Here is a 288,358-nt window from a genome sequence, read left to right on the forward strand (position 1 = left end):
ATGCATTGGGTGGTGGTTCAGAAAATTTGCAAATTATGATGTATATTGTTATATGAAGGAACTTTACGAAAAGTGTTTATGATTATGATTTAATGATAATCTAAATAAATGCTATTACATTGTATACAATCTGGTTAATTGGAGAAGTGGTTTGAACATTTTATATTTTGATTTAAGTAGTGCGCACTGTAGTCCTAGCAGCCCAAGTGGTGTTAGGCCACAATTCTAAGTTCATTCAATAATGCTTAGCAGGCATTAATGCAGAGCAGCACACATACCGTTGAACATTGAATAATTTAATGAGAGTGTGCGACATTCATCCACATTTATATTCCACGATTGATTAAGGCCTTTCTTCTGCAAAACCCACACAAACCCCAACCCGGAGCCTTAGTCTTGCTAGGGGTATTATCAGGTCTCAGGTTGCAAGAACCCATGAGCTGCCCTGCATATTCGAAACACCAGTCAAAAAATTACCGAGCTCCGTATCAATCTACCGGAGACCTCTGGGTTATTGTGACTAAATGACGAGCGATTGGACGGGCACGCCTAAAATGGAGGCATGCCAGTGCAATCGCTGGTCTAGTCTCTCGCATCTGGTCGCGAGCACAAGGACAGGGCCAGGTGTGAAGTGTGACGGCAGCGTTTCAAAGCCACGCACTTCACCGACGCTTTTGATGAGGAAACAACATGTGCGCATCCATAGTCAGTCAGGTTTAGTCCCAGAGTTTTTGCCAGGTTTAGGCCCAGGTTAGATGTCCGTTTTGTTTCCCTCGTCGGTCAGTTAGTGAGGCAGTTCCCCTCTGAATATTAAATATTCACTTTATAGACTGCATACTTACCAGAGTCCCGAGCAGTTCTGAGGTGGCAGTCTTCTCAAGGCGGGTTCGGTTGAATCCCTCGAGACAGCGTTTTCCGGCAGAGACATCAAACGCAAGTATTCTCCTGTTGGAGAAAAGAGTATAGTGTGGATAAGAGTATTCATATGTTTACGCTAAACAAGAGTGAGTTACAGTAATCTAGTGAAATACTGTACCCTTTAGAGTATAGAACGCCTGTAAAAAAAAAGGAAAAGTCAATTAAAACTTTACTTCATATAATTTGTTAACAATTAAACTTATGAAGAGGAGCTAACTCCTTAGGCTTTTAGGGTGAGGAATTAATTGGAACAACAAAACAATCACGCCCTTCTAATGGATAATCAAGGCTCTTTAAGAGTCCTACAATCAAATTGGCAGTAGTAAACTCACTGAGATCAAGAACGACATGGACTAAATCGAAAGACAATTCATTATCAAAGTATCTTCATATTTTATTTCATATTTTTAAATAGAGCATCAATCAACATTTTATACAGAACATGATAATATCTGCAAAAAAATTACAAAATACACACAATCAAAAGTACTTCAAAAAAAGTCCACAGCACCCCAACACACATACTGTCAATTCTACAGCAGACTCACACATTCTCACAAGTTCAGTACCTCAAAAAATTCACACATACTCGCACGTTCAACAGTCATTCCATTTACATCCAATTTTGAATGCCAGATGTTATACATATGTAGGGCGTCCTGAAGGGTCTCCGAACAGGTGTTGGAGACTAGATGGCGAAAAACAGGACGGTTTCAAAGCGCCAACGCGCGTTTTGGTGCTAGGCCAGATCAGAGGCTAAGGATTAGAGGGAAGGAAGCCAGAGTTAGCAAACAGTTCAGAGAGAGCCAAGGAGGGAGATTGTAGGAGGTATTAATGATATCATTTGTTTCCAGTTCATCCACTAAGAGAGAGAGTAGAGGGGAAAGCAAATTGCAGACAAGTGAACGAAAGAAGAAGAAGTGAGAGAGTGGAGAACTAAAGACAAGCCAGGCAGTCTCTACTCTGTCCCCTGTCCCCCGGCATGGTTCACGTGACCTTCCGTGCAACTGGGGGTTTGTGGGAAGACCTGTAGGGAGAATTGGGCAATTCTCGACATTCTGCTCCCGAGAGTACCAGAACTAGAAGTGAGTATGCATTGAGCTCTGACACCAGGACTGTATTGGCACCCCTTGGCAGAGCAGAACTCAAAGCAGACAAAGTCCAGGGGCTGCTTTCAGGTTGAAGAGAACAGTCATTGATGACACTTAAACTTTAGAAAATGGAGGCAAGCCAACAAACCCTCGGAGATACTTAGGTTCTGGGATGTAGAGATGCAGGTCCAGCCTTTCTCACTCCCAGGCATGAGAGCAGCAGGCAGAAGAACAACACAACAAAGCAGTTCAGCAAACTGACAGTCAATCCAACAGCACAGCATTCTTTTTTCTTGGTAAAATGTGTTCAGTTCCAGACGTATTCTAAGTTAATAGTGTCAGAGGTCCAGTACGTAAACCCAGTTGAGCCTTTAAAGTGGAAGAAACTTCAAAGCAATGCCTCTGAAGTGCACAAGTCCATTTCTGTCCTTTCCTAGGTCCAGACTCAATTCAAGGGGGTCAGGAAACAGTCCTTTCACGTGTAAGTGTCTACCCTCTCCCTCCCACCATGCCCAGGATGGCCCATCAGTATGTGGATGGCCCATGAGTCACACCTAAGCTCCTTTTGTGTGTGGCTGTTTAGAGGGAATGCAGAATACCAGGTGTTACCCATCACAGATATGTATTCAGAGATAAGCAGAAGACACCTAATGGTTACAGTAAGAAATTTTAATTTTTCTAAAAGTGGCATTTTTAGATTTGCAATTTAAAATCCAACTTCACCATGAGTTGTATTTTAAACTTTTGATTCCAGAGATGTCAAATGGGAGGGCCCCATCTCTTCCCAATTGGAGATTCCAGTTATAAGAAGGTAATCCCAATGTTAACCTACTGGACAGATATGGCTTTCAGTAGTGAAAAACAAATTTAAGATTATTTCACTTCCAGGACATGTAAAACTTAAAAGTGCATGTTCTACTTTATAATTACAATGCACCCTGCCCTGGGCCTATCTTAGGGACGATCCTTTGTAATAAAAAGGAAGGTTTAGACCTTGCAAGTAGGTTAACTTGCCAGGTCGACATGCAGTTTAAACTGCACACACAGGTTCTTCAGCAGCAGGCCTGAGGCATGTTTAAAGGGCTACTTAAGGGGGTGGCACAATCAGTGCTGCAGGCCCACTATTGGCCATTACATTTTTCAGACCCTGGGCACATGTTGTGCACTTTACTAGGGACTTATAAGAAAATTAAATATGCCAGTTGCGGATATGCCAATATTAACATGTTTTACGTAAAGAGCACATGCACTTTAGCACGAATTAGCAGTGGCAAAGTGCACAGATTACTAGAGCCAGCAAAAACAAAGTCAGCTACAACCGTAAAAGCAGGAGGTCTGAAGGCAAAAAGTCAGGGAAACCATGCCAAGGATGCCAGGTCTAAAATCTATCTTTAAAAACTACTCCTTACAAAAGCTGGAAAGTACATTGCACTCCTTTTAAAGTCCCTTTGGAGTATAATCCAGCATTACATGGTTGTCTGCATAGAAGGGCCAGGGGATGTGTAGTAACCATACTTTAGCAGTAAATTACCTCAAATTATTCAAATTAGCAGGGAGATCTGCCACATATAGAACAAAAAAAGCAGGTGCCATGGTACACTCTTTAGTTGCACAGTTACTTATATTAATCGTTTTAGTCAAACAGCCAAGGGATAAACTAAACCCAAACCCAGTTGACTATATCTAAGGTTAAAGACCCAATGTGGCATTCCATAATGACAAATTGCTCCATAGCTGACTCCTATCTACTGTGTCAAAGGCTGTTCTGAAGTCAACAAAACAGCAACACAGCCTCTGATTTACCTCTAGAGATTTTGTCATGATTACCCACAGGGCAAAGCATTGGTCAGTTGTAGAATTCTCCAAAGGTAGTAACTTATTGTCAGCAATCCACTCCTCTAGGTATATTAATACAATTTTAGATAAAATCTTACAACATAGCCACATTTTTAGAATTTTGAGTAACAAGCCCAACATGAAAACATAAAAATCCTAATTATTATAATTTTAGTTTCGCCCATGTTTAATTTCAACTGACCATAGCTCTAACTAGAAAAGGGTTAGTTGAAGCTTTATTCTAAAATAGATGACATTTAGTACAGTTAATATATGTTTTCGCCCAATAAAAGTATATGGAACCTAATTCTGTGGCAGAAACTTGTTACTTTCAGCAAAAAAGTATCTAATGAGGATCTTCTCCTGGAGAAAGCCTGAGATGTCATTGAAAAGAAGATGCCATTCATAAGTGCAATACTAAGCTCATTACTATCCTAAAATCCTGTTTTTAATTGGCAACACTAATAGCAACATTACACTATGCAGAAATGTGCAAATGCAATACAATAAAAAATGGCTTCTGGGCCTTCTAGAGCCATGAAATTAGATTTCATAATTGATGCCAAAGGACACTTAAGATCCTTATTTGATTATAAAATATGCTGGTACATGCCATGATGTGCAGATTTATATATAAAAAGAAATAATAACAGTGAAGTATATCCGAATATATGATTATGTTTTCCCACGGTAAAGGGCAGACATTATGAGCCTCATTACGAAGTCGGTCGGAAAGCATTCCGACTGACTCCTTGTCGGAATTGGCTCTAACCGGCTCGGGTTCGGAGATTTCGACCGACCGATTAAGATGTTTATGAGCACCATTTTGTTGGACTTTCTTTACTTCAATGGGAGCCTGTGTTCTGACTGACAACACAGGCTCCTATTGAAAAATAGGGAGGTTGTGGAAAACTTTGCACCCTGTCACAGGCACCCCATAGTGCCTGCCACACTGTGCATGGTTGTAAAGAGGGGTTCCATGGGTATGCCCACGGGCCTCAACAGGAGGCATCCAAGTGAACGGGGCATGCTAGGGGCCCCCAAAGTCAGTTTCCAACAGCTGTTTCATTTCGGACGGACCGATTCAGAAAGGCTGTCCGAATCAGACATCGTAATACGTCGGTCGGAAACGTGGTCCATAGACCTGTCCAATTTCCCTCCGAGTGACTTGGAGTCTCTGAATGCCGGTCGGAACCTAGTCGGAAAGCCCGAACAGTTACCTTCTATCGTAATTGGTTGGGCGGAAATGTTCCCGAGTCGGTCAGAAACATGGGTTCCATCATGGGTTAGGAAAATCCGAATGCCGTTCGGAGCCTTTCCGATTGACATCGTAATCAGCCACTATGTTATGGCCAGATAACTCTCAATGCTGTATATGGACTTCTTTAATGTCCAAACTTCTGAGCACATAAAAGGGATTCAATACAGAGTGTGCACAGTACAAACATCTTTAATTCATGGTAGGATAGACTTTAATGTTGCTCAATTTTCTTTCATTTTATATCCCATTATTATAGCGCAATCTAAAAATCAAATTTTCTCATAGCTCAAGCGTAGTCAACCTTATTAGACCATTTCGCCTCATAAATTTATTATTAAACAATTGAAACTATAACAAAAATGGGAGCAGTCACAAAGACATTTCAAAATCTTCTAGGAACTCAGTATTAAGACTGGACCAAAAAGGGTGTAATTATCTTTGTCAAATTATACGAAATGTCAAACAAATATGTGAAATTACGTATGCTATTGCAAAATGCTGATCTGACATTTTGCCCTATGTGGTATGGCGAAATGCATCCTTGCATCCATTTTAGGATAAGAATGTATTCCATACTAAAAAATGATGGTGAAAAGTCATGCATGACACAAACAACAGCTGCACACATTTAGTTTGTTCTTTTTGTTCTTGTGCTCGCATTTTTATCCAAAGACTATATGACAGGATGATATGTAATGCCATAATCCTGAGCATGTGGCATTATAATGGAAAATGCCAGAAATTACACAATATTACACTGGCGTAAATACTATTTCAGCCGGCTTTGTCAGTCCATGAGTGCTGACTGCAAAGGCTGTTACTTTAAGACAAAAGGGACATACAGTAAAGATCTGTATTACTATTACACGCACAGTAACACAGTAACTGTGATTACAGAGTCAGCAGGATGGCTGGCATGCCATCCACCAATACTAGATTTCCCCATGAATCTCCATTGAGACATGTAGTAATATCTGTAGTTCTGCTTTTCCCTTTCTAACCCTTCCAGGGATAACTAAAAGTGTTTATTGTAATGTGATAAATAATGGCTGTACCATTCAACTAGATATTATTTAAAACCCAGTATAAGTTGTTAAAATCTTACAGATTGTCAAAGAAATACTCATTAATGTAGATACACACAAAAGTACACATAATGCAATTTTCCGTTGCAATCTTAAACATAGGATAAACCATATCTTGTAACAGTTTCTGCTGTTCTTCCTTCTACTAATACCATCACACTTTTTTCCTATGTAAGTCCCCTTTGGAGAGCTTGCACATGCTTTCCTTTACCTTTGCTCCTTGACTCAAAATGTTCATCAGTCGTCTCATTAAGCAACCTTAGCCAGAAAACATACTTGTGCTGTAAAATTGAATTATTCTCACTGCCCATGTGCTTACCAAATCAAGTAACACAATGGAATCATGTCAAAAGACCATCCAGCTCCAGTGGCATAATAAAACCATAGGGGTTGGGCTGTGAAGCATGGTGAGAGGGTCCTCATATGACCACTTGCCATGTTGAAGTACCTCTCACCTGAAAACCACTGTCTATGATGGTGCAATATCGTGGGACATAAATATCGCCGCAAAAATATTGTGGGGAAGAAATGTCGACAACAAAAATATAGTTGACAAGAATATCGACTGACAGGTAAATAATATCGATTACAAAATATCGTGGTAATAAATATCGTTTACAAAAATATAGTTGACAAAAATATTGATTTATTGCTAATGTTATGTATTTTAGTATTTTTAATGAGAATTGTTTGCCATTTTATTATAGGTTTTAGAATTTTAGTACTTATTAGTGTATTTTAAGTTTAATTCTGAGTTTTTAGTTCCATATCGCGTAGTGGGTTTATAGGGGAATAGGGAGGGAATTAATTTGATTATATAGATTTAAATATTAATTTATAGTAGTTAATTTAGTTTTTTATATTAGAATTTTGCGTTTTTAGTTCTGTAGCGGGCTGTGGGTTTATAGGGGAATAGGGTTGGAAGTAATTTAATTATATGAAATGTATTGAATAATTAATGTGTTAATTGATTAATTAATAATAGTTTAATAATTAGTTGTAAAAAATTTACAATTAATAATTATGTTAATTGTTCAATTATTTTAGGTGTGTATTGTGGTGTTTATATGTGTAAATGGTGTGAAGGGTGGTAAGTAATACATTTTTTCTTGATTAAATATTTTTATATTAATTACCAGTAATTCATTAGTAATTATTAATTGTAATTGTGTAATTAATTTTAGGTGTGTGTTGTGGTGTTTGTATGTGTATTTGTGTGAAAGGTGGTAAGTAATTAATTTTGATTGATTCATAAATAATAATACATTTATTGTCATTAATTAATTAGTAATTATTAAATTCAATTGTGTAATTATTTTAGGTGTTTGTTGTGGATATTATAGTGGTAAATAATGTGTAATTAATTGTTTTTTATTATCTTTAATAATATATTTAAATGTATATATTATTATGTTAATATTGAAAATTAAATGTAATAACAATGTTGATGTTATTGCTTTTTATTGTTTTGGGATCCAGCGCTTTCCCTACTGTTGCACTCACTGGAGTGGGAATAGTAATTGTTACCCCTCCGCTATCCAACGCTTTCCCTACTGTTGCCAGGGCTGGACTGTCCATAGTGGGCACCGGGCAATCCCCCGGTGCGCCGCATGGGTGGGTGCCAGTTTTGGGCCCCTAGGGGCCGTTTCTGTTACTGGGCCGTTTTTGCAGCATAGCTGCAAAATCGACCCTGTACCAAAATCGGCCGAAAACCGGCCCAGGCAAAGAGCTCAGCGGCACCTCCAACCTCCCCCCCCCCCCCCCCGAGTGGGGAGGGGGGTCCGGCCGAGCACTTTGCCAAGGCCGGTTGTGGTTCCCAGTTCGGCCCTGACTGTTGCACTCACTAGAGTCGGAATAGTAATATTTACCCCTCCACTATCCAGCGCTATCCCTACTGTTGCACTCACTGGAGTGGGACTAGTAATGATTACCCCTCCGATATCCAGCGCTTTCCCTACTGTTGCACTCACTGGAGTGGGAATAGTAAATTTAACAACTCCGCTATCCAGTGCTTTCCCCACTGTTGCACTCATTGGAGTGGTAATAGTAATTTTTACCCCTCTGCAATCCAACGCTTTCCCTACTGTTGCACTCACTGGAGTCAGAATAGTAATATTTAACCCTCCGCTATCCAGCGCTTTCCCTACTGTTGCACTCACTGGAGTTGGAATAGTAAATATTACCCCTCCGCTATCCACCCCTTTCCCTACTGTTGCACTCATTGTAGTGGGTATAGCAATTTTTACCCCGATGCTATCCAGCGCTGTCCCTACTGTTGCACTCACTGGGGTGGGAATATTAATTTTTACCCCCTCGCTATCCATCGTTTTAACTACTAATGGTTTTATTTTATTATTAAATGTATGTATTTTTTTTAAATAGTTTAATGTGTTAATTAAATATAGAATATTTTATTTTAAATGATTTATATATGAGTTTTTTTATTTTTATATAATTAAAAAAGTTTATAAATTAAATACAGATAATAGTTAAAATGTATTTAAGTAAATATATGTATATGTACACATTTTTTGTGTTTATATTTAGTAATTTACATTTATTTTTTATAATTAGTTAAAATATATATTACATTTAATTTATGTTGATAATATTAATATTATTTAATTAATTTAATTTGTTATGTTATTTTTTAAAGTTGATATTTTTTACATCTATATTTTTTACCTCGATATTTATGAGTCAATATTATTCTACTTACCTGTTTAAGTATAGGGAGTCGATATTTTTGTAATCGATATTTTTACATCAATATTTTTTTCGTCGATATTTTTCACATCGATCTTTAAACATGGAACCTTATATGATATAAGCAGATTTTTCAGTGATGCAGCAGAAGTTTCAGTGATACATTTAGCTTTAAAGACAACAAAGAAGAAGGTTTTGTAGGGTTTTGTGAGAAATGGGTAGATATAAGTGAAATCGATTCAATAGCAAGTGAAGGCTAAACGCTCTTCGTCACCACCTTCACTTCTGAATTAAAATGATGGGCTTCTTTATTTTCATTAGCTTTTTCCTCAAGCTTTATTTTAGTCTTTCAAGAATAGTCCACAGGCTTTTGTGCTATCCATGTGCCACTAGTAAAGAAATACTGCCTGATTAATGCGATATGTCAGCTATTAGCTAAAATGCGTAGGAAACCTAGGTCTGAATCCTAGTTCACTAATTCACAAAGTGTATGATCATGAGGAAGTCAGTAAATTTTCCTGTATCTTACTGGTGCCTGGAGTTGATTTAGCTTATAATTGAGGCATAAATACCAATCACCATTTTCCGATGAGTGGCTGAGAAAGCAAAAGAAACATAATTGATGGACGGAATGCAGAACAAATCAAAACATTCACACCCAGTCAAGAGATCTGGGTTAAATCCTTCATTCTTTTGTTAACCATGCAACCCCAGTTTAGACCTGGCCATATGCAAATCAGTCTTGACCCTGTGCTTCATGGGAACAGTCCAGCCGAACTACCAAGCCAGGTCCTCCCTGGACTGATGAGTGGTGGGTGACACAGACTTTCCAGGAAGTGTGAGTCATAGAACCAGTGCAAACACTGCTTTTTACAACACAGGTTTTCAAATTAAATCAGCTAGAATTGTGTAATGTTTATAACAGCAAACATGCAGAAGAACACATAGAACACACCAATACTGGTAGTGCCACAGTACAGAAATTGCCTAAAAATATGTGGCCACCAATTGTTATTCACATGGCAGTAATTATTGTACAGTTGCAACAAATCTTGTATTGTTACATTTTTTTAGACACAAAGGTATATGTAAGGGTATTCCCATCATATGCCAAAGTACATGCAATATATTTGTGTGGGTGTAGCGTGGGGTTAGTGACAGACCGGAGACCTTTCTTGGGTAAACCAGGTTTTATTTTTAACAAAGCTCTTCTACTGCGGGATGTTAGCCTTTCACTGGCGAACTGTGATGGATCCGTGGTGGCAACCCAGGAATACGATGTAGGTGTGGGGATTCCTCTTCTGCTGTCAACGGTACGTCCTTTGATTCCTCCCTCGGATTTTGGACGTCGTCCAGCCCCAAAAGAGAACCAACAAAGGGAATGCCGTCAATGCACAGTCAGAGCAATATACGCCCTTGGGGAAGCCCGGAGTGCAGTGGACATGGCTGAGTAGTGCTTTATAAAGAGGTATAGTGACGGGTTGTGAGGGGTAAGGTGAATGGAACACGGGGACGGAAAACAGGGAAAGGGAGTCGGTCACGGGATATAGGTAGCGATACAGTTAGACCGGGAAGGTATACAGGCGAAGGAAGGTGTGAGAAGTTGGCCTGATATATGATGTTTCCAATTCTGGAACCACCTTGTATCAGTCCAAACAATCCCTTATGGTGTCTGGTTGTAAGTCAACCTTGTAGACAAGCTATCTTAATGGTAGCATAGACTAAGCAGCCTTAAAGGCTCAACTCAAGAGGTCGTGTTACGCGAGCTGTTTTACCAATCACAGTCCTGTAATATCAAATGAAAGGACACCACACAAGTATATATTATAAAAATATATGTATTTATTTCTAAGAATAATCCCCAGTACTCTTTATGAATAAAGGGGCACAAGCGTTAAATCAAAAGCACAGTATAACATACAAAGTTGCACAATTATGGATGAGGGCGGGGGGCCACTCAAACCATATATTAAGAAAGTGGTATAAGAGATACCAATCGAACAGTGGTTAGGCCTAGGGCATCGCTGGGAGCAGTCGGGACAAGCAATGCTGAAGTCGGGAAAAGCCAGCGGGATTCGGGTGCAGCGCTGTAAGCGCACGCATGCACCAATGTTAGTCAATGGTGCGTAAAAGTTACACAAATAGAGTTTTAGGACACTTTCGATGAACCTAGAAAGACAAAACTTAAGACACAGACCCTAGAGGTGTGTACCAGTGTGGGAACACCGGCGTTGCAATGTTACCTCACCCACAGGAAGCGGGTGCACAGGGTCGAAGTAGTGTCGGGTTTCGTCACGCTGGTTCTTGGTGCTTGATGCTGAAGAAGCTGCAGGCGCTGTGAAGGAGAAGTGTCCGGTGGGATCCAAGGGTGGATCGAAGTCAAAAAGTACCTGAAAGCAGAGGGGACAGAGTCTGGGTCACTCAGCAGTGACCATGGTGGAACCAGGACGGAACCAGGAAATCTCGGGCGCAATCAGGTGGTTGTCGAGGAGCTTCTCTCCACTGCCACGTGGGCTCTGGGGCATCTGCGACGTCCAGGAGCGGGTCACGATCTGTCCCACTTAGGCTCTCACCGTCAGCGCTGTCGGCTTCAAGATTGGAGCAAACAGCACTTGGCAAAAGCAATCCACACGGAACCGGGAGATTGCTTCTCACTCGGACCAGGATGGTCAGAGTGGGGGCTCCTTTTCAGGGGAGCTGGTGCAAATCTGGAGCAACCAGAATCGCAGGTCATATTTCAGTTTTCGTCGGCACAGGGACCACAAGCCGGCTGGCAAGTGACCGGGCCAACGCGTTGAGCCAAAAGTAGCAGAAGGGCCCCACGCAGCACTCGTTGAGTGTAGAGGGGTGAACTTCGGTGCAAGAGTGGCTCAGGGTTGGGGCTTCTCAAACCCCGGTGTACAGCTTCAAGGGTCACTTGTGGGCTGCACGGTCAGCGTCTTATGGTCTTTCCAAGATGGCGTGCCCCACGCTTTCGGTCGCCTCCACGGGTCTCAGCTCTGCAGGGACTGTGGATCAGACTGTAGGAAGGCAGGCAAGCTTGATCTCGTCGATCTCTGTCGCTCGAGTTTTGGTGGGAACTGCAACAAAGCAGACATCGATGGCTGGATGGTGCCTGTTTGCACAGGGTGGTCACTCCTTGACCACAAGGGAGATTCTTCAGTCTTCTACGTTGAGTAGGATGTCGAAGGGTCCAGAGTTTAATTTCTTATGTTTCATCAGGATAATCTGAAGTGCATTGGCACTGCTCCCACTCTTATTCGAATCTAGGGGGCTGGATTACCTGCTAGGTCCCCTCCTATGGGTGGGACCCAGGAAGGGGGTGGATACACCCCTTTCCTTTGATCCAGGCCGCGCTGGGACAGGGGCTGGGGTGCCCCAGAACCGGTTTGGCCGGATTATGCAAGGGGCAGCCTTGTGCGCCCCAAGCAGTGGGGCGTAAAATCCGCTCCGATCGCGGATTTTTCGGATTTTCGGCAAATTCGCAATCCGCGAACTCTCGCGAATTTGTCGAAAATCCGTGAATCCGCTCGCGGCGGATTTTTTGCTTGGTTGCGGCGCGCGGCGTGGTGCACGGCGTTCACTTTCCGTCATTTAGCGTTTGCCGAGTTGTTTTTCTTTGCGAGTGCCGCGCCATTTTGGATCTTGCTGCGTGATCCCGCGGGAGTTTGGCGCCCGCGAATACGTAATCGCGGCTTGCCACCTTGCACAGCACACCTCGCGAGAGTTCGCAATTGCGAACACGTAGTTGCGGCGGAAAGGAACAATCTCGCACTCGCGAAATAGAGCTTTTGCAATTCTGCACAAGAAAATCACCAGCAAACAGGATAAACCTTCAGAAAATTATGATTTTTATCAGAATCACTCCTCAGGTTGACATTTGCATGGCCTTTTTTTTTGCAAGGAGTCCATTTTTGGGGGGGGGGGGAGGAAGGAAGTGCCCCACAGTCTCCAACTTCCTGTTCCTGTCCAGCAGGCTCCTCCCAGTGCTTTGTCCATCTCCTGGTCACTTTCATTTGGATCTGGAGCTGGAAGGATTACTTTTTGTGGGTGCTGCTGGATATTTGGATTTGAGGCCTTTTTGACTGTCTTTGGATCACTTTTGGATTAGAAATCAACTTTCACAAGTAAGTTTGTTTGGGGCATTACAGTTGCTGCAAGTACAATTTTGGAACTTTTTCAGAACATTAAATAAATTATATTGTGGGTAGCCACAGTATCCAGTAGGACCAGGGTTGGTTAGGGGTGCATGATACAACTGTTTTGTTGAATTTAAACACCATTGAGGCCATGGATGGGCTGGGATTGTGCTGATTTTTGTCGTTTTTTGGGGCCTGCTGTTGTGGCCCTTTGCCCAGGGGTGGTGAGTGTTGCATGGGCCTAGTCTTTCTGTGGGGTGTCTTCTTGAATTTAAACATAATTGAGGCCATGGATGGGCTGGGATTGTGCTTATTTTATTGTTTTTTGTCGTTTTTTTGGGGCTGCTGGTGGGGCCCTTTGCCCAGGGGTAGTGGTGCATGGACTGAGTGTGCCTGTAGTGTGGTCTCACTCTCTTTAATGTAAATATCATGGATGGCATTGGATTGTGGTGATTTCTGGCTGTTTTTCTGTTTTTTGGGGGTGTACTGTTGATGTGGACTGGCTATGTGGGTGGTGGTGGTGGCCATCTTGAGTGCTGGCTGGTACAGGCAACATGTGCTTGGGGTGTAAGGGGCCATTTTGAGGAGAGGCAGTGTCTGAGGCCTGCACTTATTTTGCCTACTTTTCATCCATTATGCCCAGGGGTAGTGAGTGTTGCATGGGCCTAGTGTTTCTGAGGGGTGTTTTCTTGAATTTAAACACCATTGAGGCCATGGATGGGCTGGGATTGTGCTGATTTTATTGTTTTTTGTCGTTTTTTTGGGCCTGCTGGTGGGGCCCTTTGCCCAGGGGTGGTGAGTGTTGCATGGGCCTAGTCTTTCTGTGGGGTGTCTTCTTGAATTTAAACATAATTGAGGCCATGGATGGGCTGGGATTGTGCTTATTTTATTGTTTTTTGTCGTTTTTTGGGGGCTGCTGGTGTGGCCTTTTGCCCAGGGGTGGTGGTGCATGGACTGAGTGTGCCTGTGGTGTGGTCTCACTCTCTTTAATGTAAACATCATGGATGGCATTGGATTGTGGTGATTTCTGGCTGTTTTTCTGTTTTTGGGGGTGTACTGTTGATGTGGACTGGCCATGTGGGTGGTGGTGGTGGCCATCTTGAGTGCTGGCTGGTACAGGCAACATGTGCTTGGGGTGTAAGGGGCCATTTTGAGGAGAGGCAGTGTCTGAGGCCTGCACTTATTTTGCCTACTTTTCATCCATTATGCCCAGGGGTAGTGAGTGTTGCATGGGCCTAGTGTTTCTGAGGGGTGTCTTCTTGAATTTAAACACCATTGAGGCCATGGATGGGCTGGGATTGTGCTGATTTTATTGTTTTTTGTCGTTTTTTTGGGCCTGCTGGTGGGGCCCTTTGCCCAGGGGTGGTGAGTGTTGCATGGGCCTAGTCTTTCTGTGGGGTGTCTTCTTGAATTTAAACATAATTGAGGCCATGGATGGGCTGGGATTGTGCTTATTTTATTGTTTTTTGTCGTTTTTTGGGGGCTGCTGGTGTGGCCTTTTGCCCAGGGGTGGTGGTGCATGGACTGAGTGTGCCTGTGGTGTGGTCTCACTCTCTTTAATGTAAACATCATGGATTGCATTGGATTGTGGTGATTTCTGGCTGTTTTTCTGTTTTTGGGGGTGTACTGTTGATGTGGACTGGCCATGTGGGTGGTGGTGGTGGCCATCTTGAGTGCTGGCAGGTACAGGCAACATGTGCTTGGGGTGTAAGGGGCCATTTTGAGGAGAGGCAGTGTCTGAGGCCTGCACTTATTTTGCCTACTTTTCATCCATTATGCCCAGGGGTAGTGATTGTTGCATGGGCCTAGTGTTTCTGAGGGGTGTCTTCTTGAATTTAAACACCATTGAGGCCATGGATGGGCTGGGATTGTGCTGATTTTATTGTTTTTTGTCGTTTTTTTGGGCCTGCTGGTGGGGCCCTTTGCCCAGGGGTGGTGAGTGTTGCATGGGCCTAGTCTTTCTGTGGGGAGTCTTCTTGAATTTAAACATAATTGAGGCCATGGATGGGCTGGGATTGTGCTTATTTTATTGTTTTTGTCGTTTTTTGGGGGCTGCTGGTGTGGCCTTTTGCCCAGGGGTGGTGGTGCATGGACTGAGTGTGCCTGTGGTGTGGTCTCACTCTCTTTAATGTAAACATCATGGATGGCATTGGATTGTGGTGATTTCTGGCTGTTTTTCTGTTTTTGGGGGTGTACTGTTGATGTGGACTGGCCATGTGGGTGGTGGTGGTGGCCATATTGAGTGCTGGCTGGTACAGGCAACATGTGCTTGGGGTGTAAGGGGCCATTTTGAGGAGAGGCAGTGTCTGAGGCCTGCACTTATTTTGCCTACTTTTCATCCATTATGCCCAGGGGTAGTGAGTGTTGCATACTTGCATGTCCCTAGTCTTTCTGTGGGGTGTCTTCAATGTAAACATCATGGATGGCATGGGATTGTGCTCATTTTTCTGTGTTTTGTCGATTTTTTGGGGTGTATAACTGAACTGATGTTCCTCTGTCGTCCATTGCTTTTAGGTGCACAAGAAGACTCAAGAGAACCACCAGTGCCAGGAAGAAGTCCTGCAGCGGTGTGTGTGTGCAGCATAACGTCACGCGACGTCACGTCTGGACACAGAACCCTCTGCAACTCGTGCAACTGCTGCCTGCTGACCTGCTCTGAAGAAGATGGCCCCAAAAAAAGTAACCCGTAGCTCCTCTAGCAAGAAAGGTGCCAGTAAGGAGCAGAAGAAGCAAGTTACCAAGGACACTGGTGTGCCGCCCGCCCCTTTTTTTGGGAGTAAAAAAAAAAGTATGCCTGCAGCAGCAGCGGGATCTGCTGGGGACCAAGCTGGCAGCAGCACCCCCGCTCCATTGGGCTCAGTGCCACCACCACCACCACGCCAACTTAAGTCCAAGCCCTTGAGTGCTGCAGAGGCAGCCAGTATAGTTCTTCAATCACCATCGACCAGTGATGTTGGCTCATCGCAAGAAAGCAGCAGCAATGTCCCTCAATCAACACAGGTTGTTGTAGCTCATCTGACGAGTGTTGAACAACCACAGCCGCAACAACAATCACATGTGCAAGTACAAGCCCAAGTACATGTGGAAGGAGAGGCAGCGCAAGGAGATGCGCAAGCAGAGGTGCATGGAGGGTCACAAGTGCCCACAATAGTTGTTCCTCCCGAAGTAGGGGCACATCAGGAAATCGACAATCAAGGCGAGGTATCATTTGAGGAAGCCACTCCTCCTGATGATCCTTCATTGTCTTCCACACCCCTAGCAAGGAAGAGATCAAGGGTGGTGTCTACATCTTCTTCAAGCACACCTCCTTCTGATGATACGGATCAAACTTGGGAACCAGCACCACAGACGTCTGAGAGTGAGGCACACCATGATCCGACAAAGGTAGTTAAGCGTAAAAGGAAGCTCGTCCAAAGTCTCAGAGTTATGGAGTGTGATGAGGCTCAACAAGAAGTGGCGGATACTGCTGCTGATGAAGACTCTGCCAACGACGACCCAGTCATCATAAAGGTCACTGCAGCCCCAGCGGGCATGCAACAAACAGACATTTTGACCCTAGCCCGAAGAGCTGCTGAGCGTGATGATGATGATGATGTTGTCGATGAGGAGGCAGTGGAAACACCACAATCATTGGAGTTAAGTAGTACACCAACTCGTCCCGCTTCCATATTTCTTTCTGGCAAGAAGAGACCTCCATCCACCTCGACCTTAATTAGTGGCGGTGAAAGTGCACAACGTACAAAAGTTGGGCAATCCAGATCCTCCACTTCATCTGGCATTAGCTTCATGACCACCACCACCAGTATCGCCGCCTCCTCCAGGTCCCACAGACACTTCAAGTCCCCAGTTTGGGACTTCTTTACTGTTTGTCAAAAAAATCCAAAGTTTGCCATTTGTACCCTTTGTAAGGTTGCAGTTAGTCGTGGTAAGCCAGGTACCAACTATGGTACCGGAGGCCAGAGAGGTCATCTTAGGAGACAGCACACTGTCAAATGGTTTGCGCACCTAGATGCGATCAAGAAAGGCCGAATTCAAGGAAACGTTGATGTTTCATCTGATGATGACGAGGAGGAAGAAGACGTGTCAAACACTTCCCTTACACCCAGTACCCCTGTCAGCAGCACACCCAATGTGAGGCACACTAAGAGTGTTGGAGCGAGTGAGACACCAACGCACAAAAGTTCACCAGCGAGCAAAATTGGGTCAACGAAGTCATTATCAGCCCGTAAATGCTTGGTCCAGGGCAACATTAGAACAATGCTTACTTCAGACGTGCCATATGAACGCAACCACCCACTGACGCGTCTGTATAACACTAAGCTGGCTAAAATGCTAGCTGGGGACCTTCTCCCTTTTTCTTTTGTAGAAGCGGTAGGTTTTCTAGATTTAGTGGCAACGCTCTGCCCTAAATGGAAGGTTCCTAGCCGGTTCTATTTTGCCAGAGTTGCGGTTCCAGCACTACATGAAGATGTGCTGGAGGCGATTGGGGCAGCTTTGCAGAAGAGTGCTGTTCACACAATACATCTGACAACAGACATGTGGACCAGTGGCGCAGGCGCTGATTACATGTGCATCACTGCACACTAAGTCTCTTTTTCAGGTGTTAAAGCAAAGCTAAACGCAGGTGTTGACCCGGACAAAGTTTTCAAAGCTGCTCGGAAACATGCAACACTAGCCATGTTTGGCTTGGAGAAAAGTCACACAGCAGAAAACATTTTGGGAGAGTTTGACAAAAAGGTCTTGAAAATGCTATCCCCAAAAAAACGCAAGATTGGTTATGTTTCCACGGATAATGGCGCCAATGTAGTTAAGGCCATGTCGGAGGGTGGCTATTTCAGAGTGCCATGTTTGGCGCACTGTATCAACCTGGTAGTTCAAAAATTCTTGAGTGATAGAGACAGTGCAGCGTTCGCGGTAATGGCCACCTGCCGCAAAATGTGCAACCATTTCAGCCATTCTTTTAAGGCCCGGAAGCATCTGAGGAGGCTGCTACTTCAAAGTCGAATACCAGTGAAAGCACTCATCCAGGAGGTGGCAACATGTTGGAACTCAACCTTCTACATGCTTGAGCGTCTGTATGAGCAGTATACGGTACTCGATCACTATTTCTTCACAGAGGGTACATCTCAGAAGGAGGACCTGCGGATGAGTGCGGTGCAATGGGACATAGTTAAAAGCCTGACAGACATGCTTCGTCCTTTTGAGTTCTTCACGCGTGCAGTCAGCCAGGAGGACTGTAATTTGGGAAAAGCTATCCCATTGTTGTGCATGCTGGAGCACCAACTGATGGCGGTGTCTTCTGAGTTTGAAAAAGATGTACAAAAAAAAGACCATTTTATTTTGTCTGAGAAATTATTAGAGCGCCTACGTGGTGATGAACGTCTTCAAAAGATCAAGTCAGAACAGCATTACATTTGTGCTACTATTCTGGATCCACGCTACAAAAAGGTGCTGGCAGGCGAAGCATTCTTTCCTTTTGCTGATGCAGATGTTCAAAAGTACAAACATTGGTTAGCCTGGTCAGCCAAGAGGTTTGAAAAAGAACGGCAGGTTATTGAAGGAGAAGACAGTACATCAGCATCAGCAGGCCATCCCCAGTCACAAGAATCCACTTCTGCACCTGTGGCTGGGGCACAAGTGACCTCTCAGCCGTTAAAGACACCGGCAACTGGATCATCTGGATCATCTGCACCACACACAACACTAACAGTGGCTGCTGAGGAGGATTGGCTAAGTTTGCTTGGGTATGGTTCTCGAAAAAATGTCAAAGGCACAGCAAAAAGTAAGCAAAGTGGAGGAACCGTTGATGACCTTGAGTCGATGGTGCAGGACTATATGAATGACTCAACAGAGGTCTTTCTTAATGATGAGCCATTGCAGTATTGGCATGGCAAAAAACAATTGTGGCCACAGCTCTCCAACCTGGCTATAAACTATTTGTCTTGCCCACTCGCAAGTGTGTCTTCTGAACGTGTTTTCAGTGCTGCTGGTGGCATTGTAACTCCCAAACGGAGCCGCCTCTCGCCCAAAAATGTGGAGCGGCTGACAATGATCAAGATGAATCAGCACCTCATACCACCAGATTACAAAGTACGAGAAAGCACGCCGCATGAAGACGAGGAGGACGGCAACATAGATGAGGGGATTTGTTCTCTGTTCGGTGGCACTGACCTCATCCTGCCTGAATTCGCAGAGTATGATGACGAAATCTTCTTCTTATTCCCTGACACCGAGCCCTGAAAATGAGACAATGAACCAAGAACTTTCTTTTTCGTCCTTATTCACTTTTATTCCTGTTTGTCTCTCTTTCTTTGTTGTGCACAGTTAATTTAATTCAAACTTTAATCACCTAATCCCAAAAACAAGACCATCAGCAGAACTGTCTTCACTTGTTTGCTTATTGATTTGAAGGAAGTCTACATTCCTCAGGTTCACAAGTTCTGAAGAACATGCTCCTCTATCCTCCTCCTCCAGACTGCGATTTCCCTCAAAGCAGAGTGCTGGATTACACCCAATGAAGAAAGACTCAGCACTTGTGGGGGTGTTGTACTTCTTTGCGGGTGAGTTGACGGATTTGGGCCCATTGCTGTGAAGCTCTAATAATGGACAAAAGTGTTTTGGACCAAATATGAGGTGGAAATTTCTTGCCGTTTTTGCTGACTTGCTTGCCTTTGGGGTGCTCTTTGGTGGGGTTCCGGGTGTTTGTGGGTGATTTTTGGTGTCTGGGAGCACTGCTGCGACAGTCTAATCTTGATTGCATTTGCTTTTCAGGAAATCCGTGGTGGAAAACAGGAGTTATGATGATTGATGATGATGACCTAGCTGCACAGCGGCGCGTTTGGACCGAAGGCCGAGAGATATTGTAAGTATGAGATTTAGCGTTTTCGCTGTTTGGGGGTGTTGTCGGGTGTTTTTTTCCGGGTGGGTTGGCGGGTCTTGCCTGGGGCATTCCTGGGAAGGTCTAATACCGGATAGAAGTGTTTTGGACAAAATCCTTAAGGAACAGCCTTTTTTTTGCTATTTCTTCTGTCATCTTGCTCAATGTAGCATTTTGGGGGGCTTCCTGCTGTTCGTGGGTGGGTTGCGGCCGGGGTCTCTGTCGAAGCACTGCTGCGACAATCTAATCTTGATTGCATTTGCTTTCCAGGAAATCCGTGGTGGAAAACAGGAGTTATGATGATTGATGATGATGACCTAGCTGCACAGCGCCGCGTTTGGACCGAAGGCCGAGAGATATTGTAAGTATGAGATTTAGCTTTTTCGCTGTTTGGGTGTGTTGTCGGGTGGTTTTTTCCGGGTGGGTTGGCGGGTCTTGCCTGGGTCATTCCTGGGAAGGTCTAATACCGGATAGAAGTGTTTTGGACAAAATCCTTAAGGAACAGCCTTTTTTTTGCTATTTCTTCTGTCATCTTGCTCAATGTAGCGTTTTGGGGGGCTTCCTGCTGTTCGTGGGTGGGTTGCGGCCGGGGTCTCTGTCGAAGCACTGCTGCGACAATCTAATCTTGATTGCATTTGCTTTCCAGGAAATCCGTGGTGGAAAACAGGAGTTATGATGATTGATGATGATGACCTAGCTGCACAGCGCCGCGTTTGGACCGAAGGCCGAGAGATATTGTAAGTATGAGATTTAGCTTTTTTGCTGTTTGGGTGTGTTGTCGGGTGGTTTTTTCCGGGTAGGTTGGCGGGTCTTGCCTGGGGCATTCCTGGGAAGGTCTAATACCGGATAGAAGTGTTTTGGACAAAATCCTTAAGGAACAGCCTTTTTTTTGCTATTTCTTCTGTCATCTTGCTCAATGTAGCGTTTTGGGGGGCTTCCTGCTGTTCGTGGGTGGGTTGCGGCCGGGGTCTCTGTCGAAGCACTGCTGCGACAATCTAGTCTTGATTGCATTTGCTTTCCAGGAAATCCGTGTTGGAAAACAGGAGTTATGATGATTGATGATGATGACCTAGCTGCACAGCGCCGCGTTTGGACCGAAGGCCGAGAGATATTGTAAGTATGAGATTTAGCTTTTTTGCTGTTTGGGTGTGTTGTCGGGTGGTTTTTTCCGGGTGGGTTGGCGGGTCTTGCCTGGGGCATTCCTGGGAAGGTCTAATACCGGATAGAAGTGTTTTGGACAAAATCCTTAAGGAACAGCCTTTTTTTGCTATTTCTTCTGTCATCTTGCTCAATGTAGCGTTTTGGGGGGCTTCCTGCTGTTCGTGGGTGGGTTGCGGCCGGGGTCTCTGTCGAAGCACTGCTGCGACAATCTAATCTTGATTGCATTTGCTTTCCAGGAAATCCGTGGTGGAAAACAGGAGTTATGATGATTGATGATGATGACCTAGCTGCACAGCGCCGCGTTTGGACCGAAGGCCGAGAGATATTGTAAGTATGAGATTTAGCTTTTTCGCTGTTTGGGTGTGTTGTCGGGTGGTTTTTTCCGGGTGGGTTGGCGGGTCTTGCCTGGGGCATTCCTGGGAAGGTCTAATACCGGATAGAAGTGTTTTGGACAAAATCCTTAAGGAACAGCCTTTTTTTTGCTATTTCTTCTGTCATCTTGCTCAATGTAGCGTTTTGGGGGGCTTCCTGCTGTTCGTGGGTGGGTTGCGGCCGGGGTCTCTGTCGAAGCACTGCTGCGACAATCTAATCTTGATTGCATTTGCTTTCCAGGAAATCCGTGGTGGAAAACAGGAGTTATGATGATTGATGATGATGACCTAGCTGCACAGCGCCGCGTTTGGACCGAAGGCCGAGAGATATTGTAAGTATGAGATTTAGCTTTTTCGCTGTTTGGGGGTGTTGTCGGGTGGTTTTTTTCGGGTGGGTTGGCGGGTCTTGCCTGGGGCATTCCTGGGAAGGTCTAATACCGGCTAGAAGTGTTTTGGACAAAATCCATAAGGAAACACCAGTTTTGGCACTTTTTGTAAGTTAGGGTTCGTTAGGGTTAGCCCTAGCAGCAGGATTGCATGTGTTTCGGGGGGTTCTATTGCAACGCAGTTCTGGTGTTGTAGAGCACTGTTGGAGCGATGCTGGCTATGGATACTTTTGCTTGCTTGCAAGTGGTTTGAATACAATCCACGGTCTGTATTTGGGCCTACTGTTACTTTCAAAGTACGTTTTGTAACCATTTTTCTGCTAGGCATCATTTTTGGAGATCTGATTGGGGTTCTTCTACATTTTTGCGACTGGCTTTAGTAAGGGTCTTGGTGGGAGCATTGCTGGGAAGGTCAAATTTTGTTCTAAAACACAGTTTACAGTACACCTACCTTGAGGGGAAAGATCCGCTATAATATTTTGGCCATACTTATTTATCTTTAAAAAGGTGACTCAGACAGAGCACGCAATTTCAAAAATATTGTACTGTCTATTAGGGAAATCAAAGTGTCACTTTTTGAACCACACAGCGTACATACCTTTTATTTATTTATCAGTGGTATTGTAATAGCACTTCCTGTTTTCCGTTCAATAATTACAGGCCGGGTTTCAGTCAACATCCGCCAGGCAGGCAGTGGACAGGGTGTCTTCTGTCAGTGGTCACCAACATTGATGGACGAAGCGTCAGCTGGAATGGAGGAGTGCCGCCAATAAGAGGAATTGTTTGCTGCATGCAACTTACTTACCAAATTTAACAGGACAACTCCAACAACATACGCAATACAGATACAGTATCCATTGTTTTATTCTATGAGTGTGACTGCATGTGCTTAGCTTTAGTTTGTACCCAAAGATTGTCTTTATCTTCAATTATTGTTTGTCCATGCTCTGCTTTTTTTTTCTTCTCTCAACAAAACCTACCCAAAAAGAAACCCCCATTCCCATCCATTTTACAAACCCTAACCCTCTTCCCCCGGGCTGTGTTGTTTTGCTTGATGTCTGACTAAAATGACATCAATAATTCCACACACTTGCTGGGGAGGATAAGGTCATAGCAACAGGCTGGTGAAGGAATACGAGGATATCTTCTAGACTTACTCAGCTTCAGTACTATATCTTCTAGTAGTAGTAGCCAATGTCAAATAAATTCAACGCAAGTACTAGTTATACTTGCAAGCAAATACTTTACCATTTGTTAGGCTACATTATGGCACTGTTCTAGTGTACTGTCACCTGCTATATTCCCGATCGTACCGTAACCATTGTAATGCTACAGTAAGGACAAACAAGGTTTCGTTTTCTTTTTTTCCATAGGCATGCAACTGCCACTGTGTCACACCACTAGTACCACCGCAATGAGGAAATGTCACCCGCCCAGGATTGACAACGTTAATCCCCATTTCACGTGGAGCCAGCCCTGGGCCTAGCCCTAATTTCTAACACAAATTACAGGTAAGATAAGCGTTTGGTGGGAGGTAGTATAATGGAGTATTATTTCGGAGTAGACAAGAGATTGACGGTTGTACTACTAAAGTCCTACGACTGTTCAGGAAAACAAAGTTACTGTTACACCCCCGTCCCCCACCCACCAGACTGAAAAGCAGTAAAAAACAGGTATGGTCAGATAAAGTTTAAAAATGTATATTTATGTAGCCCTAACAAAATAATCTCCCTCAAGACCCACCCTAACCCCAACGATTGTCTTTGAAACGTCCCAAAACGATCCCAACTCCCAAATCCCACCCCCCAAAAGTCTATAAAAAAAGGGCAAGGGACACTCCACTACTGGAGGGTGCTGGTGCATTTTGCGGCATGGGCATCATACTCCTTGCAGAGGGTGGCAAGCTCGGAGCGGAGGCCCTTCACCAAGTTCTTATAGTTCTGGACCTCCTGCTCCAGGTTGGACATTCGGACTCGTAGGCGGCGTTGGCGTTCCTTGCAGCTCCTGTGGGGGGCAGCTGGTCTTTCTGTTGCTTGGCGGTGGCGGTTGGCTTTGTTAGCCCGGCTCGGTCCCGCTGGAGCACTGCGCATGCTGGCGTCCCGTGGGGTCACGGAGGAGGATGCAGCGGTCCCAGTCGAGGATGTTGTTGTTGCACCGCTCGACTGCGTGTCCTCCTCCTCCTCCAGGGCCACCAGCCGCCGATATTCAGCGACAGTGGCATCCAGCCTCCGTTGCCGGGCCATTCTAGCCTGCTCCCTCCGTGTTGTTGATTTGGAAGGAGCAACTATATGAAGAAAGAAAGACATAGTCTGTAACCAATGCTCCTTAGCATTAATAACACAAAGTGATTGAGCCGAAAGTTGGGTCACAGTACAAGTGGCAAATTGAAAGCACAGTACATAACTATTGAGGACAGTATCTATGTAACCTCCCACTTCTGCATCCTTGCTCTAACATTAGTGGTAGTTTAATGAACAAATTCTACGACCACTATGGACTTCCATTACAGTCGACTATGACAGTACACCAGTCTTATTCTTCTTCTTCTCTCTTGTTTAGGAAAATTGGTACGTTATCTTATGCAAGCCGGCAGAATGACATGGACAGCACAGTGAACTTGCACCCGAGAAAAAAAGTTGCACACCATGATGAGTGAGACAGACTTGCGTTACTGTACCGGTCCAGTACATGCAGGTGGTGAAGCTATTACTTTTCTATTACGGGTGGCACTGAGAATACTCTGTTACAAGGGCTACTGCTTAATTAATTTACCTTTCACCCTACAGTGCAAATGAGTACTAGAAAAGGAAAATGAAGAAGCTAACTAATTGGATTATCTATCACTTCACATGGGACGTATTTGATGACATATGGGATGACTTTAGGTGCTTTGCTTAATATTGAGTGAACAGTGATACACCCACACATGAATGACGTACTACAAGTAAACTAAAGTTATTAAGAGAGGTACGGAGTGTCCACCGTAATAACCAGATATATGCTGTGATTGCAGACGCAATACAAAGTACTGCTACTATTCATGGCAGTATTGGACACATTTACAATTTCTTTTCCTTGCCTTCCCTGCACTGGAACGGACGTGCGGGTGCGGTGGTACATGCTCTTCAAGGTAACACTTAGTTCATCCAGCGACCATCTACTCTCTCTAGATACACATGTGCTATCTAAGAGTCAGAGAATACCATGCTCCAGGCATCCATTCAGTCAAAGTATACGCACACATACAGTTTCTGTTTCACCCACCCAGGCTGCTGTCCTTCCACCCATCCTTGCTTCATCATTGACCCAGCCATGCACCATACCATATTCTTTCCTTCCCAGCCACCTCGGGGGCCAAGCAAACACATATCGTTCTTCTTTGCCAGCCATCATACAATTTCGCGTCCCACTTACTTACACCCTTCTTTCGCTTTTCGTTCATCCCATCCATCACGTTCGTCTAAGAACTTATTGGGATTCTTCTCACCAAAAACTTCACAGCTAAGTCGAAGTACATTTCGAGGAGGCTACTACCTGGTTGATTTGTAATACACCCGTGCAGAAAGCACACTATGCAGTCTTCAATCTCAATAAGTAAGGAATATATAGCTTACCTGTTTCCGCCACCACCGTTTGAACCCCCACAGGACCGTCCGCCGGCTCTTGCACCGCCTCCTCCCCAGAGTCCTCCGAGTCCTCGCCCAACACCGCCACCTCCGCGCTGGTCCCGTCACCAGATGTTACACCTACAAAGTACATTTAAGAATGTTAGAATACACCACTCACTACTATATAATATTTGGTCTAGGAGAAATGTTAAAAAAACAGAATACAATGTAATAATTTGTGACTGTCTACTCCAAAGTAAAAATGTCCCTTTTTCCAGGGAAGGCTGTTGTCTTGCTGCACTTTTATGCACAACTGATGAATGCTTGCTCTTTATTTTTAACACGCACCACTTTTTCTCCTAACAGACAGAAGCTTGACTCGTAAGAACACGACCAGGATCAAGTTCAAACCAGGTGAGAGCTCGGCTCGACCACAAGAAATATGTCCAATTAATCGTCAGCACTAACCACTTTTCCGTTTTCAGTTAAATAGTTTTATGACAAAGTAGATTTTAATAAATGTGTTTACTTTTAATAAAGCTTTTAAACTTAAATAGACTCTGTGGTTTTTGGTCCTCCAGACTAGAGTGGATGAGCTAAAGGTTTTGGAATTTTTGCAAGCATATGAGTGCCTCTGACACTTCTTGACTGTGCTGTGACTCCGTACTCTCTTGTCCTGCGTACGATAATCTAGAGATCATTGGGGATCAATAATCGGTGACTTCGGGAGCTGAATGACTCTGCCACACTATCTAGTCAGTAAGGAGACAGTGCATAGAGCTATTGCTGAATAGAATGGGAGTCCAATGGAATTGCCAAATGTCCAATCTAGTAATACCACAGGGAGTCATATTAGAGCCAGGATAAAAATTTATATCCAGTCTACAAGAAGATCAAAGACGATTTAGAAAAAATCGAATGAGGAACGCTAGGAAAAAATAGGTACTCTTTATTACAATTAAAACTTACTGGGGCCAGCAAAGGAGCCCTCGCCTGCCCGATCCTGGCCTGCATCCTGAACAGCACCCTCCTCCTCCTGTGTCCTCTTGCCCTTGGGGGGAGCTGATGTACAACATGAAAGAAAGAAAGACCAGAAAACATGGATGAGATTTGTCAACCAAATCAACCATTTCAAAAGAACAATAACAACATTTTTTGGAGAAATAGCAAATAGATAGACAACTATTCCACGGGATCTATCTCATGTGGTATACTACGTTATTCGTATTGCCTGATTTGCGGACCGTTGACTTAGAAAGTTCCTATGTAACTCAATAAACAGACTACTAAAGAGGTTTGCCTAGGCCTGGCACTACAGGCAGCAGTCCGCAGCACGCGAAGTGACAGACAAAGTCCATCCTGCTTGCAGATCAGTGAATACTCAAACTATCAATCCACCCACCACCACCACTATTTCTTCTTATAGCCATGTGTCTAAAGGAAGGAGTGGACTTCAGTCTGTTGGGGCTGATTTAGAAGTCCCTTGCGGCTCATTTTCCTCCATTGTTGCGTGACTTTTGTGACGCTGCGGCAGAACAAAAGACTCGCCATGGTGTTGGTGCGGCGTATATATTAAAACAAAAGAAATTATGGGCGATGCATCACGTTGTAAAGCCCTGCGCCATCAGGGGGCGTTCCGGCGCAAGGGAGGGCGTACCTGCGCAGGGACGAATCCTAAAAGTGGCTGAGGGAAATCTACAAGATGTCAATCAGTCACTTTTAAGACAATGATGCATGAGTCAAACCCTGCGCGCTTGAAGCCGACGTACGGCTTGATGCAGCATTGGGGAGATAGGGTACCCCAGAGCATTGCTGGAGCTGCGCCATCATTGGCGCGCAACTCCAGCAATGCGCCGCCTTTACGGCACAGATGCGTAAGGCTTCTGTGACGTTTTGGGCCAATGGGTGGTGGTGGCATGGCACACAATTACTGCCGCATCCCTGCTACTTTGCAGGGATGCGCCGGTAATTGAAAATATGACCCTTAGTGTCTAGCATTACGCAGTTCTTATCTATACACTACACTCATACATAATTTCTCAGGCCAATGAAATGAACACAATGTACAAAACAAATAAGCATAGTAGCAAGCAAGGCTACTGAGAAGGAGAGCAGTGCACCTGAAATGCATAGAAGATTTTGAAATATAATTTACCTACAATGTAATCGGCAGCATTATTGCTCTTGGTAAAGAACAAAGATTTGCAAATAACAGAGCCGGATAAAACAGAGTAGTGATGAATAGCTACTACTACTCACCAAGCCCGGGGACCTCTACGCCGAGCGCGTCCAGCAAGTCACGTTCCCGGTCCATGACATCGGTCCAGCGGTGGGTGGCCTGGTTATATGTGCGCCGGACCCCAGAGAGCTTATACATGGCCCGGCACACCTTCTCCCACCGCTTCCGGCGCTCCCGGATGCCATAGCCAGTCGCGATCTTGCCGCCTCCCAGGATCGTCTTTGGGAGGCGGCGCTGGATAGCTACAAGCGCCTCGCGAACACGCGCAAAAGCACGCAAACATACACGTCGCAAAAAAAAAATAAGTGTATTCGCAAGCATTCGCGGCTCCCGAAATCGATCTCGCACGGATTCGCGCCCCAAAAAACGCGCGAAATTGCAGAAAAAACGTTTTTTGCTAAACTGAAAGCAATGAGCAGGTGCAAAAGTTCAAACTTAACATTTGTAACATTCACTGTAGTGCTTCCTGAGGGGCCCCTCCAGAGTTTGCAACTATTCTATGACCCTGCTATGACCCAAACAGCAGGCTCATAGAATAGCTACAAGTAGACCATAAAGGTCCTGTGAAAAAAAAATTCACTGCAACAGAAAGCAAATTACAGATAAGGAAGGAAGCAGGTGCCAGCCAGACTGGAACTTTCTAAATAACTGACACATTAATCAACCCCCAATTAATTCATGGCAGTTGAAGTAGGGGAGGTGTGCTTGCTTTTTTCACCCCCCATAAACTACAGTGATAAACAAACCTAATGGGTGGCAGTGAGGATGTACCAGAGGGTGGCATGGGTGTCCCAGAGGGTGGCAGTGGTGAAACAGAGGGTGCTGTGAACCTGTGATGATAAACCAGACGTAGAAACAACATAGTCGCGGCCGTTGCGTGCCGAAAAGTAAGTTCGCAATTGCGAAATTGTCCCAAAATCGGCGCGAACGCGCGCCAACACAAAAAACGGGAAAATCCGCAAATCCGCGAGAGTTCGCGTATCTTCGCGGATTGCAAATCCGTAAATCCGCAATTTCGCGTACGCGAGATCCGCTAGATCCGCCCATGCTTATCTGGTTTCTTTCAAACCTCCCTGCTACAATCCACTATCTCCTGTCTGGGGTGGTGTGACACCTCCCTGCGACAGGAAACCCTTTGTCCAGGCCCCCTTGGCTGAGTTTCGGTCAGCTACAGGGGGTCAGACCTGTGTCTGTGGCAGAAGCATCCATTTTGTGGATCTGAGGCTCTTTTTAAAATTAACCGCATTTTAGTAAAGTAACATGTCTTCTCCCTCTAGAGGGGTGGAATGCTATCCCCGTCGCCAGGACTGGCGAGGGGATAGTATTCCAAATCGTATGACACCTTACACGACATGTTTTGATAAAGCCAAACCAAAGTTGCCATATAACCGCGAGGATTATAATGCACTTAATAGTATATGGTATGGCATTATCCTGGAACAGCTTAGGGAATTGGTCCCGACAGCTGCAGACAGGCTCAGCTCATGCTAGAGCACCATCTCACATAAAACCACGCACTCTGCCTCCAGGATTGTTAAGGCCTGCCATAGGAGTGACTGATAGGCATATATGTGTCAAGATATAGGTTTAGATATAGGTATACTATACCTAAGCAAGGGGTGATTACACCACCTTGCCCCAGCTGAGTGATCAGCCAGTTGTGTCAATTTAAGAACCAGCCAGGGGTGGCAAAATATATGCTGCAGCCCCTGGTAGGCCTTGGTGGCACCTATGCCCTGAGCACCTATAGTGCATGGTACAGGGGCTGACAAGGAGTCCATTTCCAATTGTGGTATGTACCTAGGGTACATGGAATCCATTTTACAGAGAGAGCAGATAGCCTGGGGCCCTGATTAGCAGGGAACCAGGCCAACTAAGTCAAAAACCAGCTAAACACAAGGCAAAAAATCTGGGGTAACCATAGTCAGGTAGCCACCTTCCTACAGAAGGTTTGAGGAAGGGCTAGGGATTTATACACGGCTTATTTACACGGGAGGTTCTTCTCCCCTTTTCCCCGCCCAGACCCTCAAACGTCTCCGTACCTGTGAAAGCCACACTCCTCCCTCAGGAGTGTGGCACGGCGCTTCGCAGCGACGTTGGCCTCCTGGCTTCACTTCTTCGCTTTCCTCGCTCCTCCGCTCTCCACACGCTTCGCCTCCTCTCACGACCGCTTCTCGTTGACCACCTCTGTCTCCGCCTTCTTCCTCCGGGGTGACGTTGCACACGGTGTAGAGCACTTCCTGCTTCTTGTCCATTCCAGATCCATGGACGTCATATGGGGGCGTGGTCTCGCTATCCTCAGCAAACGCCCAATTAAAGGCGCCCTCTCCCTTTTCGATGTCGTCTTGGAGTAGTGGCTCGGTATCCCAGTGTTTCTGAAGGGAAGGAGGGAAGTCAGAGTCAGCGGGGGCCGATTCAGCGACCCACCAGTCAGTCTGGGTATGCTCCCTCCCCACCTCGCTACAGTGGGCTGCTCAGATATCTCTGGATGTGGCATGCATAGCTGGAACTGCTCATAATCCTTTATTTGTAATCAGCCTCTCAAAGGTTATGCATTATTAAGAAAGTGATCATCAAGTAACCAATGTTCCAATGGTCTCCTCATTTGAGTGGGCTGCCCTGGGATGCCATGGCTGGTGATCCTTAAGTCTAACTCTTGAGAAAGAGAGTTATAGATAAAGCCATCAATATATGTTACCTCACTGTATCAAATATTCTCTTAATACTAGTTTGCATTTTACACTATTATAGTATTAGGAGGCTTGCAATTATCTTCCATTTTAGTTTCCTATTTTAATGTAGCCTCATTTTTAATGGTGGTTTGCAGATTATTATTATTGCGAGAATGGCTCTTGTGCACATTTGTTCCTGATAGGCATTGTTGTCCTCTATTCCGCACATTAAGGGGCCTATTAGGATGGCGGGCGGACTTGCGTCTGCCTGCCACCCTTGCGGTGATGGAACCGCCCGCCAGTGGTGCGGTGGGCCCGCACCGGCAATTAGGATGCCACTGCCATGGTGGCATCCCCATCCACATCATTGTGGCGGGCGGTGCACAATGCTGTGGCTGCACACTGTTCATTTGCATGCCCAACGTGGCAGGCACTGCGCGATGCCTGCCATATTGTGCATGCAAATGCAGGGGGGTACCTGTGCCACCCCTCAAGAACTGGGGGGCCTGCAACAGGCCCCCAACTGCAAAATCTGCATGCATGGTAATATGGATGGAGGTGTCTAACAGACACCGCCACCATATTCAAACCTTTTCTGCCCGGTCGACTCATTGACTGGGCGGAAAAGTGGCGGACAGTCTTCCCGCCTGCCGCGGTACCCCCACCAACATAATCAGGCAAGGATAAATTGCATGCGGGCGGTGGATAGTGGCGGGCAGATCGCCACCGCCATACAGGAGGTGGCAATCCGCCCGCCATTATAATAGACCCCTTAGTTCCACAATTCCGAACATGAGGTATTGTTTTATTTTCTGTGCTTGTAAGGAGATAACTCTTCCACTTTAGTCTAATTAACATGCTGCCTGGCGCCTTTTGACACATTGTGATTATCTTGTCGTTTTTGGTATTTAAACCACATCCATGCTGAAATCGGTGAGAAGTGTACTTCTGCCGGAAGTCATAACGGAATGCTGATGTAAGATGAAGTCCCTCTGTCCCGGACCTTCATCCTGAGAAGGAAAATTGTTGTATACTTGGAGGCGTAGCTGTGGATGCACTGACCCTGCCTTCATTACATACACTGCCAAGGTATGGGGTTAGGTCATTCCAACAGAGTGGGCAGATGGTTACTCCCAATATGGTCTCTTTTTTATAGAGGCTAGAAAGAGATAGGAGTAACATTAGCAACATGAAGTATCATTAACAACGTTATGAACAAACATTATGATTGAACTGTTTGTATTTTTCACTATTCTAATAATGCTTTTTCCAATAATGTGTCTCATCTTTCTTACAATCGCAGTTCATGTTTTTTTACAAAGATTAGAGCTTTTCAATAAACGTTTTGAAAATGCAATATTGTATCTCTTCTTTGTGAAAAATGTGGGCATGCAAAAGTGACAAACGAAAGGGTTAGATCTGTTTCCATGATTTCTGTGGGAATCTGAAATTCATGTTCTAGGTTACTGGCAACATCTATAACTCTATGGGTTTAGAAGTTTAGATGCAGTAATGTGAGCTAGCCAAGCAGACCAATATTTACTAATTATATAAGAAGTTTCTGTATTATGAAGTTTTTTTTTTTTTTGAAAACTTTTTATTATTATAACACAAGAGGGAAATATACATAGACATATCGGGTGTCAGGAAACAAAATACAGCATAGCTATAGATGGGCAAATGAAGGGACGAAATAATGTACAGCCATAGGCAGCAGAAAAAACAAATGCAGTGCGAACCAGAAGCAAGCAATCGGATAGCGATGACAGCAGACACCCATCAACAGCACCCGCCCACCAGGAATACAGGATATACGGAACAAACACGTGACACCGGAATACGCTCAGTCAAGAATCAGGAGAATACGCCACAGCTCTTGTGAAGAAGGAAAGGGGAAATAGAATGGTCATAGAAAATAACAAAGGAAAAATAAAAAACCCTCCCACAACCCCCCACCCTACACCCCTGCCGATGGCTACGACCTAACCCCACTAGCAGCGTGCCTGTCGCCCCCTAAACTACACCCCAAGGAAGGGAAAAAGTTGGAGGAGGAGAGTATAACAAGTCAGTACGAGCTCCCGGACTCCCATCCCCCGGCCAAAGGCAGACACCCCGTACCGTAACGTTAAGCAAGTTATAGCAAATCAAAAGACATGTCGTAGGGGAGCAGCAAGCAGAAAAAGGATCATCCCGCCCGAATCCCAGCACCACAGAGGCATCAAACCCGTCCCGCACACAGCAGACAAAGAAATCAAACACTCAGAACCACGTCTGGCCCTCGCTCCCATAGCTATGACCCAGCAAAGACAAAGGAAACATTGCAGCAATGTCCAATCAAGTTCAGCCCAAACCCCCACGTTCCATCTCGAAGACCCCCTCCCCAGTATAAGTGAGTTGTTGCGATGAGCACACGGATCAATCTCGAGAATAACAATCAAGTAACATATGGAAATGCAAGTCATATAGTGCCACATGACGCTAGTCGTGATACTCAGTATAAACGTGTCCCACTTTGTCACCAGCCACACAAACACCAGAAAGCACCGAAACGTCCTCAGCCCTGGCCCGTGCGATCAATCGAACATACAGAGTCCAGCTGGCAGTCCGCCATTTTGGGTACTTCGGAAGACCAGGGTGACCAGGATAAATCAGCGGACTGCCCATGACGGCCGGGCGGAAACAACAATGTGCAGTCAAAGTCAGTGTGGGAAAGTTCCTTGCACGACCATAAGTCCCCAATGCATGATATCTGGCACAGTAAGACCAATTCTGGGAGAAAAGGGAGGGGCCTCCCATCGATCCACAGCTGGAATGTCGGAGGCAGCATCCGGAGCCGAGTCCCCACCCACGGAGCAGGGCCAAAACCTTGGGGCCCCTCCTTACCGGTAGCAAGCAGCCCAGTAGCTATTGTGTGGTCCCGGTACTCCAGCATCTCCATGTCCGCCGGAGCAAACAGTACACTCCGCCCGGGTACAAGGCGTGACCCAGTGTCCCGCATCCGAGAGCAATCCCGCATAGTGTGTCTCGCAGCGTTAGTCAGGGCGTCCAGCCTTCTCCCCAGGTCGCGTGCGGTGCAATCAAGGGCGACACGCAGGGCACCAAGCGCCGCCATAACATCCCCAATCCCTGGCGCTGCTCCGTAGTCATGAGCCGCAGCACTCCACCTCGCAGGGAGCTCCCCGGCCGGCTGTGATTCCGCAGACAGGACGTCGCGCTCCAGAGCGTCCAGCCGGGCACCATCCTGTCGCCCACATAAATACGGCCGAGCCGCGACCAGAGGAGCGGCAGACGCCATGGCGCTGTATACAGCAGCGTAGAGGCTGACTCGACAAACGCCAGGACGGCTATCACAAACTAGAGTCCTCAGTGCCCAGGCATAGCCCTCGTGATGCCCAAAATGGCGCCCACAACAACATCGTGAAAAAGAAAGGGAGCGTCTGTGCGGTACACGGGCAGGAAAAATTAGATATGAGCACCTGGGTCCACGGTGTAACGCAAGCACTCGATCTGTGTGGCGAGCTGGTTAGCTGCGGCAAAGGTGATTAATTCAGTCCGTTCGTTCCGGCAGGCCGACTCCGCCCCGAAGCAGATGGCCACAGTGGTCGCGTCAGGGGCCGGCCATCTCTCGCACCCAAAGTCCCGGTTCCAAGGCTGTGCGGGGCCGGAGACCGAGCGAGGACAGTTCTCCGGTTCTACGACTGGTAGAGATCACAGGAGCATACCACCGGAGGCAGCATCATTTCCCCGCAGTAAAATTGTGACTCGGGTTCAGGATAAGTTGCAGGATGGGCGGGCAGGATAAGAAGTTCGGCGGAGCCGAGAGCCTAAGCGGCCATCACGGTCGCTAGCGTGGCTCCTCCCCTGTATTATGAAGTGTTGCTGTTCTAAATGCACAGTCCTAATAGATTAGTAGGAATGGTAAACCATGGCTCCGCCAATGTTTTAGGTTTGGTACCTATTTAATGAGTCTTCAGAGTAGTTTACTTGTGTATGCCCATAACTCCCTTAATACCTCTACATGGCACATGAAGTGGACAGATGTTAGGTTTTTATTCCTGGGATGATTTTCCTGCAGTCGGGGCCAATACACAAAAACTTCACTCGTACAATGAGGAAGCAGTTCCAGCTGCATATAGATCTTATGAATATTTAGAAATTCCTCAACATACCAGGAACCTCATAATTGATTTCAATGTGCCCTCCCACACACAGTGCACAATGTCAGACTGGTCCTCTCAGTAATGTGGGGTCAACCTGGCCAGCCTTAGCAGGCTATACACCTTATCCTAATACACAACAATTACAACAGCGTGACACGCTTGCTCTTTTAAACCATTTAGTTAGATTATATTGATATTGAATGCGGTATGTTCTGCAAACAATCACTACTGCTCCAGCAAGGGCTGCTCAAGCCGGACAGGTTCATTGTCTATGTCTGCTATTAGGCTATAACTATTAATGTCATTATTGGTCAAAATCCTTACCAAACGGGAAGGAAATTCTGTTTTGGATTTCACAAAATACAAATGACCTTGAGGCAGTGTTTCCCCACACAGTACCCAATGATGAATTCAGAATTCTCAAGATGTGTCTTCTACTTGGTATGGATCCTCCTTTGGAGAAGTGTAATACATGGGGTACTGTTTTTGCAGCTATATATACCATCACCAACGGTACTCTGTCCATTGCTGTTTTGCCTGAAGTCCGTAAACAGAGTCAGGCTGAACATGGAGTAGTTCTTGTCCTCGATTTGGGGGTGAACCTCATGGGCAAATTTGCCACGGTGTCCTCAAATATTTCAAGCAATATTATGGGGGAGGCAGCTGCCTTTTTGATACGCCAATGGCTCTCTACAGTTCCACCCCTATTTACTGAAATGATCAATCACCCCATTGATATACAGGGAGAGCAGGGTGAGGGCTAAAACATAACCCTGCCTAACACCTTACACCACTCTGAAGGGGTTTGATAACTGCTTGTCCATTCCCCATCTGACCTGTGCCTTGTTTCCCGCATGAAGTCTCACCCAGGTATTCAAAAGAGAGGGAGGAATACCCATGTTTTCCAATACTTTCCACATTTTCTCTTCTCTACAAAAGCAACATACATCTTCCCCCCATGGAATAGCACCTCACACCAGCATACAAATTAGAACCTAAAAACCTGATCCAAGGTACTGACACTTGTTCTAAAGCCTGCCTGTAGGCCAGATATGATACCCTCCTCAACTATCCAATCCTGCAGGTGAGTCAGCACTTGTGTACAAAACAATTTTTGTAATGAATCGATTAAACGAATGGGGCAATAGTTCACCGGGATTGCCTGGTCCCCCTTCTTATATATTGGTAGAATCTCTGTAAGCTTCCACAAGGATGGAATCTCAGGGCCCAACAAAATGGCATTAGATAAAGTATTTATATATAATCCCCACACCTCCATGTTTGCGTTTTAAAGGTCATTTGGGATCCTATCCGGACCTGGTGTACAGGGCGGAGTACAAGAGTTGAAGGCATTCAGATTCTCATTTAAGATAAAAACAAGGGGGTTGACATCCACTTGGGCAGCAACATGTTAACTTATGTTGTCATCCTTGTCTCTTGCACCCCTATTTGCATACAATAAGCTAAAATGGCTTACCCCTTTAATCAATGGGTTCCATATCTTGCACTTGGAAGCATTCACAAGTTCTACTGTTCACTATTTATACAGTTCCAAGCTATGGGTTCCCTAGTTTGGGTGCAGTTATGTCACTTATGTCAACATTTATTTTCTTCCTTTGTTACACTGTTAGACTTCTATTGCATTTGCATGTGGATGAGCTAAAATGTTGTTTACTGGTGTCTCCCTACCACAAAATTAAACGCAAAAGGACAGAGCAAGGGACCCTACTTATTTTTTCCATCAACATGGATCGGTGCTCAAATATTGCCCTTGTGGAGCCAGGTATGTTCCCCAGAAATATAGGTAGCTCACATTGCAAAATAATCATTGCTTTATAAAGCATGTTTACCAGCCACAGAAAAAGGGTGAGAAGTGTGATGGGGAGTTTTTCCTTAGGCCTTACTCCTTAAAAAGGCCTCATAAAGTGTTACTGGTGATGCTGTCAGAACATGCAGCATGTTTCATAGCGTGAGTCATTGTAATTGAAGTAGCCTGTGCTATGAAACAGGCCATGCTGCCAAGCCACACTCACAGGTGACTGGGTGTGGGAAGTAGGAGTGCATAGGCTTTGAGACTGCACTACTTGTCCAACACTACAGGCTATCCTGACTCTCTACCTGTACCACTAGGGGAGTGGTAATTAGGCAGTGACTGCCAGTTCCCTTAATTCTGAACAGCCCTGTCTTTGTTGCATTCTGTCTGGAAAATAAGCACAATGGAGGCTGAGGAAGGCAAATATTAGCTCGTCCTGGACCTCCTAACCTTCTGCAAATGTTGTTCTGGTGGCCACTTTATGTATAGCTGATGTGTGAACTTACTGTTACATGAAAAAGTGTATCTTGGATTGTTTCACTTTAGCACCTTAGAATAATTCACTTGTTTATAAATTGTTTTATGGATTTAATGTGTAAAGAAACCCAAATTCATTCACCACTATTCATATTTCGATCCCCTAAGCGGGTTCGTTACAAGTGCCTTCATTGGTTTTTCAAAAAACATCAGGCTTTTTATAAAAAAATATTCTATCCCAGCTAACAACTCAACTACTTTATTAGCTGATATCTTGCCACTAGCAGGAATCACAGAATCCTCAGACCTCACCTTAAAATGGGCATCGTTAGGATTCTGTAAGATTATAGATTTCCTAAGGAATGGAAAATGGCTGACCATGCCCGAAATGACACAGTTAATAGCCAATGACTTCATCTTCCTAGGGTCTTACAATATCGTTCTTAAATTCCTCATTGAGTTAGATGCTTCTCAGATTAGCGAACAACATCCGCTAATTAAAGAACTTATAGAAGATCCAGCTACGAGGAAACCTGGGGCTTGGAAAAAGCGCCTAGCCTTAGTTAGGGCCCCAGATCTTGGGCAGAAGGCGATTAAAAAATGGAAGGATTGTGAAAACCTAGAAATTTCAGCTAATTTGTGGTCATTTGTTAATAACCTTAATTTTAGCACACTTAGAGGTGCGAACTGGCGTAGGATGTTATTTTTCAGTAAATGGCAAGTATATCGAACCCCTGTATTTTTGTCAAAAATCTTTCCCAATTATTCACCACATTGCTTTCGTTGTGCTCATTTTTCCTTTGCTAGCTGGTCACACATTATGTTACAATGTCCTATGATCCAGAGCTTTTGGAAAGATATCTTCCGTTATTTGGAAGTTGAATGTGGAACTCAAATAGCAGTGAGTGATTTGCTAATCATAATCGGTTACGATCCTGACCTTTGTCACAATATGGTTACATTTCTATATATCGCAATGGCTGTAGCCAGATCGCTTATATTGCAAAGGTGTCGCACCGCTGTTATTCCTTCCGTTCTGGAGTGGTCCAGCAAAATGAAAGCAGTTAGGAAAAGTGAATGCTCTTATGCATTAGGTGTCGGGGGTCTTAAAAAAATTGTGAAAATATGGGCTTCTTACTTCGACTGAGATTGTGAGGGGGCATTACTGTATTTTATGTTACCTTTTTTTTTCTCACGGTCTTTTTTTTTCATGTGTCCCTGATTTTATATTTATATTGCTTTTTGCATAATTTGTGAGATCTCAGAAAAAATTTTGTTTACCAAAAGGTATCCTTTGTTTGCTTTATTGTATCGGCTGTAATGGATCTATTGTATTGTATAGGTTTTCATGTCCGGACTTCAATCAAAAATAATTTAAAAAAAGAATAATTAACTATACTAAGTGGCCTTTATTAGATTAGTGAACCTCACCCTTCTGGCCGTAAACGTTTGATTAATGACTCAAAAGGCAAGGGTCACACTGTTTGGTCAAGCTTGGAAGCCAGGATTGAAAACAGGTTTTTGGATTAGACATTGGGTGTTATCACGAGCTTGGTGGACCCTTGGACCACAGTATCAGTGGTGGTGGTCCGATCACAGTGAACTTGATGGTCTGACCACTGTATTACGAGTTGGGTGGATTGGCTTTGCGAAGACATCGGACAGAATTCAAATCGCCGGCTTCATGGTCTGGGGAAATCAGCCACCATAGGGCGGTACAGGGGAGCTGCTCCATCGTCCATATTACGAGATGCGTGTTCTACAAAAGGACTGCAGCAGTCCGACCGCCTGCATCAAAATGGCAGTGACAAAGGCTTTGGAGTGTGTACTCACCCCTTTCTTCTTCTTCCAGGGAGAGTCCAACAAGGATCCCTTTCTCCAGGTCCCCCCTTTTCAGCAGGATCTTCGCACCAAGGGTTACGACCGCAGTATGTGGCGATCAACAGGTGAACCCTTTCTAAACCATCTACCAATTGCCAGGACTGCCCGCATATGGGCTGAACCATAATAATGGGTGTATGTTTTTTTTGCCACATACATCCAGCATATGTGTCATCCGACACATCTGCAGTCGAAATGCACACACAGACACCAATATATTTGTAAAAAGTACTCCCCAACGCTGCAAGATCCTCCCCTTCACAACGCCGGCCCCCTGGTCAACTCGTAAGACGGTGATCTTTGGAATGCCATCAATGTGGCCCGCTGACGGGGCGGGCAGACTGCCAGACTCGTAATAAAGCCCATTGTCAAGTTCCTATCCTGTATTAGTATCACATACGTTCCTCTTCTGCTCTAATTGCAATTTTATTAGTAAATGAATGATTGAAATTTTGTTACATGCACGGATACTTAGGTAAGAAATGTCCCGGCGCTGGAAAAAAGGCTAGGATAAACAAAGATGCAAGTCAGTTGTCTAGTGCCACCTTTACAAGGCCTTTATTTGTTGTTATTAATAAGGCAACATTGTGGTCAATTATACCATATACAATAGAGGCTTTTGTACAGAACATATCCTGAACTGAAATATTTCAAGGTGCTCTCAAATGTGTGCATCATGGGCAAGGAGGCAGAGGATAGAAAAGTCATTATTCAGGGTCACACAGTATGGACAAGCCAAGCTGCAAAGCTGTGGTTGAAACCAGAGTTTCTGGGTCAGGACTCCAGAACTGGTGTGTTTGCACTGGGTCCAACAAAAGCTTCAGACTGGCCTAGGCATGTTGTGCAAGTGCATTTAAATATTCTTTCTACTTTAGAATGTTGTATTTTTATAAGATAGAGCAGCAGCATTGGAAACGCACCTCTTCAAAGAAAAGATGTACTTTGGGCAGAAAAAGTGCATACTTCCTAACTCCAGAGGACAGCCACTTTGGCGGTAGCATCAGCACAAACCTTTCCAGTCACAGAATAGGTACAAATTGGCATCAGTAGCACACGCTTTACTTCCTCACTGAACAGGGGGAATATGGCATTAACAAAGCAAGCAACCTTCTCTCACAGAACATATACAGATCAGGCATGAGTGACATGTACATTGCAGAGAGACTTCTGAAGTGGGTGCTTAAGTTACTGAGATGAATGTATAGAAGGAAGAATCAGTAAATATACTTGTTCTGACGCCATTCTTGTTTAGGTGCTATTCCAAGTCTGCATCCTGAAAGTTCTGCTGCTACCAGTTGGACACTTGCTGTTTGTGTTGATTCGGCGGTGCTACATATATTGAGAGGTAGCCATTAAATCACAATTCATTGTTATTTGGAGCAGCCCAGCCTCAGCCTAAGTAACCAGGTCCTTGAGAGATCTTCTTCGAAAAGGTTCTGAATGTTTGCACTCACTAGGCGCTGTGCCAACCCAGGCTCGGTGCTGCACCTGTTGAGAATGCTGAGGGACCCCAGTGGGCAGCTATATTCTTTTTCACCTCAGACCCTGACTCTAATAAGCCTGGCATCTGCCTACTAGGAATGTGTTTCTCGCGAAGTAAAAAAAAAACTGAATTAAGTTTCCCTCACACCCCAGCATGTTACAACTTCATATTATTTTTTTAGCGGTCAGACGCACAAGACACTGTAGTAAGAGCTCTTCTTACTCCATCCCACCGCTTTCATATGTTTATTTTTCTTGTTAGACTGCCTCCTCTCGGAATTATGTGTCAGGTGCAACCTGTCACCGTATTGTCAAAGCAGCACCACACGATGATCAAAGCCGCCCACTGGAGAGATGAAATGTTTACAGCTGCGAGATTATCACCTGCTGGCGACACGAAGCGCGGGTTTTCTGAGGAAATGCGAGTGTTGTTTTCATGACTTCACAGACGTCGTAAACCGCCTTTTATAAACTATTGCTGTCTGTGTCAGAGTTCTGGAGGCATATATATTCTAACCAGGGAAATTATATCGAAATAAAATCACCAACAAGGTCTTGTGGCTTCATTGAGCTGCGATTCCTGGGCACCGCTTGGCCTCTCGACGCACATTAGTCAGGGGTCTCTGTTTCGCAAGTGGTAGTCGGGCAGCTGTGTCGATTTCTCTGCAGGGAACAGTTATCTTGTCTCACAAAAAAACGAGCAAATTAACTACGAATAAAGTTATCTAGACATGACACAGATTCGCACATGCTGTCATGCCAAGAGAAGTTAATGTGCGTGTGATTTTCCACTGCAATATGAAAGAATAAAATCCCAGGGTCGAGCAGAGCGCACACAAAACACACACACACTGGGAAATGTTGCCAGATTTACAAATTAAAAGTCATCTGCTAAAGGACTAAATCTCTAGATATATAGAATGAAAATCTTATACTTAGGGAAGGAGGTGTACATTGCTGTACTGCATATGGAGTGTATCTGTTAATTTGTCCTTAAAATGCCACCTGGACTAAGACTCTGGCAGTCCTGGATTTAAAGGCCAAGATGTCAAGTCAAGTTTATTCGATCAATAGCATGATCATACACAGAAACATACAATCACAATACATACAAAATGTAATTAATGATAAAATACGTGAAGGAATCAAAAACAGTACTATGTACACAGTCCTGTACAGCATCAAAGAGTAGGATTGCAAGTTGTGACTTGACTTAGAGTTTTACATTATTTTTAAGAACTAGGGTAATCATTAAAAAATAAATCTGCAGTTAGCAAGACAATCCTGTTCTGTTATTTGCATACAGTCCCTGTCAGAGGCCTTGATACACACTTTCCCTAAATGTACCTAGACTCCTGCATTAAAGCGTTATTTTGCCAGCTTGGACCTCTGCCACCATGCATAAAGGAGATATCTAGATGACGTATTTTGTAGATTGTTGTCTCTGATCTAAATATTCGTAGAGCATCTGATGGACGTGAGAAAGACAACAACCGACAAACAAGGAGAATCAATGTTTTTCTCAGGTTGGCATAAGCAGGACAAAAAAGGACAACGTGTTCAATAGTTTCTAAGGCGTATCTACAAGAACGACACATAGGGGTTACAGTAGCATTCGCCCAACTACTTTTCATAACATTCAAAGGGAAAGTCCCAAATCTAAATTGTATGTAAAGTGCTCGTGCTTGGGGTGGTTCAACGTCATCCATATAGGTATCAAGCTTAAAACAACTTTTAATTTAAAAAATCTGGTAGTTAAAATGCCAAATGACCTAGTTTCAGTGCCGGAATAATCAATACAATTCCAGTACCTTATTTTGATCTGTGGTACCATTTTGTTGTGAAAGACTGCAGATCATCCCACATATACCCCAGCCCCAGTTTAAAAAGCCCCTCCTTGACTTTTTCAAACCAGGGCAAACGCCCTGATTTTCTTTGGAGAATTAGTAATTCCTCCACAGCGTCCTTTACGGGAATCTGGGTATCAGTAGTCCAGAGTCTTATCTAAGCATGGGCGGATTTTGCGGATCCACGATTCGCGGATTAAGCGGATCCACGGATCGTGGATCCGCAAAATCCGCGGATTTTGCGGATTTGCGGATTTGGGGGCGGGGCTTCATCGAGTGTGTGGGCGGGGCCAAACGGACGGGGCTTCCACGCGAGCGCACATGCCTCTTGTGTGTCTAAAAGGTCAGAGACCGATCAGAGCAGCATCACAGCGGATTATCGATGGTATATTTGGGAAGAAGGCACATCTGCCCAGCCTCCCAACGCTCACGATTTTTTTTGGGCTGATGAATGAGTCACTGCATTTGCGCTTCAACTAGTTCCAGCGACCAAGTGTGTGTTACTATGCAATCGCGCCGAAGTGCGCAGGGGTCCCTTGAGTGAAATGTCCATCATAGTGGGTAAATGGCGGGAAGACGGTGCACACCTCGAGTGTGTGGGCGGGGCCAAACGGACGGGGCGTCCATGCGAGCATGCCTCTTGTGTGTATAAAAGGGCAGAGACCGATCAGAGCAGCAGATTAATTTTTGGGCTGATGAATGAGTCACTGAATTTAAGCTTCAACTAGGGCACATGCTTTATTGATATCTGCAAGTGTTTCCTGTTGAGGTTTATTTTTTTGTGCCAGGACCGTCGTGCCCGAATGAACCCTGCCTTTCATATTTATTCAAGAAGAGTAAAGACACCACCGTTGAAATAATTTACGATGGCGCCGGCAAGCTGCCAGCGCCATCCTGCAATAGTTACTTAATTAGCTTCAACAGGAAGCTCCAACTGTTAAAATAAAGCAGGCGCTCGAGCCCCTGCTGTATCTTATCTATTAGAGCTTCCTGTTGAAGCTAATTAAGTAACTATTGCAGGATGGCGCTGGCAGCTTGCCGGCGCCATCGTTAATTAGGCTCGCCTGAACTTTTGACCGCAAAATCCGCTCCGATCGCGGATTGCGGATTTTCGGTAAATCCGCGAGAGTTCGCGGATCGCGGATTCACAGAAAATCCGCAAAATCCGCGATCGGAGCGGATTTTGCGCTCATGCTTAGTCTTATCCAGAACATAAGCACCTTAAGAACTGCAAAGTGGATAATAGTCTTTATACCAAGATTAAGGCGTAACGGTAATATAATTTGAAATGAAGAGTTATTGTAACAGTAATATAGGCATATTCTCTGGGAGATTAAGGAGTGCTCTTAGAAATATGTTTTAGTGACTTCTAACTGGTTTGTGTGCTCCAGCCCCCACAATTCGACCCCATAAAGAGCCGCACCCAACCCTTTAGCCCCATGTATTTGTAGAGCACGCGAAATTGGGCAAAAAGCTGAGCGCTTGACTCTCTTCTGATTGCACAATCCACATGCTGAAGAGTCAACATGCTCTTCTGAATTTGGGTGGGTCCATGCCAGGCTATCACCAATTCTGACACCCAAGTAATCAAAGGCTTTGACCTGTTTTATTAAGTGCAATTTCTAAAGACAATGGTCCCTAGACTATCAGAATACTATTAATAAATATAGACTGAATCAGTGCTATATTCTTTGTCCAGCCGGACAGATTTTTAATATTCAATAAATGAATAACATAAGGTAAAGAAGAATCCAAGTGGGACACAACCTGCGTCCTACTGACATAAACAGACAAACAACATTTAGGGAAGGGTTCAGGCAAGGGGGACGTGTCTGCATTAAAGTTTGAAAATATAACAGACTTAATGACGTGGAAACACCATTGCACAATTTACATCACAATATATTATATGCATATGGTGTACATTATGTCGACGGCGTTTCGATCCCTTTTAAAAAATAGGGGGATCATCATCAGGACAACCACGAGCATTGACTCCGTTCTCTCACCGCCGGGACAGTGCTACTAGGACTGGAGCCGAGAACCCCTCTGAACTCCCCTCATTGCAGACAGCGACCGCGACCTCATTCGGAGCTTTGCTTTGTAAATTACATGGATCACCGATGCAGAACCTAGCGATCCCGGCATCTATCACGACCCACAATACCTTCCCACGGCATTCGCCTTCCCATGAGGAACCTCGCTTGAATTCACCAGAGGGTCCTTAATTAACTTGTGTCTTAATCGCAATCGCGCACCTCGTTCATTTTCAAGGAAACGATCAGCGCCCTCTACACTCGGTTGTACTTGGCAATATTGGCTATATGTACACAGGCATGACAATTTAAAATGTCCTGATGATGATCCCCGTATTTTTTAAAAGGGATCGAAACGCCGTCGAAATAATGGTCTAGGGACCATTGTCTTTAGAAATTTCATAAGTACCCAAGGTCCCTCACCAATTGCATATTGGGTTCCTTTGTGTTTTTCAAACACTGTTCTATTAAATCAGCACCCAACCTCACTTTCCCCTTAGTGGATTTACAGGGATTAAAAACCCTGAACTTTGTTTTTGATCAATTGAATTCGAGGCCCCGAACTTTGCAGGCTGTCGCAAATTTAGTTAACACGTTCTGAACGGCCATTGGGGTTTTAGAAATGAGCAACATGTTGTCTGCAAATAACAGAGAGGGTATTAACTTGCCTCCCCAGTTTTGTCGGGTCACCTCCACAGTCATAAAGGTCACTTATAAGCCTATTCATGTACAGGGTAAACATGGTTGTGGCCAGCACACAGCCCTGACGCGTTCCCTTCAAAACCGGATTTTATCGGTTAGACTACCATTGGAGTTCCACCTTACTTTAGCATAGTTATCTTAATGTAAACGGACTAAAAGTTGGAGCAAGCCAGAGAGAAGTCCTAAGTCCCTAAGGGCAGCCCGGAGCGTGGTGCGATCTACGGAATCAAATGCTATTTCAAGACCGACAAACACTACATATAGTTGGCCCCTCTTGATCTTAACCTCCTCCCAAATAACCAAAAGAAAACGAAACACCTGATCTAGGGTGCTTATGGAGGCTCTGAACCCCCCCCTGCAAGTGCGATAGTACACTATTATCCTCTATCCAGTTGTGGAGACGTGATAGGATAATTTTTCTAAAATCTTTCTGGGACACATCTATAAGGCTAATGGGCCTGTAATTTGCAGGGTCCCCTTTATCCCTTTTTTGAATGTTGGGATTATTTCTGCACCCATTCCAGGTTGCTTGGATATCCCCCCTCGTGTGATGGCTTTAAAGACTGTATGGAACAAGAGGCCCCATATTTTGTGCTCATATTTATAAAGATATCCCTGTAGTCTATCTTGCCCTGGAGGGTTCAGAGTCTGAAGTGAGCTAATTGCGTTCATAGTTTTCATTAAGGAAAAACTGGCAACCTCTATCACATCAAGCTCTCAATTGCAGTCCCAGGCTAGCTCCACTACTTTACTCTCAGGCTGACTGTCCTTTACAGAATATAATGCCTGGAAGTACTCTTCCTAGAGATGTGGCTGTATATGGAAGTTGTCTTCACTGACCGGATGGATTACCCCTTTAGAAAGAAGATCCCAGAATAACTGACAGTCCTTCAGTCGAGAAGCCTCAACTAGTATACGCCAGTTCTGTAACTCCCAAATCCATTTTGCCTCCTCCTGTGTTCTCTTATATAGCATTCTTTTGTTAATTATATCGGGCCTTGTGCATTCTTTTTCTGCCACAGTTAGCTCGATTCTTGCTTGCCTGCATTCCTCATTCTACCATGGAGCAGCTTTACATTTAATCGAGATTGAGCTTCCCTGCTTACTAAAGTAGGGCATTATGTTGTTCGATAGTTCTTGATAACTAGACATAATCGTGTTATCATTTATGTTAGAATTACTCCGTTTCGCGAGTGTCTGAACCACCTCTTTATGAATATTAGGGAGGAGTTTGCCATCAGTAGCTACCTGTGTCCACTTACTTCTCCTTTTGTTATTAGCTGTGATCACAGGTGCCATCGTCAGATTTAACTGGGGATGTAGAATAGGAAGGCCAGAAAGCTTCATGAACAGTGCATTATGGTCACTATCCTCACGATTAAAAATACTCATATCATTAACTTGTGGCCAAAGATCAAGATCTACCATAATAAAATCAATCCTGCTTTTAACATTCCCCCTTTTAAATGTAAAATTTGCATTGGCATCTGAGGGTGTCCGCCCATTACATGCACGCACCCCATAAGCAAGGGTAAATGACTGAACTTGCTGCCCAACACTAGTACATCTTTTAAGGGCAGGTATCCGAAGCCTTTTAACACCTCTGAATTGTTCTTCCTCCTGGACTATTTCCTGTACATATTCTACTGGCTCATAGGTTGTATTAAAATTGCCGGCTACAATGAGGTAATACTCTTTCTTGGAAGTTTCAAGGAACTTTGTGAGCGTTGTTACAGTATCAGACGGCTTGTGGGGGCTATTAAACTGGGTGTATAAGTTAATCAATCTGACGTGGGTATCCCCTTTAAGCGATAACAAGTCAATACCAAGGATGTCCTGTGAGCCTAGATCTAGATGCTTGATTTTGCAAGTCAATGTAGTGTTAACCCAGATCAGCAACCCACCCGCAGGTCTGCCAGATGTTGACTGTCTGGCTTCTAAACTAAACGTGATAAAGCCCACCCTATGAATCTGTTCTGTTGCCCATGTTTCTTGGAACAGACATATATGGCAGCTGTCCACTAGTTTACCCCACTCCGGGTCATTGAATTTAGACCGTATCCCTGCAATATTTCAGGATATTATATTCAGTTGCGAATCATCCATAGAGTTTCCCTGTAGTGGGTGTCCTATTGGGGGGGCTTCCTCTCATTGAGCCTTGGTTGGGCGCATGGTGGTGAAGCAGGCCATATGGGGTACGGTTCACCATTCCATTTGAAGTGTTGTTCGTAATGTCCCCCACAAGATGACTAACCGTGCCATGCCCTGAGCCGCCATCAAATTAGCATAACTAGACTTTAGTCAGTCTGGCTTATCCAACTCTGTGAGTACTTGATATCAATTGCTAGTTACAAGAGAAAATTGCTCCTTTTTCTTCTGCAGATTCGGCGCTAATTGGGCATTTGGTGGGGTGACTGGGCCACAGGGTTTAAGATGTCTATAAGGGAATCCCAGCGGCATTATACCAATCCCATGTCCAAAACCCCACCTAGTTGATTTTCTCCCGCTCCTAAGTAGTGTCCCTGCAAGGTCTGGGTTTCAGCAATTTACCACTATGCAGTCTCCATGAGTAGTCTTTCATAAGGGAACAACCCAGCTAAATCTTCTAACAAACAGAATGTCATGGTTGCTGGAATTTGTGAAATCTGTATTTTGGGATAACCAATGGCATACCTTGTTTTTTATTTGGCTTGTGGTTTCTTTTAACTTCCCTGGAGCAAGGGAGCATTAGTTAAGATCACAACATATGGACAGCATGCTAGTGGAAGATACAGGTTAACCTCATGCCTAGAGGGTTCAATACCATTTACCTTGTGCAAAAAGCTCTGAGTGTTGGGCCTAGGTCTACTACTAATACGCCCACACCCAATTATGATTTATTTGCTTCAATGCTATGTCTTTAAACTGGTCTTTACCACCCTATTGAAGTGTCTTACAGGATCCTGTGACCCCCCCCCCCCCCCCCAGGGCAGGGCAATCTGAGCATGTGGGACTGTCTTTTCCTACCCCAGCCAAAAGACAGGTAACAGACTTCAATATGTTTTCCACATTAACCTCGAGCTTGTCAAGTCTGGCCAATACTGGAGAAAGATGTTTTGGTAATAAATTGTCAAAACAGTTTATTACAGTCTCTATGTCTTGAAGAGGTGGGGCTTTAGAGACTGCTGGGGCAGAATGGGATTTTTTAACAGTTGCTGGTACGGCATGAATAGTATTAGTCCCATTTGGTAACTCCTGCAGTTTTTTTCTTAGACCTAGTCTTTCTGAAGGCTCCTGATGTTTCAACTTTTTCTTCCTCTTGACAGAAGGGTCGAATGGCGGAGATGCTTGATGTAGGGGAGTCAACCTCACAGGGGATGGTGGTTTGACTAGTGTTTGTATGCTATCAGAATTTTGGGGTTCAATGTCCACAGGCACCCCACTGTGTGCTAAATCCAGGTTCAGAGCAGTAAACGAACCACCCCCTATAGATAACCGTAGTTCAACTACTGAAATTTCCTAATCTATGGCTCTATCAGTCCTTGTCCCCTCCCTATCTCCCAATTGCTTCTGTTTTGCAATGTCTGAGTGGTCACAGCCTTTAAAAGAGTCACGGCCATGCAGATTAAGAAAAGAGACTTACTGGGCAAACAAACTTTGTGAATCTTCTTAAGGCTGGATTGCAACACCAGAGAGTCCTGATCAGTTCTTATACGCCTCCTGCCTCCTGGCGCAGTTCAAGGGTTGTGGCCCCTGGTGGCTCCTGCCAGGATGCCAGTTGGGGAATGGAGTCCCCCAACAAAAGTTCCTGGTGCTGCTACAATGACGGGCTGCGGGAGCCCTGAGCAGTTCTTATGCGCCTCCTGCCTCCCGGCTTGGGTCAAGGGTTGTGGCCGCTGGTTGCTCCTGCCAGGATGCAGGTTGGGGAATGAGTCCCCCAACAAAAGTGCCTGGTGCTGCTGCAATGATGGGCTCCTGCGCTGCAGGAGGCCCGAGCAGTTCTTATGCGCCTCCTGGTGTGAGTCAAGGGTTGTGGCCGCTGGAGACTACTGCCACGATGCAGGTAGGGGAATGGAGTCCCCAACAAAAGTGCCTGGTGCTGCTGCAATGATGGGCTACTGTGCTGTGGGAGCCCAAAGCAGTTCTTATGCATCTCCTGCCTCCTGGGGTGGGTCAAGGGTCGTGGCAGCTGGCGGCTCTTGCCACAATGCAGGTTGGGGAATGGAGTCCCCCAATGAAAGTGCATGGTGCCTGGTGTTGCTGCAATGACGGGCTCCCACAGCGCGGGAGCCCCGAGCAGTTCTAATGCGCCTCCTGGTATGGGTCAAGTGCCATGGCATGGCCTGCATGAAGGGAGACGCTGGGGCTCCCTGCATGCAGATGCTCCAGCTGACAGTGGTCTAAACATCCCTCACGGGGTGTCAGACTCGAGACAAGAAGGGCTCCTACATTCTCACACTTCAGGTAAAGGGGTTCGACTAAATGCAAATAGGCTAACATTTCGCGGTGGGGGTGTGCAGAACCAGTCTGCCACCAATCCCACAGTTTATGTTATCCAAACGCTCAGGTCCTGCATGGGTACTATAGGAACTACATGACACCACAGGTATGACGGGCAACTGCAGCCTAATTATAGCTAGAGGACCAGTAGAATCTGGGTAGTTTACTTATGCTAATTCTCAGAGAACCCTACTCACGTACACCAGAGATGTCTGGAGTGGGTGGGCACAAACTCCGCCACAGCTGAGTAGGTGAAATATCCTATTTATTGGTTACTGGTTAATCAAGCTTGAAGGACATAGTATTCTTAAATTGTGTATAACACCTTATCTTAGCTCCCTTGAACAAACTTCTCCATTCAAAATGACTGAGGGCAATATTTACCCCGTTTTGGATCTGCACCTCTCAGGAGACGAAGAGGTGGATGGATTTCTCATTCCACCTAAATTCAGATGTACTATCACCCTGAACATACTAGACCATGGTTTATCGTCCAAGGGTGGCTTAGTAGCCTTTGTGATTGAGACACACAAATCAAATAAAACAGAAGTATTCTAATTGTGGGTTACATTCACAGAAGCAGATTCTAGAACACACACATTTCACTCTTACACAGAGGGAGATGCACCAGCGGAATATGGTCCCTGCGAGGACTTAGAAGTTCTACTCACTTACAAGGAACATTTTTACTGGCTTAAAGGTGCCCTACCCCACTTAAGACACAGAGTAAGATTAGGCCAGCTCGGAGGAGACGGTGCAACATGGCCAATATAAGCGGCTTACACACCACATCCTGACAGTGATACAATGCCACAACCAGAATTTTTCATACAACAAAAATATTTAATTAGAATCTACCGAAACCTAACGCAATTCGTCATGAGGACTTTCACAGTCCAACCAACAAGACAAGAAGGGCTCCTACATTCTCACACTTCAGGTAAAGGGGTTCGACTAAATGCAAATAGGCTAACATTTCTCGGTGGCGGTGTACAGAACCAGTCTGCCACCAATCCCACAGTTTATGTTATCCAAACGCTCAGGTCCTGCATGGGCACTATAGGAACTACATGACACCACAGGTATGACGGGCTAACTGCAGCCTAATTATAGCTAGAGGACCAGTAGAATCTGGGTAGTTTACTTATGCTAATTCTCAGAGAACCCTACTCACGTACACCAGAGATGTCTGGAGTGGGTGGGCACAAACTCCGCCACAGCTGAGTAGGTGAAATATCCTATTTATTGGTTGCTGGTTAATCAAGCTTGAAGGACATAGTATTCTTAAATTGTGTATAACACCTTATCTTAGCTCCCTTGAACAAACTTCTCCATTCAAAATGACTGAGGGCGATATTTACCCCGTAGTGGATCTGCACCTCCCAGGAGACGAAGAGGTGGATGGAATTCTCATTCCACCTAAATTCAGATGTACTATCACCCTGGACATACTAGACCATGGTTTATCGTCCAAGGGTGGCTTAGTAGCCTTTGTGATTGAGACACACAAATCAAATATAACAGAAGTATTCTATTCGTGGGTTACATTCCCAGAAGCAGATGCTAGAACACACACATTTCACTCTTACACGTAGGGAGATGCACCAGCGGAATATGGTCCCTGCGAGGACTTAGAAGTTCTACTCACTTACAAGGAACATTTTTACTGGCTTAAAGGAGCCCTACCCCACTTAAGACACAGAGTAAGATTAGGCCAGCTCGGAGGAGACGGTGCAACATGGCCAATATTAGCGGCTTACACACCACATCCTGACAGTGATTCAATGACACAACCAGAATTTTTCATAACACAAACATATTTAATTAGAATCTACCGAAACCTAACGCAATTCGTCATGAGGACTTTCACAGTCCAACCAACAACAGTTGCAACAAATGGAACCCAATCACAGGGTACAGCAACTAAAATAACTCCACAAACATTACACGCGGTAATGGGCAAAATGACCTTTCTGGGTAGCCCAGAAAATAAATCAGCTAGAAGCAGTATTCCCAAATAATACCAAATTTTGGAAAACCACAGAATGTTAACAATCTACTTGCCCATGGGGATGACACCTGAGATAGAGGATTGTACCACTTCGGGTACATTCTTTGCTGCCATCTATACCAGAATACATGGTATTCCTTCATTAGCAGTAATACCCAATGTATTAAGAAAAATACAAAATGAGTTCGGAGCAGAGCCGGCCCTGAACTTAGTGATGAAGTTATTAAATAACTACAACCAGGTATCCGCCATAATACTAGCTAATATTAAAGGGGTAGCACCTTTAGTGGCAATCCGCCAATGCCTAAGGTAATTTGGTCCATTGGATCAACAACACGAACTTCCCAAAATAATTGAAACTGCATATGCAGAATTAGGCACAGACAGTTTGGATGGGAAAGCGTTAAAACTAAAACTGAAGGGGCACCCTTGAAAAGGACACTTCTAAGCAAACACTTGCTTCTTCTAAATGATGACAAAAAAACAACAAAACTTTACAGAAAAGAGATCTCAATCCCAAGGTAGATCGCCTCCACAGGAGCCCTCTGAAAATAGGTATAATTTCAGGAATAGGGGTAATATTAGGAAACCTGACAGGTATCAGGATACTGACACACCTTCCTCTCGTTCCTTTCAGGGCTCGATGAAAACCACTGAGAGAGAAGGACGGTCAGAACACAAAGAGGAGCGTACAAAGTCCAGTGAGAAGCAGCACGCTCAAGACTATACGTCCAAAAAAGAAGACAAGCCAAAATCAAAATCTGAATTCAAGAAAAAGAAAGTTGCAGGTCTGAAAATAAGACATGCCCAGAATTCTGAAGACGCAGCTTCTGAAGGGTAATGGGCTCAGACGATGCTAGATAGTTGTGGCAGAAGTAACAATAGCTGACAGCAGACTTGAATGATTACATCACAGTGGAAACACCAGATACAAGGGTAAGCGTCCCACATAAGCATGGGCATAAAATCCGTTCCGTTCACGGAATTTGCGGATTTTCTGCAATTTCGCGGTCCACGAATCTCGCGAAATTGCAAAAAAATCAACGAAATCGCGTTGGGGACGGATTTTCAAAAACTGAAGTACATGAAGCACTTACAGGGTTACAGCAGGTGCCCAAGTTGAAGCTAATTTCTTTGTAACCATTTACAAAATGGTTACAAAGAAATTAACTTCAACTTGGGCACCTGCTGTAACCCTGTAAGTGCTTCCTGAGCGGCGCCTCCAGAGTTGTTGCCTACTTGCAACTATTCTCTGACCCTGCTCTAACCCTCGAAGCAGGGTCAGAGAATAGTTACAAGTATGGCACAATGCTCCAGGCTGTCACAAAAATTAAACCACAACAGGAAGCACTTACAGATAAGGAAGCAGGTGCCGGACTTGAAGCTCAAATTCAGTAACACATTAACCAGCCCCCCGTTGAGGCTGGGCAGGTGTGCTTTCTCCCCATAATCTACAGTGGTGAATCAGAGTGTGCTGTGATGAACCAGAAGGTGTAGTTGTGAACCAGAGGGTGCTGTGAGGAACCAGAGGGTGGCAATGGTGAACCAGAGGGTGGCAGTGGTGAATCAAAGGGTGCTGTGATGAACCAGAGGGTGGCAGTGATGAACCAGAGGGTGGCAGTGATGAACCAGAGGGTGACAGTGATGAACCTGAGGGTGACAGTGATGAACCAGAGGGTGGCAGTGGTGAACCAGAGGGTGTCAGTGGTGAACCAGAGGGTGCTGTGATGAACCAGAGGGTGGCAGTGATAAACCAGAGGGTGGCAGTGATAAACCAGAGGGTGGCAGTGATGAACCAGAGGGTGACAGTGATGAACCAGAGGGTGGCAGTGGTGAACCAGAGGGTGGCAGTGATGAACCAGAAGGTGGCTGTGGTGAACCAGAGGGTGACAGTGATGAACCAGTGGGTGGCAGTGGTGAACCAGTGGGTGGCAGTGCTGAACCAGAGGGTGGCAGTGGTGAACCAGAGGGTGGCAGTGATGAACCAGAGGGTGGCAGTGATGAACCAGATAGTGGCAAGGGTGAACCAGAGGGTGGCAGTGGTGAACCAGAGGGTGGCAGTGGTGAACCAGAGGGTGGCAGCGATGAACCAGAGGGTGGCAGTGATGAACCAGAGGGTGGCAGTGATGAACCAGAGGGTGGCAGGGGTGAGGAAAACATCCTTTACAACAAAACTTTTACAACACAGTGCTTTTACAACACAGGTTTTACAATGAAAAACATTACAATGCATTGCACTGGGGGGGGCACTCTAGGATAGGGAATAGTTTTAATTTACTATCCAACACCTTCCCTACTATCCAAGGGGACTGGAGTTGGAATAGTAAATTAAACTATTCACTATCCAGCACCAAAGCGCTATGAGTTGTAACAGCATGCGTTGTAAAAACTGCGTTGTAACAGCATGCGTGGTAAAAGCATGCATTGTAATGTCATACATCCCAGGGGTGAACCAGAGGGTGGCAGTGATAAACCAGAGGGTGACAGTGGTGAACCAGAGGGTTCTGTGATGAACCAGAAGGTGGCAGGGGTGAACCAGATAGTGTCAGTGGTGAACCAGAGGGTAGCAGTGGTGAACCAGAGGGTGCTGTGATGAACTAGATGGTGGCAGTGGTGAGCCAGAGGGTGGCAGTGGTGAACCAGAGGGTGGCAGTGATGAACCAGAGGGTGGCAGTGATGAACCAGAGTGTGGCAGGGGTGAACCAGAGGGTGCTGTGATGAACCAGAGGGTGGCAGTGATGAACCAGAGGGTGACAGTGATGAACCAGAGGGTGACAGTGATGAACCAGAGGGTGACAGTGATGATCCAGAGGGTGGCAGTGGCAAACCAGAGGGTGGCAGTGGTGAACCAGAGGGTGGCAGTGATGAACCAGAGGGTGGCAGTGGTGAACCAAGAGGGATCTGTGATGAACCAGAGGGTGGCAGTGATGAACAAGAGGGTGGCAGTGGTGAACCAGAGGGTGCTGTGATGAACCAGAGAATGGCAGTGATCAACCAGAGGGTGGCAGTCGTGAACCAGAGGGTGGCAGTGATGAACCAGAGGGCGGCAGTGATGAACCACAGGGTGGCACTGGTGAACCAGAGGGTGCTGTGATGAACCAGAGGGTGGCAGTGATAAACCAGAGGGTGACAGTGATGAACCAGAGGGTGACAGTGAGGAACCAGAGGGTGACAGTGATGATCCAGAGGGTGGCAGTGGCAAACCAGAGGGTGGCAGTGATGAACCAGAGGGTGGCAGTGATGATCCAGAGGGTGGCAGTGATGATCCAGAGGGTGGCAGTGGCGAACCAGAGGGTGGCAGTAATGAACCAGAGGGTGGCAGTGATGAACCAGAGGGTGGCAGTGATAAACCAGAGGGTGGCAGTGGTGAACCAGAGGGTGCTGTGATGAACCAGAGGGTGGCAGTGATGAACCAGAGGGTGGCAGTGATGAACCGGAGGGTGGCAGTGATGAACCAGAGGGTGGCAGGTGTGAACCAGAGGGTGGCAGTGATGAACCAGAGGGTGGCAGTGACGAACCAGAGGGTGGCAGTGGTGAACCAGAGGGTGGCAGTGATGAACCAGAGGGAGGTAGTGGTGAACCAGAGGGTGGCAGTGATGAACCAGACGGTGGCAGTGATGAATCAGAGGGTAGCAGTGATGAATCAGAGGGTGGCAGTGGTGAACCAGAGGGTGGCAGTGGTGAACCAGAGGGTGGCAGTGGTGAACCAGAGGGTGAGGGTGATGAACCAGAGGGTGGCAGTGATGAACCAGAGGGTGGCAGTGGTTAACCAGAGGGTGCTGTGATGAACCAGAGGGTGGCAGTGATGAACCAGAGGGTGGCAGTGATGAACCAGAGGGTGGCAGGTGTGAACCAGAGGGTGGTGTGACGAACCAGAGGGTGGCAGTGATGAACCAGAGGGTGGCAGTGGTGAACCAGAGGGTGGCAGTGGTGAACCAGAGGGTGGCAGTGATGAACCAGAGGGAGGCAGTGGTGAACCAGAGGGTGGCAGTGATGAACCAGACGGTGGCAGTGATGAATCAGAGGGTAGCAGTGATGAATCAGAGGGTGGCAGTGGTGAACCAGAGGGTGGCAGTGGTGAACCAGAGGGTGGCAGTGGTGAACCAGAGGGTGACAGTGATGAACCAGGGGGTGGCAGTGATGAACCACAGGGTGGCACTGGTGAACCAGAGGGTGCTGTGATGAACCAGAGGGTGGCAGTGATAAACCAAAGGGTGACAGTGATGAACCAGAGGGTGACAGTGAGGAACCAGAGGGTGACAGTGATGATCCAGAGGGTGGCAGTGGCAAACCAGAGGGTGGCAGTGATGAACCAGAGGGTGGCAGTGATGACCCAGAGGGTGGCAGTGATGATCCAGAGGGTGGCAGTGGCGAACCAGAGAGTGGCAGTAATGAACCAGAGGGTGGCAGTGATGAACCAGAGGGTGGCAGTGATAAACCAGAGGGTGGCAGTGGTGAACCAGAGGGTGCTGTGATGAACCAGAGGGTGGCAGTGATGAACCAGAGGGTGGCAGGTGTGAACCAGAGGGTGGCAGTGACGAATCAGAGGGTGGCAGTGACGAACCAGAGGGTGGCAGTGGTGAACCAGAGGGTGGCAGTGATGAACCAGAGGGTGGCAGTGATGAACCAGAGGGAGTCAGTGGTGAACCAGAGGGTGGCAGTGATGAACCAGACGGTGGCAGTGATGAATCAGAGGGTAGCAGTTATGAATCAGAGGGTGGCAGTGGTGAACCAGAGGGTGGCAGTGGTGAACCAGAGGGTGGCAGTGGTGAACCAGAGGGTGGAAGTGGTGAACCAGAGGGTGACAGTGATGAACCAGAGGGTGGCAGTGATGAACCAGAGGGTGGCAGTGGTGAACCAGAGGGTGCTAGTGATGAACCAGAGGGTGGCAGTGATGAACCAGAGGGTGACAGTGATGAACCAGAGGGTGACAGTGGTGAACCAAAGGGTGCTGTGATGAACCAGAGGGTGGCAGTGATGAACCAGAGGGTGACAGTGATGAACCAGAGGGTGACAGTGGTGAACCAGAGGGTGGCAGGTGTGAACGAGAGGGTGGCAGTGACGAACCAGAGGGTGGCAGTGATGAACCAGAGGGTGGCAGTGATGAACCAGAGGGTGGCGCTGCTAAATTACCCTGGAGCCCTGTGGGTGTGAGCCCCTGCGCTGCTGAGCTGCCCAGGGCTTGTGAGACCACGCGCTACTGAACTGCCCCCGGGCCCAGTGGGTGTGAGCCCCCGTGCTGCTGAACTGCCCCGGAGCCCTCTCAGGGTGAAAATCATTCATGCTCAATTGCCTGGGAGCCCTATGGGTGTGAGCACCCATTGTGCTAAGTGTCCCCCTGCCCCCAGTACATATATACCTGTACCGCACAGCACCATTATGCTCTTGCACCATGAAGTCTGGTGCCTGGATGCTCCTGATCCGTGTAGGTGGTACAGTCAAAATGTAAAGTCATACTTGCTACACAGCACCAATAAACATGTGTCCCCCCTGGCACCGGTATGCGCATGTACCAGGCGTGGAGCACCCACATGCCACCGCACCCTACTGCCCAGCGCCAGCATATGCCTGTACTGGGCAGTTTTGTAGTGCAGTTCTTATATTCCCAATAGGCTCTGCGCATTGGAATAACATAAACGATAGTTTAGACGTAGGACTGAGGTCGACTAGGTCTCTACTGAATATGTTAGACTTAATTATGAATGCCAGCTAGCTCAGGTCACTAGAAACATTCTCGAATGAACAGGAAGGAGTTAACTTTCCTGATTAGACAAGAAGGGATTAGTTTCTGACAACCGCATAAACATGACAACTTTGCTCCCTCCAGAACAAGGAGTATATCTCCAGAGTCGTGTGAAAACAATAGACAGCTATTTCACTCAGTCAATCGTGCATACTTAGTTTCACCAGGAGTGCAGAGAAATAGAGAGATGGGCGTTTTCAATAAAAGGTGTTATTTATTGAGCAGTCCTCTTTCTCATGCAAGAGAAGTGAATTGCCACAATTGCAATACTTATCATGAAGTAAAGTGCGTACAGTAAAAGGAGTATTATGAAATAATACTGTAAAAGCATTTATATGGTTTCTGAGCCATATGATACTTAAAATGGATAAAATATATACATACATAAAATCATTGACTAAAAGTACTCAACTGGTGCTTCTAAGATACGCCTACCCCGGTGTACCTAACCTAAGCCTAGTACATGGGAAGGAGTAAGTGAGCTGCAGTTGAAGTTAAGTTAGTTTTTGCCAAGAATCTGAATCAAGAATTCTCTAAGGATTTAATCAGCCCGTACCTTCGTTATAGAATGAAGGAGGTCTTGTATCTCTCTCTCAGGACTTGATCTCCCAGCAACCCGCAAGGGTTACTGGAAACACCGGAGCTGGAATTTCTCGGCAGGAGAAAAGACAGCGTCTCTCTCAGTACGTCAAATGGGAGTGTCGGCTTCCTTCGCCACTCGCATCAGCTGGGCGTCGGGCAAGTAGATAGCCGCTCTGCTCCAAACCACCGTGTGTTTGCTTAAGGAAAACATTGGTATATTTATACCTGGAAGGTGCCGAGTTTGACGTAAGAATGGACATAAGACGTCACTAAGAACTTACAGTTCTTTCTGGACTCCAGGAGTTCTTGTACAAATCAAAACAAAAGCAGGGGGAATTCCCGGGCTGCTGGAGGCTTTGTTTGTTTAAAGAACGCGTTGTACTTTCTAGGAGTCTATGCGAGTAGCCTTGCGGTATTTGGACTGCATTGGCTATGACTAAATATGGATATGATTCTTATGCCTTTATAAGGATATGTTTTGTTATAACCACATAAGGGCATGAATCGGGAATATTTATATTTTTGTCCTAGATACATTCACAACACCCACTCCACGTATAATGTCCATCATTACTAAATACTAAGCAATACTAAACATATAACGATGCATGTGTTTTCCAACCCACCCCAAAATACATAAATTGCATTTGAAATAGTATATGGTATATACACGAAAATGAGTGTTTATACTGTACATTTTTCAAGCAGTGGTATCATTCAAGAAATGCATATATGGTACGTTTGACTGAATGATTTGCGAAAATTACATTTATGAAATGGCTCTTAATACAGAAAAGAAGGTCGAGACCATTTCATCACATATTTATACAATACTGTACATGTGCTAGAGGCTAAGTCAAAATATTGTCTCTAGAGTCCCTAAAAATAGAAGTTCTGTTCTCTAAGAATAGTTCTACTTTAAGCAGAGTACCATGTGCCAGAAGAAAAGCAACTATTTAGAAAAATGGAAAAAAATAATTTCGCTTTCAGGGGAAAAAATAGTTCCAATTGTTTTCAGTAGTGTTGTTTATTAAAACTGAAGGCCGAATTCAGAGTTCAGGGATCGCTGTGTGCTCGTTGTTTTAAAAGTTATTCTCGTTGTTGGGAGAGAACATCAGATCAGACAGGCTTGCGAAAAATTGGTCTACAACAGTAGGTGAGAGTTCGACCAAGTTCGAAAAAGTTGAAATAGTGCAAATGTGAGAATCATTGCCATCATCGGTGTCTGGATCAGCAATGCTCAAAGAAGGTTGTACCTGTGTGGTGCTGCTTTCATCTTGTACTTCACCGCCACCTAATCGTAATGGTGAAGTCTCAACGAATGCCGTCATCAGAATAGATAGCCGTTGGGGACAACACGTTGCATGAGCCGTTACCGAACCAAGCAAAGTATCGATATCCATTGGTACTGCTGATGGTAGTGTAAGACATACGTCCAACACGCATTCTTCTCCGCATAGCAGACATCGAAGCACAGGTAAGATGCAATCTTGCCAGATTGGTCTGAATGAAAGAAACCAGGTAGTACTCAGATCTCTTAGCCGGGCAAAGCCGAGGACATTAGTGATCCGTTCTCGGGATCGTATAGCTAGGATCATTTCTTCCATTGTTGCTTGAGTTTTCTCTGTGACTTGCCTTGCCATATCGGAGCAGAAGGAACAAAATTAAAATTCCTGCTACGAGTGCCAAAAGAAGAGGCAGTCCGCTGAATACTGAATGCACAAAATTCGGGAAAATGCCAAGAACTGTCTCAAAGGGTGCTAACAGTCCCGAAAAAATTGTCTTAAATACATGTGCGATGCCACTGGTATCTGACATGTTTAAGATTTGGCTTAACATTTCTACGAAATGTACGGGGCAATTTGTCGATAATAGGGAATGTATCTCTGCCGCTGTCCTTGCAACTTGCAGATCATACGTATCTTTGGACGAGGTTAAAGGCACAGTTGTCTGTAAAAGAATAGACTTCATTCTGCTTAAAGTATCAATTTGAATAAAAGAGATATTCAAAGAAGGCCATATTGCCGCCTCCATCTCTAGATTGCTGTTTGGATACAGTACTTGCATACAACAAGTGACCATGGAAGTAACGCTCACGAGATAGGCTTTTCCTGGCACAATAGCTGCAGTCACTTATTATAACATAGCTGCCGATGAAAAGCTGTCTGAAAAAAGGCTCCATCTGTGTTGCAGGAGTGCCATGCAGGTGACATGAAAGGTTGTTTGATGAACCTTTGCAGGCTCCATGCAAGTTAATACCTTGACACAGAAGTGTACCGCTTAGTGATTTTTTTACAATTGTTACCACTAAGAAATTCCTCTTTTTTTCCCTTCACTATAAAATGTATGTGTATAAGGTAAATTCCATGTTGACTTGATGTATCCTTTACCCAACCTTTCATACAGGCCTGCTGGTATATACTTTTGGCAATACTGAAACTGAAAAGTTGTTATCGGGATTGTAATTGTACCATGTATTATCCGTTCAATGACAGGTCTCTCTGACATTGTCAATGGTAATCTCTCAAGATTTTCAATGCTCAGAATCGTATAGTCTGCTCCTTTTTGTGCCAAACTGATTTGTTTATCAGTAAGGTTAAAGATAGAAAATAATGACGTTGTGTTGATTAGACGCCATGGCACGTAGCCTGAACGCAGATTGTGTAACGTCCAGCCTAACTGTACAATAGAACGCAATTCGGACTGGCCATGTTGTAACATTAGCGAATCCTGCTCTATTACATCAATAGCAGATGATACAATGCTGTCCAGTGAATAAATTCTGAAGGACAGAGTCGTTAACCCATTGTCCACTACAGAAAGTGATTTTTCCAAATGAATATGATCAATTTCTCGTATTTTTTCTGCAGTTTCAATTTGCATTACTTTCCAAGCTTCGTTGTAAGCAGCGTATATACCGGCGTATATGAAACGTTTTTGATGCTGTTTGCGAGGTCCCAGTATGAAATCTCGCAAGTCAGCACCTTCTTTAAGTAAAGTCAAGTGTTGCTTAATTACAGCCAGTGTGGATTTCTGTAGCCATTCGAGGCATAGTTTCCCTACACTGTATGTTGTAACTATCCCTGGATGTTGTCTCTGGGAATATCTCGGGTCTGGCCTGGTCTGTTTGAACCCCTGTATTTTGTTAAGGAATCTATCTTGACAGTTATTTGTGTCTGTGGGCCAGATCAACCATTTTTTCCAATCAGGATTTGTTCTGTTTTGGTATAAAATATGGGATACGTCTATCTCCACATCTGTAGTGCTATTACTATCAGGTATGGGCTTTGGAATAGACGGTTGGTTTAATTCTTTTATCTTGGCTAGGCCGAGACAGGTTGTTTGTTGAATGGTGTCATTCAGGAATATTATCTGTTCTGGGATCATGCAGGCTCTGAATAGTTATTCTAAACCTTGCACCTGCCAGTCTTTTGTACCCCAGATGGTTTTTGTTTCAATGTTGTTTTTCCAAAATTCAAAACCAAATGTAGACATTTTTTCATAACATTTTTCAGAATAAATCAATTTAGTATTTGTCAACATGTTTTTCATTCCTGTCTTATTTAACATTTTGAAATAAAACGTTTCTGGATCAGTTGTGTTAAACCCTGAGAAATATGGGAATTTCTCATAAAATGTTTTCGAGCTGCCTTTTGGCGGTGTTGGACAATGTTCCAATTGATTATAAGTAAAAACATTTCTAGGATTAGCAGATTTATGCAAATAGTGATGACCATAATGATTATAGCAATACATTTCTTCATAATTGGATGAACCCTGTAAATAATCGTGTGTGTTGAATTTTGCTGACATTTCTAAATCTGACATCATATTATTAATATTTTCAAAGTCCCAATCATCAGAGAAAGTACTTGGTTTTACAAAGTCACTTAATGAAACCTTGAACTGGTGTGGATATTTCAAGAGCTCAATCGGGCCATAGATTTCGTAATCCGTTTTGTCCCATGCTACACCACCAGGTATTGGAATGGCTGTGATGTTCACTGATGACAGTTCTCTTTTCTCGATGTGAGAAGATCTGTGTGGCTTTAGGACCAAGTTGATGTTCTGGCTTGCTGTGTCCATTGTACTATATTTTCCATCAATAAATCTACCCAACCATAAAATCATGATGAGCCAAAGTAGGAGGGAAAGTACACCTAACACAATCCATAATTCAATCCATGGTGAAATCAGATATGTTTCTTTGAGTTGATGAAAGAGTTCAGTCATTTTTTGTTTAAAACTTTTTGTTGCTTGCGTTTCTTCATGTTCACTTGGATCATCAGAAAAGTCATCGAAATTGATGGAGTAGCCAGATGCAGTTCTGTCAATTGTTGGAATTGCTTCCGGATTTTCTTTAGTCTTTGAATCTTCTTTTTTCACATTAGTATAGTCTGAAGCTACATCATTGTAGACGGGTGTTTCTTGACGAACTGTTGCAATTTGGGTTTCAAGAGGCACAAGTTCCATGGCTTTGTTGTGTAGTCCTTTTTTATTTACTGCAGGTTTATCAAATGTGATTAGTCTCTCAGTTTGAACCTCTTGTATTGTAGCAAGGTTTGGTCTTCTGCTACTTCTTGGGAGTCCACTGGGCCTACTACTTAATATTGGCCACATGATTGTGGTTTTACCATGTCGATTGATACAACTCTGTTCTCCTTTTTACCAGAGAGGGGCGGTAGCACTACTGATCTTGTTCCGCTGACAGCTAAGACAGGTACTGCTTTTCTGTAAGAAGACCCAAATTCCTTCTTCACCGCGATCTTTTCTCTGACTAGATCCCCAATCTCTGGAATCCAGACAGGTCTTGCTGGGACAGGTGGTTTTTCTTCAGTGGCTCTTGGCTTTAACTTTGTGTTACTTAGACTTCTTCTTGTTTCATTTAAGTCCTGTAAAACAGCCAAACAATCTTTGATATTAAAGGATTTTTCTTTCACCACTGAAGTCTGACAATCTAAGTCCTGGATTATTATTCTAGTACCGAACAATAGTTTGTATCGAGTGATACCTTTTAGAGAATTTCTTGGCAGATTGTTAAGACTACGTTGGACACTTGTTAGATGTTTGACCCACCCATCACCCGAACCTAATACCCTCGCCGTTATAGATTGCTTTATGTCACGTTTTTTTCTCTCCACTACTGCATTTCCTTCGGGATGGAATGGACTAGAGTACCGCAATGCAATGCCCATGCTGGCCATGGCCTCCTTGTAAGCTCGAGAGCTAAACGCAGGACCCTGGTCAGATGTAGCATGCCAATTGCGTATGTGCCGATAAAGACTCGCAAATCTTTTATAACAGTTCTGGCGTCAGCCGAGCGCTGGGGCCACATCCAAATGAATCTCGTGCAGGAATCCACTGCGACCATGATATATTTATAGTTGCCGTCCCTTTGTAAGGGACCACAGTGGTCCAGGTAAACACATGCTAATGGTTTATCTGAGATCCGAAGTGGTGTCTGTGCTGGTCGTTTAACTGTTGATACTTTCATTCTTTGGCATATTTCACATTCTAGAACATAGTTCCTAGTTTGTTTTCTCATCCGCGGCCACCAATATCTCTGTTTTAATATTGATACTGTGGCGGAAACGCCAGCATGTGCAGAAGCGAGCCCTTCGTGTGCCGCTAAAATTAGTCCTAACCTGTGTTCCATGTCTGGAATTGCCCTATCCCCCACTCCAGGGATTTGAGCAAAAGGAACATTATTCGCATCAGTTTTGTATGAGTACTTTACTGGAAAACCTTTCGGGAGTGTCTTACCACTGTCTTTTACTGAAGCACTGACAGCCTGTATTATTTCGCTGTCTATTTTTGTTTTTGACCGGGTGATGGCAGCTACGGAAGCAGTTTGCACAGCTGCCTTCGCGGCCTCATCAGCCAATCAATTCCCTGCAACGTGAATGCCATCACGTTGATGACTCAGTGTATGTATCACGTGAGTCTTTTGTAGTTCTTTCTGTAAAATGACTACTTGTTCCCAAAGCATTTTATGCTTGATTGTTCCACCTTTTGCATCTTTGAAGCCGTTTTGAACCCAGTTCTGCAAGTATTCATTGTAAGACTGAATGCAGTAATATGAATCGCACACTATTAGTGTGGGGAATTCGCGATCTGTATTTTCAAGCGCCATCTTAAAAGCCTGTAGTTCAGCTCGCTAAGCTGTACAATCTCCTAGAGATTGAGTTTTAGTGACTATTGGTCTAAATTTTCCTTCGTGCCAATGACCTTTAACAATCGCGCACGCAGCACTATATGCTTGTTTACCCCCAACTGTGGGTTGTGCTGAACCGTCTGTATATATTATACAGCCGTAATGTTCGAGAGGCAGAATTTCGGTCGGCAGAGAACATTCATATTCGTATTGGAGAAATTCTTGTGTTTTTAAATTAGGATCAAATTCGTATACTACGTCTGATGCAGCAAAATAATTAACCCATTGTATCCATCTCGGATGTAAGGCTTTAGCATTTGGAATGCTTGCTCTTGTTAATGCTTCTAGGGCAGGTACCGGTGTAACGATTATTATTCGTTTACCTTGTGCGAGGGCTCTTTCTTTTGTTACAGCAGTTTGAACCGCAGTTATAATTTTTTCAGTAGAACTGAATTTCATTTCAGCTTGTGTGTACAAGTGTGATTTATAAGCTATTGGTACCGTTTCTCCCTCATTAGAGGTCAGGTACGTGAATCTGCATCTTCCTGGGATGACTCGGATTACAAGGTTGCGTTCGTTTGCGCGTGTTTGCAGTTTTGTTTTAGTTAACATGTCTGTTTGTAATGATCTTAACATTTCTGTGTGTTTCTGAGTCCAATTGATTGGTTTGAAATCAGGTTTTATTAATTCATAGAGAGATTTAACCCTCTCTGCATAATTTAGAATGTATGTTCTTCTGAAATTCAGGAAACCTAGTATTGATTGTAAGTTCTTCAGCGTTTTTGGTGCTTGGAGTAGTGCACACTTCTCTAAGAAGTTGTCTGCTAGGCTTTTGCCTTCACTTGATAATTCATATCCTAAAAACAGGACAGTTAGGTGAGCAATTCGTGACTTTTTAAAGTTGAATTTGTACCCTTCAGCTGCGAATCCAAGTATTATGGCGTTCCCTCTTTTCAAGTGTGTCTCCAGGTCGTCGTCTGTAAGATAGATGTCATCGACATATGATAATGCCTCATCATCATACATTTGTAGTAACTCTGTTACCCTTGCTGAGAATAATCCTGGGCTATTCTTGAATCCCTGTGGGAGACGGCAAAATTGTTTTTGCGCCCCCATACAGGAGGAAGCGGTCAAATATCTGCTTTCTGGTGCTATGTTTTGACAGAAGAAACCATTTGAGATATCTAATGTTGTTTTATTTATTTTTTGCGCATGATGTTATTCATTAGTGCTGCACTGTGTGAGTTTTGTACTGCATATGTTTTGCAGCAAGAGTTTAGGGGTCTGTAGTCCAAAACTAGACGATATGAATCGTCTGGCTTGGAGACAGGAAACAAAGGATTGTTCATTTGTGAGGTGCATGTTTCAATCACCCCCTGATATTCAAGTTGATCTAAGATCTCCCTGACTTGTTTTTTAGCTTCTTGCTTAACAGGATACTGCCTTTGTGCAGTTGGTTGATTTTTTAACTGAATTTTGTGGTGAGGAGAATCCTCATCCCATCCTACATGATTTTTATATAAGGCAGGAGCTTGGGCCACTGCCCATTTTCTAGCAAATGTGTATTTTTTATGAATCGGAATGTGATTTGAGAAGGCAGGCATAATCATTTCTGTGCCATGAGGCCACTCCCTGACAAACTCTGGTGGCCAGTCTTTCTCAGCTAACAGGATATCATAGCCTTTAGATAAGTTTTCCCAAAAGAGACCTCTTATTTTCCTAGTTTTGTCCCCCTCTATACGCAATGTTATTTCATATAATTTATGGGGTTTGCTAACTCTGGTGTCTGCAGTTTCCAACTGAATGTATTCAATCGTGTCCACTGTCTCCAGAAGATTCATCAAGATCTTGCGAGCTATGGTCACTTCTGCTACTGTCTACCATTGTCTGGGCCTACTCTCCGGTTTTCAGTTGTGTCCTCAGAATCCTCGGCATGTTTTATTTTAATACTAGCTACCTTCTTTTTTGTAAATTGTAATTTTTTACTTTGATGAGCAGGTTCCTTGTCTTTGGACTTGACGTGCTCTTCTTTGTGCTCTGACCGTCCTCTTCTTTCCGATTTCTGTGAGGAATTCTGAAAAGATCGAGAGGGACGAGTATCAATATCTTGATATCTGTCAGGTTTTCTCAATTTATCCCTAACTCTTGCTTCCTCGTTCTGGAGATCTATCTCTCCGTTGAGGAGACCTTCCTCTGGACTGAAACTATTTTTCTCTGGGAGTGGTTTGTTTGTTACCCTCCCACCTCTTTTTTGGAGTATTCAGATTATTTTTAATAAAAGATTTTTCAGGATTTTTCTATGATTCTGGCAAGTTCAAAAGGTTGTTCTGCTATATCTGTTTCTTTCAATTTCTGACGGATCGTTGTACCTTCAATTGCCAATTGAACTAATTCTTTATATGCCTTTGTTAATTCTTTTAGTTTAACTAAAAGTTCTTCGCTTGACATTTCTTCAATGTCGGGGTGTGGTGTGTAGCTGGCTAGAACCGGCCATGTGGCACCTGGTCTACCTAGTGGACCGAGCCTAGTAATGTGATTTTGATGTTTTAGGGCGCCATCAAAGCAGAGCAGGTTCTCTTGGTATGTTAGTGGAATTTCAACGTCCTCGAAAGGAGCGTATTCATCCGGAGGTTCCTCTATTTTGTAATAGTGAAAATCTTGTGTCACAGCGTGTGCTGCTGGAAAATCAATCAATCAAGAAATTTGTATAGCGCGCTACTCACCCGGAGGGTCTCAAGCCGCTTGGGGGGGGGGTCCGCTACTGCTCGAACAGCCAGGTCTTGAGTTGCTTCTTGAAGGAGAGGTGGTCTTGGGTAAGACGGAGGTGGATGGGGAGTGAATTCCAGGTCTTGGCTGCCAGGTAGGGGAAGGATCTTCCTCCCATGGTGGCTCTTCGGATGCGTGGAACGGCGGCGAGTGCGTGGCTGGTCAATCGTAGTTGGCGGGTGGGAGTGTAGAAGGTCAGGCGGTCGTTGAGGTACCTGGGGCCTAGGTTGTGGAGGGCTTTGTGTGCGTGGGTGAGGAGGCGGAAAGTGATTCTTTTGCTGACAGGGAGCCAGTGCAGGTCTTTCAGGTGTCCGGAGATGTGGCTGTGGCGTGGGATGTCCAGGATGAGTCGTGCGGAGGCGTTCTGGATGCGTTGGAGTCTTTTCTACAGTTTGGCTGTGGTTCCGGCGTAGAGGGTGTTCCCGTAGTCCAGTCGGCTGGTGACAAGTGCCTGGGTGACCGTCTTCCTGGTTTCGGTGGGGATCCATCGGAAGATCTTTCGGAGCATGCGTAGGATGTTGAAGCATGAAGCCGAGACAGCGTTGACTTGTCTGGTCATCGACAGGGAGGGGCCAGGATGAAGCCTAGGTTGCGTGCGTGATCCGTTGCTATGGGTGCGCTGCCTAGGGCCGGGGGCCACCAGGAGTCGTCCCAGGCCGACGGTGATGGTCCAAGGATGAGGACTTCCGTCTTGTCTGAGTTAAGTTTCAAGCGGCTGTTCTTCATCCAATAGGCTACCTCTTTCATCCCTTCATGTAGGTTGGATCTGGCGGTGGCGGGGTCGTTGGTGAGGGAGAGGATCAGCTGGGTGTCGTCGGCGTAGGAGATGTATCCATGAATAGAATGCCTCTGTCTGCCGATATTCATGGGCCTCTACCACAAATATTACTGTACCACCTCTTGATGATAGTCCATTTTCTATAAGTTTAAGAGTTATAGTTCTTCTTACATTTACCGGAATGATTATAACATTCGGGTCTTCTTCTCGGAGACTTGTGTCATCCGCTAGGAGTTGAGCTGCCAAAGCATCTCTTTCTTCGTCACCTTCCGGCATTCTACTGACAGAAAGTTTTTTGTGCAGAGCAAGTTTCAAGGAAACAAAGATTAGGTGCACAATATTTTGGAACACTGTATCCTTCAACGTTGACTAAACCAAAAACTAATACATAGGATTCTCATCCTACTAAGTTCTGGCGGATATTAACCTTTTACCCACTCCTGACGTCTATTGGAGTGTTTACGGGAAAAAGGGGTCTGTGTGAAAAAGCACAACTGAGTTACTCTAGTATCTAGCGTTAGATTATCGCCTTACCAAACGTTGGACGCCATGTAGTGCAGTTCCTATATTCCCAATAGGCTCTGCGCATTGGAATAACATAAACGATAGTTTAGACGTAGGACTGAGGCCGACTAGGTCTCTACTGAATATGTTACACTTAATTATGAATGCCAGCTAGCTCGGAGGTCACTAGAAACTTTCTCGAATGAACAGAAAGGAGTTAACTTTCCTGATTAGACAAGAAGGGATTAGTTTCTGACAACCGCATAAACATGACAACTTTGCTCCCTCCAGAACAAGGAGTATATCTCCAGAGTCGTGTGAAAACAATAGACAGCTATTTCACTCAGTCAATCGTGCATACTTAGTTTCACCAGGAGTGCAGAGAAATAGAGAGACGGGCGTTTTCAATAAAAGGTGTTATTTATTGAGAAGTCCTCTTTCTCATGCAAGAGAAGCAAATTGCCACAATTGCAATACTTATCATGAAGTAAAGTGCGTACAGTAAAAGGAGTATTATGAAATAATACTGTAAAAGCATTTATATGGTTTCTGAGCCATATGATACTTAAAACGTATAAAATATATACATACATAAAATCATTGACTAAACGTACTCAACTGGTGCTTCTAAGATATGCCTACCCCGGTGTACCTGACCTAAGGCTAGTACGTGGGAAGGAGTAAGTGAGCTGCAGTTTAAGTTAAGTTAGTTTTTGCCAAGAATCTGAATCAAGAATTCTCTAAGGATTTAATCAGCTCCGTACCTTGGTTATAGAATGAAGGAGGTCTTGTATCTCTCTCTCAGGACTCGATCTCCCAGCAACCCGCAAGGGTGACTGGAAACACTGGAGCTGGAATTTCTCGGCAGGAGAAAAGACAGCGTCTCTCTCAGTGTGTCAAATGGGAGGGTCGGCTTCCTTCGGCACTCGCATCAGCTGGGCGTCGGGCAAGAAGATAGCCGCTCTGCTCCAAACCACCGTGTGTTTGCTTAAGGCAAACGGTGGTATATTTATACCTGGAAGGTGCCGAGTTTGACGTAAGGTTGGACATAAGACGTCACTAGGAACTTACAGTTCTTTCTGGACTCCAGGAGTTCTTGTACAAATCAAAACAAAAGCAGGGGGAATTCCCGGGCTGCTGGAGGCTTGGTTTGTTAACCCCTTTGGTGCTAAGGCAATTCCAGCAATTTACTCTAATTTCCATTGAAATGAATGGGCACTGCATGACGAGCTGACCTTGTCATTAGCATGGAAGTGGTTATAAAGAACGTGTTGTACTTTCTAGGAGTCTATGGGAGTAGCCTTGCCGTATTTGGACTGCATTGGCTATGACTAAATATGGATATGATTCTTATGCCTTTATAAGGATATGTTTTGTTATAATCACATAAGGGCATGAATCGGGAATATTTAAATAGGGTCCTAGATACATTCACAACAGTTTAGTATGAGATGGAACACTGTCCAGCAGCAGCTGCATGCGCCTGAAGCCACTGAGCAGGATCAGAATGGCTTTGTACCAACACATGCAGCAGAGCTATCTTGGACATCTGAAGGATTCTGGGGTCCTGTGCCAAACGTATTTTTGCATCCATGAGTTTCCTGAGCGCCATCCCCGTGTAGCTCCTGTGACCAGGAGGCTGCTTTCTCCTCATCTGCTGCTCTACTCGGTATCTGACCCTTTATAAACAAGATGCATGTGAATTCGCATAGAAGCCCCGCCCGTTTGGCCCCATCCACCACACACTAGCGGTATGAAACGCCTTCCCGCCCGTCCCCACTATAATGGCCAGCTCACGCAAAGGACCTCGGTGCCTTTTGTCGCGCTGGCAAAGTTACAGGCACACCTGGTGACATATTTGTGCAAATGGCACAAACATCCGCGAGTTCGCGGGGAAATTCGCGAGCTCGCGGACTTATTTTGCAATTTCGCACGAATTCGCGGACCGCGAATTCCCAAATTTCACCCATACTTAGTCCCACATGAGTTACATGAAATAACACTCCAATTGGAGGAGGCAAGCCCCAGAAAGTTAAGGGTCTCTTTTGGGAAAATGTGTAATCTGGATATGACATCCTATTAGCAGAACAAGATTGGCCGCCAGCCTTCGTTCTGGAGTGCCCTGGGGGGAAAACATAATTTTTCCAGCATTCTCTAACCTCCTTCCCATACATCTTAAACATGCATATGCACGGGATTGGGCACTAGCCCTAGCTCCGGCATTGTTTGAAAATCATACAGGGTGGGATGAGGAGTCAACCCAAGATGTAATCCCGTTAAAAGTTTCACCAAATGCCCAGGGCAATACCCAATAAAGCAAGAAGCTAAAAAAACAAGCCAGGGAGATCTTAGATCAACTTGAATATCAAGAGGCCATTGAAACATGCACCTCACCAAATAACAATCCTTTGTTTCCCATTTCAAAACCAGATAATTCATATAGTCTCCAAAAACTTGATAAAGAAGCATTGTCCTATGTGGATGATATTTATCTAATGGACGATGACTTAAGAGAGGTACTTGACCAGGGTAAGCACCATTATTATGGGATTCGCCGGACTACAAATTTAATTTAAAAAAATCAAAAATTGCCCATCCCAATGTCCTGTTTTTAGGATATGAGGTGTCAAGTGAAGGAAAAAGCCTAGCAGCTAACTTTTTGGACAAATGCTCCAACCTCCTAAAACATAAAAAAATCTGCTATCAATTCTGGGGTTCCTAAATTTCGGCAGATCATACATTTTGGATTACGCAGAAAGAGTAAAACCTTTCTACGACTTAATAAAACCTGACATTTTAGTTGGACACTGGACACAGGAACATTCAAATATCCTACGTTGATTACAAGAAGACATGATTGTTTCCAAACACTTACAGACATGTGTACATGTACGCAACTTGTTGATCCGTGTAATAGCGGGTCAATCTGGGGACACTTACCTAACCTTCAATGAAGGCGAAACCGTACCAATCGCACACAAATCACACCTGTACACAAACGCAGAAATGTGTTTCACTGCAACAGAAAAAAGACTGACAGCTGTTCAGACCGCTGTAGCAAGAGAAAGAGCACTGGCTCAGGGGAAACGCATAATTGTCGTAACCCCGGTACAGGCTTTAGAAGCTGTTACAAAGACTAGCTCTCCAAATGCAAAAGCCTTACATCCGAGATGGATACAATGGGCTAATTCTCTTACTGCAATGGACGTTGAATACAGATTTGATCCAAGTCTAAAAACACAGGCATTCCGGGAATAAGAACAAGAATATCCTCTACTAAATGAACTCTTGCCTCTAGATCAGTATAAATATATCATTTACACTGACGGGTCTCGCTCAACTGGCCATAGGGAGTTCAATTCAATTAATTTATATAGCGCGCTACATACCCAGAGGGTCTCAAGGCGCTTGGAGAAGTGTGGGGAATTACTTGTCGAATATCCACGTTTTAAGTTGCTTTCTGAATGCTAGGTGGTTCTGAGTGAGGCGAAGGTGGATGGGAAGTGAGTTCCAGGTCTTAGCCGCCAGGTAGGAGAAGGATCTTCCTCCCATGGTGGTTTTGTTGATGCGAGGTACAGCAGCAAGGGCTTGGTTGGAGGAGCGTAGCTGGCAGGGGGGGGTGTAGAAGGAAAGTCGTGTGTTGAGGCATTCGGGTCCAAGTTCGTAAAGTGCTTTGTGTGCGTGGGTCAGGAGGCGGAATGTTATCCTCTTATTGACGGGGAGCCAGTGGAGGTTTTTCAGGTGACCAGAGATGTGGTCGTTACGCGGGATGTCTAGTATGAGTCTGGCTGATGCGTTCTGGATGGGTTGGAGTTTTTTCTGAAGTTTTGCGGTGGTACCGGCGTATAGGGTGTTTCCGTAGTCCAGGCGGCTTGTAACCAGTGCGTGGGTGACCGTCTTTCTAGTTTCGGTGGGGATCCAGCGAAAGGTTTTCTTGAGCATGCGAAGAATGTTGAAGCACGATGATGAAACGGCGTTGACTTGTCTGGTCATCGAGAGTGAGGAGTCCAGGATGACGCCCAGGTTCCGTGCTTGGTCTGTCGGGGTGGGTGCTTTTCCAAGGGACTCTGGCCACCAAGAGTCGTCCCAGGCAGAGGGGGAGGTACCTAAGATAAGGACTTCTGTTTTGTCGTAATTCAGTTTCAGACGGCTGTGCTTCATCCAATCGGCTACTTCTTTCATTCCTTCATGTAGGTTGGTTTTGGCGGTGTTAGGGTCTTTGGTGAGTGAGAGGATCAGTTGAGTGTCATCAGCGTAGGAGATGATGTTGAGGTTGTGTTGGCGTGCGATGGTCGCGAGGGGGCTCATGTATACGTTGAAGAGGGTGGGACTGAGTGAGGATCCTTGTGGCACGCCGCAGATGACTTTAGTGGCCTCTGACTTGAATGGTGGGAGGCGGACTCTCTGAGTTCTTCCGGCAAGGAACGAGGTGATCCATTCCAGTGGTTTTCCTTGGATTCCGATGTTTCTGAGGCGTTGTAACAGGGTGCTATGACAGACAGTGTCAAAGGCTGCGGAGAGGTCGAGGAGGATGAGGGCGACTGTGTCTCCATTGTCCAGTAGAGTTCGAATGTCGTCTGTTGCTGCGATGAGTGCGGTCTCAGTGCTGTGTTTGGCTCGGAAGCCGGACTGTGAGGAGTCAAGGGATTTGTTGGTTTTGAGGAAGGCGGCGAGCTGGTTGTTGACAGCTTTCTCGATGACTTTTGCCGGGAATGGGAGGAGCGAGATGGGGCGGTAGTTTTTGAGTTCGGTGGGGTCAGCTGTGGGTTTTTTCAGAAGGGCGCTGAGTTCGGCGTGTTTCCAGCTTTCCGGGAAGGTGGCGGAGTTGAGGGAGCAGTTGATGACGTCTCGGAGGTGTGGTGCTATGATGGAATCTGCTTTGTTGAAGATGTGGTGAGGACATGGGTCTGTGGGGGATCCTGAGTGGATGGAGTTCATCAGGCGGATGGTGTCCTCAGTGGAGATTGGGTTCCAGTCGTTAAGGATGTTCAAGGGGGGTGAGGGTACGGCAGAAGGTTGGGAGGGTTGGTCTCCGGGTTGGTTGTCGAAGCTGTTGTGGATGTCTGCGATTTTGTCGTGGAAGAACGAAGCTAGGGAGTCGCAAAGGGCTTGAGAGGGAGTGATGTAGTTGGAGTTGGCAGCGGGGTTGGTAAACTCTTTGAGGATGTTGAATAATTCCTTGCTGTTGTGGGCGTTGTTGTCAAGTCGGTCCTTGAAAGTGGCTTTCTTGGCAGTCCGGATCAGTTGGTGGTGTATGCGGGTGGCGTTTTTGAAGGCGTCCCTGGTGCTGGTGTTTGGGTCTTTTTTCCATGCCTTCTCAAGGGAGCGACAGAGTTTCTTGGATTTTTTAAGATCATCGTTGAACCAGGGGGCGTTTTTGTTGCCTAGTTTTATTTGACATTTTTTCAGGGGTGCTAGGTTGTCGGCGCTGTTGGTTAGCCATTGAGTGAGGTTAATGGCTGCTTGGTTGGGGTTCGAAGAGTGGGCAGGGGGGTTTTGAAGAAGCGATGAGGAGATCTGGTCGATGGTGATTTTGTTCCAGTTTCTTCGCAGAGTAGGTTGAGGATGGTTGTGGGTAGTGGTCTTTTTGTAGATAAAGTGAACGCAGCTGTGGTCCGTCCAATGGAGAGCTGTGGTGTGACTGAAGGAGATATGTTTGCTGGAGGTGAAGATAGGGTCGAGGGTGGAGTAAGCAACAATACAGCCCGGCATGTGCTATTATTAAAGGTCGCATGCAGGATGGAAAGTTCCATCCAAGTTGCACTAAAACGCATTCTCTAGGAGACTGCATGGCTCAGTTGGCAGAACTAAAAGCACTAATATTGGCACTTGTAAATACGGATCATGAATTCCCCACACTAATTGTGTGTGATTCCTTTTATTGTGTACAGTCGTACAATGAGTACTTACATCATTGGGAATTAAACAGGTTTAAAGATGCAAAAGGTGGTACAATTAAGCATAAAATGCTATGGGAACAGGCAGTAGAGTTGAAAAACAAACTACCACGGGCTCATGTGATACACACAATGAGTCATCAGCGTGATAGCGTTCACGTTGAAGGAAATTAATCGGCTGATGAAGTCGCAATGGGGGATGTATGCATGGCTTTCGTAGCTGCAATCACTCACTCTAAAACAAGAATAGATGGTGATATCATGGTGGCTGTCATTGCTTCTCGCAAAGCCAGCTCAGCAGTACCTAAAACATATCTACTCAAGTACTCCTACAAGTTAGATGCACATACCATTCCATATGCTCAACTTCCTGAAGTGGGGGATAGAGTAATACCAAATATGGATCCTAGGCAAGGTTTAATACTAGCAGCACATAAGGGTTTGGGCTCTGCGCACACAGGCATTGCAGTGACTATTTCTTTAGTGAAACAGTGCTATTGGTGGCGCGGACTAACAAAACAAACTAAAGACTACATCTTGAAATGTGACATCTGCCAGCAGATGAATGGGTCCACCATACCACGCCCGGCACAGACAACACTATTAAAAGCAGACAAACCTCTTTCTTGTTTATATTTGGAACACTGCGGCCCCTTACAATCTGATGGGGCTTACAAGTATATCTTGGTGGCAGTGGATTCATGCTTCAGATTCCTATGGTTTGGCCTCTGCGCTCTGCTGACGCTCCAACTGTTATAAAAGATTTACAAGTCTTTAAAGGGACATATGCAGTTCCCACGTTACATTATGACCCTAGCCCGGCGTTTAGCTTTCGGGCTTACAAAGAGGCCATGGAAAGTATGGGTGTAGCATTGCGGAACTCCTCTCCATATCATCCTGAGGGAAATCCGGGTGTGGAGAGGGAAAAATGGGACTTAAAGCAATCTTTAACAGATTGGGTATTAGGCAAGGGCGGTAGTTGGGTCAATTACTTATATGGGGTACAGAGAGCCCTCAACAACCATCCAAGAAGTTCTCTAGGGGGTGTCACTCCATATGAGGTCCTATTTGGGTCGAGTATGTTGGTACCTGATCTTGACTGTGAAGACACAGTGGCAGATGGGAAACCATTTGATATCCATGATCGTTTGGCTGTTTTACAGGATCTAAATGATTCCATGATTTCAGGACAAAACAAAGTAACATCCAAACAAAACAGACTGCCGCTGGGGAAGTCAAGGCAGTAACGCCAAGACCTGCCTGGATCCCTAAAGTCGGGGATCTGTTCAGAGAAAAAATAGCGGAAAAGAAAGAATTTGGGCCATCCTACAGAAAGCCTGTACCCGTCCTAGCAGTACAAAGAACAAGAACTGTGCTGCTCCCTCCTCTTGCCAGAAAAAAGGAGAAAAGATTTTTCTCAGTTGACTTAATCAAACCACACTATATGGCCGATACTGAACAGTAGGCCTAGTGGACTCCACAGTAGCAGACACCCTCCTCTCGCTGCAATCCAAGAAGTTCAAACAAAAAAACTCATCACGTTTGAAGAGCCTCCTGTACGGAATGAAGGACTATGCAACAATGTTATGGAACTCGTTCCTCTTAAACCCAAACTTCAAAATCAAACTCAAAATAATAACCAGGTTGCAATTAGACCTAATACAGACGTCTACATCAACATACCTCGACGAGAGCAAAATGCGATTTCAACAAATCCTGATAATTCCAAACAACTGATTTGAAAATATTTTTTCTTCTTCTCTTCCCCCCTTTTAAACTGTTTTTAAAAATGTTTTAAAACAAGGTTTTTACGAAGCTCATTTGATAAATGTTTTATGCACTACTATCTAGTAAAGAGAATAGTTCCCCAGCATTTTTATCACTGTTGACTGTTCAGAAGAGGAGTGGGTGTTATGTTTCATATAGGTACCTAATATAGGCCCGGGGTAACATCATACCCCTTCACCTACATAACCTCCCTGACATTACACTGTAACAAGCCTTTTAAGATTGAACCTTTACCTAGTTCTAGTCCTGGGTGCAGAATGAGGGTTTCTCCTAAACATTAGAGTCCTATAACTCCATCAACAGACTTACACAGTATGACTGAATGTTCATAAGGGTTCTTAGAAACAGGCTGGGGCTACACCACCTACCTCCCCATATCTACGTACACGGTTCATCCCATACGTCATCCTCAAAGCCAACAATGGCTAATAGAATCAACAAGGGACAATGGCGCCCTAGATACTTTCTGTATAAATATAGCACCTCTTGCTAGCGTTAGAGTGAACCGAGACTTCCAGGCCGACACACTGACCAGAGACGCTGAGGCTCCTTGCATTCAGACTCTCCAGCTGACAGCGGTCTATATCACTCACTTGTGTGCAAGACTCGTATGATGATATCAAACAGGGGGAAGAGGGGTGGACGATTTGTGGGGGGGGGTGGGTCCAATGTACTCGTCCTGAACAGCAGCAACCAACAGTTTTGTACAGAGTTCCCCAGGGGAGAATCAAGAAAAAACTTTTTTTCTTTTTTTCTCAGCCTCTCTTTTCTCTCACTCAAATAAAAAATGGGGGTTTAGTGCATGAGTGTGGACCCTCTTCAGAATGTAAGGATACCTCACACAGGCTCACGGCAGGACCACAACTGTTGTCCCAGCCGATGACCGTCCAGCGTCATCATTGGTATCCTGCTCCTACGGCAGGCTGGCGGTGCAATGCCCGTCGGGCAGCGAGTGAAGCTGCACTTTAGCGGAGATCTTCAATTCCGAGGCCAACGGGTGTGTGGGTGTGAGGGGCCTATAAGGGGTGAAATAGTGAGCGTAGTGGGGTGTTCTTAAAAAAAGTCAGTGGAGTCCTAAGTGGAGAAGGTTTTAATGGTCAGGCTCACTGCTTTATTAAAAAAGGTTAAGGGGAATTAAGGAGTGGAGAACAATGAGACCAAACCTTTATTCAACCCTTATTGTGACAACGGTCAACATGTTTCACGCCCTAAGGGCGATTCATCAGGACCTAGTGCTCATATGATTGCTAGCGTCCCCCGGTTTGGGAGGACACTGGTATACGACCTGTGTTTTGTCGTTCTCAAATGATTCCTTCAGAGGGACCTCCCGTTAGGAGACCTCTTTCAAGCCTCACGAGCTGTCCAGGTGGGGCCAGCACCGATAAGGGATTACCTTAAGAGTCGGCGGTGGCAGGCTTCTCTACACCTACCCCTCCCACTGGAACTCTGGTACTGGACAGCCGGCAAGACTCGTATGCCAAAGGAGAGCTGCCATGAATTGGGCCAAGTGCATTGCTGAGCCAATTGGATCAGAGCCCTAGAATAGGTTCCAAGCCATGGTAAGCAGTGACCCTGGATGCCTGGAGGGCCCACTGTGGATAGGATGCCATGCCAGGTGGGTCATCACCTTAGTGCAGTGGTTAGCTGCAACCCTGTACACCAGGAGGGGATGCTGCTGAAAACCTCTCTGTGCCACACAGGCTGGTGTCCATGTACAAGCAGGATACTGTGATCCCATATTCCAGAGATGGTCATCAGGAGCATCATGACATGTGACCTGATCAACACCACCGCTGGAAAAGTGAGGTCGCTATGGGATCACCTGCACATCATCATCAAGGCAATGGACCCGCTTCAGGATCATTGCATCACCCCCATTATGGTACAAATCAGACACTTACCCTCCAAAGAGGAGCTGCAAAGATCCTCCGATCTCCTTGGTGATGTAACTGTGTGTGAAGAACTCTGAGCCTGGTGAGTGCAACCCGCTGGGCCACATGTGGCCAACTCACCTGATTCAACTGTTATGGCATATGGGATGCGCTCAGGAACACCAGATGGTCCAAGCCTGCAGATGTGGGGAGACAGATTTTGGGCTAGTCAACCCTGGGGGAACTTGCTTGCCAGTTAGCGATGCAGTGCTGGAACACCATTGACTTTAAAGTAGAGGTTAAGTGGACTCCAGAGACTTTACCCACTAGTGGGGCTTTCCATGGATGTTGCCTATAGTGAATGTGCAATGGGCACTATCACTGGCAGCGAGGGGGAAGTGGGGCCTGGGGCGAACACCTAAAGATACACTGGAGCCCTGACCCTAGGTGGGCTATGGAGTTGTTTGTAAATGTTGTATTTTTCTTTTGTGTTGTTAGCAGTAGAAATAAAATATTTCTCATTTGTCATAAAAGTGAGTGTTTGGCTGGACAATAATTTATTGCTGCTGCACGCATTTTGAGTTTTAAGCCTGTGTTCAATTTCCTATATCCACACCTTGGACTGTGCATCCATGTTACCACTAACAGTCAAGTGCAGGAAGGGTACTTGGCCCAGTTGCTAAGGATCCATAGTAAGTCGGCCTCAGGGACAGCAGGAGTAAAAGACCTGAACCCCACCGGGTGAACCCAGTAACCCCTATGTGCCCTGTGGCCCTCTGAAAGGGGTTCTGACATGCATCATGCAATTAAACTCTCTCTATACGGTAGCTGCCTAGCACCAACGCAGGCACCCTTGTGCCATAGTGCAAGAATGTCTTCATTGACATTGACATCCTTTGAGGCTTTTTCCTCTTGGCATGTGTGCAAAGAGAAAGCAACGAGGAGAAACAAAGATAGTTCTCCTTGTTATGCCAGGCTCAAACGTATGACCTCAAATCTTTGTAGATATAAAAAGTCAATAGAAGGAGGCACCTTAAGAAGACACCAAAAGGTAATTGCTCCTGAGTCTGATTATAACAAATATTTATTAACAAATCATGCTCAACAGCAGACTAACATGGTCGTCTTTGACCATTGAATAAATCACATTTCAGAAATGTTAGTAAATCAATTTGAGCATTGCTATTTAGCAAGAACCTTTGCTTGTAATAACACAGCCTCTTTGACTATTGAATAACTCCGATGTTTTAATATCACTGATCCAATTTTAACATTGCAATTAAGCAAGAACTTTTACATGTGGTAGTATGGCCAACACGTTTCGCTGCTTCCCATCCCCTTTTCAAGGCTGCTATGGTATAAAACAAAAAGAAAAATATATAGTCATATTCCCTATTAATGGCAATGAATTCAATCATCTCTAATAAACCCACCGGTAATGATTATTTCCTGCCCGGTGGTGCCTAAAAAGTTAAGGAAATCACATTAATTGAATATACTTAAACCACTCATTTTAAATCAGCTTTTTTTCTTTTTGGGAGTTTTATATAGTGCTAACTCGCCCCGAAGGTTTCAGAGCGCATTAAATGAGCATCAGTTGCGTTACAGTTCGACACATTCATTTTTTGTTAGGCGCGGGGAGATTAATAGATTTGCCCAGAATCACAGGACGTTGATTGTCCCTGCCGAGTGTCGAACAGTTATAGAATCATAAGGCCGAGGTAGATCTGACTACAAGTGCATACAAAATTGTAGCGTATCAAGTCCCACAGACGAGAAACAGAAACAAAATACTCATTGTGTATCTTGATGTTGTTATTATCTAAACCAAAGTTTTAACGTCTACCTAGTTCAAAGCAATTAATCTCTACGTAATTCTCATATTCAATGTGATCAGTCCGTTAATTTTAATATCTTCTAAGATAAGTGTTGGGGGAACAGGCTTCCTGATATCACACAAAGCAAATTCAGTCATAGAAAAAAAAGACAAACATTGGTCCTCTTGATATTGTATCTTAAATGTTTAAAAACTAATATTTATAAAAAACAATGTTGAAAACAAGAAGAAAATCACATGAAGCTACGATAAAACACTCTGTATACATACATTTTCTATTATTTACCTCTTCAGTCAATCTCAAAATGTTCAGTATATGTTATATGTCTTCTACTGTTTTAGTATTCGGTCCCAAAGGTTTCACTTAAACAGAAAAAAGTTATTTTAGGCTACTAAAGCCAAGTGTATCCACACTCTTCATTATTTCACTAATCTGTCATGCATTATTAGAATTCACTCGCCCAAAGTAGCCTCTCCCAAATTATGAAGAAGCAGAATAATCAAAAAGGCTTTCAAAGGCCTGCATATGCGTATTCATTTGTGTGTGCTTCCAAAAGCTAGCTGATCTTGTGTGCACGAAACGTTTTATCTCCTTAACCCTAAGTTCATGATTAATATTAGTATACAGTCTCTGTATGTACATCGAAACCAACACATGATTAGAACTCTTTTTTTCATTGAGATCCAAAATGGCCATAAAAAAATCAAATCATGCTATTCCTGCCTACCAGCAGTATAAATACATTACAAATCATATTTCATCACAGAATAAATCCATAAACAAAGCTGCATTAACTCTCCAAATTATCATTCGTACAAAGAACAAAGCTAGACAGCGCCATTTCCTAGTCAGGCATTCAACCTCTTCAGCCTAGGCTTCTTCCAGAAACTGACCCCACAGTTTATCAAATTCCCTAGTACCCGAACAGCGCAACTTGTATAATTGCTCCTTAATTCTAACTAACTTCATTTTTACCACTCATTCCCCCATTGTAGGGACCAACTGTGTTCATCACATTTGTAGCAATAAGGATCTGACCACTGCCACTGCAACATGTAGTAATTTTATACATTTGGGAGCTAATCGAATAGCAGGGTCGTATCGCAAACTATCCACCAAATTCTGGGAGCTAATTTTGTCTGCCAGGCACTCTCTAAATACTGAAATATCTCTTCACATAATTCTTGAATAGGTACACATAGACCTATTTCAAATTGCGGAATTCTATAGAGAAGCCAATTACTAAAGAATAACATTCTGTGCCTTTTGGCCCCTCTAAAAACCTTAACATTTAGTGTATTCATATTTCCACACAACATCTTTTTCGTTAATTCTAACGCTTCATACTTTTTTCCATTTTTCAATATTTATTTTTGCAAAGATCAGGACCCTTCAATGAAACAGTCCTTTTCATTCTCCTGGTAGCTTATGGTCATAAACGTCTAATAATGCTGCTGCTACTTTTTGACTGACCCAAATCTGCCCCAATGCTAAATTACTAAATGCACTAAACAATATTCTAAAGGTGCCAAGGAGCAAAAAATCACTTTGAACTAGTTCAAGCTGGTTTCCACCTTTCTCCACTCGTGAAATCCGCCACCCTCTTAAACCCAGCTTTCTCATATTTTTGCACTATATATCGGTCCAACTTAACGAAGGAAACCCTAGCTAATTTTTATAGTGGTGTAGCAGCATTAATATGGGGGATAGCGTATCTCCTATAGAGATCCATGCGTTTCCTAAAAAAACACCTAAACCTTTTGTAGCTAACTTCTTTTGGTGACTTTGTTAAATTTAGTACATAACGTATATTGTACTTCTTAAGGAAAAACTGAATAAAATCGTTATTAGAAAAATAAATCACCTGCTGTGAGTTTTGTATCGATTCTGGACCTATACAGTGCAAAATAAGCAATATAGTAATCCTTTGAGTTGGGAAGCGCCAAACCACCCGTCTCAAATTCTTGAGATATAGTGCGTAATGCTACTCTGGCAGTTTTATTTTGCCAAGTAAGGGGCCAGATGTATGACGGTTTTTGCATGCGCAAACAGGTTTACCAACCCGTTTGCGCATGCAAGAATAGCATGGGGTATGTACAAACTCTATTTTGCGACTTGCAAAATAGGGTTTTGTGACTCGCTATTAGGAAGAGGCGTTCCCTTACTAATAGCGTGCGCAACCCTATGTACAGATGTTTTGTGTCCGCAATTGCGGGCGCAAAACAATCGCAAATGACCACCCTCTTCAAGAGGGTGGTAATGGGGTAGCAAAAGGGAAGGGGCCCTTCCCCTTTGCAAACGCAGGGAAAAATATTTTTTAAGGGCAGGCAGTGGTCCCAGGGACCATTGCCTGGCCTTAAAAAATGAAACAAAAACTTTTCTTTTTTTTTTTTAAATGCATCCCATTTTCCTTTAAGGAAAACGGCTGCATTTGTAAAAAAAAAAAAACACTGCTTTATTTAAAAGCAATCCCAGTCATGGTGGTCTCCTGAGCCCAGCAGGCCACCATACTTGGGAGGGCCTGCCATTCCCAATAGTGTTGCAAATTGCAAGAGGCTCATTAATATTCATGAGCCTTTCTATTGCGACCCCATTGGGAATCAATAACAGTGTGTTACACACTGTTGTACATCCTAAATAGCGCCTCGCAAATTGCGAGTCGCTATTTTGGCCGTCATACATCTGGCCCTAAATGAAGTAAACATAGACTCCACTTTCTTAAAAAAGATGCCGTTAAAAAACACATGGAGTGGCTGAGAAAAGGAAATTAAACAAAGGTAGAATAGACATTTTCATCAAGTTAACCCTCCTAAGATAGTTAAAAGGAGAAAGTTCCATTGGGCAAACATAGCTTGTATTTTCAAAAGCAAAGGGGCAAAATTAACATCATATAAATCCTCTTTGTTTGAAGAGTATCTAATGCCCAGATACCTCTTTGGCTGCACATTCAAACGGGAAACGATATTTCGGAGTAGTCTATTTGAATTGCACCCACATAAGAAAATTTCCATTTTCTTTATATTGATTTTGTAGACCCCCAACATCTGATATTGCGCAAAAGTTTTCTCCTGTGAGTCTATAGAAGTATCCAAAATCAGCATAATGTCGTCAGCATATAATTTTATTTTACCCATCTGTGCAAGGGGAGGACGGATATCATAATTTTCCCTAATGGGTTTGCAAGGAGAAAATTGTCCAGTTTTATGTACCTTTGGCAAAAAATAAATTATGGAAATATTTGGATTCCCCCACACAAATACTCAAATTCATCATCCTCAATTATATCAAGGTCATATTATCCTTTACGTTTTTCAACTAATAATTTGACACATTGTATAGTCCTTATTTTATCCACGGGTGCATACTCTGTGCCCAAACTGAATTATCATAAGACTTCTGTTTCTTAATCAGAAAAAAACATAAGATCCATAGTTTCCCCTTTGTCAGCTGATAACATTCTTGTAATTTCTAAAATTATACTGTGCTTTCAATTCCATTTAAATGAGAGTTTTCTTTGCTTTAGAAAATCTCATTTTATCAGTATTACAGGATATATCGTCATGCAAAACACCAATAATATTGTCAGATTTAAAAAAAGGAGTAAACGTAGATTCATCTTTAAATCTAGGCTCAAAACAAACCTGGTTCAAAATCTCTGAAAACCTGGCTATAAATATGGAGCAGGATCCCCTGCTTGAATTAACCTTACAATAGTATCACTATGGTGGAGTAAATTCAACTGGTAGATTCTACCTCAGAGTTTGCTCCTGTAATTGAAGGATTTCAAGTTTTGTTTACTCCAAACTCTAATGAAGCCTAAAGGGGGTTATTGAGACTTTGCAGTGTGGAACAGCCCTCTAAAATTGGCAAATTTTCAGCATACCCTATTTAGGGCCTGATTACGATGTCGGGCAAACTTGAGTCTGCTTGACACCGTCTTGGTACTGGGACCTACCGACCTTTGGTCGGCGGTCTTGACCGGCCAGTTGCAATGCGACCAAACACTGTTCGTCACATACTACCATTTCTCAATGAGCGCTCATGTTACTACTGTAAACCAGCCATCACACAAGCTCCCACTGAGAAATGGGGGGTGTTATGCATCCCTACACCCTGTGGCAGGTACTCCAAGTAGCCTGCCACAAGGTGCAAGGATCAACAGGGGGGCACCATAGGTGCCCCCATTGGCTCCCAACTAGATGCTGCATGCACCAGCCGGCCCTACTGGGGGCCCCCAAATGCGCTTTCTGACATGGTTTTCCTATCGCCCAGTCCGGCATGGAAACCATGTCGGAAACCGTGCTTCGTAATCCCAAAGGCAGAAAGGCCCACCCTTTGGGATTACAAGCCGGTTCAGACTGGATGATGGGCTCCATGAGCCTTTTCAAAAGCCAGCTGAAAGGACCGACTGGTTTACTTTCCTATTACCAGTATCATAATGCAGCGATAGGAAAGTAAACAAAGCGACCCATTACGATGTGGCCAGGAAGGCTCCGACCGTGTTTTTACAATAAATAAGGCTGATAGGACATCTGTTAATTTTGTTTGGATATCTCCTACTTTCCAAAATCTAAATAATCCTTTAAAACACCCTCTAAATTCATCTACAACTCCAAAGGTCCCTAGAGTGTATGCAAAATGTTTTCAGTATGGCACATAGTCTGATTCCAAAAACCTTAAAGTCCACCAAACTGGTTATTTCTTCAAGTGTGAAAAACTTGTGCTGAAAATGGTTTTCCTGCAACAATTACGGAGACAAGACAAATTGTAAAGGTTGAAATAAACACAGGATACGTCGACGACTTTATAGTAAATAAAATACCATGAACCTGATTCAGAAAGTTCAATTTAGACTTAAGTCTAAGGTAAGTTACTACTAGCAACTTTACTACTAGTAAACTTACTTCTTGTAAAGGTACTACTAGACAACTTACTACTAGGGAAAATAGTATTAGCAAAGTTACGAGTAGTACTAACCTTTGTCAATCCCAAAAGTAGTAAACGTAGACCTAAGTCTAAGGGGCTCATTACGATGGCGTAAGGAGTCCTTAAGCATTTGGGGTTCATGCATGAACAGCTAGACTGAGGATCAACTGCACCTCCGCTGCACAGGCACAGCAACCACCAAAGATGGGATATTAAAATAATTGAAACACGAAGGGCACCACACAGAATTACATCAAATAGAGATCTGGTGCAGCCAATACACAGAGCCCCCTTGGGAGGCTCCGAAAATCACAAGACAGATCAAGAGAATAGGTGTCAGTTTCCATGATGGAACACACTGAATGAGAGCCAAGAACCTTGAGGTCCTGAAGGGAGTTCCTTTCCATAGGGACTCGAAACGCGTCAACCACTTTCTTTGTTAGGCCAATCAAGGAAAATTTGTTTAAAAAGTATTCAAGTAGCAATGCATTTTTAGATGGCCTTTTGTTCAAATTAGTAATTTTTCTGATAAAGCTAGCTCAAAGAGAGCATATTGATTCACGCTTTGCGTATTGTTTGTACCCAACTAGGGGCTTTAGTTGTCTTTCTTGTCCTTTTTTTCTTTTTTCCTTTGTTATGAAAGTGTATATATGGAAGATGTTGGAATGTGTGAAGATGTTGGAATATGAGTATGAGTGATGAGCTTTGTGCTAGTTTGAAGGAGTGAATGGTATCTTGAATGTTAGAAGTGATTAAGGTTGAATTCTTTTTGTATGGATAAAGATTTTAGAAAGGGTTTGTTGTATTGTTAGTAATGACGGTGGATTAGTATACGTTTCGTGAAAATGATATGATCTAATTCACAGTGTGAAAAATAAATTGATTAATTCAAACTGAAAAAGTGGTTCATAGGACCAGTTTGATTCTGTTTCTTCTTGTCTAAAAAGTATTGAACACATTGCAGTACTGGCAACTGGTAGTTGTTTCTTGCCATCGAAAGGCTGGCGGGGATTGGCTTTGGGGGCCCTTTGCGGGCCCCCTTGGGGGTGGGGTTTGGCAGGTGCACCAGGGGGTACAAATGGTAGCCCCCTGCAGTTTCCTGCACCAAGCGGCCTGCCACAAGTTCCAGGGAAATGCTGTGCATGCTGTTTTACCATTCCGGGCGGTGATGCAGCCAGCAGCACCGTCCACAATGGTAAAAGGCAAGGATGCGCCCGTCAGTCTGACAGGCGCATTCTAATTGGGCTGGTGGGACCACCGCACGTCCCATGACCGTTATGATGGCGGGTGGACTGATGTCCGCCCGCCATCATAATGAGCCCCATAGTTTACCTTTGTGAATTGGTCCCTGAATCTGTAGTTTTGCTTTTAAGATCCACTGAAAACATATTTACAGTACCAGGTACATGTTTGAAAATTATCGCTGGGGTATAGGAAAGAAAATTGAACAGCTGAAATGTTTCAAAAGATTAGGAACAGTTAAACTGTAATTACAAGCAATTCATACAGTTATTTAGATACTGGGTTCATCAGTAATTTCAGTATTTGAAATCATGGGACCATTTCAAGCTGAGAAATGCGGAATATAGGGAACTACTAATTTATTTATTCCCCATTTTTAAATGTATTTCCAACAGAATATTTCAGCTGCTTTTTGGTGCTGAAAAGTCTGTTAGTGGTGACATCAAGGATGCAATGTTTTTGCCTCACTTGTAATCTTAGTATGACTGGTAACTCCTATTACTGGCAGCATTGAGATTTGTGCATCACTTGTAATTGGGTCCTGACTGACATTCACTGAAATATCTCCAGCACTACTTCATCTGACAAACCTAAGAGTTTCATTTAACTGTGCTCAATATTAAAGCTTAATTGGTTGTGACCTGGATGCTTGCATTCTGGCCACACTCAGCAATGCCAGAAGCTGAACAAACACATGGAGATCGCCTGCAGTGATCTGTGGACATGTATGTGTCTGCCGATGCATTAGCTATGGAAAACAATTAAGAAGGACATCTGAGTTGTGGCAGTATGATTGAGGAAACCTGTGGTTGGTGTGACTATTTGCTGTGATGCTGATTATTGTCAAAGGGGATGAAGCATGCTCATTACACATGAACAACTTTATAATTGGACAGTCAATCAATTCAATCAATTCTTTCTTTATTCGTCCTTCCGAAGAAGGTCATAAAAGATACACCATATTAAAACATCCTATAAAATCATACACATCTCAACAACACAAAAGGAATTTTCCATTTAAAAAGAGTACAACAGCAAGCAAATGCTGTAAGTTTTTTCTCTGAACTAAAGTGACAATGCAAAGCGATTGGGTTCATAAGTAACAGCAGATATTATCTAATAGTGCAAAATACAACAGCAGTCATAAATAGCAGCAAATAAATAACCAATAGGACATGAATAATACAAATCAATCCTATAAAGGGGTTAGCAGCAGGGGTAACATTTTAGCAGCAATACAGATACAATCCGTACAGGAAAATAGTAAAATGCATTGGAATAAAAACAGCAGGCTTCTTCTCTTTGCTAAAATACACTTCAAAAAGCTCCAAACAGCAAAGCAAACATCATGGTTATTGAGTTGCTGCAGAAAATACAAAGCCGCTTTGCGCTTGGAAAATTTGTGTCTGCGCCAAAGAGGTATTAAAAAGGTCCTGGTAAATGAAAGATAAAACTGACAAAAAAAGACAGAATGTAAAATGGTTTAATTTGAAGGTTCATCACAAGGGCAGACAGTAATAGATTCTGAAGAATACTGACCCAAGGGAAAGCATACCAACCACCGAAACGACCCCATCCTGAATCTCGTCAACAGATTCCTTTCGTGCACATTATTTACATATAGTAAATACGGGGTAATATAGGGAGGTACTTGAATAAGGCAATAATCCCGGACAGTGGGTTTGGCTACTTCGGACAGTTCCCTAGAGCATTATTTATATTTCCGAAAGCCCACCAAAACCCTCTGTTGATCTTCTTTGCCAATTAGATTTTGGGTGCTCAAACAAAGAGGAGTAACCAAGTTCCGTAAAGCCACTTTTAATGGATTGGAGCCAGGGGATACAAAGACCATGAGTACAGCTTAAACAGTCTCTAATAATTGCCCTATTAAAATCAGCTTCTTTATTTGTCCAGATAGAACACCAGGTAGCTAGAGGTGCAGCATTTATGGAATCTTGGACATGCTCGAGACCTAGCTGCAAATGGAGAGGAAAATGTGGGGAGAAAGGGTGCACTCCTAAAACTCTATGGCAAAATCTATTCTCCTCCAGCTGCATAGCAAAAACATCCCTGCAACCCCAGATCCCCATACCATATGTTAAAATCGGAATACATTTGCGCTTATAAATCTCTAAAATTGGGGCTATGGGCTTTTTACCTATGGACATAGCAAGTGAATAAGTTGTGCCAACTGCGCGTGTGAATCTTATTATTCTATTATTTATGCAGGTAGGCCATGTACATCCTTCATCAATTGGACAGTATTTTTTATGTTGACATCTGAGGTAAATGAGATGCAAATGGGTGTACATTGTAATGAGTGGACCAGGGTCACAGACTTACCTGAACAACAACAGCAGAGGGCGGAAATTATTCTAGCAGCTAGTCCACCGATGTGGGCCACTCAGTAGGTAGTAGAGTGGTCTCAGCACCTGCATAGAAAGATATGTCTAGAGAATTTACATTTCACATCCCTAACTGTATGTGGGTGTGCAAACATGTCAGTATTACAAAGTTATTTAACATGTAATGCTGTGTCTCGGGTGCAGATACTGGGTCAATGAGGTCAGAGTGAGGCACACATTCAAGGCACAGTTGCAAAAGATAAATCACTCTATGGAAGCTTGCAATGGGGATATGAATACAATGAGTGGGTGAAAGAAACATTTACATAATCTTAAAAATAATCCATCGAAAAGGACGCCATGTTTAGTCATTTTCACGTGTGCAAATTGAAGACACCTTATGCATCAATACATCAAAACAATAAGTTGTCATAGACTGACAGGATGAAGAGGATTTTGAAAATATATGTGTCTGTTTAGATTTGGGATCACTGGCACCCATACTGCGAAAGTCAAGTGCATGTTGTCCACTAAATGAAAAGACATCAGACATGTCATTTTTCACATTACCTGTGGGTGACAAATGCTGAACATGGACTGCATTGTGTGTCAACGATTCACAGACTCAAAGTACTCCAAGGTAAAGAGACGGGAGACATGAACAGACTATTACAGCTTGACATGTATGTTGACTTACCAGGCAAAGCTGACAAATACAAGATGAGATGGTACATATTGGCCAATGCACTTTTTTGGCTTGTGCAGACAAAGTACATTTAGGGGACTGTTGAGATATGACAATCTAAGATGCACAATTCTTTTCTTAGTGTCAGACATTTATTGCTAACCATCATAAGCACTGACCCATGTCTGGCAGGGTCATGGGGATATTCTTTTTATGTCAATCCAGTTAGTGTCGTGTCACAGGTAGTGGCAGTGCTGATGCAGCTGTCACTTGCAATGCAACACACTGGGATGCTATAGGCAAGAAATGTAGAGGCCATCAGCATCAGTATTTTCAGCTATTTGTAGCCAGGGTGACAGGGGTTATAAGTCAGGATACATTTGTAATGTACAGGTGTGTGAAGATGTTACTTGCCTCAATGTTCAAATTCCCTGCAACAGGCGTGCCATACCACAGGTCAGACTACATGAAGAAGAGGATTTGCTAATTAAGAAGGGTGAGATTAAGGCAAGATTTAGGTCCAGCTGCAAAAAGAGCCCTTGCCACCGATCCTGGCAAGGCTGTCCTTCACCCGCCTCTTCTCATCCTGACATTTCTTTTTGCTGTCCTCCGTAGTGCGCACCTCCAACCCAAAAGCATTCACTCTGTTAGTTACCACCGGACATCATTTTCACTCCAGTGTGGATGTGTAGAAATAGACAGAACAGTTCCCTATAGTCACTACTGACACGTTTTGAAGATCCTTTACAAAACACTCCAGAAAACATGCTTTCTAGACCCCTGGCACTAAGCACTTTTTCAGTGTCCCAACAAATGACAGAAAGAGAGTTGGACTGCAACCACCCAGCAGCAACCCACTGAGGAACCCACTGGAGCAGCGCTGTAGGAGGTGTGTTTCAGGTAATATCACAGGGATAATTGATGTGTCCCAAACTCTCTTTCATGATAGAAAGTCACACTCAAGGACACTAGAAAACAATGGATGCATTTTTAAGATTTATTTTAAAGAGAAAAGCCTTGTTTTATATATTGGCAGAGAGGGTACTCTACCACAAAGGAGTTCCCTCCCCACCAATATAGTGGTCTGCTGGCCAAATTTAATTGTGGACGGACCTTGTGTTCTGCCATGGCAGAGACTACTCTGTCTACACTGTGGCTAAACTTATCCGATGGTCTTGGGGAGTAAGGCCATGGCCGACACCTGATCAGTAAAAGCATTCTAATTCTTACCTCACCAAGAGTAAACTATCTCATGGCAAGGGGAGCTTTACTTTTTTTCTTTGCAAAAAGAAAATTCCCATGGTGAGGGGAGCATTACTTTTTACTTTTCAAAAACAAAACCCCATTTCGGGATTTTCTTTTTGAAAACCAAAAAAAGCACACTGTTTGCAGTAAGGCTGCGGACTTCCGATGATGTCCTGCAGCAAACAGTAAAATGCAGTGACAGCAACATATATGCAAGCAGTTCCTGTCAATGTCGTTATAAACGACAGCCCACTAGGCGGTCATTGATAAATCTGGCAGTCAGAGTAGCCTCGGCCTGGTGGACATAATGTCCTCCGCCAGGCCAATGGAAAATACTCCGTCCACCATTAATTAAATCTGGCCCAAAATAAAATCCTAGGGCATAGAATATGATTTGTAATAAGAATAAATATAAACAGAATAGTAGCAGAAACATTTAGCTTGAGATCAACCCCATCCTCAAATCTTTAGTTTGCAAATCTAAAATCAGCACCAAAAGAAAAGCCTCATTTAAATTCCAAAGATGGTTCACACTCTCATATCCGCTTAGAGTAATTAAGTTATTGTTCAACATATTAGCTTAGTCTGCGATTCTTGTCTCTTCTAGAAGAAAGGCTGGTGTGCCCCCAGCAAGTAAAGGCTGAATGAGCCTCCAGTTAGCCTTCAGCAAAAGTAGATTAAGTGATTCTGTATGGCCTTGTCTCAGGCTCCTGGCATTCAGTTCCTCACTAGCAATTCACAATCTTTTCCTAATTTATATATAATTTCTAGCCATTAATGAATTTTCGAGGGGACGCCCTTTTTTGATTTACCTGCCATTTGACGTTGTTGCTGCTGTGCTGCCAGGGACGCGTTTGCCGTCAACAACCTTCATTATTTTCATGCCGGCCACCTCACACCGCGGAGCGCGGGACTGCCGGGACTCCAGTCCTCAGGAGGCAGCGTGCTCTCGCGGGACTTCCAGCGAGGCCAACCAGCACAAATAACTGGCTGGCTGAGGCTGGGCTGAGTCCAATCCCTTGGTTTGAATTTGTCATAGCAACCACAACGACCTTATTAATATCACCTAACAAGAGCTCTCTCACCGTTTGTGCTTGCCCAGCCTATTTTTACACCCTTGAGCATGAACTGAGATCAAGGACTAAATAACCTACTTAAGTTTTATTACTGACGTGCTAGCAGATTGTCTATTAAGGGAAGGGGTGGGATCATAAGATCGCTTGTATTGTATTTTATTCTCCTTCCCCCGAAGGAGGGAATTATAATTGTAATTATACTCACGTTATGGGGAAAAGGAAACTGTTAAGCCCTAAGCCCCCTGTGGGTAAAACTGTCTCAGCTGCTTCACAACAATCTTTATTGGGTTACCTTACAGGGGCTATGGGGGCCTTGAATATGCAGATCTCATCGGTAGAGGAATCCCTTGAGGCAGGGTCTTCGAGGTCAATTATTGAACAAGAACAACTAGCTGATCAGGCCTCATCGAGGCAACTCGCAGTGTCCAAAATCGCTACAAAGGGCTGTATTCAAAATATCTCTGATGAGATTTCTGTAAGTGATTCTGACTCTCTAGCACAGCCGCCTCAGAAAAAATATATAAGAATCCCTCTCGTGTAGAGAGTTTGTGCACTGATACAGTTACAGCTATGGGCGATGAAAATACCCCAGATGTCATCATAACGAAACCGACCAACCTAGGAAGGAAAAGGGCAGGGGCAAGAAGAGGCTCCTGCAGGGGCAAGGACGACTTCTCCAGAAAAACCGAAGCGCTTAGCTGTGATTTAAAGACATTGACCACCTTAGTGGAAAGACTGGATCTTTATTTAAGAGTGAACTTGGACCAAATGCTGGCAAGATTAACTCTTATTGAAGATCTTATGTCTAACAATAAGAAGAAACGCTGTGATTCTACATCTGGTGTAAACGAGCAAAGGGTGGAGAATAAGGGTAACTTCTTGCAGACTAGCCATTATAGAAACCTAGAAAAAGTGCATCTGAAAGTCAAGGAAAAAGAATCTTTTATGAGGGATAGACCCACGTTAACTGCAAACGCAAATTATTTAATAGGGGTCCCCCTTCCCCAGACTAAGACAAACAACCCTCCATACATCTCAGCTGTAGACGAAAGGATCGGGGGTCTAACAGTAAGTATAGGTGAATTTTGCGGATTTGCAGTCCACGTGTGTCTGTAACTTTGCCACTGCGCCGACAGGCGCCGAGGTCCCTCAAGTGAGCTGTCCATCATAGTGAGGAAAGGGCGGGAAGATGTTGCATACCCTAGTGTGTGTTGGGCGTGGCCAAACGGGTGGGGCTGTCATGCGAGTTCACATGCCTTTTGTAAGGGTCAGAGACCGATCAGAGCAACAGATGAGAAGGAAGCAGCCTCCAGGTCACAGGAAGTACACAGGGATTGCGCTAGAGAAACTCGTGGATGCAAAGACCTCCATCAAGGATTACATCTAATTGTAGGCGGTAGATATAGGGAGGAAGCACACCTGCCTAGCCTAGACCGTGCTCGCTAGTTGTTCGGGCTGTTTATTTGAGCTTCAAGTCGGGCATGTGCAAAAAAATCCACCCGCAAGCAAATTTGCGAATTTTTTCGGCAATTTCGCGAGATTCGCGGATCGCGAAATTGCTGAAAATTCACGAGCGGAACAGATTTTGCGCCCATACTTATCTAACAGGCCAATTAAAGCCCACAGGTCTTACTCTCTCGCCATGTTCTTTACAAACTCGCCAACACCCACCAGCTACCACCTCAGGCCAAAATTGGAAAAATTCTGGGACAGACCCAGTTCTTGATCAACCTCCGTGTGCAAAACCCTATGTGATCATATTGGCAAACGCACCAAAAAAGGGTCCCACAGAAGTAGAATCCTGGGAATCACTCATAAATAAAGCCCTCCATTGGCTAGGTAGGAGGATGTGTTTAGGCGATCAATTATTTAATGAATTCAAGATGGTGAGGAGGGTCCAGTGGGTGGGTAAAAATAGAAAATCGATGCCGGGAGATTGTATAGTCCTTACATTTAGATCTCCATTGTTGGTTAATACAATTCTTTAGGAGGCTGGAAAGAACGTGTTAGTAGCGGGTAGGATCAACATACTGCCGCTTGGTTTTTCCTATCCTCCCTATACCAAGTATCCGACTGTATTTAAGAGTATATATATTGCCCCAACTCCAAGCGATTACTATGGTGTTCCAACCTTCAACAGATTTAACTTGCTATGTGGTTTGGAAGGAATTGACTGACAGGCTAGTTACCATTCTACTTACCATGGGTCACGGGAAGTCATGAATGTGAAGCTCAAACATCAGACAAACTGTTCCCCCACTTCCAATTGCCTGACCCATAGTGAGGTTAATAGTAACAAGCTTTACATACAGACCTTAATATATCCACCTATAGTGAAGCATATAGGCCCAGTTCCATCTGGGAACAATAGCCGAAATCAAATAGGGAACGGAACCATAGAGAATCCAGATTTAAATGGAGAGCCTATCAATCAAGGCCCTGAGTCCCCTGAACCCCTGATTGAGTCCGGCCTTAAAATAGCCTTTTGGAATGTAGCTGGTCAGCGCTCCAAAGTGGCCAATGATATTTGGCTTCGCTTCGCGAGATATTTCAACGTGCTTTGCCTGCAGGAGACATGGGCCACTTCCGCTTTACATCTTGAGGGCTATAAAACATATTTTTCTACAGCGATTCCCTCCACCTCTGGGAGAGCCAAAGGTTGTTTGACAATATTTATTTCCAATCTCTTAGTGATCAAGAAAATAGTTTCACTTAAAGCGGAACCAAACTTTCAAATAATAACTTTAGATATGAACAAACATGACATCTATGTCCTGGTGAATTTTTATAACAATCTACTCCAGGCTGACTTAATAGCGACCCTAAGAGATAATTCATTCACCCTACAGGATTAAAAAAATAATTCATACAAAAATGTCATAATTATTTGGGGGGTTGACTTTAATCTTACTTTATGCGCTCAAAATAACAACCATAATTGCGGCCTTGAGGATGAGGAAAAAAATACTTTAACCCACTTTTCGCACACAATAAGTGGAGAATATATGAACGAAGTACTATGTGTTCTGGAATTAGGGTTGGCAAACGAATTAGTGGTATCCTCAGTCCCGCTCACTAAAACTTTTAATGGAAGGGGAGCATTCAGCATCATAGATTTTTTTTTTGTCTCAATCAATGCAGCGTCCCGCATTGTAAATTTTAAAACCCATGACAACTCCACCAGTGATCATTTTCCAAATAGCATTATTGTATCGTATCCTAAAAAATTAGACAAGCGGAATTCGGCTAGAACATATGGGCTAGGAATCATATCATTGAATAGATTAAACGGGTACTCCCTTAATTGGGAAAAGATTGACCCGATTGTAATTACTACTGAAGTAGTGAAAAATTCATTAGAATCGATTAATAAATGCTTAGACCTTAGTACCACCAACGAAGAGATCCTGAACAGTTTCTCCAATATAACAAGAGTAGTAAAGGCAGCCCTGCATAGGAAATTAAAGGACGGAAAGGGTAAAACCAAAGGATGGTTTAACAATAGCTGCACAAAAGCATATTCCAACTTAAAAGCCGCCCTTCACAAAACACAAAGAGACAAAAAAGAAATTGCCCATTGTAGAAAGGAGTATATTAAGGCTATAAAAGTAAGGAAAGCCGGACTGAAAGATGACTTATGGGTCCAATTACATAAAAGTTGTACTATGAAAGATAATATTCATATTTTGAAAATCATTAAGTCACCTTTTCTTTCGGAAGCTAGCAATACTGACAGCATAGATATAGCTATCGATGAAGCAGTGTGGGTTCAGCATTTCGGGGGGATCTTTGGTCTTTTGTCTCAGGAACATTCTGCTCAAACAAATAAAGAAGGGATAAGCATACCTCCCACAAAATCTGTTTTTCCTATCACCCTAGAAATTACCCATATGGAAGTAGAGCACGCCCTGCAAGCCAGTAAGGGTGGAAAGGTGCTCGGTTCTGATGGGGTCCCAGTAGACCTTTTTTAGTACAACTTGGAACTGTGGACCCCCACACTGACCAGAGTCCTCGAGGCATATTGTGCTGTGGGACTCGTGGATTCATGGTCAGATTCAATCCTGGTCCCGATTTTTAAAAAGGGGAATCGTCACTGCCCATCCTGCTACCGTCCCATATCCTAGTTAGATTCTTTAGGGAAAGTAGTGGATGTATTATCCTTAATCGTCTTCAATTATGGGCAGAAGACAATAAGAAACTCTCAGATCTCCAATTTGGGTTCAGAGAAGGACTGGGCACCACGGATGAAGTGCTCAATTTGACCCTCCTTATTGGCAAATATGTTAGTGCAAAAGGCGGGAACCTCTACATGGCTTACGTTGATTTAACTGCAGCCTTTGACTGCGTAAGCCATTCCAAACTATGGTCCATTTTATTGGATATGGGTGTAGAGCTCCCGTTGGTAAATTTCCTACGGGAATTGTATTCTAACGCTTCGGCCAGGGTGAGGTTTGGAAATAAGGGGGAACTCACGGCCTCATTCGGCGTGGAGAGGGGGGTCAGGCAGGGATGTGTCTTGACACCCTTTTTTTCACCCTTTATACAAATGGGTTGGAACGCGCCATGTTAGGGGGGTGCCAGGACCTACCCCTGATTGAAAAACGTCCAATACCGGCCCTACTCTATGCCGATGATGCCTTGGTATTAGCCCGAACCCCCCTAGAACTTCAACGCACACGGAAGAGATATAGCTATATGGCCGACCTTGACCTTAGAATAAACATTAAAAAAAACATTCATAATGTCCATTGGAAACAGGTGTAAGAAAACTAAAGATATTTTTATTGAAAATATTAAAGTTGAGAACACAAAGACCTATCCTTACCTAGGTATTATAATGGACGATAATTGTTCATGGAGACAGGCAATCGGGGCAAGGAAATTGCTTTTTATGCGGGCCACAGTAACATTGGTTAGTTTTGTACAAAGACTAGGAAAAAGGCCACCAGTTGAATTAATACAAATTTAACGGGCAAAGTGTATAAGCGTAGCGACCTATGGCGCGGGAGTATGGGGCGATGAAAAAGTAGAAGCTCTATAAAAAGTATAGAACAGCTTTTTGAGATCCCTACTTGCTGTCCCCTGAAGCTCTTCTACTTATAACTGCCATCTGGAACTTGGCCTTTCGGATATTACCGATTTAGTCAAGCTCCAACCTATTCTTTTATGGCATCGCCTTTGATCATTCACTAATGCCACTTTTAACCAAGGGCTTTTAGAGGATTGTCTCTCGCTCGAGAACGGGCTTAAGATTGGATGGCTTAGGTATATTAAAAATTTCTTGTATAATCTAGGATTGGCAAAGTATTACCATTCCCCCATAACAATTTCTGAAATATCAAGAAAGGAATTAAAAAAAACATGTTTGACCCATCTAGAGCAACTCAGGTTGGCCACCGCGGCAAGCAAATCTTCAGTTCAACATATGCTAATAAATGATTGGTCCGTGAACCTAATGAGTTGCTCCTGTGACGAAGTCTCAACCCAATCTACGTTGCATGTGGTCCTATTTTGCAAATTTTATAAAGAGCCGAGGACCCGGTTGATTCCATTACTAAAACATCTGGGTTCAAGGAGATGTCATCCAGCTTATCTTGTTTTACAATTTTTGGAGGTTCTACTCTTTGCGAAAAACATTGCTCAATTCTTGAAGTTTTGTGTTAAACATAGGCCAAACCTAGGGCAGGATACTAATTGTACAAGATTAACAAGAATAAGGATATTTGCTACTTTCTTGTGCTCGGAATCATCCATAGAATGATTTTTTTAAATATTCAGCCTGCACTGTTGTATTTTACTCACTGGATCAGTTGTCACTGTTTTAGCTATTGATATCCGTAGGGGACATTATTTTTATCCTTTTTTTAACCATTGTTTTAATGTAAATTTGAAAGAAAATTTACTTTTATGGTTCTCCTAAATATGAAATACCGAATAAAGGACTTTTGATTTGATTTGAATCTTCGATAAAAAACAATGAACAGAAAGAGGCCTTATATCAAGTTTACTTTTTTGTATTCTTGAAAACCATGCAATAATAGATGAGAAATGAAATTCTCAACTTCCATAAAACAAAGCAATTATTTTAGAACAGAAAATACACCTCAAAATACTGTGGGTATATTCAATAGACAAATATATCATTACAAGGAAAAGTGACCTTAAACGAACATTCACTCTATATTTCACATGATGATTATATTATACCTGAAATGATATCAAAGGTATGCACAAAGAAAATAATTGTATTACCCAGTGGCAGTTGCCACTGGGTAATTAAAGTTTAGTTAGACTTTCCATAGGAAGATTTTTTTTTGTCTTGCTAATAATTGTGGCAATGTTTGGCGCGTCCTCATAAAACTTTCCCAAAAAAGTAAAGTCAGCTCAGCTCCTGCCTTGAACATTTTGAGGTGATCCATCAAGTGGGGGGGGGGCAAGAAAAAGAGGTTACCAAAACACAATTTCCCTATGCAATTTCCCATTGGAGCTTTGGACACTGCTAAGCCCAAATGGCTAAATGCAATTTCACTGAAATTGGGAGAAAGCTAGATCTTTACACAGATAATGTGCTTTTTCTGATTTGGTGTAAATTCATTCAGTATTAGAGAAATGAAGGCAAAACAATTAGAGATATCTAGACAGTTGGGTATCCAGGACTCTCACAAACAGACGAATCTGATTGGTCAAGGAGGCTTTTCTTCTTTTCTTTCCATCAACCACCTCCTCCTGGGAAACACAAGTTCCCAGGAGTCCTACAGGAACTCCCGCTCCAATTGATTGATTGCACTATGAAAAAAAAATTTCCAGCGACCATTACAGGATATGGGGATTCAGTCCCCATGTCCCAAAAATGAGTAGAAATGAAGGTATAGGGACAGGGAAGGCATTCTATGACACACTAGACCTTGCAGGGCAGGGTCGCAAAGGGACTCCCCTGGGCATCCCATAGAAAATAAAACTCCCTTGTTCCTGCAAGGGAGCCACAGGATCAAAAAACAATTTTTTTTAAAGACATATCTGGGTGTCCAGCCCTGTGTGCAACTTCACATTGTGCACAGTGCAACATCGTGCAACACGGGCATGAGGTTTGCTGCCCGCGTGGGTGAAGCCTGTGCCAACCCCATGAAGCACAAAGCCAAAGGCCATGTGCAGCAGGTGTTTGGCAATCTGTGGGGCGGTAGGCACAAGGCCTGCCTAACAGCCTTGTGGCGAACCACAAACTGTGCGCTTCGGGGTTGGCATAGTTACGTACGGTAATACAATAATTTATGTATGTATTTTTTTTAAACCATAGAAATGAACAAAAAAAACAATGTTAAAGTGACGTTATAGTTAGGTGAAAATGGCAGTTTAAATGTAACTTTTTAAACGAAAAACAACTGAAATTCACCAGTTATAGTTATCTGAATTAACTATAACTGATATGGTGGTGCAAATGAATATGTCAAGGAACATTTCGTACCTTAGCTTTCCAGAAATCCGTTTGACTGGAAAATCTCCACACCTTGAGTTCTTGCACTGCTTATGACCTCAGATATTATATCACTCATGGCAGCATTGAAAATATCACTAATGACCTCTGAAATCACATAATTGATGACATTCCTGTGCATGGCAAATGGTTAAGTTATAGTTGTTTCGGTTATTTTTACCATACCTAATTATAACGTCACTTAACCTTTGTTTTTTTCAAAGAAAATATATATTGACTATTACAGCTGGGTACCAAACGGTCTTTTTGCTAATTAAATATATTTTAAAAACAGGCCTTTCTGTTTTTCTGTGTGAGTTCATTATTTTTTCTCAGATAGTGATGGGGTGACAATAGACTCTCAAGGAATAAACACGTTGAGACCATAGATAAAAAGGGATTTGATTTGAGGGACCAGCAGATAACGATGAAGCTTTCTTGTTCTAATTAGATCGAATTCACTCCTAACGTGTGCATGATAAGAGGGTATTAATGGGCAAAGCGCTAAGAATAATGTACAAGCAAGGGTGGGCTTCAAAGGATTACAAGCCCCGTACAAAATGATAGAGTCTCAGAGAAGTGAATGTCCTAGTGAGTTAGTGCATGTAGATAGATTATGAAGGTTGTATGACATTACAAAGCATGCCTTTATCATGCATCATTTACGATTCAATGCCTTTACTGTGCATTGCCTTTACCACTCATGACTTTACCATGAAAATACATTTACCACTCATGCCTTTACAACATAAGCTAAGCACATATAAGGTAGGTGAAACACCTATTTTATATATATATATATATATATAACGTTGGTGCCCTTTACCAAATCCTTACAAAACTTTTCACAAAAGGTGTCCCACTGTATCTAGTTGTGCATGGAAAGTTTCGGAGTGATCCGTCAAGTGGGGGCCAAGAAAAAGGGGGTGGTCAAAAAAGTGTGTTTCCCAAGTTAATTCATATAGAGATTTCAGACACGAATACAGCCCAAACTGCAGAACAGCACATTTGGCAGAAAGCTAGATTTTGGTCTGGAAAGAGTGCTTTTTTGTGATTTGGTGTAAATCCGTTTGGTAGTTTTTTTCAGATCCTCTGTGAATCTGAGAAATTCATGCTGAGATTTGATTGGCTGCCAACCAGAAAGCGTTGACAGCCATTTTGAGATTCAGTATCAGCTGAGTTCCCCCAAAAAAGGTTAAAAAAAAGAGAAGGGGGCAGGATAGGAATACTCTGATCTCCTAGGCCTGGTGGAGGAGTCTCCCAGGGACACTGCCAGGGCCAAAAGGGATTTTTTTCTCAATTTGGCCACAAATTTATGTGTGAATCTACAAATATGTGGCAACATTGGGAAAAAAAGTTCGGTCTCAAGACTTATTTCTATATATATTATATGGAGGGGGCTGCATGGCCCTCACTCAGGCTGTATTCAGCCTCAGGGACCACCACCGCCCCGGGACTGGCCCTAAACAAATTCCTCCAAAAGTCATTAATTGCTCTGGCGGCCACCACCCCCTCAAGCACTTGTTTGAATTTGACCCCCCAGGGCTGGCTACCCATGACCCAGGGAGCCTACTGCCAGAACATAGCTGTTTGCTCTCTCTTGGCGGAAGCTTTGACAGCTCCTGCCAAGCGAGAGCAAACAGTACATCTGCTACCAGCAGGTGGGAGTAAGAAAATTGCTCAGGCCAGCTGGGAGCAGACTTTGTATCTGTTTTTCTGCCTGATATCAAGTGGGCAGATAAACATATTAAAGAATTGCTCTTGGACGCAGGGAGCAGCATTTATGCATTCCCTGTTTGCAAGAGCAATGCCAGCTCCCGCTGGATGCTGGGAGCTGGAGGGGACACAAGGGCATTGGACTCCCCCATGGCACCATTTTGTTCAATAATGTGGACTCTTGTTGAATAAACAGGCTGGGGAGGTTCCGTTCTGGCCCAGATGCTCATTTTATCAAAAATTAATCCTCATCAGCAAGAACTTACAAATATGAACGTAGCAGGTGCCCCAGTTGAAGCTCCACTTCTGTAACGGACAAATGATGCTAACTTCCTGGGCTTGACGAAGGCATAGCAAGTATGTTCTCTCAGCAAAACCATATTGAAAAGCGATCTGAAACTCTTGAGACTCTGAGACTCACACATGGTCACTGGAGATACAACTCTTCTGGCCCTTTACGCAGCTGTGATGTGGACAAGCACTATGAACTCACAAAGAAGCCCCACACCCGAAAATCTCTGCGAACACGCAAAATCTCCGCGTGTTCGCGGAGATTTTTTGCCATTTTGCGCAAGTTTGCGAAAGCCAATTTCGCAAATTCCGCCCACCTCTAATGAATTTCCCGACTCATACCCTTGTGTACATACAATTCACATTGCCCCTATTTAGGCATAGAAATGCAGCCCTTATTTAGGCATAGTCCATGCTACCCAAATACAGGCATGACTACTTACATCCGTTCATCTACGTCACTACAAGTTCTTGGAAAACCAGACTCTTAAGCCTTTAGGACTTCCTCTTGCTTGGATATTGATTTCTCCAAGAACTTATTTACTATGCATGAACATCTATTCCTTAGGAGTTCATTCATGAAGTTCTAATGCCCGACTTTTACGTCAATACTGGCATTCCTAAACAGCTTCAAGGTATAAATATACCTTCACTTGCTATGGCAAGGCACGGTTCAGCGGTGCGGTTTGGATACCTACTTGCACGACACGGCTCACCACAGCAAGTCCCGAAGGAAGTCAAGTCCCCAACTGACGCACTGACCAGACGTTGTCATCCTCCTCGCCGAGAATCTTGCTCCAGTGTTTCTGACTGCCCTTGCGGGGTGTTGAAGATCGAGTCCCGGGAAAGAGATACCAACCCCTCTCATTCTAAGGTGTGGAGCTGATTAGAACCTAGAGAAACCTTTGGCGATTCTTGGCACAACTAAACTAAACTAAATTATAGCTAAAATAGCACCTACTTCTTCCCTTGTACTAGACATAGGTTAGGTACACTGGGGTAGGATTATTTTAGAAGCAACAGTTGAGTATTTTAGCCTGTGTAATTTATGTATGTATTTTTATATATGTCATAGCTACAGACCATGCTATTACAGTATTATTTTATATTACTGTTAACGCTGTACTAATTATACTTCGCATTCTGTCTTACGATTGTAGCAGTTCATATCTCTTGCATGAGAAATGAGATTGTTCGATAAACCCGTTTATTGAAACACCCCATCTATCTATTTCTATGCAACTTTGTAGAAACAAAGCATGCAGGATTGACTGAGTGAAATGGTTATCAATTGTTTCCACGACTCTGAAGATATTGTTCCGACTCTAAGGGAAACAAAATTGTCATGTTTATGCTGTTGTCAGAAACTAATCCCTTCTTGTTCATTCGAGAACGTTTCTAGTGACCTCAGAGTTAGCTGGCACACTCAAATAATTAAGTTTAAAGTACACGATAGAGACATACTGACCTGAGTCCTATGTCAAAACTATAGTGTATATTATTCCAATGCGTCGAGCCTATTAGGGATATAGGAACTATATGGCGCCCAACGGTTTGGTAAGCAACTGATTTAATGCTAGATACTGAAGTAACTCAGTCGTGCTTTTCTCTACTCATAATACTCCAATAGAAGGCTGGAGTGGGTAAGGGATAATATCCGCCATAGCGGAGTAGGACAAAAATCCTGTGTATTAGCTTTTTGGTTTGTTCAACGTTGAAGGGTTCAGTGTTCCAAAATATTGTGCACCTTATCTTTGTTCCCTTGAATCTTGCACTGCAACTTTCAATAAACAAATGTCCGCAAATGGGGACAACAACACCGCAACCTGTGGCGCTGCAGGCGACAACGCCATACCAGCTTTTAACTTAACAGGTTTCCAAGAAACTGATGAGAATGCTATAATCATTCCTCCAAATTTAAGGAGAGCCATCACTCTAAAACTTATAAAACTTGGCCTAACATCAAGAGTTGGTAGAGCAGTATTTGTGATAGAGGCACATGAATATCACCAGACAGAAGTATTCTACTAATGTAAAGTATTCCCAGAATCAAATCCAGTAACACATTTATTTCACTTCTTACAAAGAAGATGATCCACCAGAGGAATATATTCCCTTCAAGGATATTGATATTCCACTCACATACCAGGATCATGAGCTCTGGTTTAAAGGCGCCCTAAAACATTTAAATCACATTACAAGGCTTGTTCCACTAGGTAGACCAGGAGCAACATGGTCGGCCTTAGCCGGCTACACACCTGACCCTGACATTGAATCAATGTCAGATGAGGAATTACTTAGTAACATACAAAATCTTATAGAATTATACAGTTAAAGGTCTTTTCTAAAAACACTCCTACCTCTTCTAAAAAGAAGTGGGAAAATAGCAAACAACCTTCCAAAGAGAAGCGTTCTCATTCCAGAGGTAGGTCTCCTCAAAAGGAGCCACCTGAAAGGAGGTATACCATCAGGAATAGGGATAATTTGAGAAAACCTGTCAGGTATCAAGATACTGATACTCGTTCCTAGTGTACCTTTCAGATATCGTCACAGACATCCGAAAGAAGAGGATGGTCAGACAACAAGGAAGGACGCGTGAAGTCCAAAGACGATCAACACATTCAGAAAAGCAAACCTAAACCTCAATACAACAAAAAGAAGGTAGCAGGTCTAAAACTCAGACATTCCACTCCATCCGGACGCACAGCTTGTGTTCCAAAAATATTCACCATAGTACTCCGTAATTTAATCCATATTCGTGAAATTTATTCAATAGATTCCAATCATTTATATCACAATAATCCTTTCTGTCACATGCAGGGCAGTAAATGTATAAAAGCGTTTCTTGTGCCACAAATATGCCTATCCAGGCCTTTTTCTGGGCATGATATTATACATAAAACATCCTTAGAAGTGGATCACATTATCCCAATGCATTTCGAGCGCTTAATGGCTCTTCTTCAGGGGTTCACTGAAATCATTAAAACATCAAAACATTGGCATTAGTTTGTGTTTTCGGTCACTTAAAAACAGTAAGTTCTAAAACTCACGCACATAAGCATGTTTCACTAAATGTCTGACGTTTTCCCTCTAAACACACAAAAATGCCCAACATATTGCCCCCAGAGAAACCCTCTTCGTTGTTCTTTGTTAAACCTTCCCTCAAGTTCCCTTTTGTCATTTATTCATGATAATCAATCCCCGTGGTAAAACGCCATGCACAAAATTAATCGTACCTTCATACAACATTAGCATATCCTCCTTAGAGCGTGTCAGCTTTCTAACGTTCACCGGTATTGACTACCCTCAGCTGTTGCATTTATTTCAAAAAGAGAGCACCTGACTCCACCCCTCCTTTCAACCATTCACGTTACGAAAACAACCTGCATAACTACAATTCCCATCAGCCATTAAATCGAACGCATGGTCTCTTTCTTAAGCATCTGGGTCTCCCCACGTTATGATTTTGTATGCCCCGCCCGCCCTTAGTTGTCAGTTACACGTCAGCAAACATTCTTATTATGTATCTTGCATGCAAATTTTAAAAGCATCGCTAGGAGCTGGTATGATTGAGTGCTGTTTTTATGCTGTAATTATCGTACAACGCTGTTAATAGTCCGAAAAAATATCCTGCTTGATGCTTCTCCGTCTTATTAGGTGATTGGATGTTGCTGCCTTTGAGTATGTGACTCACACATTGTGTTTACGTTTTGAAAGTTCTCTTTTGTTGGGTGCAACCTGGCCGAAGGGCAGTAATTCATTACAATGTTCAACAAGGGGGTTGCCACGTGCACACCGGTTTCCTTTGTTCAAGCTTTAATTTCATCCAGTTTAATATGTCATGTTTAATCCTTACAGCGTGCAGCCTCGGTAACGTGGCCTGCCCAAGTGCCTCGCATATATACATATATCGAAGAAGCTGGAGCAACATTCCACTCCATCCGGACGCACAGCTTGTGTTCCAAAAATATTCACCATAGTACTCCGTAATTTAATCCATATTCGTGAAATTTATTCAATAGATTCCAATCATTTATATCACAATAATCCTTTCTGTCACATGCAGGGCAGTAAATGTATAAAAGTGTTTCTTGTGCCACAAATATGCCTATCCAGGCCTTTTTCTGGGCATGATATTATACATAAAACATCCTTAGAAGTGGATCACATTATCCCAATGCATTTCGAGCGCTTAATGGCTCTTCTTCAGGGGTTCACTGAAATCATTAAAACATCAAAACATTGGCCTTAGTTTGTGTTTTCGGTCACTTAAAAACAGTAAGTTCTAAAACTCACGCACATAAGCATGTTTCACTAAATGTCTGACGTTTTCCCTCTAAACACACAAAAATGCTCCAGCTTCTTCGATATATGTATATATGCGAGGCACTTGGGCAGGCCACGTTACGCTGCACGCTGTAAGGATTAAACATGACATATTAAACTGGATGAAATTAAAGCTTGAACAAAGGAAACCGGTGTGCACGTGGCAACCCCCTTGTTGTACACTGTAATGAATTACTGCCCTTCGGCCAGGTTGCACCCAACAAAAGAGAACTTTCAAAACGTAAACACAACGTGTGAGTCACATACTCAAAGGCAGCAACATCCAATCACCTAATAAGACGAAGAAGCATCAAGCAGGATATTTTTTCGGACTATTAACAGCGTTGTACGATAATTACAGCATAAAAACAGCACTCAATCATACCAGCTCCTAGCGATGCTTTTAAAATTTGCATGCAAGATACATAATAAGAATGTTTGCTGACGTGTAACTGAAAACTAAGGGCGGGCGGGGCATACAAAATCATAACGTGGGGAGACCCAGATGCTTAAGAAAGAGACCATGCGTTCGATTTAATGGCTGATGGGAATTGTAGTTATGCAGGTTGTTTTCGTAACGTGAATGGTTGAAAGGAGGGGTGGAGTCAGGTGCTCTCTTTTTGAAATAAATGCAACAGCTGAGGGTAGTCAATACCGGTGAACGTTAGAAAGCTGACACGCTCTAAGGAGGATATGCTAATGTTGTATGAAGGTATGATTAATTTTGTGCATGGCGTTTTACCACGGGGATTGATTATCATGAATAAATGACAAAAGGGAACTTGAGGGAAGGTTTAACAAAGAACAACGAAGAGGGTTTCTCTGGGGGCAATATGTTGGGCATTTTTGTGTGTTTAGAGGGAAAACGTCAGACATTTAGTGAAACATGCTTATGTGCGTGAGTTTTAGAACTTACTGTTTTTAAGTGACAGAAAACACAAACTAATGCCAATGTTTTGATGTTTTAATGATTTCAGTGAACCCCTGAAGAAGAGCCATTAAGCACTCGAAATGCATTGGGATAATGTGATCCACTTCTAAGGATGTTTTATGTATAATATCATGCCCAGAAAAAGGCCTGGATAGGCATATTTGTGGCACAAGAAACGCTTTTATACATTTACTGCCCTGCATGTGACAGATAGGATTATTGTGATATAAATGATTGGAATCTATTGAATAAATTTCACGAATATGGATTAAATTACGGAGTACTATGGTGAATATTTTTGGAACACAAGCTGTGCGTCCGGATGGAGTGGAATGTTGCTCCAGCTTCTTCGATATATGTATATATGCGAGGCACTTGGGCAGGCCACGTTACCGAGGCTGCACGCTGTAAGGATTAAACATGACATATTAAACTGGATGAAATTAAAGCTTGAACAAAGGAAACCGGTGTGCACGTGGCAACCCCCTTGTTGAACACTAAAACTCAGACATGCCGAGGATCTTGAATACACAACTCAAAAACGGAGAAAGGGCTCAGACAATGTTGGACAGCGCAGCAGAAGTAACAATAGCTTGCCAGAATCTGAAGGGACTTCTGGAGACAGTGGACTTGAATGAGCACATTCAAGTTGAAGCTGCAGACACCAGGGTTAGTTCTCCACATAGGTTATATGAAATAACACTCCGGATGGAGGGAGACATACCAAGAAAAGTGAAAACAATCTTTTAGGAGCGACTTTCTAAAGGCTATGATATACTTCTAGCTAAACAAGACTGGCCACCAGAATTTGTCAGGGAGTGCCCACATGGTGAAGACATCATTATGCCAGCCTTCTCTAATCATATTCCAATACATTTCAAATATACTTATGCCAGGAAATAAGCAGTGGCCCAAACCCCAGCATTATACAGAAATCATGTAGGATGGGATGAGGATTCACCTCACCACGAAATCCAGTTAAAAAAATCAACCAACTGCACAAGCAGTTGCAGTGACAGAGGAGACAAGGCGGATCTTGGATCGGGGAGGATCAGTGGCAGTGATCCTCCTCGATCTGAGCGCTGCCTTTGACACGGTAAACCACAAAATCCTTATAAACCGTCTCTCCGATCTGGGAATTTCAGGAAAAGCCTTGGGCTGGTTCAAGTCCTTCTTGAGCGACCGCACCTTCCAGGTGTTTGAAGGCTCGACCATCTCGTCAAGCAGGCCTCTGGGCTGTGGGGTGCCGCAGGGCTCCTCGCTAAGCCCCACGCTTTTTAATGCATATATGAGACCGCTGGCTGGGATTGTCCGTCCGCATGGCGTTAACATCATTACCTATGCGGACGATACCCAGCTAGTGGTCTCTATTGTGCAGGGGAATGACGGTCAGCCACAGACCAACCTAATAACATGCTTGGAGGAAGTCAAGAGCTGGATGACGGGGTCTTGTCTAAAGCTCAACAATGACAAAACGGAGCTCATGCTACTTGGCCCTGCAGCACCTACCACCCTGGAGCTGCTGTGGCCTTTGAGTATGGGTGTCCCTCCCACTCCCAGAAAAAAACATAAAAAGCCTGGGGGTGTGGTTGGACAAATCGCTGACTTTCAACACACAGGCAACCAAGGTATCGGCTGTCTGCGTTGGCATCCTTAGAACGATTAAAAAAATCCTCCATCTTCTTCCCTTTGAGGCCAAACAGATAGTGATACAAGGTTTAATTCAATCACGCCTTGATTTCAGCAACTCCCTGTACCTCCGGGCTCCGGAGTACAGTTTGCAAAAACTACAGCGAACACAAAACTGTGCAGCCCGCATCTTGCTGGGAGTCTCTCGTACAGTTTCGATAAAACCTGGCCTAAGAACTCTGCATTGGCTCCCCATCAGGGACAGAATTAAATTTAAATCACTGTGCATAGCTCACCAAGCCTTTTGGAAAACCGGCCCAGAAATTAACCATTCCCTGATTTCACCCTACCAACCTAACAAATCGCTCCGCTCATCCAATGCCTTTTTGGCTAAAGTCCCTAGGATTCAGAGAGCCAGAGCAGGAGGCCGCTCTTTTGTCTACAATGCCTCCAATCTCTGGAATGCCCTCCCCTACCTCCTTAGAAGCAATTCCAATCTGACGAGCTTTCGTAAGCAGCTCAAAACTTTCCTGTTCCACTAACTCTCACCTTCCCCGGCTCTTCTACTTGGATGACTCTGTTCTAGTTATAGCGCCTGGACGCCTCAGGGCAGCTGCTGTGCTCAATAAAAACGTTTTTCATTTAATTTCATTTCATTTCATTTCACAAAGGCAGTACCCAGTTAAGCAAGAAGCTAAAAAACAGGTCAGGGAGATCTTAGATCAACTTGAAAATCAAGGGGTGATTTAAACACTCACCGCATCAATGAACAATCCATTGTTTCCTGTCTCCAAACCAGACAATACCTATCATCTAGTTTTGGATTAAAGACACTTAAACTTGTTGGAAAACATTTGCAGTGCAAAATGCACACAGTACAGCATTAATGAATAACATTGTGCGTAAAAAATATAAAACCGCATTAGATATTTCTGAAGGTTTCTTTTGTCAAAACATTGCACCTGAAAGAAGGTATGTGACCACTTACTCAATAATGGGGACACAGCATCACTTCTGTCGTCTCCCTCAAGGATTCAAGAATAGTCCGGGGTTATTCTCAGCAAGGGTAACAGAGTTACTACAAACTTATGATGACGAGGCATTGTCATATGTCGATGATATCTATCTGACAGACGATGACCTGTACAAGCACTTGAACAGGGTGATCACCATTATATTGGGCTTCGCCTCTGAGGGTTATAAATTCAATAAAAAAAATCAAGAGTTGCCCATCTCAACGTCATTTTTCCAGGATATGAACTATCAAGTTAAGGCAAAAGCCTGGCAGCCAACTTTTTAGAAACGTCTGTGCTGCTCCAACCTCCAAAAACGCCGAAAAACTTGCAGTCATTTCTAGGTTTCCTGAGTTTTGGAAGAACTTACATTCTAAACTACGCAGAAAGGGTTAAACCTCTCTACTAAAAAATCATTCATTGGAAAAAAAAACACACAGAAATTTTGCGTTCACTCCAAACAGACATGTTAGCAAAAAAAACTTACAAACATGCGTAAACGTACGCAACTTAGTGATCCGAATCATTCCGGGTCAATGTGGATTCACCTACTTAACTTTTAATGGAAGTGCAAAAGTACCAACTGCATACAAATCACATTTGTATACACAAGCAGAAATGAAATTCACTTCTACAGAAAAAATTCTGACAGCAGTTCAAACCACTGTAGCAAAAGAAAGAGCCCTAGCACAGGGGAAATGCATTATGGTCGTAACTCGTGTACCTGCCTTAGAGGCAGTGACAAAAGCAAGCATTCCAAATGCTAAAGCTTTACATCCGAGATGGATACGATGAGTTAATTTTATTACTGCAACTGATATTGAATACTTTTTTTTACTCTATTTGAAAACACAAGCATTCCTGCAATACGAACACGAATGTCCTATGACTACTTAAATTCTCCCTATAGACGAGTATGAATGTATAATTTATACTGACGGATCTGCACAACCCGCTACGGAGGGGAAACAAGCTTATTGTGCAGCATGCGTGATCCTTAAAGGTCGTATGCGGGATGGCAAATTTAGACCTATGGTCACAATAACGTAATCTCTAGGATATTGTACAGCTCTGCAAGCTGAACTACAAGCATTCATAATGGCACTTGAAAAAACGGATCGCGAATTCCCCATACTCATAGTGTGCGATTCCTTCTACTGTGTGCAATCATATAATGAATATTTACAGACTTGGCTTCAAAATGGTTTCAAAGATGCGAAAGGTGGCACAATCAAGCATACAACACTTAGGGAACAAGTAGTTCAGTTGAGAAACAGACTACAAAACACTCACGTAATACACACACTGAGTCATCAACGCGATGGCGTTCACGTTGAAGGGAATTCATTGGCTGATAAAGCCGCGAAGGGGGCTGTGCAAACTGCTTCGGTAGCTGCAATCACTCGTTCAAAAATTAAAATAGGCAGTGAAATAATGCTGGCTGTCAATGCGACATGCAAAGGCAGTGGTGCAGCGTTACCTAAAAAGTTTCCACTCAAATACTCATACATAATTAATGTGAACAGCGTTCCGTTTCTTTGAATCCCTGGAGTGGGGGATAGAGTCATTCCAAACATGGTAACGAAGAGCAGATTTAATTTAAAAAGAACATCTGGGAGAGGGTCTGATACATCAGGGGATCTCTAAAACAATATTAACTTTAAAAGAGATGTACTGGTGGCCAGGATTGAATGCACACATTCACAAATTTGTCAATAACTGCATAAACTGCAATTGAGATCACAGCACAGAACGCCATCAGATACCGGACTACAGCATAGCCAGCCCAGTACAGACACCATTTTTAGATAGCATTAGACTATCTTCATGCAAGCATCCTAATGGACAAATGCAGTCCCACAAACACTAAATAAAGGATCCTTTTTATGTGGCCTCAGCGCTCGGCTGGCGCTTGAACTGTAATAAAAGATTTGCGAGTCTTTATCGGCACATACGCAATAGGCACGCTACATTCTGACCAGGGTCCTGCGTTTTGCTTTCGAGCTTATAAAGAAGTCATGGCAAGTTTGGGCGTTGCATTGCGGTACTCTTCTCCATTCCATCCTGAGGGAAATTTGGTTGTGAAAAGAAAAAAATGGGACATAAAGCAGTCTATAACAGCTAGGGTATTAGGTTCCGGTGACGGGTGGGTCAAACATCTAATTGGGGTCCAACATAGTCTTAACAACTTGCCAAAAAGTTGTCTAGGGGGTATCACTCCATATGAGGTCCTATTTGGGACAGGAATGTTGGTTCCGGACCTCGATTGTCATATCACATTTCTTATTATCCACCACTGTTGTATCAAAGATCGTTTGGCCAACCGTCCCAGCAAGCCTGTCTGGATACCAAAGCATGGTGATCTAGTCAGAGAAAAGATTGCGGAGAAGAAGGAATTCGGGCATTCTTACAGACAACCAGTACCTGTCCTAGCAATCCACAGATCAAGAACAGTTTTAGTGCCGCCCCTTGCTGCTAAAAAGGAGAACAGGTTTGTGTCCATCAACCTGATCAAACCACACTATGTGGGCGATACTAAGCAGTAGGCCAAGTGGACTCCAACAATGTAGGAGATGCACTCCTCTAGATACAATCCAAGAGGTTCAACCTGAGATACTCATCACCATTGAAGAATATGCAGTGAGAAAAGAAGGACTGAGCAACAAAGCTATGGAACTCGTTCCTCTTGAGACCCAAATAACAGTTTGTCATGAAACACCTGTCTACAACAAAGTAACAAGTGATCAAGTGGTTCCATCGATTTCAACAAATCCGGATGCAATTCTAACCATTGACATTACTGCCTCTGGCTATTTCATTAACTTTGATATGTTTTCTGAGGATCCCAGCGAGTCTGAAACGACACCAGCAAAAAGAACTTTCAAAGAACATACAACTAACTTTTTTCATCAGCGGAAACAAATTATCTGTTTTCACCATGGAATGGAATATGGATTGTGTTGAGAATATTTTTTCTTCTACTTTGGTAAGCTCTGGTAAAACCTCGGGTATGCTGATAAATGGAAGATGTGTAAAAAAGGACACAGCAAGTAAGAAAGTCAGCTTACTCCTGAAGCCACACAAATCATCCCACTGTGAACAAAGAGACTTGTCAGCAGTGAACATCACAGCCATTCCTATACCCGGTGGTATAGCTTGGGACAAAACAGAATATGACATTTTTGGCCCATCGGAGCTGTTGAAGATTCCACACTTATTCAAGATTTCATTAAGTGACTTTATTGCCTCTAGTACCTTTTCTGATGATTGGGACTTCGAGACTGTTAATAATATGATGTCTGATCTAGAGATGTCTGCAGTATTCACAAATCATGAATATTAAGAAGGTTCATCAGACTATGAACAAATGTATTGTTATAACCATTATGGTCATCATTTCTTGCACAGATCTGCAATGCCTAGAAATGTATATATGTATAACCAATGGGAACACTATCCTACACCTCCAAAGGGTAGCTTGAAAACTTTTGCGAATAAGTTTCCAGATTGTTCAGGGTTCAATGTATCTAATGCTGAAACATTTTACTTTAGAAATATCAACAGAACCGGAATGAAAAGTATGTTAACCAATACAAAACAGATTTATTCTGCAGCCTTTTATGCCCAAATGTCCAGACAGGGTTTCAACTTTTGGAAAGACAACATTGAGACAAAAACTGTATGGGGTTCAAAAGATTGGCAAGTGCAGAGGGTAGAAGCTTTGTTTAGAGCCTGTATCATCCCTGAGCAAATTATGTTTTTGAATGACACTGTCCAACAAACGTCCTGCCTTGGGTTAGCCAAGATAAAAGACATGAACACACCGACCATACCAATACCTGCGAGTAATAGCTCCTAACGGGGGAGGTCGACGTACATAATATTTTGCATCACAACAGATCAGATCCAGATTGAAACAAATGGTTGCTCTGGCCCATAGACACAAACAACAGTCAAGATTGATTCCTGAACAAAACTCAATGTTTCAAAACCAATCGGCCGGACCTAAGATATGTTCACAGACAGAATCCTGGGGTAATAACGACATACATATATATTTGACTCTGCTGCCTGACACGAAGCTTTTCCTTGCAGCACAGCGGCCGGGCTTGGCTCCGCCAGCTGCCTGCTTCATCCGACCGGCCGGGCTTTGCTCCGCCGGCCGGACTACATCCCCCAGAATCCCTAGGGGGCAACGAGCACGCCTGAAACAGCGCGCCAGGAGGCGTTTAAATCACGGGCAGGGGCCGAGTTCCCCGTTTGTTCTATATTTGACTCTGCTGCCTGACACGAAGCTTTTCCTTGCAGCACAGCGGCCGGGCTTGGCTCCGCCAGCTGCCTGCTTCATCCGACCGGCCGGGCTTTGCTCCGCCGGCCGGACTACATCCCCCAGCATCCCTAGGGGGCAACGAGCACGCCTGAAACAGCGCGCCGGGAGGCGTTTAAATCACGGGCAGGGGCCGAGTTCCCCGTTTGTTCTATATTTGACTCTGCTGCCTGACACGAAGCTTTTCCTTGCAGCACAGCGGCCGGGCTTGGCTCCGCCAGCTGCCTGCTTCATCCGACCGGCCGGGCTTTGCTCCGCCGGCCGGACTACATGCCCCAGCATCCCTAGGGGGCAACGAGCACGCCTGAAACAGCGCGCCAGGAGGCGTTTAAATCACGGGCAGGTCCCTCGTCCCGCGAGGATGCGCGCGGGACGCGCCGGACCAAGCCCGGACAAAGGGCGGGCCCTCTGTGGCCCTCGGTGACTGAGGTAGGCTGGGCTGGGCCCGGTTATTTTTCATTCGGTTCAAAAATATACGTGTTGTATCTAAAACGAAGTGTCACCACGTGAAGTTAAAGAATAGTTGTCCTTTGCTCCATTGACATTTACCCGAGGCCAATCGCTTACTTTCCTCCATATTTAAACCTTTTTTATGGTTCATTTATATTTTTAATCACACTTCCTGTGGATATATACTTTTCCATTCACGACATCCTTTGGAAAATCACTTTAGAGGATGACAAAGAAACTTCGTTCTGGGAGATTAGTGGGGGGAAGGACTTGTGCCAAAACAAAATCCAACCCCCTACGAAATAAATCAGTGAACAATCCATTACTAAAGGGACAATGTCAGCTTTTCGATCTGTGGGAAAAAGCAGTGGATAAGAAAGTATCTGTGGTTGAAAACGATAGCTCACTTTCTGTCGCACAGGTGGGCCCAACTCAAGTGGTTGATGATTTGGTCCCCCTCTCATTAATGACAGACCCATTCCAAATAGAATCCACGGTGAGGACCAGCCTTGCACATCCCGAGGCTGATGGTGTTATTGAGCTTCAAGTTCATCCTATGGAAGGAAAACAAGCTAACAATTCTCCAGTGCCACAAGCCTCTACAACGTACGTTAGGTCGAGTGGAGATCCCTCATTGTCATCCATTGACCTCGAACTTTGTGGCCGTTATGTGAATGCAGGAAGTTTGAAATCTTTAGATGCCACTAAGCCATCAGTGGGTGCCACCACATCTGGGTTATTGTTATATAGTAGCACTCCATCCATAAATGTGCAGGACATGTCCGCGTTGTTAAATGTGTCTATGAGCCCGGAGCTCAATTTATCTGGAATTTGCCCTTCTGCTGCTGCTGGCGAAAAACCTATATCGGAATCTCTGATTGCCCTGGAACATTTGTTATCCTCCATATTATGTCTTTTGGGCAAATTTGTGGGCAGCTCTGATTGTATCTTGGATTCTGTCACTAAAATACTGAATGCAATGCTGCAAAAGGCTTCTGAAATGAGGAGTGTTCCCTCCACCGCGGCCGATATTAGCTTGCCAACGGGGAATGCAAATGCGCCTCCAGAGAATTCTGGTATAAAGCCATCAGTAATAGTTCAAGAAAATAAGGCTACGGCTCAGCCAGTTTCTGCAGCGACTAATTGTGTAAAGAACTCTGATCTGGAAATAGAGGAAGAAAATCTGTCTGCTTCAGTCTGTAAAGTAGTACAGGAACTATTCCCAATTTTTATCCCGGAAAAAAAAGGGCAACAAGATGATGATCAAGAAATAAAAGAAAAAACTTGCAAACATAAAAATGATAAAGGGAAAAAAAGGAAACCTCTGCGCAAATACAGGAAGAAAAGACAAAGGCGGATAATCTTCCAAAACGCTATTACTTTAACTGACAATGAAGATAATGCCATTGACTCTAACCTGGTGACCACAAAATTGGCAAATGAGTCCTGCCATACAGAGATCATTTGTAACACTCTGCCTACGACTGTGGAAGTCTTATCTCAGAATGGTGGACATGGGCTGACGGCACCTCCTGTGGTAGAGACAGGGAGCACTATTCCGGTTGAACTGGGGGTTCTAAACCCTTTGGCTCCCTCTTTCGCTCCATTATCAGAAAATATTCCCCCTTGACCTCTATAATTCTAGCGGTACACCTCCAACACTTTAACTTTTATATTGTAATACATATGGGCAAACATCAACATTTTTTTGAATTTATAGTTTTATTATTTTTTTCACTTTAGTTATATTTCTTAGTACAAAAATTTCTCATTTATCCGTTTGTCATATCAATTTATATATTTCCAAAAACACATTATATAAAACACATAATACTACAATGCAATCAATAAAAAACACCATTCCATGCAGAGAAAACAATATATGAAAGATTGGACATTCTCACAAATACATACACCCCATTCTTGTCATACATACTGCATTCATTCTTTATTCTGCGTCTGAGTGATCGCAGATAGAAGTGCGGAATTGATACGCAAGGTCGACGCGTTTCGGCAGTATAGAACCGCCTTCCTCAGGACCTTTCTTACAGAATACTCATGTATTCAAAACGATATTTTATAAACCCTGCATGGTTGGGTATCTTCAAATTATCAATGGACTACTACCCAGCTTCAGGCACAGACTTCAGGGCTTATATTTATGGTGCTTCCAATTATATCAGGTATCAACTCTTCCACTAGTTGTAAATGCGATGGGTTGTTGTATTCATTTATTTTAAAACCGATGTTTATCTTGCATACAAAACGCCTGACCATTAAATCAGGTAGCGACTCTTCCAGTAATTGCAAATGCGAGGGATTGTTGTGTTCCTTTATTTTGAAACCGATGTTTATCTTGTTTGTGGGTGTCTTAAATTCCTCCCGCAAAACGTCTTCTATCGGCGGATGATTAACGCGACCTAAGTCGTCACCGCGCCCTTCATTGTTTAGTCTCGGGGAGATGTAAATTCAAGTAATTTTTGTATCTCTCCCGTAGGATCTGTATGAGTCCAAACAAACATGCCCTCGCGCTGCTCCGGTAGCCTCTTTCGCTCCCACAAAGGGTGATAAGCAAGATGGGGTTTCTTTTCCTTTTAGAGATCTAAAGATTTGGGTCTCTAAAGGGAAACGTTCGGTCTCTCAGGCATCGCCTCCTCCACTAATCCATAACTCTTTGCCATCAGAGGATAATCATCGGTGGAACTGGCTGCATAGTGCCCTATCAACTAAGAGTACAGATAACTCCAAATTATTCCATCATCTTTAATAATCAATTGAAAATTATCTCCTGGAATGCAGCTGGGATACATAGTAATCCAGAGAAACTTGAATTTTTATTCTCGCTGGGAGCAAATGTGATATGCATCCAAGAAACATGGTGTACTGATAATATCTATGTAGGGAAGGATTACTATGTATTGGAAGCGCCGGCTGCCCCATCCAAGAAAGGTCATGCCAAAGGGGGAATCGCTTGTTTGTTATCTAACAAACTGCATTGGAGATTCTCGCATTATATTGACCCAAGTAATCTTTTTCAAGCTATAACAATAGCTAATCTCCTCAGTTCTCTAAATAAGTCTGCTGTCGTAATCATTAATGTGTATATTCCTCCAGAAGAGCGTTTTAATATTTTATTGAAGCATGTATTTCAGTATATTGGACAGATTAAAAATGTTCCTACTCCACCCGAAGTTATCCTAGTTGGAGATTTGAACTGTAAAATTTCTAATGCTAGTTTAAATCTATTTAGAAATAAACCCAAAGAAGAGGCATATTTTATCCCACAATCCCTCTTTCCAGACAAAATAATAACTAACAAAAGAGGGAAGATTCTGCTGGAAGAATTATCGGCAGTTGAGGGGATTATTTTAAATGGGAGATTTCCCTCTGATGTGCCCGCGAAATTCACTCATAGGTCACCTTTTAGTACCTCAATTCTTGACTATGTGATCTCAGACTATGACATTTTCCCATGTATACAGGATCTTATGATAGCCCCTACATCCTTGAGTGACCACAGCATAATCATTATAACTCTTTCTTTAAAACCTCCGCCCACTGAGTCTTGGTCCTTTAATAACAATGATGTTACTTTCCATGGATCTTCGGGTAGATGTTTTTGGAACCCAACTGCCATTATAGGTGTGCATGGTATCTTATGCAAAACTATATTAGAACTAAACGACTGGTATGGGTCTGAAATTGTTAACTTTGAAAAATTTATGAGGAAGATCATTTTAGATGTAAAAAAGGTTAGTTGTTCTAGGAAAAAGGTACTTTTGCCTAGTGCTTTGCGCATCCTGAATAAGGAAATAAATAAATTAGTGCGTGAGCAATTTTTAGGTAGATCAGATGAATTAGCTAAAGAAATATCGAGGTTAAAAAGAAGGAGAACTAGATTAAAAGCAAGACTAAAAAAGGAGAAGGAAGAGTCAGTATGGATACATTTGCGGGAAGCAGTTGCGCATGGCAAAGCCAGAGAATTTTGGTCCATAGTTGGGAAGGGATGTGGTACTAGAACGAGCCCTCTCCCCATCCCTATTTCCGAAGAAGTATGGTCCTCTTACATCCGGAAGCTGTATGCAGGGAATGTAACATCGGCGGCAGATAGTGACCCTGATTTAACATCTGAGGGTCAGATTAATTATCCTACAGAGAAAATAATAGAAATGGCCATTAAGAACATGCGCTCCTCCGGCGCAATGGGACCCGATGAACTCCCTATGACGGTTCTGAAGCAGGAACCATTACTATGGAGCAAGATCCTTTTCCCATTGTTTAAATCTTGTTTTGATACTAAAATGGTCCCTGCCTCGTGGAGGGGAAGTATATTGGTCCCTATTTTTAAGAAGGGAGCTAGGGATAACCCCATGAACTACCGTCTGATTGCTCTCCTCGACTCAGTCGGAAAGGTCTTCGCTAAATGTATTTTAATTTTACTTGATAATTGGATCAGGGAGAATAATATTTTACCATTTGAACAAACTGGATTCCGTAGGGGGCACAGTACATTAGACAATCTCACCACCCTACATGTGATTTCCGATAAATATACACGTGTGAGAGGGGGGGTGGTGTTCGCTGCGTTCATCGATTTCTCCACGGTGTTCGATAAAGTTGATCGTCGAACGCTGTGGAGAAAGTTAGCAGCCCTTGGTCTACCACGTTATCTATTGGATCTTTTACGTGCTCTCCAGACGGAAACGTGGTGCAGTGTTCTCCAAGGGGGCGAAAGGGGACTTTCGCATAGAATTCCATCTTTGAACGGCCTTAAACAAGGCTGTCTTTTGGCCCCACTATTGTTTTCCTTATACACTGTAGACCTTCCTGCTTCCTTGACAGCTTGTGCGGGCATAGCTCCGGTGGTAGGGGGGTCACCTATTTCTTGTCTGATGTATGCCGATGATATTCTTGTTTTAGATTTAACCCCCAAAGGTCTCGCTAATCGGCTGCAAGCTTTACATGTTTTTGCTGACTCCCATTATATGAAGATTAACATATCTAAAAGTAAAATTATGTGTATTGCCGGGAAAAAGAAGTGCCGTTCCGAAAACTTTGGATGGTTTATCGGCGGCCAGAAATTAGAGGTTGTTAAATCCTATACCTTTTTGGGTAAAATAATTGCGGCAATTTGAGTGAGAGGCCCCACATCGAGCATAGCTCACGTAAAGCCCTCGCACACGGCAAAGGTTTAAATTCCCTCTATCTTGCCACCGGAAAAATACACTTTGCCTGTTTACTGGAGGTGTATAGGGCAAAGATCCCTCCTACGATATTATATGGTATAGAACTCATAGAGCTGAAGCACTGGGATTTTTGTCACAAAATTGAAGGGAAACTCTTAAGATCCCTATCTACCCTAAACACCGCATGTTCTTTGGCCGCATGTAGGCTCGATCTCGGCCTTAGGAGCAGTTGGGTTCAGGGACTATGTGCCCTGGTAAGATGGGTGGTTTGCTTGGCTAGAGCAGAACCAGGGTCAATGAGAGCCCTTCTTAACAAGCATTGAAAATGCAATAGGTCTCGCAATAGAAGAGTTTGACCTTTTTCGTTTTGCAAATGGATGAGTGGCGTTGCGTGGATGAGTGGCGTTGCGTGGATGAGTGGCGTTGCGTGGATGAGTGGCGGTGCGTGGATGAGTGGTGTTGCGTGGATGAGTGGCGTTGCATGGATGAGTGGCGTGTGTGAGTGGCGTTGCGTGTGTGAGTGGCGTTGCATGTGTGAGTGCCGTTGCGTGTGTGAGTGGCGTTGCGTGTGTGAGTGGCGTTGCGTCGATGAGTGGCGTTGCGTTGATGAGTGGCGTTGCGTGTGTGAGTGGCGTTGCGTGTGTGAGTGGCGTTGCGTGTGTGAGTGGCGTTGCATGTGTGAGTGGCGTTGCGTGTGTGAGTGGCGTTGCGTGTGTGAGTGGCGTTGCGTGTGTGAGTGGCGTTGCGTGTGTGAGTGGCGTTGCGTGTGTGAGTGGCATTGCGTGTGTGAGTGGCGTTGCGTGTGTGAGTGGCGTTGCGTGTGTGAGTGGCGTTGCGTGTGTGAGTGGCGTTGCGTGGATGAGTGGGGTTGCGTGGATGAGTGGGGTTGGAATGCAATAGGTCTCGCATTAGAAAAGTTGTAGTTATTGGTCTAGTAAATGACATATATTATTTATTTGTTGGTTGTTAAAATTGCTAAATTGATGGCTTTGTCATTTACAAAGCCAATAGTTATAACTTTCGCGAATGTGACACCTATAGCATTTGGAATGCAACCTGTTTTGTATTTACGTGACTTATATGGCAGCTCTGGTCATTATGCCACATCTCTAGAGAGCAGGAGAGTGCAGCAGGGGAGAGAAGCACAGCAATGCAATAGGTCTCGCATTAGGAAAGTTTGAGCTATTGGTATTGTAAAGGACACATTTTTTATGTATGTGCTTGTTTTGAAAATAGCGTAATTAATAGATTTGTTTTTTACAATGCCAATAGTTTTATCTTCCGCAAATGTGACACCTATTGTAACACAATATGTGTTGTGAGGGTGAGTGAGGGTGAGGGTGAGGTGTTGATGGTGAGGTGTTGAGGGTGAGTGAGGGTAAGGTGTTGAGGGTGAGTGAGGGTGAGGAGTTGAGGGTGAGTGTGAGGGTGAGTGAGGGTGAGGGTGAGGTGTTGAGTGTGAGGCGTTGAGGTGAGTGAGGGTGAGGGTGAGTGAGGGTGAGGGGTTGAGGGTGAGTGAGGGTGAGGTGTTGAGGGTGAGTGAGGGTGAGGGTGAGGGTGAGTGAGGGTGAGGGTGAGGCGTTGAGGGTGAGTGATGGTGAGGGTGAGGGTGAGTGAGGGTGAGGGTGAGGGATTGAGGGTTATTGAGGGTGAGGGTGAGTGAGGGTGAGGGTGAGTGAGGGTTTGAGGGTGAGTGAGGGTGAGTGAGTTTGATGGTGAGTAAGGAGTTGAGGGTGAGGAGTTGAGGGTGAGTGAGGGTGAGTGAGAGTGAGTGAGAGTGAGGGGTTGAGGGTGAGGTGTTGAGGGTGAGTGAGGGTGAGGTGTTGAGGGTGAGTGAGGGTGAGTGAGGGTGAGGGTGAGGGTGAGTGAGGGTGAAGTGTTGAGGGTGAGTGAGGGTGAGGGTGAGTGAGGGTGAGGGTGAGTGAGGGTGAGGATGAGGGTGAGGGTGAGGGTGAGTGAGGGTGAGGAGTTGAGGGTGAGTGAGGGTGAGGGTGATGAGGGTGAGGGTGAGGTGTTGAGGGTGAGTGAGGGTGAGGTGTTGAGGGTAAGTGAGGGTGAGGGTGAGTGAGGGTGAATGTGAGTGAGGGTAAGGTGTTGAGGGTGAGGTGTTGAGGGTGAGTGAGGGTAAGGTGTTGAGGGTGAGTGAGGGTGAGGAGTTGAGGGTGAGTGTGAGGGTGAGTGAGGGTGAGGGTGAGGTGTTGAGTGTGAGGCGTTGAGGGTGAGTGAGGGTGAGTGAGGGTGAGGGTGAGGGGTTGAGGGTGAGTGAGGGTGAGGTGTTGAGGGTGAGTGAGGGTGAGTGAGGGTGAGGGTGAGGCGTTGAGGGTGAGTGATGGTGAGGGTGAGGGTGAGTGAGGGTGAGGGATTGAGGGTTATTGAGGGTGAGGGTGAGTGAGGGTGAGGGTGAGTGAGGGTTTGAGGGTGAGTGAGGGTGAGTGAGTTTGATGGTGAGTGAGGAGTTGAGGGTGAGGAGTTGAGGGTGAGTGAGGGTGAGTGAGAGTGAGTGAGAGTGAGGGGTTGAGGGTGAGGTGTTGAGGGTGAGTGAGGGTGAGGGTGAGGTGTTGAGGGTGAGTGAGGGTGAGTGAGGGTGAGTGAGGGTGAGGGTGAGTGAGGGTGAGGTGTTGAGGGTGAGTGAGGGTGAGGGTGAGTGAGGGTGAGGGTGAGTGAGGGTGAGGGTGAGGGTGAGGGTGAGGAGTTGAGGGTGAGTGAGGGTGAGGGTGATGAGGGTGAGGGTGAGGTGTTGAGGGTGAGTGAGGGTGAGGTGTTGAGGGTGAGTGAGGGTGAGTGAGGGTGAAGGTGAGTGAGGGTGAGGTGTTGAGGGTGAGTGAGGGTGAGGGATTATTGAGGGTGAGTGAGGGTGAGGGTGAGTGAGGGTGAGGGGTTGAGGATGAGGAGTTGAGGGTGAGTGAGGGTGAGGGTGAGTGAGGCTGTGGGGTTGAGGGTGAGTGAGGGTGAGGTGTTGAGGGTGAGTGAGGGTGAGGGTGAGTGACGGTGAGGCGTTGAGGGTGAGTGAGGGTGAGGGTGAGTGAGGGTGAGGGTGAGGAGTTGAGGGTGAGGGTGAGGGTGAGTGAGGGTGAGGGTGAGTGAGGGTGAGGGTGAGGTGTTGAGGGTGAGTGAGAGTGAGGGTGAGTGAGGGGTTGAGGGTGAGGAGTTGAGGGTGAGTGAGGGTGAGGGTGAGTGAGGGTGAGGGTGAGGTGTTGAGGGTGAGTGAGAGTAAGGGTGAGTGAGGGTGAAGGTGAGTGAGGGTGAGCGGTTGATGGTGAGTGAGGGTGAGGGTGAGTGAGGGTGAGTGAGGGTGAGGGTGAGTGAGGGTGAGGAGTTGAGGGTGAGTGAGGGTGAGGGGTTGAGGGTGAGTGAGGGTGAGGGTGAGTGACGGTGAGGCGTTGAGGGTGAGCGAGGGTGAGGGTGAGTGAGGGTGAGGGTGTTGTGAGGGTGAGGGTGTTGAGGGTGGGTGAGGGCGAGGGTGTAAGGGTGAGTGAAGGGGTGTGAGGGTGAGGGTGTGTGAGGGTGTGTGCGGTTGAGGGCATGTGAGGGTGAGGGTGTGAGTGTTGTGAGGGGTGAGGGTAAGTGAGGGGGTGATGGTGTGTGAGGGTGAGGGGATGAGGGTGTGAGGGTGAGGGGGTGAGGGTGAGTGAGGGTGGGCGAGGGTGAGGGTGTGAGGGTTATTGAGAATGTGTGTGGGTGTGTGAGGATGTGTGAGAGTGTGTGAGGGCGGGTGTGTGTGAGGGTGGGGGTGTGTGAGGGTGGGGGCATGTGAGGGTGTGTGGTTGAGGTCATGAGGGTGAGTGAGGGTGTGTGAGGGTGTGAGGGTGAGTGAGGATGTGTGAGGTTGAGGGTGTGAAGGTGTGTGAGGGAGGGTGGGGGTGGGTGAGGGTGTGTGAGTGTGAGGGTGTGTGTGTGAGGGTTAGTGAGGGTGAGTGTGTTGTAAGGGTGGGGGGGTGAGGGTGGGTGTGAGTGAGGGTGTGTGAGGGTGAGGGTGTGTGAGGGTGTTTGTGTGTTGTGTATTTGTGTGATTGTGGTGTGTGTGCTTGTGTGTGTGTGTAGTTGTTGGTGTATCTTTGTTTTATTATATGTTTTGGAAATGTTAAATAGCAGAAGTGTGACTGTCCCATAATTATATTTACGTATTTAAGTTTTTGCGTTCTAGTTTTTTTTTGGAATCCCGTACTATTTTGATTGACGTCCGTGTCAGCCAATGAGATTTCAAAATACTCTCATGTTGCGTAACAATTTACTCGCGTCTATTTGGAAATCCCCATATTGTTGAAAGCGGGTCCCGTGTAAGGAGTGTTGGCTTCGTTGTCTGTTCCGTGCATCGTTCGACAGGTAAGTTGTTTTTTGTTTTTTGTTTTGTGTGTGTATAGTGTTATGAATTATTCGATTTGTTGTTTCCTATTTGTTTTATTTGCATAGTAGTGTCTTTGTTTTGCAATGAAGGATGTTTATTTTGAATTGTCGGCTCTTTATGTATGTAATGCATTGTATCCTATTGTTCAGATTTAATTTTTAAAATGTTTGCTTTTGGTTAGTAGTTGTGTTAATAATTAGAGCAGTGTTTTTTTTGTGTAATTGTGTAGTATGTTGTATATCTGCGTGAATATTTTATATTGTTTCAACTCTACGTTCTGTTATTTCAGTTATTATTAAATGTATGTTTGTATAGCTTTTTATTTTGATGTGTATGTAAATTTCGTGCTGTGGTTTGTGATACTTCCTCTTCGTTAATAATCAATGCAATGTCTCCGCTTTGTGTTACGATGTATTTTTAAATCAATATTGTCTTCTTATATATGCTTTCTCCATGTTGCTATCAGAATTCTGACTTATGTCCACATTACTGTAGAGTAGCGAATTTTTTGTTTGTTGTATATTTGATGTAATTTCGTGTGAATAAATGCTCGTGTTATATGCGTACGGCTTTTTGTGTAACTCTTGACAATTGTGTTTAATCCGTCCCATTCCCCGGGTGAATAATGCTTATTTATTCCCCCAATAAAAAGTAGGCTGTTTCACATTTGTGTTTGTACATCCTCGTCCTCGCTTCCTGCCAGATATTTTTTCGTTGTTTTGTTGGTGTTATATTGTCCGAATCATTTTTGTTTTGTGACCTGAAGCCTGATAAACATCTTTGCATGCTGTAGCTCACATTTGGGAAGTAGATTTTGTGTGTAACGTATCTGATGCACGACTCCGTTGACCCCCTTTGTTTTTAATTTCGTCCTAAAAGTTGTTTATGTCTCAGAAAATGGCATAAAATTTATCAATTTGTTAAATGCACAATCATTTTTTTTAATAGGGTGGAATAGGAGGCTATTTGTTGAGTCTTTACTTATATTGTGTTTTGTTTAGTTTAATTTGATTGTTTATTTGGCTGGTGGATTAGGATGTATTTCTGTTGCATATCTTGAGGGTGTATTTGGAGGGTGAATTCGGCTGTTAGTTTATTAGGGTGGATTAGGACTCTGGATTTCTATGTTGGAGTTAGAGTGTGGATTAGGATGGTTTATTTCTATTCTTCCTTTGGATGCTGTATTTGTGTGTGTGTGTGTGTGTGAGGGTGAGTGAGGGTGTGTGAAGCTGAGGGTGTGTGACGGTGTGTGAGGGTGTGTGAGCGTCAGTGAGTGTGTTTGCTGGTGAGTGAGGGAGTGTGTGTGTGTGGGTGTGTTACGGTGTGAGGGAGAAGTTCTGTGAAGGTTACTTAGGGAGTGTGAGGGTGTGTGAGTGGGTGAGTAGGAGAGTTAGGTGTTGTGAGGGTGACTGAGTGTTCTTGAGGTTGAAGGGATGAGGTTAAAATTGTGTGAGGGTGAGGTGTGCGGTGTAGTTAGTGTGAGAGTTAATAGAGTGGTGTGACGGTGTGTGAGTGTTAGGGTGTGTGAGGGTGTTTGAGGGTGAGTGAGGGAGTATGAGGGAATGAGTGCGTGATGTTGAGAGTAAGATTGTGTGACGGTGTGTGTTTCTCCAAATATGTGTGTGTGGGTGATGTAATGAGTGTAAGGGTGTCTGAGGGTGAGGGGTGTTGATGGTGAGAGTGTGTGAGAGTGTGGGAGGGTGAGTGAGGGTGTGTGAGGGTGTGCGAGCGTGTGGTGAGGTGGTGTGAGGGTGAGGGTGTGTGAGGGTGACGGTGTGTGAGGGTGAGGGTGTGTAAGGGTGAGGGTATGTAAGGGTGAGGGTGTGTGAGGGTGAGAGGTGTTTTAGGGTGAGAGGTGTGTGAGGGTGAGAGTGTTGTGAGGGTGAGAGTGTTGTGAGGGTGAGTGAGGGTGAGGGTGTGAGGGTTAGTGAGGGTGTGTGAGGGTGATGGTGTGAGGGTGAAGGGTGAGTGAGGGTGTGAGGGTCAGTGAGGGTGAGGGTGAGTGAGGGTGGGGGTGAGGATGAGTGAGGGTGGGGGTGAGTGTGAGTCAGGGTGGGGGGGTGTGAGAGTGAGGGGGGAAGTTGTGTGAGGGTGAGGGGGGAGGGTGAGGGGGTGTGAGGGTGTGAGGCTGTGTGAAGGTGAGGGGGTGAGCATGAGGGGGGTGAGGGTGTGAGGGTGAGTGAGGGTGTGTGAGGGTGAGAGTGTTGTGTGGGTGAGGGAGTGTAAGGGTGAGGCTGTGAGGGTGAGTGAGGGTGAGGGTGAGTGAGGGTGAGAGTGTTGTGAGGGTGAGGGTGTTGAGGGTGGGTGAGGGCGAGGGTGTAAGGGTGAGTGAAGGGGTGTGAAGGTGAGGGTGTGTGAGGTTGTGTGAGGCTGAGGGTGTGTGAGGGTGTTTGTGTGTTGTGTAGTTGTGTTTCTGGTGTGTGTGTGTGTGTGTGTGTATGTGGTGTTTTCATTGTGTGAGTAGTTGTTTGTGTATCTTTGTTGTATTATATGTTTGGGAAATGTTAAATAGCAGAAGTGTGACTGTTCCATATTTTTTATTACGTATTTAAGTTATTGCGTTGTAGTTTTTTTCTTGAATTCCGTACTATTTTGATTGACGTCCCTGTCAGCCAATGAGATTTCAAAATCCTCTCACGTTGCGTAACAATTTACTCGCGTCTAATTGGAAATCCCCATATTGTTGAAAGCGGGTCCCGTGTAAGGAGTGTTGGCTTCGTTGTCCGTTCCGTGCATCGTTCGACAGGTAAGTTGTTTTTTTTGGTTAGTTTTGTGTGTGTGTAGTGTAATGAAATTTTTAGATTTGTTGTTTCCTTTTGTTTTATTTGCATAGTAGTGTATTTGTTTTGCAACGAAGGATGTTTATTTTGAAATGTCGGCTCTTTATGTATGTAATGCATTGTATCCTATTGTTCAGATCTAATTTGTAAAATGTTTGGTTTTAGTTAGTAGTTGTGTTAATAATTAGAACAGTGTTATTTTTTGTGTAATTGTGTAGTATGTTGTATACGTGCGTGAATATTTTATATTGTTTCAACCCTAAGTTCTGTTATTTTAGTTATTATTAAATGTATGTTTGTATATCTTTTTATTTTGATGTGAATGTAATTTTCGTGCTGTTTTTTGTGATACTTCCTCTTCGTTAATAATCAATGCAATGTCTCCGCTTTGTGTTACGATGTATTTTTAAAGCAATAGTTTCTTCTTATATATGCTTTCTCCGTGCTGCTTTCAGAATTGTGACTTATGTCAACATTACTGTAGAGTTCGTTTTTTTTTTTATATTTGATGTAATTTCGTGTGAATAAATGCTATTGTTATATGCGTACGGCTTTTTGTGTAACTCTTGACCATTGTGTTTAATCCGTCCCATTCCCCGGGTGAATAATGCTTATTTATTCCCCCAATAAAAAGTAGGCTGTTTCACATGTGTGTTTGTACATCCTCGTCCTCGCTTCCTGCCACATTTTTTTTCGTTGTTTTGTTGGTGTTATATTGTCCGAATCATTTTTGTTTTTTGACCTGAAGCCTGATAACATCCTTGCATGCTGTAGCTCACTTTTGGGAAGTAGATTTTGTGTGTAATGTATCTGATGCACGACTCCGTTGACCTCCTTTGTTTTTATATTCGTCCTAAAAGTTGTTTATGTTTCTGAAAATGGCATAACATTTATCAAATTGTTAAATGCACAAGCTTTTTATTTTAATAGGGTGGAATATGATGCTTTTTTTGAGTCTTTAGTTATATTGTGTTTTGTATAGTTTAATTTGATTGTTGATTTGGCTGTTGGATTAGGATGGCGTATTTATCCTTTGGATTTTGTTTTGTAGGATGTATTTCAGTTGCGTATCTTGAGGGTGTATTTGGAGGGTGAATTCGGCTGTTAGTTTATTAGGGTGGATTAGGACTCTGGATTTCTATGGTGGAGTTAGAGTGTGTATTAGGATGGTTTATTTCTATTCTTCCTTTGGATGCTGTATTTGTGTGTGTGTGTGTGTGTGTGTGAGGGTGAGTGATGGTGTGTGAAGCTGAGGGTGTGTGATGGTGTGTGAGGGTGTGTGAGCGTCGGTGAGTGTGTTTGCTGGTGAGTGAGGGAGTGTGTGTGTGTGGCTGCGTTACGGTGTGAGTGTGAGGTTCTGTGAAGGTTAATTAGGGAGTGTGAGGGTGTGTGAGTGGGTGAGTAGGAGAGTTAGGGGTTGTGAGGGTGACTGAGTGTTCTTGAGGGTGAGGGGATGAGGGTAAAATTGTGTGAGGGTGAGGTGTGCGGTGTAGTTAGTGTGAGAGTTATTAGAGTGGTGTGATGGTGTGTGAGTGTTAGGGTGTGGGAAGTTGTGTGAGGGTGAGTGAGGGAGTATGAGGGAATGAGTGCGTGATGTTGAAAGTAAGATTGTGTGAGGGTGTGTGTTTCTCCAAATATGTGTGTGTGGGTGATGTAATGAGTGTAAGGGTGTATGAGGGTGAGGGGTGTTGATGGTGAGAGTGTGTGAGGGTGAGAGTTGTAAGTGTGTGTGAGCGTTTGTGAGGGTGAGGGTGTGAGGTGTAGTGAGTGAGTTTGTTGTGAGTGTTGTGTGGGGAGCCTAGTTGTGTGAGCGTGAGGTGTTGTGAGGGAGAGGTAGTGTGAGGGTGCTGTTAAGGGTAAGGGTGTGTGAGGCTGAGGGATGTCTGATGCTTGTGGATGTCTGATGCTTGTGGATGTCTGATGCTAAGCATGTCTGATGCTTGTGGATGTCTGATGCTAAGCATGTCTGATGCTTGTGGATGTCTGATGCTTGTGGATGTCTGATGCTTGTGGATGTCTGATGCTTGTGGATCTCTGACGCTTGTGGATGTCTGACGCTTGTGGATGTCTGCTGCTTGTGATCCTTGTGGATGTCTGATGCTTGTGGATGTCTGATGCTTGTGGATGTCTGATGCTTGTGATGCTTGTGGATGTCTGATGGTTGTGGATGTCTGTTGCTTGTGGATGTCTGATGCTTGTGGATGTCTGATGCTTGTAGATGTCTGCTGCTTGTGATGCTTGTGGATGTCTGATGCTTGTGGATGTCTGATGCTTGTGATGCTTGTGGATGTCTGTTGCTTGTGGATGTCTGCTGCTTGTGATGCTTGTGGATGTCTGACGCTTGTGGACGCCTGACGCTTGTGGATGCCTGACGCTTGTGGATGCCTGACGCTTGTGGATGCCTGACGCTTGTGGATGCCTGACGCTTGTGGATGTCTGATGCTTGTGGATGCCTGATGCTTGTGGATGCCTGATGCTTGTGGATGTCTGATGCTTGTGGATGTCTGACGCTTGTGGATGTCTGACGCTTGTGGGTGTCTGCTGCTTGTGATCCTTGTGGATGTCTGTTGCTTGTGGATGTCTGATGCTTGTGGATGTCTGCTGCTTGTGATGCTTGTGGATGTCTGATGCTTGTGGATGTCTGATGATTGTGATGCTTGTGGATGTGTGATGCTTGTGGATGTCTGATGCTTGTGGATGTCTGATGCTTGTGGATATCTGATGCTTGTGGATGTCTGATGCTTGTGGATGTCTGTTGCTTGTGGATGTCTGTTGCTTGTGGATGTCTGTTGCTTGTGGATGTCTGATGCTTGTGGATGTCTGATGCTTGTGGATGTCTGATGCTTGTGGATGTCTGATGCTTGTGGATGTCTGTTGCTTGTGGATGTCTGTTGCTTGTGGATGTCTGTTGCTTGTGGATGTCTTGCTTGTGGATGTCTGATGCTTGTGGATGTCTGATGCTTGTCGATGTCTGATGCTTGTGGATGTCTGACGCTTGGGGATGTCTGCTGCTTGTGATCCTTGTGGATGTCTGATGCTTGTGGATGTCTGATGCTTGTGGATGTCTGATGCTTGTGATGCTTGTGGATGTCTGATGCGTGTGTGAGTGGCGTTGCGTGTGTGAGTGGCGTTGCGTGTGTGAGTGGCGTTGCGTGTGTGAGTGGCGTTGCGTGTGTGAGTGGCATTGCGTGTGTGAGTGGCGTTGCGTGTGTGAGTGGCGTTGCGTGTGTGAGTGGCGTTGCGTGTGTGAGTGGCGTTGCGTGTGTGAGTGGGGTTGCGTGGATGAGTGGGGTTGGAATGCAATAGGTCTCGCATTAGAAAAGTTGTAGTTATTGGTCTAGTAAATGACATATATTATTTATTTGTTGGTTGTTAAAATTGCTAAATTGATGGCTTTGTCATTTACAAAGCCAATAGTTATAACTTTCGCGAATGTGACACCTATAGCATTTGGAATGCAACCTGTTTTGTATTTACGTGACTTATATGGCAGCTCTGGTCGTTATGCCACATCTCTAGAGAGCAGGAGAGTGCAGCAGGGGAGAGAAGCACAGCAATGCAATAGGTCTCGCATTAGGAAAGTTTGAGCTATTGGTATTGTAAAGGACACATTTTTTATGTATGTGCTTGTTTTGAAAATAGCGTAATTAATAGATTTGTTTTTTACAATGCCAATAGTTTTATCTTCCGCAAATGTGACACCTATTGTAACACAATATGTGTTGTGAGGGTGAGTGAGGGTGAGGGTGAGGTGTTGAGGGTGAGGTGTTGAGGGTGAGTGAGGGTAAGGTGTTGAGGGTGAGTGAGGGTGAGGAGTTGAGGGTGAGTGTGAGGGTGAGTGAGGGTGAGGGTGAGGTGTTGAGTGTGAGGCGTTGAGGGTGAGTGAGGGTGAGGGTGAGTGAGGGTGAGGGTGAGGGGTTGAGGGTGAGTGAGGGTGAGGTGTTGAGGGTGAGTGAGGGTGAGGGTGAGGGTGAGTGAGGGTGAGGGTGAGGCGTTGAGGGTGAGTGATGGTGAGGGTGAGGGTGAGTGAGGGTGAGGGTGAGGGATTGAGGGTTATTGAGGGTGAGGTTGAGTGAGGGTGAGGGTGAGTGAGGGTTTGAGGGTGAGTGAGGGTGAGTGAGTTTGATGGTGAGTGAGGAGTTGAGGGTGAGGAGTTGAGGGTAAATGAGGGTGAGTGAGAGTGAGTGAGAGTGAGTGAGAGTGAGGGGTTGAGGGTGAGGTGTTGAGGGTGAGTGAGGGTGAGGTGTTGAGGGTGAGTGAGGGTGAGTGAGGGTGAGGGTGAGTGAGGGTGAAGTGTTGAGGGTGAGTGAGGGTGAGGGTGAGTGAGGGTGAGGGTGAGTGAGGGTGAGGGTGAGTGAGGGTGAGGATGAGGGTGAGGGTGAGGGTGAGTGAGGGTGAGGAGTTGAGGGTGAGTGAGGGTGAGGGTGATGAGGGTGAGGGTGAGGTGTTGAGGGTGAGTGAGGGTGAGGTGTTGAGGGTGAGTGAGGGTGAGGGTGAGTGAGGGTGAAGGTGAGTGAGGGTAAGGTGTTGAGGGTGAGGTGTTGAGGGTGAGTGAGGGTAAGGTGTTGAGGGTGAGTGAGGGTGAGGAGTTGAGGGTGAGTGTGAGGGTGAGTGAGGGTGAGGGTGAGGTGTTGAGTGTGAGGCGTTGAGGGTGAGTGAGGGTGAGGGTGAGGGGTTGAGGGTGAGTGAGGGTGAGGTGTTGAGGGTGAGTGAGGGTGAGTGAGGGTGAGGGTGAGGCATTGAGGGTGAGTGATGGTGAGGGTGAGGGTGAGTGAGGGTGAGGGATTGAGGGTTATTGAGGGTGAGGGTGAGTGAGGGTGAGGGTGAGTGAGGGTTTGAGGGTGAGTGAGGGTGAGTGAGTTTGATGGTGAGTGAGGAGTTGAGGGTGAGGAGTTGAGGGTGAGTGAGGGTGAGTGAGAGTGAGTGAGAGTGAGGGGTTGAGGGTGAGGTGTTGAGGGTGAGGTGTTGAGGGTGAGTGAGGGTGAGGGTGAGGTGTTGAGGGTGAGTGAGGGTGAGTGAGGGTGAGGGTGAGTGAGGGTGAGTGAGGGTGAGGTGTTGAGGGTGAGTGAGGGTGAGTGAGGGTGAGGGTGAGTGAGGGTGAGGGTGAGTGAGGGTGAGGATGAGGGTGAGGGTGAGTGAGGGTGAGGAGTTGAGGGTGAGTGAGGGTGAGGGTGATGAGGGTGAGGGTGAGGTGTTGAGGGTGAGTGAGGGTGAGGTGTTGAGGGTGAGTGAGGGTGAGGGTGAGTGAGGGTGAAGGTGAGTGAGGGTGAGGTGTTGAGGGTGAGTGAGGGTGAGGGTGAGGGATTATTGAGGGTGAGTGAGGGTGAGGGTGAGTGAGGGTGAGGGGTTGAGGATGAGGAGTTGAGGGTGAGTGAGGGTGAGGGTGAGTGAGGCTGTGGGGTTGAGGGTGAGTGAGGGTGAGGTGTTGAGGGTGAGTGAGGGTGAGGGTGAGTGACGGTGAGGCGTTGAGGGTGAGTGAGGGTGAGGGTGAGTGAGGGTGAGGGTGAGGAGTTGAGGGTGAGGGTGAGGGTGAGTGAGGGTGAGGGTGAGTGAGGGTGAGGGTGAGGTGTTGAGGGTGAGTGAGAGTGAGGGTGAGTGAGGGGTTGAGGGTGAGGAGTTGAGGGTGAGTGAGGGTGAGGGTGAGTGAGGGTGAGGGTGAGGTGTTGAGGGTGAGTGAGGGTAAGGGTGAGTGAGGGTGAAGGTGAGTGAGGGTGAGCGGTTGATGGTGAGTGAGGGTGAGGGTGAGTGAGGGTGAGTGAGGGTGAGTGAGGGTGAGTGAGGGTGAGTGTGAGTGAGGGTGAGGGGTTGAGGATGAGGTGTTGAGGGTGAGTGAGGGTGAGGGTGAGTGAGGGTGAGGAGTTGAGGGTGAGTGAGGGTGAGGGGTTGAGGGTGAGTGAGGGTGAGGGTGAGTGACGGTGAGGCGTTGAGGGTGAGCGAGGGTGAGGGTGAGTGAGGGTGAGGGTGTTGTGAGGGTGAGGGTGTTGAGGGTGGGTGAGGGCGAGGGTGTAAGGGTGAGTGAAGGGGTGTGAGGGGGAGGGTGTGTGAGGGTGTGTGCGGTTGAGGGCATGTGAGGGTGAGGGTGTGAGTGTTGTGAGGGGTGAGGGTAAGTGAGGGGGTGATGGTGTGTGAGGGTGAGGGGATGAGGGTGTGAGGGTGAGGGGGTGAGGGTGAGTGAGGGTGGGCGAGGGTGAGGGTGTGAGGGTTATTGAGAATGTGTGTGGGTGTGTGAGGATGTGTGAGAGTGTGTGAGGGCGGGTGTGTGTGAGGGTGGGGGTGTGTGAGGGTGGGGGCATGTGAGGGTGTGTGGTTGAGGTCATGAGGGTGAGTGAGGGTGTGTGAGGGTGTGAGGGTGAGTGAGGATGTGTGAGGTTGAGGGTGTGAAGGTGTGTGAGGGAGGGTGGGGGTGGGTGAGGGTGTGTGAGTGTGAGGGTGTGTGTGTGAGGGTTAGTGAGGGTGAGTGTGTTGTAAGGGTGGGGGGGTGAGGGTGGGTGTGAGTGAGGGTGTGTGAGGGTGAGGGTGTGTGAGGGTGTTTGTGTGTTGTGTATTTGTGTGATTGTGGTGTGTGTGCTTGTGTGTGTGTGTAGTTGTTGGTGTATCTTTGTTTTATTATATGTTTTGGAAATGTTAAATAGCAGAAGTGTGACTGTCCCATAATTATATTTACGTATTTAAGTTTTTGCGTTCTAGTTTTTTTTTGGAATCCCGTACTATTTTGATTGACGTCCGTGTCAGCCAATGAGATTTCAAAATACTCTCATGTTGCGTAACAATTTACTCGCGTCTATTTGGAAATCCCCATATTGTTGAAAGCGGGTCCCGTGTAAGGAGTGTTGGCTTCGTTGTCTGTTCCGTGCATCGTTCGACAGGTAAGTTGTTTTTGGTTTTTTGTTTTGTGTGTGTATAGTGTTATGAATTATTCGATTTGTTGTTTCCTATTTGTTTTATTTGCATAGTAGTGTCTTTGTTTTGCAATGAAGGATGTTTATTTTGAATTGTCGGCTCTTTATGTATGTAATGCATTGTATCCTATTGTTCAGATTTAATTTTTAAAATGTTTGCTTTTGGTTAGTAGTTGTGTTAATAATTAGAGCAGTGTTTTTTTTGTGTAATTGTGTAGTATGTTGTATATCTGCGTGAATATTTTATATTGTTTCAACTCTACGTTCTGTTATTTCAGTTATTATTAAATGTATGTTTGTATAGCTTTTTATTTTGATGTGTATGTAAATTTCGTGCTGTGGTTTGTGATACTTTCTCTTCGTTAATAATCAATGCAATGTCTCCGCTTTGTGTTACGATGTATTTTTAAATCAATATTGTCTTCTTATATATGCTTTCTCCATGTTGCTATCAGAATTCTGACTTATGTCCACATTACTGTAGAGTAGCGAATTTTTTGTTTGTTGTATATTTGATGTAATTTCGTGTGAATAAATGCTCGTGTTATATGCGTACGGCTTTTTGTGTAACTCTTGACAATTGTGTTTAATCCGTCCCATTCCCCGGGTGAATAATGCTTATTTATTCCCCCAATAAAAAGTAGGCTGTTTCACATTTGTGTTTGTACATCCTCGTCCTCGCTTCCTGCCAGATATTTTTTCGTTGTTTTGTTGGTGTTATATTGTCCGAATCATTTTTGTTTTGTGACCTGAAGCCTGATAAACATCTTTGCATGCTGTAGCTCACATTTGGGAAGTAGATTTTGTGTGTAACGTATCTGATGCACGACTCCGTTGACCCCCTTTGTTTTTAATTTCGTCCTAAAAGTTGTTTATGTCTCAGAAAATGGCATAAAATTTATCAATTTGTTAAATGCACAATCATTTTTTTTAATAGGGTGGAATAGGAGGCTATTTGTTGAGTCTTTACTTATATTGTGTTTTGTTTAGTTTAATTTGATTGTTTATTTGGCTGGTGGATTAGGATGGCGTATTTTTCCTTTGGATTTTGTTTTCTAGGATGTATTTCTGTTGCATATCTTGAGGGTGTATTTGGAGGGTGAATTCGGCTGTTAGTTTATTAGGGTGGATTAGGACTCTGGATTTCTATGTTGGAGTTAGAGTGTGGATTAGGATGGTTTATTTCTATTCTTCCTTTGGATGCTGTATTTGTGTGTGTGTGTGTGTGTGAGGGTGAGTGAGGGTGTGTGAAGCTGAGGGTGTGTGACGGTGTGTGAGGGTGTGTGAGGGTGTGTGAGCATCAGTGAGTGTGTTTGCTGGTGAGTGAGGGAGTCTGTGAAGGTTACTTAGGGAGTGTGAGGGTGTGTGAGTGGGTGAGTAGGAGAGTTAGGTGTTGTGAGGGTGACTGAGTGTTCTTGAGGTTGAAGGGATGAGGTTAAAATTGTGTGAGGGTGAGGTGTGCGGTGTAGTTAGTGTGAGAGTTAATAGAGTGGTGTGACGGTGTGTGAGTGTTAGGGTGTGTGAGGGTGTGTGAGGGTGAGTGAGGGAGTATGAGGGAATGAGTGCGTGATGTTGAGAGTAAGATTGTGTGACGGTGTGTGTTTCTCCAAATATGTGTGTGTGGGTGATGTAATGAGTGTAAGGGTGTCTGAGGGTGAGGGGTGTTGATGGTGAGAGTGTGTGAGAGTGTGGGAGGGTGAGTGAGGGTGTGTGAGGGTGTGCGAGCGTGTGGTGAGGTGGTGTGAGGGTGAGGGTGTGTGAGGGTGAGGGTGTGTGAGGGTGAGGGTGTGTAAGGGTGAGGGTATGTAAGGGTGAGGGTGTGTGAGGGTGAGAGGTGTGTGAGGGTGAGAGGTGTGTGAGGGTGAGAGTGTTGTGAGGGTGAGAGTGTTGTGAGGGTGAGTGAGGGTGAGGGTGTGAGGGTTAGTGAGGGTGTGTGAGGGTGATGGTGTGAGGGTGAAGGGTGAGTGAGGGTGTGAGGGTCAGTGAGGGTGAGGGTGAGTGAGGGTGGGGGTGAGGATGAGTGAGGGTGGGGGTGAGTGTGAGTCAGGGTGGGGGGGGGGTGAGAGTGAGGGGGGAAGTTGTGTGAGGGTGAGGGGGAGGGTGAGGGGGTGTGAGGGTGTGAGGCTGTGTGAAGGTGAGGGGGTGAGCATGAGGGGGGTGAGGGTGTGAGGGTGAGTGAGGGTGTGTGAGGGTGAGAGTGTTGTGTGGGTGAGGGAGTGTAAGGGTGAGGCTGTGAGGGTGAGTGAGGGTGAGGGTGAGTGAGGGTGAGAGTGTTGTGAGGGTGAGGGTGTTGAGGGTGGGTGAGGGCGAGGGTGTAAGGGTGAGTGAAGGGGTGTGAAGGTGAGGGTGTGTGAGGTTGTGTGAGGCTGAGGGTGTGTGAGGGTGTTTGTGTGTTGTGTAGTTGTGTTTCTGGTGTGTGTGCTTGTGTGTGTGTGTGTGTGTATGTGGTGTTTTCATTGTGTGAGTAGTTGTTTGTGTATCTTTGTTGTATTATATGTTTGGGAAATGTTAAATAGCAGAAGTGTGACTGTTCCATATTTTTTATTACGTATTTAAGTTATTGCGTTGTAGTTTTTTTCTTGAATTCCGTACTATTTTGATTGACGTCCCTGTCAGCCAATGAGATTTCAAAATCCTCTCACGTTGCGTAACAATTTACTCGCGTCTAATTGGAAATCCCCATATTGTTGAAAGCGGGTCCCGTGTAAGGAGTGTTGGCTTCGTTGTCCGTTCCGTGCATCGTTCGACAGGTAAGTTGTTTTTTTTGGTTAGTTTTGTGTGTGTGTAGTGTAATGAAATTTTTAGATTTGTTGTTTCCTTTTGTTTTATTTGCATAGTAGTGTATTTGTTTTGCAACGAAGGATGTTTATTTTGAAATGTCGGCTCTTTATGTATGTAATGCATTGTATCCTATTGTTCAGATTTAATTTTTAAAATGTTTGCTTTTGGTTAGTAGTTGTGTTAATAATTAGAGCAGTGTTTTTTTTGTGTAATTGTGTAGTATGTTGTATATCTGCGTGAATATTTTATATTGTTTCAACTCTACGTTCTGTTATTTCAGTTATTATTAAATGTATGTTTGTATAGCTTTTTATTTTGATGTGTATGTAAATTTCGTGCTGTGGTTTGTGATACTTTCTCTTCGTTAATAATCAATGCAATGTCTCCGCTTTGTGTTACGATGTATTTTTAAATCAATATTGTCTTCTTATATATGCTTTCTCCATGTTGCTATCAGAATTCTGACTTATGTCCACATTACTGTAGAGTAGCGAATTTTTTGTTTGTTGTATATTTGATGTAATTTCGTGTGAATAAATGCTCGTGTTATATGCGTACGGCTTTTTGTGTAACTCTTGACAATTGTGTTTAATCCGTCCCATTCCCCGGGTGAATAATGCTTATTTATTCCCCCAATAAAAAGTAGGCTGTTTCACATTTGTGTTTGTACATCCTCGTCCTCGCTTCCTGCCAGATATGTTTTCGTTGTTTTGTTGGTGTTATATTGTCCGAATCATTTTTGTTTTGTGACCTGAAGCCTGATAAACATCTTTGCATGCTGTAGCTCACATTTGGGAAGTAGATTTTGTGTGTAACGTATCTGATGCACGACTCCGTTGACCCCCTTTGTTTTTAATTTCGTCCTAAAAGTTGTTTATGTCTCAGAAAATGGCATAAAATTTATCAATTTGTTAAATGCACAATCATTTTTTTTAATAGGGTGGAATAGGAGGCTATTTGTTGAGTCTTTACTTATATTGTGTTTTGTTTAGTTTAATTTGATTGTTTATTTGGCTGGTGGATTAGGATGGCGTATTTTTCCTTTGGATTTTGTTTTCTAGGATGTATTTCTGTTGCATATCTTGAGGGTGTATTTGGAGGGTGAATTCGGCTGTTAGTTTATTAGGGTGGATTAGGACTCTGAATTTCTATGTTGGAGTTAGAGTGTGGATTAGGATGGTTTATTTCTATTCTTCCTTTGGATGCTGTATTTGTGTGTGTGTGTGTGTGAGGGTGAGTGAGGGTGTGTGAAGCTGAGGGTGTGTGACGGTGTGTGAGGGTGTGTGAGGGTGTGTGAGCGTCAGTGAGTGTGTTTGCTGGTGAGTGAGGGAGTCTGTGAAGGTTACTTAGGGAGTGTGAGGGTGTGTGAGTGGGTGAGTAGGAGAGTTAGGTGTTGTGAGGGTGACTGAGTGTTCTTGAGGTTGAAGGGATGAGGTTAAAATTGTGTGAGGGTGAGGTGTGCGGTGTAGTTAGTGTGAGAGTTAATAGAGTGGTGTGACGGTGTGTGAGTGTTAGGGTGTGTGAGGGTGTGTGAGGGTGAGTGAGGGAGTATGAGGGAATGAGTGCGTGATGTTGAGAGTAAGATTGTGTGACGGTGTGTGTTTCTCCAAATATGTGTGTGTGGGTGATGTAATGAGTGTAAGGGTGTCTGAGGGTGAGGGGTGTTGATGGTGAGAGTGTGTGAGAGTGTGGGAGGGTGAGTGAGGGTGTGTGAGGGTGTGCGAGCGTGTGGTGAGGTGGTGTGAGGGTGAGGGTGTGTGAGGGTGAGGGTGTGTGAGGGTGAGGGTGTGTAAGGGTGAGGGTATGTAAGGGTGAGGGTGTGTGAGGGTGAGAGGTGTGTGAGGGTGAGAGGTGTGTGAGGGTGAGAGTGTTGTGAGGGTGAGAGTGTTGTGAGGGTGAGTGAGGGTGAGGGTGTGAGGGTTAGTGAGGGTGTGTGAGGGTGATGGTGTGAGGGTGAAGGGTGAGTGAGGGTGTGAGGGTCAGTGAGGGTGAGGGTGAGTGAGGGTGGGGGTGAGGATGAGTGAGGGTGGGGGTGAGTGTGAGTCAGGGTGGGGGGGTGAGAGTGAGGGGGGAAGTTGTGTGAGGGTGAGGGGGAGGGTGAGGGGGTGTGAGGGTGTGAGGCTGTGTGAAGGTGAGGGGGTGAGCATGAGGGGGGTGAGGGTGTGAGGGTGAGTGAGGGTGTGTGAGGGTGAGAGTGTTGTGTGGGTGAGGGAGTGTAAGGGTGAGGCTGTGAGGGTGAGTGAGGGTGAGGGTGAGTGAGGGTGAGAGTGTTGTGAGGGTGAGGGTGTTGAGGGTGGGTGAGGGCGAGGGTGTAAGGGTGAGTGAAGGGGTGTGAAGGTGAGGGTGTGTGAGGTTGTGTGAGGCTGAGGGTGTGTGAGGGTGTTTGTGTGTTGTGTAGTTGTGTTTCTGGTGTGTGTGCTTGTGTGTGTGTGTGTGTGTATGTGGTGTTTTCATTGTGTGAGTAGTTGTTTGTGTATCTTTGTTGTATTATATGTTTGGGAAATGTTAAATAGCAGAAGTGTGACTGTTCCATATTTTTTATTACGTATTTAAGTTATTGCGTTGTAGTTTTTTTCTTGAATTCCGTACTATTTTGATTGACGTCCCTGTCAGCCAATGAGATTTCAAAATCCTCTCACGTTGCGTAACAATTTACTCGCGTCTAATTGGAAATCCCCATATTGTTGAAAGCGGGTCCCGTGTAAGGAGTGTTGGCTTCGTTGTCCATTCCGTGCATCGTTCGACAGGTAAGTTGTTTTTTTTGGTTAGTTTTGTGTGTGTGTAGTGTAATGAAATTTTTAGATTTGTTGTTTCCTTTTGTTTTATTTGCATAGTAGTGTATTTGTTTTGCAACGAAGGATGTTTATTTTGAAATGTCGGCTCTTTATGTATGTAATGCATTGTATCCTATTGTTCAGATCTAATTTGTAAAATGTTTGGTTTTAGTTAGTAGTTGTGTTAATAATTAGAACAGTGTTATTTTTTGTGTAATTGTGTAGTATGTTGTATACGTGCGTGAATATTTTATATTGTTTCAACCCTACGTTCTGTTATTTTAGTTATTATTAAATGTATGTTTGTATATCTTTTTATTTTGATGTGAATGTAATTTTCGTGCTGTTTTTTGTGATACTTCCTCTTCGTTAATAATCAATGCAATGTCTCCGCTTTGTGTTACGATGTATTTTTAAAGCAATAGTTTCTTCTTATATATGCTTTCTCCATGCTGCTTTCAGAATTGTGACTTATGTCAACATTACTGTAGAGTTCGTTTTTTTTTTTATATTTGATGTAATTTCGTGTGAATAAATGCTATTGTTATATGCGTACGGCTTTTTGTGTAACTCTTGACCATTGTGTTTAATCCGTCCCATTCCCCGGGTGAATAATGCTTATTTATTCCCCCAATAAAAAGTAGGCTGTTTCACATGTGTGTTTGTACATCCTCGTCCTCGCTTCCTGCCACATTTTTTTTCGTTGTTTTGTTGGTGTTATATTGTCCGAATCATTTTTGTTTTTTGACCTGAAGCCTGATAACATCCTTGCATGCTGTAGCTCACTTTTGGGAAGTAGATTTTGTGTGTAATGTATCTGATGCACGACTCCGTTGACCTCCTTTGTTTTTATATTCGTCCTAAAAGTTGTTTATGTTTCTGAAAATGGCATAACATTTATCAAATTGTTAAATGCACAAGCTTTTTATTTTAATAGGGTGGAATATGATGCTTTTTTTGAGTCTTTAGTTATATTGTGTTTTGTATAGTTTAATTAGATTGTTGATTTGGCTGTTGGATTAGGATGGCGTATTTATCCTTTGGATTTTGTTTTGTAGGATGTATTTCAGTTGCGTATCTTGAGGGTGTATTTGGAGGGTGAATTCGGCTGTTAGTTTATTAGGGTGGATTAGGACTCTGGATTTCTATGGTGGAGTTAGAGTGTGTATTAGGATGGTTTATTTCTATTCTTCCTTTGGATGCTGTATTTGTGTGTGTGTGTGTGTGTGTGTGAGGGTGAGTGATGGTGTGTGAAGCTGAGGGTGTGTGATGGTGTGTGAGGGTGTGTGAGCGTCGGTGAGTGTGTTTGCTGGTGAGTGAGGGAGTGTGTGTGTGTGGCTGTGTTACGGTGTGAGTGTGAGGTTCTGTGAAGGTTAATTAGGGAGTGTGAGGGTGTGTGAGTGGGTGAGTAGGAGAGTTAGGGGTTGTGAGGGTGACTGAGTGTTCTTGAGGGTGAGGGGATGAGGGTAAAATTGTGTGAGGGTGAGGTGTGCGGTGTAGTTAGTGTGAGAGTTATTAGAGTGGTGTGATGGTGTGTGAGTGTTAGGGTGTGGGAAGTTGTGTGAGGGTGAGTGAGGGAGTATGAGGGAATGAGTGCGTGATGTTGAAAGTAAGATTGTGTGAGGGTGTGTGTTTCTCCAAATATGTGTGTGTGGGTGATGTAATGAGTGTAAGGGTGTATGAGGGTGAGGGGTGTTGATGGTGAGAGTGTGTGAGGGTGAGAGTTGTAAGTGTGTGTGAGCGTTTGTGAGGGTGAGGGTGCGAGGTGTAGTGAGTGAGTTTGTTGTGAGTGTTGTGTGGGGAGCCTAGTTGTGTGAGCGTGAGGTGTTGTGAGGGAGAGGTAGTGTGAGGGTGCTGTTAAGGGTAAGGGTGTGTGAGGCTGAGGGATGTCTGATGCTTGTGGATGTCTGATGCTTGTGGATGTCTGATGCTAAGCATGTCTGATGCTTGTGGATGTCTGATGCTAAGCATGTCTGATGCTTGTGGATGTCTGATGCTTGTGGATGTCTGATGCTTGTGGATGTCTGATGCTTGTGGATCTCTGACGCTTGTGGATGTCTGATGCTTGTGGATGTCTGCTGCTTGTGATCCGTGTGGATGTCTGATGCTTGTGGATGTCTGATGCTTGTGGATGTCTGATGCTTGTGATGCTTGTGGATGTCTGATGCTTGTGGATGTCTGATGCTTGTGGATGTCTGACGCTTGTGGATGTCTGACGCTTGTGGATGTCTGACGCTTGTGGATGTCTGCTGCTTGTGATCCTTGTGGATGTCTGATGCTTGTGGATGTCTGATGCTTGTGGATGTCTGATGCTTGTGATGCTTGTGGATGTCTGATGCTTGTGGATGTCTGCTGCTTGTGATGCTTGTGGATGTCTGTTGCTTGTGGATGTCTGCTGCTTGTGATGCTTGTGGATGTCTGATGCTTGTGGATGCCTGACGCTTGTGGATGCCTGACGCTTGTGGATGCCTGACGCTTGTGGATGCCTGACGCTTGTGGATGTCTGATGCTTGTGGATGCCTGATGCTTGTGGATGCCTGATGCTTGTGGATGCCTGATGCTTGTGGATGTCTGATGCTTGTGGATGTCTGATGCTTGTGGATGTCTGACGCTTGTGGATGTCTGCTGCTTGTGATCCTTGTGGATGTCTGTTGCTTGTGGATGTCTGATGCTTGTGGATGTCTGCTGCTTGTGATGCTTGTGGATGTCTGATGCTTGTGGATGTCTGATGCTTGTGATGCTTGTGGATGTGTGATGCTTGTGGATGTCTGATGCTTGTGGATGTCTGATGCTTGTGGATGTCTGTTGCTTGTGGATGTCTGTTGCTTGTGGATGTCTGATGCTTGTGGATGTCTGATGCTTGTGGATGTCTGATGCTTGTGGATGTCTGATGCTTGTGGATGTCTGTTGCTTGTGGATGTCTGTTGCTTGTGGATGTCTGTTGCTTGTGGATGTCTGATGCTTGTGGATGTCTGATGCTTGTGGATGTCTGATGCTTGTGGATGTCTGACGCTTGGGGATGTCTGCTGCTTGTGATCCTTGTGGATGTCTGATGCTTGTGGATGTCTGATGCTTGTGGATGTCTGATGCTTGTGATGCTTGTGGATGTCTGATGCTTGTGGATGTCTGATGCTTGTGATGCTTGTGGATGTCTGATGCTTGTGGATGTCTGTTGCTTGTGGATGTCTGATGCTTGTGGATGTCTGCTGCTTGTGATGCTTGTGGATGTCTGATGCTTGTGGATGTCTGCTGCTTGTGATGCTTGTGGATGTCTGATGCTTGTGGATGTCTGTTGCTTGTGGATGTCTGTTGCTTGTGGATGTCTGTTGCTTGTGGATGTCTGTTGCTTGTGGATGTCTGTTGCTTGTGGATGTCTGCTGCTTATGATGCTTGTGGATGTCTGACGCTTGTGGATGCCTGACGCTTGTGGATGCCTGACGCTTGTGGATGCCTGACGCTTGTGGATGCCTGACGCTTGTGGATGCCTGACGCTTGTGGATGTCTGATGCTTGTGGATGCCTAATGCTTGTGGATGCCTGATGCTTGTGGATGTCTGATGCTTGTGGATGTCTGACGCTTGTGGATGTCTGACGCTTGTGGATGTCTGACGCTTGTGGATGTCTGCTGCTTGTGATCCTTGTGGATGTCTGTTGCTTGTGGATGTCTGATGCTTGTGGATGTCTGCTGCTTGTGATGCTTGTGGATGTCTGATGCTTGTGGATGTCTGCTGCTTGTGATGCTTGTGGATGTCTGATGCTTGTGGATGTCTGTTGCTTGTGGATGTCTGTTGCTTGTGGATGTCTGTTGCTTGTGGATGTCTGTTGCTTGTGGATGTCTGTTGCTTGTGGATGTCTGTTGCTTGTGGATGTCTGATGCTTGTGGATGTCTGATGCTTGTGGATGTCTGATGCTTGTGGATGTCTGATGCTAAGCATGTCTGATGCTTGTGGATGTCTGATGCTAAGCATGTCTGATGCTTGTGGATGTCTGATGCTTGTGGATGTCTGATGCGTGTGGATGTCTGATGCTTGTGGATGTCTGACGCTTGTGGATGTCTGACGCTTGTGGATGTCTGACGCTTGTGATCCTTGTGGATGTCTGCTGCTTGTGATCCTTGTGGATGTCTGATGCTTGTGGATGTCTGATGCTTGTGGATGTCTGATGCTTGTGATGCTTGTGGATGTCTGTTGCTTGTGGATGTCTGTTGCTTGTGGATGTCTGATGCTTGTGGATGTCTGATGCTTGTGGATGTCTGATGCTTGTGGATGTCTGATGCTTGTGGATGTCTGATGCTTGTGGATGTCTGCTGCTTGTGATCCTTGTGGATGTCTGATGCTTGTGGATGTCTGATGCTTGTGGATGTCTGATGCTTGTGGATGTCTGATGCTTGTGATGCTTGTGGATGTCTGATGCTTGTGGATGTCTGTTGCTTGTGGATGTCTGATGCTTGTGGATGTCTGCTGCTTGTGATGCTTGTGGATGTCTGATGCTTGTGGATGTCTGTTGCTTGTGGATGTCTGTTGCTTGTGGATGTCTGTTGCTTGTGGATGTCTGTTGCTTGTGGATGTCTGTTGCTTGTGGATGTCTGCTGCTTGTGATGCTTGTGGATGTCTGATGCTTGTGGATGCCTGACGCTTGTGGATGCCTGACGCTTGTGGATGCCTGACGCTTGTGGATGCCTGACGCTTGTGGATGCCTAATGCTTGTGGATGCCTGATGCTTGTGGATGTCTGATGCTTGTGGATGGCTGACGCTTGTGGATGTCTGACGCTTGTGGATGTCTGCTGCTTGTGATCCTTGTGGATGTCTGTTGCTTGTGGATGTCTGATGCTTGTGAATGTCTGCTGCTTGTGATCCTTGTGGATGTCTGTTGCTTGTGGATGTCTGATGCTTGTGGATGTCTGATGCTTGTGGATGTCTGATGCTTGTGGATGTCTGATGCTAAGCATGTCTGATGTTTGTGGATGTCTGATGCTAAGCATGTCTGATGCTTGTGGATGTCTGATGCTTGTGGATGTCTGATGCGTGTGGATGTCTGATGCTTGTGGATGTCTGACGCTTGTGGATGTCTGACGCTTGTGGATGTCTGCTGCTTGTGATCCTTGTGGATGTCTGATGCTTGTGGATGTCTGATGCTTGTGGATGTCTGATGCTTGTGATGCTTGTGGATGTCTGATGCTTGTGGATGTCTGTTGCTTGTGGATGTCTGATGCTTGTGGATGTCTGATGCTTGTGATGCTTGTGGATGTCTGATGCTTGTGGATGTCTGATGCTTGTGATGCTTGTGGATGTCTGATGCTTGTGGATGTCTGTTGCTTGTGGATGTCTGATGCTTGTGGATGTCTGCTGCTTGTGATGCTTGTGGATGTCTGATGCTTGTGGATGTCTGCTGCTTGTGATGCTTGTGGATGTCTGATGCTTGTGGATGTCTGTTGCTTGTGGATGTCTGATGCTTGTGGATGTCTGCTGCTTGTGATGCTTGTGGATGTCTGATGCTTGTGGATGTCTGCTGCTTGTGATGCTTGTGGATGTCTGCTGCTTGTGATGCTTGTGGATGTCTGATGCTTGTGGATGTCTGCTGCTTGTGATGCTTGTGGATGTCTGATGCTTGTGGATGTCTGATGCTTGTGGATGTCTGATGCTTGTGATGCTTGTGGATGTCTGATGCTTGTGGATGTCTGTTGCTTGTGGATGTCTGATGCTTGTGGATGTCTGCTGCTTGTGATGCTTGTGGATGTCTGATGCTTGTGGATGTCTGCTGCTTGTGATGCTTGTGGATGTCTGATGCTTGTGGATGTCTGTTGCTTGTGGATGTCTGTTGCTTGTGGATGTCTGTTGCTTGTGGATGTCTGTTGCTTGTGGATGTCTGTTGCTTGTGGATGTCTGCTGCTTATGATGCTTGTGGATGTCTGACGCTTGTGGATGCCTGACGCTTGTGGATGCCTGACGCTTGTGGATGCCTGAGGCTTGTGGATGCCTGACGCTTGTGGATGCCTGACGCTTGTGGATGTCTGATGCTTGTGGATGCCTAATGCTTGTGGATGCCTGATGCTTGTGGATGTCTGATGCTTGTGGATGTCTGACGCTTGTGGATGTCTGACGCTTGTGGATGTCTGACGCTTGTGGATGTCTGCTGCTTGTGATCCTTGTGGATGTCTGTTGCTTGTGGAGGTCTGATGCTTGTGGATGTCTGCTGCTTGTGATGCTTGTGGATGTCTGATGCTTGTGGATGTCTGCTGCTTGTGATGCTTGTGGATGTCTGATGCTTGTGGATGTCTGTTGCTTGTGGATGTCTGTTGCTTGTGGATGTCTGTTGCTTGTGGATGTCTGTTGCTTGTGGATGTCTGTTGCTTGTGGATGTCTGTTGCTTGTGGATGTCTGTTGCTTGTGGATGTCTGATGCTTGTGGATGTCTGATGCTTGTGGATGTCTGATGCTTGTGGATGTCTGATGCTAAGCATGTCTGATGCTTGTGGATGTCTGATGCTAAGCATGTCTGATGCTTGTGGATGTCTGATGCTTGTGGATGTCTGATGCGTGTGGATGTCTGATGCTTGTGGATGTCTGACGCTTGTGGATGTCTGACGCTTGTGGATGTCTGACGCTTGTGATCCTTGTGGATGTCTGCTGCTTGTGATCCTTGTGGATGTCTGATGCTTGTGGATGTCTGATGCTTGTGGATGTCTGATGCTTGTGATGCTTGTGGATGTCTGTTGCTTGTGGATGTCTGTTGCTTGTGGATGTCTGATGCTTGTGGATGTCTGATGCTTGTGGATGTCTGATGCTTGTGGATGTCTGATGCTTGTGGATGTCTGATGCTTGTGGATGTCTGCTGCTTGTGATCCTTGTGGATGTCTGATGCTTGTGGATGTCTGATGCTTGTGGATGTCTGATGCTTGTGGATGTCTGATGCTTGTGATGCTTGTGGATGTCTGATGCTTGTGGATGTCTGTTGCTTGTGGATGTCTGATGCTTGTGGATGTCTGCTGCTTGTGATGCTTGTGGATGTCTGATGCTTGTGGATGTCTGTTGCTTGTGGATGTCTGTTGCTTGTGGATGTCTGTTGCTTGTGGATGTCTGTTGCTTGTGGATGTCTGTTGCTTGTGGATGTCTGCTGCTTGTGATGCTTGTGGATGTCTGATGCTTGTGGATGCCTGACGCTTGTGGATGCCTGACGCTTGTGGATGCCTGACGCTTGTGGATGCCTGACGCTTGTGGATGCCTGACGCTTGTGGATGCCTAATGCTTGTGGATGCCTGATGCTTGTGGATGTCTGATGCTTGTGGATGGCTGACGCTTGTGGATGTCTGACGCTTGTGGATGTCTGCTGCTTGTGATCCTTGTGGATGTCTGTTGCTTGTGGATGTCTGATGCTTGTGAATGTCTGCTGCTTGTGATCCTTGTGGATGTCTGTTGCTTGTGGATGTCTGATGCTTGTGGATGTCTGATGCTTGTGGATGTCTGATGCTTGTGGATGTCTGATGCTAAGCATGTCTGATGCTTGTGGATGTCTGATGCTAAGCATGTCTGATGCTTGTGGATGTCTGATGCTTGTGGATGTCTGATGCGTGTGGATGTCTGATGCTTGTGGATGTCTGACGCTTGTGGATGTCTGACGCTTGTGGATGTCTGCTGCTTGTGATCCTTGTGGATGTCTGATGCTTGTGGATGTCTGATGCTTGTGGATGTCTGATGCTTGTGATGCTTGTGGATGTCTGATGCTTGTGGATGTCTGTTGCTTGTGGATGTCTGATGCTTGTGGATGTCTGATGCTTGTGGATGTCTGCTGCTTGTGATGCTTGTGGATGTCTGATGCTTGTGGATGTCTGCTGCTTGTGATGCTTGTGGATGTCTGTTGCTTGTGGATGTCTGCTGCTTGTGATGCTTGTGGATGTCTGACGCTTGTGGATGCCTGACGCTTGTGGATGCCGGACGCTTGTGGATGCCTGACGCTTGTGGATGTCTGTTGCTTGTGGATGTCTGATGCGTCCGGATGTCTGATGCTTGTGGATGTCTGATGCTTGTGGATGTCTGATGCTTGTGGATGTCTGACGCTTGTGGATGTCTGCTGCTTGTGATCCTTCTGGATGTCTGATGCTTGTGGATGTCTGATGCTTGTGGATGTCTGATGCTTGTGATGCTTGTGGATGTCTGATGCTTGTGGATGTCTGATGCTTGTGATGCTTGTGGATGTCTGATGCTTGTGGATGTCTGTTGCTTGTGGATGTCTGATGCTTGTGGATGTCTGCTGCTTGTGATGCTTGTGGATGTCTGATGCTTGTGGATGTCTGCTGCTTGTGATGCTTGTGGATGTCTGATGCTTGTGGATGTCTGTTGCTTGTGGATGTCTGATGCTTGTGGATGTCTGCTGCTTGTGATGCTTGTGGATGTCTGATGCTTGTGGATGTCTGCTGCTTGTGATGCTTGTGGATGTCTGATGCTTGTGGATGTCTGTTGCTTGTGGATGTCTGTTGCTTGTGGATGTCTGTTGCTTGTGGATGTCTGTTGCTTGTGGATGTCTGTTGCTTGTGGATGTCTGATGCTTGTGTATATCTGATGCTTGTGGATGTCTGATGCTTGTGGATGTCTGATGCTTGTGGATGTCTGATGCTAAGCATGTCTGATGCTTGTGGATGTCTGATGCTAAGCATGTCTGATGCTTGTGGATGTCTGATGCTTGTGGATGTCTGATGCTTGTGGATGTCTGATGCTTGTGGATGTCTGACGCTTGTGGATGTCTGACGCTTGTGGATGTCTGCTGCTTGTGATCCTTGTGGATGTCTGATGCTTGTGGATGTCTGATGCTTGTGGATGTCTGATGCTTGTGATGCTTGTGGATGTCTGATGCTTGTGGATGTCTGTTGCTTGTGGATGTCTGATGCTTGTGGATGTCTGATGCTTGTGGATGTCTGCTGCTTGTGATGCTTGTGGATGTCTGATGCTTGTGGATGTCTGCTGCTTGTGATGCTTGTGGATGTCTGTTGCTTGTGGATGTCTGCTGCTTGTGATGCTTGTGGATGTCTGCTGCTTGTGATGCTTGTGGATGTCTGACGCTTGTGGATGCCTGACGCTTGTGGATGCCTGACGCTTGTGGATGCCTGACGCTTGTGGATGTCTGTTGCTTGTGGATGTCTGACGCTTGTGGATGTCTGATGCTTGTGGATGTCTGATGCTTGTGGATGTCTGATGCTTGTGGATGTCTGACGCTTGTGGATGTCTGCTGCTTGTGATCCTTGTGGATGTCTGATGCTTGTGGATGTCTGATGCTTGTGGATGTCTGATGCTTGTGGATGTCTGATGCTTGTGGATGTCTGATGCTTTTGATACTTGTGGATGTCTGATGCTTGTGGATGTCTGATGCTTGTGATGCTTGTGGATGTCTGATGCTTGTGGATGTCTGTTGCTTGTGGATGTCTGATGCTTGTGGATGTCTGCTGCTTGTGATGCTTGTGGATGTCTGATGCTTGTGGATGTCTGATGCTTGTGATGCTTGTGGATGTCTGATGCTTGTGGATGTCTGTTGCTTGTGGATGTCTGTTGCTTGTGGATGTCTGTTGCTTGTGGATGTCTGTTGCTTGTGGATGTCTGTTGCTTGTGGATGTCTGCTGCTTGTGATGCTTGTGGATGTCTGACGCTTGTGGATGCCTGACGCTTGTGGATGCCTGACGCTTGTGGATGCCTGACGCTTGTGGATGCCTGACGCTAGTGGATGTCTGATGCTTGTGGATGCCTAATGCTTGTGGATGCCTGATGCTTGTGGATGTCTGATGCTTGTGGATGTCTGACGCTTGTGGATGTCTGACGCTTGTGGATGTCTGCTGCTTGTGATCCTTGTGGATGTCTGTTGCTTGTGGATGTCTGATGCTTGTGGATGTTTGCTGCTTGTGATGCTTGTGGATGTCTGATGCTTGTGGATGTCTGTTGCTTGTGGATGTGTGTTGCTTGTGGATGTCTGTTGCTTGTGGATGTCTGTTGCTTGTGGATGTCTGTTGCTTGAGGATGTCTGTTGCTTGTGGATGTCTGATGCTTGTGGATGTCTGATGCTTGTGGATGTCTGATGCTAAGCATGTCTGATGCTAAGCATGTCTGATGCTTGTGGATGTCTGATGCTTGTGGATGTCTGATGCTTGTGGATGTCTGACGCTTGTGGATGTCTGACGCTTGTGGATGTCTGACGCTTGTGATCCTTGTGGATGTCTGATGCTTGTGGATGTCTGATGCTTGTGGATGTCTGATGCTTGTGATGCTTGTGGATGTCTGATGCTTGTGGATGTCTGTTGCTTGTGGATGTCTGATGCTTGTGGATGTCTGATGCTTGTGGATGTCTGCTGCTTGTGATGCTTGTGTATGTCTGATGCTTGTGGATGTCTGCTGCTTGTGATGCTTGTGGATGTCTGTTGCTTGTGGATGTCTGCTGCTTGTGATGCTTGTGGATGTCTGACGCTGGTGGATGCCTGACGCTTGTGGATGCCTGACGCTTGTGGATGCCTGACGCTTGTGGATGCCTGACGCTTGTGGATGTCTGATGCTTGTGGATGCCTGATGCTTGTGGATGCCTGATGCTTGTGGATGTCTGATGCTTGTGGATGTCTGACGCTTGTGGATGTCTGCTGCTTGTGATCCTTGTGGATGTCTGTTGCTTGTGGATGTCTGATGCTTGTGGATGTCTGCTGCTTGTGATGCTTGTGGATGTCTGATGCTTGTGGATGTCTGATGCTTGTGATGCTTGTGGATGTCTGATGCTTGTGGATGTCTGATGCTTGTGGATGTCTGATGCTTGTGGATGTCTGATGCTTGTGGATGTCTGATGCTTGTGGATGTCTGATGCTTGTGGATGTCTGTTGCTTGTGGATGTCTGTTGCTTGTGGATGTCTGTTGCTTGTGGATGTATGATGCTTGTGGATGTCTGATGCTTGTGGATGTCTGATGCTTGTGGATGTCTGATGCTTGTGGATGTCTGTTGCTTGTGGATGTCTGTTGCTTGTGGATGTCTGTTGCTTGTGGATGTCTGATGCCTGTGGATGTTTGATGCTTGTGGATGTCTGATGCTTGTGGATGTCTGATGCTTGTGGATATCTGACGCTTGTGGATGTCTGCTGCTTGTGGATGTCTGATGCTTGTGATGCTTGTGGATGTCTGATGCTTGTGGATGTCTGATGCTTGTGATGCTTGTGGATGTCTGATGCTTGTGGATGTCTGTTGCTTGTGGATGTCTGATGCTTGTGGATGTCTGCTGCTTGTGATGCTTGTGGATGTCTGATGCTTGTGGATGTCTGATGCTTGTGATGCTTGTGGATGTCTGATGCTTGTGGATGTCTGTTGCTTGTGGATGTCTGTTGCTTGTGGATGTCTGTTGCTTGTGGATGTCTGTTGCTTGTGGATGTCTGTTGCTTGTGGATGTCTGTTGCTTGTGGATGTCTGCTGCTTGTGATGCTTGTGGATGTCTGACGCTTGTGGATGCCTGACGCTTGTGGATGTCTGATGCTTGTGATGCTTGTGGATGTCTGATGCTTGTGGATGTCTGTTGCTTGTGGATGTCTGATGCTTGTGGATGTCTGCTGCTTGTGATGCTTGTGGATGTCTGATGCTTGTGGATGTCTGATGCTTGTGATGCTTGTGGATGTCTGATGCTTGTGGATGTCTGTTGCTTGTGGATGTCTGTTGCTTGTGGATGTCTGTTGCTTGTGGATGTCTGTTGCTTGTGGATGTCTGTTGCTTGTGGATGTCTGCTGCTTGCGATGCTTGTGGATGTCTGACGCTTGTGGATGCCTGACGCTTGTGGATGCCTGACGCTTGTGGATGCCTGACGCTTGTGGATGCCTGACGCTAGTGGATGTCTGATGCTTGTGGATGCCTGATGCTTGTGGATGTCTGATGCTTGTGGATGTCTGATGCTTGTGGATGTCTGACGCTTGTGGATGTCTGCTGCTTGTGATCCTTGTGGATGTCTGTTGCTTGTGGATGTCTGATGCTTGTGGATGTCTGCTGCTTGTGATGCTTGTGGATGTCTGATGCTTGTGGATGTCTGTTGCTTGTGGATGTCTGTTGCTTGTGGATGTCTGTTGCTTGTGGATGTCTGTTGCTTGTGGATGTCTGTTGCTTGAGGATGTCTGTTGCTTGAGGATGTCAGTTGCTTGTGGATGTCTGATGCTTGTGGATGTCTGATGCTTGTGGATGTCTGATGCTTGTGGATGTCTGATGCTAAGCATGTCTGATGCTAAGCATGTCTGATGCTTGTGGATGTCTGATGCTTGTGGATGTCTGATGCTTGTGGATGTCTGACGCTTGTGGATGTCTGACGCTTGTGGATGTCTGCTGCTTGTGATCCTTGTGGATGTCTGATGCTTGTGGATGTCTGATGCTTGTGAATGTCTGATGCTTGTGATGCTTGTGGATGTCTGATGCTTGTGGATGTCTGTTGCTTGTGATGCTTGTGGATGTCTGTTGCTTGTGGATGTCTGCTGCGTGTGATGCTTGTGGATGTCTGATGCTTGTGGATGTCTGCTGCTTGTGATGCTTGTGGATGTCTGTTGCTTGTGGATGTCTGCTGCTTGTGATGCTTGTGGATGTCTGACGCTGGTGGATGCCTGACGCTTGTGGATGCCTGACGCTTGTGGATGCCTGATGCTTGTGGATGCCTGACGCTTGTGGATGTCTGATGCTTGTGGATGCCTGATGCTTGTGGATGCCTGATGCTTGTGGATGTCTGATGCTTGTGGATGTCTGACGCTTGTGGATGTCTGCTGCTTGTGATCCTTGTGGATGTCTGATGCTTGTGGATGTCTGATGCTTGTGAATGTCTGATGCTTGTGATGCTTGTGGATGTCTGATGCTTGTGAATGTCTGATGCTTGTGATGCTTGTGGATGTCTGATGCTTGTGGATGTCTGTTGCTTGTGATGCTTGTGGATGTCTGATGCTTGTGGATGTCTGCTGCTTGTGATGCTTGTGGATGTCTGATGCTTGTGGATGTCTGCTGCTTGTGATGCTTGTGGATGTCTGTTGCTTGTGGATGTCTGCTGCTTGTGATGCTTGTGGATGTCTGACGCTGGTGGATGCCTGACGCTTGTGGATGCCTGACGCTTGTGGATGCCTGACGCTTGTGGATGCCTGACGCTTGTGGATGTCTGATGCTTGTGGATGCCTGATGCTTGTGGATGCCTGATGCTTGTGGATGTCTGATGCTTGTGGATGTCTGACGCTTGTGGATGTCTGACGCTTGTGGATGTCTGCTGCTTGTGATCCTTGTGGATGTCTGTTGCTTGTGGATGTCTGATGCTTGTGGATGTCTGCTGCTTGTGATGCTTGTGGATGTCTGATGCTTGTGGATGTCTGATGCTTGTAATGCTTGTGGATGTCTGATGCTTGTGGATGTCTGATGCTTGTGGATGTCTGATGCTTGTGGATGTCTGATGCTTGTGGATGTCTGATGCTTGTGGATGTCTGATGCTTGTGATGCTTGTGGATGTCTGATGCTTGTGGATGTCTGATGCTTGTGATGCTTGTGGATGTCTGATGCTTGTGGATGTCTGTTGCTTGTGGATGTCTGATGCTTGTGGATGTCTGCTGCTTGTGATGCTTGTGGATGTCTGATGCTTGTGGATGTCTGCTGCTTGTGATGCTTGTGGATGTCTGATGCTTGTGGATGTCTGCTGCTTGTGATGCTTGTGGATGTCTGATGCTTGTGGATGTCTGTTGCTCGTGGATGTCTGTTACTTGTGGATGTCTGTTGCTTGTGGATGTCTGTTGCTTGTGGATGTCTGTTGCTTGTGGATGTATGTTGCTTGTGGATGTCTGTTGCTTGTGGATGTCTGTTGCTTGTGGATGTCTGCTGCTTGTGATGCTTGTGGATGTCTGACGCTTGTGGATGCCTGACGCTTGTGGATGCCTGACGCTTGTGGATGTCTGCTGCTTGTGATGCTTGTGGATGTCTGATGTTTGTGGATGTCTGTTGCTTGTGGATGTTTGATGCATATGGATGCTTGATGCAGATTGCATGTCTGCTGGGGTTACAGCGTCAGTACAAGTCAAGCTCTAAGTTGGTGTGTGCTGGGACGGGCAGTGTCAGAACAGGTTGCCTCGGGGAAAAATACAAGTTCTCCCTGTAAATAAAGAAAGAGGCGGTGAGAAAGGAGGGTCCGGCTTGGAGCTGGGAAAGAGGCTGAAAGGGAGGGGAGAATGCATGGAGCGCATTCCAATGAAGTCTGTTGCGAGGCGTGGGGGGTGGGGGAGGGGAGCAGGCATATGGTGTGTGTGAGCAGCCTTTGATGTGCGAGAGAGTGGCCGTGAAAGAAGTAAACAGCAGGCATGTAATTAGGGGGGAGGAGAAGTCGCGCTGGGCTGAATACCTGAGGCCAAGCTGCCCGCGGGAGGGAGGCTGATGGCTGTGATGTGGACGCGCGTCGTGAACTAGCCTCTTGTTGCCTGTGGGAGGGAAGACGGAGGGAAGGCAGAGAAGGGGAGGGGGGAGGAGAAATGCGACACGGCGGGCAGGGGAGGGGGCGGAGCGGGGAGAGGGTGTGAAAGCAGCAGGGGCCTGGAGTGCGGCTAAGGGAACTGAAGAAATGCGACACGGCAGGCAGGGGAGGGGGCGGAGCGGGGGTGTGGTAGGAGTGCGCCTGAGGGAAAATACATGCAAGGCAGGCGGCTGGGGGCATGTGCACTAAGCATGGGCGGATCTAGCAGATCTCGCGTACGCGAACTTGCGGATTTACGGATTCGCAATCCGCGAAGATCCGCGAACTCTAGCGGATTTGCGGATTTTCCCGTTTTTTGTGTTGGCGCGCGTTCGCGCCGATTTTGGGACAAGTTCGCAATTGCGAACTTACTTTTCGGCTCGCAACGGCCGCGACTATGTTGTTTCAACGTCTGGTTTATCATCACAGGTTCACAGCACCCTGTTTCACCACTGCCACCCTCTGGGACACCCATGCCACCCTCTGGTACATCCTCACTGCCACCCATTAGGTTTATTTATCACTGTAGATTATGGTGGTTGAAAAAAGCAAGCACACCTGCCCTTCTTCAACTGCCATCAATTAATTTGTGTTTCATTAATGTGTCAGTTATTTAGAAAGTTCCAGTCTGGCTGGCACCTGCTTCCTTCCTTATCTGTAATTTGCTTTTTGTTGCAGTGAAATTTTTTTTTCACAGGACCTTTATGGTCTACTTGTAGCTATTCTATGAGCCTGCTGTTTGGGTCATAGCAGGGTCATAGAATAGTTGCAAACTTTGGAGGGGCCCATCAGGAAGCACTACCTTGAATGTTACTAATGTTAAGTTTGAACTTTTGCACCTGCTCATTGCTTTCAGTTTAGCTAAAATCGTTTTTTTCTGCAATTTCGCGCGTTTTTTGGGGCGCGAATCCGTGCGAGATCGATTTCGGAAGCCGCGAATACGTGCGAATACAAAATTGTTTTTTTTGCGACGTGTATGTTCGCGTGATCTTGCGCGTGTTCGCGAGGCGCTTCTAGCTATACGTTTGCCAAGTTACCCTATCGGTCGTACACGGGCGCGGCCATCTTGTTGGCGTGACGTAATTCCGTTTCCGCCCGCTATGTGTAATCTCGCAAAGTGTGCTGCTCGCTAGTACAATTTCGCGCGTACTCGCAAGGAAAATCTCGCGCGAACTTACCCACGCGGTCGTGAACGGGCGCGGCCATCTTGTTTCTCATTCATTGCTATGGTTCTGGGCATGCTTTCTCTATCCTCTCTCAATCTCTGCCATCCTTTGCTTGTTTGAAGTTTTTTTGATCTAATTTTACTTATTATCTATCCCTCTATTTTTCTAGCTCTATATTTTTGTGTTTTCTGCAGCTTTTAGTTACTTTTAAACTACTTTTTTAAACTCTTTTCTTTTCTTCTTCACTATTCTATTTCTTGTTTATCATTTAACTCTATTTCTGCCCAGACCATGGTAAAGGGAGCCGGGAAGCACCCTGAGAAGGGGAAGGGTCCCGCACCCCGTGCCCGGCTCCCGTGCGGGCGTTTAAGGGGGGAGCAAGTGGTCCCGAGGGAGATCTTCAGCGCGGAGGAAGTGGCGGCACTGATCTTCCATGTCCAGCGCCGCCTCCCCAAGACGATCCTGGGAGGCGGCAAGATCGCGACCGGCTATGGCATCCGGGAGCGTCGCAAGCGGTGGGAGAAGGTGTGCCGGGCCATGTACAAGATCTCTGGGGTCCGGCGCACATATAACCAGGCCACCCACCGCTGGACCGATGTCATGGACCGGGAGCGGGACTTGCTGGACGCGCTCGGCGTAGAGGTCCCCGGGCTTGGTGAGTAGTAGTAGTAGTACATTTACTACTCTGTTTTATCCTGCTCTGTTATTTGCAAATCTTTGTTCTTTACCAAGAGCAATAATGCTGCCGATTACATTGAGGTAAATTATATTTCAAAATCTTCTATGCATTTCAGGTGCACTGCTCTCCTTCTCAGTAGCCTTGCTTGCTACTATGCTTCTTTGTTTTGTATGTTGTGTTCAGAAGCATTTCATTGGCCTGAGAAATTATGTATGAGTGTAGTGTAAAGAAAAGAACTGCTTAATGCTAGACAGTAAGGGTCATATTTTCAATTACCGGCGCATCCCTGCAAAGTAGCAGGGATGCGGCAGTAATTGTGTGCCATGCCACCACCACCCATTGGCCCAAAACGTCACAGAAGCCTTACGCATCTGTGCCGTAAAGGCAGCGCATTGCTGGAGTTGCGTGCCAACGATGGCGCAGCTCCAGCAATGCTCTGGGGTACCCTATCTCCCCAATGCTGCATCAAGCCGTACGTCGGCTTCAAGCGCGCAGGGTTTGAGTCATGCATCATTGTCCTAAAAGTGACTGATTGACATCTTGTAGATTTCCCTCAGCCACTTTTAGGATTCGTTCCTGCGCAGGTACGCCCTCCCTTGCGCCGGAACGCCCCCTGATGGCGCAGGGCTTTACAACGTGATGCATCGCCCATATGGCCATATGTGTTTTTTTTTAATATATACGCCGCACCAACACCATGGCGAGTCTTTTGTTCTGCCGCTGCGTCAGAAAAGGCACGCTACAATGGAGGAAAATGAGCCGCAACTTCCGCAAGGGACTTCTATCAGCCCCAACAGACTGAAGTCCAGTCCTTCCTTTAGACACATGGCTATAAGAAGAAATAGTGGCGGTGGTGGCGGGTGGATTGATAGTTTGAGTATTCACTGATCTGCAAGCAGGATGGACTTTGTCTGTCACGTGTTGCGCACTGCTGCCTGCAGTGCCAGGCCTAGGCAAACCTCTTTAGTAGTCTGTTTATTGAGTTACATAGGAACTTTCTAAGTCAACGTTCCGCAAATCAGGCAATACGAATAACGTAGTATACCACATGAGATAGATCCCGTGGAATAGTTGTCTATCTATTTCCTATTTTTCCAAAATATGTTGTTATTGTTCTTTTGAAATGTTTGATTTGGTTGAAAAATCTCATCCATGTTTTCTGGTTTTTCTTTCTTTCATGTTGTACATCAGCTCCCCCCAAGGGCAAGAGGACACAGGAGGAGGGTGCTGAGGATGCAGGCCATGATCGGGCAGGCGAGGGCTCCTTTGCTGGCCCCAGTAAGTTTACATTTTAATAAACAGTACCTATTTTTTCCTAGCGTTCCTCATTCGATTTTTTCTAAATCGTCTTTGATCTTCTTGTAGACTGGATATAAATTCTTATCCTGCCTCGAATATGACTCCCTGTGGTATTACTAGACTATTCTTATTAGTCTGTCTGTGTAGCTAACTAAGATTGGACATTTGGCAATTCCATTGGACTCCCATTATATTCAGCAATACCTCTATGCACTGTCTCCTTACTGACTAGATAGTGTGGCAGAGTCATTCAGCTCCCGAAGTCACCGATTATAGATCCCCAATGATCTCTAGATTATCGTACGCAGGACAAGAGAGTAGTACGGAGTCACAGCACAGTCAAGAAGTGTCAGAGGCACTCATGCTTGCAAAAATTCCAAAACCTTTAGCTCATCCACTCTAGTCTAGAGGAACAAAAACCACAGAGTCTATTTAAGTTTAAAAGCTTTATTAAAAGTAAACACATTTATTAAAATCTACTTTGTCATAAAACTATTTAACTGAAAACGGAAAAGTGGTTAGTGCTGACGATTAATTGGACACATTTCTTGTGGTCGAGCCGAGCTCTCACCTGGTTTGAACTTGATCCTGGTCGTGTTCTTAGGACTCAGGAGTCAAGCTTCTGTCTGTTAGGAGAAAAAGTGGTGCGTGTTAAAAATCAAAAGCAAGCATTCATCAGTTGTGCATAAAAGTGCAGCAAGACAACAGCCTTCCCTGGAAAATGGGACATTTTTACTATGGAGTAGACAGTCACAAATTATTACATTGTATTCTGTTTTTTTAACATTTCTCCTAGACCAAATATTATATAGTAGTGAGTGGTGTATTCTAACATTCTTAAATGTACTTTGTAGGTGTAACATCTGGTGACGGGGCCAGCGCGGAGGTGGCTGTGTTGGACCAGGACTCGGAGGCCTCTGGGGAGGAGGCGGTACAAGAGCCGGCGGACGTTCCTGTGGGGGATCAAACGGTGGTGGAGGAAACAGGTAAGCTATATATTCCTTACTTATTGAGATTGAAGACTGCATAGTGTGCTTTCTGCACGGGTGTATTACAATTACAAATCAACCAGGTAGTAGCCTCCTCGAAATGTACTTCGACTTAGCTGTGAAGTTTTTGGTGAGAAGAATCCCAATAAGTTCTTAGACGAACGTGATGGATGGGATGAACGAAAAGCGAAAGAAGGGTGTAAGTAAGTGGGACGCGAACTTGTATGATGGCTGGCAAAGAAGAACGATATGTGTTTGCTTGGCCCCCGAGGTGGCTGGGAAGGAAAGAATATGGTATGGTGCATGGCTGGGTCAATGATGAAGCAAGGATGGGTGGAAGGACAGCAGCCTGGGTGGGTGAAACAGAAACTGTATGTGTGCGTATACTTTGACTGAATGGATGCCTGGAGCATGGTATTCTCTGACTCTTAGATAGCACATGTGTATCTAGAGAGAGTAGATGGTCGCCAGGTGAAGTAAGTGTTACCTTGAAGAGCATGTACCACCGCACCCGCACGTCCGTTCCAGTGCAGGGAAGGCAAGGAAAAGAAATTGTAAATGTGTCCAATACTACCATGAATAGTAGCAGTACTTTGTATTGCGTTTGCATTCACAGCATATATCTGGTTATTACGGTGGACACTCCGTACCTCTCTTAATAACTTTAGTTTACTTGTAGTACGTCATTCATGTGTGGGTGTATCACTGTTCACTCAATATTAAGCAAAGCACCTAAAGTCATCTCATCTGTCATTAAATACGTCCCATGTGAAGTGATAGATAATCAAATTAGTTAGCTTCTTCATTTTCCTTTTCTAGTACTCATTTGCACTGCAGGGTGAAAGGTAAATTAATTAAGCAGTAGCCCTTGTAACAGAGTATTCTCAGTGCCACCCGTAATAGAAAAGTAATAGCTTCACCACCTGCATGTACTGGACCGGTACAGTAACGCAAGTCTGTCTCACTCATCATGGTGTGCAACTTTTTTTCTCGGGTGCAAGTTCACTGTGCTGTCCATGTCATTCTGCCGGCTTGCATAAGATAACGTACCAATTTCCCTAAACAAGAGAGAAGAAGAAGAATAAGACTGGTGTACTGTCATAGTCGACTGTAATGGAAGTCCATAGTGGTCGTAGAATTTGTTCATTAAACTACCACTAATGTTAGTGCAAGGATGCAGAAGTGGGAGGTTACATAGATACTGTCCTCAATAGTTATGTACTGTGCTTTCAATTTGCTACTTGTACTCTGTGACCCAACTTTCGGCTCAATCACTTTGTGTTATTAATAAGGAGCATTGGTTACAGACTATGTCTTTCTTTCTTCATATAGTTGCTCCTTCCAAATCAACAACAAGGAGGGAGCAGGCTAGATTGGCCCGGCAACGGAGGCTGGAGGCCACAGTCGCCGAATATTGGCGGCTGGTGGCCCTGGAGGAGGAGGAGGAAACGCAGTCGAGCGGGGGTGCAACAACGACATCCTCGACTGTGACCACTGCATCCTCCTCCGTGACTAAGCCAGCGGGACCGAGCCGGGCTAAGAAAGACGACCGCCACCGCCAAGCAACCGAAATACCAGCTGCCCCCCACAGGAGCTGCAAGGACCGCCAACGCCGCCTACGAGTCCGCATGTCCAACCTGGAGCAGGAGGTCCTGAGGTATAAGAACTTGGTTAAGGGCCTCCGCTCCGAGCTTGCCACCCTCCGCAAGGAGTATGATGCCCATGCCGCATCATGCACCAGCACCAGCACCCTCCAGTAGTGGAGTGTCCCTTGCCCTTTTTTTATAGACTTTTGGGGGGTGGGATTTGGGAGTTGGGATCGTTTTGGGACGTTTCAGAGACAATCGTTGGGGTTAGGGTGGGTGAGGGAGATTATTTTGTTAGGGCTAAATAAATATATTTTTCAACTTTATCTGACCATACCTGTTTTTTACTGCTTTTCAGTCTGGTGGGTGGGGGGGCGGGGGTGTAACAGTAACTTTGTTTTCCTGAACAGTCGTAGGACTTTAGTAGTACAACCGTCAATCTCTTGTCTACTCCGAAATAATACTCCATTATACTACCTCCCACCAAACGCTTATCTTACCTGTAATTTGTGTTAGAAATTAGGGCTAGGCCCAGGGCTGGCTCCAGGTGAAATGGGGATTAACGTTGTCAATCCTGGGCGGGTGACATTTCCTCATTGCGGTGGTACTAGTGGTGTGACACAGTGGCAGTTGCATGCCTATGGAAAAAAAGAAAACGAAACCTTGTTTGTCCTCCTTACTGTAGCATTACAACGGTTACGGTACGATCGAGAAAATAGCAGGTGACAGTACACTAGAACAGTGCCATAATGTAGCCTAACAAATGGTAAAGTATTTGCTTGCAAGTATAACTAGTACTTGCGTTGAATTTATTTGACATTGGCTACTACTACTAGAAGATATAGTACTGAAGCTTAGTAAGTCTAGAAGATATCCTCGTATTCCTTCCCCAGCCTGTTGCTGCTATGACCTTATCCTCCCCAGCAAGTGTGTGGAATTATTGATGTCATTTTAGTCAGACATCAAGCAAAACAACACAGCCCGGGGGAAGAGGGTTAGGGTTTGTAAAATGGATGGGAATGGGGGTTTCTTTTTGGGTAGGTTTTGTTGAGAGAAGAAAAAAAAAGCAGAGCATGGACAAACAATAATTGAAGATACAGACAATCTTTGGTTACAAACTAAAGGTAAGCACATGCAGTCACACTCATAGAATAAAAGACAACAATGGATACTGTATCTGTATTGCGTATGTTGTTGGAGTTGTCCTGTTGAATTTGGTAAGTAATAAGCATGCAGCAAACAATTCCTCTTATTGGCGGCACTCCTCCATTCCAGCTGACGCTTCGTCCATCAATGTGGTGACCACTGACAGAAGACACCCTGTCCACTGCCTGCCTGGCGGATGTTGACTGAAACCCGGCCTGTAATTATTGAAGGGAAAACAGGAAGTGCTATTACAATACCACTGATAAATAAATAAAAGGTATGTACGCTGTGTGGTGCAAAAAGTCACACTTTGATTTCCCTAATAGACAGTACAATATTTTTGAAATTGCGTGCTCTCTCTGAGTCACCTTTTTAAGGATCAATAAGTATGGCCAAAATATTATAGCGGATCTTTCCCCTCAAGGTAGGTGTACTACTGTGTTTTAGAACAAAATTTGACCTTGAAAAAAAGGCTGTTCCTTATGGATTTTGTCCAAAACACTTCTATCCGGTATTAGACCTTCCCAGGAATGCCCCAGGCAAGACCCGCCGGCGCCAACCCACCCGCAAAAAACCACCCGACAACACCCCCAAACAGCGAAAAAGCTAAATCTCATACTTACAATATCTCTCGGCCTTCTGTCCAAATGCGGCGCTGTTCAGCTAGGTCATCATCATCAATCATCATAACTCCTGTTTTCCACCACGGATTTCGTGAAAAGCAAATGCAATCAAGATTAGACTGTCGCAGCAGTGCTTCGACAGAGACCCCGGCCGCAACCCACCCACGAACAGCAGGAAGCCCCCCAAAACGCTACATTGAGCAAGATGTCAGAAGAAATAGCAAAAAAAAGGCTGTTCCTTATGGATTTTGTCCAAAACACTTCTATCCGGTATTAGACCTTCCCAGGAATGCCCCAGGCAAGACCCGCCGGCGCCAACCCACCCGCAAAAAACCACCCGACAACACCCCCAAACAGCGAAAAAGCTAAATCTCATACTTACAATATCTCTCGGCCTTCTGTCCAAATGCGGCGCTGTTCAGCTAGGTCATCATCATCAATCATCATAACTCCTGTTTTCCACCACGGATTTCCTGAAAAGCAAATGCAATCAAGATTAGACTGTCGCAGCAGTGCTTCGACAGAGACCCCGGCCGCAACCCACCCACGAACAGCAGGAAGCCCCCCAAAACGCTACATTGAGCAAGATGTCAGAAGAAATAGCAAAAAAAAGGCTGTTCCTTATGGATTTTGTCCAAAACACTTCTATCCGGTATTAGACCTTCCCAGGAATGCCCCAGGCAAGACCCGCCGGCGCCAACCCACCCGCAAAAAACCACCCGACAACACCCCCAAACAGCGAAAAAGCTAAATCTCATACTTACAATATCTCTCGGCCTTCTGTCCAAATGCGGCGCTGTTCAGCTAGGTCATCATCATCAATCATCATAACTCCTGTTTTCCACCACGGCTTTCCTGAAAAGCAAATGCAATCAAGATTAGACTGTCGCAGCAGTGCTTCGACAGAGACCCCGGCCGCAACCCACCCACGAACAGCAGGAAGCCCCCCAAAACGCTACATTGAGCAAGATGTCAGAAGAAATAGCAAAAAAAAGGCTGTTCCTTATGGATTTTGTCCAAAACACTTCTATCCGGTATTAGACCTTCCCAGGAATGCCCCAGGCAAGACCCGCCGGCGCCAACCCACCCGCAAAAAACCACCCGACAACACCCCCAAACAGCAAAAAAGCTAAATCTCATACTTACAATATCTCTCGGCCTTCTGTCCAAATGCGGCGCTGTTCAGCTAGGTCATCATCATCAATCATCATAACTCCTGTTTTCCACCACGGATTTCCTGAAAAGCAAATGCAATCAAGATTAGACTGTCGCAGCAGTGCTTCGACAGAGACCCCGGCCGCAACCCACCCACGAACAGCAGGAAGCCCCCCAAAACGCTACATTGAGCAAGATGTCAGAAGAAATAGCAAAAAAAAGGCTGTTCCTTATGGATTTTGTCCAAAACACTTCTATCCGGTATTAGACCTTCCCAGGAATGCCCCAGGCAAGACCCGCCGGCGCCAACCCACCCGCAAAAAACCACCCGACAACACCCCCAAACAGCGAAAAAGCTAAATCTCATACTTACAATATCTCTCGGCCTTCTGTCCAAATGCGGCGCTGTTCAGCTAGGTCATCATCATCAATCATCATAACTCCTGTTTTCCACCACGGATTTCCTGAAAAGCAAATGCAATCAAGATTAGACTGTCGCAGCAGTGCTTCGACAGAGACCCCGGCCGCAACCCACCCACGAACAGCAGGAAGCCCCCCAAAACGCTACATTGAGCAAGATGTCAGAAGAAATAGCAAAAAAAAGGCTGTTCCTTATGGATTTTGTCCAAAACACTTCTATCCGGTATTAGACCTTCCCAGGAATGCCCCAGGCAAGACCCGCCGGCGCCAACCCACCCGCAAAAAACCACCCGACAACACCCCCAAACAGCGAAAAAGCTAAATCTCATACTTACAATATCTCTCGGCCTTCTGTCCAAATGCGGCGCTGTTCAGCTAGGTCATCATCATCAATCATCATAACTCCTGTTTTCCACCACGGATTTCCTGAAAAGCAAATGCAATCAAGATTAGACTGTCGCAGCAGTGCTTCGACAGACACCAAAAATTACCCACAAACCCCCGGAACCCCGCCAAAGAGCACCTCAAAGGCAAGCAAGTCAGCAAAAACGGCAAGAAATTTCCACCTCATATTTGGTCCAAAACACTTTTGTCCATTATTAGAGCTTCACAGCAATGGGCCCAAATCCGTCAACTCACCCGCAAAGAAGTACAACACCCCCACAAGTGCTGAGTCTTTCTTCATTGGGCGTAATCCAGCACTCTGCTTGGAGGGAAATCGCAGTCTGGAGGAGGAGGATAGAGGAGCATGTTCTTCGGAACTTGTGAACCTGAGGAATGTAGACTGCGGCACCTTCAAAGCAATAAGCAAACAAGTGAAGACAGTTCTGATGATGGTCTTGTTTTTGGGATTAGGTGAGTAAAGTTTGAATTTAATTAACTGTGCAAAACAAAGAAAGAGAGACACAAAGCACACAGGAATAAAAGTGAATAAGGACGAAAAAGAAAGTTCTTGATTGATTGTCTCATTTTCAGGGCTCGGTGTCAGGGAATAAGAACAAGATTTCGTCATCATACTCTGCGAATTCAGGCTGGATGAGGTCAGTGCCACCGAACAGAGAAAAAATCCCCTCATCCACGTTGCCGTCCTCCTCGTCTTCATGCGGCGTGCTTTCTCGTACTTTGTAATCTGGTGGTATGAGGTGCTGATTCATCTTGATCATTGTCAGCCGCTCCACATTTTTGGGCGAGAGGCGGCTCCGTTTGGGAGTTACAATGCCACCAGCAGCACTGAAAACACGTTCAGAAGACACACTTGCGAGTGGGCAAGACAAATAGTTTATAGCCAGGTTGTAGAGCTGTGGCCACAATTGTTTTTTGCCATGCCAATACTGCAATGGCTCCTCATTAAGAAAGACCACTGTTGAGTCATTCATATAGTCCTGCACCATCGACTCAAGGTCATCAACGGTTCCTCCACTTTGCTTACTTTTTGCTGTGGCTGTGACATTTTTTCGAGAACCATACCCAAGCAAACTTAGCCAATCCTCTACAACAGCCACTGTTTTTGTTGTGTGTGGTGCAGATGATCCAGTTGCCGGTGTCTTTAACGGCTGAGAGGTCACTTGTGCCCCAGCCACAGGTGCAGAAGTGGATTCTTGTGACTGGGGATAGCCTGCTGATGCTGATGCTGATGTACTGGCTTCTCCTTCAATAACCTGCCGTTCTTTTTCAAACCTCTTGGCTGACAAGGCTAACCAATGTTTGTACTTTTGAACATCTGCATCATCAAAAGGAAAGAATGCTTCGCCTGCCAGCGCCTTTTTGTAGCGTGGATCCAGAATAGTAGCACAAATGTAATGCTGATCTGACTTGATCTTTTGAAGACGTTCATCACCACGTAGGCGCTCTAATAATTTCTCTGACAAAATGAAATGTTTTTTTTTTTCTTCATCTTCTTTTTCAAACTCAGAAGACACCGCCATCAGTTGGTGCTCCAGCATGCACAACAATGGGATAGCTTTTCCCAAATTACAGTCCTCCTGGCTGACTGCACGCGTGAAGAACTCAAAAGGACGAAGCATGTCTGTCAGGCTTTTAACTATGTCCCATTGCGCCGCACTCATCCGCAGGTCCTCCTTCTGAGATGTACCCTCTGTGAAGAAATAGTGATCGAGTACCGTATACTGCTCATACAGACGCTCAAGCATGTAGAAGGTTGAGTTCCAACGTGTTGCCACCTCCTGGATGAGTGCTTTCCCTGGCATTCTACGTTGAAGTAGCAGTCTCCGCAGATGCTTCCGGGCCTTAAAAGAATGGCTGAAATGGTTGCACATTTTGCGGCAGGTGGCCATTACCGCGAACGCTGCACTGTCTCTATCACTCAAGAATTTTTGAACTACCAGGTTGATACAGTGCGCCAAACATGGCACTCTGAAATAGCCACCCTCCGACATGGCCTTAACTACATTGGAGCCATTATCCGTGGAAACATAACCAATCTTGCGTTTTAGGGGGGATAGCATTGTCAAGACCTTTTTGTTAAACTCTTGCAAAAGGTTTTCTGCTGTGTGACTTTTCTCCAAGCCAAACATGGCTAGTGTTGCATGTTTCCGAGCAGCTTTGAAAACTTTGTCCGGGTCAACATCTGCGTTTAGCTTTGCTTTAACACCTGAAAAAGAGACCCAGTGTGCAGTGATGCACATGTAATCATGGCCTGGGCCACTGGTCCACATGTCTGTTGTCAGATGTATTGTGTGAACAGCACTCTTCTGCAAAGCTGCCCCAATCGCCTGCAGCACATCTTCATGTAGTGCTGGAACCGCAACTCTGGCAAAATAGAACCGGCTCGGAACTTTCCATTTAGGGCAGAGCGTTGCCACTAATTCAAGAAAACCTACCGCTTCTACAAAAGAAAAAGGTAGAAGGTCCACAGCTAGCATTTTAGCCAGCTTAGTGTTATACAGACGCGTCAGTGGGTGGTTGCGTTCATATGGCACGTCTGAAGTAAGCATTGTTCTAATGTTGGTCTGGACCAAGCATTTACGGGCTGATAATGACTTCGTTGACCCAATTTTGTTCGCTGGTGAACTTTTGTGCGTTGGTGTCTCACTCGCTCCAACACTCTTAGTGTGCCTCACATTGGGTGTGCTGCTGACAGGGGTACTGGGTGTAAGGGACGTGTTTGACACGTCTTCTTCCTGCTCGTCATCATCAGATGAAACATCAACGTTTCCTTGATTTTGGCCTTTCTTGATCGCATCTAGGTGCGCAAACCATTTGACAGCGTGCTTTCTCTCAAGATGACCACTCTGGCCGCCGGTACCATAGTTGGTACCTGACTTACCACGACTAACTGCAAGCTTACAAAGGGTACAAATGGCAAACTTTGGATTTTTGGGACAAACAGTAAAGAAGTCCCAAACTGGGGACTTGAAGTGTCTGTGGGACCTGGAGGAGGCGGCGATACTGGTGGTGGTGGTCATGAAGCTAATGCCAGATGAAGTGGAGGATCTGGATTGCCCAACATTTGTACGTTTTGCACTTTCACCGCCACTAATTAAGGTCGAGGTTGACGGAGGTCTCTTCTTGCCAGAAAGAAATATCGAAGCGGGACGAGTTGGTGTACTACTTAACTCCAATGATTGTGGTGTTTCCACTGCCTCCTCATCGACAACATCATCATCATCATCATCACGCGCAGCAGCTCTTCGGGCTAGGGTCAAAATGTCTGTTTGCTGCATGCCCGCTGGGGCTGCAGTGACCTTTATGATGACTGGGTCGTCGTTGGCAGAGTCTTCATCAACAGCAGTATCCGCCACTTCTTGTTGAGCCTCATCACACTCCATAACTCTGAGACTTTGGACGAGCTTCCTTTTACGCTTAACTACCTTTGTTGGATCATGGTGTGCCTCACTCTCAGACGGCTGTGGTGCTGGTTCCCAAGTTTGATCCGTATCATCAGAAGGAGGTGTGCTTGAAGAGGATGTAGACACCACCCTTGATCTCTTCCTTGCTAGGGGTGTGGAAGACAATGAAGGATCATCAGGAGGAGTGGCTTCCTCAAATGATACCTCGCCTTGATTGTCGATTTCCTGATGTGCCCCTACTTCGGGAGGAACAACTATTGTGGGCACTTGTGACCCTCCATGCACCTCTGCTTGCGCATCTCCTTGCGCTGCCTCTCCTTCCACATGTACTTGGGCTTGTACTTGCACATGTGATTGTTGTTGCGGCTGTGGTTGTTCAACACTCGTCAGATGAGGTACAACAACCTGTGTTGATTGAGGGACATTGCTGCTGCTTTCTTGCGATGAGCCAACATCACTGGTCGATGGTGATTGAAGAACTATACTGGCTGCCTCTGCAGCACTCAAGGGCTTGGACTTAAGTTGGCGTGGTGGTGGTGGTGGCACTGAGCCCAATGGAGCGGGGGTGCTGCTGCCAGCTTGGTCCCCAGCAGATCCCGCTGCTGCTGCTGCAGGCATACTTTTTTTTTTACTCCCAAAAAAAGGGGCGGGCGGCACACCAGTCTCCTTGGTAACTTGCTTCTTCTGCTCCTTACTGGCACCTTTCTTGCTAGAGGAGCTACGGGTTACTTTTTTTGGGGCCATCCTCTTCAGAGCAGGTCAGCAGGCAGCAGTTGCACGAGTTGCAGAGGGTTCTGTGTCCAGACGTGACGTCGCGTGACGTTATGCTGCACACACCGCTGCAGGACTTCTTCCTGGCACTGGTGGTTCTCTTGAGTCTTCTTGTGCACCTAAAAGCAATGGAAGACAGAGGAACATCAGTTCAGTTATACACCCCAAAAAATCGACAAAACACAGAAAAATGAGCACAATCCCATGCCATCCTTGATGTTTACATTGAAGACACCCCACAGAAAGACTACGGACATGCAAGTATGCAACACTCACTACCCCTGGGCATAATGGATGAAAAGTAGGCAAAATAAGTGCAGGCCTCAGACACTGCCTCTCCTCAAAATGGCCCCCTTACACCCCAAGCACATGTTGCCTGTACCAGCCAGCACTCAAGATGGCCACCACCACCACCCACATGGCCAGTCCACATCAACAGTACACCCCCAAAAAACAGAAAAACAGCCAGAAATCACCACAATCCAATGCCATCCATGATGTTTACATCAAAGAGAGTGAGACCACACCACAGGCACACTCAGTCCATGCACCACCACCACCCCTGGGCAAGCAAAAGGCCACACCAGAAGCCCCCCAAAAACGACAAAAAACAATAAAATAAGCACAATCCCAGCCCATCCATGGCCTCAATTATGTTTAAATTCAAGAAGACACCACACAGAAAGACTAGGCCCATGCAACACTCACCACCACCCCTGGGCAAAGGGCCACACCAGCAGGCCCAAAAAAACGACAAAAAAAAAAAAAAATCTGCACAATCCCAGCCCATCCATGGCCTCAATGGTGTTTAAATTCAAGAAGACACCCCTCAGAAACACTAGGCCCATGCAACACTCACTACCCCTGGGCATAAGGGATGAAAAGTAGGCAAAATAAGTGCAGGCCTCAGACACTGCCTCTCCTCAAAATGGCCCCCTTACACCCCAAGCACATGTTGCCTGTACCAGCCAGCACTCAAGATGGCCACCACCACCACCCACATGGTCAGTCCACATCAACAGTCCACCCCCAAAAAACAGAAAAACAGCCAGAAACCACCACAATCCAATGCCATCCATGATGTTTACATCAAAGAGAGTGAGACCACACCACAGGCACACTCAGTCCATGCACCACCACCACCCCTGGGCAAGCAAAAGGCCACACCAGCAGCCCCCCAAAAACGACAAAAAACAATAAAATAAGCACAATCCCAGCCCATCCATGGCCTCAATTATGTTTAAATTCAAGAAGACACCCCACAGAAAGACTAGGCCCATGCAACACTCACCACCCCTGGGCAAAGGGCCACACCAGCAGGCCCAAAAAATCGACAAAAAACACAAAATTCAGCACAATCCCAGCCCATCCATGGCCTCAATGGTGTTTAAATTCAAGAAGACACCCCTCAGAAACACTAGGCCCATGCAACACTCACTACCCCTGGGCATAAGGGATGAAAAGTAGGCAAAATAAGTGCAGGCCTCAGACACTGCCTCTCCTCAAAATGGCCCCCTTACACCCCAAGCACATGTTGCCTGTACCAGCCAGCACTCAAGATGGCCACCACCACCACCCACATGGCCAGTCCACATCAACAGTACACCCCCAAAAAACAGAAAAACAGCCAGAAACCACCACAATCCAATGCCATCCATGATGTTTACATCAAAGAGAGTGAGACCACACCACAGGCACACTCAGTCCATGCACCACCACCACCCTTGGGCAAGCAAAAGGCCACACCAGCAGCCCCCCAAAAACGACAAAAAACAATAAAATAAGCACAATCCCAGCCCATCCATGGCCTCAATTATGTTTAAATTCAAGAAGACACCCCACAGAAAGACTAGGCCCATGCAACACTCACCACCACCCCTGGGCAAAGGGCCACACCAGCAGGCCCAAAAAAACGACAAAAAACAATAAAATCTGCACAATCCCAGCCCATCCATGGCCTCAATGGTGTTTAAATTCAAGAAGACACCCCTCAGAAACACTAGGCCCATGCAACACTCACTACCCCTGGGCATAAGGGATGAAAAGTAGGCAAAATAAGTGCAGGCCTCAGACACTGCCTCTCCTCAAAATGGCCCCCTTACACCCCAAGCACATGTTGCCTGTACCAGCCAGCACTCAAGATGGCCACCACCACCACCCACATGGTCAGTCCACATCAACAGTACACCCCCAAAAAACAGACAAACAGCCAGAAATCACCACAATCCAATGCCATCCATGATGTTTACATCAAAGAGAGTGAGACCACACCACAGGCACACTCAGTCCATGCACCACCACCACCCCTGGGCAAGCAAAAGGCCACACCAGCAGCCCCCCAAAAACGACAAAAAACAATAAAATAAGCACAATCCCAGCCCATCCATGGCCTCAATTATGTTTAAATTCAAGAAGACACCCCACAGAAAGACTAGGCCCATGCAACACTCACCACCACCCCTGGGCAAAGGGCCACACCAGCAGGCCCAAAAAAACGACAAAAAACAATAAAATCTGCACAATCCCAGCCCATCCATGGCCTCAATGGTGTTTAAATTCAAGAAGACACCCCTCAGAAACACTAGGCCCATGCAACACTCACTACCCCTGGGCATAAGGGATGAAAAGTAGGCAAAATAAGTGCAGGCCTCAGACACTGCCTCTCCTCAAAATGGCCCCCTTACACCCCAAGCACATGTTGCCTGTACCAGCCAGCACTCAAGATGGCCACCACCACCACCCACATGGCCAGTCCACATGGCCAGTCCACCCCCAAAAAACAGAAAAACAGCCAGAAATCACCACAATCCAATGCCATCCATGATGTTTACATCAAAGAGAGTGAGACCACACCACAGGCACACTCAGTCCATGCACCACCACCACCCCTGGGCAAGCAAAAGGCCACACCAGCAGCCCCCCAAAAACGACAAAAAACAATAAAATAAGCACAATCCCAGCCCATCCATGGCCTCAATTATGTTTAAATTCAAGAAGACACCCCACAGAAAGACTAGGCCCATGCAACACTCACCACCACCCCTGGGCAAAGGGCCACACCAGCAGGCCCAAAAAAACGACAAAAAACAATAAAATCTGCACAATCCCAGCCCATCCATGGCCTCAATGGTGTTTAAATTCAAGAAGACACCCCTCAGAAACACTAGGCCCATGCAACACTCACTACCCCTGGGCATAAGGGATGAAAAGTAGGCAAAATAAGTGCAGGCCTCAGACACTGCCTCTCCTCAAAATGGCCCCCTTACACCCCAAGCACATGTTGCCTGTACCAGCCAGCACTCAAGATGGCCACCACCACCACCCACATGGTCAGTCCACATCAACAGTACACCCCCAAAAAACAGAAAAACAGCCAGAAATCACCACAATCCAATGCCATCCATGATGTTTACATCAAAGAGAGTGAGACCACACCACAGGCACACTCAGTCCATGCACCACCACCACCCCTGGGCAAGCAAAAGGCCACACCAGCAGCCCCCCAAAAACGACAAAAAACAATAAAATAAGCACAATCCCAGCCCATCCATGGCCTCAATTATGTTTAAATTCAAGAAGACACCCCACAGAAAGACTAGGCCCATGCAACACTCACCACCCCTGGGCAAAGGGCCACACCAGCAGGCCCAAAAAAACGACAAAAAACAATAAAATCTGCACAATCCCAGCCCATCCATGGCCTCAATGGTGTTTAAATTCAAGAAGACACCCCTCAGAAACACTAGGCCCATGCAACACTCACTACCCCTGGGCATAAGGGATGAAAAGTAGGCAAAATAAGTGCAGGCCTCAGACACTGCCTCTCCTCAAAATGGCCCCCTTACACCCCAAGCACATGTTGCCTGTACCAGCCAGCACTCAAGATGGCCACCACCACCACCCACATGGCCAGTCCACATCAACAGTACACCCCCAAAAAACAGAAAAACAGCCAGAAATCACCACAATCCAATGCCATCCATGATGTTTACATCAAAGAGAGTGAGACCACACCACAGGCACACTCAGTCCATGCACCACCACCACCCCTGGGCAAGCAAAAGGCCACACCAGCAGCCCCCCAAAAACGACAAAAAACAATAAAATAAGCACAATCCCAGCCCATCCATGGCCTCAATTATGTTTAAATTCAAGAAGACACCCCACAGAAAGACTAGGCCCATGCAACACTCACCACCCCTGGGCAAAGGGCCACACCAGCAGGCCCAAAAAAACGACAAAAAACAATAAAATCTGCACAATCCTAGCCCATCCATGGCCTCAATGGTGTTTAAATTCAACAAAACAGTTGTATCATGCACCCATAACCAACCCTGGTCCTACTGGATACTGTGGCTACCCACAATATAATTTATTTAATTTTCTGAAAAAGTTCAAAAATTGTACTTGCAGCAACTGTAATGCCCCAAACAAACTTACTTGTGAAAGTTGATTTCTAATCCAAAAGTGATCCAAAGACAGTCAAAAAGGCCTCAAATCCAAATATCCAGCAGCACCCACAAAAAGTAATCCTTCCAGCTCCAGATCCAAATGAAAGTGACCAGGAGATGGACAAAGCACTGGGAGGAGCCTGCTGGACAGGAACAGGAAGTTGGAGACTGTGGGGCACTTCCTTACTCCCCCCCCCCAAAATGGACTCCTTGCAAAAAAAAAAGGCCATGCAAATGTCAACCTGAGGAGTGATTCTGATAAAAATCATAATTTTCTGAAGGTTTATCCTGTTTGCTGGTGATTTTCTTGTGCGAAATTGCAAAATCTCTATTTCGCAAGTGCGAGATTGTTCCTTTCCGCCGCAACTACGTGTTCGCAATTGCGAACTCTCGCGAGGTGTGCTGTGCAAGGTGGCAAGCCGCGAGTACGTATTCGCGGGCGACAAACTCCCGCGGGAACACGCAGCAAGATCTAAAATGGCGCGTCACTCGCAAAGAAAAACAACTCGGCAAACGCTAAAATGACGGAAAGTGAACGCCGTGCACCACGCCGCGCGCCGCAACCAAGCAAAAAATCCGCCGCGAGCGGATTCACGGATTTTCGACAAATTCGCGAGCGTTCGCGGATTGCGAATTTGCCGAAAATCCGAAAAATCCGCGAGCGGAGCGGATTTTACGCCCATGCTTAATGTGCACGCGCTTTTAAGCTGCATGCGCATTGAGCTTGAATTTCACGGGCACTGCAAGGAATCGCCACGATTCCTTGCAAGTTGGTTAAAGACTGTTTAAGCCCCCATAGTCTCGCAAGCTCGATGCGCATGCGCATCGACAGGCGAGACCTAAAAATGAATTGCTGGGCAACTTTAAAGAGTTCTCACGATTAGTAAGGAACTTTAGAAGAGCTGTGTCACTTTTAAAGTTAGATGAAAGTGTCTTGTTCCTTCACTCATCGACACAGCTAAAACTCTTGCTAAAACAGGCATCGTGGGAACTATGTTTTCAAACAGATAAGAATACAATACAAGAAAAAAGGGGTTGTGACCTCCTCCTTAATTCTTATTCTATGAAGTTGGCCCAACCCTATGCTACATGGAATATGCCACATGGTGTTCGCAGATTATGGTTTCTTTTACGATATGATCTAATGCCCCTAAATTTACTTTTGTCCAAGTGGTATGGAACCTCCCCTTTGTGCAATTTTTGTAACTTGAGTACTCAGGATCGTATGCATGTCCTGTTGATCTGCCCCACACTCCGCCCATTGCGGCTTAAATGGTTAAAACCAATATGTCTCCAACTGGGTATTTCTAACGTGAATATTTTTTTACAATTTCTATTCTGTCCTCCAAATGAAATGTTTTGCTTTCACATTTTCAACTTTTTTAAAGGTTTTTTAGCTATTTATTAAGGTGTTTTGGAGAGGTCTGACATTGCTTTTTCTTGTGTATTTGTCAATGGATGCAATTAGTTTTATGTGTGTTGATTGTATTTTTCCTTTGGTATGTAATTTGTATTGTGAATTTTATGTGGCCCTCGTCGAGAGCCAAAACATAATAAATAAATGTAATTGAATTGACATACAGTGTAAGGAAGCAATGCCTTGATGGCTACAGAAAGTTACACTACAGGATGTAAAACAACACTTATCTCTACTTAAAGATGGCGCAGACCTTAGGGAATTCTTGCTAGGACCAAGAAAACTGAGTCAAAAACGTTGCATATGCCGGTATATATGCTGCATGTAACGAACTATGGAAGATTACGCAAGTAGAGACTGCAGAACAAATACAAGAAATTGATCGTATCAATGTAGAGAAATCTCTCTCTGTAGTAGACAATGGGTTAATGACTTTGTCATCCAGGATATATTCATTGGACAGCATTGTGTCATCTGCCATAGACATCATGGAACAAGACTTGGTCATGTTGGAACATGGTCAGTCTCAGCTACGTTCTATCATGCTATTAGGTTGGACACCCCAAAACTTGCGTTCGGGCTACGTGCCTTGGCGTTAATCAATACGACGTCACTGTTTCCAGAATTCAATCTCACTGATAAACAGATCGAACTGGCACAAAGGGGAGCAGACTATACGGTGCTGTGCATTGAAAAACTGGAAAGATTACCATTCACAGTGGCAGAAAAACCAGCTACTGAATGGATAATACATGGAACAATCACTCTGCGGGTTACAATTTTCCATTTTCAGTATTGTCTAAAACACATACCAGCAGGCAAATATGAAAGGTTGGGAATACACCAAGACATCCTGGGATTTACCATACACACACAGATGTTGGAGTGGGGGACGTGAAGTGTTTCTTAGCGGTACTAACTTTGAAAACGCACTAAGCGGTTCTCTCTTTTGCCAAAGTATTAATTTACACAGGGCCTGCAATGGATCCTCTAACAACCTATCCTGTCACCTGAAAGGTTCACCAGGTGCAGTGATTGATCCAATTTTTGGACAACTTTAAAATGGAAGTTACCCCATGTTGAACGATCACAGCTGCTGTGGCATGTTGCCAGGTATTCCATTTCTAGTAACTGTGTCTCCAGGGTCACTTGCTATATGCACGTATTTTTTCCACAAACCAAGACAGCCTGGAGTTGCCTCTATGGCCTTCACTGAACATCTCTTCTATACAAAATGATACTCTAAGCAGAATGAAAGCCATTCTTTTGCAAAAAACTGTGCCACTGACCTCTGCCAAAGAAACCTATGATCTACAAGTCGCAAGGACTTCTGTCGAGATACATGCACTTTTGAATACAAACTGCCCTATACATTTCTCAGAAATGTTAGGTCGTATCTTAAACATGTCTGATATGAGTGGTATTGTACTTCTATTTAAGAACGTATGTTCAGGACTGTTAGTACCTTTTCAAGCAGTCCTCAGAATAATTCCAAACTTTGTGCACTCTGTGTTTACGAGCCATTTATTAAATGTATATTTACATGATTCATTCAATTTGCATTTCAAATGTTAACATATGCTTAGAATGAAACATTGCTTTAATGTGTACAGCACCAATGCATTTTCATATGTAGATATATTTTAGATATGTTCAACATGTTTAGAATTTAGTAACGTCATTCTTACGAAAGTGGAGTGGGTGTTGTGTAGTGATTTAGATTCTGTTTGAATTTCCAGATTCATGCCCTTATATAGGTACAATTCACATTGCCCTTATTTAGGCACAGAAATCCAGCCCTTATTTAGGCATAGTACATGCTACCCAAATACAGGCATGACTACTTACATCTGTTCATCTACGTCACTACAAGTTCTTGGAAAACAAGACTCTTAAGCCTTTAGGACGTCCCCTTGCTTGGATATTGATTTCTCCAAGAACTCATTTATCATGCATGAACATCTATTCCTGAGGGGTTTATTCATGACGTTCTTAGGCCCGACTTTTACATCAATACTGGCATTCCTAAACACCTTCAAGGTATAAATATACCTTCACTTGCTATGGCAGGGCAAGGTTCGGTACGGTGCGGTTCGGATACCTACTTGCATGACGCGGCTCACCACAGCAAGTCCCGTAGGAAGTCAAGTCCCCAACTGATGCACTAACCAGACGCTGTCACCCTCCTTGCCGAGAATCCAGCTCCAGTGTTTCTGACTCCCCTTGCAGGGTGTTGGAGATCGAGTCCCGGGAAAGAGATACCAACCTCTCTCTCATTCTAAGGTATGGAGCTGATTAGAACCTAGAGAAACCTTTGGCAATTCTTGGCACAACTAAACTAAACTATAGCTAAACCAGCACCAACCTATTCCCTCGTACTAGACTTAGGTCAGGTACACTGGGGTAGGATGATTTTAGAAGCACCAGTTGAGTATTTTAGCCTGGGTTATTTATGTATGTAGTTTTATATATGTCATAGCTACTGACCATGCTATTACAGTATTATTTTATATTACAGTTAACGCTGTACGCATTATACTTTGCATTCTGTCTTACGATTGTATCAGTTCATATCTCTTGCATGAGAAATAAGACTGTTCAATAAACCCTTTTATTGAAATACCCCGTCTATCTATTTCTATGCAACTCTGTAGAAACAAAGCATGCATGATTGACTGAGTGAAATGGTTATCTATTGTTTCCACGACTCTGAAGATATTGTTACGACTCTAAGGGAAAGAAAATTGTCATGTTTATGCGGTTGTCAGAAACTAATCCCTTCTTGTTTATTCGAGAAAGTTTCTAGTGACCTCTGAGTTAGCTGGCACACACAAGTAATTAAGTTTAATGTACTCGATAGAGACATACTGACCTCAGTCCTATGTCAAATTTATAGTGTATATTATTCCAATACACAGAGCCTATAAGGGATATAGGAACTGCATTTCAGTGCAGGCCATTAGGGCCCAGTGTTTTACCTCTGGCTAGCAGCGCCATGGCACCTCTGACCTCTTGGCGAGTAATCGGTCCTCCCAGGTCCTCCGTCACCTCCTCCACAACCACCGTCAGGGCCAGGGTGGCCAAGAAGGCAGCAATCTCTTCCTGCGAAGCTCCCTGCAGGGCTGTGTATAGTTGTGTATAGAATGACAGGAATGCTCCATTGATCGTACCTGGGTCATATTCTGTTCTATCCTCTGCAGTCCTGATCTGGGTGATTGGGGATCCCAGTGATACAGGCCTTATAATCCACACCATTAATCCCCCAACCTTCCCCTCCTTGCCCTGTACTTTATCCATATATGCTCTGTAGTCATAGGAGTTGAACCTCTCCAATGCCTCATCATATTGCTTCTGCTTTGCCAGCAAATGCTCATTCAGTCGAGACCCCTGCCCTTGCATGTTAGCCAAGATCTGCAGTTCTCCCTCAATCCCTGTGAGCTCTTTGTGAATCTCTATATTGGGCAAAGTATTTGGATACAATGTCCCCTCACGATCACTTTGAAAGCCTCCCATCCAATCATGGCTGTGGAGACAGTATCCACATTATCGGTGAAGTATGTGTCCACGGTACGGTGTAAGGACTCTGCAAAAGGCACATCCTCTAGGGCCACTGGGCTAAGTCGCCATGAGGGTATTGGGGGTCTACACCTCTGTGGACAATAAGTCAGCTTCAAGGGGCAGTGATCCGAATATGTGCGACCCAAGTATTCGGGAGACCGGGTGAGAGAGCCAAAAGTCTGTGAGCACCAGAATACACCTATTCTCGTATGAAGATAGTGCAAATGCGAGTAGTAGCAGTATTCCCTAACCCCACTGTGCTGTACGCACCAGATATCTAGTAGGTCCCAGTGTGCCATCCAGTCTCTCAGCCCTGCTGCTGTCCTATGTGCTTGTGCCCCCACCAACAGTGGTTGAGACCGGTCCAGCCAGACATCCGCCACACAATTAAACCCCCATCATCATCTGCGTCATTGTGATCCCTGCTATGTGTGCAGGAAGGGGGGTCAAGTACACCAGTTGGTCGTGGTTGGGGGCATAGCAACAGCATATTGTTATCTCCTGACCTAATAGTCACCCCACCACTCCTACATACCTTCCCTCTATGTCTATTAAGGTGCTAGTTGTCTCACAAGGAACTCATGATCGAATTCAAACCAACACCCCTCGGGCGAACACAGAGAATCCAATAACAAAGATTTGACCCCTCCATCGCCTTTTCAGTCTCTCAACCTCCCCCTTAGTCAGATGGGTTTCCTGCAACAGCGCAATTTGCACTCCCCGCCGCTTCAGATAATTATGAATCTTATAACGCTTCGACATGGAACCCATGCCCCTGATGCACTATGTGAGCAGTTTCACCTCCTGTTGCGCCATTGCCTACCCTTATATTTCTCAAACAGCCTATTCCAGCCACCTCCACCACCCTCTGAGACAGCAGAAATTATCAATGTGGCACCCTCACATGCATTAAAATCAGGACTGAACAACTGTAACAATCAGAAACGTAAAACAACTCCGGGGCCCCAGGGCATATTGGCAACGGCCACCTCCACAAACTTCCCTTCGTCAAGACTACAAAACAATGAAGGCCCAAACCATACTTAGTGTAGGCCTTCGGGGGGTTGTGGTTATGCTACCTTCTCAGTTCTATCACCAGCTATAATAGGTCAAGTCCAGCGTGTTCCACTGCTTGGCTGTCAACACCGGCCCTGTCTCATAACAGCTCAGAGCGACCACACATATTATATAATGTCATCTGCCGCGTGTGGGGTCACCACTGGGAGCTCCAGGCTACCCTTACCAGATGATTCTGATTAAGTGTTTTCAGTCTGGTACCCTGGTCCGACAGGGAGGCCCTTCCTTGAGCGATCTCAGCCACCGTTTACAGCCCCACCGCACTTTCCAGTTTGGTCTGAGATGAGTTTGGTTTCTTCGCTCCTATCCTTTCTGACCATCTCTGGGAGCACTTTACAGATCTCCGGTCCCTCGCCGTCCATTGGGGTTTTGGTGCCTGGCCTGGTATTTCCATACAATAGGTCTCAATCCATTTCAAAGCCATTTGGAGGTTTTCACAATAGTGAGTCTTACCATCTACTACAATATGAAGTTTGGCCGGAAACATGAGCGCATACTGAACACCTTCTTCCCTTAGTGCGTTCTTGACTTCAAAGTACGAGGCCCGTTTCCGTTGAACTTCCAATGTATAGTCTGGGAACATGGAGACTTTGGTGTTATTAACCATGAATGGACCATCTGCGTAGGCTTTTTGTAGGATAATATATCTGTCTTTGTATTGGAGCAACGTAGCCACCACTGGTGGTGGGGGGAAGCCGGGCACTGCCGGGTGGGCAGTGCCCAGTACACGATGCGCTCTCTCTAATGTAAAGAACTGTGTCAGTGCTCCTGGGGACACCACATCTTTAAGCCACGGCTCCAGGTATACCACCATGTCTCCTTTTTCAATCCCCTCCGGCAGACCCAAAATTATATTTTAATAGAGCAGCTACGACCATCTCCGTCCTCTACCCGGTGTTACAGATTACAAACCTTGTCTGTAAGTTCTGTTACACACTGTAAGAGGGCCCTATGTTCAGGCGTTAATTCTTCAAGTCCTGTTTCCACTCCTTTTACCCTCTCACTGAGGTTTTGGTGCTCTGCTCGTAGGAGACCCAGGCCTACTGAGAAAGTACTCATGTCTTGGTGGAGAGTGGTCTTTGTATCTGAGATGACTTCCAGTATTTCAGCTAACTGCTGCTGGATGCAATCTGGGCATAGCTGAGGTTCAGGACTACCTCTCTGCCAGTCAGATTCCTCCTCATGTTCAGAGGCGCTCCCAAGTTGTTTCTCCTGTGTTTTCCCCATCATTACGGGGTCTGGCGCCGAGGGAGCCCACCTCCAAAAGTGGACCTCCAAATATGCTCCATTAAGTCGTAGGTTGCCCAGCCGCCACTTGATATACAGTGTCCTTCCAACAGTGTGGGGCAACCAGTGTCAGGGAACTGTGTAGGTCTCCACCTCTAGGCTGTGGGCCGCCCCAGCGTGCTTCTCTTAGGGGTTTACAGACACTCAGGTCTATTGCCACTCTGGAGTACCTTAGTGGGGCTGTCAGCCGGCCCCGCATCTGACCAGAGCTGCGCCCTCCTCCACCTCCATCATGTTCCAATGTGGCTAGCCATCCACGTCCAACTGGTATATGCCAATGTTTAGATTGCCCCTCGCGGGCTTAGGCCACTCTCCCACTCACTGAGTGCACATCGCAGTGTCTCATATCTTCCCCAGGCCTGTAAATCCGATGCTCAGTGCAGTTCCCAGGTTTCAGCAGGGTCCCCACAGACCCCCCCGGCAGGGTTCTCAGTTTCACCTTCTCAGCCCTCCTGACTCAGTGTTCGGGGACCTCTCGCGTCTCCCACCTCTGCGCCCCCGTGTCTGGACTGCGCAGCAAGATGCGCCTCAGCGGGCCACAAAGATCCACCAGCGGACTCCTTACGGCAGTGCTCAGGGGGTCTGTTCTTGTTGAGCTCGTCCCTCCAGGGCTAGGCGACACATCAGTGCTGTCTCCCCCTCCAAGCAACTTCAGTAGGCCCCATTGCGCAGCGGGCTCGATTGCAGCACCCCAGGCTCTGCCTCCTGGCACAACCTCAGCCGAGTCACGCTGCTCTCTGGTGAACCGGCCAGTCACCCACCTTCAGGCAGCATTCAGGGGCTCTCCATCCCAGCTGGATCAGCGCCACTGAGCCAAACCCCACAGGCACACCACATCCGCCACCAGTAAGCTCCGGTGGGCTCCGCCCCAATCCAGCACGCAAGGCCAGGGCTCCAAATTCCTCAACAGAATACGGCCGCACCCCCACCAGCAGGCCACACCGCTCACCTGGCCTTCGTACAGGGCCAGCACTCCAGTTCCTGGCATCAAAACCACTATTCCCTGGTGGTTAAGCCGGGTTGCACCGCTCATATACACAGGAGAAATGCAGGGCCGATGCGGAACACTGTGCTCACGCGTCCTCCATCTTTGGCAGCTCACCACGCCCCCCTGTGTTCAATATTATTGACAACACATCTGCTTTAAATTGAATGTGTGAGATACATCCAATGCGTCTTATGATTGTAAACCTAGTGGATTGTGGTAAACTGAGGACATTAATTGAATTGAGTTGAGTTTACCCCCGTGATGAAATGTATTTTACAAATGCCGCTGTTTGCAACAATGCTTTGAATTGGGAAGAAAGACTATGGGGCAGATTTATGTTAACTGGCGCATCCCCAGGGATGCGCCAGTTAACATGCGCCACAGTGCGCCACTGCTCCGCCACCCATGGTGCGCCGCATTTATGATGCGGCGCACCATGGGGCAAAAACGGCACAGATGCGTGACGCATCTGTGGCGTTAAGGTGGCGCATTGCTGGAGTTGCGTCGCAAGCGTGACGCAGCTCCAGCAAAGCTCGGTGGTGCCCCATCTCAACAATGCTGCATCAAGACCTACGCCTGCTTCAAGCAGGCGCAGGCTTTTGACGCAGCATTGGCCAGAAAGTGACTGAGTGAAATCTCATAGATTTCACTCAGCCACTTTTGCGAGGCGCACCTGCCCCGGAACGCCCACCCTGCGCCGGAACGCCCACAAGCGGCGCAGGGCTTTACAACGTGACGCATCTGCCTAGATGCGTCACGTTGTAAATCGTTCGTAGGGATGCGCCATGTTTACGCCGCCTTGCGTGACGCAACAGCGGCGTAAACGTGGCGCAAGGGCTTCATAAATCTGCCCCGAAGTATAATAGAAAATGGACACTCTTTTTTTAGAGCATAGTTCACTTTGAAACTATAGGGGGTGGACCACTTACCATTCTCTGATTAAGGCTAAGCAGGATCCGAAATGCATTGAAAGCAAGATTAGTGCGGCATCTTGCTGGATATTTGAATAAAGCATCCTTATTGAAATCTTTGAAGTTGGCCGTACAGCGTTCTGCCTGTTCGGAGGATTGTTTTTTGATATGGAAGCAGGTGTCCTTCCCCCGCAAGCTAGGGCCACCCTGCTTGGGTCAGATCTCAGATGCTTCTTGTCAATGGAAAAGTGGAGTAGATATATATATATATTTGAATATCTGTACATCTAAAGGCTTTGGACTTTCCTTCAAAATACTTCATGCTGCATTGTAAATACTCTTTCCCCTAGGAATTAGGACGTTTACATCCTCTTGGCACATTTTCGTTGTTTCTTGATAGAGACTACACATTTTGCGGATGTAAACATTTTTGTATAGGGTGATTGTACCTTCTCACACTTTTAATTGACCAGACAGCGACATATTAGGAATGCAAATTGGTAGTTGTACAGTTCAGGAGGTTTACCTTATTCTTGCACCCCATTGGGGCAGCCTCCTCAGAGAACACTGCTTCAGGAAATAATAAACACATGAGATGCAAAAAGTTTCAGTGCATCAAATGCATAATTTTGGCTTACTTATTTGAAAGATGCAAGATAGGGATTCAGGTGAGAAGGTCGGTCGTGCTTTCCATAATAGGAACTCCTTCCTCTGCCGGCAATGTGAAAGACAAAGATTGCTCTAGCAGCGAGAAAAGAGCAAGAGGTAGCGGGACGAGATTGTTTCAGCTTAATCATTTCTTGTCAAATCCGGGCAATATTTTATTTCACACAATCAGAAACAATATCACACAGCATTTGCAAGGGGTTGAGGATGTCAAGTTTTAGCAAAAGGGGGCAATTTCACGAGGCATTTCAATCTGAAAGAAGATTTTGACTATTAAGAGAGAAGTGAATGAAAACAAGGTCTAGAAAATAGTTGTACATAATATGTCAGCAGTTTTCACAGAAAGAAAACGTGCAATTTTGTGATCTAAGGTTATCAGCAATTTAAAATTACAATTACAATTTAAAAGGGAAACATGTAAAACAGTTTTCAGTTTACAGAACTAACATGTTCTGTACTTCTGCATCGCATGAATATTATTAGCAAATGTTTAGTGTCATACCTTAAACTATATTCCATTTTATCAGTATTGAAAAGCCTACGTATTGTACTGTAGGCAACTCTAAAGCTTGGCGAAATTAATTCATCTGACCACTCTTGAGTTACAAGGACAATTCCAAAGCGGTATTAATGTATATATTAATTTTCTTCTCAGATAATTGGTAAGATGGATAATCGATTTACACATTAAGAACCTCAGTGCGAGTGGCTTCAAAATACTGTTTTGGGTAGAACCATCAGTTTACACTTATAATGATATTACGACTACCGCGTTAATACCATATGTTGTATTACCGCCTAGTTTTCTGCTGAAATCCTTATGGTCCACTGCTGGAGGAATTTATACCCATAAAAAAGATTTGGAATTACAAGTTCACACATTAAATTGCCGCAGTAGCACCAACTTTCGCATGTTATGCCCCATTCCATGAGGAAATAGGGTATGACATTGTGATATCAGCAATAATGCAGTTTTATTGATATCCTAGTTGTAGGTGTGTTTACATTATATTGCAGTGGTTACATCACAGCAGTTGCATCAAAATCAAGTACATTGAGGGTGGGTTTTTACTACCTTTACATTATAGTAGTTTAGATCACTGATGAAGTGCATGTTTTTACACATACACACACATGCACACACGCATATACAGAATCCTAATATCAATCATATATAACAGGCTCACTGGGCGCACACACACATACTTTTTTTTTTAAGGTTTTATTTTTCCAGTTTTCTGTATACATGAATACAATAATTAGTACATTACGGGGTGTAGCATTGGCAACAACAAGAAACATGCATTTCAAAGCAAGCGTTAAATGTTTACAGCGATAGGTGTAAATGATCAATGAGGTGCGGGCAATACTTGAAGACATACAATAAAAGTGTTCAATAAAGTGAGTCGCAGTACATGGAGGTTGTAATCTCTACAAGCACAAAGGTATCATAAAGAACATCACATTGATAGCGGCAACTAGCAAAGATTGTTCAATCACACGGGCATCAATTCCATAACACATCTCTAGCCAACCCCCTCAGGAACGATACCAACAGCTATCTGTGAGTTCTGTTCGGATTGTTTCTTGGCAACGTAATCACTATATGGGCCCCAAATGTCCACCGGACGTGATGAGCTAGGGACCAGTGTAAAGTATTCCTCGCAATTGACATTGCAAAGGCTAAACTTCGGAGCCATGCCTGTAGTGATGGAGCTCTTCGGTTGCCCCACAGCAAAGCAATCTCTCGCTTAGCTAACAGGAAACCCAGTGCTGCCAGCTTCATGACCTTCCAAGGGAAGTTAGCCACATAGCCCAACAGTGCGATTTCAGGGGTGGGTAAGAGTTGCATGGAGAGTATGTCACCTAATGTGATGTGGACTTGGGACCAGTACTGGTGTATTTTAGGACATGTCGAGGCGAGGTGGTCGAAATCGGCACATGGAGCCAAACACTTCTGGCAGTGATGGGGCCTGGAGTGGTCTATTCTATGGGATCGTGCAGGTGTACGATACATTGTGTGGAGAAACTTAAAATGAAGTAGTTTATGCCTACTATTCAACAAGACCTCCTTGGTAAACCTGCAGCATTGTTCCCACTGGTCATCTGTGATGGGCCTGCCCAAATCCACCTCCCAAGCCGAGCCTATCTTGGTGTCAGAGAAAGGTCTGGACACCCCACACTGTCTGAATAGTTTTGAAATCAGATGTGCGCCCGTAGAACTCTGGATAAGCAGCTTCAGTGGAGGTGTTGGTTCGGGGGCCGATGGGAATGAAGGAAACGTGGCCCGGAGCATGGAGCATACATGTCAAAACAAAGGTGTCTATAATGAGGCGATCACTGAATCGGGCCTCCTCCGAGACCGAGAAGAAATGACCCTCAGGAAATAGGTCGCCCATCGTGTGGATATGAAATTTCTCCGTTATGGGAAGAAGTGAAGGGTTAGGTAGTGGTAGTTCAGGAGAATACAGCCGCTCAAGTCCCAACAGTCTACGCAGCCTGTCCCATGCCCAACAAGTGGAGGAGACAGTTTGAATATCGTGGGTGTCCCGAGGGTAGCACGTGGGTAGGATAGTGGAAAGGTGACGAAGGAGCACCAGGTCCGCCTCCGGTCTCAAATATGGGATACGTGCGTCAGGGTGAAACCAGACATGTGCGTAACAACATTGTGCTGTGAGGTAATACAGAAAAAAGTCTGGGACTCCGAATCCCCCCTTTCATATGGCAGGGTCAAGGTCTGCCAGTTCACTCGAGGCGTCTTGTCACCCCAGACGAGGCGCAATAGGAGTGTACGCAGTTGAGGAAAAAAAGTCTTGGTGAGAGGGATGGGAATAATGTTAAAAAGATATAAGAACCGGGGGAGGACCACCATTTTAATTATAGCCACTCTCCCGGCCATTGACAAAGGCAGTCGCAGCCATTTCATGATCTGCAATTCCAAGGAGCTGACCGCCCCCAATATTTAGTCTGATCATAGTAGCGGTATCTAGGTGGATATAGACTCCGAGATATTTGACAGCGTCTTGGCACCACTCCAGCGGGAAGTCACATTCCCAAGAGGTCGTGCTGGCAGTTAGTGGGAAGATAACCGATTTGTACCAGTTAACACTGAGCCCAGAAAACATACCGAATCGAATGATTTACAAAATCAGGGGTTCGAGATTAAGATGGGGCATCCTAACATATAAAATAGTGTCATCCGCATACAGCGAGACCAGGAGGGGCCCAGTGCAAAATTGTAGGCCGCGGTGCGGATGTTTTTCCTGGAAGTGGGGGACCAGAGGGTCCATGGCCAGAATAAAAAGCAATGGGGACAAGGGGCACCCCTGCCTCGTGCCAAGGGATAGAGGGAAAGGACAGAAAAGAGTGCCATTCAGGCGCAGTCTAGCCGTTGGTTCAGTGAAAAGAAGAGAGACTGAAGAGACAAAACACTCGGGCATACCCATACGTCGCATTATGGACAGGAAAAAAGGCCACTCAAGGGAGTCAAATGCCTTCACCGCGTCGAGGAGGAAGGCGGCAGCAGGCATGGTGGGATCAATCCTATGCAACACAGTGAACAGAGTTTGCAAATTAAGTGACGTGGATCTATGAGGCACGAAGCCCAATCGGGCCGGAGAGATGATGGATTCCATTAATAAAGATAGTCGTATTGCGATTACCTTAGCCAATATTTTGTAATCCAGGTTTAGTAAGGACAACGGCCTATAGGAGCTACATGATTTAGGGTCTCTACCTGGTTTGGGAAGGAGAATAATGACCGCTTCCCTGAACGTTGGGGGAAGGATGCCCACCTCTAGCACCTCAGCATTAACCTCCACCAACCGTGGAACCAAGCTATCCTTATATGCTTTATAAAAATCAGCCAAGAAGCCGTCAAGACCAGGAGCAGAGGAGCCCTGTAATGCTTCAATGGCCTCCAATATGCTGTTTTGGGAAATGGGAACGGCCAAAAAGTCCTGCATGTACTGTTCTAAATAAACCATTGCAATCTCTGCCAAATATTCCCCCTGGCCCCGCAAATTGCCAGTGATTCTGGAAGTGTATAATGTTTTGTAACATGAAAGGAAAGTGTCGCATATTTCTGGGGTAGTATAATAGGGTGTCATTTTGACCAGTTATTTCCGTGACGTTGGCCGTGTCTCTCGTGGGGCGGAGAGTGTGCGCTAGTATTCTACCAGGTCTTTCGCCCTCACCGTATCGTCGCGCGACATGTTATTTATTAAGGAACAATACCTCTCGTTCCGCTGCTTCCCTAAATTCGAGCAGCAGAGCCAGGCTTCTGGCCTCCCCCGTACTGGATACCACTACCATTAACAAAGGGAACAATGTCTGTTTCAATGCGATTCAAAGTGGAGCGGAGATCCCGTAAGACCCCAGCATGTTTTGCAATACAGACGCCTCTGATAAAGGCCTTGAACCCCTCCCAGATTACCGCCCAGGTGTCCACCGACCCAGTGTTTGTGTCAAAGTATTCTTCTATAGCCTGTCTGACTTCCTCATGAAAAACCTGATCCAAAAGTGCGCTGCCAGGAAAGCGCCATTGTCGCTCGTAGCCTCCCGGTCTGGGAATGTTCAATTTTAGCAAGTCTGGAGAGTGGTCCGAAAGTGTACAGGGTAAAGTAAGTAACCCTCCCAGCCAGCCAGCAACTCCCGGGGAAACCAACCAGTAGTCTATCCTGGTCCATGTATTATGAAACCCCGAATAGTGCGCAAATTCCGGAAGATGTGAGTGCAATTTGTTTTCAATATCTGTTAAAGAAAAATGGGTACATATGTCGTTGAGCGCATGTCGTGAACGGGGCTTAGTGTCGGCAGAAGTGGAAGTGCAGTCCCTAGTTGGATCCAACAGCAAATTGAAATTACCCCCAAGGATCAATAGCCTGGGATCAAGTGTAAAAAGTTGCACCTGCAGTTCATGGAAGAAGGCTGGGGAGTCCATATTAGGGCCGTATACACAGACCAGTAAAATCTTGTGTCCCATCAGTAAACTAGTAAAAATCAGGGTTCGGCCCTTGCCATCGACCAAGGTCTTATGTAAGGAAAAGGGGACTCGTTTGTTTATGAATATGGCAACCCCCCTTGCATACCAACTGTAATTGGAAAAAAAACGATGGGAGCCTGTCCCAGGGGGGGATCGGCTATACTTTGGTCGGGGATCCCTACGTGCTCCCAGGGGGTAGTTTTCAAGGAAGAAACCGACTCTTTGATCAGGGAACGTAAGGAGGGTTTTATTTTTATATAACTGCGCCTTTGTCTACTGGTGATTCTTTCACGTGCAAATGCAGCAGAGTCAAAAGGGGGTTTCTTCGGAATATCCAGGTTGCTTCACAGGATATAGCCAAGGCTGTCTTCGTCTCTTTCCCGCCTCCAGCTCCCGGATATGTAATAAAGGGAGAGAGATAGAACCTCATCAGGCAGCCGTATTACACTTTGTTCACGGAGGGCCGGGAGTGAGGGAAACCAGTGTGGGTGCAAGCTTTATACAGTTGTGCCGGGTAGTGCTCGTGAGGGAAGCGGGGTTTAAGGTAAGGACTCGGGGACAGCACCCTTACTCGGAAGGTTGGACCCGTTGAGCCACCCAACCCGCTACATGGCCCCGTACCTGTTGTAGCCACGCCCCTCCCGTGGGTGCGTGGCGGGGCGAGTCGTGGTATCGTTGGCCTCCTGGCTTCGTCTCTGGTCCCGGACTCTCGCCGTCTCGTCTTCTTCCTCCCTCGCGCAATCCTCCGGTGTTCTCGCCTCTCTGTTCCGTCTCCTCCAGGGGATCGTTGTCCGTCCTCTCTCTCGCTGAGCTCGCCTTTGAACTTCCTTCCGGGTCTAGGATGGGCGGGGCGTCGTCATTCCATGGAGCCGTGTTAAAGGGACCGCCGTCCTCATCCCGGGGGGTCCAATATGAGTCGGGGTCCACGGTCCATCCGGGTTCCGGCGGCTGTGGAGAGTTAACGTTAGCAGGTAACAGGGGAGTAGCCTCCCACCAAGCCCAATGTTCAGTGTCCGTAAGACCTGCCCCATCACAGAGCCCCAGCTCGCCGCGATAGGAGTGTGATCGGAAGTAGATATATGCGTCTCCTGCATGAACACAATGTCAATGTTGTGCCTGACAATATAATGGAGTACTTGACTTTGCTTTCTAGTGTTGTTTAGCCTGCTAACTTTCCAAGACATCAAAGAAAGCCCGGAAGGACCGGGCTGATGCCCTAGCTGTACCATAAGAAAACCATCACCCCAAACGCACCGCAATGCATGCTAATCTCATGTCGTACACCAGCCACCTGAGCAATGATTCTACAAGCAACATTGAAACTGAGCAAATAACGCCCCCACCACCCCCCACCCAGCCTCCTACCAACCCGCGAGAGGCATACCCCAACTTTCTTCGCCAAATGCATGTGCAATGAAATCAACCCAATCACTTTAGAAAACGAACATGCACATCGCAAAGGTAGCCAACAAAGCAAAGAAACCTTGGTATTCACCATAAGGCATGACAATAATAAATATGATATCAACAAATCGGAAATAAGATGCATTTACGGACTAAACATAGCAGAACACATTGATAAGTGCAATAATCATTCAACCAGTCCCGGGATTAGAGAAGAGTTCAACGCTGTCCTGTTAACCCCCCTGTGACGGGGAGGTGGAACGCGGCATGCCAGTACCCCAAAGTACTTTTTCTTGTATTCTGGCAAAACTCCTGTGCCTCTGTGGGAGTATCAAATATACAGAACCTGCCATCCACATCCACTTTTAATCTTGCCGGATAGAGCATGCCGTACTTAAGACCCAGATTTTTCAGGCTGGCTTTGGCTCCATGGAACTTGCGTCTTGCCTCCTGAACCATGATGGTGAAGTCAGGGAAAAAGGTTAACTTGCTCCCCTGCCATTGGACGTCTCCATTATTGCGAGCTGAGCGGTGGGCCGCATCCCTGTCCTTAAAGTTCATGAGTCTGGCAATGATGGGTCGTGGAGGAAGGCCCGGTTGAGGACGGGGTCCCAGCTACCTATGAGCGCGTTCCACTTCAAATCCCTGTGTGAATGTTTCTCTACCAAACAGCTCAGTCAGCAGCTGCTCCACGAAAGTGTCCATTCGCCCAGTGGCAGTCGTTTCCGGCACTCCAAGGATTCTGATATTATTTCGGCGACTGCGAGCCTCTAAATCCTCGTTCTTAATAGCCACATCCTTACGGATCTTCTCCATCTGGTCCAGCCGTTTCAGTGAGGATGATGCCCCATCCTCGATATCAGAGACCCTCGCCTCCACAACATCTAGCCTCCGATCATGTGCCTGGACCTTTGCACCCATGTCGGCCAATTTCTTATTAAGGGCGTCAAATCTACCGTCCATTGCCTTGAACCCAGCCCTCATTTCGTTTAGCATGGCCACCGTTAGAAAGGCAACATTTTCAGTGTTGTCAGTGCCCATAGCCCCATCAGCCAGATCAGGAGGGACATCCGAGGCAAGGCCGGGGGCCTTATCAAATTGCAACATGCATTGCTTAGGGTCCTTCTTCCCCATTGTTCAGGATGGGAAAGGAGACCGCACGGTGTTACAGTGGTTCAGCAGCTGTAGCGATACTAGATGACCCAAGAAGCATAGGATGAATGGGCAGGGACACCGCCACCAAGGAGCCAAGCAACGAGATCAGCAAATGGCGGCCAGTGCAATGTGGCAGCTGTAGCAACGCTGGTCAGCAGATGGAGGACAGACCGACCCCCTCAGAAAGTGGTGGTGTAGCAGCGCCAGACAAGTCGCCGGTCCCAGAACAAGCACAAGGAGAGCGTGGGCCTTCGAAGCAGCGTGATGGCATTGAGCCGATCAGCATAGAGTGCATTGCCAAGCGTAGTCCACAGGGCACAGGTGGAAAACCAACCCACGAAGAGGCGAGAGCAGAGTCAAACTGATCTGGGCAGCTAAACCCCCCAGCTTCCGCCAACATTCAGGGGAGAGCCCGGTAATCAGGAGCAAGTGGTGACCTCAGTGCAGCAATATCGAAGGGAGAAATCTCAGCGTCATGCACACGCCTCTGTAGGTCTTCCACAAGTCGAGCTGCCCATCTCTGTGGTGAGTGAGTGTCCGGGGGGTTGGGGGGAGGAGCGGCATCACCCGACGAGGCCCAGCACCATGGCAGCTCCAGATCAGATCACAAGGACCTCCTCACAAACCCGCCTCGCCCCCGCCAGAACCACAACGCCAGGCCCCAGCGCAGAAATGCCCACAAGGCCGTTGGAGCCCCGCAAGCGCTCTCCACACAACGGAACCCAGCCGTCAGCCACAGCAGGGGGGGCGGGGAGAAAAGCCCGTAGGAAGGAGCGAGGAGAAAGCGCAGATCAGCGCCGGGTACCCATCAGGGCCCCACTCACCACCGCCACCGTCAGCTCCTCCGTCGGGGAAGGCCGCAGGGCCGCGCCCATCCTCCGTGCCGGCCTGAGGCACGCCAACCCAGTCCCTCATCGAAATCAAAGACGGGCATCAAACTGTTCCTGTCGGTCCCCGGGGGCTGATGGAGGGTGTCTGCCGGAGCGGGGACGCTCCTACATCGGAGAAATCAGGATGTTTGTAGCCCGGCCAGCGGAGCTTCAAGCTAAGGCGGCCATCTTGGTTGCCCCCGTGGCCACGCCCCCCCGACACACACACATACTTCACATGCACATAGAATGCAAGAACATGGTTCTGGGTTTCCCATAATAGTGGAGCATACTTTACTGGAGTCAGTGGCTGCCCTCTCATTGACGTAAATAAAAAGGTCTGGTGAACTAAAAAAAATCACAAACTATGGTATGATGTCCCCTTTGCTTTATATGCAATGCCCAGGACAGGGACAATAGTCTTCTATCCATTTTGTGGACATTATTAGTTCACGCCTTTAGGTCAAAGGAAATGTTCTGGACCCTGAATAGTCAGGGCCAGACCTAGACCTCTTTGCGCATGACATAGATTGGCGTGATGCCAGGAACAAAAGATACGCCAGAATACCTATTTTGCCTGCAGTGGTGCACTCAGTACAAAAGGGCATGCTATATACCATGCAGAGACCTTTCTCATCCCAGTATCATTGCTGACTGAATTGTCACTGTCAAGAAAGATAAACAATGAAGTGTTATTGAGTAGCTTATATCTTGAAGACTTGTGAGGTCTTTGCTATGCTGCATGTCTGTTGACCACCCGAGGAGTGGGATTGGATATTGAAAGTGTAGTTTGTTTCTGTATAGTTGAGGAAGATAAAGCCATATGCTTGACCTTAAACAAAACATCTACAAGTTTGTTTCTGTAAAACCTCATTTAGCTGTTTTTTGTTGTAAGAAGAGCTTGAGCAAAGGATGTGTCTTCTTTAAGCTTTATTGCTTATTGGCAAGAGGTGAACAGGGGGAACATGGCGGCCGTCAGTAAGCGCTGGCGGTCGTGAGCTCTCACCTCTCTATTGGATGGGGAACTAAGCAAGCAGGATGGGCGTACCTAAAGCAGAGCAGCGTTAGGAGTTTTGTGGCATACCTGCGGTCTCGTTGCTGAGTCTTTTCGATCTTTGTTTGGGGAGGCTGCTGCGTCATCACCACGAGGTGGAGTATGGGCGGAGGTGGTACTGCAGTTGGTGAGAGGACGGTGGGCGGCGGCTAGAGTGGGGTTTCCCAACACGAGGAGCCCGCTACCGGTCTAGGTCGCGGTCGGCTGGCAACACTGTGGCGAAAAGGAAATGGCGGAGAATGAGAGTCCCCGCCGATGACCCCGGTAAGGAGAAAGAGGAAGGGGGCACTGAGGCTCTTTTTAGAAGGCAATAGCACTACAAACAAGCCCAGTGGGAGTAAACCAGGTGCCCCCATGCCACACCAACTAGAGGGGTGTCTGAAATCAGCAGAAGGCGATAGTGGAGGCTGCAGTGTACCCCAAATAAGCAATTGCAGCCTACGCAGCAGCCTAAATAGATACACTCTTCGGAGCAAAGGCATTTGGGGGCAGGATTTGTCTCCTACAGCGAGCCTCCCAGGCAGTATTCCACCTAAAATAATACAAGTGGAGAAAGTGACCACAAACAGACAGGTTAAACTAACTAAATCAGGGATCTTCCACGTCACTCCTTCCCTGCGCACTTATTTTAAAGTGGAAGCTCAAAACAGAACTCCAGGTACGCAGGTAAACCAAAACCTAGAGAAACTTGAGAGTCCATACATAGTGCCCCCCAGAAAACCTAGCGCCAGAAGAGACTCAGGGGCTAAGGAGCAGGGAAATAACACGATTCTACTGGAGTATAGCTTTTATTGTCTAGCGGAGGATACGGCTTTATTACAAAATGGCTGTATCGAACTAGAAACGGCGCAGCAAACCTCCGCTACCACAAACCCCAGTACAATTGCTACCTCCGTTCCTTCTACCTCTTTTTTGAACCCCTCCCCGAGTATTGACTCAACTCTAGCTGGATCACCAATGCAATTAGCTGATCAAGGGAGTGGGCCCGGAGAGCGGATAGCGGGGGCCAGCTCTACAACGGAGAACCTGTTCCTAAATTTTATCATTTTATCTCGGAGATGAGAAAAAAAATCACAATTTCTGAAAATAATCAACTGAAGATTCAGGGGACCTGTGAGGCATTGGAAGTAAAAATAAACAACATTATGGGCCGGGTGGAAGTGGTAAAAGCGACAGTAGTCGATCTTTCGAAAAAGGTCACAGAAAATACAGTGGAGATCAAGAAACTAAAACTGAAAGATAAACTCTGGGCAGACAAGTTGGAAAGTTTGAAAAAAAATAGTGACAGACGTAATAACCTTTGGATCTTAAATGGAGAAGTGTGGCTCAGTGGTTAGAGGCGGCAGACCCGGAAGCTGAGATCAGCCGTGGACCAGGGTTCGATTCCCCGCCTCGGCGGGTCTCGGGCTCAAAAATTCCACGGACTCGACAATTCTCGCTCCGGTGCCTACTCGTCTCACGGGGTCACACTCTGCGACTCTGGGCAATAGCTTGCTTAATCTCCACTACGGCCCCTCGCGGCGGGATGCCTGGATTTCACCTTGTGAATACCCTGCCGGGGTATCTCACAGGGGAATACCAGGACGGGTTCCCTAAGCAAGCGCCTTGAGACCCCTGGGTGATTTGTGCGCTATATAAATCGAAATACATTTACATTTACATTTACATTTAAATATTCCGGAAGACCTTGAAGGGGGGGATATTAAAACCTTTATAATTGATCTCCTCAATGACCTTCACCCAGAAATCAAGAAGGCGACCCTAGAAAATGACATCCAAAGGATCCACCGAGACCCCTTTAGTAGACGGGCAGGAAAGAAAACCCCCAGGAAAATACTTGTGAATTTTAAGTCATACTCCATAAAAGAAGTGGTTCTCTCTCAGGGGCTAAAAAGGGGAGTCTATAACAGGGAAGACTGGTCATTCCGCATACGATCAGATATATCACGCACCACACAGGACAGGCAGTGGGAATTGGGAAAACAGATAAAGGAGCTGAATAGCTTAAGGACCACTGTGAAACTCCAATTCCCTGCCTCCCTGAAGGTGATGAGGAGAAACAAAATGTATAACTTCAGAGATCCTGAAGAGGTTAGCTCCTGGATTCTGCAGGTCAAAGCTCATCCAATTAAGTTTTTTTAATATTTACTCAATTTCCCTATCCGTAGGGTGAGAGACAAAAAAGAGATGCTTTTAGTATGCCTCTAGAGATGAGGGAGGGTTCCCCAGGGAGAGAAGGGTTAAGGGAAAGCACCAAAGACAAAACACAAAAGAAATAATGTTAATCACAGGGTGGGGGAGCATTTTGGGAAAAAAAAATCCTCACTCACAAAATAATGCATTAGGAAGTAAGATTTTATGGCTGGAAGTTTGTTTTTTTACTGAATACTGTCTTTTTAGTAATTATGGGTAGCTCTCAAGCTTTAAAGATCCTATCTTGGAATGTGAATGAGCTTAGGTTCTCTGCCAGAAGAGAGAAAGTCCTGGAATATCTACGACTTACAAACTACGATATTATACTTATCCAAGAATCACATCTTGTAAAAGAAGAGTGGGCAGGAATACTAAAAAAGCATAAATGGATAGAGCATTGTTTTGTCGCAACACAGACGGTTCCGACAAAGGGAGTAGCTATTATTTTTAGGAAAATGAACCGATTATTTATTGGGAAGGTAGTGGCAGACACTCATGGTAGATGGGTAAATGCCAGGGCTAAGATCAATTTAACTTGGGTAACCTTTGTTAGCTATTATGGCCCTAATATCAACGATTCATCCTATCTCCAGTCCCTATTACTTCACTTGGGAGATGTAAATGATCAAATATAATTGGAGGGGACTTTAATGTCGTGTTAAACCCCAACTTCGACTCCACGTCAAAAACAAGCTGCGGAGACCACACCGAAAACCCGAAAAATCTTGAAATGTTTAACGATAGAGGGTGGTCTCCTGGATGTATGGGGAGAAAAAAGGCATGTCCGGGGGCCGACAGGGGGAGATTTTACCTATCATAATAAGAAATATGCCCACCGTTCAAGAATTCATTTCTTTTTGGTGGATCTTACTACCAGTAGAGATACGATTAAAATGACCCATCTGCCAGAGCATTTATCCGATCATTCCGCTGTCTTATTAGAAATCACTTTAACTCATTGTCCCACCCACCTAGATGGACTTTGAGCTGTGTAATAATTCTCGAGCCGTCAATTATCGATAAGTTAAAAATAGCGACAAAAGAGTTCCTCTCAATCAATGTAAACTCAGCAGCCCATCCCACTGTTTGGGATTCATACAAAGCCTTTTTGAGAGGCCTACTAACTTCCCCCTGTATTATACACAATAAAAAAAATATAAAGGAAGCTATTAAAATAATGGAATTAAAAATTGCTAATTTAATGCCAACTGACACAGTTAAAATACAGTTATCCCTAGCTACAAATGAATTGACTGACTATCTAGATGTCAGGCTCCTTCTTCCGATATCTTCATGATTGCGCTGATGCTATATAGGTTCCACCTCTCGACGTCCCCAGAGTCTGAAGTGATATACACAGACTGCTGGGATAGCCAGGCCAGCGAAGGAAAGGAAAGGGAACAGCGGGGAGGGAGATCTGAAATGACAACAAAACACACTAAGTACACACACTAAACGTTTACATGTAACTTGACTACCTTTGTCCCTCCTTTACTGTATAACAGACTCCATCCCCACAATCCTACCTGTAAAGGAATATACTGATGCCTCAAATATAGGAAGAGAGTAGGGAAATATCAGGGATTATACCAACTGTAAAAAGAGACAAAAGAACAGATAGGAAATACTGAAGCTGTGTCTGGTATTTCGTCTTATGAGCTAGATTCCACAACATACCAAACACTGAATATGTATCTTCTGAAGTCAGATAAATCCCATAGATATGACACCCGCTAATTCTCTCTTCTGTGGTAGAAACAAAATAGAAAGGTTGTGGAGAGAAATAAGATATGAACAGCAGACATGGTTAATAAATCCTTAACGTTGTCTGCACCACGACAAGGTGCCTGAAATCCAAAAGTACTCCAGCCACCGTTAGGCTGACCTAGACTTCAGGTAATCTGTGGGAAGTCCAAATGTACAGTTTGAGCCCAAACCGTGTAAAGTACTTATCACCAAGACCACCACTGCCCAGTAAGCAAACAGGGATAGTAGTCACCTCCAACAAGGTTTCAATACATCTTTACATGTTTTCCCCACATCAAGACGGCGGATTGCCTCTGTTGGCCAACGGGGAAAAGAGCTCGCTCATCCGAGAGAGCCCAAAGCCAAATCAGCAAAGACACGAAATGCAAGCCGAAAATAACACTCGCTACGCGATTACTTCAGCAAGTCTAAGAAATGCGTACCCAACCCAGAGCGGGGTACCGATTGGCCAGAACAGGTCACAACAATATTCCTACCGCCTTCCCGGTAGAATACCAGCCGCGAGAATACTTTGGCAGGAATAATCGGCAACGCCGGCTTCCCCGACATGATCTTTATTTCCTGTGTTTACACTGCTCGCGTTGCAATGTGACGTGCTTCCCGGGCATGCTGGGAAATGTAGTCTTTAGGGCCATAGACCTCCGTGTGTAGCGCGATAGAGGTCAGCGCTTACAGGAGGCATAAAATCCTGACAGTACATCCCCCCTCACAAGGGACGCTGACCGGCACCAGGCCTATCCGGATACAAGCGGTGGAACTTCGCCACCAAACGAGGAGCATGTACTGCCCCGGCAGGTTCCCACGAGTTCTCCTCCGGGCCATACCCTTTCCAGGAAATCAGATAATGCAACCGCCCCCTCACTAGCTTAGAATCTAGCACTCCCTGGACTTCGTATTCTTGATCCTGTTGCACCCAAATAGGCAAAGGAGCACGTCGTACTGGGCAATGAGAGGGTTTCAGGAGAGACACATGGAACACAGGGTGGATCTTGAAATGCGCCGGCAAGTGCAATTTCACTGCCACAGGGTTAACGTGTTTTATGACACGATATGGACCAATGAACCTGGGGTTAAATACACTGTATTTCTTAAATCATATGTTTGTCGTGGATAACCACACTTGATCACCCTTATTGTACACAGGACAAGGTCTACGATGTTCATCCGCTGGTGTTTTATACCTAGCCTTGGCTCGTATAAGATTCCTACGTGTGGCAAGCAGAATCCTGCGGACACGCAACAACCTCTCCTTGACGTCCGTCAGCCTGGCGTTGGCACTTGGGAGCAACAGTGGGTTGAATCTAGGATGATGGCCATAGGAACTAAAAAAGGGAGTGTGAAGCATGGAGGAATGTTGTGTGCTGTTATAAGCAATCTCCGCCACCCATAACCAATCCACCCAGGACTCGGTGTTACCCTGAACATAACCACGCAAGAATTGCTTGAGCGTCTGGTTTAACCTCTCTGTCTGACCGTCTATTTTGGGGTGAAAACTAGTTGAGAGAGAAGAAGTTATTCGCAGTTCAGTGCACCAGGTTTTCCAAAAACGTGCTGTAAATTGGGCCACCCTATCAGAGACTATAACCCTTGGGAGTCCATGTAACCGTACTATGTGTACAAAAAGGATGTGTGCCAACTGACCTGCTGTGGGAACCCGGTTGCAAGCAATGAAGTGTCCCATCTTGGTAAGGAAATCTATGACTACGGCTATAGCTGTTTTACCTTGATCTTTGGGGAGACAGACTATAAAATCAGCAGAGAATCTTTCCCAAGGTAGTTCCGGAGTGGGCATGGGTTGTAACAACCCTTGGGGTTGTTGTCAATCAGTTTTCATTTGGGCACACATTGCACACTCTTTCACCCATCGCTGTAGATCAGGTCGAATGGAAGGCCACCAGAACTGTCTTAGCGCCTTCTCCAATGTTTTTGCATATCCAGTGTGCCCAGCACAAGGCGAGTCGTGACACCATGGAAAAACGGTTCTTCTTAAGGCCTTAGTAGGCACCAACACTTGTGGTCCTTTCACTGGTATGCCTTGTTTTATCTTCCATTCTTTGTGGTGCCTAAGCCAGGTTCTCCATACACAGGTCTGTACTCCTGTTTTTATGCCCAACAGGAAATCCCCGGTTTGCGTAGCACACACAACCTTAGTGGGTTCAATGATGGCTCTTTCTGGCATGATGGTATGTATAGCTGGGTTTTCCTGTCGTGTCAATGCATCCGCTTTCTTGTTATTCACACCTGGCCTGTAGGTGACCACAAATCAGTATTCCTCAAAGAACAGCATCCAACGTAATTGCCGTGGTGTAAGATGACGAGCGGCTCGCATGAATTGCAAATTACGATGATCTGTTTAGACCGTAACCTGATGTTGTGCACCCATGAGCCAATGCCTCCATTCCAGGAATGCATCCCTGATAGCCAGGAGTTCCTTCTCTGCGATTGTATAGTTACGTTCAGCAGGATGCAATTTCCGAGACATGAATGCAATCGGATGCAAATGTCCTGTGGTTTCGTTTCCTTGGGACAAGACTGCTCCCAAAGCGACTTCGGATGCGTCAGCTTCCACCAAAAAGGGTATCTCTGGGTTGGCATGTGTGAGAACCGGAGCTGAAGAAAACGCTGCTTTCAACTGGTCGAAAGCTTCCTGGGTTATCTTATCCCACCCTAAAGGAGTGTTTCTCCTAGTGAGCCGGGTTAACGGAGTCACCATCTCAGAAAATCCCCGGATAAACCTCCTGTAGAAGTTGGCGAAGCCCAACAGACTCTGAACATCCTTAACGTTGCAGGGACGAGGCCATTCTTTTACTGCCTTGACCTTTCTTTCAGCCATAACCTGACCAGACGGTGTAAGCATCACCCCTAAAAACACTACTGTAGTGACATGAAACTCACACTTGGTGATCTTACAGTAAAGATGATTGTCCTGTAATGCCTGCAAAACCCGTTTCACGTGTTCCACGCGTTCTTCAGTTGTGGCAGAATAGATCAAAATGTCGTCGATATAGACAACAACGTACAGGTCAAGGTGTTCCTTAACACTTCGTTTAGGAAGAATTGAAATGCGGCCGGGGCATTGCAAAGCCCGAAGGGCATCACCAGGTATTCGAAAAGCCCATACCGCATCTTGAATGCCGTCTTCCATTCATCCCCCTGACGTATACGAACAAGGTGATAGGCGCCCCTTAGATCGAGTTTGGTATATATCTTGGGCGCTCGCACTTGCTCCAGTAGAACAGGGATTAACGGCAACGGATATTGGTTCTTCACCGTTATGGTATTGAGAGCCCTGTAGTCAATGCAGCACCTTTTCTCACCATTCGCCTTCGGGATGAAAAACAGAGGGGATGCCGCAGGGGATCTTGAAGGACGTATAAACCCCGCAGCAAGATATTTATCCAGATAGTTACGCAGAATATCGTTCTCAGGTATAGTGAGGGCATAAATTCTTCCGCTGGGGACCACGGCTCCAGGGAGAAGATCAATTTTACAGTTGTATTCCCTGTGAGGCGGGAGGACCTCTGCCTGCGTGTCACTGAATACTGCTTCATATGCCTCGTAAACGGTAGGCAGAACCACAGCCTTTACTGCCACGGTGGCAACATGTTGTATGGAGGCTAACCCCAAAGAGGGACTGCTCAGCTCTTGGTTGTAATTACTCATGCAATACGTGGATGTAAACTGCACGGATTTGGAGGTCCAATGTATTGAAGGTTCGTGTCTTTGTAACCATGGAAGACCCAGTATGACTCCGTATTGTGTTGTGCGTTTATGAAGTTAAATGACAGCTTCTCATGATGATAGCCATCGTAGGTAAGGTCATATTCTGGGGTGTTGTATTTGATGGGTCCTGCTTCCAGCTCCTTTCCATCCACTGCGTACACTGTTTCTGGTATGCTCTTGGTTATAAGGAGCGCTCCTAACCACCTTGCTTCATCGAAATCCATAAAGCATCCTGTGGCTCCGGAATCCACCATTGCGCTTATGTCTTTTTCTTTGGAATTTATAATCATAGTCATTTCGAGAAACAAGTGGTTTTTCTCTTGATCGCAACCCGGGGTTATCGAAGGGATGATGTTTTTGCTCGAGGGTTCCCCTTCTTCCACCTTCAAGCTTTGGAGTTTTCCGCCCCCTACTCAGTGGTTCCTGCCGCGGCTTGTCCGTTCCTAAATCTTCTAGGCTTAGGCTTTACAGGACAGTCTCTTAGATAATGCCCTTTTTTGCCGCAATAAAGACACAGCCATTGTTTTCGGTGATGATCCCTTTCACTCAAGGTCAATGAGGCCCTTATAGCTCCTATTTCCATAGGTTCCATGGATGTCGCTGTTTTCTCTCCTTGCCCGAAACGTTCATAGGGCTGAACAAGACGTTCTTTTTTCTTGTTATCTCCTTTTCGCTCTTTCATCCTATGGTCAAGACGTAGGGAAAGTTCTATGAGAGCGGAGCAGGTGCGAGGATCGATGTGGGCCAATACATCTTTTAATTCGTCAGTAAGACCCTGATAGAAAATAGCAGATTGTTTATACTCGGGCCAATCCGTCTCCGCCAACAACCGATGGAAATTGTAAAGATATGTCACCAAATCAGAAGTGCCCTGTCTCAGTTCCAAAAGGTCTCTGTCAGCAGAAAATGTTTCTGCTCTCCTGTCAAATGTCTTCTCGAATTCCAGACTAAATTCATCCCAATCGTAAAGCAAAGGGTCATCATGTCTGACTACAGGGACTGCCCACTGTGCTGCTTTGCCCCCCAAGTAAGAAATCAGAAAAGCCACTCTGGCCTGGTTGGTAGAGAACATTTTGGGTTTGCACATGAAATGAAGCAACATCTGAGTCATGAAAACCTGCACTTTTTTGTTATCCCCAAAAAGCCTCTCAGGGGGAGCAAGGGTATTTGTGCTGGCATCTCAACAACTACTGAGGTAGAAGGGGCCTGGTTCCCACTTGCATTAAAGAGATTTCCCTGTAATCTGTCTACCCTGGCTTGTAGTTGCGCAGTTTCTGTTCTCGAAGCGGCTACTTCTTGTCTGGAGGCCGCTAACTCAGTTTGCACCAACGCCAGTGCTGCCATTACGTCTTCTAGGGTAGCCATATGTCTAACTCAGCGCAATCAAGAAGAGAAAGCAATCGTGGGCCGATTATTATGTCAGGCTCCTTCTTCCGATATCTTCGGGATTGCGCTGATGCTATATGGGTTCCACCTCTCAACCTCCCCAGAGTCTGAAGTGATATACACAGACTGCCGGGATAGTCAAGCGAGGGAAGGAAAGGAAGGGAACAGCGGGGAGGGAGATCTGAAATTACAACAAAACACACTAAGTACACACACTAAATGTTTACATGTAACTTGACTACCTTTGTCCCTCCTTTACTGTACAACAGACTCCATCCCCACAATCCTACCTGTAAAGGAATATACTGATGCCTCAAATATAGGAAGAGAGTAGGGAAATATCAGGGATTATACCAACTGTAAAAAGAGACAAAAGAACACATTGGAAATACTGAAGCTGTGTCTGTTATTTCGTCTTATGAGCTAGATTCCACAATATACCAAACACTTAATATGTATCTTCTGAAGTCAGATAAATCCCATAGATATGACACGCGTTAATTCTCTCTTCTGTGGTAGAAACAAAATAGAAAGGTTGTGGAGAGAAATCAGATATGAACAGCAGACATGGTTAATAAATCCTGAACGTTTTCTGCACCACGACAAGGTTCCTGAAATCCAAAAGTACTCCAGCCACCGTTAGGCTGACCTAGACTTCAGGTAATCCGTGGGAATTCCAAACGTACAGTTTGAGCCCAAACCGTGTAAAGTACTTATCACCAAGACCACCACTGCCCCGTAAGCAAACAGGGATAGTAGTCACCTCCAACAAGGTTTCAATACATCTTTACATGTTTTCCCCGCATCAAGACAGCGGATTGCCTCTCTTGGCCAACGGGGAAAAGAGCTCGCTCATCCGAGAGAGCCCAAAGCCAAATCAGCAAAGACACGAAATGCAAGCCAAAAATAACACTCGCTACGCGATTACTTCAGCAAGTCTAAGAAATGCGTACCCAACCCAGAACGGGGTACCGATTGGCCAGAACAGGTCACAACAATACTCTTACTGCCTTCCCGGTAGAATACCAGCCGCGAGAATACTTTGGTAGGAATAATCGGCAACGCCGGCTTCCCCGACATGATCTTTATTTCCTGTGTTTACGCTGCTCGCGTTGCAACGTGACCTGCTTCCAGGGCATGCTGGGAAATGTAGTCTTTAGGGCCATAGACCTCCGTGTTTAGCGCGAGAGAGGTCAGCGCTTACCGGAGGCATAAAATCCTGACACTAGAGGCATTAAACAAAAAAATGGGAGGCAAGTAGACTTGCCTACCATGAGTATGGAGAAGGGTGCGGAAAATTCCTGGCATGGAAATCAAAATCTGACCTCGTCAGAAATACCTTGAAAAGTCTGAAATGCCCAAACACGGGGAGGATCATTGAAGAGGATTTGGAGATTGAGCAAGTCTTTGCTCATTTCTTCTCGCGTCTATATTCTGAAGATTTAATTCCATCTGAAGACATGATGTGAGCCTTCTTTTGGGATCTCCAACTTCCCACCTTACCAGCTACTGACAGGGATAAACTGAGCCTCATATTTCTTTAGAAGAAGTGCTGCAAACTATTAAAACGTTAAAAAAGGGAAAGCTTCAGGCCCCGATGCCATCCCAAATGAAGTATACATCATCTTGAAAGATGAATTAGCATCATTTCTACTCCAACTTTTTAATTCAGTGTACTCAGGCGCACAGGCAGTACCGGCATCCTGGAATGAGGCCACAATTACAATAATCCTGAAGCCAAATAAAAACCCACGGTTTTGTGAATCGTAGAGACCTATTTCGCTTTTAAATAGCGATCATAAAATTTATACCCAAATCCTCACCAAAAGATTAGATAAAGTGGCAGGTTCCATTATATATTCTGACCAAAGGGTTTTTATGAAGGGAAGGCAGCTGAAAGAATTAATGCATGACCTTATCGGGGCGATAGACTTGGCAAGTTTATATCAGATTCCATTGGCAGTTTTAACATTCAACGCTGCCAAAGCTTTTGATAGGGTCAACTGGATCTTCTTAATAGAAGCAATTCATCACTTCAATCTGGGAGAAACATTTGTGGCGGCAGTAAAGGCTCTTTATAAAAACCCCTCAGCAAGGGTTCTTGTTAATAGAAACTTAACAAAACAACTAAAAATATTGCAAGGGACCCGACAAGGGTGCCCCCTTTCGCTCCTTCTCTTCAATTTTTACATTGAGCCTTTGGCATGTAAATTAAGATTAAGTCAAACTATTTCCCCCTTCAGCTGTGTGGGTTGGGGGAAAAATAGGTCTTTATGCAGATGATCTTATGATCCTGACCGGGAACTTAGAACAAGCGCTTCCAGAGATTTGGAATCAGTTGGAGAATTTTGGGTATTCTGTAAATCAGCAGAAGAGCGACCTGATGTTATGGAATTCTCCGTACAAAAGCGAGCTTGAAAAACAACAAATAAGAAACCTTGGAGTACAAATCACCACGAACATAGATAAAATAGCTCAACTAAATTTTGATAAAACTATGGTTGGTGTACGACAGCAGTTACAGGCATAGGAGCTTCTACCTCTCTCTATCATAGGTAGATCTAACCTGTTAAAAATGTCTATCTTGCCTAGGTTTACCTTTCTTCTCGATACCATCCCCTCGGAATGTTCTAACATCTGGTTTAAGAAAGCGCAAGGGCTATTCTCCTCATTTATATGGGGTAGAAAAAACCCTAGAATTTTTCCGAAAAAACTCAGGAGAAAAAAACCTAATGGCGGTATAACCACACCTTACATAAATTTTTACTATTGTGCTTTTCATCTCAAAAACTCACGTCAACTCTTAAACGACAGACAATTTTTCCAACCTCTCTTTAAAGCTCTAACAAAGGTATATAACACAAAAGCCGATTTTTTTCTTTAAAAATTTGGTCACCCCAAATTCTTTAAGAAAGTTAGGGCGAAGATTCTTAGAGCTGCCATTCGAATCTGGGTTCAAGTGAGGGCACTATTTGATATACCATACTATGACCAAGAAAAGCTGATCTGGGACTCCCCGGGTACACCAATTTGCCTGCAAGATGCCCTGTCCCTCCCTCTACGTAGAGCTAGGATAGTAAGATGGGGAGAACTACTAGTAGAAAATGAATTAATCCCATGGCAGTGTCTGTCTGCTTCAACAAATAATTCGGTATCAAGATTCAAATATCTGCAACTTCTCGGATGGACAAAAGCAATGAGTAAAGAATTAGCCGGGAATGGGGACTTAATAAAAACAATTCATGCAAGATCAACACAAAAGGAAGTAGCAGTATGGTACTGACAAATGAATGAGTTTGGAGATAAAAAATCAATTCTGTTTACAGAGAGTTGGAAGAAGGACATGCCGGGCGAAGACCTCGAAACTCCCAGGCAAGTATCCATGTCTACACTTTGGTTATATGTGAAAGCTCCGGACTGCAGGGGCCTGATATCTAGGTTGCTGGTGGCGAGTCGCTGTGCCCGAAAAGGAGCACAACGTGAAGAAATTGCCGCACTGACAGTCCATGCGGTTTGCTCAAACTGCGAGCGATATAGTCTCCAGGCGAATTCCAGGAGTACTTGCTGCGGGTAAAACCATGAGTTAAATAAGGAAAGAGTTTCCTCCTTGTTTTTCACATTTGTCCTCACGGAGTGAACACACCTTAGTGCGCGTGGACCCCCGGGGGCCTTTCTTTTTCTTTTCATTCACTGGTCTTGAAGAAAGCTGATCTTAATACGCACCAAACAGCAGAAACATGTTGACCATCCACACCAGGACACTGTGGTTCTAATAAAAACCATCATGTGGCCTCACTGTTTTTAATGTGAGCAGCTGGTCCACTATTAAAGTTTTTTTTGGGTCCAGCTGTGATCTTTTAACATTCACTCATATCACAAAACACTCCTCATTGAAACACATTTTCAAAAATAACCCGCTCCGCTGCAATTGCAGGCGTCGCAGCACACAGGGGGGGCATTCGGTCCCTCCTGTGGGAACCCCATGATGAAGCATGTCACCATTAGGGTGAGTGAGGGTTCTTTTAAGAAATGAGTTATTTTCTTCTCTTCTTTTCCAGTCTGTTGACCTTATTTGTAAGCACATATCTTTCCATATTGTGGTTTTTAGTAAGTAGGGACATTGTCACTTGTATATTCATAGTCCATAATAATAGGCACTTTTGTGTTGTTGTAATATATGTGAAAGCTGCCTCTCTAAAAAGAAATCATCTTTTCACTCTCCACAAAGCTTATGGACGCCCCTGAAATTATCTAAGTTGGGGAATGGAGTGACAAGGCAGTGCCCAAAGTGTGATGACATCAATGTAAACGAGGTACACATGTTCTGGCAATGTCCTTCGATCGAGCTCCTCTGGGTTCACGTGAGTAATATCATCTCTGAAAATATGGGGAGAAAGGTTTGGTTAACAGCAATGACAGTTATCTTTGTGCTAATTTCAAGTGAGATAGATATTATTGCTTTCTCAAGAAACCAGAGGGCATTACTCTTTGTCTTGATTCTTCAGGCACGAAGGGAGATTTGTATTAAATGGATCTCACCCGTTTCACCTACTAAATCAGAATGGATAAGCTTGGTACAACATATTTCAACCCTTGATCGAGCAAGTAGAAGGGCCAAAAAAACAAAATTCTGGGATTTATGGTATAGCTGGTTCACATCTTTTGCCTTCACTTAGTTTGGTTAAATTGTCTTTATCACTTTGGGTTGTTAACACTGCCAGAGTTATCCTTTACGGGAATATGTTTTTTGTATTTTCTTCTTTTTGCACAGATTCCTGACGTGTACACACCTGGTTTTGTTAGTTTTATATCTACTATACCTAGTGGTCCAATGATTATGAATGTGCTTGTGTGGCCGAAACGTTGGGAAACTAGCTAAGGCTAGGTGTGAATGGCCCATTAAAGAAGAGGAGCCCTGGTCTTCGCTGACAAGCCCTGTTGAAAAAAGTGCCCGGGGGTTAAACTTTCTCATCCTTCAATGAGAAGAGACAGGGCTTCTTCATTTTTCATTGTTACACTGGGCTGGAGTATATCGGACCGACCGGCTTTACATTCTTGAATTTCAAGCATGTTTTGTAGAAAGAGGACTAAAAATTTTTTTAAAAAAAAGCTTCATTGCTTATTAAAGGTTACCAGTGAACAATGGATGCACTTCATTATACAGTGACCTCAACAACATTATCTTGAGAGTTTCAGTGTTAACTGAGAATAATACATGTATAATAATACATGTGTTTTAGTCTAATGGGAAGACTGGCTCTCTATTGTTTTTTGCCATCCAGCTGAAGTCTCTTACAGGTGAAGGTGCAGTTGCAGTACAAAATGTATTGCAAGGGGAACACCGGATTACAGTAACAGAGAGGGGTATCCAGTCAACCTCCCAAAAAAAACAGAAAAACCCTTGCCTATCAATTAATTATCAATCAACATTATTTGGGGCTTCATTCACAAATTGAGACAACGCATGCAATGCTGACCATTAAATGAATCATTTGTACAAAACATCATCCATACGTATAAGTATTCTTTTACACATTATCCAATATATATCTATTGTCACACTTCAAAAGCCCCCCAGCACTTAAACATCATTTGTCCAATACATCTCAATTTCTAAGAACAACGAGCCATTTTTATCAAGGGATTGCATTGCTCGTGCACCACACAATTGAGTGCAAAACAATGCAACCCTTAAGATGTGATTTATCAAGTCATGCAAGATCCCCTTGCGTGGTCCTGAATGGCTTGATCAATCCAGAGTAACCCAATGTAGCGCAAATCACTGCGTTGAGTTACTCTGCCCCAGAGAGGTGTTCCATGGGTGGTGTGTGGGTGTAAATACCCAAAAAGCAAAGAAATTTGACACGTTCCCTAATGTACTATAAGTGGTAGTTGGGAATGTGCCAAAACTGCGCGACCTCCTCAGGTGAGGAATAACTCGGAGAAATATGTTTATTTCTTCTCTTTTTTGTCCTCTTTCTATGTGTGCTGCATAGAGTAAAGTTCCTCAGGGGATTGTTTGTCAGCAGGAAGGTGCCCCTTTCTGCGCAAAAACAATCCTGCTAACAATGCAATGTGTTGTCTCTAGGCAGCATATTGTGTGCCACGATTGGATGCAGGAATGCACCATATAATGTGAAGTGTGGCACATTCCTGCCCTTTCCCGATCACACAGCTCAGCTAGGTGACTGCTAGCGATGTGTGATATAATGATGAATATGGCCAATTTCTGTTACTCCTGATGACTCTGAAGCCATGAGGAGCACAGAAAAAGCTATTTAAGCTTCTTGATGTCATGAAGGGTAAACTTCCAAAAGTAACCGCTGATGCAGTATTTCAGTGGGGAGACATTCATAAAATCTCTTCATCATGGCACTGCACATTTTTTAATAAAGTAATTTGATGAGGAACACACCTTTTAATCTTCTGAACTCCAAAGACGCTAAAACAATATTAGTTCGTTTTTTGTGAACTGTATCATTGATTTGTATAACATAACCCTTTTTTCAATCAAGCCAAGTAACTCTCACTATGTACTTGTCTTTTCATACTCATATAGTTTTCCCACAGTTCATCCTTACTTCTATATACCCACCATTCCTCTACCAATCATATATTTTCATTAATTTTTTGCCCCGTACGGCATACAAGCAATTTGGTGCTTCGTCATGGGACCACACAGAGGAAGATCAAGTTTTTTCCTATAAACGATAAGGAGGAAAAGCAGTGGAAATCCGACTGGTGTGGCTTTATTAGGAAACAGAGAGCAAAGGGTTTCTTAAATTTCACAGGAAACAGGATTACAGTAAATCGTACACGATTCCTAGAAATCTTATAAAGTTTCCAAAAATTGAACTAAAGTGTCATGCATCCTGGATCGTCAATCTAAAGGGCACTTTCAAGAGGCAGGAGTCTAATGAGCATATGAAAAAGCATAAAGGTCCGAAATATGGAGAAAACTCATGTATCCTGGCGAGTTAAAAGTGTGGACCAAGCTGACCCCAAAGGGTCACATCAGCATCATAGCTGGACATCCAGACAAAGGGCCATGACCTTGAGACCCATCTGGTCAATAATGAGCTTAGTTAATGTTTCTATTCTCAGACCTGCAGTTGATGTTTCTTGCACAATTTCAAGAAGGGTTTTCAGGGGAGCATGTTCTGAAACATTTAGAGCAACCCCAAGCATCTCTTAACTAAACCTTAATCACGTAGCTTGCACCAGCTCTGACACCTCCTAGGCACATTTTTGAAGAGGTGAAGTAATAAAAGCAGTACTTTTACATAGTCCAGAGACCACGCACTTCTGTGGTCTCCATGTCTGTGAATAATCTTGCTTTGAAAGAGGCCAACTTTCTCTCAGTTCTTCTGTATGAGGTACAGTAGGTTTAGTTTTCTTTAGGGTTTTCATGTGCTGCTTTTAAGATACTTCTATTGTGCCTACTTGCGTAGATCAGTTGTCGGTAGCTCGTGCTTATGGACGCTGGTTGGGGCTTCACTCTCTGTTTTTTGTCAATTTATTTTTACAAAAATAATGAATGATATTGTTTTGTTATAATTATCTTATGTCACTCACTATTATTGTAATAAAAATGAAGTTCTTGTTAGGATATTGTACAGTGTACCTGGTTGGTGTCCACAGGAGGCAGTACAGAGCGCTGGATTACCCTGGCTGGGATATAGTTGAATGTCTCAATGTGTCAGGTTAGTGACCCTCTGAGGCAATAAGGTGTGCTGAGTTATTCTCACTGGGTGTTGTAGAATGTGCCAAGGTAGTGTCATTATGATGTAGTGCAATGTGTTGCATTACTGTTGCTAGAATTTGGTGCAATGTACCAGGTTAGTGTCCCTAGGGCACAGTATAGTGTACTTGATTACTTTCAATAGTGTGTATTACAGTGTACAATTTTAGTATCCATAGGATGTAGAGCAGTTTGCTGCGTTACTCTCACTGGATGTAGTACAGTGGGGAAACAGCCTTTACAACGAGGTTTTGACCTCGTTGTACCTTTACTGTGCAGTTTTTTACAACACATGTTTTCAGCCTGCATATACTTTTACAAACGTATACCTTTACCATGCATTTAAGGTAACTTCGGGGGTGCAGGGTGTCTCCCCCTACAAATACATTGTTTATATATACATATATATACACACACACACATATATATATATCCTCGTTTACTCCGTCGTGCATTGGCGGAGCAGGGGCTGCTTTCTTCATATATATACATATACATATATATATATATATATATATATATATATATATATATATATATATATATATATATATATATACATATATATACATATATAGTGCTAAAGGCATATGTTGTAAAATCATATGCAATCTAAATAAATGCTGGGTAAAAAATGTGTGGAAAGACATGCAGAGTATTTCCCTGCGTTGTGCCGTCATACAACCATATAGTGTAGCCATGTTAGTGTAGTACAGTGTACCATGTTAGTGTCCCTAGGAAGCAGTACTGTATGCCAAGTTAGAGTCCCCGGGATTGCAGTGCAGGGTGCTGATTTACTATTACATCTCAATTATGTGCAATATGACCTTCCATGGCAGCTGAGGAAAGTAGAAAATGGTTTTAAACGTATGTTGTGTGTGTGCTTGTGGGTGAGAGTGCGTTTATGTGAGAGAGACTGTGTGTAGGTGTGAAAGCATGTGTATGTGTAAGCATGTGTGTGTGTGAGAGAAAGTAAAGGTCAAAGGGCATGTCATGTCACTTCAATAAATACAAAAAGAGGCACATAGTCAAAAAAAGTGTGTGTAAGCTGTCATGGAATGCTGTAACAGTGAAATTACACTAGGCTGAAAGAGAGCGAGCTTTATACTAAACCCATGGCTAGGAACTCGCTTTTATCGTTCAATAGCCATCATCCTCGCTCATTACGAGCTAACTTGCCTATTGGCCAGTTTCTCCGCTTGAGAAGGAACTGCTCCTCTAGGGACTTGTTTGATGAGCATGCTAACCAATTATCCCAACAACTACAAGCGAGACACTATCCAAAAGACTTGGTCAAGAGAGCATGGAAACACGCCTCGAATAACCATCGAGACGCCCTGCTAGAAAAACAACAACAGAAACCACCTTTGGACCGACTTACATTCGTTAGTACTTTTAGTGTGCTTTCCAACAGCATCCAAAAGACTATACGCAAACACTGGAATATTCTAAATATCACTAATGAGAACATTCCTTTACCCTTGTTCTCATTTAAAAGAGGACCCAGTCTGCGAGATAGTCTTGTACACACAAGACCGAGATCCCAGGAGACGTCTAGACCATCTACGCTCTGGGATCTACCACCAGTTCAGGGACATTACCCATGAGGCTCATGCAGTGTTTGTCCACAAACCACTAAAACTGAGCAATTAGATCTGGGTACAGGGAAAATGTGGTTGCTTAAAAAACACACGAATTGCAACACAGACAAGGGGATATACATGATTACCTGCCCTTGCTCCTTGAGGTACATAGGGTTCACTACCAGGAAAATAAAATTGAGAATTGGGGAACACAAAAGCACCATTCGGTGCCACAAGCAGTCGACCAGACTTACGGACCATTTCATTAATCAAAAACACACTGCAGAAGACCTCAGGTGGGTTGTTTTGGAACAGCCATACATCCCTCCGCATATTAGCGATATATCTAGATTTCTGTTCATTAAAGAACAGAAATGGATATTTTCGCTTAAAAGCGACAGTAGGGGTCTGAATGACGATATTGCATGGACAGCACTCTAAGTATTTCGAGTCTCGGGCCTTTCTGTGTGACACTGTACAAACGTATATGTCATTCCATGCACTATTACATAATTGGTTTTGAGAATAGACACAATTGTTCATCTGTCTTGTATGGACAGTATTACAATTATTCTCACTCTTGGCTCACCTAGTGCAACACTTGATAAACATCTATGTCATCCATGGGATTATTATATCAATAGGTTTGAGACTAGATATATTCACATATTGGTTTCCCATACATACTTGAGTGAGTCTTATCACTTGATAAACATCTATGTCATCTATGGGATTATTATATCAATAGGTTTGAGACTAGATATATTCACATACTGGTTTCCCATACATACTTGAGTGGGGCTTATCACCATCGCGTGCACCTTGTCATGAGTTATACAGCGCATTCTGATTCATTACCATTACTGGCAGATAGGAACATTATGCAATCAATCTTATGCGCTCCTGATCCATCAAAAAGCGCATTAGTTATGGACCTTAAACACAATACGTTACATTGCTCGGAGTGGATTATTTGCAACTTCCCTCCTTGAGTCAGTTTTTCGTAATGCGCATGTGCGAGCCGCAAACTCTACGCGTGTTTGATTCGGCACATGCGCGAGAATCGTTATCCTTTACCGGTATCAGCGCATGCGCTGGAAATGGCACCAGTTCAGCGCATGCGCATTACAAACGATAAACGAGTGATTACCGGGCCGATTGCTTGTTAGTATGCGCATCATCGCAATTTGACCAATTAGGACACGTATAAATAGGCGCGTCTCCTTCCTGTCCGCTACCTCCACTTCCTCTCGGACGCTGGCCCGAGGTACCGACGGACAGGTAGGTCGGTTCGCTTTGCCTACGCCTTGCTATCTTTTAAACTGCCTTTTTGAACTTGTTTTTAAGGCTATCTTCTTATTGAGACTACATCTTCATAAGGCTTTAGCGTTTGAGCTTTTAGATTTACTGTAAGACCCATCCTTGGCCTGGATTGGTAGGGTGGGAGCCATTGTTCTTTTCTGAGACTACTGAGCTATGTTTTATACAGGAATTAAACCTGCAGATAGCTGGATTTTTCTTTGGAGTTTGGTCACAAAGTAAAATCTACATACTTTAGCTATGTTTCCTATTATTTAACAGAGCGGGGCCTCATTTTCCCGAGCGGATGCCGGGTGAGGTGAGGCTACTTCCCACATAATGCTGGGTGAGTACAAATTACAAATTTCATCATAATTATATGTTTGTTAACCAGGAGAACAATTGTCTCTTGACACAGTGGCGAGATTTTTTCTCTCCACTACATGTGTGAGGGCTGTCATGTTGTTTTGCCACTTGTTGATTACTAAGGACATTAGTTCCCTAACTGCACGGATTGCTTGCACTATTTTTCCTTAGGTAATGGGCAATGTACCTACAGTTTCCTCCAGCTAATATTTGGGGCTCCAAGTTCCTGGTAGGAGTACTGTTTATCATTATTCTTTGAATTGTTATTTGATACTTTTGCAGTTGCCTCTCCGTTGACATCATGGTCCTGACGAAAGCTGGGTAATATCCTAAGACAGCTGAAACATGTTGACCACACTGCGCTGCGCCATATTATAGTTATATTTTCAAACTGTATAGCGCTTATTTTAATCATGACACCAAGAACAGTGCCCAATAAACATATTTTCTGTTCTGGTAGTTATTCTTAAATTCTATTTTGCACTTATTTTTTCACCGAGCACTGCACACTCATCAGCACGACGTTTGAAATACACTGTGGCTAGAAGGCTATCGTGACTTTCCTGTCTCTACACCATCAATAGATGTGTTGGGTGAGATTTGGAATAGATCATTCATATCCCACATGACGATTTCTCCGCCATAATGGTGGGCTGATGGGAATTTTTTCAGCCTAGTGTAATTTCACTGTTACAGCATTCCATGACAGCTTACACACACTTTTTTGACTATGTTCCTCTTTTTGTATTTATTGATCTGTCCAGGGTTGTGAGGTACCATGGTCAATAAACTAACCCATAGACCCCCCCACAATTTTGTATTTTGATATTCAGAGCAACTTCGGTTGCGGGTCCTTTTATTCACAATCAGGTCCTTGTTTCCCTGATTGTTCAGCTCACTCAGTTGCTCTCTAGTTCTTTGGCTCCCTTATCAATCATGGCTGATTTTGCGGGTCTTGCCTTTGATGATGATTATCTCAATTCTATCCTTGAAGATAATCCTTGTATTCTGGATTCTTTGCCAGATACTGCAGGTGCCGCGAGGGATGATTGGCCTACTCCACTTAATCTTAAAAAAGCGCAGTCCCGGACCGCAGTGCATGGACACATCATGGCAGAGTACTTACGAGGAAAGTGCGCTCCCACAGGGTTAATTGTTACAAATGCCCCTAGATTATTTTTAACTGACAAAGAATTTGTCCGAGACTGGTCTCTTATAGCATGGAGATGCACGCGGGACTGGATGATTCTGATCGTGAGTTCCGCCAAGAGGATAGCGGACGCCATGCTCATTGAGATTCAGACTTTGGAGGGTCAGATTAAGGCTACTTGTACCACACTCTTCAAGAAACGTTTAGACGAGACTAACAAAACCAATAAAGACTATAAGGACAATATACTTGCCAGTAAGATCGACAAATTTAAGAAAGATTTAGCCCGCTTTTCCCTCGTGAAAATGTACCCCTACACTAGTGAAACCTATGTGGCTGATGGATCCAATGACAGAGGTAGGCGGAATGGTTCTAACTATTCCACCTCAGGGACAGACTCTAGTGACTCTGATGATTCTAACTTTCGTGGCCCTCAATCCAGAGGCGGAGGACAACAACGATCTTCCAGAAGAGGTAACAGACAGAGAGGGGGCATGCAGGGTAATTACCCAGGTGGATACCAAAATCCGGGTCCATGGTGGCCTCCGGGTCCTTGGGGCATCCAACCACCTCAATTTGCCCCGCACATGAACCCTTACATGCAGCCCCCACAGTTCTTCCCTGACCAGTCTTTTTTAGGACATGGCCGTGGATCAAACCGCAGCAAAAGGAGAGGACAACAAACTGTCCAATGGCAGACCGACCCCTCCTTCCCGAACACACGGAGCAGGAGGGCAGCCCAACACAGCACCAGTACAGAACCAACCAGAACCTAACGGTGAACCTGAGCTCGAGAGTCCTGACACCAGACGAACTAGCAGTCTTAGAGAGAGGACTGGGTTTTGTCCCGACAAACAAAGGCGATCCGTTCCAATTCAGGATCGAACTTGAGAAATTTTTCAGGAAAGTACGCCTTCACTTCTTTTTTAAGGACAAACTGGTCACAGATACTAGTCCACAAAATGATCACACCAATACTGGGCTACATCCAAAATCTACTTTTACCCCCCTCAGCCATCAGGTTCCATCTCATGTCATGACTTTTGAGCAGGCAGTCACCCATGACATCATGAGGCTTCATGATTGAATGTCAGAGGGTTTTCAAAATCTCCAGAGAAAAGAGAAAAGTGCACTGATCACCCTATCTAAGGATCCGTCGATTACAATCAAACCAGCGGATAAAGGGGGTGCTACAGTCATACTTGACACCACTCAATATCGACATGAATGCCTCAGGCAACTGAATAACCCACAATTCTATCGACGCTTGTCTATAGATCCTACCCCTCATCTCCTTGTCGAAATCAAGACTCTGGTAGACGAAGCCATTGTTGAGGGTTGGATCACACCCCATGAGGCCAGATTTTTGGTGACACAGTCCCCGGTTACACCTGGCTTTTACTGTTTACCAAAAATAGATAAAGCAACAAGACCACCACCGGGACGCCCTATTATCTCGGGCATTGGTTCCCTTTTGGAACCTCTCTCCACTTTTGTGGATTGTTTCCTTCAACCAATTGTAAAGGAAATGCCTACGTTCCTGCAAGACACGGCTGACGTCCTACGGATGTTGCGTGAAGTGGAATTCAATACCGAGACGGACCTACTAGTCAGCTTCGATGTTGAGTCATTGTACACTTGTATTCCACAGCTAGAGACGTTAGAGACTATTAGACAACTGTTGTCCCTGCGAGACCTCGATAGCATTACCCCTATTCATTTTATTATGGACTGCGCCAAAATAGCCATGACCAAAAACTTTTTTAAATTTGAAGACGAGTTTTTCCTTCAGATCTCCGGAACCTCAATGGGGAGCATTTTTGCTCCGAGCCTCGCCAATCTTTACGTCCACCAATTCGAGCAAGATCGAGTCCTCAACCATAGCAACCCGTTTTTACACCATGTGTTGCTATGGAAGAGGTACATCGACGATATTCTGGTGGTTTGGCGAGGCACATCTGACGATGTACAACAGTTCCAGCAATGGTTGAATGTCCAGAACCCTTACCTAAAATTTACCGTTGAATTCAGCCAAGAGAGACTTTCATTCCTGGATCTGTCTATCTTTCCAGAGGCAGGTAAATTGGAGAGTGAGCTTTATACTAAACCCATGGCTAGGAACTCGCTTTTATCGTTCAATAGCCATCATCCTCGCTCATTACGAGCTAACTTGCCTATTGGCCAGTTTCTCCGCTTGAGAAGGAACTGCTCCTCTAGGGTCTTGTTTGATGAGCATGCTAACCAATTATCCCAACAACTACAAGCGAGACACTATCCAAAAGACTTGGTCAAGAGAGCAGGGAAACGCGCCTCGAATAACCATCGAGACGCCCTGCTAGAAAAACGACAACAGAAACCACCTTTGGACCGACTTACATTCGTTAGTACTTTTAGTGTGCTTTCCAACAGCATCCAAAAGACTATACGCAAACACTGGAATATTCTAAATATCACTAATGAGAACATTCCTTTACCCTTGTTCTCATTTAAAAGAGGACCCAGTCTGCGAGATAGTCTTGTACACACAAGACCGAGATCCCAGGAGACGTCTAGACCATCTACGCTCTGGGATCTACCACCAGTTCAGGGACATTACCCATGCGGCTCATGCAGTGTTTGTCCACAAACCACTAAAACTGAGCAATTAGATCTGGGTACAGGGAAAATGTGGTTGCTTAAAAAACACACGAATTGCAACACAGACAAGGTGATATACATGAATACCTGCCATTGCTCCTTGAGGTACATAGGGTTCACTACCAGGAAAATAAAATTGAGAATTGGGGAACACAAAAGCACCATTCGGTGCCACAAGCAGTCGACCAGACTTACGGACCATTTCATTAATCAAAAACACACTGCAGAAGACCTCAGGTGGGTTGTTTTGGAACAGCCATACATCCCTCCGCATATTAGCGATATATCTAGATTTCTGTTCATTAAAGAACAGAAATGGATATTTTCGCTTAAAAGCGACAGTAGGGGTCTGAATGACGATATTGCATGGACAGCACTCTAAGTATTTCGACCTTCGGGCCTTTCTGTGTGACACTGTACAAACGTATATGTCATTCCATGCACTATTACATAATTGGTTTTGAGAATAGACACAATTGCTCATCTGTCTTGTATGGACAGTATTACAATTATTCTCACTCTTGGCTCACCTAGTGCAACACTTGATAAACATCTATGTCATCCATGGGATTATTATATCAATAGGTTTGAGACTAGATATATTCACATATTGGTTTCCCATACATACTTGAGTGAGTCTTATCACTTGATAAACATCTATGTCATCTATGGGATTATTATATCAATAGGTTTGAGACTAGATATATTCACATACTGGTTTCCCATACATACTTGAGTGGGGCTTATCACCATCGCGTGCACCTTTTCCTGAGTTATACAGCGCATTCTGATTCATTACCATTACTGGCAGATAGGAACATTATGCAATCAATCTTATGCGCTCCTGATCCATCAAAAAGCGCATTAGTTATGGACCTTAAACACAATACGTTACATTGCTCGGAGTGGATTATTTGCAACTTCCCTCCTTGAGTCAGTTTTTCGTAATGCGCATGTGCGAGCCGCAAACTCTACGCGTGTTTGATTCGGCACATGCGCGAGAATCGTTATCCTTTACCGGTATCAGCGCATGCGCTGGAAATGGCACCAGTTCAGCGCATGCGCATTACAAACGATAAACGAGTGATTACCGGGCTGATTGCTTGTTAGTATGCGCATCATCGCAATTTGACCAATTGAGACACGTATAAATAGGCGCGTCTCCTTCCTGTCCGCTACCTCCACTTCCTCTCGGACGCTGGCCCGAGGTACCGACGGACAGGTAGGTCGGTTCGCTTTGCCTACGCCTTGCTATCTTTTAAACTGCCTTTTTGAACTTGTTTTTAAGGCTATCTTCTTATTGAGACTACATCTTCACAAGGCTTTAGCGTTTGAGCTTTTAGATTTACTGTTAGACCCATCCTTGGCCTGGATTGGTAGGGTGGGAGCCATTGTTCTTTTCTGAGACTACTGAGCTATGTTTTATACAGGAATTAAACCTGCAGATAGCTGGATTTTTCTTTGGAGTTTGGTCACAAAGTAAAATCTACATACTTTAGCTATGTTTCCTATTATTTAACAGAGCGGGGCCTCATTTTCCCAAGCAGATGCCGGGTGAGGTGAGGCTACTTCCAACATAATGCTGGGTGAGTACAAATTACAAATTTCATCATAATTATATGTTTGTTAACCAGGAGAACAATTGTCTCTTGACGCAGTGGCGAGATTTTTTCTCTCCACTACATGTGTGAGGGCTGTCATGTTGTTTTGCCACTTGTTGATTACTAAGGACATTAGTTCCCTAACTGCACGGATTGCTTGCACTATTTTTCCTTAGGTAATGGACAATGTACCTACAGTTTCCTCCAGCTAATATTTGGGGCTCCAAGTTCCTGGTAGGAGTACTGTTTATCATTATTCTTTGAATTGTTATTTGATACTTTTGCAGTTGCCTCTCCGTTGACATCATGGTCCTGACGAAAGCTGGGTAATATCCTAAGACAGCTGAAACATGTTGACCACACTGCACTGCGCCATATTATAGTTATATTTTCAAACTGTATAGCGCTTATTTTAATCATGACACCAAGAACAGTGCCCAATAAACATATTTTCTGTTCTGGTAGTTATTCTTAAATTCTATTTTGCACTTATTTTTTCACCGAGCACTGCACACTCATCAGCACCACGTTTGAAATACACTGTGGCTAGAAGGCTATCGTGACTTTCCTGTCTCTACACCATCAGTAGATGTGTTGGGTGAGATTTGGAATAGATCATTCATATCCCACATGACGATTTCTCCGCCATAATGGTGGGCTGATGGGAATTTTTTCAGCCTAGTGTAATTTCACTGTTACAGCATTCCATGACAGCTTACACACACTTTTTTGACTATGTGCCTCTTTTTGTATTTATTGATCTGTCCAGGGTTGTGAGGTACCATGGTCAATAAACTAACCCATAGACCCCCCCACAATTTTGTATTTTGATATTCAGAGCAACTTCGGTTGCGGGTCCTTTTATTCACAATCAGGTCCTTGTTTCCCTGATTGTTCAGCTCACTCAGTTGCTCTCTAGTTCTTTGGCTCCCTTATCAATCATGGCTGATTTTGCGGGTCTTGCCTTTGATGATGATTATCTCAATTCTATCCTTGAAGATAATCCTTGTATTCTGGATTCTTTGCCAGATACTGCAGGTGCCGCGAGGGATGATTGGCCTACTCTACTTAATCTTAAAAAAGCGCAGTCCCGGACCGCAGTGCATGGACACATCATGGCAGAGTACTTACGAGGAAAGTGCGCTCCCACAGGGTTAATTGTTACAAATGCCCCTAGATTATTTTTAACTGACAAAGAATTTGTCCGAGACTGGTCTCTTATAGCATGGAGATGCACGCGGGACTGGTTGATTCTGATCGTGAGTTCCGCCAAGAGGATAGCGGACGCCATGCTCATTGAGATTCAGACTTTGGAGGGTCAGATTAAGGCTACTTGTACCACACTCTTCAAGAAACGTTTAGACGAGACTAACAAAACCAATAAAGACTATAAGGACAATATACTTGCCAGTAAGATCGACAAATTTAAGAAAGATTTAGCCCGCTTTTCACTCGTGAAAATGTACCCCTACACTACTGAAACCTATGTGGCTGATGGATCCAATGACAGAGGTAGGCGGAATGGTTCTAACTATTCCACCTCAGGGACAGACTCTAGTGACTCTGATGATTCTAACTTTCCTGGCCCTCAATCCAGAGGCGGAGGACAACAACGATCTTCCAGAAGAGGTAACAGACAGAGAGGGGGCATGCAGGGTAATTACCCAGGTGGATACCAAAATCCAGGTCCATGGTGGCCTCCGGGTCCTTGGGGCTTCCAACCACCTCAATTTGCCCCACACATGAACCCTTACATGCAGCCCCCACAGTTCTTCCCTGACCAGTCTTTTTTAGGACATGGCCGCGGATCAAACCGCAGCAAAAGGAGAGGACAACAAACTGTCCAATGGCAGACCGACCCCTCCTTCCCGAACACACGGAGCAGGAGGGCAGCCCAACACAGCACCAGTACAGAACCAACCAGAACCTAACGGTGAACCTGAGCTCGAGAGTCCTGACACCAGACGAGCTAGCAGTCTTAGAGAGAGGACTGGGTTTTGTCCCGACAAACAAAGGCGATCCGTTCCAATTCAGGATCGAACTTGAGAAATTTTTCAGGAAAGTACGCCTTCACTTCTTTTTTAAGGACAAACCCGTCACAGATACTAGTCCACAAAATGATCACACCAATACTGGGCTACGTCCGAAATCTACTTTTACCCCCCTCAGCCATCAGGTTCCATCTCATGTCATGACTTTTGAGCAGGCAGGCACCCATGACATCATGAGGCTTCATGATTGAATGTCAGAGGGTTTTCAAAATCTCCAGAGAAAAGAGAAAAGTGCACTGATCACCCTATCTAAGGATCCGTCGATTACAATCAAACTAGCGGATAAAGGGGGTGCTACAGTCATACTTGACACCACTCAATATCGACATGAATGCCTCAGGCAACTGAATAACCCACAATTCTATCGACGCTTGTCTATAGATCCTACCCCTCGTCTCCTTGTCGAAATCAAGACTCTGGTAGACGAAGCCATTGTTGAGGGTTGGATCACACCCCATGAGGCCAGATTTTTGGTGACACAGTCCCCGGTTACACCTGGCTTTTACTGTTTACCAAAAATAGATAAAGCAACAAGACCACCACCGGGACGCCCTATTATCTCGGGCATTGGTTCCCTTTTGGAACCTCTCTCCACTTTTGTGGAATGTTTCCTTCAACCAATTGTAAAGGAAATGCCTACGTTCCTGCAAGACACGGCTGACGTCCTACGGATGTTGCATGAAGTGGAATTCAATACCGAGACTGACCTACTAGTCAGCTTCGATGTTGAGTCATTGTACACTTGTATTCCACAGCTAGAGACGTTAGAGACTATTAGACAACTGTTGTCCCTGCGAGACCTCGATAGCATTACCCCTATTCATTTTATTATGGACTGCGCCAAAATAGCCATGACCGAAAACTTTTTTAAATTTGAAGACGAGTTTTTCCTTCAGATCTCCGGAACCTCAATGGGGAGCATTTTTGCTCCGAGCCTCGCCAATCTTTACGTCCACCAATTCGAGCAAGATCGAGTCCTCAACCATAGCAACCCGTTTTTACACCATGTGTTGCTATGGAAGAGGTACATCGACGATATTCTGGTGGTTTGGCGAGGCACATCTGACGATGTACAACAGTTCCAGCAATGGTTGAATGTCCAGAACCCTTACCTAAAATTTACCGTTGAATTCTCCAAGAGAGACTTTCATTTCTGGATCTGTCTATCTTTCCAGAGGCAGGTAAATTGGAGAGCGAGCTTTATACTAAACCCATGGCTAGGAACTCGCTTTTATCGTTCAATAGCCATCATCCTCGCTCATTACGAGCTAACTTGCCTATTGGCCAGTTTCTCCGCTTGAGAAGGAACTGCTCCTCTAGGGTCTTGTTTGATGAGCATGCTAACCAATTATCCCAACAACTACAAGCGAGACACTATCCAAAAGACTTGGTCAAGAGAGCAGGGAAACGCGCTTTGAATAACCATCGAGACGCCCTGCTAGAAAAACGACAACAGAAACCACCTTTGGACCGACTTACATTCGTTAGTACTTTTAGTGTGCTTTCCAACAGCATCCAAAAGACTATACGCAAACACTGGAATATTCTAAATATCACTAATGAGAACATTCCTTTACCCTTGTTCTCATTTAAAAGAGGACCCAGTCTGCGAGATAGTCTTGTACACACAAGACCGAGATCCCAGGAGACGTCTAGACCATCTACGCGCTGGGATCTACCACCAGTTCAGGGACATTACCCATGCGGCTCATGCAGTGTTTGTCCACAAACCACTAAAACTGAGCAATTAGATCTGGGTACAGGGAAAATGTGGTTGCTTAAAAAACACACGAATTGCAACACAGACAAGGTGATATACATGAATACCTGCCATTGCTCCTTGAGGTACATAGGGTTCACTACCAGGAAAATGAAATTGAGAATTGGGGAACACAAAAGCACCATTCGGTGCCACAAGCAGTCGACCAGACTTACGGACCATTTCATTAATCAAAAACACACTGCAGAAGACCTCAGGTGGGTTGTTTTGGAACAGCCATACATCCCTCCGCATATTAGCGATATATCTAGATTTCTGTTCATTAAAGAACAGAAATTGATATTTTCGCTTAAAAGCGACAGTAGGGGTCTGAATGACGATATTGCATGGACAGCACTCTAAGTATTTCGACTCTCGGGCCTTTCTGTGTGACACTGTACAAACGTATATGTCATTCCATGCACTATTACATAATTGGTTTTGAGAATAGACACAATTGCTCATCTGTCTTGTATGGACAGTATTACAATTATTCTCACTCTTGGCTCACCTAGTGCAACACTTGATAAACATCTATGTCATCCATGGGATTATTATATCAATAGGTTTGAGACTAGATATATTCACATATTGGTTTCCCATACATACTTGAGTGAGTCTTATCACTTGATAAACATCTATGTCATCTATGGGATTATTATATCAATAGGTTTGAGACTAGATATATTCACATACTGGTTTCCCATACATACTTGAGTGGGGCTTATCACCATCGCGTGCACCTTGTCCTGAGTTATACAGCGCATTCTGATTCATTACCATTACTGGCAGATAGGAACATTATGCAATCAATCTTATGCACTCCTGATCCATCAAAAAGCGCATTAGTTATGGACCTTAAACACAATACGTTACATTGCTCGGAGTGGATTATTTGCAACTTCCCTCCTTGAGTCAGTTTTTCGTAATGCGCATGTGCGAGCTGCAAACTCTACGCGTGTTTGATTCGGCACATGCGCGAAAATCGTTATCCTTTACCGGTATCAGCGCATGCGCTGGAAATGGCACCAGTTCAGCGCATGCGCATTACAAACGATAAACGAGTGATTACCGGCCTGATTGCTTGTTAGTATGCGCATCATCGCAATTTGACCAATTGAGACACGTATAAATAGGCGCGTCTCCTTCCTGTCCGCTACCTCCACTTCCTCTCGGACGCTGGCCCGAGGTACCGACGGACAGGTAGGTCGGTTCGCTTTGCCTACGCCTTGCTATCTTTTAAACTGCCTTTTTGAACTTGTTTTTAAGGCTATCTTCTTATTGAGACTACATCTTCACAAGGCTTTAGCGTTTGAGCTTTTAGATTTACTGTTAGACCCATCCTTGGCCTGGATTGGTAGGGTGGGAGCCATTGTTCTTTTCTGAGACTACTGAGCTATGTTTTATACAGGAATTAAACCTGCAGATAGCTGGATTTTTCTTTGGAGTTTGGTCACAAAGTAAAATCTACATACTTTAGCTATGTTTCCTATTATTTAACAGAGCTTGGCCTCATTTTCCCGAGCGGATGCCGGGTGAGGTGAGGCTACTTCCCACATAATGCTGGGTGAGTACAAATTACAAATTTCATCATAATTATATGTTTGTTAACCAGGAGAACAATTGTCTCTTGACGCAGTGGCGAGATTTTTTCTCTCCACTACATGTGTGAGGGCTGTCATGTTGTTTTGCCACTTGTTGATTACTAAGGACATTAGTTCCCTAACTGCACGTATTGCTTGCACTATTTTTCCTTAGGTAATGGACAATGTACCTACAGTTTCCTCCAGCTAATATTTGGGGCTCCAAGTTCCTGGTAGGAGTACTGTTTATCATTATTCTTTGAATTGTTATTTGATACTTTTGCAGTTGCCTCTCCGTTGACATCATGGTCCTGACGAAAGCTGGGTAATATCCTAAGACAGCTGAAACATGTTGACCACACTGCACTGCGCCATATTATAGTTATATTTTCAAACTGTATAGCGCTTATTTTAATCATGACACCAAGAACAGTGCCCAATAAACATATTTTCTGTTCTGGTAGTTATTCTTAAATTCTATTTTGTACTTATTTTTTCACCGAGCACTGCACACTCATCAGCACCATGTTTGAAATACACTGTGGCTAGAAGGCTATCGTGACTTTCCTGTCTCTACACCATCAATAGATGTGTTGGGTGAGATTTGGAATAGATCATTCATATCCCACATGACGATTTCTCCGCCATAATGGTGGGCTGATGGGAATTTTTTCAGCCTAGTGTAATTTCACTGTTACAGCATTCCATGACAGCTTACACACACTTTTTTTGACTATGTGCCTCTTTTTGTATTTATTGATCTGTCCAGGGTTGTGAGGTACCATGGTCAATAAACTAACCCATAGACCCCCCCACAATTTTGTATTTTGACATGTCATGTCACTTCCCATATCCCTGGCATTATGGTGAATTGGGAAACATCACTTACAACGAAACTTTTACAACGCACTACCATTACAACGCGGTCATTACAACGCACACCATTACAACGCATTGCGCTGGGGGGCGCTCTAGGATAGGGAATAGGTTAATTTACTATCCAATAACCTTCCCTAGTGTCCACGGGGATTGGAGTTGGAATAGTAAATTAAACTATTCACTATCCAACACCCAAAAGCGATATGCGTTGTAATGGTATGCGATGTAAAAACTGCGTTGTAAAGGCATGCGATGTAAAAGCATGCGTTGTAACGTCATACATCCTGGTGAATTGACGTCCGTCGCTGGAAACTGCTCCTTGGATGACTATCCTCTTGGGAGTTAGGGATCATTCCAAGATGCTGTTGAGAAGGATGTTGTACAGTTAAAATGCAAGAAGGCAAACGCTTCTAAGGTGGATTAGAAAGTCTTTGTTGGGGAAAAGGTCTTGGTCCAGCATGGGCCACGTAGCAGATACAGCTAAGCCATATTAGATTTCTTCTTTACATGTACTTTGAGTGAAAGGAATGGACCTGACTTGAAACCAAAAGACTTGGATCTAGTGTGGAAATCCAGGGAACACTTCTAGTTTAATGTTGGGACAGTCTTCAGTCGGTATCTGGAACCTGCTACTGTTGATGAGAATTAACTCTATTTTTAGTGAATTTAGTTTATGGCAGTGTTTTAGGTGACATATGTTAGCAGCCATCAACTACGATTAAACACAGTTTTGTTTTTGCTAACAGAGTCAGGCAGATATGTTTGCCATTTGCAAAGAAGGGCAAAGCGGTCTAATTTTGTTTGGTGATAAATGTCATATTATCCTTGTGCAATCCATTCAGTCAGACAGTGACACAGGGGAAAAACAGTGGCCTATTGCCCAAAGAGCCATGCCATTTTCCTTACATGCTACCAGAAGTCCCACACTAAGAAGTATCACCCATCAGGAAAAGGGCAAGGATGGGACTCAATGGAACACAAAATGCCAATAGGTACAATGCATATCTTTCACAGCCCTTCATGACAGTTGAAATATTCTTGCTGCAGCACGTGGCCCCTTTTTTGAAGCTATTTTTCTTACTTCTTAGGTTCGACTCTTTCTGAGCTGATAAACAGTTTTTTGTCAAAACTCTTTTTATTGAAAGTTTGCACAAGAAGTAGAGGCAATGTTACATACATTTGTTACCACAATCCCTTCATTATCTAATGAAAACACAGATGCTCCATGCATGGGTACCATCATCTTAAACATACTATCACTTCCTGTATTGTATATTTTTAAATTTATAAAAACGACTTCCCAACTGTCCACCCCTCCCTCAGATTCCTCCCTCTAACAACTATGGTGGTGCCGCAGTTATATCCACTTTAGCCTTTGGGTGTATTGTGTGTCTCAGGAAGTGGGTCGTAGGTTCTAACGCCTGATCTAGTGTTGTAATGCGTAGGGTCTCTTTGTCTCATTCAGGGTACCGGAAAGGGAAGGCCCACCGAAGCTAGAACTGAAAGAGGTGCATTGCTTTCATTGTGGGAGGGCAGAACCGCCAGTGGGCGGCCCTTTGTAAGATATGACACCAGTGGACCCCATTTATATTCAAAATGTTTATACTCTTCTCTAAACATATCTGCTAGGCTTTCCATGGTGAGAATTTTACATAGTATAGAGTGCCACTGTGCCTCTCTGGGGCCACCTTCTTCCAGGCAGCCCCGATTGCCATTTTTTCGCGGCCCCAAGGCATGCCCACATAATAGCCCTGTCTGCCTTTCTTTGGTGTTCCAACACCGGATCCCTAAGACCCTGGAGAACAGTCTCAACAGAAGTCGGGATGGGGTACCCTAACATGTATTTCCTCAGTGCCAGGATCTCCTCCCAAAATGGCTTAATGGTGAGGCAGTCCCACCATATGTGGCGAAAATCTCCAAGCAGGCCACATCCCCTCCAGCATAGATCAGAGGTCTCGGGGAAATATCTTTTGCAATTTGGTGGGGTAGAGATACCAATCAAAGAGAGTTTTATAGTGAGTTTCTCTGAGATCTAATGAGTGATTGTTCGTGGCGATGTCTGACCATAGGTGTTTCCATTTCCCTTCCAGAACCTCCCTTCCCACTATGCCCTCCTAAAAAGCGGTATGGCACGGTCTTGGAGCGTGTAGCATGTAAAGTAGCGGTCATACAGGGAAGAGATCACCCCCTTCAGTGAACCCACCTTCCTTACAAATGACTCCCTAATTTGAGGGTGAAGAGCCCAATGTTTAAGATGGAGATAATTAAAGTGTTTGCTGGGTGCTAGGTGAAAGTTCCTCTGGTAGTGTTCAAATGTAAGTATATCAAAGTTATGTAAGAGGTCGAATAGCATTAGGCTCTCTCCCTCCAAGCATCGAATGGCCCTTCCTTAAGTGCTGGGGGGAATTCTGGGTTAAAATGAATCGGGGTGTATAGGGAGGAAAACGTCATCCACCCAAGCCTTTTACTGGGAGTGGTCCGCGTACTTGTGCTTAAATAGGCTTCGATGGCCTATCCTTCTTATATTTCCAAATCACATCCCAAATCATCCTCCCAACTATCGCCCGGTCCATATGTAACCAATATTTGTCGGATTCCTTCATGGACCACTCCACTATTAACCTCAGTTGTGCAGCTTTGTAGTAGATACCCAAGTCCAGAATAGCCACTCCTCCTTCTCTCTTTGGCCATCTGAGAGTGTGAAACGGGAGGCAAGCTCTCCCATTTTACCAGATATACTGTGTGATAAGTGAGCGTAGTCTGGGGAGAAAGTCTCTCTCAAGGTCAATCGGAAGGGCCTGGAACAAATACAGAAATTTAGGCAACACGGTCATCTTCATCACAGGAATCTGCCCTAACCAGGAGATATATATCAATCAATAATTTGTAAAGCGCACTACATACCCGCGAGGGTCTCAAGCCACTGGGGAGGAGGGGCCAATACTGATCGAACGGCCAGGTCTTGAGTATCCTCCTGAAGGTCAGCAGGTCTTGGGTCTGTCGTAGGCTCAGTTCTTGGGTCTGTCGTAGGCTCAGTGGGAGGGTGTTCCTTGTCTTGGCGGCGAGGAGGGAGAAGGATCTCCCAGCGGTGGTTGTTCTTTGAATGAGCAGGACGGTGGTGAGTGAGAGGTCGGCGGAGCGGAGCTGGCGGTTGGGGCTGTAGAAGGAGAGCCGTCTGTTGAGGTAGGCTGGGCCTGTCTTGTGGAGTGCCTTGTGTGCGTGGGTGAGGAGCTTGAAGGATATCCTCTTGTTGACGGGAGCCAGTGCAGGTTTCTCAGGTGGGGGGTGATGTGGCCATGGCGTGGTATGTGGAGGATCAGTTGTGTGAGGCATTTTGGATGCGTTGTAGTCATTTGATGAGCTTGGCCTCGGCTCCCACATAAAGGGCGTTTCCGTAGTCGAGTCTGCTGCTGACGAGGGCCTGGGTGAATTTCTTTCTTGTATCTGTCGAGATCCATCTGTAGATCTTGCGGAGCATGCGGAGGGTGTTGGAGCAGGAGGAGGAGACGGCGTGGGCTTGCTTGGTCATTGAGAGCGTTGAGTCGAGGATGATTCCCAGGTTGCATGCGTGGTCGGTGGGTTTCGGGGCTGCCCCCAGTGCCGTAGGCCACCAGGAGTCGTCCCAGGCTGAAGGGTTGGAGCCGAGGATGAGGACCTCCGTCTTGTCCGAGTTCAGCTTCAGACGGCTGCTCTTCATCCAGTCAGTGACGTCCTTCATTCCTTTGTGGAGGTTGGTCTAGGCTGTAATGGGGTCCTTGGTGAGGGAGAGGATCAGCTGAGTGTCGTCGGCGTAGGAGATTATGTTGAGGTCGTGCTGTCGGGCTATGTGTGCGAGCGGGGCTATGTAAATGTTGAACAGCGTCAGGCTGAGGGAGGATCCCTGGGGTACGTCGCAGATTATCTCAGAGGCTTTGGAACGGAATGGGGGAGGCGGACGCTCTGGGTTCTGCCAGAGAGGAAGGAGGTGGTCCAATCAAGAGCCTTGTCTCGGATCCATGCGGCGTGGAGGCATGCGCGTAGTGTGCGGTGGCAGACAGTGTCGAAGGCGGCAGAGAGGTCTAGGAGGATGAGTGCTGTGGTCTCACCGTTGTCCAGCAGGGTCCTCATGTCAGTGGTGGTGATGAGGGTAGTCTTGGTTCTGTGGTTGCTGCGGAACCCTGACTGGGAAGGGTCCAGGATTCTGGTTTGTTCGAGGTATCGGGTTAGCTGTCTGTTGACAGTTTTCTCAATGATCTTGGCCAGGAAGGGGAGCAGAGAGATGGGCCGGAAGTTCTTGAGGTCTCTTGGGGCTGCCTTAGGTTTTTTGAGTAGGGTGTTGATCTTGGCGTGTTTCCAGATCTCTGGGAAGGTCGCAGTCTCGAGGGAGAGATTGATGATGTTGCGCAGGTGTGGTGCGATGGTGCTGCCTGCTCGGTTGAAAGCATGGTGCGGGAATGGGTCCAACGGAGAGCCGGAGTGGATTGAGCGCATGGTCTTGATGGTGTCATCGATGCTCACGCTGGCCCAGGCTAGCAGGGGGTCATGGTCGATGGTGTATGGAGGGTCTGTTGTGTTGCTGTCTGTTGGGGCTGTCTGGGTGTAGAAGCTGTCGTGGATGTCTGCTATCTTGCGGTGGAAGAAGGTGGCAAGGGAGTCGCACAGGGCTTGCGACGGCGGGATGTCGTTGGTGTTGGAGATGGGGTTGTAGAGTTCCTTCACAATGTTGAAGAGCTCCTTGCTATTGTGTGCGTTGTTGTCGAGGCGGTCTCTGAAGGAGGTCCTCTTGGCCGCCCTGACAAGGGGGTGGTGGTTGCGGATGGCGTCCTTGTGTGCTGCATGGCTGTCCGGAGTTTGTTCACTGTGTCATTTCTTCTCTAGTTTCCGGCAGGCTTGCTTGGAGGCTAGGAATTCTGGGGTGAACCAGCTGGCCCTCTTGCTGGTGTCTCTGTGGGGGGGTTTCTTTAGTGGGGCGAGGGTGTTGGCGCAGTCCTCGATCCAGCATCTGAGGCTGTGTGCAGCGTAGTTGGTGTTGGAGGGTTGGTGGGTGGGCTGAGAGCGAGGTTTGCGTCTAGTTGGTCTTCGGTGATTTTGCTCGGTGGGGGATCTGTTGGGTGCGGTGGTGTGTGGTGGGTTTCTGGAAGGCAAAGTGGATGCAGCGGTGGTCGGTCCAGAGGAGTTCGGTGGTGTGGCTGATGGAGACGTATGGGCTTGAGGAGAAGACTGGGTCAAGCGAGTGGCCGGCAGAGTGGGTGGGCGTTGTGATGAGTTGCTTCAGTCCGAGGTGAGCAAGGTTATTGATCAGGGTTGTGGAGTTGTTGTCGTCGTTGTTCTCAAGGTGAAAGTTCAGGTCTCCAAGGAGGATGTAGTCAGTGAATGTCAGGGGGTGCGTGCTGATCAAGTCGGCGATGGAGTCGCTGAACTGGGGGCATGGTCCGGGGGGTCGGTAGACGAGGGTGCCTCTGAGGGTGGAATTAGGGTCTGTGTGGATCTGGAAATGCATGTGTTTGGCAGTGCTGAGCGCGTCGTCGGTGCTAATCGAGACCCTGACGCTGTTCTTGTGGACGATGGAGATTCCTCCTCTGACTCCGTTGGTGCATTCTCTGAGGGTGATCTTGTAGCTGTCTGGGATGGCTATGGCGATGTCGGGTGTGGAGGAGTTGTTAAACCGGGTCTCTGTCAGGAAGGCGATGTCCAGGGATGTTGTGTTGAGCAGGTCCCAGAGCTCGACGGCATGCTTGCGTGCGGAGCGGGTCTTTAGTAGTATGCATTGGAGGGGGTTGGGGTCTTTCTTGGCGGGTGGTTCATTGACTCTGAGGCTGGTGGAGCTGTAGGTCCGGCAGGTGAAGGGACCGTGTGTGCGTTTCAGGGTGGCCTTGAAGCTGGTGTGGCTCCGTCTGGAGTTGAGAGCGTGCAGAGTGCTGGCGTCGCAGTGGCGGCGGTCGTCGTGGTTGGTGCGGGGCCAGGGGTTCTGGTGCTGGGCCCGGTCCAGGCGCGGACGGACGCAGACGGGCTCACCTTAGGTGCGCCTTTTGCATGCCAGCGGCGGAGCCGTACACACCAGGTGGCATATATGAGGAGGTGGGAGGGAGGAGCAGCTGGGAGGCGGGGCAGCGAATGGGCAGTGGGCAGTCAGGGGGGGCGGGCCGCAGGGGACTCAGCGGCGAGGGCGGTTAGGGACAATGAAGGTAACAAAAATTGAGGGTAAAACGAGTGCCACAGAAGGTAAAGGGCACAAAAAAACGAGTGGAACAGAAGGCAAAAGGGGCACAGAAACGAGGGAAAAACAAGTGGAACAGAGGGCAGAAAGGCACAAAAAACGAGGGAAAAACAAGTGGAACAGAGGGCAGAAAGGCACAAAAAAACAAGGGAAAAACAAGTGGAACAGAGGGCAGAAAGGCACAAAAAAAAGGGAAAAACGATTAGAACATAGGGCAGAAAGAAACAAAAAAAAGGAGGGAAAAACAAGTGGAACAGAGGGCAGAAGGGCACAAAAAACGAGGGAAAAATGAGTGGCACAGAGGGCAGAAAGGCAGAAAAAACTAGGGAAAAACGAGTGGAACAGAGGGCAGAACGGGCAGAGAGGCACGGGGGCAGCGAGGGGAACAGAAGGGAAAACCGGGCAGAGACACGGGGGCAGCGAGGGGTACAAAAGGAAAGACCGGGCAGAGAGAGCACGGGGACAGCGAGGGGAACAGAGGGAAGACAAAGGGGCACGGACCACGTACAGGCAGCCGAGGTAGACAGACAACAGGAGTCACAGACACAACAATGAAAATACAGGCAATGCAATAAAAGCAATAAAACAGAGGATCAACAAACCTACCTACGGCCTACCACTGGCCACCAGGGGTGAGGCGCAGGTGGTAGCCTGCGGGTGGTGGAGGGCCTCAAGCAGCGGCAGCTGGGGCAGGGAGACACAGGCGGTGCTGTGCGGAGCGGGAGCGACCTACCTGGTAGGGTCAAGGGTCAAGGGTCGCTAGTGGTTTCCAGCTTTTGAGATCTTGTTGTAGCTGGAGAAGGAGGGGTAGATAGTTTGCCCTAAATAACCCTTCAGAGTGAGGGGTGATCTGAATTCCCAGAAATGTGAGTGTGTGTTTGGCCCAGTGAAACGAGGTTGCCCCACGTAGGAGTCGCCTCTCTTTCTGATAGTGTGAAATTCAGGATGTATGATTTGTTTCAGTTTACCTGAAATCCTGCTACGTTTTCCAAATTCTTTAGTTCTTCCTGAATGGCTTGCAATGAGGATCGGGGGACGTAAGTGTCATCAGTAAGTCATCCACAAACAGGGACAGCTTATGCTCCTCGCCTCCGAATTGTATCCCCTGGATCTCTGGGGTGGCTTGAATTCATGCTGCAAAGGCTCTATGCTCAGGGCAAACAGCAGTGGGGACAGTGGGCACCCCTGTCTCATCCCCCTGCTTAGGTCAAATGGCCGTGAGCTCACCCAGTTAACCTGCACTCGAGAAAGTGGTTGTGCGTAGTTAGCTCTAATCATATTGAGAAATGGACACCCATATCTGAAGCTTTCCAGTGTGTGAAACATAAAGGACTAATCACTGTCACATGCTTTTTCTGCATCCAACCCCACAAGGATTGCTGATATTTTATGTTTGGAAGCTTTCTCTATCAAGTGAAGCATCCTGCGGATATTGTTGTGGGTTTGTTTCCCTTTTATGAAGCCTGATTGATCAGGATGGATTAGGTCGGGCATCAGGGTTTTCTAATCTAGCTGCCAGTATTGACGGATATAATTTGGCTTCTAGGTTTGACAGGGCGATCGGCCTATAAGAGGCAAAGAGCTGAGTGTTTTCCCCTGCCTTTGGGATCACTGTTATCATGGCTTCGGCTATTGAATCGGTCACCTTTGGTCGCCATACAATTGCATTAAAAAGGGCGGTCAGCTGGGGAGTGATCTCAGATGCATTAGCTTTGTACAAATGTGTCATCAGTCCATCAGGCCCTGGGGATTTGTTAGGCTTTAACACCGCTATCACTCACCCCACCTCCTCCTTGGTGATAGGAGCGTTTAAATGCTCCCTCCATTCTAGAGAGATCTGGGGGAGCGACAGCATGTCCAGGTAATTTTTTTGGGCAGTCATATCCATGGGCACTGCTTGGTAGAGATTTCTATAAAAAGACCCAAATATATTAGCTTTGCCCGTATCTGAGTGTTCTAAGTGCCCCCCGTCATCGCTGATCCCACCATATATTCTTTCTCAATTTTTTCTCAAAGAGGTCTCACTAGGTGGGATCCCACTTTGTTCCCTTGGGCATAGGATATCGGACGTAGCCTAAGGAGTGTGTATTCCGCCCTATTGGTGTATATTGCGTTGATTTTCCTTTAAAGGGCTCTTAGTTTGCGCCGTGGGATCCGGTTGGGGGTCTTTTTGTGTTCCCTTTTGTATTTCCTCGAGTTCTACTTCTAGTGCTACTTACTCCTTTGCTCTTTGCTTATTTAATGTGGCATTTAATTTTGCTGCATTTACCCCCCAGCACCACATTGAAGGCGTTCCAGTTGTTTAAGGGGAAGTGGCATGCGGCTGGTTCATTTGGAAGTATCCTTAATTGCCGCCCACAGATCGTCTCTTACAACTATTTCCTTTGTCGAAGGCGCAGGAAAAAAACATCTTGGAGGGGCCGGAGCAGCCCATCCCCAGTTCAGGCAGACCGAGATGAAGCAATGATCTGAAACAATAATTGATTGGATCTTTGCAACTTGCAGGGACCCCAAGAGGCTTTTGCTAATGAATATATAGTCTATCTGTGAATATATTTGATTTACGTGGGAGAAAAAGGTATAATTTCTGTTGTTTGGGTACAGAGACCTCCACGCATCATTAGGGCCCAGCGTCTGGAAGGTCTCTTTCACCCCTTTGGGAAAACTTCCTGCGGGTAATCTGTGGGGATGTATGCTATCCTCTGCCGCATGCCAGGTAAGGTTAAAGTCTCCCATGAGGACTATTGGGTCTTCCGCAAACCCTGCCATCCCGTTTAACAGGGAGGTTAAAAAGGCTGATTGGCCTGTGTTGGATGCCTATGCCGAGACAAATGTGCACATCCTTCCCCTCAGTTTCCCCTTTACCATTATCACTCTTCCCTCCTTATCTGTTTTTATGCTTTCTGTCTGAAATTTTATAGTGTTGCAGAAAAGTGTTGCCTCCCCTTTCTGTTTTGTCCCAGTGGAAGACCTATATATTAGGGAGTAGCTTTTGTGCCTAAATCTGTGTTCTTCCGAATGCTTTACGTGAGCTTCTTGAAGTGCCACTATGTCGAATTGGTGGTCCACGAAATATTTCCAAATTATTTGGCGCTTGAGAGGGGTGTTCAGGCCCTTAACGTTCCATGAGGCTATGCTAATCATCCTGACTCGCGTCCCTCCTCCCCCACCTGCCAGATTCTACCTAATTGAGTGTCGCAGATCTTCTCACCTCGCCCTTCATGGTTTCCCCAGTCTCACTTTTATCAGAACACTCCCCTTTGTAGCATTGTTGTGTGGATTGTCTATTTCCCTTGAATGGCCACCTCCTTCCCCTGTAAGGAACCCTGCCCCCCCCCAAACTATTAAAACCCAAAACATAACTGAACCTTTTTTCTGAAAAGCCTGAGGGCCCCCAGCGACACAGTCTCTCAGGATGAACGGCCTGTTGGCAGGCTCCATGGTCTAGGCCCGCTGCCCCAGCTGTCTCGTATGCTTGATACATGTAACATATCTGTATAGTGTCTTAATCAGATCTGTGGCTGTTAGGAGTTGAGTCTCTCTCTGAAGCCAAAATCATTCTCCAATAGCCGGCTTGACCAACAAACTCAGACTCTTGTTGGGTGGGTAAGGTCAAGTGTCTCTGTGGTTGCCATTGTGTCTCTTCTGGATGCTGCTGTTGCTTTAAGTTTTGGATTGTCTCCCTTTTTCGAATTTTACTCCACTGGGAAAATGTAGGTTGTACCATGTCTTTCCCTTTTGAAGATGATGGAGTGGCTGACTCCTGTGTGTTTGGTATCCTTAGCAATTCCAGGCCTTCTTCCAGTCCTGTGATATGTCTTGCCTTATTGCGAAGTGGAAGGCCAGCACGAATGGGTAAGTCCAATGGTATTTGATGTTGTCGGCCCTTAGCTTTGCTGTCAGTGGTCAATAGAGTTGTAGTCTTTGCAAAGTGGACTGAGCCAGGTCTTGAGACAAGGTACAACTGAAGCCTTGAAAAGAGATCGCATCTTTCTTCCTGGCTACTGGCAATATGGCTTCCTTAACTTTGAAGGAGTGAAGCTTGACAGAACATCTCAGGAGCGTCGCCTCTCTCCGAATGATAGGGTGCCCACACAGTGGGCTCTCTCTAGTTTGATTTTCATTTGGCGAGGCCCCAAAATTTTGGCAAAGAGACCCTCAATGAAGGCCTCTAGGTCTGGTCTTTCCACTCCCTCCTCCGGGTCTTTGATTCTTATATTGTCTCTCCGTGACCTGTTTTCCAGGTCCTCATTTTTCAACAGGGTCATTTGTAGTTGTGTATGCAGATTTTGAACTCATTCGTGTGTATCCGTGGCTCGCTTGTTGAAGGTCTTGGGTTTGGGCCTCTACCTCCAATACTCTTGAACCAATGGCGTTGACTGTAGGAAGCTGGCTCTGTATATACTATACCAAAGTGAGGTATAGTGTGCACAGAGTCCAGTGGAACCCCAAAGGTAGGCAGAGGTAAAGTTAGATAGAACCTTACTATCTATTTGTGGCAGTGTGGTGGAGCAATAAGGCAGTATCAGAGGACAGTGTTAAGCATTTGTTGTACACACTCAGACAGCAAATGCATTCACACACTCAAAGACTGAACTTCAGACCAGTTGTTTTTGTATAAAAATATTCTTTTAGTGATTTTATTTTCTAGAACCAAGCAAGCCTGGCACAGGTAAGCAATAAATACTTTACAGTAGTAATGCAGTTTGTACACAGTTTGGATTGCAATAGTAAATGTACTTTGATTTGACTTACAGTATTGCTTCAGAGAAATGCAATGATTTGTAAATACAGTACATAGACTTGAATGGGATTTTCAGTGAAATACCAGGTAAATTACCTTTTGCATTACTTTTCTTACTCAGAGTAGTATGCCTGGATACTACTCTGGGACATTTCCTGGAAACAGGTAAGTAAACATTTTTTGTCAAACAGTGTAATTTTAAAGAATGTATTTAGGTTGTCAAACCCCACACTTGGAAACTTTTCCAAGAAAAACTGTCAATGTTATCCTATGAAGGAAAATAGTGTTTACAGGTAAGTTACTTTTGAGATTAATTTTCTTACACAGTGTAGTATACCTGGATAGTACACTGGGACATCTACTGCAAACAGGTAAGTAAAATCGTTTTTGTTAATCTGTACAATTTTAAAGAATTTCTTTAGGTTTTCAAACCCCACACTTGGAAACTTTTCCAAGAAAAACTGTCAATGTTATCCTATAGGGGGAAATAGTGTTTACAGGTAAGTTGCTTTTGAGATTACTTTTCTTACACAGTGTAGTATACCTGGATAGCACACTGGGACATCTACTGCAAACAGGTAAGTAAAATCGTTTTTGTTAATCGCTACCATTTTAATGAATTTCTTTAGGTTTTCAAACCCCACACTTGGAAACTTTTCCAAAAAAAACTGTCAATGTTATCCTATGGAGGAAAATATGGTTATCAGTTTTGAGGTAAGTATTTGGTAGTGGAATTGAGGTTCTGGGGGTAGACTCGGGTGTCCCCCAGGGTCAGTGATGCACTCTTGATACACCGTCAGCGGCACCAGGGCGGCCGGGTGTAGAGTGTTGAGCCCTAATGTTATCCAATGTGGGAGGGGGCCTCTGGTTGGTGGCTGTTGATAAGCAGGCCACTTGGTTGTGGGAGCCAAGCTGCTGCTGTTAGGCTCAGGGCAAAGGGGGATCCGGTTTAGCACCCAAAGTGCACCCGCAGCGTAGCAGGGGCGGCTGGGTGCAGGCTGCTGTTTAGGCGTCGGCTACCCTGTTGTTTTCAAAGGAGATTTTTGGTTTTGGTTTTTAGCTGCAGGCTCGGTCCAGGAAGACTTCCGGGAGGAACCAACAGCTGGGCAGGTAAGTTGGAGGGCTCATGGATGTAGGTGCACCTCAGGTTCTTTTCTCCAGAGCGCAGGGCGGCTGGTTGCAGGGGTGTCTTTTGAGCTCAGATTTCACCTTACCGGGACACACGCGGTTGGTGGGGGTCTCCGTGCAGAGGCTGCAGGCGACGTCAGGGAGTCCTGGAGGGGTCAACCCATGGTGGACTTGAACTCTGGAGCACTGGGGGACCTCGCTGGAACCGGTGAGCCGCTCAAACTCGGGCCGTAGTGGTAGTTTCAGGCGTCAGGTTTCTTTGTCCTCAGCAGGCTCAGTCTGTTTTTCAGAGTTTCATTTGTACAGGGCTGCTGTTCATAGGAGATCCGGTCTTTGTTGAAGGCAATCAGTCCTCCCAGGGGTTCTGGAGGTCGCTGGCTGCAGGACAAGACGATTTTTGGTGCAGGATCTTCGGAAACTGCAGACCGGCCGGTAGGCCTGGGGCCAAGTCAGTTGTTCTCTGCAGTCTCCTCTGCTGGGCGCTTCTTTTGTCCTTTTTTAAGTCTCGCCTAGACAGCGCTTGATAACATAACATAACATGACATGACATAAAATGACATGACATGACATAACATAACATATAACATAACGCAACATACCAGGAAAGGAAGGTTTGAGCCTAATAAGAGCCAATTCAATCCTTCAGCATCAAGAGAGACAGCAATAATCCGTAAACCTAGCATTCCAAAATTGGTAATGGTTGATGATGCAGTTTGTGGTATCAAAGTGCCGCTACTTATTTGCAGTTGGGCTTCTGCAGAAGCTGAGAGGATTGAATTTTTAAACGGTTTTATTATCAGGTATGTGCTGCTAATTCAGAGGGTAACGTCTATGTTGTGTATTGTGTCGTGCTACGATTAATCTAAATATTAAGGTGAAGTAAGTCAATAGTCTGGCAATGCAGTCATTCTAAATTGTAATTCTTTTATTGCTGCATTACCAATTCATTCCTCGCAGTTTTCGCCGCCTTGTAAGAGAATGGCATTTATTGGTGTATCACTGACGGAGGACAAAATTGATCTAAATTGTATAAATATTATATACTGTATCTTACTCATATCTGCAAATGAAGGTTTGCATTGCTATATGTTTTTAACATGTGTTTTATGGTTCTGTATTGAGCAGAATAAAGCTCATAATGATATGAAAGTATGTTCAAAGGAAAAAATATGAGGCATGCATCAGCTTTTGGTGTGTCTCGATTTTCGATAAATTAAAATGCTCATTTTCATGCAGGCGATCACTTGCACATCAATTCTCCATTCCTGTGATATTCGCTATTTATCCGGAACGTGTAAGGGCATAGATTCGCTCACAGAACAGCCTTGTTTTAAAATAAAAACAAGACAGTCAGAGACAAAGAACGAAAGGACGCACGGAGGGATGATTAAATGTCTCTGAACGTACAAAGTGAAATACAGACCGTTTTAAATGCCTTGGTTATTTGCTTCTTCTCAGTCTACATGCAGTTTCTAAAACCCCGAACTGTCCTGAGATTAATTGAGCCCCACATGCTTTTAGCCTGGTTGGGGTGCCAAGGAGAAAGGTTGTGTGCAGAACCTGCATTCGCCAAAGCTAAGAGAACATCTCATTAATGTATGATTAATAGCCACTTGCGAAGCAATTAATTAGTCATTCTGACGGAAAACTTTACCAATGCCTACATGCTTTTGCCAGGCTACAGATCTAAATTGAAGAAAAAAAATCTCACTACTTCACACTGATCACTTCTAGCCCTCCTCCTCCTCCCTCCAGCAGCCCTGTGCAGAAATACTCTAAGAACAGAAAAGGCATGGTCTCATCTTGTACTCGTGAACAATGTCTGCTAAATGGATGCTCAGTCTGGCTTGATTGATTGCTTCGCTTTCTTACATCTGCAAGTTGAAATGCAGAAAGAGGTTTTTATTTCCGGAGGTCTCCAGGCTTAACTGGAGCAAGAGTTATCACCGCCAGTGCTTTTGGGATTGATGTGAGGCGCCGGCCTATGAGTTTGTATATTGTTCTTGCTGCCTGTCACACTGAATACAAGAGAAAATGGCTGCCACCTTCTGTCAACATCACAATCTGACTGGGAACTCTCCGTTGCAAGTAACCAACTAATTAATGCTGTGAGGGCGAATTAATGAGTTCCTGGAAAAATTAGGGCGGGGCATTCTATCTTTAAAGGTCATTAGGCAATCATGGTGCTTTTAAATTTCGGTTATATGTTACTGCATAGAAAAAATATGTATGCATAATGATTATAGAAAAACAAGTGTCTTATTCTTCAATGATCTTATTTATCGAGTATGCTAATATTCTTATATGTCGATAAGCACCAATCACCTTTGGCGGGAGGCAGCAACACGCAGTTAATGGAGTAGCTGCTGTTTGACAGGGGGACCACCAGCCCCCATTACAATCATCAAACTTCAATTTGATCATTATCTAAGAGACTGCACTCCGTCAGTGTTCCTAATATCAACAATATGTTGCAGTGGCAGCAGCGAGCAACAAGATAAGCAAATTCTTGCCACGGCCACTACAATAAATTGGTGCCATTGGTAACACCGACGGATTTCATAGTCTTCGATGACCATCAAATTGTAGTTATAAGTATGTATGCATTTAGTTACACACATTACACATTAATGCAGAATAATCGACGTTCAGTCTGTGTTTTTTACTTTTAAGAAGACGTGCTATTACACCGGAGGTTCTTCATTATCCATAATACGGGCTTAATACTCTGCTGCCCACCAGGCGGAGGCAGTGCAGCAGCACACCATGCTCATGGTGACCCTGGGGACACTGCTGTGCAGGGCACGGTGAAGACCCGACTGTGAGTGGGCCCATCTGTGCTCGTTCGTGGCTAAACAAGGCTGGGCTGGGCTGGGCTAGCCTCTGGAATTGGGTATGCAATATAACACTGTAAGTAATTAACATAATTTACTAAACTTCCAAGGAAACTGCAGCCCTGATTCAGATCTTGGGGGATCTAGTCCTGTCACCACTTTTTCAACGGTATCACTGCCCATCTACTTGGCGGTCTGCTCACTCTATTTAGATGTTAGTGGGTTCATGGATGAAAGACTGCCCGAGTGCCGCCAACTCTACCAGGAATTGTCACCCACGTTGACGGCATCATAGGCAGAAGTGGCTTTCGGTGGGAGTCCAGCAAAGATTACCTCCAGGCTAATCATGATGTGCCTTTCCATTGATGTAACTGTGGCGGAGACACCTCCTACTTTGAGTCAACAGAATCAAAGGAAATGAGGTAGAAACATATATTTTTTCCTGCTTTCAACTTCCGTTTCCATCTTGAACCCCACTGTACAGGTCCTCCCTTTGCTGGTACACAACGCTACTCAACTCTGTTGTCGTCAAGATCTTAGGTAAACTTCTTTTACACTTGTCTTTTTGTGAAACGTGTGTTGACAATCACTTTTGCCTCATGTGTTTTTACATTGCTCATACATGCAATTTGTTTCTTATGTGTAATGCATTAGTGTTCATTTACAAATTATCAAGGTAAAATGAACACACCTGTATCGGCACTTAAAAAAAAATTTATGTTGGTGGGGTGATTGTGGGTGTTTTGCTTGTGGTGCCTGTGGGTGTGCATTCAATAGTGTGTGCGTGTTGTTTGTGTGCAATGCAACATATAAAAAAAGGCACATAGCATTATTTACATATATTTTAGAAACGAACACAACATATATATGTATTGACACATTAAAAAGTATTACTTACTGGTCTTCACTACACCAGGGTCTCACTCAATCAGGAAACCGCTGCTATGACAACGTCAGCACGACAGGAGCATCTAAATAGACTCGGCAAAAACCCGCCCACCCGACAGTGACGGAGTACTGCTATCCAGCAGAGGAGTCGCCACATCGATGGAGGTGCACTGCTTATGCGACGGTAACTGCATCTTCACAAACTGCAGATCTGCGACCAAACATGCAACCCAACTGTCAGAAACCATCCTAACCTATGACATAGATATCACGTTCATCACAAAATCCTGGTTGAATGAATCCTCACCCCCCATCATCGATCTGCTTGTACTCCGGGGTTCTCAATCATCAATAAAGATAGAAAGAAACAGAAAGGTGGGGGGACCACTATCATCCACAAAAGTAACATCTCTATACCAGAAATGGACTCCTTCAAATAAACTCATTTGAATACCTATCTGCTACCATTAAGACGACAGACAACAAACTGCTTTATTGTCACCTACTCTACCAACCACCAGGAAACACCACCCCATTTATGGAACACCTCTCTGACGTGATAACACACTGCTCACTCTCAGACGCGAAGAACCTAATACTAGGCAACCTAAACCTACACTGGAATCATGAAAACAACCCCCTGATCCAATCCTTGAATGAGCTCCTTCGCAATATTAATTTGACCAAACACTGCACCGAGCAAACCCAAAACAAAGCCGCAATCCTGGATGCCATAGCACATGAAGACTCAATCACCATCGACCTTACCCTCCCTGTTGACTGGTCAGACCACCATATCATTCTATTTCATATCAATCAAATGGCACAACGACTTCCTCGCACCAATGAACCCTTTCACTGGATGAGAAACTTAAGCCAGATCCACCTCGCAGAACTATAGGAAAAGATAAACATACTCCTCCCCTCCATCACATGAGATAAATCAACAACAGAACTTAACTCACATTACAGTGCGACTATGACCACCATACTTGACCAACTAGCTCCCCTGAAACAAAAAAATAGTCAAGAATATTCCATTGAGATCGTGGTTCAACACAGACTTAAACTTGGAGAGAAAACAACTAAGAGCTGCTGAAAGATGCTGGCGTAACAACCCTTCGAAAATCCACCTTGAGCAACTCTTAGAGGAACTCAGGAAATACAAAATGCACATCAAAATTGAAAAATCCCCCTTCCTTTGTGGTGCACTAAGCAATGCTAAAAATCGTCCCAAAGAACTCTTCAATCTCATCAGACAGCAAACTTCCACCCCACCCCCCCTTCCGCAATTCCGGCTTCCAAAGACCAATGTAACAACTTTGACAATTTCTTTAAATAAAAAATCGCAAACATCAAGCTCTCACTGGAAGACCACCTCCGCCCACCGAGGAAAAAAGGCCCACCCTACTAAGAAACCAATAACCCACCAAGGCAACCCTCAAATAACTTGAAATCATTCAAACCCATCTCTGAAACAGAAATGATGGCATTGACTACCGGAACCAAGCCCTCGTCACACATCAAATACCCCGTCCCTGCCCAACATGCTAAAAAACTCAAACTATCCCTAGCCCCACTCTGGACAAAGATTATAAATAGCTCACTGAAAACTGGAAACATGCCTGATTGCCTCAAAATCGGCCAGGTAACACCACTACTGAAAAAAGCGGGCACTGAACCAAACGATCTCAATAACTTCTGGTCGGTCTCCAATCTCCCATTCTTAGCCAAACTTCTAGAAAAATGTGTTCTCTGTCAACTTACCCAACACATGGGCAACAGTGATCTTCTAGACCCTCAACAATCGAGCTTTAGAAAAGGTTGCAGCACAGGGACAGCAATCCTGACTGTCATTGATGATGTTCACAATTCACTCGACAAGGACTGCTGCTGTCTACTCATACTCCTGGACCAATCTGCGGCCTTCGAAATGGTTGACCACAAGATACTCATCAACATACTTCGTGTAAGGGTTGGAGCAGAAGAGGTGGTCCTACAGTGGTTTACCTCCTTCCTGCAAAACCGCTCACAAAGAATAAAAATTAGAAACTTCACGTCGGACCTACACCCCCAAGGATCAGTTCTCTCTCCCGCACTGTTCAACATCTACATGGAGCCCCTCACCACCATACTCAAAAAAGCCAACATACCCTTCCACCTTAATGCTGACGACACCCAGATCTACCTAGGAACCTCCACCAGGGCTGACATACTGACATCCTAATAGATGTCCAACAATGGCTCTCCCAAAACCATCTGAAACAACCAGGAAAAAAACTGAAATCCTCCTCATAGCCAACAAAGAGCAGACCCCCCGAATCATAGAATGGGTAAAATCTATTGACGCTCTCAACTGCACTCTCCTCCCAGCCGACTCAGTGAACTCACTGGGAATCACTCTGGATCCTAACCTAGACATGGTCAAACATCAAGAACACGTCAAGATGTACTTTCTTCAACTTAAAACTACTCAACAAAATGAAACCCTTCATTCCCCCAAAAGACCTTAAGCAAGCCATACAATCTCTTGTGCTATCCAGATTAGGTTATGGGAACGTGACCCTCACAAGCACTGAAGAAATATAAATCGATATTATGTAATATTGGCCCAATGTATCCAAAATATATTAGCATACCATCTTTAGAAAGCCCCCCTTGTGAATATACTCACATTATGTACACGAATCTATGACAGAATTTCGACAGACAAAATATCGACCTACAGAAACATCGGCGCTGGAATATTGAAGGCAAGTATATCGACATCCTATCTACAACATGGTAAGTACAAAAATATCTAAACATAAATATCGATGTTAAAAATATCGTAATTAAAAATATCGTTATATATCTGTTAAAATATAATGTGTAAAATAAAGTAAATAATACTTATAAATAAAATAAACATTGTTAAAAATATTTAGTAATGTTTAAAATTAATAAATAATAGATATATGATAATATAACACTAATTAAACACATATGTAAAATATATATTATATATTTACTTAATAATACATTTTAATAATTACTTTAATAACTTATAAATTGTTTAAAAATAATATAAATTACAAATAGATCTCCACACATAACATAATTAAATAAAAAATTAAATAATTATTTTTAATAAATTAAAAAAATTAAATATACTTTCAATATTTTTTTAATTAATAACATAATACATTATCTAAGTTCATTCTAAATAATAAATAAAACTACTATTTAAAGTCCAAAAAAACTACAGTATTAAAAACATTGGATAGCGTAAAACGTAAAATTACTATTCCCGCTCCAGAAAATACAAAATTAGGGAAAACATTGTATAGCATAAAAATAACTATTAACATTACAGAGAGTGAAACAGTAAAGAAAACATTGGATAGCGTAGGGGTAAAAATTACTATTCCAACTCCAAAGAGTGCAACAGTAGAGAAAGCGTTGGATAGCGTAGGGGTAAAAATTACTATTCCAACTCCAGGGAGTGAAACAGTAGGGAAAGCGCTGGATAGCGTAGGGGTAAAAATTACTATTCCCACTCCGAGGAGTGCAACAGTAGGGAAAGCGTTGGATAGCGTAGGGGTAAAAATTACTATTCCCACGCCAGAGAGTGCAACAGTAGCGAAAGCGTTGGATAGCGGGTGGGTAAAAATTACTATTCCCACTCCAGAGAGTGCAACAGTAGGGAAAGCGTTGGATAGCGTAAGGGTAAAAATTACTATTCCCACTCCAGAGATTGCAACAGTAGGGAAAGCGTTGGATAGCGGGTGGGTAAAAATTACTATTCCAACTCCAGAGAGTGCAACAGTAGAGAAAGCGTTGGATAGCGTAGGGGTTAAAATAATTATTCCAACTCCAGAGAGTGAAACAGTAAGGAAAGCGCTGGATATCGTTAGGGTTAAAGTTACTATTCCAACTCCAGAGAGTGCAACAGTAGGGAAAGCGTTGGATAGCGGGTGGGTAAAAATTACTATTCCAACTCCAGAGAGTGCAACAGTAGAGAATGCGTTGGATAGCGTAGGGATTAAAATTACTATTCCAACTCCAGAGAGTGCAACAGTAGGGAAAGCGTTGGATAGCGCGTGGGTAAAAATTACTATTCCCACTCCAGAGAGTGCAACAGTAGGGAAAGCGTTGGATAGCGTAGGGGTAAAAATTACTATTCCAACTCCAGAGAGTGCAACAGTAGGGAAAGCGTTGGATAGCGGGTGGCTAAAAATTACTATTCCCATTCCAGAGAGTGCAACAGTAGGGAAAGCGTTGGATAGCGTAGGGGTAAAAATTACTATTCCAACTCCAGAGAGTGCAACAGTAGGGAATGGGTTGGATAGCGTAGAGGTAAAAATTACTATTCCAACTCCAGAGAGTGCAACAGTAGGGAAAGCGTTGGATAGCGTATGGGTAAAAATTACTATTCCCACTCCAGAGAGTACAACAGTAAGTAAAGAATTGGATACCATGAAAATTAAATATAACATACTTAGAAATAATTTGTATATTTAAATGTATGAATATTACAATTTTTAAATACCTAAACATCATTTCAAAATACCCATTAATGTTACAAAAAAATAGATTTGAATAAATAATTAACAATAAATTAGCAACAAATATTAATTAAAACATAATAGTTACCAAATAAGAAATATTAAGCAATAAAATACTGTAGAAATCAAAAAATTATTATTAATAATTGATTACCAATTAAAAAACATCAAACAATAAAATTATTTGTATACCAAAAATGACTTTTTCTAACACATTAATTACCAATTATTTACAGATAGCTTCAAATAAAAAATGTTTTAATTACCAATTAAATAAATTAATTACCAATTACAAAAATTAATTACAAATTAAATACATTATTACCAATTAAAAACATTAACTACCAATTACAAACATTAACTACCATTTACCAATATTAATTACCAAATAAATAAATTAATTAGAAAAATTAATTACCAATTAAACAATTCATTAACAATTAACATTATTAATTGCCAATTAATAATTAATTAAAAATACATAATTTATCAATGCCAATAATGAAATATAATTCATTACTTAATTACAATTAAAATACTTCCCACCCAACTCCCCTATAAACCTACTACCCGCTACAGAACTTAAACGCAGAAAATAATTAAAATTAATTTATAATTCCTAAAAAATAATAATGAATTTAATATATTTAAATTACTTCCCACCCTATTCCCCTATAAACCCACAACCCGCTCAGGTACTAAAACATAACATTGACTTAAAAATAACATTATAGATATATAAAAATATTTCACATATAACTTAAAACAAGTAAAATACTTAACAAAAAACATATAACACATACATATTAAATACATACTAAAATACATAACAATAGTACAAATATCGATATTAGTAACATCGAAATTACTAACATCGATATGTTTGATATCGATATTACTGACTTCGATATTACTTACATCGATATAAAAAAAATCGATATTACTTACCTTAGTTTCGATATTCTGTCCAACGATATTCTTGACATCGATATTCTTTACCTTCGATATTTCTAACTCGATATTTGTGTAGGTCGATATTTACAACTCGATATTTTGACTGTGTACCTATGTACACATTAAGAATCTGGCCTTTTCTGAAGAAACACCATGTTGGTTTCATTTCCCCGTACCTCTTGCTCTTGCTAGGAAAACATGTGACCTGCTACTGAGTAGAGAGCGAGCCTGAAAGGTCAGCCTGGGCTATGAATGGACCATTGATTCTAACTTGGGAAACTCAAGGTTACATCTGCCTTTCGTGTGGGATGAGCACATTCTTGCAGACGCTGTGCCTGTACTCCCGTGCCTGAGAACGAAAGAAAGTCACCGTTCCTGACCTGCCCAGTAATGAATAGCTAAGCTTTGAACTAATCATGTGTGCCATATATGGTTCCTTCCTGGAGCGAAGGGGCCAAAGTGGTGTTCTTCCTTTTCAAGGGATTATGTGTGTTGAACTGAAAGTATATAATGACCTGTTTGAATATGAACCGGCAGTCTTCTTGTCACACTGACTGGGTGTGGACGGGGAGGCTCCTCTGAGCAGAGTCCATTTAGAATAAATGATTGGAACTTCTTCACTGCCAACTGACTGAATATTTGGTAATTGGTATTGGGGCTATTGGAGGGTATGGCTCTATTAGACTTATTTTCTCTAGTACTTCAGCATGGCAAAATCACACCTTGCTCCTCTCAGAGCGACCCTAAATGCGGCAGCCAGAATGGTGACCGGAGAAAAGAAATTCGAACACATCCCCCCCCCCTCTCAGAGAGCTAAACTCTCTCCCAATAGAAATTCGTGCCAACTTCAGAACTGCCTGCTTAACCCACAAATCTCTGCACACTGGCAAACCCACCTGCTGGTCAGACAAGAAATCTCGGGAGCACCAACACCTATGTTCCCCCCACTGAACAAGACCCACCACAATTCATTGCGCTTACCAACACTACTCTCTGTACTCGACTGCTACCTGACAAATCCTGAGCATTGACCCATTAAGAATCACAGCATTTATTATTACTACTCTGATTTGTGTTAGGAAGCAACTAAGACCCACCACATCAAAGATGTACCCCCAGACAGAATTTCATCTTTCTCCTACTTGGGGTTTCAGCTGACTTCCTTCAACACTTGGACCAAACATGAGGGAACATGAGACACAAACAAGATGTGGTCAATTGAGGGTGTATTCAGGTTTGCATCCAAACTGGATAATAAACCAATTGCATAAATGCTTACTATATATAGAAGCAAATGTGTATCCATGGTTATAAATGGAGGGGCCTGTGGGGTTTTGGTGACACAGCTATTTTACAAACCCAACTGAATCATTTCATTTGGCATCTCCTTATTGTTCCAAAAGCCACATCTACATAGGTCCCTCACAAAGAACTGGGATTTACCTTTATCACGGACATTTTATATTTGAAGCCTATTCTTTTAAGGCACACTATATGGAGTAAGGCAGATACCTCAGTCACCTAAACCCTTCTCATGTACTGTTTGTCTCTTGATCACTTTATACAAGTTCCATGGATACAGTATATATGGGATGTCTTGAGTATGCTAAAGTATTGTGTTTTACTTGAAAAACCATAATCAATTATCCAGTTCTCAAAAAAAGCATAAAACACATTTTTGCCAGTATCAGAGGTGCTCCTAGAAGCATGAATGAATTTATTAACACCTTCAGCGCGGCGAGAATTTTCACGCTGTGCTGAAGGTTCTAAAAAACGGGCGGGGCCGTGACGGAACGGTTCCGTCATAAGCACAGCCCAACCGGCGCTCATGACGGAACCGTTCCGTCACAAGCATCGAAGGGGTTAAACCAACTGTTAGGAATTATTTATGTGCTGCTAAGTCAGATATATACCATCATCATCATTTTTTTATTTCCCACAATTTTCAATGCAAAATAAGTACATATATCTAAAAAAATCGACATGTATATTACATACAAATAGTTTTAATATTCCAATTAATGTGTACTTGTTAGAAATGGGGCCTGTAGTTGGCAGACGTATGCACCTTGGCCAAGTAGGGATACTTCATTCTAGACAGGCTAAGAGGGGTTATACTTCTAAAAAAAAAAAAACTGCTCACCCCCTTGATAGCTTGGCATGAGCAGTCAGCTTTCTCAGAGGACATGTGTAAGGCATTTGCACATTACACACAGTGATACAGTGAGAACACTACTAAAGGACACCACACCAGTTTTAGAAGAATAGCCAATATTTATCTGTTTAAAACAAGACCAAAACAATACAAATCCAACATACAGTAACAAAGATATTAATATTTCAAAAATAGACTTTAAATACAGTTCCTTGAAGTCAATAGCACGTCCTGGGCTATCATGAAGCTGTGAACAAACAATGCAACAGTTGAGGCTGACTGCAACATCGTGGGCCGGCTATGGTGTCAGGAAGACCTGCACTGCACACAGTACCTTGGAAATGCAGGGTATCACGGACCTTGCAACGTGATGTGAAGAAGCAGCATCGCAGGTGTGGGCTTCGGAACTCGGTGCAGTAGTCATCAGGCCCCTGAAGTCACACGCATTGCAGATCGAACTCTGTGAAGTTGAAGTCTGGAGTGTGGGCATTAGCAGGCCTGGGGGCTGTGGTGTGAAGTGCAGCGGTGTGGCGTGTGGTGTCGTCAGGTCATAGTGTGGGCAGCGGCTGAGTGACTGTGTCCAGTGGTGTTGGTGACACCAGGGCTCTGGTGTGGTGCTCGTCACGGTGCTGGCAGGTCATTGTGCTAGCAGCGGTGTCATCGTTGCTGAATCGCTGTTGTTGGTAGACGATCTGGAGTCGATGGAGCTTAGTGTCGGAAGGCAAAGGCTGCAGTGTGGGACGGGCGGTGGATTGAGTATCTTACCAGTGGTGCCCCCAAGCCACAGTGCTGGCAGCAGCGCTGAGGTTGGCATTGAGCGGTGTCATCGGGGATACCAGGGCGGCGATATGATGGAAGGCAGTGCAAACTGCGGTGTCCTCAGGTCACAGTAGCTTGGTGGCAGTGCCGGTCGGCATTGTCAGTGAGACCATGGTTGCGGGGCAAGGTGGTGCAGTGTTCTCTGCTGTGCCAACAGATCACGGAGCTAGCAGTGGCTCCATTGACAGCGTGCGGTTGCTTTTTCTTCTGTTGTAGAACAAAATGCACAGCTCTGAGTGCTGGTAGCAGATGAACTTGAGGTCTTTGCTGTACCTGAGACTTCATGAATGGGAGGCAAGCTCTACCTGTAGCCCTTGGAGAAACTCAGGTAAATAAGTTGCAGAAAGTCCAGTCCAGTCCTTTCACTGCCCAAGACAGAAGTAGCTACTGCAGGCAAAACCAGTACAGCACACAGCAAAGTGGTAGTTCCTCTTAACAGCTTTGCCAACTCTTCTTCTTGGCAGGTTCCTTAGTCCAAAAGAGTTCTAAACCGGGGTTAGGACCCCAATATTTTTACACATTTTCTCCGTGAACTTCTAAGCAAAAGGCTCGGAACTCAGTAAAAAACAGTTCTGTCCTCTCGGGTCCAGCTTCACTACAGGCGGTGGAGACAGTGTTGTACAGAGCACACACAGCCTATTCAGGTGTTAGTGAAAACTCCTTCCACTACTCTAAATGCAGATACGTCTATTCAATGTGGCTATGAGTCACACAGGAAAGGCAGGACACACCTCAACCCCCACCATGACTGTCTAGTGTAAATGTACATTTCAAGCTCCTTTCACTCCAAAACCAGGCAGTGAATGCACAAACAGGCAGAGGCACACAGGACGGTTAACAAACAAATATGTCCACTTTCTAAAAGTGACATTTCGAACACACAATTTAAAACCCACCTTTCCTAAAAGATGTGTTATTCAATTCTTAGTTCATAGGGGCTAAACTCCATTTCTTTATCTTGTCCCAATGCAAAGTTACACTTATAAGATATTACAAGGCAGCTCCCATGTTAACCTGTGGGACATACAGCCTTTCAATTGTGAAAAACGAGATTGGCAGTATTTCACTACCAGGGCATGTAAAACACACTACTACATGTCCTACCTTTCACATACACTGCACCCTGACCACATGGCTACTTTGGGACGCCCTTAGGGGTGACTTGCATGTAAGAAAAGGGAAGATTATTGCCTGGCAAGTGGGTGCACTTGCCAGGTCATCAAGGCAGTAAAAACTGCATGCAGACACTGCAGTGGCAGGTCTGAGACACCTTTAAAAGGCTACTTGTGTGGGTGGCGCAACCAGTACTGAAGGCCCACTAGTAGCATTTGATATACAGGCCCTAGGCACACACAGTGCACTGTACTAGGGACTCACTATTAAATCAAATATATCAATCAAGGAAAACCAATCATAACAAAATTTACAGTAGGAGCACTTACACTTTAGCACTGAATAGCAGTGAAAAAGTGTGCAGAGACACTAAAACATCAAAAATGAAGCCCAGAATACCATCAAAAACAGGAGGTCAGAAAACAAAAAGGCAGGGGAAACATGCCAAAAGATGTCAGGTCGAATAGTAATTCATTGGACAAATATCAAATCGCCCGCATAAAATCCTGAATGGGTACTTTCCTAAAAACAATATATAAAACAGTACATTTTCCCCCTTATGAAAGCGTATCTATCCCTATTCTTGATCGTATATTACTCATCACATCTCAAAGCAATATTACAATGGCTAATCATAGTGTACTACTATGGCCCACTAGTGAAGACCTTACACTAATGTAATCAGGCTAATGCCGCAATCACAGCTCAAGATGCAATCATCTACGCCTTGCACAGCTCAAAGGAAGGATGCAAGTGCATAGCAAACATAAGGCTCTTCCAACTGTTGGATAAAACATAGGGCTGGCCACAATTGAGTGAAATAATATTTGCGTAAAAGGGGCACTATAAAACATTTCCTTTGAGGGCCATAAAAAGAACAGGAGAATAAAACGTTCACATGTGATTGAGCTGCCCTCCCATCACATGTTTACAACAAGGGGTGGTGAGGGACAGAGTCTCTGAATTAAGCAGAATACTCTCACCCAGTCAAGAGATCAGGGCTAGATCCAACACCGTTTTTTAGCTCATTGCACCATTCCAGTTTCAGAACCTGGCTGTATGCAAATTAGTCTGTCCCTGGCCCAGTGCATCATGGGAACAGGGCAGACCAGACTACAAAAGCCAATTCTTACACTGGGAAGGAAACAAGCTTCCGGGGACCGGTTTCTGGCATTACAGCCGTCTTCGGCCCGGCTTGCTTGAATCCTGATGGTGCAATGAGCAAGGGACTCATGTCTGAGTATACCCTTCCACGCTTAGGGTGGACAAAAATATTTACAACAAGGGGTGGTGAGGGACAGAGTCTCTGAATTAAGCAGAATACTCTCACCCAGTCAAGAGATCAGGGCTAGATCCAACACCGTTTTTTAGCTCATTGCACCATTCCAGTTTCAGAACCTGGCTGTATGCAAATTAGTCTGTCCCTGGCCCAGTGCATCATGGGAACAGGGCAGACCAGACTACAAAAGCCAATTCTTACATTGGGAAGGAAACAAGCTTCCGGGGACCGGTTTCTGGCATTACAGCCGTCTTCGGCCCGGCTTGCTTGAATCCTGATGGTGCAATGAGCAAGGGACTCATGTCTGAGTATACCCTTCCACGCTTAGGGTGGACAAAAATATTTACAACAAGGGGTGGTGAGGGACAGAGTCTCTGAATTAAGCAGAATACTCTCACCCAGTCAAGAGATCAGGGCTAGATCCAACACCGTTTTTTAGCTCATTGCACCATTCCAGTTTCAGAACCTGGCTGTATGCAAATTAGTCTGTCGCTGGCCCAGTGCATCATGGGAACAGGGCAGACCAGACTACAAAAGCCAATTCTTACACTGGGAAGGAAACAAGCTTCTGGGGACCGGGTTCTGGCATTACAGCCGTCTTCGGCCCGGCTTGCTTGAATCCTGATGGTGCAATGAGCAAGGGACTCATGTCAGAGTATACCCTTCCACGCTTAGGGTGGACAAAAATATTTACAACAAGGGGTGGTGAGGGACAGAGTCTCTGAATTAAGCAGAATACTCTCACCCAGTCAAGAGATCAGGGCTAGATCCAACACCGTTTTTTAGCTCATTGCACCATTCCAGTTTCAGAACCTGGCTGTATGCAAATTAGTCTGTCCCTGGCCCAGTGCCTCATGGGAACAGGGCAGACCAGACTACAAAAGCCAATTCTTACACTGGGAAGGAAACAAGCTTCCGGGGACCGGTTTCTGGCATTACAGCCGTCTTCGGCCCGGCTTGCTTGAATCCTGATGGTGCAATGAGCAAGGGACTCATGTCTGAGTATACCCTTCCACGCTTAGGGTGGACAAAAATATTTACAACAAGGGGTGGTGAGGGACAGAGTCTCTGAATTAAGCAGAATACTCTCACCCAGTCAAGAGATCAGGGCTAGATCCAACACCGTTTTTTAGCTCATTGCACCATTCCAGTTTCAGAACCTGGCTGTATGCAAATTAGTCTGTCCCTGGCCCAGTGCATCATGGGAACAGGGCAGACCAGACTACAAAAGCCAATTCTTACACTGGGAAGGAAACAAGCTTCCGGGGACCGGTTTCTGGCAATACAGCCGTCTTCGGCCCGGCTTGCTTGAATCCTGATGGTGCAATGAGCAAGGGACTCATGTCTGAGTATACCCTTCCACGCTTAGGGTGGACAAAAATATTTACAACAAGGGGTGGTGAGGGACAGAGTCTCTGAATTAAGCAGAATACTCTCACCCAGTCAAGAGATCAGGGCTAGATCCAACACCGTTTTTTAGCTCATTGCACCATTCCAGTTTCAGAACCTGGCTGTATGCAAATTAGTCTGTCCCTGGCCCAGTGCATCATGGGAACAGGGCAGACCAGACTACAAAAGCCAATTCTTACACTGGGAAGGAAACAAGCTTCCGGGGACCGGTTTCTGGCATTACATCCGTCTTCGGCCCGGCTTGCTTGAATCCTGATGGTGCAATGAGCAAGGGACTCATGTCTGAGTATACCCTTCCACGCTTAGGGTGGACAAAAATATTTACAACAAGGGGTGGTGAGGGACAGAGTCTCTGAATTAAGCAGAATACTCTCACCCAGTCAAGAGATCAGGGCTAGATCCAACACCGTTTTTTAGCTCATTGCACCATTCCAGTTTCAGAACCTGGCTGTATGCAAATTAGTCTGTCCCTGGCCCAGTGCATCATGGGAACAGGGCAGACCAGACTACAAAAGCCAATTCTTACACTGGGAAGGAAACAAGCTTCCGGGGACCGGTTTCTGGCATTACAGCCGTCTTCGGCCCAGCTTGCTTGAATCCTGATGGTGCAATGAGCAAGGGACTCATGTCTGAGTATACCCTTCCACGCTTAGGGTGGACAAAAATATTTACAACAAGGGGTGGTGAGGGACAGAGTCTCTGAATTAAGCAGAATACTCTCACCCAGTCAAGAGATCAGGGCTAGATCCAACACCGTTTTTTAGCTCATTGCACCATTCCAGTTTCAGAACCTGGCTGTATGCAAATTAGTCTGTCCCTGGCCCAGTGCATCATGGGAACAGGGCAGACCAGACTACAAAAGCCAATTCTTACACTGGGAAGGAAACAAGCTTCCGGGGACCGGTTTCTGGCATTACAGCCGTCTTCAGCCCGGCTTGCTTGAATCCTGATGGTGCAATGAGCAAGGGACTCATGTCTGAGTATACCCTTCGACGCTTAGGGTGGACAAAAATATTTACAACAAGGGGTGGTGAGGGACAGAGTCTCTGAATTGAGCAGAATACTCTCACCCAGTCAAGAGATCAGGGCTAGACCCAACACCGTTTTTTAGCTCATTGCACCATTCCAGTTTCAGAACCTGGCTGTATGCAAATTAGTCTGTCCCTGGCCCAGTGCATCATGGGAACAGGGCAGACCAGACTACAAAAGCCAATTCTTACACTGGGAAGGAAACAAGCTTCCGGGGACCGGTTTCTGGCAATACAGCCGTCTTCGGCGCGGCTTGCTTGAATCCTGATGGTGCAATGAGCAAGGGACTCATGTCTGAGTATACCCTTCCACGCTTAGGGTGGACAAAAATATTTACAACAAGGGGTGGTGAGGGACAGAGTCTCTGAATTAAGCAGAATACTCTCACCCAGTCAAGAGATCAGGGCTAGATCCAACACCGTTTTTTAGCTCATTGCACCATTCCAGTTTCAGAACCTGGCTGTATGCAAATTAGTCTGTCCCTGGCCCAGTGCATCATGGGAACAGGGCAGACCAGACTACAAAAGCCAATTCTTACACTGGGAAGGAAACAAGCTTCCGGGGACCGGTTTCTGGCATTACAGCCATCTTCGGCCCGGCTTGCTTGAATCCTGATGGTGCAATGAGCAAGGGACTCATGTCTGAGTATACCCTTCCACGCTTAGGGTGGACAAAAATATTTACAACAAGGGGTGGTGAGGGACAGAGTCTCTGAATTAAGCAGAATAGTCTCACCCAGTCAAGAGATCAGGGCTAGATCCAACACCGTTTTTTAGCTCATTGCACCATTCCAGTTTCAGAACCTGGCTGTATGCAAATTAGTCTGTCCCTGGCCCAGTGCATCATGGGAACAGGGCAGACCAGACTACAAAAGCCAATTCTTACACTGGGAAGGAAACAAGCTTCCGGGGACCGGTTTCTGGCAATACAGCCGTCTTCGGCCCGGCTTGCTTGAATCCTGATGGTGCAATGAGCAAGGGACTCATGTCTGAGTATACCCTTCCACGCTTAGGGTGGACAAAAATATTTACAACAAGGGGTGGTGAGGGACAGAGTCTCTGAATTAAGCAGAATACTCTCCCCCAGTCAAGAGATCAGGGCTAGATCCAACACCGTTTTTTAGCTCATTGCACCATTCCAGTTTCAGAACCTGGCTGTATGCAAATTAGTCTGTCCCTGGCCCAGTGCATCATGGGAACAGGGCAGACCAGACTACAAAAGCCAATTCTTACACTGGGAAGGAAACAAGCATCCGGGGACCGTTTTCTGGCATTACATCCGTCTTCGGCCCGGCTTGCTTGAATCCTGATGGTGCAATGAGCAAGGGACTCATGTCTGAGTATACCCTTCCACGCTTAGGGTGGACAAAAATATTTACAACAAGGGGTGGTGAGGGACAGAGTCTCTGAATTAAGCAGAATACTCTCACCCAGTCAAGAGATCAGGGCTAGATCCAACACCGTTTTTTAGCTCATTGCACCATTCCAGTTTCAGAACCTGGCTGTATGCAAATTAGTCTGTCCCTGGCCCAGTGCATCATGGGAACAGGGCAGACCAGACTACAAAAGCCAATTCTTACACTGGGAAGGAAACAAGCTTCCGGGGACCGGTTTCTGGCATTACAGCCATCTTCGGCCCGGCTTGCTTGAATCCTGATGGTGCAATGAGCAAGGGACTCATGTCTGAGTATACCCTTCCACGCTTAGGGTGGACAAAAATATTTACAACAAGGGGTGGTGAGGGACAGAGTCTCTGAATTAAGCAGAATACTCTCACCCAGTCAAGAGATCAGGGCTAGATCCAACACCGTTTTTTAGCTCATTGCACCATTCCAGTTTCAGAACCTGGCTGTATGCAAATTAGTCTGTCCCTGGCCCAGTGCATCATGGGAACAGGGCAGACCAGACTACAAAAGCCAATTCTTACACTGGGAAGGAAACAAGCTTCCGGGGACCGGTTTCTGGCATTATAGCCGTCTTCAGCCCGGCTTGCTTGAATCCTGATGGTGCAATGAGCAAGGGACTCATGTCTGAGTATACCCTTCCACGCTTAGGGTGGACAAAAATATTTACAACAAGGGGTGGTGAGGGACAGAGTCTCTGAATTGAGCAGAATACTCTCACCCAGTCAAGAGATCAGGGCTAGATCCAACACCGTTTTTTAGCTCATTGCACCATTCCAGTTTCAGAACCTGGCTGTATGCAAATTAGTCTGTCCCTGGCCCAGTGCATCATGGGAACAGGGCAGACCAGACTACAAAAGCCAATTCTTACACTGGGAAGGAAACAAGCTTTCGGGGACCGGTTTCTGGCAATACAGCCGTCTTCGGCGCGGCTTGCTTGAATCCTGATGGTGCAATGAGCAAGGGACTCATGTCTGAGTATACCCTTCCACGCTTAGGGTGGACAAAAATATTTACAACAAGGGGTGGTGAGGGACAGAGTCTCTGAATTAAGCAGAATACTCTCACCCAGTCAAGAGATCAGGGCTAGATCCAACACCATTTTTTAGCTCATTGCACCATTCCAGTTTCAGAACCTGGCTGTATGCAAATTAGTCTGTCCCTGGCCCAGTGCATCATGGGAACAGGGCAGACCAGACTACAAAAGCCAATTCTTACACTGGGAAGGAAACAAGCTTCCGGGGACCGGTTTCTGGCATTACAGCCGTCTTCGGCCCGGCTTGCTTGAATCCTGATGGTGCAATGAGCAAGGGACTCATGTCTGAGTATACCCTTCCACGCTTAGGGTGGACAAAAATATTTACAACAAGGGGTGGTGAGGGACAGAGTCTCTGAATTAAGCAGAATACTCTCACCAGTCAAGAGATCAGGGCTAGATCCAACACCGTTTTTTAGCTCATTGCACCATTCCAGTTTCAGAACCTGGCTGTATGCAAATTAGTCTGTCCCTGGCCCAGTGCATCATGGGAACAGGGCAGACCAGACTACAAAAGCCAATTCTTACACTGGGAAGGAAACAAAATTCCGGGGACCGGTTTCTGGCATTACAGCCGTCTTCAGCCCGGCTTGCTTGAATCCTGATGGTGCAATGAGCAAGGGACTCATGTCTGAGTATACCCTTCCACGCTTAGGGTGGACAGAAATATTTACAACAAGGGGTGGTGAGGGACAGAGTCTCTGAATTAAGCAGAATACTCTCACCCAGTCAAGAGATCAGGGCTAGATCCAACACCGTTTTTTAGCTCATTGCACCATTCCAGTTTCAGAACCTGGCTGTATGCAAATTAGTCTGTCCCTGGCCCAGTGCATCATGGGAACAGGGCAGACCAGACTACAAAAGCCAATTCTTACACTGGGAAGGAAACAAGCTTCCGGGGACCGGTTTCTGGCATTACAGCCGTCTTCGGCCCGGCTTGCTTGAATCCTGATGGTACAATGAGCAAGGGACTCATGTCTGAGTATACCCTTCCACGCTTAGGGTGGACAAAAATATTTACAACAAGGGGTGGTGAGGGACAGAGTCTCTCAATTAAGCAGAATACTCTCACCCAGTCAAGAGATCAGGGCTAGATCCTACACCGTTTTTAAGCTCATTGCACCATTCCAGTTTCAGAACCTGGCTGTATGCAAATTAGTCTGTCCCTGGCCCAGTGCATCATGGGAACAGGGCAGACCAGACTACAAAAGCCAATTCTTACACTGGGAAGGAAACAAGCTTCCGGGGACCGGTTTCTGGCATTACAGCCGTCTTCGGCCCGGCTTGCTTGAATCCTGATGGTGCAATGAGCAAGGGACTCATGTCTGAGTATACCCTTCCACGCTTAGGGTGGACAAAAATATTTACAACAAGGGGTGGTGAGGGACAGAGTCTCTGAATTATGCAGAATACTCTCACCCAGTCAAGAGATCAGGGCTAGATCCAACACCGTTTTTTAGCTCATTGCACCATTCCAGTTTCAGAACCTGGCTGTATGCAAATTAGTCTGTCCCTGGCCCAGTGCATCATGGGAACAGGGCAGACCAGACTACAAAAGCCAATTCTTACACTGGGAAGGAAACAAGCTTCCGGGGACCGGTTTCTGGCATTACAGCCGTCTTCGGCCCGGCTTGCTTGAATCCTGATGGTGCAATGAGCAAGGGACTCATGTCTGAGTATACCCTTCCACGCTTAGGGTGGACAAAAATATTTACAACAAGGGGTGGTGAGGGACAGAGTCTCTGAATTAAGCCGAATACTCTCACCCAGTCAAGAGATCAGGGCTAGATCCAACACCGTTTTTTAGCTCATTGCACCATTCCAGTTTCAGAACCTGGCTGTATGCAAATTAGTCTGTCCCTGGCCCAGTGCATCATGGGAACAGGGCAGACCAGAATACAAAAGCCAATTCTTACACTGGGAAGGAAACAAGCTTCCGGGGACCGGTTTCTGGCATTACAGCCATCTTCGGCCCGGCTTGCTTGAATCCTGATGGTGCAATGAGCAAGGGACTCATGTCTGAGTATACCCTTCCACGCTTAGGGTGGACAAAAATATTTACAACAAGGGGTGGTGAGGGACAGAGTCTCTGAATTAAGCAGAATACTCTCACCCAGTCAAGAGATCAGGGCTAGATCCAACACCGTTTTTTAGCTCATTGCACCATTCCAGTTTCAGAACCTGGCTGTATGCAAATTAGTCTGTCCCTGGCCCAGTGCATCATGGGAACAGGGTAGACCAGACTACAAAAGCCAATTCTTACACTGGGAAGGAAACAAGCTTCCGGGGACCGGTTTCTGGCAATACAGCCGTCTTCGGCCCGGCTTGCTTGAATCCTGATGGTGCAATGAGCAAGGGACTCATGTCTGAGTATAACCTTCCACGCTTAGGGTGGACAAAAATATTTACAACAAGGGGTGGTGAGGGACAGAGTCTCTGAATTAAGCAGAATACTCTCACCCAGTCAAGAGATCAGGGCTAGATCCAACACCGTTTTTTAGCTCATTGCACCATTCCAGTTTCAGAACCTGGCTGTATGCAAATTAGTCTGTCCCTGGCCCAGTGCATCATGGGAACAGGGCAGACCAGACTACAAAAGCCAATTCTTACACTGGGAAGGAAACAAGCTTCCGGGGACCGGTTTCTGGCATTACATCCGTCTTCGGCCCGGCTTGCTTGAATCCTGATGGTGCAATGAGCAAGGGACTCATGTCTGAGTATACCCTTCCACGCTTAGGGTGGACAAAAATATTTACAACAAGGGGTGGTGAGGGACAGAGTCTCTGAATTAAGCAGAATACTCTCACCCAGTCAAGAGATCAGGGCTAGATCCAACACCGTTTTTTAGCTCATTGCACCATTCCAGTTTCAGAACCTGTCTGTATGCAAATTAGTCTGTCCCTGGCCCAGTGCATCATGGGAACAGGGCAGACCAGACTACAAAAGCCAATTCTTACACTGGGAAGGAAACAAGCTTCCGGGGACCGGTTTCTGGCATTACAGCCGTCTTCGGCCCGGCTTGCTTGAATCCTGATGGTGCAATGAGCAAGGGACTCATGTCTGAGTATACCCTTCCACGCTTAGGGTGGACAAAAATATTTACAACAAGGGGTGGTGAGGGACAGAGTCTCTGAATTAAGCAGAATACTCTCACCCAGTCAAGAGATCAGGGCTAGATCCAACACCGTTTTTTAGCTCATTGCACCATTCCAGTTTCAGAACCTGGCTGTATGCAAATTAGTCTGTCCCTGGCCCAGTGCATCATGGGAACAGGGCAGACCAGACTACAAAAGCCAATTCTTACACTGGGAAGGAAACAAGCTTCCGGGGACCGGTTTCTGGCATTATAGCCGTCTTCAGCCCGGCTTGCTTGAATCCTGATGGTGCAATGAGCAAGGGACTCATGTCTGAGTATACCCTTCCACGCTTAGGGTGGACAAAAATATTTACAACAAGGGGTGGTGAGGGACAGAGTCTCTGAATTGAGCAGAATACTCTCACCCAGTCAAGAGATCAGGGCTAGATCCAACACCGTTTTTTAGCTCATTGCACCATTCCAGTTTCAGAACCTGGCTGTATGCAAATTAGTCTGTCCCTGGCCCAGTGCCTCATGGGAACAGGGCAGACCAGACTACAAAAGCCAATTCTTACACTGGGAAGGAAACAAGCTTCCGGGGACCGGTTTCTGGCAATACAGCGGTCTTCGGCGCGGCTTGCTTGAATCCTGATGGTGCAATGAGCAAGGGACTCATGTCTGAGTATACCCTTCCACGCTTAGGGTGGACAAAAATATTTACAACAAGGGGTGGTGAGGGACAGAGTCTCTGAATTAAGCAGAATACTCTCACCCAGTCAAGAGATCAGGGCTAGATTCAACACCATTTTTTAGCTCATTGCACCATTCCAGTTTCAGAACCTGGCTGTATGCAAATTAGTCTGTCCCTGGCCCAGTGCATCATGGGAACAGGGCAGACCAGACTACAAAAGCCAATTCTTACACTGGGAAGGAAACAAGCTTCCGGGGACCGGTTTCTGGCATTACAGCCGTCTTCGGCCCGGCTTGCTTGAATCCTGATGGTGCAATGAGCAATGGACTCATGTCTGAGTATACCCTTCCACGCTTAGGGTGGACAAAAATATTTACAACAAGGGGTGGTGAGGGACAGAGTCTCTGAATTAAGCAGAATACTCTCACCAGTCAAGAGATCAGGGCTAGATCCAACACCGTTTTTAGCTCATTGCACCATTCCAGTTTCAGAACCTGGCTGTATGCAAATTAGTCTGTCCCTGGCCCAGTGCATCATGGGAACAGGGCAGACCAGACTACAAAAGCCAATTCTTACACTGGGAAGGAAACAAAATTCCGGGGACCGGTTTCTGGCATTACAGCCGTCTTCAGCCCGGCTTGCTTGAATCCTGATGGTGCAATGAGCAAGGGACTCATGTCTGAGTATACCCTTCCACGCTTAGGGTGGACAGAAATATTTACAACAAGGGGTGGTGAGGGACAGAGTCTCTGAATTAAGCAGAATACTCTCACCCAGTCAAGAGATCAGGGCTAGATCCAACACCGTTTTTTAGCTCATTGCACCATTCCAGTTTCAGAACCTGGCTGTATGCAAATTAGTCTGTCCCTGGCCCAGTGCATCATGGGAACAGGGCAGACCAGACTACAAAAGCCAATTCTTACACTGGGAAGGAAACAAGCTTCCGGGGACCGGTTTCTGGCATTACAGCCGTCTTCGGCCCGGCTTGCTTGAATCCTGATGGTACAATGAGCAAGGGACTCATGTCTGAGTATACCCTTCCACGCTTAGGGTGGACAAAAATATTTACAACAAGGGGTGGTGAGGGACAGAGTCTCTCAATTAAGCAGAATACTCTCACCCAGTCAAGAGATCAGGGCTAGATCCTACACCGTTTTTAAGCTCATTGCACCATTCCAGTTTCAGAACCTGGCTGTATGCAAATTAGTCTGTCCCTGGCCCAGTGCATCATGGGAACAGGGCAGACCAGACTACAAAAGCCAATTCTTACACTGGGAAGGAAACAAGCTTCCGGGGACCGGTTTCTGGCATTACAGCCGTCTTCGGCCCGGCTTGCTTGAATCCTGATGGTGCAATGAGCAAGGGACTCATGTCTGAGTATACCCTTCCACGCTTAGGGTGGACAAAAATATTTACAACAAGGGGTGGTGAGGGACAGAGTCTCTGAATTATGCAGAATACTCTCACCCAGTCAAGAGATCAGGGCTAGATCCAACACCGTTTTTTAGCTCATTGCACCATTCCAGTTTCAGAACCTGGCTGTATGCAAATTAGTCTGTCCCTGGCCCAGTGCATCATGGGAACAGGGCAGACCAGACTACAAAAGCCAATTCTTACACTGGGAAGGAAACAAGCTTCCGGGGACCGGTTTCTGGCATTACAGCCGTCTTCGGCCCGGCTTGCTTGAATCCTGATGGTGCAATGAGCAAGGGACTCATGTCTGAGTATACCCTTCCACGCTTAGGGTGGACAAAAATATTTACAACAAGGGGTGGTGAGGGACAGAGTCTCTGAATTAAGCAGAATACTCTCACCCAGTCAAGAGATCAGGGCTAGATCCAACACCGTTTTTTAGCTCATTGCACCATTCCAGTTTCAGAACCTGGCTGTATGCAATTTAGTCTGTCCCTGGCCCAGTGCATCATGGGAACAGGGCAGACCAGACTACAAAAGCCAATTCTTACACTGGGAAGGAAACAAGCTTCCGGGGACCGGTTTCTGGCATTACAGCCGTCTTCGGCCCGGCTTGCTTGAATCCTGATGGTGCAATGAGCAAGGGACTCATGTCTGAGTATACCCTTCCACGCTTAGGGTGGACAAAAATATTTACAACAAGGGGTGGTGAGGGACAGAGTCTCTGAATTAAGCAGAATACTCTCACCCAGTCAAGAGATCAGGGCTAGATCCAACACCGTTTTTTAGCTCATTGCACCATTCCAGTTTCAGAACCTGGCTGTATGCAAATTAGTCTGTCCCTGGCCCAGTGCATCATGGGAACAGGGCAGACCAGACTACAAAAGCCAATTCTTACACTGGGAAGGAAACAAGCTTCCGGGGACCGGTTTCTGGCATTACAGCCGTCTTCGGCCCGGCTTGCTTGAATCCTGATGGTGCGATGAGCAAGGGACTCATGTCTGAGTATACCCTTCCACGCTTAGGGTGGACAAAAATATTTACAACAAGGGGTGGTGAGGGACAGAGTCTCTGAATTATGCAGAATACTCTCACCCAGTCAAGAGATCAGGGCTAGATCCAACACCGTTTTTTAGCTCATTGCACCATTCCAGTTTCAGAACCTGGCTGTATGCAAATTAGTCTGTCCCTGGCCCAGTGCATCATGGGAACAGGGCAGACCAGACTACAAAAGCCAATTCTTACACTGGGAAGGAAACAAGCTTCCGGGGACCGGTTTCTGGCATTACAGCCGTCTTCGGCCCGGCTTGCTTGAATCCTGATGGTGCAATGAGCAAGGGACTCATGTCTGAGTATACCCTTCCACGCTTAGGGTGGACAAAAATATTTACAACAAGGGGTGGTGAGGGACAGAGTCTCTGAATTATGCAGAATACTCTCACCCAGTCAAGAGATCAGGGCTAGATCCAACACCGTTTTTTAGCTCATTGCACCATTCCAGTTTCAGAACCTGGCTGTATGCAAATTAGTCTGTCCCTGGCCCAGTGCATCATGGGAACAGGGCAGACCAGACTACAAAAGCCAATTCTTACACTGGGAAGGAAACAAGCTTCCGGGGACCGGTTTCTGGCATTACAGCCGTCTTCGGCCCGGCTTGCTTGAATCCTGATGGTGCAATGAGCAAGGGACTCATGTCTGAGTATACCCTTCCACGCTTAGGGTGGACAAAAATATTTACAACAAGGGGTGGTGAGGGACAGAGTCTCTGAATTAAGCAGAATACTCTCACCCAGTCAAGAGATCAGGGCTAGATCCAACACCGTTTTTTAGCTCATTGCACCATTCCAGTTTCAGAACCTGGCTGTATGCAATTTAGTCTGTCCCTGGCCCAGTGCATCATGGGAACAGGGCAGACCAGACTACAAAAGCCAATTCTTACACTGGGAAGGAAACAAGCTTCCGGGGACCGGTTTCTGGCATTACAGCCGTCTTCGGCCCGGCTTGCTTGAATCCTGATGGTGCAATGAGCAAGGGACTCATGTCTGAGTATACCCTTCCACGCTTAGGGTGGACAAAAATATTTACAACAAGGGGTGGTGAGGGACAGAGTCTCTGAATTAAGCAGAATACTCTCACCCAGTCAAGAGATCAGGGCTAGATCCAACACCGTTTTTTAGCTCATTGCACCATTCCAGTTTCAGAACCTGGCTGTATGCAAATTAGTCTGTCCCTGGCCCAGTGCATCATGGGAACAGGGCAGACCAGACTACAAAAGCCAATTCTTACACTGGGAAGGAAACAAGCTTCCGGGGACCGGTTTCTGGCATTACAGCCGTCTTCGGCCCGGCTTGCTTGAATCCTGATGGTGCGATGAGCAAGGGACTCATGTCTGAGTATACCCTTCCACGCTTAGGGTGGACAAAAATATTTACAACAAGGGGTGGTGAGGGACAGAGTCTCTGAATTATGCAGAATACTCTCACCCAGTCAAGAGATCAGGGCTAGATCCAACACCGTTTTTTAGCTCATTGCACCATTCCAGTTTCAGAACCTGGCTGTATGCAAATTAGTCTGTCCCTGGCCCAGTGCATCATGGGAACAGGGCAGACCAGACTACAAAAGCCAATTCTTACACTGGGAAGGAAACAAGCTTCCGGGGACCGGTTTCTGGCATTACAGCCGTCTTCCGCCCGGCTTGCTTGAATCCTGATGGTGCAATGAGCAAGGGACTCATGTCTGAGTATACCCTTCCACGCTTAGTGTGGACAAAAATATTTACAACAAGGGGTGGTGAGGGACAGAGTCTCTGAATTAAGCAGAATACTCTCACCCAGTCAAGAGATCAGGGCTAGATCCAACACCGTTTTTTAGCTCATTGCACCATTCCAGTTTCAGAACCTGGCTGTATGCAAATTAGTCTGTCCCTGGCCCAGTGCATCATGGGAACAGGGCAGACCAGACTACAAAAGCCAATTCTTACACTGGGAAGGAAACAAGCTTCCGGGGACCGGTTTCTGGCATTACAGCCGTCTTCGGCCCGGCTTGCTTGAATCCTGATGGTGCAATGAGCAAGGGACTCATGTCTGAGTATACCCTTCCACGCTTAGGGTGGACACAAATATTTACAACAAGGGGTGGTGAGGGACAGAGTCTCTGAATTAAGCAGAATACTCTCACCCAGTCAAGAGATCAGGGCTAGATCCAACACCGTTTTTTAGCTCATTGCACCATTCCAGTTTCAGAACCTGGCTGTATGCAAATTAGTCTGTCCCTGGCCCAGTGCATCATGGGAACAGGGCAGACCAGACTACAAAAGCCAATTCTTACACTGGGAAGGAAACAAGCTTCCGGGGACCGGTTTCTGGCATTACAGCCGTCTTCGGCCCGGCTTGCTTGAATCCTGAATCCCGGAAGCTTGTTTCCTTCCCAGTGTAAGAATTGGCTTTTGTAGTCTGGTCTGCCCTGTTCCCATGATGCACTGGGCCAGGGACAGACTAATTTGCATACAGCCAGGTTCTGAAACTGGGATGGTGCAATGAGCTAAAAACTGGTGTTGGATCTAGCCCTGATCTCTTGACTGGGTGAGAGTACTCTGCTTAATTCAGAGACTCTGTCCATCACCACCCCTTGTTGTATATAATTTTGTCCACCCTAAGCGTGGAAGGGTATACTCAGATGTGAGTCCCTTGCTCATTGCACCATCAGGATTCAAGCAAGCCGGGCCGAAGACGCCTGAAATGGCAGAAACCGGTCCCCGGAAGCTTGTTTCCTTCCCAGTGTAAGAATTGGCTTTTGTAGTCTGGTCTGCCCTGTTCCCATGATGCACTGGGCCAGGGACAGACTAATTTGCATACAGCCAGGTTCTGAAACTGGGATGGTGCAATGAGCTAAAAAACGGTGTTGGATCTAGCCCTGATCTCTTGACTGGGTGAGAGTACTCTGCTTAATTCAGAGACTCTGTCCATCACCACCCCTTGTTGTATATAATTTTGTCCACCCTAAGCGTGGAAGGGTATACTCAGATGTGAGTCCCTTGCTCATTGCACCATCAGGATTCAAGCAAGCCGGGCCGAAGATGCCTGAAATGGCAGAAACCGGTCCCCGGAAGCTTGTTTCCTTCCCAGTGTAAGAATTGGCTTTTGTAGTCTGGTCTGCCCTGTTCCCATGATGCACTGGGCCAGGGACAGACTAATTTGCATACAGCCAGGTTCTGAAACTGGGATGGTGCAATGAGCTAAAAAACGGTGTTGGATCTAGCCCTGATCTCTTGACTGGGTGAGAGTACTCTGCTTAATTCAGAGACTCTGTCCATCACCACCCCTTGTTGTATATAATTTTGTCCACCCTAAGCGTGGAAGGGTATACTCAGATGTGAGTCCCTTGCTCATTGCACCATCAGGATTCAAGCAAGCCGGGCCGAAGACGCCTGAAATGGCAGAAACCGGTCCCCGGAAGCTTGTTTCCTTCCCAGTGTAAGAATTGGCTTTTGTAGTCTGGTCTGCCCTGTTCCCATGATGCACTGGGCCAGGGACAGACTAATTTGCATACAGCCAGGTTCTGAAACTGGGATGGTGCAATGAGCTAAAAAACGGTGTTGGATCTAGCCCTGATCTCTTGACTGGGTGAGAGTACTCTGCTTAATTCAGAGACTCTGTCCATCACCACCCCTTGTTGTATATAATTTTGTCCACCCTAAGCGTGGAAGGGTATACTCAGATGTGAGTCCCTTGCTCATTGCACCATCAGGATTCAAGCAAGCCGGGCCGAAGACGCCTGAAATGGCAGAAACCGGTCCCCGGAAGCTTGTTTCCTTCCCAGTGTAAGAATTGGCTTTTGTAGTCTGGTCTGCCCTGTTCCCATGATGCACTGGGCCAGGGACAGACTAATTTGCATACAGCCAGGTTCTGAAACTGGGATGGTGCAATGAGCTAAAAAACGGTGTTGGATCTAGCCCTGATCTCTTGACTGGGTGAGAGTACTCTGCTTAATTCAGAGACTCTGTCCATCACCACCCCTTGTTGTATATAATTTTGTCCACCCTAAGCGTGGAAGGGTATACTCAGATGTGAGTCCCTTGCTCATTGCACCATCAGGATTCAAGCAAGCCGGGCCGAAGACGCCTGAAATGGCAGAAACCGGTCCCCGGAAGCTTGTTTCCTTCCCAGTGTAAGAATTGGCTTTTGTAGTCTGGTCTGCCCTGTTCCCATGATGCACTGGGCCAGGGACAGACTAATTGGCATACAGCCAGGTTCTGAAACTGGGATGGTGCAATGAGCTAAAAAACGGTGTTGGATCTAGCCCTGATCTCTTGACTGGGTGAGAGTACTCTGCTTAATTCAGAGACTCTGTCCATCACCACCCCTTGTTGTATATAATTTTGTCCACCCTAAGCGTGGAAGGGTATACTCAGATGTGAGTCCCTTGCTCATTGCACCATCAGGATTCAAGCAAGCCGGGCCGAAGACGCCTGAAATGGCAGAAACCGGTCCCCGGAAGCTTGTTTCCTTCCCAGTGTAAGAATTGGCTTTTGTAGTCTGGTCTGCCCTGTTCCCATGATGCACTGGGCCAGGGACAGACTAATTTGCATACAGCCAGGTTCTGAAACTGGGATGGTGCAATGAGCTAAAAAACGGTGTTGGATCTAGCCCTGATCTCTTGACTGGGTGAGAGTACTCTGCTTAATTCAGAGACTCTGTCCATCACCACCCCTTGTTGTATATAATTTTGTCCTCCCATCACATGGGCAAGAGGGTAACTCATTTATTTATTTATTTTTATTTATTTATTTTCGTGATTTGTATTGCGCAACAAATACCCAGAGGTGTCTCGGCCCATTTAAAACTTCATGGGGCAAGGGCCAGCTGGTGGAATCATTGATCAAATAACCAGGTTTTCAAGGATCTGCGAAAGGCCATGAGAGTGGGACAGGTTTTGATAGCTATGGGTAGAGAGTTCCAGAGTCTGGGAGTTGCCACCAGGAAACGTCTGTCTCCCCAGGGAGATGTTCTAGTACGGGGAACAGGTAGTACGAAGGTGGAGGCTGATCGCAGCGATCTTTTGGGGGCATAGATCCTAAAGGCGTCTCTGAGGAAACGAGGCCCATTCTCATGTATGGCCTTGTAGGCGATACAGAGTGCCTTGAACCTAATTCTGCTCCTGACTCGTAGCCAGTGGAGATGGCGTATGGTCAAGGAAGTTGAATGATGTTTAGGGATACCAAGAAGGACCCTTGCTGCCGCGTTTTGAACCGACTGCAATTTATTTAGGATTTGTTCTTGTGAATTAAGGAAGAGGGCGTTGCTGTAATCCATTTTGGAGAAGACCAGGGTGGTAACCAATGTTTTCCCTGCTGAGGCTGGAAGGTATGGAAGTAGTTTTTTAATTTTCCTCAGCATGAAGAAAGCGGATGAGACCACTGTGTTGACATGATGTTTAAAAGATAACTTGTTGTCAAACATGACTCCCAGGTTTCTGACCTTGGCAACCGGGACTGTGGGGGATCCCATTTGCTTCGGCCACCAAGTGGGAGACCAGTCGGGAGAGAGGTTGCCAAAGGTCATCACCTCGGTCTTATCCGAATTAAGTTTCAAGCAGTTCCCCGACATCCAGGAGCAGATGGCTAGAATCCCCTCCTGGAATCTCGAGGCAACTGCTGGTCCATTCTTATGTACGGCCAGCACCAACTGAGTGTCGTCTGCATAGGTGGTTAGAGACAAACCGTGTGCCTTTATGACCCTCGCTAAGTCCGCTACATATATATTAAATAATGTAGGGCTTAACGAGGAGCCTTGGGGCACCCCGCAGGGTAAGGTGAAGAAGGGTGAGTAAAACTCCCCCAACCTGGCCGCCTGCGTGCGGTTGGCCAGGAAGGATGTGAGAAGGTTTTTGGTCAGATGCTTAACCCCCAGAGATGCGACACGCTCGATCAGTATGGAATGATCGACCGTGTCGAAGGCGGCAGACAGATCTAGAAGTATAAGGACTGCCGCCCCACCTTGATCTAAGATGGCCCTAATTTCATCAGAGGCCTTTATCACGGCGGTTTCTGTGCCGTGGCCCTTCCTGAAACCAAATTGCGTGTCATCCAGGAGTTGATGCCTGTCGATGAACTCTGAGAGCTGCTGATTCATCAGAGATTCAAAGATTTTGGCAGGGAAGGGGAGACAGGCAATAGGTCTATAATTGGCTGACTCTCCCGGGTCAAGAGAGGGTTTTTTTAACAGTGGTCTGATAACTGCTTTTTTCCATATATCTGGGTAGATCCTGGTCTGGAAGATGGAATTACAGATATCCGTCAGAGGAGGCGTGATGACCTCTGATATGGAGTTGGATATTGAGGATGGGCATGGGTCCAGGGGGGAGTCTGACCTGATGGCAGTGGTGAGTTTACTAATTTCTTGTGCTAAAACTGCTTGGAAGACAGAGAAGGTGGATTTTGGTGAAGGAGACAGGGAATGGGCATAGGAAATTTCAGGACATTTAGGGGGGGGGAAGGTGTAATATATTTTAGTAACCTTGGATGCGAAGAAGATGGCTACAGAATTACAAAGATCTTGTGTTGCCTCAATGGAGGGGCCTGTGGGGGGGATTAGAGAGGGAGTTGACAACTTGGAACAACTTCCTGGCTGAATTCTGAGCAGACTCAATTTGAGATGAAAAATAGGTGCTCGTGTGTAACAATAGATCTTTTGTATATTGCCAAGGCGTTTTTATAAGTAAGCTTCGCTATGGGGCAATAATGTTTTCGCCAGTGTCTCTCGAGGTTTCTACAGTACTGTCTATGAAGTCTGAGGTCCTCGGTGAACCATGGCGCAGATGGCACTGCGCGATTGGGAGAAATACGTTTGGTCGGGACTAACTGATTGGCCGCCTCCAGGATCCATTCTTGATACCTTATGGACCCTAAACTTGGGTCGGGAGAGGCTTTATAGGGGGCATTATTGAGGGTGGCAGAGAGAAGTGGGATATCAAGGTTCTTCCAAACTCTGGTATTTATGGGAACGTGCGTTTTAGGCTGAAGAGGGTTAGGATTATGAACTGGTATGGTAAAGACAACTGCGAAGTGGTCTGACCATGCTAGCGGGAGAACAGTGAGCAGCGAAATGTCCTGGTTGTTTGTGAATAATCCGTCAAGAGTGTGTCCTGCTTGATGGGTGGGGCAGCTGACTAATTGACGAAGTCCCACTGACTGGAGATCGGCAATTAAGTGGGTAGTGTCTTTATCGCCTATAGCTTCTAGGTGAAAGTTAAAATCTCCGAGGATGGTAAAGTCACTGGGTTCTAGAGATAGCTCTGTGAAATGGTCTAAAGAAGCACGAAAGTGTGTGCGAGGACCGGGGGGCGATATAGCAGAATGCCTTTAAAGGCTTGATTGTGGTTAAGGGATATAGAATAAGCAAGAGCCTCACAGTCAGCGTGCTGGATAGGTTCTATTGTAACCGGATATATGGCTTTATAAATGATGGCTAGGCCGCCTCCCCTGCCTACCAATCTGTCAAATCTTGCCACACAGAAACCATCAGGCGTGGCCGCGTCCCCCCATGATTCTGTTATGAAAAGAATATCTAGTTTAACATTTAATGAATGTTAGCAGGAAAACCAAGCACATGCGGGATATAATTCAAGAGAAACTTTGTTAGCCCATATCGATGCTGGGGATTTTGGACAAAAGTCAAATTAGCCTGTGTTACCTTCTTCGCAGCATATGATGCAATGCTACGGTGCTTTTATCTTTATTTTGCTCCCATCAATCCCCTGCAGTTTTTGTCAAGAAAATCTTTTTTAAAGTAGGTCTTCGGAAGACTGGCACACATCAGCGGAGAATTAAATAAGACTCGGAGGCCTATATACTTCAACAATGGTATCCTGTGGGCATAATCCTTTTTCGGACAATCCCTGAGTACCGCTTGATTATGTTGTACACTCTCTCTTTTCCATATCAAGAGCCATAGTAATAATGGGCCAATCTAATAAAATCCCCAAGATATGGTAAGCCTAATTCACTATGGGAAATATGGTTTGCACAGGTATGGGGCAATGATAGCTGTCTATTGCAGAACGCATCCTCCATGAGCTGCAATAGTTCAACTTCCACTGTACCTCAGACTGCTGCCTCATAACGGATAATGGCCTTTATTTTGGCTAGATAAATGTTTGAAATTATATGAACAGGTTTGGATCCCAGTTTTTGTAGAAAATTTAAAAATTGCCGCAATGCTATTTTCCAACAGGGTCACTCTACTTACAACCATATTTTGCCAAGGTAATTTTCTATTAAAAAGCATTCCAAATATGAGAATGTATCTACAACTTCTACCCTCCTCTTATCTAGATAAAATCTTGGGTCATACTTTGGGCTTGTCCCTGCAATTAACACAAATGATTTCGAATTGTTCACATGTAGGTCCAAACAGACCATAGATCTCATATAATCCTCTATGGGCTTCTGCAGTGCCATAGGGGTCGAGCCAAGAGCACAGCATAGGGGAGTATCAGGAGGGGACTGCCTCAACATATGGTACATTCTTGCCGCTGTCCCCCATTACAGCATTTAACCTATTTGTATAAAGGATGACCAGCAAGGGAGCAAGGACGCCTCCCTGTCTCACACTTCTTTCAAATCAAATCAAAACCAACTTTATTCGGTTTTTCATCATTGTAGAAATACCATAAAAGTTCATAAAATACATTTTATACACTTTCTCATTTAAAATCAGTTAAAATATGATATTAATTATTGCTATAGAATAGAACGAAATTTGCATATAAATGACAATTCATAAAAATATTACCATAACGTAACTTACAATTTTTACAAAGATTTGTTCAGTTCCCTGATGTGTAAACAAGATGACTTATCTTTATCAAAGATTCAGGCGATGACGAATACAAAATTTAAGGAAGCATGCCATCGCTTTTGCTATTATTTCATCTTCAAGGTACTGAAGCGCCAGGAATGCTGGACGGCATTGGCGCGTACCCCAGTTTCTCAATATGGGTAATATGTAAATGTAAATGTGCTGGATTTGTAAAGCGCACGGCTGCCCGTGAGCGTCCCGGCGCTTGCTTAGGGAACCCATCCTGGTATTCCCCTGTGAGAAACCCCGGCAGGGTGTCCACAAGGTGAAAGCCAGGCATCCCGCCGCGAGGGGCCGTAGTGGAGATTAAGCAAGCTATTGCCCAGAGTCGCAGAGTGTGACCCCGTGAGTTGAGTAGGCACCAGAGCGAGAATTGTCGAGTCCGTGGAATTTTTTGAGCCCGAGACCCTCCGAGGCGGGGAATCGAACCCTGGTCCACGGTCGATCTCAGCTTCCCGGTCTGCCGCCTCTAACCACTGAGCCACGCTTCTCCATACTCCATAATATCCAACGCCTTCGTGGAATAGTATAAAATTTGCAAAAAAGTATTACGTTATGGTCGATTGTGTCGAAACAGAATCACAAGGGCATGGGAACGATTTTGATGGCCAGTCGTTTTGAGAGGGAAAGGAAACAATTTGATGAAACATATTGAGTCTGAAACGTGTTAACAATAGTTTTTCAAACTGACTTAATCTGTACAACAAGTAAGGTTCAATAGAAAACACAGTCTGAGCTAATAAACCCTGTTGGGCAGAAGGTTTCCCTATCTCTTTTAGTAAGCGGACCTGCCCCAGGTGTGCCAGGCATGCTTTTTTCAAATCTGCCTTTGAGATCTCAGCTATTGTTAATGGTTCAGCAAAGAATTTTTCGTAGCCTAGGTCTGTTAGTAGAGCCTTGACATATGCCAGCCATTTTATCTTACCACAGTGATCGAGTGTCTTGATATCTTGTACAATTGATCTTGTTAAATGGCATTGTTCAGTTACCCAAATTCGGTGCCACAACATTACTGGTTGCATTTTTATAGTGTCAGATATATAATCTATGCCCAGCTCTAGGTGGCAGCCATATGTGGGAGAGCTCTTCGGTACTGCAAGTAAGTATCTAACAAAGGAATTTTCAATTTTTTGCAGTTCGTCCACATTTGCAAGGCCCCATATCCCAGTGCCGTAAGTGGGAGTGCTGACACATTTTGCGTTGTATATTTTCAATAGTTCTAATGGAGGTCTCTTGCCTAATTTTTGTGCGAACGATTTTAATGCTGTAGTTGCTCTTAGAAAGGCCAGCTTCCTTGCATTGATCGCTGCCTTCCATTTACATTTTTCGTCAATTACAATTCCTAGGTATGGGTATGTTGCAGTTCTATCCAGCGCCTCCCCATTCACATATATACTTTTGATCTTTGCAGATTTTTTACTTCCCACATGCATTGTAAAGGTTTTTTTTACATTCAGGGTCAGGTTTAGACTTTTCATAAAGGCACAGTATCTATCTAGTGCTCGCTGCAACTCAACAGGAGTTCTTGCTAGGATAACCTCGTCGTCGGCGTATAACAAAGCTGGTATCTGCCGACGACTAATTGAGGGGAGATCTTCACTTCTTTCAATATTGAAGGATTTTGTGCACTCCCCTTCTCTATCATAACGGACGCACACGGTTGCACCCGAGTATAGCTGCTTTAAAAAAGTAATAATTGGGTGGGTCCAAATCCATAATTTCCATAATAGCCCATAATTTACAGTGGGCCACACAACCACATGCGGGAGTGGGATCCAGAAAGACCATACAAAGTTGCCCATTTTTGGCCATCGTGAACTTGGAGATTACCATTGTCAGATTTAAACACTGATCAATCATTCCTTTGCCCTTTCTGAAGCCATTCTGAGCCTCAGGCAGGACCTTCCTGTCTCTTACCCATTCCTCTAGCCTATTTAGCAGTACTCGTTCCATCAATTTTGCTGTACTATCAATTAGGGATATGGGTCTATATTTGTTGGGTCTGATCTATCCCCCTTTTTATATATAGTAACAAATATAGAGTGCTTACACAATCTAAGAGGGCCTAGTTTGTTTACAATGTTAAATACATTTGTCAGTGCAGGGTCTCAAGAAAGATATCAAAAGACAGCCCATCAGGTCCAGGCGCCTATAAAGGGCATGTCTGCTCCATGGCTCGTTCTATTTGTCCCACCTCAAAACTTAAATGAATATTTTTCTGCTCCTTCTTATTATGGTCATAATTTGCGATCTCTTTCATCTTTAAAAATATATTTTGGAATGATTTGACCCATCAGCCCTTCTCTATGTGGATGTCTAATGAGGGCCCCCCTGATCCCTTCAGAATGGGGCATCCACCACCTTCCAAAACTCTGGGCTATCCCTTCTCTCTACTGCCTGCCTGAAATCTTCCCATGCTTTTTCTTTCAGACTTTTTGTTCTAGATTGCCTCGCCTTCTTATAGCTGGCATGTAAACCCTATTAAAGCAGAGCATCCCTAAGCACCCTACGCAATGCTTTACGCAGGTTAGAAGAGGCCTTAGTACAGCTTACATCAAACCATCACTATTGTGGATGCTCTCTATTTATAAAGTTTTTGAACAAAAAAAAGCTTGGGTCCTTCTACTAAATGGACTGGACCACAGTTCATAACAACCAAGGTGTCCAGATAGACTATTTGCAACATACAAATGATTGAACAAGACCTTAGACTGTACTTCTAAAGTCTGTGTGATTTATTTCACATAGCTTTTAGCATTTCAACACATAATTATGCCATTTGTGTCATGTCAAATACCAGACACCACTTTGTTTTATAAACATTGTCAGATGATGTTCAATTACACACAAAAAAAATATAAAGCATAAACAAATTGTAATACAACACTGTGCAGAATATTGTAAAACTAGAATAAATGTGCAAAGTCTTCCAAGAGAAATATCAGACTATACAAACGACCAGTCCTTGGTTGAAAAGTGCACTAGGTGGACCTTACAAAATTGTTACACAAAGGTTTCTGCCTATTGTCCTGCCCGTGTCATGACCTATTGGGTTACAATTTTCAAAAGGGAAGCTGTCTAAATGGGGAAATGAGAATTATGGGGTATTCCCTCGAGACACACCCTATGTTTAATTGCCCTATCGGTGGAGTCAATGCATTTCGAACGCCATCTTGATGGGGGGTTCGCCTCAGGACTAGGACTTGGTCTTGAAAACTGAAAATAATAATGACAAATATGTGTTTTAATAAAATGACCCCGGTATGCAAATGAAGGTCTCTCAGAGTAACTAGTTTCATAGATTAATACTTGCTTCTGAGCAGAAGTATCAGCAACTACTTTTCGGACCCAATGATTAAAGAAGAATGCTTCTTAGTTGACGATATAACTGCAAGTATTAAGGAGATGTAAAGGGAGTACCATGAAACTAATAGGGATCTCTGAGAGAGAAACTTTGTTTATTTAGACCTCAGCCTTTTAAACAGTACAAAACGCAAACAAGATCAAATAGTGTAAACAATCTAATTTCTACTACATAATAAATATTTAAAATACAGTACATATTAAAAGAAGGTAACACCCTCAGGACCTACACTTCATTAAACACAGTTTACTGAACACTCCAAGGGCCAGATGTAGGTAAATCATATTTACCGACTCTTAAATACCGAATTTTACCGATTCGGTATTTAAGAGTCGGTAAATATGAAGTTCCGAGATGTAGGTAAATCCAGATGTGGATTTACCGATTCTTTAAAAGTCGGTATTTACCGATTCGGTAAATACCGACCGGTAATGCTCCATTCATTCCTATGGGCTTTGAAGCCCATAGGAATGAATGGGGCATTACCGGTCGGTATTTACCGATCGGTAAATACCGATTTTTGGCAAGGGTGCAGGGGGTGTCACTTTGACACCCTCTAGCACCCCCAAAAAAGGTTCGGGGGCCATATGGCAGGCATACCTGCCCTAAGGGCAGGTCTGCCTGTCATATGGCACAGGTGTGCATGCACACATGTGCATGCACACCTGAATCGGTATTTCACCATCAAATTGAATTTGATGGTAAAATACCGATTTCTTAGGCCTTGTGGGACTCATAAGAGTCCCACCTACATATCGATTTTACAGATTCTGTAAATATACCGGTCGGTAAATTTACCGACCGGTATATTTACAGATTCGGTAAAATTACCGATCGGTAAATTTACCAAATGGTAAATTTACCGATTCTGCCCCCTACATCTCAAATTCCTTTTACCGGTCGGTAACGGCCGAATTCGGCCGTTACCGACCGGTAAAACCCTACCTACATCTGGCCCTAAGTTTCTAATAGAAGAAAAATTCACATTTTATGGGAGTCCTATAAACAATTAAAAATCATTGCCCCTTCTAAAGTTTTTCCCTTACAAGTTCTTTTATCGCCTTCTGGAATTTTCCCAATCCTATTGCTATTTCCAACAAGGGCATATCTGTAAGTAAGCAAACCGCTTGGGCACGTGAATTTATCTTATGTGATAAAAATATTGGATGTAAAAACTGTTTCCGTGTGGCAAGGACAAATGTGCAATCAAGCAATATGTGCAACATGTCATTTCTTAGACCTATAATATGTGGGTGGGTCTGCACACCGTCTTTAGTCAAACTAAAATATAGTGAACACTATTTTTTACTCTATTTGCGTGCAGTGTTGTAGGAGAGTGTACCTATCTCCTGGGTAAAATACTAAAAAGTGAGTCCAGGGAAACCCCGGGACTGAACCCTGCACAGCTTAATGGCACTAAGGCCTGAATTTCATAAACAAACTTTTCACAAGTAGATAACTAAAGTTTTTTACTTCAGTAATTTTACAAGAATCAAAGTATGGTGAATGAATTCAAATAAATTTAAAAAAACAATAATCTCATAGGTTTCACAGAATGAAAAAAGTTAAACACATATACATTCTTTGTGAATTAACATCCCAAAACAACATTCATCAATAACCCAATGCATTTCGGGTTCAATCTGAACCCTTCATCAGGGGTATACATATTCTAAACAACCTAGTATAAATTCAATTTGAAGTCTTCGGAGTCCGTCAGGTTGCGAATCTACAAAAAGAAGTTACACTTCCCTCAGTTATAACAATAATGAAATACAATGCAGATAATGCTCAACAATATGCATATAGCTGTAGGTTTAAGAATGTAAATACCCACAGCTATATGCATATTGTTGAGCATTATCTGCATTGTATTTCATTATTGTTATAACTGAGGGAAGTGTAACTTTTATTTGTAGATTCGCAACCTGACTGACTCCGAAGACTTCAAATTGAATTTATACTAGGTTGTTTAGAATATGTATACCCCTGATGAAGGGTTCAGATTGAACCCGAAATGCATTGGGTTATTGATGAATGTTGTTTTGGGATGTTAATTCACAAAGAATGTATATGTGTTTAACTTTTTTCATTCTGTGAAACCTGTCAGATTATCGTTTTTTTGAACTTTATTTGAATTCATTCACCATACTTTGATTCTTGTAAAATTACTGAAGTAAAAAACTTTAGTTTCCTACTTGTGAAAAGTTTGTTTATGAAATTCATTTCTTAGACCTAGCCCACAGTTATATATACCATCTGGGCCAATCAATACAGACTTTATTTTTCCGTCAATCTTCCAAGGATTAATCCCAACTCGGGTCCTTAAGATTTCATTTCTTAACCCTTTGTTGGGCAATATGTCCAAACACGGAAACCAGGCTTCATTTTCCCATGAGTTCTTTAACCACTGGACCGATTTTTTCAAAAACATATAGTCAAGGTCTTGGGCCCTTGAGGAAGCCTGACCTTGTTCCCTAGGCATTCTATTTGTAAAATCGGCCACCAAGGAGTGCTGGGAGAATCTCACGTTAAGGCACACTGCTACTTTCTGGAGGGTTCTTCTCACATCCTTTGGCCAACCAAGGCTACTTAATTGAATCTCCTTCCTACACCATTGTGAGACCTTCTGTGCAACTCCTGGGTCCTGGCGTTTCCAAAATCTTAGCAATGCCATTTGAGACTGCAATGTCCAGGAAGTTATCCCTAGTTCCATTCTGATTGCTTGAACCATTGTGCAGCTAGGTAGAGACATTAATATTTTTAAAATGTGTCCTTCTTCCTGATCCCACCCCTGCTTACCACTCAAGTATAATACCTCTGTCCCATACAATACTTGCGGGGGGATCATTGCTTCAAATGCCTTTAGCATTGGTCTGTGTGTCATATCGCCGTATTCTTTATTAAACTTTTTTAATCCACATATTGACGAAAAGGCTTTTGCTTTTAGTGCCTCCAAGTGGGTGCGCCATTTTTGCGCACTATCGAACCAGAGGCCTAAGTATTTATATTCTTTAACTGCCTCCAGTTTGTCGTGGCCTAAGCACCAATTAAAATTCTTTCTACTCTTCCCAAAACATAGAACCTTATTTTTTTTCATTTTTACAGTCAATAATTTCCTACCGTAGTAATGTGTGAAAACATTTAGTTTTCTTTGGAGACCTACATCTGTTTGGTCCAGGATCATCAAATCATCTGCATATAGGAGACAAGACACGTTGCAACCGCTCATTCTGGGGCTAGCATTTCTTTCGACTTCTAATGTCGCAGGGAGATCAGCCAAAAAAAATGAAAATAACAGGGGTGCCAAAACGCACCCCTGTCTTAGGCCATTCCCGACTGTTATCTTATGAGTTAATGAGCCCTGGGTATCTCTGATTATCTGGGCCCAATTCCCACTACGTAACTCTTTTAAGATCATCAATAAGCCATCCGGGATTCCATATCTTATCAAGTCTTCCCAGAGTCTACTACGGTCCACAGAGTCAAATGCTGCCTGAAAATCGACAAAGCAACAGTGTAACTTCCCATTTTGCTCTATCGATTTCCGAGCTAGGGCCCATAGGGCAAAACAATGATCTATTGTGGAATGGCCTTCTTTAAATCCGCCTTGTTCAACTGGGATAATTGATCCCTCTTCTGCCCACCTCTTTAGCCTACCTAATATTATTTTAGCAAATATCTTTTCACCAATATCAGTAGGTTAATTAGTCTATAATTCCTGGGTGCATTGATATCCCCTTTTTTATGGATTGGCCTAATTATCGCACCCTTCCAATTGATCGGGATCATCCCTGTGTCAAGGATTACTGTGAACATTAGAGAGAAAAATTCAGCCCACCATGATGTCCGTGCCTTTATTATTAAAGCTGGCAAGTTATCTGGTCCAGCAGCTCTTGTTAAGCTTAGGGTTTTTATCGAAATTAGAACATTTTCTACTGAAAAGTCTGGTTTTAGATCATCTACCAGACCGCTCCAGACCCCTAATACTTCCTCTTCAATTTCTCTCCCCGAGGAATACAATTCCTTCAGGGAATCCTCCCAGGCACCCTCTTCTACTACACAATTCATGGAAGCGACAGGAAGCTCTGTTGCTGATTGTACTAGTTTTCAGAACAATCGAATGTTCTTTGATTCGATCGCCTCCAACAATTTTCCCCAGCAGGTTTCCTTATGGACTCTTTCTGTACTGTAGAGAAGTGTAGTATATTCTTTCTTTAATTAGGCAAGCTTTTCTGCCCTAGATTTATCAATTTTTTTACGCAAGCTACGCTGTTCTCTCCTTAGTTCTCTTTTCTTGTTTAGACAGTCTATATTAAACCAGTTGCCTTGCTTGGCCTGTGTAATTTGTTTACTCTTGCTGGCCTTTTCGTCTATTCTAAGTTCCACCTTGATACTTTGTACCACTTGATTTATTTTTCAATATACCAAGGCAGGTTTAATCCATCTACAGTGCCTAGAATAATGTTTTGTTGCAACCTGGTTAACTTTTCTATATATTTTTCTGTTAACCGTGTTGAAATACGCCTTGGGTAATCCATCTATTGTATGATTACTTTCTCACTGGCAGACTGATGGAGGTATACCAGCTCCAACTCTAGAATACTATGTTCACTACCTTCTCTATGATTTACTCTAAAGCCCGTAATTAAGTTAAAATTCCATGCGGGCATGAAAACATAATCTATGGGTCAATTTTGTGTCCCTTGTTTAAACGTTTTCTTTGCCGGGCAGTCTTGGGGAAGCCTCCCATTCAAGCAGAAAAGACTTTTGGTTGCTAGATAATTTCCCAAACTTACATCATGCATTGAGCAAAGACTTTCAGAAAAATTTGCTTGGTTTATACCGTAGGACTCTAGAATTTCAAAAAACATAAGATATTGCCGCTTTAGGTTTAGTTTAAGGTTAAAATCCCCTGCCAACAGAATCAAATCAGAATCATACATTTCACACAATAAATCTAATTCATTCTTAAAAGATCCCATTTCTACACCATATTCCTCCTGAGTGCCCCATTGCATATATACATTTAGGATCAACACATTTTCTATCATATTACCAGCAGCAATTAGGGTTATTCTACAACAAAGCAGCCATTTGCATGATACAGTGAGCTGGGATACCTTTTTCACTAGATTTGTGGATAGTAATATCAGTAAGCTACCTGCGGGGCGGCCGGCCCTAGATTTTACTGCCGGACGATATACTTGGCAAAACCCATCCACTACTGGGGTCTCCCCACATAGCCAGGTCTCCTGGATACAAATGGTCTCGTTATTTTACGCCAATTCTTTTATCCATTCTAGCTTTGTTTGATTTCCTAATACATTTATATTCCAGGGGGCCATTTTTAAGCCATGTCGCTGCCCTGTTACCTAATCTACGGTTCCATGTTCAAATATCGTTAACATAAATATCGTCAGATAAAAATATCGTCACTAAAACATCGTTTACATTAATATCGTCATCCTATATTTAAACTAGAATTCACACAAATATCGATATTTTTTTATCGACAACCCTAATATCGTTCACACTAATATCGACTACTTAAATATCGACTACTACATTATCGACTTTATTTTAAATAACATTACCTTTGACATATATATCGACTATACTAACATCGACGACCTATGTGCTCTAAAAATATACAAAAAATATCGACGTTTTGTATAGAACTCTAAATGCAACATATAAACAATTTAAATATTACACAAAAATGTAACTTATAACACATTTTCATATATTCTTTTACAAACAAACAGTGAAACAACATAGTATAACAAAAATAACGGTTTTCCCATGCCAATTAACGTTCTCAACCAATGATTTTGAATTTTCACTAATTAAACCAATCAAAAAGTACCATTAATTAACTCACTAATATAAATACAATGACACACTTAACGTAATTTACCATTTTTGGCCCAACCTTGGAGAAAAACGGTTACCTTGCTGAGAGAAGAGAATACAAACCAACGACTACAACTACAATACATCACACTACACTTCAAGTAAGTTAAATACCATTTTTTCTTCGAAGTTACTATAAATAGATAAAATCCATATTTTAAAAACTGTTGATCTTTAGAGTGAAAACTAAACATGTTGAACTTATCAACAACGACAATACAGTTAGATGTAAAAACATTTATAAACTACCTTATCCATGTCTATTTAGATAGCTGATAAAAAATGTTTAAACTTGCTAATTAAATGTACAAAAAAAATAATATGTATCCAACTATTATCATCCAAATACTACAAATAACACAATGATAATTTTTTCCACAGACTCTACAAAATTCTTTGCCTATCTACAACTACACTACCAACATCCTCTACTACATCAAGTAAGTATAGTCTGTATATCTATAACAATTCAGAAAGTAAAATGATACACCTATTACACTAAAGTATTTCTTTCTATTATTCTTTAACACTACTACAGAACGTAAAAGGGAGACAATTCTGATAAAGAAATAAAAATAAAGGTTTACCAGTGAAGCCACATAGTAAGTATATGTTTACACTTTTGCCTAGTCTTATACACACCTCTAAAATGGTGTTCAATGTTCTAAAAAAGACATATATATATTTCCACAGATCTACCTTAGACATGGCAACTGGAGCTACTTTCATTAGTTCGCAAAAAGGAAAACTAATGCTGAGCTACATGGGTTACACCTACACCCAAGAAAGAGTGAAAGCTAATAAGACCCATTGGAAATGTAGTAAATATTACTCTAATGCATGCTATGGTAGAGCAACAACTGTTGATAACAATGTGGTAAATGTACATGAGCATAACCACCCACCAAATGTAACTGAAGTGGAAGTGAGAGAAGCACTAGAAACATTGAAAGATGCTAGTACAGGATCACAAGAAACAAGCACTAGCATTTTGAAAAATGTTTTAAGCAAAGTACCTGAACATGTGACAGGACAGCTACCTTCTATTCCCAACTTAAAGAGATTAATTGCTAAAACTAAACGTGCTTCTGACCCAACTCCACCAACACCAGCAAGTTTTCAGGATATAAAAATATATCCAGAATATACCATTACACATAATGAGGATAAATTCTTAATGTATGACAACAACAGTCATGACAAAAGAATTTTACTTTTTGCTACTAATAGTAATTTGCAAAAACTTAAATCATGTGAAACATGGATGATGGACGGGACTTTTAAAGTTTGTCCCAAACCTTTCTATCAACTTTACACCATTCATGGGGAATACCAAAATACAAATATACCTCTAATTTATACTCTGCTGCCAAACAAAACAAATACTACCTACGTTGAATTTTTAACAACGATCAAAGAATTAACTGATAATTACTATCCTCAAAGAATTGTAATTGACTTTGAAATGGCCATGATTCAAGCTATCCTTAAAATATATCCCCATACCTCCATACAAGGTTGTTATTATCACTACAACCAAAGCATATGGAGGCACTTACAAAAATCAACTTTAAGCATTGAATATTGTACAAACAGTAACTTTGCTTATCAAATAAAGAAGTTGATAGCATTAGCATATGTACCAACAACAGAAGTAGCTAACTACTACAATTTATTAATTGACAGCCCTTTCTACCGCACCAATGAAAAAAAGCTAACTCCCTTCTTAGACTACTTTGAAGATACATGGGTTGGAAGATTACATCGTTCAGGCCACCGTAGACAACCTAAATTTCAAATTCCATGGTGGAATGTCTATGCTAGTACAATAGCCCAGAAAGCTAAAACTAATAACGCAGTTGAAGGTTGGCATAATGCCTTCCAAGCAACTTTAGGAAGAAGTCAACCAACACTTCACAAACTGATCCAAAGCATTAAAAAAGAGCAAAGCTACCAAGAACTCAGAATAGAGCAATCACTTTCAAAAATTGGGCCTAAACTAAGTAAGCAAACATTAAACATGTACGAATATCTCCAGCAAAAAACTAGAATGTACCCAAGTATAGAAGGTCTAGCATACTTAGATCTAATAGCTAAATCAATCCTTTAAATATAAATTCCCAAAAAGTGAGCAAAGGACAATTAAAGATAATATGTAGTTAAATATCGTAATATTATTTCATGTAAAATATTCAATAATATATTTTTACAAGATATAATAATATAACATTTAACTAAACAGTAGACTATACCACAATTCAACACAAAAGTAAATATCACTTTTAGTTACGGTTCTGCTGCTGTAGAATATGTTCCATGGTGATAATTTCCACAGGAATAAGACCAAAAGCTATCCATATCCAATATCGAAAAATCCCAACAAAATGCACAAAATACAACTGTTTAATAATACTCCCGTTGCAATCCTCTCGAATTAGAAACCATAAAAAAGTAGATAAATCTTCACGAGTAAAAAAAGTAGAGACCCCGAAAATGCAGTACATTTTCAAAAATATGTACCTGCTTAAAAAAAAAACGTCACATTCCATCTGCTCACCAAAACGAAGACCTGTAAATTATCTAAAAAATAACAAACCTCAAAACATTGGAAATACGCATAGCCTACACATAGCATATCACACATAAAAACAATCTAAATTCATCCATTAATACAACAGTAAACGTTACTTTTGTTCGAACTACCTCACAAAGTACGCTCTCCATAACGACGCAAAATAACACATAATTCGCACATAATATGTAAAGTACTACACATATCTACACGTACACACTACAACTATCACTAAAATTAAGTTAAATATCTTTAAAAGTAAAGCGAAACAAACTTACCTTCACCACCAAGAAACAGCTCCCAACCGCGAGCTTCCGTTTTCTAAAATGACCCAAACAACGATGTTGATAGAATAAAAAGTGAAGTTCCAAAAAGTGAAATGGCTGCATAATAAAAACTAAAATAGGACAAAATAGCCTTGAACAAAAATATAAACAGTATTAAATAGCATAATATATGCAATATGTATTAATAATTTTATTTTTCTTGTTAAAAAACATATGAATATTGTAAAAGAGACATTAATATGTTTAAATGAGTTATGTATTAATTGTTTTTTATCTAAAAAATGTTTTTCATTGTTAAATATTTTTCTCAATTATTACAAAATGTAAATTTATGTTATGTACATATCTTGATAAAAAAAATGCCATAATAAATATGTTATATATTAAATTTTAATAATAATTATTAAAATTTAATATAATAATTTATGTATAATACAAACAGTATTTATGTTAAAAAATGCTATATAATTTGTAACCAAAAATTATGTTAAATGTTTTTTGAAAAATAGTAATATCTTTGCAATACCAAATTAAACTCTCAATAAAAAAAAAAAATTATAAAAATTGTTTCTTAATTTTGACTTGTCATATTAATGTAAAAATGTTATAAAAATGTTTTTAATGTATTTTTATGAAATGAATATTACTACATAACATATTTGATTCTTATTAAAAATAATAAATAGATACTGCTGAATTAAAAATAATAAAAATTCTGCTGGACAGTAAACCATAATAAATTACTATTCTAACTCCAATCCAACATAATTCAGGGAAAGTGCTGGATAATAAACCATAATAATTTACTATTCTAACTCCAATCCAACATAAGTCATGGAAAGTGCTGGATAGTAAACCATATTAATTTACTATTCTAACTCCAATCCAACATAAGTCATGGAAAGTGCTGGATAATAAACCATAATAATTTACTATTCTAACTCCAATACAACATAAGTCAGGGAAAGTGCTGGATAATAAACCATAATAATTTACTATTCTAACTCCAATCCAACATAAGTCAGGGAAAGTGCTGGATAATAAACCATAATAATTTACTATTCTAACTCCAATCCAACATAAGTCAGGGAAAGTGCTGGATAGTAAAGCATAATAAATTACTATTCTAACTCCAATCCAACATAAGTCAGAAAAAGTGCTGGATAATAAACCATACTAAATTACTATTCTAACTCCAATCCAACATAAGTTAGGGAAAGTGCTGGATAATAAACCATAATAATTTACTATTCTAACTCCAATCCAACATAATTCAAGGAAAGTGCTGGATAATAAACCATAATAATTTACTATTCTAACTCCAATCCAACATAAGTCAGGGAAAGTGCTGGATAATAAACCATAATAATTTACTATTCTAACTCCAATCCAACATAAGTCAGGGAAAGTGCTGGATAATAAACCATAATAATTTACTATTCTAACTCCAATCCAACATAAGTCAGGGAAAGTGCTGGATAGTAAAGCATAATAAATTACTATTCTAACTCCAATCCAACATAAGTCAGAAAAAGTGCTGGATAATAAACCATACTAAATTACTATTCTAACTCCAATCCAACATAAGTCAGGGAAAGTGCTGGATAATAAACCATAATAATTTACTATTCTAACTCCAATCCAACATAAGTCAGGGAAAGTGCTGGATAGTAAAGCATAATAAATTACTATTCTAACTCCAATCCAACATAAGTCAGAAAAAGTGCTGGATAATAAACCATACTAAATTACTATTCTAACTCCAATCCAACATAAGTTAGGGAAAATGCTGGATAATAAACCATATTAATTTACTATTCTAACTCCAATCCAACATAATTCAAGGAAAGTGCTGGATAATAAACCATAATAATTTACTATTCTAACTCCAATCCAACATAAGTCAGGGAAAGTGCTGGATAATAAACCATAATAATTTACTATTCTAACTCCAATCCAACATAAGTCAGGGAAAGTGCTGGATAATAAACCATAATAATTTACTATTCTAACTCCAATCCAACATAAGTCAGGGAAAGTGCTGGATAGTAAAGCATAATAAATTACTATTCTAACTCCAATCCAACATAAGTCAGAAAAAGTGCTGGATAATAAACCATACTAAATTACTATTCTAACTCCAATCCAACATAAGTCAGGGAAAGTGCTGGATAATAAACCATAATAATTTACTATTCTAACTCCAATCCAACATAATTCAAGGAAAGTGCTGGATAATAAACCATAATAATTTACTATTCTAACTCCAATCCAACATAAGTCAGGGAAAGTGCTGGATAGTAAACCATAATAAATTACTATTCTAACTCCAATCCAACATAAGTCACGGAAAGTGCTGGATAGTAAAGCATAATAATTTACTATTCTAACTCCAATCCAACATAAGTCAGGGAAAGTGCTGGATAGTAAAGGATAATAAATTACTATTCTAACTCCAATCCAACATAAGTCAGGGAAAGTGCTGGATAATAAACCATACTAAATTACTATTCTAACTCCAAAACAACATAAGTCAGGGAAAGTGCTGGATAATAAACCATAATAATATACTATTCTAACTCCAATCCAACATAATTCAGGGAAAGTGCTGGATAATAAACAATATACATATGACAATTAAATTTTTGTGATAATTTCAAATTTTGATTTGTAAATTTCGAAATCTGATTAAATTTCTAATTTGTTCTTATTTTTCGATTTTTTTAATACATATTATCTAATTTACTACCCACCCTTATCCCCTATTATACCAATAACCCACTACTAAAATATTAATATGAAATTTTTCACTATCATTACAAAAATAATTTCATTTAAATTTCTAAATGTTATTGTTAAAGTTCTATTTCTAATTTATTTTCTATTTTTTTTATTATTTATCTTATTTTTTTAATAATTTTCAATTAATACCCACCCTTAGTCCCTAAAATACCAATGACCCACTACTAAAATTTAAATATAAATTATTAATTAATGATTACAAATAAAATTTCGTGAAAATTTTTATTTAGACATTTTAAATTTCGAATTCTGATTAAATTCATAATTTGTTCATATTTTATATTAAATTTAAAATTACTACCCACCCTTATCCCCTATAATACCAATAACCCACTACTAAAATTTTAACAATTCTTTTGTTAGAAATATTTTTTTTTATTATTATTATTAAAAGTATTTTTCTAAATTTAAAAAAAAAAATTAATTATTTTTTTTTAATTTTCGTGAAAATTTGTATTTATAAATTTTAATTTTCGAATTCTGATTAAATTCATAATTTGTTCATATTTTATATTTAAATTTAAATTACTACCCACCCTTATCCCCTATAATACCAATAACCCGCTACTAAAATTTTAACAAATCTTTTGTAAACATTTTTAATTTTTTATTATTATTATTAAAAGTATTTTTCTAAATTTTTATAAAAAAATATTAATTTTTTTTTTTTAAATTTCGTGAAAATTTGTATTTTGAAATTTTAAATTTCGAAATCTGATTAAATTCATAATTTGTTCATATTTTATATTACATTTTAAATTACTACCCACCCTTATCCCCTATAATACCAATAACCCGCTACTAAAATTTTAACAAATCTTTTTAAAAAAATATTTTTTTATAATTATTATTATTAAAAGTATTTTTCTAAATTTTTAAAAAAATATATAATTTTTTTATTTTTAAATTTCGTGAAAATTTGTATTTAGAAATTTTACATTTCGAAATCTGATTAAATTCATAATTTGTTCATATTTTATATTTAAATTTAAATTACTACCCACCCTTATCCCCTATAATACCAATAACCCGCTACTAAAATTTTAACAAATCTTTTTTAAAAAATATTTTTTTATAATTATTATTATTAAAAGTATTTTTCTAAATTTTTAAAAAAATATATAAATTTTTTATTTTTAAATTTCGTGAAAATTTGTATTTAGAAATTTTACATTTCGAAATCTGATTAAATTCATAATTTGTTCATATTTTATATTACATTTTAAATTACTACCCACCCTTATCCCCTATAATACCAATAACCCGCTACTAAAATTTTAACAAATCTTTTGTAAAAAATATTTTTTTATAATTATTATTATTAAAAGTATTTTTCTAAATTTTAAAAAAATATATTAATTTTTTTTTTTTTTACACATTATATTTTTTTATCGATATTATTTACAACGATTTTTTAGTCAACGATATTCTATTCTTCGATATTTTTGTTTGACGATATTTATATCATTCTAACAAAACGATATTTTTTACAACGATATTTACTACGACGATATTTTTTTTTTTCGATATTCTTACCACGATATTAATGCTAGTCGATATTTTCCCGTCGATATTCTATCTTAATACCCTAATCTACATCACTAAGGGGCCCAAACATATTGGATTCCTCAAGGTTGCGATGAGAAGGCCCTGGGGAACCGGTAATAAGGCTCCAATTCTTCCAGGAATCATCAGGAGCTGAATTATTTATCATTATATTAAGGTTTCCCAGGCCTGGACTTACATCTCTTTCTAGTAGTCTCACTTGTCTTTTTCCAAGTCCTGCATGGTGTTTTAGAAAGGCTTTTTCTTGCTGGTTATTATATTCTACCCTTACTTCTTCAATGGGTACTAGCCGAACCCCTGCATTTGGTATCTCACCCTCTGCTTTCTCTATGGCAATTTTTACCAGATCTGAGTAAACTTGTACCCTGGTTAGCTCTTTTCCATCAAGGGTTGATTGAAAGCCCACCAGTCGGAGATCTTTTGAGCCGATTCCTTTTAAGTTGGGGGCAATGGGCAAATGAATTTAGGAGAAGTGATCTATTTAGGTACGATCTCTTCTTCGTTTTTTTCCCGCCCCTTCCCATTTTCACTTGTTCGAAGTACAGCCACTGGTTTCCTTTTACCTCCATTCCTATTGATTTTGCCCCCCTCTGTGGCTGTTGTGTATTAGATCTGGCCCCATCCACTGATATATTGCCCAAATGATGCCGCTCTTTAAAGGCAACAGTTGTAGCAGGTTTTCGAGTTGTATTGCATGGAGCATATTTTATACATCTAGTCAGTTTCTCCTTGTAATTTTGTTCATTACTACAAGTACCTTTTTTAGCTTGGCACTTTACTAATTTCTCTGTGTTTCCTATATTTATTCTACTCACATTCTCTCTCATAATTTTTGGGGCCTTTAAATTCGGCACTTGTTCCACTGGCGATTCCTCCATCTCTCTCCCTTTGCCTACCACTCTACTTATTTCCTTTCTTTGCACACCTTTTCTAACATATCTGATATAGCCGCCCCTTCTTTTAATCAACATTGGCCATTTTGAGATGTATACATTGTGGTTGGTCGATGGGGGTTCTGAGGTCCCGATGCCCCCCCCCCCCGCAGTTGGGGTTATATGCTCGAGGTCTGGAATGGCTCTTAACAATAAAGGCATTTGGCCCCTTATTCCTTGTAGTTCCACCTGAATTTTAGAAAGGTACAAATTCTGTGTTTTAGAAATGTTAGAATTTAACATTGTAACTTCCAGGATCCCCCGGAGTCCTTTTAGCAACAATAGCATTAATTCCAGCATTGAAGAGCCCGGAGTTGTAGAAGATTCTGAGTCAGGCTGCTGCGATTGATTAGAGTCATTAGTGCTCTTGGACCCTGTACTATGCTCTTCAACCACTTCGTATCCCTTCACGCTTCTGTCCATGGCAGAACCATCTTCCTCCTCTTGCCATAGGTTTTCACTATTTATTTCCTTAGGGCCATGAGGTAAGGACAGCCTTGGTGACGAGGAAAGTCAAGGTGTCATTGCAGGACCATTAGAGGCTATTAAAGACTGTATGGATTGGTTAATTAAGTTTGTAGAATCCATCATTTTTTCTTCAAAAATAAGGGAGGAACCTCCCTTCCATGGTTCTTCCCCGGCTATTTCAGAGTCAGGAGCTGGGGGCTTGACTGGTGAGAAAACCCTTTTGAAGTGCTTTCCCACAAAGTCTTTCAGGGCGTTTGATGCTATACCCCCCTTTTCTCCCACTTGCGGTGGGTATTTTCTCTTTTTTCTTCTGTATACGTTTAGATTTTGTTTAGGTTTCCTCCCGATGCATTTTGGTCCATTGGGGGGTCTTTTAATACCTTTGTCTGTCCTAGTGCGCTTTTGTTCTTCCTTGGAGCCATCAGTTAGCTCTTTAAACTTGCGGTTTAACAACTTCTCTATACCCCAACTGGTCCAACCCCTTAATTCCAAAACACAGTCCTCAGGACAGGAGTGGCCAGTTAAAGTATTACAAATAAAACAAAAGAGATAAAAGAAAAGGGAGGGAAGGAGAAACTCCCTTATTCCCACTTACCTCTGTTGTGCTTTGTGCGTGTACCTGCGCCGTGACCATGCTCTTCTGTATTTTGCACCTAGAGGAGGCTTCTAAAGGACAAGCTTCCTCTTTGCAGTAAATTTTACCATTCAGCACATTTATTAGCAGTACTCCTGTCATATGCACACCCTTAGGCTTTGGGCGTCTCTCCCTGCCTCTCCACTTATAACTGGTGCAGGGAGTCACAGGCCAGGGGGGCCGAGGGTCACGGTACCGGGTGGCCGGTCAGTTCCCCCGTCTTTCTCTGCTGTTTACTTGCTGCTGGTGCCGGGTGCCGGCTATCGCGGCCAGGGGGGCCGGGGACCGCGGACCGGGTGGCGAATCTTTTGCCTTCAGTCTTCTTTTGTTTTCTCTGTTTGCCAGATTTCACGGGGTTCACTGGCCGGAGGCCGAGGGTTTAGATGGCAAGTCGGGTCTCGGGTCTCGCGTCTCTCACGTTCGTGTCTCTGCTCTGCTTCCTCGGTCACATGAGGTCACGGGGTCACGCTCCGCACAGCACGCAGTACGCACAACAGAGATCACTGGAACGTGTGGGAAAGGTGCTTTTTAGGGCTCGCCTGGCGTTGGAGCGCGAAGCGCTCCCGCCAGCGAGTTCTATAGTCACCTTCCTCCCTGCCAAGGGAGTGTGAGCTGTGAACGAGCAGCTCTAGACCTGTGAACGAGCCGACTCAGGTCCGTGAACGCGCGGGAACGTCAATGTGCACGTTCACGCGCATCACGCTCCTGTCCTCCCGCGTCTCTGCCGAGGCGCGCTCCAGGCCGACTTGCAGTGTGCGTCACAGCGTGTTCCAGCGGCCGGAGGTAGGTAAGTGAGGGCCGGGGGGGATTTGTTTGCTTGTTTATTTTTATTTCTTTAAGCCGATTATGTCGGAGAGGATGTGGCGTTCCAGCCGGGGCTGTCCACTTTAGAACTGGGGGAGTGGGTGATTCATGGCAGATCACTCAATCGCCCTGTGTCTAAAAACATGAATGTGATATTATGCAATGTAACTGTTGCTCATGTAAAGCGCTCCCATACATCCGAGCTGCGTTGGCGCCATATAGCTTTACCAAAAACAAACCAGCTCGGTGTGTAGCCTAAATTCTGTAGAAATAATTAACAAGGACTTAATATTAGTCGTTCTCGTTGCCATTAAAAATAAGTTCAAAAGGAGTGTGAATGAAGAGCGCACTCCTTGTAAAAATAAGAAAGCACGGAGGTGGACGGTAAAGCCCAATGTTTTCGGTCATCGGATCAGAACTAAACAGCAGCGTTCAGCTCGTGGCGCCGTGCACCGCTTGTAAACAGAGTTACAGACAGTGAGGAACAAAACAACCAAAGAAGTGCTGTTCGATTTAATACAAGACCAATTGCCAAGCAAGACACAGATGAAAAGACATGCATTTTCTTAAGGATTTCTCCAAAGAAACATGGACTTTGCTTGTTTTGGTTGGTATTGCATCAGCATAGTTTTTATTTGCCAATGGCAGTCTCTGTGATTAGTAAATCTTTGTTAGAAAGGGCGCTATATGCCACCGTATTCAGCATTTTTAAGCACAGTAAAAATAGGTGCTCATATTTTGTTACTGCCCTTTATTTTACTCGCCTTGCAAGAGTGAAAACATGAACTGATCCTGTCGGGTTCAAGTAAGGAACAATGACTTAACTCCTGGACTCTTTTGCCAATAAAACAACTGTGTGCATGTCTGCCCTCCAGTGTTTAATCAGTAGCTGCGATAAATTCACTGACATTCCCGAAGGTTAAAAGCATAGTGCTAAAATAAAGAGTACAGTAAGACCAATACTTATATGACCATACTGATCCCTGTTTCATTTTACCACTATTATTATTGCATACTTAGGCTGCAATACTAGATGGCAATCTTCAATAAAATGGAAATAAAACAAAACTTCCACAAATAATTAATGACCACTAAAAGTAAAGGATCCAATCGCAGATTGGAATAATATATATCCAGTACTCCTTGCCTTGCTCACTGCAGAGAGGATGTAGCATAGCTGCCAAAGCTATCAACTGTGCAGCAGTGGAAC

The sequence above is a fragment of the Lissotriton helveticus genome, chromosome 2_1 (genome assembly GCF_964261635.1).
Source record: "Lissotriton helveticus chromosome 2_1, aLisHel1.1, whole genome shotgun sequence".
NCBI classification, from domain to species: Eukaryota; Metazoa; Chordata; class Amphibia; order Caudata; family Salamandridae; genus Lissotriton; species Lissotriton helveticus.